The sequence below is a fragment of the Rhineura floridana genome, chromosome 2 (assembly GCF_030035675.1).
Source record: "Rhineura floridana isolate rRhiFlo1 chromosome 2, rRhiFlo1.hap2, whole genome shotgun sequence".
Classification (NCBI taxonomy): Eukaryota; Metazoa; Chordata; class Lepidosauria; order Squamata; family Rhineuridae; genus Rhineura; species Rhineura floridana.
The window spans coordinates 226,158,917-226,388,058 of record NC_084481.1 but is presented as its reverse complement, the minus strand read 5'-3'; the positions used below and the strand labels follow the sequence as shown (position 1 = coordinate 226,388,058).

General features: G+C 44.7%; 2 protein-coding genes, 1 non-coding gene and 2 pseudogenes across 5 annotated transcripts; 3 read left to right on the top strand and 2 right to left on the bottom strand.

The window, feature by feature from the left end:
* Positions 1 to 8,962: 8,962 nt before the first annotated feature.
* On the top strand, positions 8,963 to 29,805 carry SNAPC1 (small nuclear RNA activating complex polypeptide 1). The gene is made up of 10 exons (XM_061612394.1): positions 8,963 to 9,212; positions 10,948 to 11,107; positions 15,201 to 15,341; positions 15,744 to 15,851; positions 22,856 to 23,014; positions 24,616 to 24,672; positions 25,749 to 25,811; positions 26,936 to 27,080; positions 29,119 to 29,226; positions 29,417 to 29,805. The coding sequence occupies exons 1-10, from the start codon at positions 9,085 to 9,087 to the stop codon at positions 29,449 to 29,451; spliced, it is 1,104 nt and encodes a 367-aa protein (XP_061468378.1). The 5' UTR covers positions 8,963 to 9,084; the 3' UTR covers positions 29,452 to 29,805.
* Positions 29,806 to 35,882: 6,077 nt separating this feature from the next.
* On the top strand, positions 35,883 to 167,554 carry SYT16 (synaptotagmin 16). 3 transcript variants are annotated; one of them, XM_061613290.1, is made up of 7 exons: positions 35,883 to 36,075; positions 91,056 to 91,235; positions 136,577 to 136,789; positions 139,511 to 139,767; positions 153,511 to 153,954; positions 155,895 to 156,084; positions 167,185 to 167,554. In XM_061613290.1, exons 1-7 carry the CDS (start codon positions 35,898 to 35,900, stop codon positions 167,496 to 167,498), a joined length of 1,776 nt encoding a protein of 591 aa, XP_061469274.1. In that variant the 5' UTR covers positions 35,883 to 35,897; the 3' UTR covers positions 167,499 to 167,554. The 3 variants fall into 3 exon arrangements, with proteins under 3 accessions (XP_061469274.1, XP_061469275.1, XP_061469273.1); XM_061613291.1 differs by lacking the exons at positions 35,883 to 36,075; positions 91,056 to 91,235 and adding an exon at positions 112,544 to 112,970; XM_061613289.1 differs by lacking the exons at positions 35,883 to 36,075; positions 91,056 to 91,235; positions 136,577 to 136,789 and adding an exon at positions 112,544 to 112,970.
* LOC133378634 (U2 spliceosomal RNA) lies at positions 76,342 to 76,450 on the bottom strand (annotated as a pseudogene).
* LOC133378534 (5S ribosomal RNA) lies at positions 105,556 to 105,674 on the bottom strand (annotated as a pseudogene).
* TRNAE-UUC (transfer RNA glutamic acid (anticodon UUC)) lies at positions 126,286 to 126,360 on the top strand. The gene has a single exon. It is a non-coding gene; the product is annotated as a tRNA-Glu (tRNA).
* Positions 167,555 to 229,142: the final 61,588 nt, after the last annotated feature.

Here is a 229,142-nt window from a genome sequence, read left to right as displayed (position 1 = left end):
ACTGAACATAGGGTTGCCCAGTTCCTGCTGCTCCATCCACAACTGTCTCTAAGTTAGCGCCAGCTTTATAGGGCAGAATGAATGTGGAGGCCACCAACTGGAACAGTGGCCAGAAAACCAGGCTTGAGTTTTTCAGACAAATCCAGCCTGCAAAAGCCAATGGTCTTTAGTGCAAAATCTGTAGCCACTGGGGGAGGCGATTCTCTCCTAAAACAGTGTGTCATGGATCACAGTGTAAAGCCCTCTTTGGTACAAAAGGAGAAGTTCTCTTTAACCAAATAAGTTGAAATTCCCCTCCCAGAAACAGTTGAAACCAGGAAGGCTCCAGTCTTTGAGTAAAGTCATATTAATGTCCTTAAAGAGGAACATACCAAAAGCCTTCTGAAAGTGCAGGCCCTCATTTAAATGCTTCAGATTTGCTTGAAAACACAAGATGTGCCCACTTCCATGGAAACAAATACAGATTTAAATGTTTCCCTTGGGTCTCCACAGTCTCTTGCTAATGAACATTCTTTTCCTAATGAACAATCTCTTGCTGGCAAACAGCCTTTGGATCAAAACAAGACTCAAAGTATAGGGCTTCTAGCTTCAGGAAGAGTCTATCTGGAATTTGAATGTACTTTGAACATTAATACAGTTTGGCTTCCAAAACAGCAACTGGTTTCTGATGCCATCTGCATGCGAATGGACAAGTTGAAAAGCCCTGATTCCAACAGGGAGCTGCTTTCTTCATTGTCACACTTTGTGTGTGCAAATTCAGGCACTGATGCAAATATGTTATTGCATGCAGTCCCTGATAGGCTCAGTAATGGAACCCAGAGCAATTGCTCTGCAAACGGGGTGTTCACCAGTGAAACTCCCTGCCGTGGTAGAAATGGAAGCACAATTGTATTTGGAATGTTATGTGCTGGTGCTACTAACTGTGCTTTGTTTCGTATCCGCAGCAAGAGAAATCCAAAAGAGGAAGATCCCACGTGTATCAGAATTAAGCACAAAATTAGGGAAAGGAATTTCTCAGATTCATATGCATTACACTAAAATGATTTGGACACAAAAGCAGCAAAGGATCCTGTAAGCAAATCCAAGTCTAAGAAAAGGGAAGATGCGAGTAAGCCAAATAAAGTCCAGTGGTTACAGACATTGGATGACCCATGGTAAGAAACGGGGAAAGTGCATTCAGATAGTGGATAGACAAAGACATGAGGGTAAGACTTACAGAGACACCGACAAAGATGCCTGCAATACTAAATATTTTCTTTGTGCCCAGCTGAAGGTACAAGCTCTTGTAACCAAGGAGTGGAAGGACAAACCACCTGATGTGCTTTCTCCCTCCAGTTTTAGTTGTGTGCATGCATTCCAAATTCAGGACTTCATTGCCCAAGATACAATATGGTATCCTTCAAAGATTGCCACTTCTGTCTGTTATTAAAGAATGTCGATGGCTACCAACATACAGTGAAGAGTTGCTGTTTCACCCTCCTCTATTTTTCTTCAAGTAAATTGGGCAATAAGCAAGTTTTTTTTCTTTCCCAGTTTGTCAATACAAAGAAAAGTTTGCCTAGTCTGTCTAAGCAAGTGATTAAAGGACACGAGGATGTGAGGATGGGAGAAGGGATTGCAGAGGCGTTCATGGAAGTGTTTTAAGCTTCCCTATAGCAGGTAAAAGCGTAGTGACATCACCTTTAATAAAGGTTGATATGGTGAAGGAACCCCAGTTCCCATTGGAAAGGGGTAGTTTTAAGATTGAGGCATATGGGATGTAGACAGTCTGTTTGAGATACAGTACTTAGAAAAACAGTTAAAAGAATAGTCAGTTACTATTTGTGGTGGTTAAGAAATATCTTGGGGCAAATTAATTGATTAAGGCATTGAGAAAAGGAGAGTGTAAAATCATCTCATGAGGCAGAGATCAAAACAAAGGGGGACATGAGGGTTTCATTCCCCCTTTGCTAGTTGGGGAACACTCAAAAGCATAGTCTAAAAGCACTGTGAGAAATTCTGCTTTCAACTTGTGGGAAGGGAGTGCTATCTTTGCTGTGACTGAAACATTGAAGGCTGCACTGTACTCCCTAGCTTGCTTGAAAAAGTAAAAACCCCTTCTTCCTTTGTCCCACTTTGGAATGCAATGCTAAAAGAAAAAAACATGGTAAACAGCTTTTTGAATTTGTTATTTTAAGACCTCATAGCCAAATTCTAACTTAGAGCACCCAATATCTAGTGGACTTTGATGTCCATGGGGGACCAGTTTCTGAGGGCAATTAAGTCAGGTACTGGCAGCATAACCAGAGAATTCCATGACTACTTTTCATGTGCATCACTCTGCACATGGCTGGGGGCTATGGAATCTCAAAACGTTTAGAATGTGTTGTATTGTTATGTGTTTGTCTGAAATCTTTTAATTGTAATTTTCAGCAACAATGGGGAATCCCCTTTAACTGAAATACTCAGTCCCAAGTGCAAAGCAGCCAAATTGTTTGTTGCTAATTTTTTTTTAATTAGTCCACTTCTTTTCAAAAGTCTCACCTATGGCCATGAAAATATTTTATTATGTTTTCTTTCCTGCCTGCTGATGCTTTAGCATGACAGCTCACAATGTTTTTTCTTTTAAACTTCTGTTCTTTCATTACTTCCCTTACCTAATATACTACTATCAGTCCATTAGAAAAAGTCAGTTAAAGCAGGATAAATAAGAGAGAGGGTTGCAGTCTCTTAATATTGACCAAGGATGCAAGTTAAATCTAAGTACAAATCAGGCTATCAATCGCAATTCCTGATCTGTGTGATTGGATGGAACTAGATGGTCTCTTGTTGTATTATTTATCTAAATAGGTAACCAGATGCAAAGGAAAACAAGGCTTTGCTTTTAATAGCTGAAAACCCACATTAAAGAAACAGCCTCATCTGTCCCCTAGGAAATTCAGAGGACAGATTCAGAGGTACACTGTTGCCTACCATGGAGGGTCCACATGGCTGTTAGCCACTAGACCTATTCTCTAAGAATTTGTCTGTCCCCCATTTAAAGCAACCTTCTGAGTCACAAAGTTTTACCTTCCTCTTTTATGCAACCGTTAAAAGTACATGTCTTTAGACACCCTACTAGACCATTAAAATCAACTCGTTTCCAGTCTCCAGTAGCCCAGTATTATACTTACGAGGGATAGAGAGAGTGAGACAGTTCCCTTGGAAGCGCTTAAAAATACAACAATCCTTTCTGACGGAGGCATATAAAGGCGTGAAAGGTTCTCGCCTAACTCACCATCCTTGTTGCCTTTTGGAAGAATACGCCCTTCTGCGTTGCTCCAACTCGTGCTGAGAAAGGATGCTTCTGCCAGATGCAGGAGGCAGATGCAAATGAGTCAAACGTTCCGGCCTCTCCCAGCCAATCCGCTCAGTCGGGGCACGCCTACTATACGTGCGGTTCAGCACCCGAGACGGAGCGGCAGGCGTCTCCCTCCGCTCCCGGCATCAGTGAAGACGGTGCTCTGCTTGACTATAACCACCTACGTGTGTTTTGGCATGTTGGAGCCAGGCTGCCTGGGATGATGGTAACGGATCGGCAGAGTCACCGCTTGCTAACCCTTCCCCCGAGGACTTGCTCAAAATGTATTGCTATCGCTGAACACAGCTTCTTTTCTCAACTTTTTTGGGAGAGTGGGGTGGAGGGCAGCCCTATGCATATATTTTAGTAGCTGTGGGGAAACTGAGGAGTGACAGGTGGTAAAGGGGAAATATGGCCCTACAAGCCTCTGTATGTGGCCCTTGGGACTGTCTCCATACCATGCCCCTCCCCTCTGCCGGCCAACTCTCAATGGTCCTGTTCAGCACCCTTCTTTGCCCAGCTGGATTATTTATTGATTGATTGCATTTATATACCGCCTCATAGCTGAAGCCCTCTGCGCGGTTTACAACAATTAAAAACATTAAAGACAAGTATACAAATTTAAACCCTACCAAATTAAAACCCTTAAAAACCAATAGGCAAGGAATAATAACATGTTTCTTGGAGTTGGGGTAGCATTCTCTCTGAAGGAATGGTTGCATAGTTTGGGGTGCTCCTAGATCCATCTCTTGTCACTGGAGGCTCAGGTGACCTCTGTGGCACGGAATGGCTAGTATCGGTTGAGGGTGGTATGCCAACTACACCCTTTCCTGGACAGGAATAGCATAGCCAACATAGCGTGCGTTTATATATATATAAATATATATATATCCTGTTGGGAGGAAGGGTGGGATATAAATCAAATAATAAATAAATAAATGCATAAATAAATAAAATATATATCTCCCGCCCTTCCTCCCAGCAGGAACCCAGGGCGGCAAACAAAAGCACTAAAAACACTTTAAAACATCATAAAAACAGACTTTAAAATATATTAAAACGTTAAAAGAAAGCATTGGCAACCTTGTGATTGGACTGCTGTAATGTGCTCTGTGTGGGGCTTCCCTTGGGACTGATCAGAAGCTACAGATGGTGCAACATGTTGCGGCCAGGTTGTTGAGGGGAGGACTGTGAGGCGTCCTTCCCTGGCTCTCCCTGTCAGGTTCCTACCTGCTCGTGGTTACTGCCTGTCTCTAGGCACCACCAGGGACTCCACCAGTCTGGACCGCACTCTCTTATGGTTTACCTATCCGCTCTAGCACAGATCTCAACAGATCCCCCTGCTAGGCAACCACCAGTAACGTCCCAATACTAGTATTCCCAGAGACTCTGAATACTGGTATTGTTATTCTCTTCACCGCTGCCACCATTTGTTACAGTTCCCCTTCAGCCTTGGTCATTACCTTACCCTCCCTTCTGGTCTGTGAAACCCCAGCCAAGGATCAGGCCTTTGGTAAACCAAATTAAGTATTTATTACAGATAACAAAGCTAACAAGATTAACAAGATTTCTTCTTAAGGCACATAAGCATATGGTTTTACTCAATACTAATCCGAACTCCACCTCCCTCCTGGTAAACAACTCTCTAAACCCCACCAAGCAACCCACTCAGTTCTCTTCTCCCCCCTGATTCCACTCTCACTCTTCCTTTTATACATTCAGCCATTTTAAACACTCAGCCAATCATCTCACATTCTACTGCCCATTCACTCCCCCTCCTCTTTCACTCCACTTACCATGTATCTTCTAAAACAACAACACTTACCATATATACATTAATATAGGAACATCACAAGGACCTCTTACACCTGGAACTGCAGTGCCTGCCAATCACCTGCAGGTTGAACATATAAACCCTGGAACAACTTGAGCTCAAGTTATCTGAAAGGCTGCTGGCTCCTGGGGAAATGAAGAACATAAGAAGAGCCTGCTGGATCAAGCCCATCTAGTCCAGCATCCTGTTCTCACAGTGGCCAGCCAGATGCCCCAATGGGAAGCCTGCAAGGCACGACCCGAGCGCAAGAACACCCTCCCCTCCTGCAGTTTCCAACAATTGGTATTCAGAAGCATGCTGCCTCCGACTGTGGAGGCAGATCGTAGCCAGCATGGCTATCCTCCATGCGTTGGTCTAATCCTACTCATGGCACTGCACCCTACCGAATGCCACAGGGCAGTGACCTGAAAATGGGCATTTTTCTGCCCCTGTACTGTGGAATGCTCTTCCTTCTGCCATGCAGTGGCTTCAGATGTCTTGTGAAGACTTACCTTTTTGCTCAGGTTTCCATTGACCCCGTAAGATTGTATCCTGTTTTTTGTGTTTGAACCCTTTGAATTTCTGTTGCTTTTGCTTTTACATGCTTTTATGTGTTTTTATATTGCTGTTCTATTGATTTTTAGTTGTATATTGTTTGTTTGTTATACTGTACGCTACTTAGAGATTTTTGAAATATTAAGCGGTTTATGAATGGTTTAAAATAAATACGTAAGAAAATCACAGCTGGATCAAGCTAAAGACCATTTAGTCCAGTATCCTGTTCTTACAGCGAGTGGCCAGATGCCTATGAGAAGCTTACAAGCAGAACCTGAATGTGTCCTTAAATTCCAATAATGCATTTTATTGGCCTGGAAGGAGGAAAGAGACATGTATGTAGAAACTAGCTTACTTTACAAAGGTGAAATTAACATTCGTTGTCTTCCACTCTATTGATACTGTCTCTGCCCACCACTGGCACATGGCCCCTAGGAGATTGCCCAGAAAGGAACATGGCCCTTGGGATGGAAAAGGTTCCCTTGCACTGTTTTAAAGGGTCATTTTGGGGAACACAATTCATGCTGCAGGGAAGGAGGAGTTTGTATGTTTGGATGCGTCCTGAAACTCATTGTACACAGAAAAATAGCATCCCAAGGAGAAGCACAGCAGTGGAGGCGAAAGGGTGTGTGCTTAACTCTTTTTCCTTCTGGCTATTTTTCTAATCCCTCTAGAATGCATACTTTAACGTGGAGAGGGGGTTTGAGTATATCAAAGACGCTGAGAGCAATACCATCAGGAGTCTAGACCAAGAGGCCAGACTCCTAGCAGGGACACCCAAGGCGGAATGGTCAAAGCTGAGACACCAGGCTAAGATGCATCCAGACTCAGAGGAAGGAAATGGTAAACTACCTCTGAATACCTTTTACCATGAAAATCCTGTGAATTTTTGTTATGTGCCTTCAAGTTGATCATGACTTATGGCGACCCTATGAATCAGCGACCTCCAACAGCATCTGCCGTGAACCACCCTGTTCAGATTTTGTAAGTCAGATATTTCTCCCCCCAATTTTCACACCACCTGCATCTTGGTCCAATCCCACTTTCCGTATGGTATGTTCTGCATATAGATTAAATAAATAGGGTGACAAAATACACCCCTGTCTCGCACCCTTTCCGATGGGGAACCAATTGGTTTCTCCATATTCTGTCCTTACAGTAGCCTCTTGTCCAGTGTATAGGATGTGCATCAGGACAGGATTGGAGCCTAAATGCATAGAATTACCATAGAACGACCGAGATGGAATAAAAGGAAGATGGAAGCAATACACTGAAGAACTCTATAAAAGAGATGCCAGGATGACAGATTCATTCATGGAGGAACCATATGATGAAGAACCAGAAATTTTAGAATGCGAGGTGAAAGCTGCTCTTAAAATACTTGGAAGAAACAAATCACCAGGAATAGATGGCATACCAATAGAGTTACTACAAGCTACTGAGACTGAATCTGTCCAAATTTTGACAAAAATCTGTCAAGAAATATGGAAAATTAAACAATGGCCTACAGACTGGAAGCGTTCCATATACATCTCAATTCCAAAGAAAGGGGATCCCAGGGAATTCAGTAATTATCGAACTATTGCCTTAATATCCCATGCAAGTAAAGTAATGCTTAAGATTCTACAACAAAGGCTCTTGCCATATATGGAGCGAGAAATGCCAGACGTCCAAGCTGGATTTAGAAAGGGAAGAGGTACCAGAGATCATATCACAAACATACGTTGGATAATGGAACGGACCAAGGAATTTCAGAAGAAAATCACCCTGTGCTTTAGAGATTACAGCAAAGCCTTTGACTGTGTAGATCATGAAAAACTATGGAATGCTTTAAAAGAAATGGGGGTGCCACAGCATCTGATTGTCCTGATGCGCAACCTATACTGTGCACAAGAGGCTACAGTAGGGACAGAATATGGAGAAACCGATTGGTTCCCCATCGGAAAGGGTGTGAGACAGGGTGTATTTTATCACCCTATTTATTTAATATATATGCAGAACATATCATACGGAAAGCAGGATTGGACCAAGAAGAAGGAGGTGTGAGAATTGGAGGGAGAAATATCAATAATTTAAGATATGCAGATGATACCATAGTACTAACAGAAACCAGTAACGATTTGAAACGAATGCTGATGAAAGTTAAAGAGGAAAGCACAAAAGCAGAACTACAGCTGAACGTCAAAAAGACTAAAGTAATGACAACAGATTTATGCAACTTTAGAGTTGACAATGAGGACATTGAACTTGTCAAGGATTATCAATATCTTGGCACAATCATAAACCAAAATGGAGACAATAGTCAAGAAATCAGCAGAAGGCTAGGACTGGGGAGGGCAGCTGTGAGAGAACTGGAAAGGGTCCTCAAATGTAAAGATGTATCACTGAACACTAAAATCAGGATCATTCAGACCATGGTATTTCCAATTTCTATGTATGGATGTGAAAGTTGGACAGTGAAAAAAGCGGATAAGAGAAAAATCAGCACATTTGAAATGTGGTGTTGAAGAAGAGCTTTGCGGATACCATGGACTGTGAAGAAGACAAATAATTGGGTGTTAGAACAAATTAAACCAGAACTGTCACTAGAAGCTAAAATGATGAAACTGAGGTTATATTTTGGACACATCATGAGAAGACATGATTCACTAGAAAAGACAATAATGCTGGGAAAACAGCAGGGAGTAGAAAAAGAGGAAGGCCAAACAAGAGATGGATTGATTCCATAAAGGAAGCCACAGACCTGGACTTACAAGATCTGAACAGGGTGGTTCATGACAGATGCTCTTGGGGGTCGCTGATTCATAGCGTCGCCATAAGTCGTAGTCGACTTGGAGGCACGTAACAACAACAACCGGGGGTAAAACCAGTTTCTCACCCTTCTGCCCCACCCGTCCTCCAATCCCTTTGCTCTGCTATAAAAAATGAATAAATTCCAGATCTGTTCACACAGTTTTTAGGAAAACTAAAAACCAGCCCTTTTAAAGCCATTTCACAGCGGCAGAGAGAAGCCACACGCAACCCTGAGAGATAAAAAGGAACGCAAAGGCTGCAATCCAATTTGTGTCTACTCAGAAGTAAGTTCCATTGGTTTCAATAGGACTTAGTATGTATTGGATTGCAGCCTAAGTGTCGGAACGAGCAGCCAAGCTGTGGCTGCGATTGGCTGGAGGTGCCCGCTCCGCTTTGTTTTCGCGACCACTATGGGTTAACTCTTAAAAGGGCAATTCCGGGGGGGGGGGGAGGGGAGACGTAGCAGTAAGCCTGCGGGAGGTTCTTCCGTGCCCGCAGCGCATGGGTTAACCAGTCTCTTGCCCTGCCTCTCGCCAACGCGCATGCGCAGTTGGGACGCAAGAGTGCTGTGAGGTGGCGGAGCGGCGCTGGTCACTCGCAGGCCATGAGTGGGCGGCCGGGGCTGAAGACGGACTGCGAGGCGCTGCTCGGTCGCTTCCAGGAGACTGAGAGTGTCCGCTTTGCGGACTTCGCCGCGCTGTGGAAGGAGCGCCGCTTCCACACCATTTTCTAGTGGGTGAACCTGGGCGGCGGCTTCTCCTGCTCCTCTTCCTTTCCAGTCCCCAAAAAGAGGCCGAGCAGGCTACGCCCAATTCCCAGCCCCCCCATATACGCGCCTGTTTTTGACGCCTTGCCCCTGGGCATGGGCAGAGTGCCAGCATCTCTTAAGCCAGAGACGGGGAAACCTGTGGCCCTCTAGATGTTGCTGGGGTGTCTGTATTGGAATTGCTTTTTAAGATGCTTAAAGATGCTTTGCTTTAAAGTCCGTTTTTTTACGATGTTTTAGAGTGTTTATAGTGTTTTTGTTTGCCGCCCTGGGCTCTTTCTGGGAGGAAGGACAGGATATAATAATAATAGTAATAATCCAATCATTCCTGACAGTTGGCCACGCTGCCTGGTAATGGGAGTTGGAGTCCCAGCAACATCTGGTGGGCCAAAGCCTTCCCATCCTTGCCCTAAAGAGTGACTGAGCAGGTTGTGCCCATTCCATTCCCCCCCCTCCTTTACCATGGCTATTTATTTTTGATGCTGTCAATGAGGGCTATGAATGGCTACTAGCCATGATGGCTATGCTGTGCCTCTGCAGTCAGAGGTGATAGGCATGCTGGGGGTTGGGCAGAAGCGAAAGCAAATGAAGCATCAAGTGTGTCTCTTAAAGTTTGTATAGTAAAAATCAGAGGTTTGTACATTCGCCCATGTTCACTTGTCTGTTCTCTCTCTGGGCAAGTAAGAGGCATCCTCACGGTTATGGTGAATCATTTGAAATGTGGTGTTGGAGGAGAGCTTTGCGCATACCATGGACCGTGTAAAAAAAGGCAAATAACTGGGTGTCAGAACATATTTAACCAGAACTGTCACTAGAAGCTAAAATGATGAAACTGAGGTTACCATACTTCGGACACATCATGAGAAGACCTGATTCACTAGTAAAGACAATAATGCTGAGAAAAGCAGAAGGGAGTAGAAAAAGAGGAAGGCCAAACAAGAGATGGATTAATTCCATAAAGGAAGCCACAGACCTGAACTTACAAGATCTGAACAGGGTGGTTCAGGACAGATGCTATTGGAGGCCACTGATTCATAGGGTCACCATAAGTCGTAATCGACTTGAAGGCACATAACAACACGGTTATGATGAGATGAATAAACAGTCCAAGGACCCATTCTAGCCAGGAAAAGCACTGGAGGAGGTCCCAGACCAGGGGCATTGAGGGGGGTGTCCTGGGAAGAGTCCCGTTGGCCACATAGACCTGGAGGGCTGCATTTATCCCCCTGACCTGAGGTGCCCCTCCGCATCGTAAATTTTATGTATTTATTTATTTGTTATGTTTATATCCCACATTTCCTCCAAGCAACTCAAGGTATACATGGTTCTCCCTTCCCTGTTTTATCCTCGCAATAGCCCTGTGAGGTAGGTTAGGCTGAGAGACAGTGACTAGCCCAAGATTCACCCAGTGAGCTTCATAGAATTATAGAATAGTAGAGTTGGAAGGGGACTATAAGGCGATCAAGTGCAACCCTCTGCTCAGTGCAGGAATCCAAGTTAACCTTTCATGGATGAATGGGGATCAGAACCCAGCTCTCCTAGGTCATAGCCCTCTTAAAACCTGCTGCTGTTCTTTCCCAGAGGCCGTTGGGTTATGTTTGCATCTATTTCTGTCATTAACGATGTGGGATCTTTAGTAATTTATTAACATGCAACGGATGGAACTGACACACACTGTGCTATATCTTGTTTATCTCTTAGTGGTAAAATAAGGACTCCAGAGCAGATAAAGTTCACCAAAGAAGCGTTGGCTTTGGTATGGCTGTACTTCTTGCCTCCTTACACTTTCCAGATCCGAGTTGGTGCCCTTTATATCCTATATGGATTGTATAATATGCAACTGTGCCAGCCAAAACAAAAGGTAAATGTACCTGAATCTATTTGCGTTCAACCCCTTGCAATATTCTCTGCAACTGAAGTGCAGTCTTTAGAATAAAGCTGGTGAAATATAGGAGGCAAACATCAGAAAAGTGTTCAGGTCTTGCCTCAATCGTCTCTCGTTAGACAAACTGCTCTCTCAGCCTTATCTCTCTCTTCCTCCTACTGTTCTGTCATATGGGGATTATACTGGTCTGTTTTTCAAGACTGTTCTAAAGACATAGTGTGCCAAAGCCAGCCTTTTATTATTTAATATGGGCTTTATTAAGCATTGGTCGACTTGCAGTTGATCCTCAACTAGCATTTTTTTCCTGATTGGGAGGCAGTCATAGATTACTTGCCTCTTTAAAAGCATGTACCTCCCACTGTTTGTTCTAAGCATGCAGTTTCACACACTTTAAGGCTATAGCTCTTTTAAAAAGATAATTGTTCAGACCTCTGTGTCCTTTACAAATTGTTGCAGCAGATGGTTTGGTACGTACTTCCACTGTCTGTGGTAGTATGCCGCTGTTGAAACTTTGTTGTCTCTTTAAGGGGAATGGTTTGTGTGTAACACATAGAGAGGCCTAAAGGGATATCTTTTTATGTAACCCCTATTGAATATTATGAGAAGTGAAAGCAACTAGTTTTTCCCGCTTTTTCTCTCTACTACTTCCTTCCTTTTCCTTATAGTTTGCAGAAGCAGAGTTTAGTGTTGTTGCAAGCCAAGTGTGTAAATTAATAAATATAATCAGAGTTAAAGAAGTCAAGCTTCCAAGAACCATTTTTTCCTGTTAAGAAGACCTTAGCTGTTGCAACAGCCTCTGAATACCACTCTGAAGCACAGGTGAGGAAAGTGTCCTACTTTAGGCATCTGGTGGGCCACTGGAAGAACAGGGTGCTGCACTAGATGTGCCTCTGGCCTGATCCATCAGGGCTGTTTTTATATTCTTACATAAAAGACAAATGGAGGTGAAGCCTAGTTTTCTCTGAGGTAGTAAACAAGTCTTTTGGCCATAAGGTGGGGTATAAATAAACTATAATATTAATAATAAATATCTGGACTGGACTGCAGTGTTGGAGGAGGGGTGTTGCATCTCATGGTGCAATGCTCCTCCCTGCTGAAAAAATACCCTCTGTGTAGAAAACTAGCATGTTGTAAGGGAGGCTAGCTAGAACCCTTCTTTCTGATCTAGTTTGTGTGTGTGTGTATATAGATACAGATATTTACACACATACACATATACACACACTATGTATGTATGTATGTATATGCAAGGAACTTTTGTGTATAGAAGAGCATTTGACCCTGACGCTCAGGTTTACTGCCCGGCAGAGTAGCCCAAATCCTCTTTGCGCCAGTCTGGGGAACATTTGGATTGGGCAGAGGTCTCTCTGTCTAGCCTTGCTGCCTGCAGAGTGATGCCAGCACCATTCTGTCAGCACAGACTACCCCCTTCCTCCCTCTCCTCCTACTGAATGTGTGAGTGGGCGAATGTGCTGCTGGCAGGATCACAGCTGGCAGAAAGCCCTCCATTGGGGTGTTCTGAGGAGGGGGAGGGGCTGAGCCCACCCAGGATCCCTTGGATCCCAAGCTAGGCCTACTGATGTCAGGTGACTGGATCAGGCCTGATCACTGCAGGCCTGGCCACTGCAGGCCTGGCCGGCTGGCACAGCAGTCTTCCTCCCCTCACTTTTGCCCTAGCTGGTTTGTGGGGCAGGGCTCTGGATGCAGTGGCGCCCTTGGTGCTGTGTTCAACCCTGCTAGCCAGTGGGTGGGGTTGGGGTAATTTGGTGTTAGTTGCAAGTACTTGAATTGAATTGAATTGAATTGAAACTTTATTTTTACCCTGCCCTTTTTCCAAACTGGAACTCAGGGCGGCTTACAAATAAAACTATGTGTAGTTAAAAACATAGAAAAACATACAATTAAAATACAATTAAACTATGCACAACCTTAAAACCGTAAAAGGCACTTAAAAATCTAAAAACAATTTAAAATAATACAGATAGTAATATAAAACAATAAAACAAGCCTTGTAAAGCCCAATCCTAAACACCTATCCCAAAAGCCTGTCGGAATAAAAAAGTCTTTACTTGCCGACGGAAGGATGGCAAGGAGGGGGCCATTTGAGCCTCCCTAGGAAGGGAGTTCCAGAACCTAGGAGCAGCCACCGAGAAGGCCCTATCTCGCGTCCCCACCAGTTGCACTTGCGAGGGTGTTGGGACTGAGAGAAGGGCCTCTCCTGAAGATCTCGGGGCCCGGGCAGGCTCGTATAGGGAGATATGGTCTGACAGATAGCCTGGACCTGGGCCATATAGGGCTTTAAAGGTCAAAACCAGCACTTTGAATTGTGACCGGAAACAAACTGGCAGCCAGTGGAGCTGTTGTAACAAGGGAGTTGTATGGTCCCTGTAACCAGCCCCTGTTAATACTCTGGCTGCAGCTCTTCGTACCAGTTTAAGTTTCCGAACAGTCTTCAAAGGCAGCCCCACGTAGAGCGCGTTACAGTAGTCTAAACGAAATGTAACTAAGGCATGCATCACCATAGTCAAATCAGGCATTTCCAGGAATGGGCACAGCTGGCGCACTAGTCTTAAATGGGCAAAGGCACTCCTGGCCACGGCCAAGACCTGGGCATCCAAGTTCAGAGCAGAGTCCAGGAGCACACCCAAACTGCGAACCTGTGTCTTCAGGGGGAGTGTAACCCTTCCAGCACAGGCTGAATCCCTATTCCCTGATCTGCCCTTCGACTGACCAGGAGCACCTCTGTCTTGTCTGGATTTAGTTTCAATTTGTTCGCCGTCCATCACTGATGCCAGCACTGGTTCAGGACCAGGACAGCTTCCTTGGCTTTAGGTGGAAAGGAGAAATAGAGTTGGGTGTCATCCGCATACTGATGGCACAGAACCCCAAACCCCTGGACAACCTCTCCCAGCGGTTTCATATAGATGTTAAATAACATGGGGGACAAAACTGAGGGACCCCATTTGTCAACGATCAAGGAGTCGAACTGGAGTCCCTCAGCACCACTTTCTGGGTTCGTCCCTCCAGGAAGGAACGGAGCCACTGTAAAACAGTGCCCCCAAGTCCCATCCCAGCAAGGCGGTCCAGAAGGATACCATGGTCGATGGTATCGAAAGCCGCTGAGAGGTCCAGTAGAACTAACAGGGACACACTCCCCCTGTCCAGCTCTCTGCGAAGGTCATCCACCAAGGCGACCAAAGCTGTCTCTGTCCCGTAACCAGGCCTGAAACCAGACTGAAATGGATCCAGATAATCCATTTCATCCAAGAATCTCTGGAGCTGGGCGGCCACCACACGCTCTATTACCTTGCCCAAAAATGGAATGTTGGAGACTGGCTGATAATTTCCCATTATGGAGGGATCCAGGGAGGGCTTTTTCAACAAAGGCCGTACAACTGCCTCTTTTAGGCATGATGGAATTCTGCCTTGTTGTAAAGAGGCATTAACTATTCCCCTCACCCACTCAGCCAGTCCCCCTCTGGCACTTTTAATGAGCCAGGAAGGGCAAGGATCCAGCAGACATGTGGTGGCTCTCGCCTCTCCAAGGATCTTGTCCACATCCTCTGGCTGTACAAATTGAAAGGAATCCATTATTATTGGACAAGCAGGAGCCAAAGTTACATCCCTTGAGACTGTATCAATTTTAGCGTCCAAGTCGGAGCGAATCTGAGCAACTTTATCTGCAAAGTGCCGTGCAAATTCTTGACAGCGGGCTGTTGAGTGATCTATATTACCCTCCTGGGGGCCAGAGTTTAAAAGACCCCTGACCACTCGAAACAGCTCCACTGGACGGCTCCCAGCAGACGCAATGGTGGCAGAAAAGTTTCTTTTTTACCCGCACTGCCACGGAGTAGGCCTTCAGATAGGCTGTAGCCCATGTTCGGTCAGACTCGCACCGAGTCTTCCGCCAACATCGCTCAAGTCCCCGTCTTATTTGTTTCATCCTTTCATTGTTTCAGTACCACTGATGTACTTGGCATTTTTCATTCACAGTTTGTTTTACCTGCATTAGCATTTAGGTTATATTTCTTACCTGGATTTGAAGAAATATCTGTGTGTTTTTCCTCAGATCAGGGTTGCACTCAAAGATTGGTCAGAAATCAATAAATTCCAACAGGAGCTATTAGATGCGCAGCATTATGATGCAGCATATATCTTCAGGAAGCTTCGGATGGACAAAGCGTTCTATTTCACAGCAATGCCTAAATTTGTGAGTTACTGAATTGATATTAACAAAATTGTAATTGGATGTGGTCATCTGTTGTGTTTGTTCAGTGGCAGGTATACTTGATGGTGAACATTTGTTGACCTGCTGGCCTCTGATGCCAGTTTCTATTCTATGGAAAGACCCGTTTTATTGGGACTGTGTTGTGACGAGCAGTGTGCACTGCATAGAACATAATTCTTGCATTGCAAAATGTTTAAAACTTCACTTGATCAATTTGGACACCCAGTTTTTCCTTTTGTTTTTTCCTGAGTTTGCTGGTTTTTAGAATGCCATATAAAGAGTTATTTTATTGTTGATGTGTTTATGCGCTGTGCTGCTGTGGGAGGAGGGGGATACAAATTGAATTGATGATGTGGCCATCTCTCTCTCTCCCTCTCTTTCCAGCTTTCATTTAGGACTAAAAAGAACATGCATGAAAAGACTGAGATGAAGAGTGAGTTCAGGGATCCAAATGACCGAGTTGCGATGCTTAGCCCTGATGACTTCTTAGAGGTATAATATGCATCCTGCTCTAACATGGACGTTGCTGTTGTACAACAGCATATTTCAGATGGCCTAACTTACTGGTTTATCAATCTTACCATGTTACAGGGGTCACTCTGTTGCTTTGGGTGCTAACCATCCACGTTCCTTGTTATGTGTTAGGGTTGCCAAAAATGTTCTTTATTTGAATTGTGTCTCTAATTAATACCCTGATGCCCTAGAACAGAAGGTCTTTGTTTTTAGTGTTTAATATCCACTTTGAATGAGCCATTTAAGTAGATACCTTGTCCCAGTCTGCATCTGTATTGTAATTGTTTTTAAGATTTAAAATCTTAATCTTTAGAAACATCTTAAAAACAATACATATTTGAAAATATTTTGTTGTCACTTTTGTATTTGATCTCGTTTAAATAAAAATGAACCACCTGACCTGCTGCAGAAATAACGCACTTGATCTCATAATCATGCTTAGGCTGTTAGGAGCGTACAATGGACTAGGTGCCGTTGCCTCCTCACTCCTGTGCAAATGTCCCTCCTTTCCATTCATTGTTTGCTTTAACCTTGATGTAGCATTACATCTGCATTGGAGCTAAACATGGTTGTCCTTGTAACCAAAATCTGAAGCCAGGCTTTGAAGAACCTACCAGATACTCCCATAGCTTAGAGAACATTGTTGCATCTTATTCAGGCTTGCTGGTGATGGTAGAGTGCTGCAAAAGATACAATTTATTATGAAATTCAACTTATGTTTTCAGAGAGACAATATTTTCCTCTGGATAATTATTGAGATTTCTTTTGAATAATCTGACAGTGTTATGTTGGCACCTGGTAGACCTGAAAATCCTACATGGGGCCTAACATTGGGCAAGTGAGTAAAAAGAGAGGAAGGCTGAACAATTTTCATTTTAAATTACAGCAATGTATTGAAAGGCAGCATGTTGAGTTGCATGTCTACAAATGTTCTCTGCTGAACCTGCTTATAATTATTTGTAGATGCTCACTGCTTGATTACCATATGGAACTTATTTGCAGGATGAGGGTATTCTTGGACCTCCATTTTCTTAAAATTCCCTGTGCCCTCATTTGGTACAAAACTTTACAGCAAGGGTGGGAAACCTGTGAGCCTCCAGATGTTGTGGAACTCCCATCAGCCCCAGCCAGCATGGCCCATTGTCAGGGATGATGAGAGTTGTAGTCCAGCAACATCCGGGGGCCATAGGTTCCACACCCCTGCTTTAGTGCTAGAAGCACAAGGGAAACAACCTTTTTTGTGCAACTCTGTTAACCAGTTAGCAATTTTCAGAGAGGAACTAGATATTCTTACATGCAAGCTACAGAGGAACATTAGGGAATTGGAAGAAAAACTGGAAATCCAGCAGTTTAAAGCCTGATTCTTTTGAGGCTTCTTGCATAAGATATTCTTTCTGCAGAAAGAGGAGGAGGGAACATGGTAGGAAAAATGTGTGTCTGTTAAGAGTATTTTTAGGCCAGGCTGTCTTTATCCAGTCTGTCCATGATGGTCACATAAAGAAGTGGTGCAATCCATTTCTATACTATTTATTTATTTACATACTTATAATCTGTGCTGTCATAAGAATATACCAAGGTGGAGTACAACATATAAAATTAAATAAAATCAGCAAAAACAACCACAAAACATTGTCAAAAACATTAAAAAAAATACAGATTGTTTAAAAAGAGAAAATTCAAACTGAAAAAACTATATTGTTTTCAAAAGACATCTGGGGGAAAAAAGAGAGATGATTTCTGCTGAACCGTTATTAAGGAATGTTCAATTGTTTTCATAGAATCATAGAGTTGGAAGGGGCCTATAAGGCCATCGAGTCCAACCCCCTGCTCAGTGCAGGAATCCAAATTAAAGCATACCCAAAAGGTATGCCTCTTGAATGCCTCCAGTGTTGGAGAGCCCACCACCTCCATAGGTAATAGGTACCATTATCGTACTGCTCTAACAGTTAGGAAGTTTTTCCTGAAAACCAAAAGGAGAGAGGACCATCAAGTCCTCATTGGAACTTGATTTTGAGTACTGATTCGGTGGTCTTAATAAATTTTCCGTGGACAAACGCCAATCAAATCACCCAGTCGCGGAAAAGACATCTAAAGCAACTGCTGGACAGCTGCCTGCAGAGACGTATACAGATGGAGCAAATTAAAAACATTGAAGTCCTTCCTTCACAATATGGCCCACTAAGGTCCATAGTTCATTTTACAAATACCAACCTGGTCAGCTCCATTATGGCAAATAGAGCGGCCCTGGGAGACCTGGGAATAGTGGTTACGAGACATTTTATTAATGCAGCAGCTATACAACCTTTACTAAGCCCTAAAATAGGGCCAACAATAAATCTTCATTCGCCTTCAAAGTCATCATACATCACCAAAAGTGATAGGACGCTCCCCCCAAGGAAAACGGACACGCCGCGAGGATTGGATTCGGCCCTCCCCTGTGTAACTCCCCACCTAAGAGGAAACTTTCTACCGGAAGAAATACAGCTGATTAAAACATTTGAAGAGCTACCAGAGAATGAACAAAGGTCAATAATAGTAAACTTAAACAAACTAACAGCGGTATTACATGACATGATTCTGGATAATCCATCTTCGCTGCCGACATTGCCATCTCTGGAACCAGATGTGCAGGCTTTAAAGACCTCCTCCTTCCGATCTTCATACAAACAGAATACGGAGGTCTCTCAGATTGTAGATCTTCACTCACAATCTTTTAATTGCCAGACGAACCTAAGAGGAAATGAACTCATGGCCGATTCTAGGCAAGGCCCTAAAGCAAAACCGCTATCCCACACCCTCGCTTGGGCACAAATGCGCTATTTGGCTCCTGAGGAATTAGGATCCCCAGAGAAACTATCCCCTGTACAGGAGCACACGACACCAGTGTTGAGGCCTCGCTTCTCAAATGTTTGTACTATTATTCCAGACTGTATAGAATCTTTACCATCACCTACTGGGAAGAACTGACACTATCATGAATTACACACACGACAGCACCACGAAGTTCGGGCGGCAGACCATACTTCCTTACCGCGTGAGATCCAGTCTCCTTCCACGTACCCGGATTTAACCTGTTCATCTTGGAATATCTCAGGATGGAACAGCAAGGCCAGGGATGCAGATTTTACAAAGTTCATCCGATCGTTCGACATACTCTGTTTCCAAGAGACCTGGCTAACAACACAGGAGGTTCTTTCCCTTCAAGGCTATAAAACCTGGGTTAGCCCGGCCACTAAGCCAGCAAGGAGAGGGAGAGGCTGTGGGGGTATTGCAACCTCAATAGCTGCGTCGTTGGACGTCCGGGTAACAGTGCCGAGTGAACAACCACCGGACTTTTGTCTGGCTCTAATAATCGCGTTTTCGCATAATTTTTATATAACATGTCTGAATGTTTACTTTTCCCCGTCGCACCCCCAGACCAGAGCAGAGCGATGGAGGTTATTTGGGAACTATCTGGAGAAACTGGCTTGCATTTACCCGTCGCACTTGTTGTTAATCTGCGGCGATTTAAATGCAAGACTAGGACAAAATTTTCCTCTAGTAGGGGACCTAGTGGGTGTATCCTCTGATGACTATACAGTTCTCCCTAGAGAATCAAGGGACAAGGTTATAAATCAAAACAGAAAATATTTGTTCCGATTCTTGATTAATCACCAGCTCAATTGCATAAATGGAACATACTTAGACTCTTCTCACGGCTTCTACACTTTCATCTCAACTAGAGGCGTAAGTGTGGTAGACTACTTTTTGGGATCCTCTTCTTTAATGCCCCTAGTCAAAGAGTTGAGGACAATAAGTAGAGCGGACAGCGACCATCTACCGCTCTGCCTAACCCTACACGATCCTTCCCCATTTATACGCCCAATCACTTTCAAACTATTTCTGGATAGGCTAGTAGGGCCTAGAAGTATTAAATGGTCATGGGATACCGAATCCTCAGTAAAACAAATATTAGAATCACCCCCTCTTTTGGAATTACGAAATCAGGCCGCATCGGCAAAGGGGGATATTGTGGGCTCATATGAAAACGTGATTGCCTCTCTGGAAGCCCATGTTTCCACTGTCACCACCAAAAGACCGATGGGGAGGAGTAATTCCTGGTTTGACCGGGAGTGCAAAATGAAGAAGAGGGAGTTAGCTACCCAAATCAAAAAGCTGAAAAGAAATTATTCTAAGGAGGCAACCCATCGCCTACTCTTAATGAAGAGAGCTTACAAAAAACTACTAAAGGATAAAAAACAAAAATTTTTCGTAAACAATTGGCGCGAGTTAGAGCAGGCCCATCTCCAAGGCAAGGATGCACTTTTTTGGAAACTTGTCCAATGGGGTAATTACCAGTGGGAAAACGTCCCAATTCCCCCGATTTTACCCGAAACGTGGGTGTCTCATTTTAGAATTATTTTTGGCTCGGTCCCATTATCTCTTCCACACTACCTCGAAAGGCCGTCAGACTTGCCCGACTGGCCCCCATTCTCAAGCTCCGAGATTGGAGACCTGATCCTGATGCTACGCAAAAGTAAAGCTCCGGGAGAAGACATGATGCCACCGGAGATCTTTCTGGCCGAAATGTCATGGTGGGGTCCCTTACTTGTGGCCTTATTTACACACATTAATACCGTAGGCGAGTTTCCGAAAGGCTGGCGTACCAGCATAATTGTACCTATTTTTAAAAAAGGGGATCCAGCTGACCCCCGAAATTATAGGCCAATTAGTCTGCTCGACATAGCGGCAAAACTCTATGGTCGCTTCCTGCTTAACAAACTAGCTGAATGGGATGCAAAGTTCTCAATTATTCACCAGGAACAAGCCGGATTTAGAAAGGGAAGATCCACAAAAGAACAAGCATTTATTCTACAACACCTAATAAACAAGGCCGTAAAAGGGCGGAATGTATCGCTCTATATTGCCTTCATAGATTTTGTGGCAGCTTTTGATTCGGTGGATAGGGTGATTCTGTGGCAAAAGTTGGACCGTTCAAATGCAGACAAGAGATTGGTGTGGCTCATAAAATCTCTACACCAATCCAATGTGGCAAGAATTCGTTTAGGAAGGAATGGCGCCTTATCCTGTGACATCCCTATAATGAAAGGGGTGAAACAAGGGTGCATATTGGCGCCATTCCTTTTTAATTTTTTTATAAATGACATAATTCCTGCACTGTCCGCACCCAAGTTCTTTCCCCCCGCTGTAGGTTCCCAAACAATTTCAGTACTATTATATGCGGATGACCTGGTTTTAATGTCCATGAACAAAATAGGTATAAAAAGATTACTCCTCGGTTTGGAAGAATATTGTCAAACCCACCACCTCCAAGTAAATCAGGCAAAATCAAAAATCATGGTTTGCGGTAGATACAGGAGGACAAAAAACACTTGGATTTTAAATGGACGCAGACTTGAACAAGTGAAGTCCTTCAAGTATCTCGGCATAGTCTTTACAAATACACTCACCTGGAAAGCGCAAGAGGAAGCCATCAAACTAACCAGTGCTAAAACATTTGGCCAATTAAAAAGGTTCTATTATACGAGAGGAGGCCAATTAATCCTTCCCCTCCTAAAAATATATAGAACTGCAGTAATTCCCAAATTACTATATGGGGCAGAATTGTGGGGACATGCCCTCAAACGCACTGTAGAGCCTTTACAAAACTCTTTTCTAAAACAGATTCTGGGCCTCCCACGCAGTTCCCCTTCAGCACATGTAAGGACGGAAGTGGGAATCCACTCATTAACTGCAAAAATCGACTTGGCAGCATTAAGATTCTGGAGGAAAATCCTATTATTGGACGATTCTGCATTAGTCAAAGGTTGCTGGCAGGAACAAATTCAAAAAGGGGGGTGGGCGCAATCTACAAAACTCTTAATTGAGCATTACAATCTAGCACCTTATGATCTTAAATTATTCACCCCAAAAGAGCTGAACAACTGGGTACTCAATTTTGATGAGTCTCAAGATAGACTCCGAGTGTCGAGTTCCCAGTTTTCGACCTGGTTCCCGCTCTTCAAAATAAACCACACTCCCGCCGCTTATTTTTCTACCCTTTCCTGTCCACAGAAACGCAGAGCATTTACAGAAATAAGGTTTCAGACAATGCCCTCAGCAGTTTTAGAGGGAAGGTATAAGGGAGTGCCAAGAAACCAACGTTTCTGTATATGCTGGAATAATATGATTGAGGACCTCCCCCATTACATGCTCTATTGTCCTCTGTACAATTCCCCGAGACATAAATTTTTAGATCCCTTCCTAAAACCTAGAGAGGGCCTAGTACAGGAATTTATACTTACTGACCTCTTGGCCGACAATTTTAAGGAGGTGACCATTGCGGTTACAAACTTTGCCATGGCAGCGAAGAGATTAAGAGCCCAAATAGTGAAAGACAATACAAACAAAGCCGAGCAGCCATGATTTCCCAAGACAGAACATATTGCATTTTATTGTACAAATTTTACTGTTGTGTTTTTTAAACGTGTTTTGCAATGGCCAATGGCTAGAAGCAATAAAGTATTTGATTGATTGACTGATCGTAAGTTTTTCCTGATGTTCAGTTGAAATCTGGCTTCCTGCAACTTGAGCCCATTATTCCGTGTCCTGCACTCTGGGACGATTGAGAAGAGATCTTGGCCCTCCTCTGTGTGACAACCTTTTAAGTACTTGAACAGTGCTATCATATCTCCCCTCAATCTTCTCTTCTCCAGGCTAAACATGCCCAATTCTTTCAGTCTCTCCTCATAGAACTTTGTTTCCAGTCCCCTGATCATCCTCGCTGCCCTCCTCTGAACCCGTTCCACTTTGTCTGCATCCTTCTTAAAGTGTGGTGTCCAGAACTGGACACAGTAATAAATGAGGCCTAACCAGTGCCGTATAGAGGGGAGCTAATACTTTTATCTGCCCCTATTGTTGGGAAGTGGAAAACTGATCTGAAGCTGATTTTATGTAGCTGCCAATGCTGTCCTGCCTTATAATACATTTATTTCAATTTTAAGGAAACTAAGAATGTTCATGACCACTATCAAAAAATGAAGTGTCTGATCTCTGTGGACCAGTCCCAGCCAGACAAGGCTCTTAATCTGATAAAAGATGACTTGGTACACAATTTCAAGAATATCGTTTTGGAATATCAACAGTGGCAGAAGAACAAGATGGTAGGTGGCTTCATTTTATTGTTTGTATGTTGATTTAGATGGTGAAGAGTCGTAGCTCAGTGGTAGAGCATCTGTTTTGCATTTAGAAGGTCCCAGGTTCAATCCCTGGCATCTCCAGATAGGGCTGGGAAAAACTCCCTGTCTGAAACCCCAGAGAGCAGCTGCCGGTCAGTGTAGACAATACTGAACTAGATGGACCAATGGTCTGACTCAGTATAAGGCAGCTTCCTATGTTTCTATGATTTGAAAGCCATTTCTCCCTTTGAAGTCAATACCAGTTAAATATTTACTTATTTAAATATGTAATGTGCCTTACCCCAAAGCCTTAAATAACCTAGGTATGTTAAACAGCAAAAAAAGAGATGGTACTACTGCAAACTGGTTTAGCCATGAGTGCTAAGGGCCAGATCAGTTTTCAAGGGCTTCACCATTCTTCTGAAAGAAGTTCGGAGTTTAGTAAACTTCCAGGTGAGGAGTTCCACAATATGGGGATCGTTGAAAATGTTTCATGCACCTTTGCTGTGCATCCTGATCCATGGATGACTGTGGTGATGGGCTGCAGCAGAGGACATTCACCCTGTTCCAGAGATTCATGGTGCAGACCAGGCTTTGACAACTCCACTCCCTGGCCCGAGTGTGGTGCTGCCCTTTGAGTGGTCAGCTGCGGAGGGCCAAGCTGGGAAGCCCCTCTCTCCACTAGCTTTGGATGCAGCTGCCTATTGGCACCTGGGATGTCTGTGTACAGCGTTGTTGGGAAAGGCTGGCAGGTGGGTGGGGTGGCAAGCCAAATGAGTTGCCAGATTTATTCCTTCAGTTGATGTGAATGCAGAAGGGGCGCTCCATGCAGAACAGAGAGCTGGATTGGGAAGATTTGTCTTCTAGACGTAGAGTTTGTGCATTGTTTAATGGAATCTTGGAGTACTTCATGATGCATGCATAAAAGCAGATTTCTGGCCTCCCACTGTGGAGTGCTACAGTACAGTATTATGCATTTATTTAAAATCACTTACATCCTGCTCTTTCTCCCTAAGGAGATCTGAGTGACATGCAGGAAAACGCTGTAAAATGTAAACAGAAAAACTTCTAGCAAACAAGAAGTATCAAATCTTGAATCCAATTACAGTACTGCTTAAACATGAAACTGAACTAAGAAGGATCGGGCTTTTTAAAATTCACCTTTTTGGTGGCGTCTAGAAGTTGATAGTGCCAATATAGACAAGCAGCATAATCCAGACTTGTTTGTACCATTGCAGCGTGAGTGTTTGGCCGAGGCATACTTGCACTGGGTCTTGTTGCAAAGAGAAACAAAAGAGCAGATCCAAAGAGATGCTCCTGGATATATAGAAATCATTGCTGCATGATCCTGTGTAAATTGGGTAGGGAAACAGCCAATTTTCCATGCAGATGAGAGAGCCCTTTCCTGGCCATGCATGCATAGCCATGCAACTTGTGCAGAGCAGATGAGGGTGCCCTTTCTGTCTGTTTGAAATGTGGGCATGCAGTACTCCTAGATCGTGAGTATCTCTGTAGAATATCTGCTCTGGACCAAGGCCTTCATATTTTAGTGCTCACTCACAGTGGAATGTTTTGTGCTTTTCCAGGACCCATCCTTGGCGACTATGGGTAAAGAAAAGGAAGGTTCTTCGCAAAAGTCAGAAGTAAGGAAACAGTTCTTGTGATGCCTAAAACAACAGGACAGCTGAGTTATATGCAGTAACTATGTCAGTGTCTAGTGCCGGGGTGGATCCCCCCCCATGGGCCATTGACCAACAGAAAAAATGACTTGAGGGCCGCACACAATTATTTAGTGTGTGTGTGTGTGTGTGTGTGTGTATATATATATATATATATATATATATATATATATATATATATATGCATGTTTTAATTGTATGATATGAAAAGTGTATTTAAAATCCTATGAAAACGGTGATTGTGCTCGGGTGTTGCCATCTCCTGATGCTCTGCTACTGGGGTTGGGACCTACTGACTTAACAGGAACATTACTGCAACTATCCCTGGAGAGGGAGTAGCAGGTGAAGTCACACACCTGTTGCTTCTGTTGGCGGAATATCTGGCCTGACCTGAAATTCAGTGGGGGCTGCATCTAGCCCATGGGCTGGAGGCTCCTCACCCTTGGTCTGGTGCGGGATAGCATAGCACAGGGATAGCCAATGCAGTGTCCTTCGGGTGTTGTTGGACTACAACGCATGATCACTGGCCACACCAGCTGGGTTGATGTAAGTCGTAGTCCAATAATACCTGGAGGACACCATGTCCTGGTGATCCTTGGCCTAACATGCAACTCCTTTATAATTATTCCTGGCATAGCTCTGTAGCACACTGCCAGGAGTGCAGGACAAGCCCTGGGAAAAATCTGGCCTCTCTTCTTTGGGTCACCCCCCCACCCCCGGATGATTTGTGGAAGCCAGTCATGTGGCCTGCACAGCTGCACCTGTTCCTGTAGCCTGGTAGATTAAAGCACCTTCAACTCTCTTCTGCAGATATCAGTATTTCTCCTTTCCAAAACAAGAATTCTGGACAAGCCTTTAAGACAAAACAATGTGATTCGCAGAGGTGCATGTTCAACACCTAACAGTTTATTTTAAAAGAAAACAGTTGCCTTTGTTTCGTTGCAGGATCTGGATATTTCTTCCAGTTTTAAAAAATGGAACTTTTTTTTAATGTGAATCCCCCACTCCCCCAGGTAATGCTAGAGATTTTTCTTTTCCAGGGATCTGAAAGAGCCAGAATATTGGATGACATCAAATCCAGATCTTACTCTGCAGTTGTTCAGGTAAGCCAGCATGGTGTAGTGATTAGTGTGTTAGACTAGGACCTGGGAGACCAGAGTTCAAATCTTCACTTAGCCATGAACCTTGCTGGGTGACCTTGGGCCAATCACTTTCTCTCAGCTTATTCTACCTTGCAGGGTTGTTGTGACGATAAAATGGGAAGGACCATGTTTGTATGCCATCTTTTGCTCCTTGGAGGAAAGGTGGGATATAAATGGGGGAAAAAAATAAATACGAAGGGACTTGTAGTTAAGAAATTCCCTGCCATTGCAATTATGGGTTCTCGTTTGAAATATATGGCTCCTTCTGTACTTTTCTGTATGATTAAAGGTTATACCTTTTACTATTCCTGATTATTCTGATTTCTTTTTTTAATGTATGTAGCAAAGGTATATGTTAATTTATATAAGCTGTTCTAAATTGCATACCACACAATTGAGACTGTCTTATTGAGTTAAAGGTGCGATGCAAATGTTCTCTTAGTTCAGAAATCTGAAAAGCTCATAGACTTCCACAGGTAGAAGTTAGTCCTAATAAGAAGAACCCACTAGAGCTATTTGGAGGTCCAATAGTTTTGCATAAGTCTATAACATTGTTTTGCAATATGAGCACATCACCTAGGTGAGTTAAGAGCATTGATCAGTGCCGGACTAGCAAACTAGCATTGGGAGATCAAGATGTAAAATGCGACTGAGAGAACAAAATATGTGAGATCTGTAAGTGGATCTCTGATATCTTTTAAATGTTACAATACCATCTCCTTGAAGAAGTACCATGATCCTATTCAAGATTACATGCCCAACTGAAAACACTGATGTTTAATACTAGGGGGTAATAAAATCTGGATCTTTTCCCTTGGGTGTTATAAATCCTTGCCCACCTGAGCCATAGGGTATAATCCCTGACTTTCCTTGGTAACCACTCTGTAAATGAATATGGCACACGATAACAAAATTGGTGGCAGAATTAAGTAGTGGCCAAGATCCAGTAGTTCATTTGCTTGCTGTCTTGCTTTTTTACAAAATACTGTTGCCTTGTGTCTGTCTGTCTCTTCCTTTTACTAGGATTTTGTTTTTCTTGTTGGTTAATTTACTTGTCTGGATTAAAAAACAAACAAACTTTTTAGGCTTCCAAATCAAGGCGGCATCGTCAAGTTAAGCTAGAGTCTTCTGTATCGGGGTCAGAACATGGGAAATCTAAATCACCAAAGGCTAAAAGAACAAGCAAAAGATTGCAGCCAATGAGGAAGAAAGATACTTTGCAAAACAAAGGTAGTGAAATACTCTGGAAAACGGAAGTGTGTGTGTGAGTGTGTGTGTGAATTCCTTCGTGCCTCTTGAATTGTATTCAGACTTTTAATTTCTGCACTTGCTGCACAGGCCTCCTTGAGCAATCGCGATGGAAGGTACAAAATCTGCTCCTCCAGGATCCATCCTTTCATTGAAACCATGGTTTGTCTTTAGGGAAGGGGATGTGAGGATCCTGTCTGTGTGGCTGCTGCACTCCCTCCTTGAGCCCACAATCTTGTGGATTGTACGTGATGACCTAGACTTTGTATTGTTAGCCATCTTGAACAGCAGGTGTGGAAGCAATGGTGGAAGGCTCAAAGGCTCATCAGGCCTCATAATGGGGCTTTGAGTGCATGTTCTGTACGTGTTGTTCTGTACTCCCAAATACTCCAAGTAGTGAGAAATTTCATGGGTGCTTACCTTGATTTGGTTTCCTTTGGAAGGAAGTCGCAGGAGGCTTACTGGTGTTGTGTAATGTTGGTGTGTATGTACAAATATTTACAAAGCTGTGTGTAGGTACAGCATTCAACACCTTAGCAGACCCTCAAAGTTTTTCACACAGATTCCCAAGCAGGGTAAGATTCTCTCAGGGAGGGAAAGAGGCATCCCATTCAGATCTGGCTGTTGATGAGGAGAGCTGAATCACCATCTGCTTATGGCCACAACAGAAGGGAATCTGCCAGGCTAAACTTGTCCAATGGTTTTGATCATTTTAATAGTCTCTTCTTACTACTGTGGGAACAGAGTTGAAAGGGATCCTGAAAGATCATTTAGCTGAACTCCCAGTGCTGTAACAGTACCTGTGTGCCAGAAGGCAGACCGTGGTCTTTCTGGCACACCCGTCTGTCTACCCTCCCTGACACCAATTTATTTCCGAAGACAAGCATTCATCAATAGGTCAGTTGACTCAGCTCCTGGTCTCTAAAAGCTAACCAGAGAAACGGGTTGCCTGTTGTCTTTGGGAGAAGATAAGGCTGTGATGAACCATAAGGGGAGTAAGGTCTGTAATTGTGAGCAGCCATTGAAAATATGCATCTGTGTGCCTTGTCTGTGCCCAGATGGTGATAGATGGCACTTGGTTGGCCTGGAGCATTGTAAATGGACCTGGAGCCTGATAAATAGGCCAAAGCTATTTTGAGTCATGCTATTTGTGTTTATTCCATGAATGCTTCATTGGACCTCATTTCTGCTTTTTGTCAAATCTTGTTTGGGTTTCTCAGACTGTTTTTTGGTGCTGTAAAATCTAGTATTTTTAAAAAAGTTTATATTTCCAGTTGCCACTGAAAAATGCTTTGTTGAGAGTTAAATAATATGGGGATTTTGGACTATTGAAATATCTGGGAAAAAATAAAATAAAAAATCTGGCAAGGGTGGGATGATTAGGCGCAAGCCTTGAACCAGAACAGGAAGAGTTCTGAAATTACACAAAACTTCCACTATAGGTTTGCTTTGCTTTTATGTTGATTTTAGGAGATTTTACTGAATGTTTTATTTCTATAGTTTTTATATAAACTGCTTAGATATCTTTATGAAGTGTATAGTTTCTCCCCTAAACTTTCTAAATGTTTATAAATGGAAGGGCCATGGCTTAGTGGTAGGGCAGCTCCTTTACATGCAGAAGGCCCCGGGTTCAATCCCCGGTATCTCCAAGTATGACTAGAGATGTCCTGTCTGAAACTTTGGAGAGCCGCGGTCAGTCAGTGTAGACAGTCCTGAGCTAGATGGCTGACTCAGTATAAGGTAGCTTCCCATATTCCAAAACATAACTGAATTGTTGGTCCAAGATACTTGCAGTGGGAATTAAGGACAGTAGTGTTGGGCTTGGTAGCCCTCTCCCCCTTTAACGGAAAACTAAAAGTAACCGGTTAAAAGAACACCTATTCATCAGCAACTATGCAAACTGCTAGCAGTATATAACAGGAGGGTATCCTGCAAAATTGGCTGGCAAAGGCCTGGCCTGACTCTGCTATGGAGCTGAAATGGGAAAAGTCTCTTTTTAATACCGCTCTTGTCTTTGCAGGAATGTTGCAGTTGGCAGAGGAGCAAGGTGCTAGGAACCTGAGCATGCCTGTCATCACAGAGGATGATGCTGAAGAAGAAGAAGAAAATGACCATTCTAGTGATGAAGGTATGTTGGAGGTAGTCTTTGCACATTAAGAAAGATGTTTTGGGAGAGGAAGCGTAAGCCACTCCTCCTCTACTTACAGGTTCTTCCTAAAAACATTACTAAGAAATCTATCTTCTTGAAGCTTAGCTTTCTTAATATTTTCCTTCCTGTGTGTTGATTTCTTGACCACTTTTTACCCTCTTGTTTTCAGATTTCATACCCAGTAAGAGGAAAATGACTCGTTAAGAGGCTAACCAAACGGTACAAATTGGTTTTGGAACCAGCCAATGGATGAGGCAGCCCAAGTGGCCTAAAGCCACACGACCTTCTGCATATATGTGTCCTCATTCTAAGAAGGCAGGAAGAATCCCTATGGAAAGCTTAAACTGAAGAAAATCTGTCGTATGTGGTGTGGTGCAAGATAGGTTTATGTGCTGAAGAGGGGATTTCAAGTGCCTGTGCCTTATAAATACTGAGAAACTGTTGTTTGTTTAGAGTGTTTGCTGTATATAAAGTTGGAATGGATAACTGATTCATATTTTAAAATGGATGCTTGGTAGAAAACATTTTGTTTTTCATTAAATGGAAGAGGATATTGTGGTTTTCCTGGTCCTTTGCAATACTATTTACCTATAAAATCAGCGCAACCTTGTTCAGGCCCATCTTATCCTAGCGTTTGGGACCCAAGCTTAGTGTTGTTGGTAGCAAAGTCTTTTCTTCCCCCTCCCCCTCAAATGGTTAGGTGCTAAAGAGGGATGTGGTTCAGATGCATAGTCACACTTGAAGATTGTGGGTATGCATTTTTGATGGATCTTGCACCAACTATGAGCAGTGATCTATAAAAGCCAGACAGATACTTGATTTGTCCACAGTGCTAATTCAGAACATGGGCAAGTGGAGGAGACTGAAAATATCCATTCCTTGGTTTATTCTAATGGCAGTTTGTTATTAAAAGTCCATACTGAGCTGAACTATGGTTTATTAAAATGAGCTGAGATCAAACTGATCTCATATTTTGACTTGCTTTAATAAAATAAACTAAAGCTTCCAATCTCACCCTCCTGGGATGTGTTTTGGGGGCGGCGGGGAGTGCTCATGTGATGGGGAATTTTGGGTTCTGCTGGACCAAGGGTCCTGAAGAAATTGAAAACACAGGTGTGCAGCAAAGGTAGGCCTTTATTGGTTACATGCGCCCGGTCAGTCTCCCATGATGTTTGATGAAGCTCTGCAACGTGGCACTGACTGCATAGCGGTTTTATACATTTTAGAACAAATATCATATCCAGTCAAGGGGTTATACATGAGCATTACATAGCTGTTACATAGTGATTACGCTGTCTACATTAACTTCTAGCCAATCAGGTAATTTCTCAGTAATTCTAATACCAGCACATTTTAGCTATGAGCCTCTACATTACAATGTTATTTTGTCCCAGCCCTTGGAGAGCTGGGATGTTCAGTACAAGTCCTGTTCCACTTATCTTTGGAGTCAAGCCTGTATACCATACATACCAGTTACCATGGATACAGGCAGAGAGGCCAGTTCCAAGGAGACAGCACCAAAGTGAGAATGAGAGGATTTTAGCTGAGAGAATGAGGGAATTTTTAGAATAGAAAGTATTAGAAACATTCTAGTTCTGTAAAGAATTATATTTGTATATAAAAACAATCCTCCTTCACATGCAAATAGTATACTTCTTTAAAAACATTTTTTTAAATTTTAAAAAATTCATATTACCCTCCCCATGGTCACAAAATCACACCATTCTTAGCGTAGTAATTTTTAAATAATACAATGTTACTACTATCCTTAAACTCATACAATAAATAACCTAGCAATAGAGGTGTCTGTGTGTTTGTATTAGTAAATCTATATTTACTAATAACGTGATGTAGAGGCACAGTCTCTATAATGATGGCCAAAATCACCTCTGTTTTATCTTGAGTGGGGAAGTGCAACAGGTGGGCAGAGCCTTCTACCTGTCAAGCACCTGATATTTTATTTATTTATTTATTACATTTATATACCGCCCCATAGCCAAAGCTCTCTGGGTGGTTTACAGCAATTAAAAACAATAAAAACAAATATACAAATTTTCAAAACACAAAAACAATTTAAATTTTTTTAAAAAACAATTTAAAGCACATGCTAAAATACTTGGGAGAAGAGGAAAATCTTGACCTGGCGCCGAAAAGATAATGTGTTGGTGCCAGGCGCACCTCGTCATGGAGATCATTCCATAATTTGGGGGCCACCACTGAGAAGGCCCTCTCCCTTGTTGCCAGACTCCCAGCTTCCCTCAGAGTAGGCATCCAAAGGAGGACCTGATGTTGAGCGTAGCGTATGGGTGGGCTTGTGTTGGGAGAGGCGGTCCATCAGGTATTGTGGTCCCAAGACGTGTAACGCTTTATAGGTTAAAACCAGCACCTTGAATCGAGCTCGGAAACATACAGGCAGGCAATGCAAGCGGGCTGATAACAGGGCATTCAGAGTTTAAGGGAGTAGGCAGAGACTTATCACCCAACTTAGGGCTGCTTGTTCTTTGATAGTTAAAGGAAGCAACAGAGATGAGAATTGCTGCCTGCTCTTTGACAGTTTGAGGCTTGTCTATGGTTATGTTCCCTTTTCCTAGTCCAACCAGAAACTAAGGTTTTCTAGTTCTGTGTGCACAAAGCTGGCCAGCACAAGTCACAGGACTATGCAGTCGAGCACATGGGCCTACCCTGTGGTTTGGCATTCCATGTGAGCCAAATTGGTTATCGCTATATCAGCCTTTCACACACAATATTTCCTGAACTGTTGCCACCTGGCCATGCTTTATTACTTGCATTGGGCTGCCATCTTAGAAACTAGGACACTGAATTAAACACAAATAAGGAGTTTGTCCTGTTTGTAGAGATATTTTTCCAGTCTGGCATCTTTTTCTAGAAAGAACACGCTGCTCTTTTCCTCATACTGTGCACCTTTTGAGGCCTCTGGTGTTTTGTGCTGTTTTTCCAAGTGTCAGCATCTTGACTATTTAATAGCATACTGCGGTGCTGAACGCTTTTACTTGTCTCCAAAACAATGTGGAGCAGTAATGCATAGGGAATCTTTAAAAATTGTGTTCTACCTCTCTTTGGGCCCCTCCAGATAAGTATTCATCCTGATTTCTTGTACCATGCTTATGCAGAGGTTAGAGTATACCGTCTTTATTGAGCATTCATTCTGATTTGTTTGTGGCCCGTTTACATGTCTTTTATCATTTGTTCATCCCATGTTTTTCAGTACATTTCCCCATCACTTTCCAAAATGCATAAAGTCACATTTTTTTTAAAAAAAGTGGATTTGTTGCTCTAGGGTGACAGAGCCCTTTAACGGCACAAACCTAATGACCTGGTATGCATTCAAATCTGTCTTGCAAAATAGTGATAGTCTGGAGGCACACCTTATTGCCTGCTTGAACCCCTGTATCCTAGATACACTGATGTAGTAAGGATAGCATACTGAATTGCTTGATTGCTTCTGAAACTAATATTAAAAATTTCATCAGAAATCTGCTTCCTTTGTGTTAGTAGCCTTACCTTTTTTCTTTTTTGATGGCACGAGTGATATTCAAATGTCATAAAAACACACGGTGTCAGATCTTGGAGTTCTTCAAGATTCAGGAGCTAAATGCCACCCACAAGTTGAGAAGTTGAATTTTCACTGAAGATTTCTTCAGGCATGAAAATGCATTCCCTATTTCTTGAAGCACATCTCAGGAACTTTTCTCTAAAGGATGTTCTGGACCCACACTCTACATCAGCCTTTCCCCATCTGGTGCATTCCAGTCATTTTTGACTACATTTTCCATCAGCCCCAGCCATCTGGAGATATCTGTAGTTAAAGTCCTGCAGTGTTTTGTATTCCACCTTTGATTGTAAGGGCATGAAACAGGGCATAGCCCTGTTGTGTCTGTTGCAGCAAAATCAACAAAGAATCTTGTGACACCTTAAAGACCAAGGGCGCAATCCAACTTGTATTTACGCCAGGCTGGGAGCAGTTGGATGTGGCGGGCCCTGGCTGAGATGGCAAGCTCCTGGCACCGCTGGGCTCTGCTGGCAGAAGCCCCTTGTCCTGGTGCAGCTACAATGCCACCAGGACCCTGCTGGCGCTGCCGGGGGGGGTCTGCTGGGAATGGGGCCGTCCGGGGGCATGGTGGGGGAGAAGCTGGGGGGGAAACCTATACATCTTCCTCCTCGTCTTCGGAGTGCCCCCACGGGTACCGATCCAAGTAAAATTTCCATGGTGGTCAATGGGGAGTGCTTATTCCCTGGTAGGCCTGTTCATGGGAACCAGCCTTTGCTTTTCCGGCCCCTGCACATGGCTCCCAAATGGGGAGTGGATGCCGTGGAACTTTCTGCCAGCTCCTCAGCCACCCCTCTTCCTGCTGGGTTCCCATGATTTTGATTGCTCTATAACACCTTTTATTATGGCATGAATTTGCAGGGGCTAGAGACCACTTCAGTTGTGGCTGCAAAAAAGGCAAATGCTATATTAGGCTGCATTAGCGGAAGTATAGTTTCCAAATTGCATGAAATATTAGTTCCCTTCTATTCAGCACTGGTTAGACCTCATTTTGAATACTGTGTCCAGTTCTGGTCTCCGCACTTCAAGAAGGATGCAGACAAACTGGAACAGGTTTAGAGGAGGGCAACAAGGATGATCAGAGGACTGGAAACAAAGCCTTATGAGGAGAGACTGAAAGAACTGGGCATGTTTAGCCTTGAGAAGAGAAGACTGAGGGGAGATATGATAGCACTCTTCAAGTACATGAAAGGTTGTCACATAGAGGAGCGCCGGGATCTCTTTATCGTCCCAGGGTGCAAGGACACAGAATAATGGGCTCAAGTTGCAGGAAGCCAGATTTCGACTGGACATCAGGAAAAACTTCCTAACTGTTAGAACCATACGACAGTGGAATCGATTACTGTGAGAGGTAGTGGGCTCTCTGACACTGGAGGCATTCAAGAGACAGCTAGACAGCCATCTGTTGGGAATGCTTTGATTTGGATTCCTGCATTGCGCAGGGGGTTGGACTTGATGGCTTTATAGGCCCCTTCCAACTCTACTATTCTATGATTCATGCAGTGTGATCCTCAGTTCTGAGGATACGTGTGCGTGTGCTTGGGGATGTTTCATAAGAAGCAATTACATAAAATGTATTGCATACAGAAAGATGGTCATAAGAGAAAAATGGTAATGTTGGAAGTTAAATGGTAATAGAGTGGCAACTCAGGAAAACTTAAATGTATGCAAAATGACCCTTAGCAGCACTAATTGAGGATAACACAATCATCTTAGCATTGCCGTTTAAATTGTCACTGAGGTGTGAGGCTGTCCTTTGGAACTCGCTACTACCACATCAGTGAGAGCCAGTGCAGTGTGGTGGTTAAAGTGCTGGACTACGACCTGGGAGACTAGAGTTTGAATCCCCACACAGCCATCTCTAGGGTGGTTCAACAGTTTGTAGGAAGGGGTGTGGAACCAGGCGACCTGAGTTCAAGGACGCATGGCAGCCAGGCGAAAAGATTTGAGTGTGGCAAACGCCTACCCTTTGGAACTCCCTCCCAGGGACTGCAGAAGACCTGCCCCGGGAGTGAGTCCCTGAGTATTTGGGTGCTTGCTTACTTCCTTCCTCCCCTGGTTTGCTGAGAATGAAATGTGGCCCTTGGACTGAAAATGTTAGCTGCTTTTATACATGTAGAGAGCCAGTGTGGTGTAGGGGTTAGTGTTTGACACTACGACCTGGGAGACCAGGGTTTGTATCCCCACACAGCCATGAAGCTCACTGGGTGACCTTGGGCCAGTCACTGCCTCTTGGCCTCAGAGGAAGGCAATGAATGGTAAACCCCCTCCAAATACCATTTCCCACGCAAACCCTGTTCATAGGGCCGCCATAAGTTGGAATCGATTTTAAGGCAGTCCATTTACATTTTACCACATCAACACTGGCTGGCTCTCTGACTGTAGGCGCCCTCTGGGGCAGGCGTTTGACTTTTACTAATACGTTTTCCTTTTCATGGCTTTTGTCTCTTGTAAAAAAAATTTTCTACTGGAAAAAATAGGGAAAAAATAGAAAAAAATTCTATTACTTTTTAAAGTGAAATGAATCTCGCTTCGACCGTTTAGCAGCCTCGCACAGAAGCAAGACTCTTTCGATCCATTAAGAAGGCGAGAGACAGAGAGAAAGAGAGAACTTGTTTTAAAACCAGGATGTGCATCTAGAGATCCCCTACAAATATTAGCATATTTTCCTGCCAGGAAGATGGACAGGCGCTTGCGGGAGGGATTTTCCAATCCTGGGGGTCCCAAAATAATCGGATCGGCCAGGGAGGGTACTAGGGACGTTGCCAAGGAGGGGTGTATCTCAGCCTGCCTGGGGCAGAAAAGTGGCTCCGGACGGCCACGCGAACCACAGCCGCCCTCCTCCGCGTAGGGGGAGATGCCGGCCGGCCGGCCGGCCGGCCGCAGAGCCCACAAACGCCTACGTGCCCGGGCCCAGGAGGCCGCCTCCGGCACGCGCTCGCTCGCTCGAAGCGCCAGGGAGTTCCGTGGCGCTTGCGGCCCAGCTAACCTCGAGGCGCGCTTGTGCGCAGCGTCCTGGCGAGCGCGCCCGCGTGCGTAAAGCTAGGCAGCCAGGCGCCGGCCCGTCTCTTCCTTGCCGTGGATGCGCTGCATGAAGGGACCGGTGGAAGGGACCGTTCGCCTCCTTGCCGCTCGACGGACAGCCAGTTGCAGCTGCACGGTGGAAGACGAGGCGACTGAGAAGGGGCCGCCGCCGCCGCCTGCTCCCGCTTGCCAAAGCGAGCACCTCTTTCTCGCCGTCGCAACGATGGCGACCGACAGTAAGTGCGCTTTCCGAAAGGTGTCTCTTTTCTCGCGGGCTGGAACGCAGGCTGAGTGCCTCGGTTGCGGTCCCCGGTGCTTTGCCCGTAAGCATCCCTTCCCTCTCCTGCTGCGTTCTCTTCTAGGCCCACCTGATCCATTTTTTCTCACCTGCCTGCCCCCCCCCCCTTGCCATCTTTTCTCTGCAGAGACCTGAGCTGCTGCTATTGTTGCTGCAGCGGGAGCCTTCCTCTCTGATCTGTCTGCCCCGAGTTGCAGCGGGATCCAGACCCCCCTCCGCCCCTAAATCCTTGTTCCCTGTAGAGCTATGTGCGTGTGGCCTCTGGCATAAGATGTGCTGAGGAGTTTTGTGAGGCCATGGGAGGGCGGAGGCGGAGAGGAGGCTTGACTCTTGGGGCAGAGGCAGTGGAGGCTTTTGTTTGAACTTGGCTTTCCCAAAGTGGTTGATTATTGATCCCCTGGGTTGGTGGGTCTCTGCAAGGAGCCAACGCAGTCCAAGAGGGTCGAAAAGAAGCGTATGAGGTACAGTATGAAAAAAATAGGAATTCGGAGCTCAGAAATAAGCGGCACGGGCATGTACAGAGTGCACCTCCCTTGCCAGTTGGGAACCTCTGTAATTAGGTGATTCCACAATACAACACTGTTCCCAGACCATGCTCCTTTCTTGCTCAAAAATTGTATGCAGTTTTTAAAAAACTTTTATTTCATTTACATTCCTAAGAATTGGGGTTCGGATTGATGGCAACTTTGTCAGCTCATCAAGGGGTCAATGAACTCAGAGGTTTGGGATACCCTGGTTTAAAGAGATTACATCTTATTAGGGAGTTATACAGTACTTGAAGGACATTCAAAGTAAGAATTTAAGAAGAGCCTGGCTGCTGGCTCAGGCCAGCGGCCCATGTAGTCCACCATCCTGTCCTTACAGTGGCCAATGAAATGCCCATGGGAAGCCCCCCAAGCAGGACCTGAGCTCAACAGCACTCTCCCCTCCTGCGGTTTCCAGCCACTGGTATTTCTGTCGGACCATGTATTGGTTCCTAATGTAGCCAAGATGGCATTGTCCACGGGCAAGAGGGCGGTAGTGACATGCTCAGACGGCCTCCAAAGTTTGGAGGAGTACAACAAATCTTTAAGGGGGAACAAAAGGAAAAAATAGTAAACTCTCTACAAAAGCCCAATGAGGACTGAGCATGCCAATTGATGGTTGGAAGAGGAAGTGAAAAACGGGAGGGGGGGGAGTGGAATGGAATCTCCTGGAAATGGGCACAGCTGGTTGACGGCAGTCCTGAACCCTGATTGGTTTCATTTCAGCATTTTGTTGGAAGTCTTGCTTCTTACGTCTGTAATCCAGAATAGCTGGATTTGTGACATTACAGTCACTTAGATGGGATAGAAATGCCCTCATGAACATGTGCTGAAACTTGGTGTATGTGTGCGTAAGTGTGCCTGTTGTTGATGGTGGAAGAATCCTGTTTATTATCCTTTAACTACTTTGTTTGCATGGGTCAATCTGAAGGTGCATGGGGTCACCCTGGAGTAGGCACCACAATACAAATGTTTGTTATTTATTAATCACCTTCTATACAAGCATCTCAAGGTGACGTACGGTAAAAACATCAAAAAAGTTACTGTTTTTCCCTGTATTAAGGCTTCCCAGGTGGTCTCTTATCCAGGCACTGAACAGACCCAGATCTGATGCGCTTCATCTGATTTCCTTCTTCTCCTTCTACGTAATATATAAAGTGTCTTCAAAGCAATAAAAGTAATAACATTGCAAGAATGATTAAATATGAGAAATTGCAACCAAATCTTAATTTATTTTGGGTTTTTAAGAAAGCAGCAGTTAACAGCAGTCAAATCCTAGTTAACAACAGAAGCATGGAGAAGCTGGCTGGTATAAAGTTGTCTTGGCTGCTTATCCAAAAGTGAGTAGTGATGGGGCCAGGGATAATCTTTCTTTGGAGACTGCTCCAGGTTTTGGATGCCACAACTGCAAAGGCCCTGCTCTGAAGTATCCATTCTGCTATGTGTTTGGGCAGAAGGAGCCCAGGCCAGCAAACAGACAGGGCAGGACCCACCATCACTTCTGTTGAATCTATACTGGTCTGTTCAACTTGCTACAGTTTTCTCTGTTTTATAATTGTAAAGGTTTTATTTGTTTCTGTAATTGTACTAGGGGTTGCTGCCCCTGCATGCTTTGTGTGCCTACCCCACCACCTGACCTCCAGAAATGGCAATCCCAGGTACCCCCACCCTCTTGTGTGGTTCACCCATGGTTTAGATTATGATTTGTGGGCCACAAACATACCATTGTTTAGTGGGCTTGGTTGGATTTAGTACATGCATAGAATCATAGAATAGTAGAGTTGGAAGGGGCATGTAAGGCCATCAAGTCCATCCCCCTGTTCAATGCAAGAATTTAAGTTAAAGCATACCCGACAGATGGCTGTCTAGCTGCCCAGTTAAGCTAAACAGACTATGGCATTACACCTAATTCAGCCTCTCTCTGAATCTTTTGACCCCCTCCCCCAAATATTATATCCCATATGGAATGTATTTTAACTAAGTTTAGTAGGGTGTTCAGAACTTTTCATAATTTTTTTGTGCTATAGCTAGCTCCACAACAGCTAATACATTTTGGATCAACTTTTTATGATTAATATTATGTCATCCTTAATATCAAAGCTGTTCAGATCTTTTCAGTTCAGGTCGGTGGCTTCCTTTATGGAATCGATCCATCGATCGATTGGGCCTTCCTCTTTTAGTACACCCTTCTGTTTTTCCCAGCATTATTGTCTTGTCTCAATGGATGACTGAAGAAACTCTTAACATGGTTGAAGAGAGAAGGAAAGCAAAAGCAAAAGGAGATAGAAATACAGTCAGAACCCTAAATGCAGCAATACAGCAACTAGTATGTAGGGACAAAGAGAACTGTTACAATAGTTATTATATAGAAATAGAAGAGGACAACAAAAAGGGTAGAACAAGAGCTCGGTTCCAAAAGATTAGAGAAATGAAAGGCAAATTTAAACCACGACTAGGGATGTTGAATAATCAACAGGGGAACACACTGACTGACCCAGATGAAATAAAAGGAAGATGGAAGCAATACACTGAAGAACTCTGTAAAAGAGATGCCAGGATGACAGATTCATTCATGGAGGAACCATATGATGAAGAACCAGACATTTTTTAATGTGAGGTGAAAGCTGCTATTAAAATACTTGGAAGAAACAAATCACCAGGAATAGATGGCATACAAATAGAGTTGCTACAAGCTACTGAGATTGAATCTGTCCAAATTTTGACTAAAATCTTTCAAGAAATATGGAAAACTAAACAATGGCCCACAGACTGGAAGCATTCAATATACATCCCAATTCCAAAGAAAGGCAATCCCAGGGAATTCAGTAATTATTGAACTATTGCCTTAATATCCCATGCAAGTAAAGTAATGCTCAAGATTCTACAACAAAGGCTCTTACCATATATGGAGCGTGAAATGCCTGATGTCCAAGCTGGATTTAGAAAAGGAAGAGGCACCAGAGATCATATTGCAAACATACATTGGATAATGGAACGGACCAAGGAATTTCAGAAGAAAATCACCCTGTGCTTTATAGATTACAGCAAAGCCTTTGACTGTGTAGATCATGAAAAACTATGGAATGCTTTAAAAGAAATGGGGGTGCGACTGCATCTGATTGCCCTGATGCGCAACCTATATTCTGGACAAGAGGCTACAGTAAGGACAGAATATGGAGAAACTGATTGGTTCCCAATCAGAAACGGTGTGAGACAGGGATGTATTTTATCACCCTATTTGTTTAATCTGTATACAGAACATATACGGAAAGCGGGATTGGACCAAGATGAAGGAGGTGTGAAAATTGGTGGGATAAATATCATTAATTTAAGATATGCAGACGATACCATACTACTAGCAGAAACTAGGAATGATCTGAAATGAATGGTGATTAAAGTTAAAGTGGAAAGCACAAAAGCAGGACTACAGATGAACGTCAAGAAGACTAAAGTAATGACAGAAGATTTATGTAACTTTAAAGCTGATAATGAGGACATTGAACTTGTCAAGGATTATCAATAGCTCGGCACAGTCATTAACCAAAATGGAGACAATAGTCAAGAAACCAGAAGAAGGCTAGGACTGGGGGGGGGGGGGCAGCCATGAGAGAACTCGAAAAGGTCCTCAAATGCAAAGATGTGTCACTGAACACTAAAGTCAGGATCATTCAGACCATGGTATTCCCGATCTCTATGTATGGATGTGAGAGTTGGACAGTGAAAAAAGCGGATAAGAGAAAAATCAACTCATTTGAAATGTGGTGTTGGAGGAGAGCTTTGTGCATACCATGGACTGCAAAAAAGACAAATAATTGGGTGTTAGAACAAATTAAACCAGAACTACCATTAGAAGCTAAAATGATGAAACTGAGGTTATCATACTTTGGACACATCATGAGAAGACCTGATTCACTAGAAAAGGCAATTGTTGTTGTTATGTGCCTTCAAGTTGATTACAACCCTATGAATCAGTGACCTCCAAGAGCATTTGTCATGGACCACCCTGTTCAGATCTTGTAAGTTCAGGTCTGTGGCTTCCTTTATGGAATCAATCCATCTGTTGTTTGGCCTTCCTCTTTTTCTACTCCCTTTTTTTTTGCAGCATTATTGGCTTTTCTAGTGAATAAAATATATTCCTGTCTTACATCCTTTCTGAAGGAAACCAGTCGGTTTCTCCATGTTCTGTCCTTACTGTAGCCTCTTGTCCAGAGTATAGGTTGTGCATCAGAACAAGCAGATGCTGTGGCACCCGCATTTCTTTTAAAGTATTGCATAGTTTTTCATGATCTACACAAAGGCTTTGCTGTGATCTATAAAGCACAGGGTGATTTCCATCTGAAATTCCTTGGACCATTCCATTATCCAACATATATTTGCGATTTGATCTCTGGTGCTGTGATGTTCCTGTAGGTTAAGCATCTGTAAATATGGTAAGTGTGGGTCTATTAGGTGATGTATGGTAATTGACTGAGAGAGAAAGGGGGAGTACATGGGTGAGAAGCTGAAGTATGCTGGATGATGATTGGCTGAGTGGCTGGCTGGCTGAAGGTATAAATGGAGGTTTGTGAGTGATGGAAGAGGAGATAAGTTGTTGAGTTGGTTGGAGTGAAGTCGTTTGGTGAGGGTTGGTTGGCAGAGTTCTGAGGGAAGTTTGGATTATATTTGGCTGATATTTAAAGAGTATATATGTGAACAGAAACATAAAGAGTGACCATATATGAAACCATACGCTTATGAAACATTCCTAAAGTAATCTTGTTATTTCCTGTTGTTAGTAAATAAATACTTACTTGGTTTACCAAAGGCCTGATCCTTGGCTGGGGAATATACAGACCAGAAGGGAGGGCATGGTAATTACCAAGACTGAACAAAAACAGTATCTAATGGTGGCAGCGGTGAAGGGAGATATTGTAACAAGTCAAGTATCCAGAGCAACCCAGAGTTGTATGCTTTATATATAAAGACTGGGAACAGTATAGGCACACAGTCACAAAGTAACAAGCTATAGAGAGACTGAGGCAAGGTCTCTGGGAGTATTGGTTACAGGACGTGACTGGTGGTGTTGCCTAGCAGTGGGATCTAGTGAGATCTGTGCTAGAGCGGAGTGAGAAACCATATTATAAAGGACGGTCCTGACAGGTGGTGTCCCTGGTGGTGCCTAGTGAAAGGCAGTAGCCACAAGCAGGTGGGAACCTGACAGGGAGAACCAGGGAAGAACGTCACAGGTGCCTCTTACCTTTCTAAGTCCAGCTTGGACATCTGGCATTTCTCACTCCATATATGGTAAGAGCCTTTGTTGTAATCTTGAGCATTACTTTACATGGGATATTAAGGCAATAGTTTGATAATTACTGCATTCCCTGGGATTCCCTTTCTTTGCAATTGGGATATATATTGAATTCTTCCAGTCTGTGGACCATTGTTTTATTTTCCATATTTCTTGACAAATTTTTGTCAAACTTTGGACAGATTCAGCTGCTTTGACCAATTTAGCAGACTTTTTTCCATATAATCTTATCTTGCAGATATAAAACCACAGGCCTTGAGGGGATGCCAAAGATGACTATCTATACCACAAATATTTCATTTTACAAATGGAGGGGTTTACCTACTTAAGTGTCCTGGCTCCCAACCAAAGAAGCAGACTCAGGACTAAAAGACTGGGTTTTTCTGCATGACGCTTTATTCAAGAATTGGGTACAAGAACTCAGCATCACACTCTAGGCATAAATCAGGATACAGGAACACACTGGGGTTATCTCAGGATACACACTAGGCATGGTGGAGGCAGCAAAGATCTTGTCACAACAGAGAATCACAAACATTGCTGAGCTTGTATATCAGAGAGAGGGGATGGATTACTCTACGGGTAATTCTTGGTTTTTCTACCCTTTGCTACCAAGCACAAGTTCTTTTGAGGAGCTGATAGTAGCTTCTTGAGCTGAGTCTGGCCTTTCTGCATGTCCTTGTGGAGATAGGAGCCGGCAACTCCGGCTGGCCACTTTCGCTTTGCTCCTCAGCTAGATCTGAGCTGAAAGCTAAAGCGTCTTTATCTTTGGATGACTCTGGCAAGAGATGAAGGGGGCTTCTGGGCTGTTCTCAACAATTCCATTAGCAGGCTCTGAAAATCCTTCTCCTGTGCTGTCTTGATTTCCTTCAGCAGAACTGACAATCCCCTCTCTAAGTTCTGTACCCCACTCTTCTTCCCATTCCTGGCACTGGTTCTGCTTGGGGCCCATGACGTTAAGGCCACCTAAACTGTATGGGTTAGCAGAGATTACAACTGTAATCTCTTGATGTGTGAAATCAGGCATTACTGATCACTGCATCACGGTGGCTTTTGTGTGCTACTAATGAGTTTGGGGTCTTGGTTGTTATCTAGCACTAAGCCTGAACTGTGAAGGGACAGGAGAAAGCTGCTTTAGGGCAAAATTCTCAAACCAATGCACTCTCAGAGAGTGTTCATGTGACTATCCTGTGGAGCAATGAGGATTTTTCTACCCCTGAAATAAAATGTCAAAACTGTTTTGTTTTTCTGTTTTGGCTCAGGCAGTAGTTGCTTAGTTACAGGAATTGTTCTGCTTTTGGGGCCATGGATAAATTGATGTGTAATACACAAGAGGCAACTTCCGTTGTCAGTTTAGGTCACTCTGGTACACGGTCCCAATGTTGTACAAGTGAGTAATGTCCCCCTTATGAAGATGACATTCTGTAGTGCAGTGCATGGTGTTTTCATCTTTTGTGGCACTTTGCATGTCATTACACATTGTAGCTTGTTAAACATAATATAATTCAGGTGGCATGAGCTGAATTTGTGATGTCACAAGACTGGACTTATAAAATTAGGCATGGCACTGAGAAAGTGGATAGAGAAAAGTTTTTCTCCTTCTCTCGCAACACTAGAACTTGTGGACATGTTGGAAGACTCAGGACAGACAAAAGAAATAACTTTGCACAGCGCATAGTTAAACTATGGAATTCACTCCCACAAGAGGCAGTGACGGCCATCAACATGGATGGCTTTAAAAGAGGATTAGGCAAATTCGTGGAGGATCAAGCTATCAGTGGCTACTAGCCATGATGGCTATGCTCTGTTTCTTCCACACCTGCCTCCATAGATGGAAGCAGTATGCCTCTGAATACCACTTGCTGGAAACTGCAGGAGGGGAGAGTGTTCTTGCACTCAGGTCCTGCTTGCAGGCTTCCCATGGGCATCTGGTTGGCCACTGTGAGAAGAGCATGCTGGATTAGATGGGCCACTGGCCTGACTCAGCAAACTCTTCATCTCTTCTTATTTGTGATGACTGAGTGTGGACCAGCTTTGTCTTATTCTTCCCATAAGGACACTGATAAAGGGTAAAGATAAATACTGTTCAGCATGCAAACAGGATTAGAAGAGAGTCTCACACACAGGGCGGTATGCAACAGGAAAGGTTTTACTAGTGCAAGGGTTAGCATTAGCGGAGGCGTATTTTCCCCCTCTGCTCCCTTATGTGGGTCCTGTGCCATCCCCAGATCTGTTCTGGAGGGTTGGAGAACACCCCAGAACAGATTTAAGGGACACATTGGGGGGGAGAAGAGGGGGAGATTGTTCTGTTGCACGAGGAGAAATCCTTGTGCTGACAGAATGATCTGCTTAGTGCTTTGTTGAATACAGTCCACAGATCTTGTGTGCCTTGCCAGCTTGATCTGCAAGGTCCATCTACCATACTCAGATGTGATCCTTTGGACACCCATTCAAAGGTGTGCATGCAGATGGAAGGATGCAAAGTGTAGCTTTTTGTTCTTTTACTTATCTTTTGTTTTAAAAAAGTCACATGAACCCTACAAGTGTTGGATTTCATACAGGTGGAAGAATGCTTTTCAAGGATTAAATGAATGGTGTTGGTTTTATAAGAAAGATGTTGAATTATTGCTTTGGTGCACTACATCTTTTCTGCTGACATTGAATGCGTTTCCATGTCATGATAAGCCAGTCTTCACCAAGCTGGTGCCCTCCAGATGTTTTGGAGTACGGCTCCTGGTGCCCTCCAGATGTTTTGGAAAACCCCAGCTAGCATCCTGGACTAAGAGGGCCATTGGCCTGATCCAGCAGGCTCTTCCTATGTTCTTGTCTTCTTATGCTCATTAAGCCATGGCTTACCATGAACAAGTAGCATGATAGTACACTCTTCTGAATTCTTCTAGGTTCACTTCTCCCTTCCTTGAAACAGCAAAGCATTTTCAGCAATGTGCACATCAGCTCTTATGGTTTGTTTCTGTCTTAAGCAAACGATGATGATGATAATTAATATATAAAGTAAATAATAAATTAATGAAATAAAATAATAAATAAATAAATTAATAGTAATTATGCCCACAGGTCAGAGGTTCCTTACCTCTGACTTACAGGGTTGTGAAAAGCTCCAAATTTCTCATCTAGTTCTTGCTGCATTGCAAGTAAATAAAAGGACCTAATCTGGGAAATCTCTTAGCTATCTAAAATGTTGATGCTGGTGGCTAGAAATTTGAAAAAATATATATTATCCATCTCAGGTCAAGAAAGGGAAATGCCAAGTGCTTTTGCCTGTGGAAGGTTTCCACTTTCTCATCCCTTTTTGCTCTGTGGTACGTTGAAATTGTATCTGGTCTTTTATTTCCTTCATACTGACTGGAGCAGGCTGCCAAAGGAAAGATGCTTTCGCATATGGCAAACCCCCAAAGGATTGGATGTGCAAAGCTTTTAGCAGAGCTGTGGGCAAATTAGGCCAGGACTTGAATTATTGAACATTCCCACAATTTCTGAAGCTGGCTGATGGAGCATTATCTCAAGTGTAGTTGAAGAGCTACATAAATCAGACTTAAGATTTTTACAGCCCAGTCCAGTAAATTCTCTTGTTTTAACAGGATGGACCTCCAAGTATGAATGCTTAGGATTGCAGTCCTACAGCTGTGTTTTCACCATATTTACTAGTTAGTAAACTTGGGGAAAGGGCTGTAGTTTATTAGAGCATGAACTTCTCATGTAGAAGGTCCCAGGTTTGGTCTCTGGCAACTCCAGGTAGGGCTGGAAAAGAGTCTAGTCTGAAATGCTGGAGAGATACTGCCAGTCAGTGTAGACAATATTGAGTTAGATAGACCCAAATTTTGATTCAGGATAAACCAGCTCTCCTACTTTCCTCCTTAACATATTTACTTACCGCCTGGTGTATAAATGTTAATTCTAAATCAACACTGTTAATTCATTCTTTTAAGGATGGTATTCTGCTTGCATGGAATTCCCCAATCTTTTTGGACCATCTGACCTTTTCTCAAGGTAATTAATGAATTTGAAAACCTCTGGAATAGCCAACCTAGTGTCCTCCAGATGTTATTCCATGGTAGAGCATCTGCTTTGCCTGCAGGAGATCCCAGTTTCAGTTCCTGGCATCTCCAGGTAGGGCTCGAAATGTCCCTTGCCTGAAACCGTGGAGAGCTGCTGCCAGTCAGAGTAGACAATACTGAGGTATATGAACCATTCATCTGACCCAGTAGAAGGCAGCCCCCTATGTTCCAGAAAGCCCCAGGTTCAGTCCCAAATACCTCCAAGTAGGGCTGCGAATGTCCTCTGTCGAAACCCTGGAAAGGTGCTGCCAGTCAGAGTAGGTAGTACTAGGCTAGATGAACCAATTGGTTGACTCAGTACAAGGCAGCTTCTTATGTAGAACTTCTATCATCCCTGATCATTGGCTGTGCTGACTGGGGCTGATGGGAGTTAGTGCCCTCCAGATGCCAGATTCCACGTTGGCTACCCATAGGAACGTAGGAAACTGTCTGATACTCAGTCACACCTTTGGAGTGTATAGCTCAGTATCGTCTACACTGACTGGCAGTAGCTTTCCAGAGGTTCAGGCAGGGAGCTTCTCCCAGCTGTACCTGGAGATGCTGGAGATTGAACCTGGGACCTTCTACATGCCAAGCAAGCGTCCTACCACCGAGCCATGGCTCTTCTGTTCACTCAGTATCATTTTGATGCCCCTGTGTAGGTCCATTCATTTTCATGTTACTTGTGCTGCAGAACCACTCAATTGATTGTGCCCCAAATTAATTTGTATCTGCATGGGAGGAGATGTTTGGATTTTTCATCACGTGCCCTAAAACATCTTGGGCTGGAGCCACTTTGAAGGGGCATGTCTCTCCTTCCACATCTCACCTCTGATGTCAGAGGCTTCAGTCCTTTCCCCTGCTGTCCTGTTCACCTGAATTCTCGGTCTGGGGGCTGGTTTCCATCTCTTTCTCTTTGCATTCAATACTAAGCATACTTTGGAAGGGTCTTGCTCAGCTGGAAATAACACAAATCTTTCGGTTTTGTAAATGCTGAAGATCTCCCTTGAAAGAACGGCTTGATACTTGTGCTTCTGATGAGTAATGTTTAAAAGAAAACTCTGGTTCCAGCTTTGTAAAAGTTGGGGGCTGAAATAGTGAATTGACTGGTTACTGCACCAACTGCATGCAGGTCTCTTTCTCTACATAAGAGATGGGAAACTTTATTACAGCCAAGGGCCACATTCCTCTCTGGGCAACCTTCTGGGGGCCTGCATGCAAGTGGTGGGCGGGGCCAGAGGCAAAAGTGAGCAGAGGAACGAATGCAAATGTTACCTTTGTGCAGTAGGGTAGTGCCTACATACCCTCTGTCCTATATCAAGGCAAGCAAGAGGAGCTATCAGAGTTCAGGGACACATTGCAACCAGGCAAAAACACTCGCGGAGAGTGGAGAGGAGGCGTGGTCTGGGGAGCATCCACAGAGCCAGACAGAGAGGCCTGGAGGGCCACATTTGGCCCGTAAGCGCAAGGGTTCCCATCCCCTCCTCTACATTGAACACACATGGGGAAGCTGCAATTGCTTGCACCAGATGAGTGCTGGTGAACCTGCACTTCCACAGAGTAGAACGCTAACCCTGCGCAGTTTTATTGGTTTATCGAATCTATATTTCATCCCTCAGTGTAAGTGATCTCGGGATGGGCTACGATAAAGTACAATAGCCAATAAAGACAAAGTAAAATACAATTGAACGTCACAGTCGCCAGCCATGTTTTACATGTTGCAAACTTGGCCATGTTGCCCTGTGCACAACTAACTTAGAAGTGTTGACGGAAGAGGAAGGTTTTTAGCTGGTGCCAAAAGATAGACAAAGTAGACACCGACCGAAATGTGGAGAGGAGAATCTTCCATTCTGGGGAGTTGTATATCTCCTGATCTCAGTCAACGAGGGCAATCCCAGAAGAGTCTGCCCAGCCAAGCCTGCGCAGGACTATCTGTATGGGTTGTGCTACAAGTGTCTGGTACAACCTCTTAAATGCCACCCGTGTTGGAGGTTTGTCATCACTGAAATGGTTCTTGTGTCTGCTTTATTGCAGGAAACAAACACATGAGAATTAGTGATGCTCTAAGACAGGAGTGGGGGATCTTTGGCCCTCCAAATGTTGCTGAACTACAACTTCCATCAGCTGAAGCTAGCACAGCCAGTGGCCAGGGTTTCTGGGAGTTGTGGTCCAGTAATATCTGGAGGACCAGAGGTTCTCCATGCCTGTTCCGAGAAGACGCCTTATATGGAATCAGGCCGTTGGATCTATTTAGCGCAGTATTGCTTCCTCTCCAGGGCCTTGGGCAGAGACGTCTAGCATTACTACCTAAGATTCTTTAAATGGCGATGCCAAGGATTCAAACCTGATGCCACTGAACTGTGGCTCAAGTTGGTTTATAGACAGAACTTTGCCCCTCTCCAGGAAGTGAAAACCATGCAGGAATGATGTCTTTCATGTGAGCAGCTGGTGTGTTTATCCATTGGCATTATGATGCTAGTGAACTGCCTGGATGTGTCTTTTGATGCAGATGGAGAATCCACTCACTGTTGTGTATGATTCCTTCCTCACAACTAAAGCTGGATTAAATGCCTTTCCTTCCAACAATCTCTCTCTCTCTCTCTCTCTCTCTCTCTCCCTCTCTCTCCCCCTCCCTCCCTGTCTCTCCCTGACTCTCCCTCTCCCTCCTTCTCCCTCCCTCCCTCTCCCTCTCTCTCCCTCTCCCTCTCTCTCCCTCCCTTCCTCCCCCCTCCCCCTCTCTCTCTCACCACCTTAACCACTACACCACACTAGCTCTCGATATGGCCCCCCTAATATAACGCTAAGAACTAGAAAAGTACTGCAGATCTCACTCCACAAGTGAGGATGAATAATTAATATTGGATCCATTTTATGCGCTGTGGAGTTGTATCTCAGCATCTGTTTGATAGATTAAAACCTCTGAGCTATATTGTGTCTTAATTATTTGCTGCTGTTTGCTTTTGTGGCAGCAAAGAGTCAAATGTTTAAATAAACATTGGGTTTTGTCTTTCCAGTTGGCGTTTGCTCCTCTCTGATTGCAGTGTTTGCATTGTATAGTAATCAGACTTGAATAAGGGGACGACAGCTTGTTCTCTGGAATTGTTTTCTCCTGAAATGCGTAATAATTTGGTGCATGCCTTCAGAATGAAGTGACTGAGGAAATGGTTGGTAAAATTATAAGGTTGTGGCTTTTGGAGTCTTATGAAGCCTGCTTCAGGGATTTCACATTTATCAGTAGCAATTCTCGAACACGGGCATCGGTGCCTACCTGACCTATCACTGGTGTCACTGCACTTTACCAGGAGGCGGAGATGCGAGATGGCGGGGTGGTTGGAAGGCTGCAAGCACACTGGTGAAACCAACCTGACACTCCTGCCAATGCATTTGTACCATGTTGACCTCCCTGCCACCTCGCCAATTTCCCTCCCAGTTAGGTGCAGTGACACCTGTGACGGGAGGTTAGGTAAGTGCGGCCGTCCATCCACGCCAACCACTACAGGCATTTAGAATCGTAGAGTTGGACGGGGCTTAAAAGGCCATTGAGTCCAACCCGCTGCTCAATACAGGAATCGAACTTAACACATACCCGACATGCTTAACACACGTCCAGCTGCCTCTTGAATGCCTCCAGGGTTGGAGAGCCCACCACCTCCTTAGGCCATTGGTTCCATTGTCCTACAGCTCTAACAGTCAGGAAGTTTTTCCTGATGTTCAGCCGAAATCTGGCTTCCTGCAGCTTGAGCCCATTATTCCTTGTCCTGCACTTTGGGACGATTGAGAAGAGATCCCGGTCCTCCTCTGTGTGACAACCTTTCATGTACTTGAACAGTACTATCCTATCTCCCCTCAGTCTTTTCTTCTCCAGGCTAAACATGCCAAGTTCTTTCAGTATCTCCTCACAGGGCTTTGTTTCCAGTCCTCTGATCATCCTCGCTGCCCTCCTCTGAACATTCTGCATCCTTCTTAAAGTGCGGTGTCCAGAACTGGACACAGTACTCAAGATGAGGCCTAACCAGTGTGAAATAGAGGGGACCCAATACTTTATGCGATTTGGAAACTATATTCTTGTTAATGCAGCCTAAAATAGCATTTGCCTTTTTTACCACCACATCACACTATTAACTTATAGTCAGCTTGTGAACTGTGCATTTGGTTTCTTTTTCTTAAGTTTAGAAATTTGGACTTATCCCTGTTAAATTTCATTCTGTAGTTTTCAACCTGATGCTTCAGCCTATCAAGACCACTTCGAATTTTGGCCTCCAGAATATTAGCTAACCCGATAAGCATTCTCTGCGCCTCCTAAACATGTTGAAGAGCACTGGGCCCAGGACTGAGCTCTGCAGTACCCTGCTCGTTACCTCCCCCCAGTTTTGAGAAGGAACCATTGATAAGCACTCTTTGAGTATGATTCTGTAGCCAGCCGTGGATTCACCTGATAGTTCCATCCAGCCCACATTTAGCTAGCTTGCTCATCAGAATATCATGGGGCATGTTGTCAAAAGCTTTCCTGAAGTCAAGATATATTATGTCCACAGCATTCCCACAGTCTATTTATAACATCTTCTTTTTAGTCTGGTGTGCAAATGAGACCAACAGTGCAATCTTAGCCATGTCTACTCAGAACTGAGTCCTATTGGAAGATGGTGTGGTGCAAACCTGTCATCTCTGACCTCTCAAGCACTTCAGGTGCCCATGGCGATTGAGTGGCCACCCTCTTTCAAGAGCTCGCAGTTGTAATCCTTCCACTCTCCCAAATGGGGAGTAAGTCAATTGATCCTTGCAAGGCACCTGCTGTTTTGTGTCTTTTTATTCCAAAGTAGGTTTGTGCTAGAATTGACTGGATTCAGTATGAAGACAAAAATAGTTTTATTTAACAGAAACAGATTGGTGTGGGATTTCAAAATCTGTTCTGTTCTTTGCACACAAGAGGACTGCATTGGAATCTGAAATTGGGTATATGGAGAGTATTAAATGCTCATATATAGCACATTTCCAAGCACTTCGTGCAGGGCTTTTCTTATGACAGTACTCACCAGCATGGAGTACTTGCACCTCTTTTTTTGCTGCCTACGCCAGCCATTTTGTGCTGGCACCCACAGCGCTTTTATCAAAATACCGTGATGTCTTTTCCTTTCTTTTTTTTTTACCAAAAAAGCACTGACTTCATGTATGTTAGATCAGTAATCTTTGATTGTTCGTTACTGGTAAATCGCCAATAGGCTATGTTGATGGTGGGGACTAGAGAGGTGAAGGCCCACAAAAAATTGGGGAAAAAAGAGAGCATTTTTCAGTTCCCCATATTTTTTCAATATTTTGAATAAACACAGGAAAAAATTGACAACTCCCCGTGAAGAAAACTCCAATTTCCCCTCCGAGTCTTCCCAGTTCTTTTCCTAATTCTTCATATCTCTAGGGTGGTTCAACAGTTTGTAGGAGGGGGTGGGGAACCAGGCAAGCTGCGTTCAATGACGCATGGCAGCCAGGCCAAAACATTTGAGTGTGGCAAATGCCAACCCTTTGGAACTCCCTCCCAGGGACTGCAGAAGACCTGCCCTGGGAGTGAGTCCCTGAGCATTTGGGTGCTTGCTTGCTTCCTACCTACCTCCCCTGGTTTGCTGAGAATGAAATGTGGCCCTTGGGCTGAAAATGTTAGCTGCTTTTATACATGCAGAGAGCCTGTGTGGTGTAGTGGTTAGAGTGTCGGACTACGACCTGGGAGACCAGGGTTTAAACCCCCCCACAGCCATGAAGCTCCCTGGGTGACCTTGGGCTAGTCTCTGCCTCTCAGCCTCAGAGGAAGGCAATGGTAAACCCCCTCTGAATACCGCTTACCACAAAACCCCTATTCTTAGGGTCGCCATAAGTCGGGATCGACTTGAAGGCAGTCCATTTCCATTTTTTTATATGTGCAGTTGCTTGGTGTCTGTCTTTGTTGTGTTGCAAATTGGTTTGGGATGTCTCATGGGAAGTGATTCATAAATGAAATAAAGAAATACACTTGGGGTGTGATGCAGGGCTAGTGGTGGTGGGGGGCAGGAGGCCTGGGGAGAATTCAAAGAGCCAGAGAAAGAGGCCTGAGGGGCTTCACCCAGCCCCCAGGCTTGAGGTTCCCATCCTTGCTATAAACTGAGCCTCACATGTCAATGCCCCCCCAAGTGGTATATTACAGTGGTTTGGTCGCTGTCTGAGGGTACAAGGAAAATCTGCATGATTCAGAGTGGACGGGGTGCCATAGAAATCGAGACTAAAAGCACAGCCTGTCTCGGACATGTACGTTACCACTGAAAGCATATGAAGCTTCATATTGTGAAAGGAACTTGCATAGCGCATTTGGAGCATTTCTATTCCCTGCTCCACATGTGCCCAAGCTGCTTCTCCTCTGGGCAAATTCATCTGCCACCACATTTTTCCACCTGGGGGACCAGCAGAGTACCGTGTGCATCACAGTCTTCCCAGAATGCCCAGCAGCTCTTTGTCAGGCTGGAGGGTGCGGGGTTGCAATGGGGAGGAAGGTGCACTTGGGGAGCCATCCTTGGGCCTGTTCCTCCCCATGTAAATTGTGCTGCTCCCAGTTTGCCAAGCTCTCCCTGAAGGGTTGCGGGGGGTGCGATGTCCCCTTCTCTGCCCTAGCAGAGCCTTGGAAAGTTAAGATTGCACTGGCTACCACTGGTGTGACCCCCCCTTTGCTTTCCAAGTGCTTCTCTCTCCCTAATGGGGTAAAGACGGGGTCTCCACTTCACCCCAGAAGGGAGGGGTGCATTGAGCATATGTGCCCAGACTATGCCCATGGCTGTCTCTGGCCCTGTTGCTTTCCAAGCCCTCGTCTGATCCAGCAGAGCTCTTCTTGTCGTATCTTTCCATGGGGCAGAAAAGTGCTGCAGGGAGTTAATACAGGGAACCTGGTGATGCATGATATGCAAAAGAATTAAGAGGCCGCAGCAATAGCTTTTGAGGCACTGGGATTTGATAGTGCGCCTTGTATCAAATAACTCAGTCCAGTCTTCAGTATGTTCAGTCACCTGCATGGCTTCTAGTTCCCTTAGCCGTCTTGTCCATCATGCTATTAGGTGGTTATTGATTTCATTTAAGAACTACTTACCATGAAACATCCTGAAATTATTTACGACGTAACAAAAACATGTACAAAACACTTATATATAAACACACACACACACATATATAAACAGTTCAAATAATTGCATGTATAAAAACAATTTTTAAAAAATATATGAACTTGATAGGCAATCCCAGAAAATAACTTGTGAATCAGGATGTTACCTGAAAGCCAGGGATGGTGTGAGGATTAACATCACATCACTCGCAAGGGCAGTAAGTCAGAGGTAGAGCATCTGCCTTGCATGCAGAAGGTCCCAAGTTCAATCTCCAGGTAGGGCTGGGAGAGACTCCTGCCTGGAATCTGTCCATAATGCATCACCTCCTTGAAAGTTTAGTCTAAAACCCGGAGCGGAGTCCACTGCCCCATGGAGCTACCAGCCCACACAAGTACTGAGCTGGATGGACCAATGGCCTGACTTGGTATAAGGCAGCTTCCTATGTTCACATGGTCTAGCCTGGCAGGTTTAGGGAGTTTGATTGGACTTGGCTGCTGTTCTGCTTCTCCCAGGTTTGGAGGTTTGGAGCTGGGATACTGACTGCACAAGGCAATCGCTCTTCAGCACCTAGCTAAGCACCAGTGCAGCAGGGGTGGGGGTGACCCTCCTGATGTTGTTGGACTCCAGCTCCCATCAGCCCCGGCTAGCAGGGCCAATGGTCAAGGATGATGGGTGTTGGAGCCCAGCAACGTCTGGAGAGCCAAAGGTTCCACAAATAGTTTCTGAGCTCAATGCAAAGGGATGATTTTGACCTCTAATGCGGCTCAGGACCCAAATACCTCAAGGCTTGCCTCTGTTCACATGAACCCACATGGGCCCTGCATTCATACCCCTTATATACCCCATTGATCATTATGCTCTGCAGGTGAGGGCCTCCTGCAGTTACCATCTTATTTGGAGGTCTGTTCTGCACAACATAGGAAATGAAGCTTTAGTGCTGTGGCATCTGCCCTTTGGAATTCCCTCCCCTTAAATAACGGACAGGTGATGTCTTTTTGGCGCCTACTGAAGACTTTCCTCTTTCAACAAGGCTTTTAAGTAGAGACCTTATCCCAGTCTGTGTAGGAATTGCTTTTTAAGATGTTTTTACAGCTTTTTAAAATATATGTTAAAGTCTGTTTTTATGATGTTTTAGAGAGTTTTTAGTGCTTTTGTTTGCCGCCCTGGGCTCCTACTAGGAGGAAGGGCAGGATATAAATCGAACAAATAATAAAAAATAAATAATCTGAGGCCCTTCTGCGTGTGACCGCTGTAAGGGAGATGTGAAGGTGCTGACATGAAAACAGGCCTTTCCCTGTGGCTCCCTGTTTGTGGAATGCTGTCCCCAGGAAAGCACATCTGGTGCCATCACTGCCTTTGTTTAGGCACCAGGCGTTGGGTTTTTAATTGGGAGGGTAGTTATATCAGTCCTTTTTGTGCCCATCTTTGGGCAAGGCTTGTTCCTTTTAAATATATTTTCAGCAGTGTATTTTAGTTTCTGCTTAGAGCTGTTTTTAATACCTGATTTTAATGTATTTTTCTGTTTTTATTCTGGTAAGTTGCTTGGAGAGACACCTTAGATAAAAAAAAATGAGGGAAGCTTGGAGGATGGCAACAAGGGAGAGGGCCTTCTCAGTGGTGGCCCCCAAATTATGGAATGAGCTCCCTGATGAGGTGCTCCTGGTGACAACACTGTTATCTTTTAGGCGCCAGGTCAAGACTTTCCTCTTCTCCCAGGCATTTTAGCATGTGTTTTAAATTGTTTTAAATTTTTTAATTGTGTTTTAAATTGTTTTAAAAGATGTGTTTGTAATGTGTGTATTTGTTTTTAATGTTTTTAGTTACTGTAAACTTGCCAGAGAGCTTTGGCTATGGGGCAGTATATAAATACAATAAATAAATAAAATAGATAAAATTTACAATGATAATAAATAATCCCTGAACAGAAATTAGACACTTTTAAACCTCAGTGTGGTGTAGTGGTTAAGGTGTTGGACTACGACCTGGGAGACCCGGCTTCGAATCCCCACACAGCCATGAAGCTCACTGGGTGACCTTGGGCCAGTCACTGCCTCTCAGCTTCAGAGGAAGGCAATGGTAAACCCCCTCTGAATACTGCTTACCAGGAAAATCCTATTCTTGGGGTTGCCATGAATTGGGATCGACTTGAAGGCAGTACAACCAACAAACTTCGGCAAATTACACCATAATGCCACTAGAGGGAGATATCATCCTTCTTTTCTGAGCCTTCTGAAGCCAGAACTGTTGGTGATTCAGTGATGAGATTAAGGCTGTACTTCTTGCATGCAAGGCAATCAGCAAGAATGCAGGCATTTTACTCCTGATCCTCTAGGGATCTTAGATCTCCTCCTTTGATGGATTTGGAGGTTACACTGTAGTAGTCTGTCTGGTCAAGGTTGGCTGTCCTTTCCCGTAAATTGAAGGGATGCAGAATAAAAAATGCATAATCTCATGATGTAGGCAGTTGCGGGCAAACTCCTTCCTGCGAGCAAATGTCTCTCTTTGCCATGCAGAAAGCCTTTATCTGGCCAGCATAAGCATCTTTGCATTGATTGGAAGTAGCAAAACAACCGTATTGTTTAAAACAAAACCCAGTTGAGTTTGGCTCAGGAGGGCCCTGAACGCAACATTAAATTGGCTTGACAAGATGTTGCTCATTGAGGGCTGAAGAGAAAGGAGGGAGAGCTGTTGACCCATGAGCTCCCGGAAGTGGGGGCGCTGTTGTCAAGGTCTGGAACCAAGCCATAAATAGTATTTTGCACTCTTCCACTGCTGGGGGAACTGGGTAGTCTGCGGGCAGTTTTGTAGCATTTGTTTCTTAGAAGCGGCTACTGTAGGCTCCGACAGTTTAGCCAATAAACTGGTATGGCAGCAAGTGGACAGATTAAGCAGGTAGCAAGTAAATAATTGAATGCATAAGAACGATAAATAAAAATGACCCTCTGAGGCAGGGAACAGTTTCAGCCCCCGCCCCCCCCCTCCCACCCGTGGCTTGGATTAGCTGATATTTTAATGAATGGCCAGTGACAATTGTGAATGAGTCACACACCAGACCTATTAACGCTGAAATCACACATTCATTTTTAATGATCATGCATGCGCTTCAATGAGCACTGGAGAATTTCTCCCTCTTTCAGTTAATGTGCATCATCACCATCCACATGTGTGCTTTTCTTCCTTTAAATGTCGTCTCTCCAGCTACTCTGGGAAAAGGCATCCCCCCCCTGCCTCCCATGCACACATCTGCCTACCCTGAACATTGGCCTTGCAAACAATGTCACAATGTGGTTGGTGGCTGCTACCTTTTCATCTGTGGCCATTTTCTTCCATCCGTCATAGAGAGGCTTTCCTATTCACGTAGCAGGGACGGGCCATCACTTAGGGGAAGAGCATCTGCTTTGCATGCAGAAGGCTTTGGGTTCAATCCTTACCATCTCTTGGTAGGGCTAGGAACATCCCGTCTGAAACACTAGAGAGGCACTGCCGGTCAGTGCGGACAGTACTAAGCTTGATGGAAAGCCTTGTCAGTTTCAGGAAAGACCTTATCAGGTTGCTATGCTCATTGTTTCCAAAGCACCTACATAACTATTGGAAGAAAACCGGAACAAACCACACTGTTGAAACTGTGATAAGGCTTTACTCTGATCTCCTGAGTGTCATGGAGACCAGAAAAGGGGCAGCGATGCAAGTTACTGAAGAGTCTTTTCTTCTTCAAAAGGAGCATGTGTATTTATTTATTTTATAAGAGGTTTATTAGCCGCTTGTTACCTAAAGGTCTCCAAGTGACTTACATGTTACAACAGTGTGTAATATTGTGATGTCTGGTTTTCATGCACTCTCTGGAGGTCACGGTGAATGCAGCTGCGTGGATTGTTGTTTCAGACATCGTATCTTTAGCCTATTGTGTCTGAGACACATCTCCTTCCAGGATTCTCCCCCCTTTTAAAGTGCCCTTTAAAAATCATCCTGCCCAGATGGGAAACTTGCTGCAAAGAAGGATGCTACTTGTGGTCTCCTCCATTGCATGATGTTTGCTTTTGCTGTTTCTCATAAGAAAAACAAAGTACGCTGCCATAGGAACAGTACTGGGGTATATTCTGAGATGTAAACATATTTTCTGTACTGCATGTGTGCAAACACGCACACACACCTGCATGTGCCCACACACCAAATCCTAGATCTGGAAGATCTGATATAATATTTGTTTGCCACTTTCCAAGGACAAAAATGAGCTCAAAGAGGTTCAGAACCACATCAAAGGATTACAAAAAACAAGAATCTTGGCGCTCAGCTGTGAGAGATAATGTCCCGTATCTAATGTGTTCCTCTTCAAGCCTTTTCCCTAAAAACCTTCAGGGGAGGGCATTCTGCATTTCTTTCCCCCCTTTTCCATACTCTTTTTGAAAATTTTCAGTGACTCCCCTCCTGAAGGCCAGTATGCACATTGCTGCTTCCACACAGAGCCTGCTGAAAATAAGTAATTCCTTGTAGTTACGTTCTCCCTGGCAGGATGCATTTGAGATGCTGGGACGTGGCTCTTCCATGTCACATTGCCAGTCTCCATGGCAGCACAGCATATTATTGGTTGTCGAGGGTGGGTGGGATTGGCTTGATGAGTGGTGCCACACACCATAACTTCTGCATGGGGCTAGGGATATAAAAAGACAACATTGTCATTCCGACCTGTCTTCATCACAATCAGCGCTGTTTCTGTTCTGCTTCCCTCTGTTGTTATGTGCCTTCAAGTCGATTACGACTTATGGCGACCCTATGAATCAGTGACCTCCAAGAGCATCTGTCATGAACCACCCTGTTCACATCTTGTAAGTTCAGCTCTGTGGCTTCCTTTATGGAATCAGTCCATCTCTTGTTTGGCCTTCCTCTTTTTCTACTCCCTGTTGTTTTTCCCAGCATTATTGTCTTTTCTAGTGACTCATGTCTTCTCATGATGTGTCCAAAGTATGATAACCTCAGTTTCATCATTTTAGCTTCCAGTGATAGTTCTGGTTTAATTTGTTCTAACACCCAATGATTTGTCTTTCGCAGTCCATGGTACCTGCAAAGCTCTCCTCCAACACCACATTTCAAATGAGTTGATTTTTCTCTTATCCGCTTTTTTCACTGTCCAACTTTCACATCCATACATAGAGATCGAGAATACCATGGTCTGAATGATCCTGACTTTAGTGTTCAGTGATACATCTTTGCATTTGAGGACCTTTTCTAGTTCTTTCATAGCTGCCCTCCCCAGTCCTAGCCTTCTTCTGATTTCTTGACTATTGCCTCCATTTTGGTTAATTGTTCAATGTCGTTGTCAACTTTAAAGTTACATGAATCTTCTGTTGTCATTACTTTAATATTGTTCAGCTGTAGTCCTGCTTTTGTGCTTTCCTCTTTAATTTTCATCAATATTCATTTCAAATCATTACTGGTTTCTGCTAGCAGTATGGTATCATCTGCATATCTTAAATTATTAATATTTCTTCCTCCAATTTTCTCACCTCCTTCATCTTGGTCCAATCCCGCTTTCCGTATGATATGTTCTGCATATGGATTAAACAAATAGGGTGATAAAATACACCCCTGTCTCACACCCTTTCCGATGGGGAACCAATCGTTTTCTCCATATTCTGTAGCCTCTTGTGCAGAGTATAGGTCCATTAGAACAATCAGATGCGGTGGCACCCCCATTTCTTTTAAAGCATTCTATAGTTTTTCATGATCTACACAATCAAAGGCTTTGCACAGGCTGATTTCCTTCTGAAATTCCTTGGTCTTTTCCATTATCCAACGTATGTTTGCAATATGATCTTTGGTACATCTTCCCTTTCTAAATCCAGCATGGACATCTGGCATTTCTCACTCCATATATGGTAAAAGCCTTTGTTGTAGAATCTTGAGCATTACTTTACTTGATATTGTTGAGCCTCTGCTCACCCACGAGGGCTTGGGAGAGGGAAGACATGAGCTTCAGACTCCCCAGCTGCCAGGAGGCGTGGAAGACGCAGGAGTGGTGGAGTCTCAACAAGACCTTGGGAGGGAGTGTGAGGCTGAGTTTGGGTCAATTCCCATGGATGGCATGATATCCAAAGAAGAGAGCGCGCCACCCCCAGACAGATCAGAGGAGCCGTCGGAGGTTGCCTCTGAGCGTGCGTTAACTCCCTCTTCACCAAGTGGCTCGAGGGAGCCTCCAAGTGCGTCTCTGCCCCCTGACCTACAGCCTGTTGCTAAGCAGCCAGTTCTTTCGGATGAGCCGCTAGAGGCACGCCCCCCGTCACCCCGCTCACAACGCCGTGAGAAACGGACAGGACAGAGGTTGGACTTGCGCAGGAGTCAGAGATTATGATCAAAGACTTTCCCTACTTAAGACTGCAGCTTTCTGGTTTAAGCTGGTGAGTCAACTTCCTTCATCTGTTGCAGAGCATGTCTAGAGTGTACTTAGGGAATTCTAGTGAGCTAGTGTAGAGATTTTTATGAAGAGCACTGCTTTTGATGTATCTATTACTTTAATAAAACAAGAGTTAATTGCACCTGTGTCTCAGCCTCGTGGATTCCGCTCTGAACAGGACAGATATTAAGGCAATAGTTGGATAATTACTGCATTCCCTGGGATCCCTGTTCTTTGTAACTGGGATATATATTGAACACTTTCAGTCTGTGGGCCATTGTTTAGTTTTCCATATTTCTTGACAAATGTTTGTCAAGATTTGAACAGATTCAGTCTCAGTAACTTGTAGCAACTCTATTGGTATGCCATCTATTCCTGGTGATTTCTTTCTTCCAAATATCTTAGGAGCAGCTGCCACCTCGCATACTAAAATTTCTGGTTCTTCATCATACGGTTCCTCTGTGAATGAATCTGTCAGCCTTGCATCTCTTTTATAGAGTTCTTCAGTGTATTGCTTCCATCTTCCTTTTATTTCATCTCAGTCAGTCAGTGTGTTCCCCTGTTGATTATTCAACATCCCTACGCGTGGTTTAAATTTGCCTTTCATTTCTCTAATCTTTTGGAACCGAGCTCTTGTTCTACCCTTTTTGTTGTCCTCTTCTATTTCTATACATTGTATATTGTAATAGTTGTCTTTGTCCTACGTACTAGTTGCTGTCCTTTTGGTGTCTACCAGATACCACATTATTTGTCTAGCTGTCTGCTATTCAACATAATTTACATAAATATTTAGGCACGTTATGTATTTAATGTAAGTCGTGATATAATTATTTCCACACCATTCATTTCAGTGCAAAGGAAACACAATTTAGGTGGTAGTGGGAGGAGTCGTTTATTACTTATCATCTGCAGAGTGAAAAACCATCAGCTAATATTGGCTGGTGTTCGCCAGATTGATTTCTGCTCCAGACATTTTTTATTTAACAAAATTTATATACTGTTTGATTGTAAACCTCCCCCCCCCACATACCTCTAAGCAGTTTACAAAAGACATGGGGTGGGTAGGCGAACATTGGCAATTTCTGCTTAATTTACCATGTTTGCCAGAATTCTCTGTCATCACGACATGGAGTTGCCACTATGTGACAGTGTGAGGAAATTCTGGGAGTCACTGTGGACAGCCTGTTCCTCCTTGGCAACTTAGCTTCACCTCACTGAGGTCTGCAGGTTCCCAGCTGAAGACACACTGTGGAGGCAGCCCTGAGTTGGGCAGGCCCAGTGGAGTGGAGGATTTGGATTGGCTGACAGTGTTGGAGGAGGAGCAAAGGCAGAGAGGAGAGAAAGAAGGGGCGGGTCCTGAGTAGGGGAGAAAAGTCAGTGGCTTGGGCAGGGGCTGGCTGGACCTGACTGGGAAAGCCCAGCTTGACCCCCCTGCCATTGCTGTAGGCCGGGCATTGGGCTTTCTGGATGTTGCCAAACTACAACTCTCATCAGCCCTAGCAAGCATGGCCGATGGCCAGGGATGATGGGAGTTGTAGTTCAGCAACATCTGGCAGTCCAAAGGTTTCCTCACACCTGCTGTAGGAGAAAACATGAGACAAAGGTCCTTGAAAAATAAACCTGGCAAAGGATAGAGGCCATGAGGGTGGGGAGATGTTCATCACTCCCTTAAAGTCAGGACTTGGGGAGGGGGCAAGCACTTGAAAGGGGAGCACTGTGTTCACCCTTGGGGATCCATTCAAAGCACCCCATTTTAGTTAATATTTATTTTGCCTTTTATTACTTGCGTTAGAAATAAAGGACAGGTTGTGCTTGGAGAGTTCATGTCTGTGTATGGAGCTCATGGAGGTGGAGGGTTTTGAAATGTCCCTATCTGCGTGGGAGGTGACAGATGGCCATAACATAGATACCATCTCTTGGTTGTCTGTTACTCTAGGATAAGTGCCAGTGGCTCCTTCGGCCTTTCCTCATTTGATTCACACACACTGAATTCCGTTGTGTTGACACTGAGCTGAACGTTCTCCAATGAATGATGTGGAAATTAGGACTCGGGGTGGGTGGATTGAGGGGGGACTTCTGTGATCCCCTTATCAATGTTTACCATTTGCTGGTATATGCAGCATGTCGGAGCTGTTCCAACCCTATTTTGTCCATTAACTGTTGCCTGTGTCCTGTCCAAGCCCGCTAGAATCAGACTCAGACCTGCTGGTATATTTTTCTCCAGTATGCTTAATGAGAAACTTCAGTCTAGAGCACTTCATGGATCAGCTTACAGGTCACACAGGATTCTGCATCTCTACACAACATAACTAGGCATGACTTACCCAAAGCAGCAATTAGACACACACTCCTAACACCCTTAAACAGATTTGCTGTGGGCTCTTTCTAGCTGCGTGAGGAAGGTGTCACAGAATGGGAACGCATGAGCAAGCAAGAGCCCCTCCTAGTTGGGAAAGTGGATACCAGCAGAGCCTGCTGACGCAGCTGTCTGTGTGTCTGGGGCAATGGCAGCGATGGCACCTTATCGAGATCCTCCTCCTATAGAGAGGGTGTGTGCAGCAGCTGTGGCTTGGGCAAGGGGGGAGTGGAGGGGAGGAGAAGGTGCTGGATTCTGGTCAGCCGGCATTCCCTGTCTTGTAACTGGAGCTAAGGGGGAGGAACTGTCACTGTCAAAATTGCTGAAGACTTTGCTTCAGTACTTCCTGGTTGCAAGCCACTGGGATCCTCCCCTGGGTTTCATTCTGAATCATCTTCTTTTTTACCACTCCAGGAATGCTCCGCAGGCTCATGACATCCTAGGCCAGGTGTAGGGAACCTGAGACCCTCCAGGTATTACTGAAACACAACTCCCATCATCCTTGACCTTTGGCCATGCTTGGCAGGGACTGATGGGAGTTGGAGTCCAGGAACCTCTGGAAGGCCAGAGGTTCCCAGTTCCTCTTCTAGGGTCTGTGATCCCAGCCACTCGTGAACAAACTGTGAATGTGACATCATGGCACTTGGTAGCCATCTTGTCTGCCTGATGATGTCACAAACCAATTCAGGGCGAGGACAGCGTCCCCCACTCTCAGTGCTAGAGAGAAAGTTGTGTTGCAAATACGTCTGCCTCCTCTATTCCTGGTACGCTTCATTATGGGGTGGCCTTAATAGCAATGCTTAGTGCAGTTTTCCTCGAACTGGTGCCTGGTGTTTTGGACTATAAATCCCACCAGCCGCATCCAGCATAGCTGGTGCTTTAGGGAGACGCAGTCCAAAACACCTGCAGGGCGCCAGCTTGGGGAAAGGCACTCAGGGAAAGTGAGCCAATAAAGGGAAAAAAATACATAGGGAACGACAACTGACTCCCTCCAGCCTTCTCTGCCTATTTTGGTTAAACGTCAGCATTTTTACAAGACCGGTGTTAACACGTAGCCAGGCTCTGACGTTTGAATATGTAGGCTTAGGGTTCCTGCAAGCCTTCGTGTATCCCGTTAAGAACAGCAAAACCCTTGCTGAGGACTGTGTTCAGGCTTCGTTATTTCCTGTTCTGCTGTGGTGCTTCTGATGCTTGGACAGGGATAGTTGCCGTCTAGTTACGTTTGTCGAAAGGCTTCTTTACGGAACTCTATTTGTCAGCCATTAACTAAATTGCAAAAAATGTTCCTCTGTTCATTGCTCCTGTTAAATGTCAAGCTGATTTTTCTTTTTTAAAACATCAGCCACTGATCTTCCCATAAACCTTTGGCCTGTCTTCATTGTTAAAAAGATATAACACAATCAAACATCCTTTCACTAGAGAATCACCGAGGGGGCCGTTACCCTGGCAACCCAATTTTTGCTTCTAGTTCAGCGGAACAGTTCCAGTTTCATAGGTTCACTGCACCCGTTGGCGAATCAGAGCAGGAAAGGCAACGCGCTGCCCTTCAAGAGCACTATAAAAAGGTTTGTTGCCAAGGTGTCTCTGTGAGATTAAATGAACATCTCGGGGACTGATTTCCTATTTGTTCTTCTGGAGGTATTGATGGCTCAGTCTGGCCTCCCTCCAAGAGAGACAGATGTGTCGTATAGACTGTTGCATTTTAATCTTTCCTCACTTTTAAAAAACTTGAAAACAAGCCAGGTCTCTCAATGAACATGCAGGTTTTTTTTAAAATGAAAACATTTCAAAAACCGCAAGGAGGTCGAGTATGTTTGATTGATAAGAAGAGCCTTGCTGGATCAAGCCAAGGCCCATCTAGGCCCTCAATCTGTTATCACTGTGGCCAAATATATGAAGTCAGGTGTGGGCAGGCAGCCATTGTTTGGGGGAAATGGCCTCGTGGGCCAAATTGGGACCTGTGCTGGGGTTAATTAGGGTCACAGGCCAGAAGTCTCCACCCCCCTGCACTAAACACTACAAAATGACAATAAAAAACACAACACTCCCATTTCAGCTACCAGCTTCAGTGGGTGGCACTGGAGGATTCCTGCTTGGCTCAGTTTTCCGTTGCCTGAAACATTCAAAGAAAACCATTCGAGGTTCCTTAAAAGCAAATGCGTTAGGGGCCCTTTGTGTGTTTATGAAGTGGGCTGCGGGAGGAGAAGAAATCTGCTCGATTAACAATATAATTACGCAATTATTTACGTAATTAATTATTTACGTAATTAAATAATTACGGGGAAATCAGTCCCCGAGATGTTCATTTTAACAGTAAGTTGTTAATCAATTGATAAATCTGTTGTTGTTTACATTCATCACCAGCCCTTCACCTAAAGGGCCCAGGGCAGGTCACAACAGTTTAAAAATACATCATTAAAAGCAGCCTAAAATCACATCACAGAAAAAGAGGGTGGGTCCTAAAAATATACATCTCAGGGGTCAAAGATAAGAGGTGTGCCTTCAGCATTTGCCGAAAATTGTATAGTGATGTTGCCAGATGTACCTCGGTGAGGAGGAAGTTCCACAATCTAGGGGCTGCGACAGAGAAGGCCCTCTCCCAGGCCAACCCACTGAGCTTCCAAGAGTGGTGTAACTACCAAAAGGATCCCCTCTTCTGATCTCAACACCTGACAGGGTCTGTAGGGAAGGAGGTGGTCTTTCAGATATTTGGGACCTAAGTCTTCTAGAGCTGTAAACGTTATCACGAGCACCTTGAATTGGACCCAGAAACAAACTGACAACCACTGCAGCTGTTATATGAGTTCTAAAGAGAACACCCACCAGTAATCTGGCTTCTGCATTTTGGACCAGTTGAAGTTTCTGAGTCGTCTTCATGGGCAGGCCAACGTAGAGCAAATTGCAATAATCCAATCTGGAAGTTACCAGATTTAAAGATGGAGTACTGCAGCCACTTCATCTCTGTCTAAAAGGATCCAAAGCTGGTGAACCAGCTGGAGCTGGAAAAACGCACTCCTAGCCACCGAGGCCACCTGAGCCTCCAGTGACAATGTTGGATCCAGGAGCACCACCAAGCTGTGGACCTGCTCCTTCCAGGGGAGAGTAGCCCCATCCAGAACAGGACGTCTCCCCACCTCCTGGACATGAGAGCTCTGGACTCAGAGCACCTCTGTCTTTCCAGGATTCAGCCTCAATTTATTGGCCCACATGCGGCCCATCACCACCTCCAAACACCGGTTCAACACCTCAACCCTGGTTGGACCCCCAGTATCTCTAGGTAAAAAGAATTGGGTAACAGGTGATAGCAAAGGCCTTTCTTTCTTGTCCTGAGGCCCTGGAGAGGTACTACCAGGCAGAGCAGAGCAGTCTTTCGCCAACCTGGTGCCCTCCAGACATTTTGGACATCTCCCATCAGCCCCCATCCAGCAAGACACCTGGAGGGTACCAGTTTGGGGAAAAGCTGGAGTAGGCAGTACCTTTTTTCCCCTAGTTGTGTTTTTCAGATTGTAAGCCTGTCTTGTTTGCTGTTTTATTAATATCATGTAAGCCACTCTGGGAGTCTTTTTGGCTGGGGTAAAAATGGTTATAAATAAATAAATAAACCACCTCTCCTGATTCAGATGGAATAGAGAGATAGAGCTGGCTGTCATCTGCATACTGATGGCACCTAGCTTCAGATCTACTGATGACAGCTCCCAGTGGCTTCATATAGATGTTGAACAGCACAGGGAACAAGATTGTATCCTGTGGAACGGCACAGGATAATTCCCATGGTCCTGAACCGTACCCTGTCATAACTACTTTTTGGAAGTGGCTCTGGAGGTATGAGCGGAGCCACTGAAGCACAGTGTCCCCAGTCCCCACCTCCACGAGATGCTCCAGAAGGATTCCGTGGTCAGTAGTATAAAAAGCTACTGATCAAGGCGAACAAGCCTTGGGTTGCATTCTCCCTTTCTCTCTCCTGACAGATGTCCTCAGCCAGGGCGACCAAAGCCGTTTGAGCTGAAGAAACTTGGGACAGCTCTTTGAAAGTTTGGACTAAAACCCAGAGCAGATTCCAACGCCCCACTGGCATGGAATTTAATTATCTCCGCAGCAGGGTTTGGGATGGGACTGTAGCTCAGTGGTGAAACATCTGCTTTGCATGCGGAAGGTCCCGAGTTCAATCCCTACCATCTCCAGGTAGGGCTGGGAGAGACTCCCTGCCTGAAACCATGGAGAGCCACTGTCGGTCAGTGCAGTGAACTAGATGGACCAAGGATCTGACTTGGCGTAAGGCAGCTTCCTGTGTGCCCCAGGATCCTTTTGAAAGATATGGATGACGGAGGCAGTTGTAGGCAGCCTACTTGTGTTGGGGAAACCAGTTAGGCCAGTTTCTGTGCCATCTCTCTGGCTAACATTCCTTGGGCGATTATCGCATGTTTACAGACCCGGGTCCGTTTCCTCCTTTCCCTGGGACAGTGCAGCGAATGAGAGAGAAATCGCCACTCCCTGTTGTAAACCTTCTGGCATAGAACTTTTGCTTCTTGCATCCAGTTCACTTTAAATCCCTAAGAGCTCCCCACCTCCCCAGCCACCCAAATCCAAGTTAGGAACCTGTCGCAGAAGTGAGAACCTGGGATCTTGTTGCGAGTTACAGCATTCACAAAATCTGTCACCTGCAAATGACAGGGAGAAACACCTGGGACAATTATTATTTTTTTGATGCAGTTTTGTTTCTCGTTGTGACTTCGGGTTTACTACTTGGCAGAAGGGAAACGACGTAAGTCCTTTTGCTACACGTTTCTTCTCTACGAATGGCATGAACAGAAGGCGACTTTCCTGGGCACTGTTTGTGTGTGCGTGTGAGTTCTGTTGCAACAAATCTTCTGTTTCAAAGGCTTTCTGCACTGCGCTAGGTCAGAATATTATACTAAGGTTTGCTGTAGACTCTGCTGCAATTTGTGTGAGGAGGGACAGCCTGCCCCCCCCCCCGGTCCTCTTACTTCCTGCATTCCACTCCCCAGTTCTCTCATGTAAAATCTCATCCCTTATTAAAGAGGTCCAGGCATCCGTTTCACTGTTCTAAATTGAAACCTCACATTGCTTCTTTTCCTGGCCACCGCCGCTCCTTGGCCGCTGGAGCCTTTGTTTTTGAAGTTTGGTTTTTCCTGACGGGGACACAGAGTAAAAGTATGATTATATGCACACACGCATTATTTCACACACTTTTGTCAGTTGTGCCTGCGTGACCTGCTCTTTGATCTTCTCCCTCCTGCCCACCCCTGGGTCAGCTGTCATTGTGTGACCATTGGTTCCTCCTCTCTTCCTCCGCTGGCTGGTGCAGTGTCCCTAGGGTAGTGGCATCTTGCCCAACTCCAGAAGCACTGCATAGGAGGACTGTTATTTAGCTGCGTTCAGATATCATCATTACAATTATTATTATTATTTAGATGGTTTGCCTGCACTTCACCCAAAGGTCCCAGGGCAGTTTTAAAATACATCATTACAAACAGTGAAAAAACAAACAGAAAATCACATCACAAAAAACAGCATAGGTCCTGAAAACATACACCTCGGGGGTCAAAGGCCAGGGTAAAGAGGTGCACCTTCAACATTTGCCTGAAACCGTACAGTGAAGTTGCCAGATGAACCTCTGTAAGGAGGGAGTTCCACAGTTGAGGGGCTGCTCTCTTCTGGGTCAGTAACCCCCCCGAGCTTCCGAGGGTGGTGGAACTACCAAAAGGGCCCCTTCTGCTTATCTCAACACCTGAAAGGGTCTGTAGGGAAGGAGGTTGTCTTTCAGATATTTGGGACCTAAGTTATTTAGCGCTTTAAACGCTAACGTGAGCACTTTGGGCCTGGAAACTAATTGGCAGCATATTGCTAAAATGGAAATGGACTGCCTTCAAGTTGATCCCGACTTATGGCTACCCTATGAATAGGGTAAGTGGTATTCAGAGGGGGTTTACCATTGCCTCCCTCTGAGGCTAGTCCTCCCCAGCTGGCTAGGGCCTGTGCAGCTTGCCACAGCTGCACAAGCCCGACCCCGACCCTTCCTTGTCTGCAACTGCCAGCTGGGGGGCAACTGGGCTCCTTGGGACTATGCAGCTTGCCCACTGCTGCACAGGTGGCAGGGCACGTAACCTCTGAGCCACTCCCTGTGGGGGTGATCTTTAGCTGGCCCTTGACACCCAGGAGACACAGGCGGGGGATTTGAACTCACAGACTCTGGACTCCCATCCAGGCTCTCCTCCCCAGGGGTCGGCAATTTCTTTTGAGGCCACAGGTACATTTGCAAACTAGAGAAAATGTTGTGGGCACCACACAAACAACACAACCTATTCTGTTTGTTACAATAGGACACTTTTTTCAGGGCTAATTTCAGAGGGGAAGAGGGTTTGAGGAAGGGGAATTTCCAGAGAAGGCCTCTGTGAGCACGTGGACATTTGTGGGTGCCATGTTGGAAGCCCCCTGGTTTAGCACCCTGAGAATGAGCTTCGCCTCTCTTTGAGCTCATGTGTTCATTTTTTTATTTAACAAAATTTGATGTGCTTTAATCTTTTTAGTCTGTTGCTGTTTTAATTGTTTTAAAATGTTTCAATTACAAGTTTTTAATTGTTTTTCTTGATAATGTTTTTGTAAACGGCTTCAAGGTTTTCTACAATCAAGTGGTATATCAATTTCATTAATTTTTTTATATATCATTTGAGTGTAATAAAATCTCTAAGCAGTTTACCAAAAGCAAAAAATAATTAAAACATTAAAAATATCAATAAAAGACAGTTAAAAATAGGCATTTAAAAACATTCACTAGATAATTAAGATCAACAGTAAGCTAAAAGGAGATTAAATCATATATTGACATCGAGGCACAAAAAGAGTATAGTTGAAACTCCTGCCTGATGTCAACAGGCAGGCAGTTCTAAAGTGTAAGTTCTGTGTGTCCCTGCTTTGCCTTGCTTCTGGTGTAGGGGTGAGGAGATCAGAAGCTTCTGCTTTTGTACATCAGTCCAAACTGCATACAAAAATTGGTTTATTAAGAGGAATTCACACTAAAATGCTGAAGAATTTTCCTGAAGATTAAAAAAAATAGCAAACTACTACAGAACTGAATTTAAGATTGGAAAAATGAGGAACTGAGAAAACTGAAATTGACAGAGCTTTCTGTCCCTAATATGGACTGCCTTTTACTGTGCTATCTAATTTGTATTTTGTTATGGTCCCTGCTTCAGAAGCTTACTCTCCAGTTAGTGGAAGGTGATGGATACGGTGAAGGGCCCCCTAAGCTAGCACTCTTGTCCCCAAAGGTCCCCCTGCCCTGTGTTTCCTTATCCCAGATTATGAATGTCTGAAAAGAGCTTTTTGTTATGGGTTTAATTTTTTTTTTACTTTCACTGAAGGCTGCATAATTCATTCCTTACATTTTTCGTATGTGGAGTTACTAATGAAGAGGATTTATTAAACATATGACTTTCCTTTTCTGGCAACTGCACTCCTCAAATGGGGCATTGCTATGAGTATTGCATGCCCTGGAGGTGTGCTTAGTATGAACTAGAGACAGGGCTTTTAGTGTTGCAACTCCAGCCGTTTGGAATCAGTTACCAATTGAAATTGCTAGAGTATCTAACCTCTTGATATTTAGGCAGCTATTGAAGACATTTTAATTTATGAAGTGCGACCCAGTCATTTTATGGAATAATAATTGTAAAATCATTTTATTTCTTTTAGTTTACTGAGTTTGTAATCTTGTGTGTTGTGTCTTTATTTTACTGTATACTGCTTTGTAACTCTAGGTTGTGAATCAGTTTATAATTCTGCAAATAAATATTAGAATCATAGAATAGTAGAGTTGGAAGGGGCCTATAAGGCCATCGAGTCCAACCCCCTGCACAATGCAGGAATCCAAATCAAAGCATTCCCAACAGATAGCTGTCCAGCTGCCTCTTGAATGCCTCCAGTGTCGGAGAGCCCACTACCTCTCTAGGTAATTGGTTCCATTGTCATATGGCTCTAACAGTTAGGAAGTTTTTCCTTATGTCCAGTTGAAATCTGGCTTTTTCCAACTTGAGCCCATTATTCCATGTCCTGCTCTCTGGGATGATCGAGAAGAGATCCCGGCCCTCATCTATGTGACAACCTTTCATGTACTTGAAGAGTGCTATCGTATCTCCCCTCAGTCTTCTCTTCTCCAGGCTAAACATGCACAGTTCTTTCAGTCTCTCCTCATAGGGCTTTGTTTTCAGTCCCCTGATCATCTTTGTTGCCCTCCTCTGAACCCGTTCCAGTTTATCTGCATCCTTCTTGAAGTGCGGAGACCAGAACTGGACGCAGTATTCAAGATGAGGCCTAACCAGTGCTGAATAGAGGGGAACTAGTACTTCACGCGATTTGGAAACTATACTTCTGTTAATGCAACCTAATATAGCGTTTGCCTTTTTTGCAGCCACATCACACTGTTGGCTCATATTCAGCTTGTGATCAGCGACAATTCCAAGATCCTCACATGTTGTACTGCTGAGTCAAGTATCTCCCATCTTATAACTGTGTGTTTGGTTTCTTTTTCCTAAGTGTAGAACATTTATCCCTGTTGAATGTCATTCTGTTGTTTTCAGCCCAATGCTCCAGCCTATCAAGGTCCCTTTGAATTTTGTTTCTGTCTTCCACGGTATTAGCTGTGCCCCCCAACTTTGTATCATCTGCAAATTTGATAAGCATGCTTTGCACCTCCTCATTCAACTGAAATTTGCATTCGCAGAACAACTTGCACAAGCAGATTCCTGCTTCCTTCCTGTGCGCCCCACACTACCCCTAAATCTGCCCTGGAGGGTTGGAGGAAGCCCCAGAACAGATTTAGGGGGTGTATGGGGAGGGAAGAGAGGGGAGAATGTTCCATTGCACAAGAATGAATCCTTGCAGCGACAGAACATTCAACTTAACATTACATAGAATACCACCCAAAATAAATAAGGCTCTGTGTGACTTACAATTACAAGAGAACATACAATATCACCAGTACAAATTTACTACACATATAAATTAAACATCACAAATCAACCAGTCAATGACAGTGCCTCTCTGCAAACACAAATCTAGATAAAACACAGAAACTGCATTCAAAACGCAGCAGCCCCAGTAGACAATATTTAAGTCGCCAGCTGAGAAATGATGCTGCGACTGTAAAATACTAAAAATTGTTATTAGCAATTTAAGAATTTGGGGTGGGTGGTGGCGGAGAGAAAAGCCTTTGCCTGGTGCAAAAATTGTTCAGTAAAGCCTGTTTAGTAAATAATTATAAAGACTGGAGTGATCGTTTTATTCTGCTGAGAGAATTCCAGTCAAGTTCAATAAATTGGCCTCAGCACTTGAGGCCAGAGTAACAAGAGAGCAAATACTGTTAACGCATTCTTGAGTTTCATTTCTGTCTGGAATGTGGCTAGGACTAGGGCAGAGGACACCAACTTTTTAGGCCACTGAGCACATTTGGAATTTTGAGAAAGTGCCATAGGCACTAGTCACAAAATGGCTGCCGTGGGGTATTTGGCATAACACAAAATGACCTGAGTGCAAGTGCACTCTCCAGTTTCCAGCAACTGGTATTTGGAAGCATACTGCCTCTGACTGTGGAGGCAGACCGTAGCCATTCTGGCTAGTAGCCTTTGATATCCTCCATGAAGCAGTTGTGTCCAGAATAGGGAATGCACGTTGAGAATTTTGTCGTTCTTGGAATATTTTGTCTGTTTCCTCTCTCGGAACAGGAGATCTTCTGGCAGCAGTTTTTAAGTGGGCACAACCGGAGTAGGTCTCGGGCAGGGCTCTGTTGGGGCGCAAAGGCAGAGAGACCAGCATGCATTGCACGAGGCAACAGAGGGCTTTAACTTTTAAGTAGGCCTGCAGATCTGGTGCTGTTCTAAGAGCGCACATTATTCTCGTAATTTTTTTTCTGTCTGCCTATCCCAAAATAGCGATTAGCTATCCCTGCCAAAAGACAACAACAGCAAAAGCAGCCACAGAACAGGAAGAGTGCCTGCAGGGTGAGCCTTAAGTACATCTTGGCCTACTTCTTCGTTTGACGTAACCGTTGATTTTTACAGCGTGTGCCCTGAAGAGAGACAGATACATAATTGTAGGTCAAGGGGAAGCCAGATCTGCAAGAGGCCCCTGTTTCATCTGGGCACCTGGTCTACGGATGGGAAGTCCTATAACTTTTAAAAGGTCAGGGCTGATTAGACGGGACAGGCTTCTTGGCGGCACATCCTACCTCCCTGGCGTCGTGGAGGTCAGGCAGGTTGCCAAAGAAACGCTCTCATCCTTCAGAGGGAAGGTTTAGTGCCACATCACCAGGAGTCAGTTTGAAGGAGGAGTTTCGAAAGGGGGATGCGGGCCAGATTCTGAATATGGTAAATCACCACAAGGAAGGGCTCAAATGGTAGGGCCAGACTGAGCACAGCTGGCAGGAGAGGGGAGGGAAAAAAGGATCTGAGAATGGAAATCTCTCTGAAGCCTTTCTCTTTTTGGAAGGTGGAAGCTGACGGGCATGTTTTGTGTGGGAGACAAGGCTCTTGTTTTTCTAAATAATAATAACGATGATGATGATGATAAATTTCTATGTATTAGTTGCTTTCCTTGCAAAGCAACCCAAAGTGACTCACAACAGTAAGATTAAAACCAATGATAACAATCCCATTAAAACAAACAGTGCAACCTAAAAGCAGATCAGTACAAATAAAGACAGCTCTTGCAAGACCTGCCACATTAAAAGAGGCTGCCAATACCTAAAGCCCTTCAAATTAAGGGTCAAAATCCCGAGTAAAAAGGAAGGTTTTTGCCTGGTGCCTAAAAATAGCTCATGATGGTGCCAGGCGTACCTCCCTGAGAGAGCACTCCACAAGCTATGGAAGCTGCTTTGAGGTCAGCTGGTGATGAAAAGTGGCATACAAACATACTAAATAAATAAACAAGTGGGGAGCCACCACTGAAAAGGCCTGTCCTTGTGTAGTCACCCTCTGCACCTCCCTCAGAGGGGGCATACGGAGAAGGCCCTCAGATGAAGAATGCAAGGTCCAGGTTGGTTCATGTGGGCAGAGGCAGTCCTTGAGGGTATTGGGGTCCTGAGCCCCATAAGGCTTTATAGGTCAAAGCCAGCAGTTTGAATTGATCCTGAAAACCCATTGGCAGCCAGTGCAGTCATGCCAGAATTGGTGTTATATGTTCCGACTGTGCTGTGCTGGTTAACAGTCTGGCTGCTGAATTCTGCACCAGCTGCCATTTCTGAACAGGCTTCAAAGGTGGTGCTATGTATAATGCATTACAGTAATCCATCCTAGAGGTTACCAGAATGTAGACAAGTTAGGTTGTCCCTGTCTAGGTAGGGGTGCAGCTGGGTCACCATTCGAAGCTGATGAAAGGCACTCTGTGCCACTGAGGCCACTTGAGCCTCAAGCAACAGTAATGGATCCAGAGGTACCCCCATGTTACATACCTGCTTGTTCAGAGGGAGTGTAACCCCATCCAGAGTAGGCTATGCCCCACCCACCCACCCATAACAGCAGCATTGCAAATAAGAGGAGTTGTCAGCCAGTTAAAGATATCTTTATTGACTTAATCATATGAGGTTGGGTTGATAGATCAAATAAATCTGCATAAATTTCCATATTAAAATAGTTCTATAGTGGGGGGAGCCATACTTTACCTCTCTGATAGGAGGGAGTGCCCTTCTCTAATACAGCACTTGTCATTTGCAGTTTGCTTAAGACCTTGCATTAAAAGTAGTTTTTAAAAATCTGTTGCCTGAATAATCAAGGGCCCCTGTCCAGTCTGTCTTAATGTTCTTAACTGATGGATCAAGCTAATTGATTTTTTAAAAAAATTCTGCCCTACAGATAAATCCACATATGTTACTACCTCCATAAGTATGGACCTGCTCAAGTAATCTCCCTTCCGCACGGCAATAATCACTATCCTGATGTGGGGCCAACCTAAATCTCTCTCTGTATGACTGAGGTTGTGACATCAAAGTCTCACTTGAGATCTACAAGGATTTATTCACTAATAGGCAAAAAACCCTTGTGGGTTAAATACGTACCTATAGCTAACAGATATTTCTATCAAACTTTAAAAAGCAGGAAAATTGGGCAGCTATAGTGAATGCATCAGGGGAGCAGGAGACGTGACCTCCTCTGAGATATTGTACTGCCCTACAAATTTGTAAAAATGCAACAAAATGTGGTTTGATCTTTCACAGTCCAATCCACTTCCTGTGTAGTTTGGAAGAATTTGGTAACGTGCCATCCCCAGAAGAGGGGCTGACTGTTAAACCATTCTGGCCATTGGAGTTTTGTCAGGGGAACAGGAGTCTCCTAACAACTCTCAGCACCCTTCACAAACTACACTTCCCAGGGGGAAGCCATGACTATTTAAAGTGGAATAAATGTAGCGTGGGTCTTTCCCCCTGATTAGCCAAACCAAACCTCTGTGAGTTTGGCTTTTAGAACAGTGACAGTTTCTTACTGTGCTATCATAGACTCCAGTGTTAAATTTCTTAAATTAATTAAAAATCAGCCATGCATTTTTAAAACTTTGAAATTGCAGACAAAGAAGGGTAAGAGTATGGGGCAAGGTCAGTAATAGAATTACAGGTACTTTGTGAACATGGCTGATTTTTAATTAATTTCAACAAATTATGAGATGACTGACCGAAAAAAGTCCAACAGTGGTCTGGATTTTCTCTCTCGTTTTACACTTTGAACTCAAGATTCTCTGTGAGTGTTTTGAGTAGTGCTATGAAAACTTAGAGGATTGTTAAGCAAGTGTTTCTGAGTTCAGGATTATAAGTTTTGTAAGATTTTGTTTTGAAATGAGCTTATGGGAAGCAGCAGAATGGTATGGGGGTGTTTTCAATTTAACATGGTGGAATGTGAGAAATCCATGCTGTATAATGAAAACAAGAGGGACTTGTGTTTCCAGTGTCCTTGTTTTGAGAAGGGTTGTGGCACAGTGGTATAGCACAGCCTTTCCCAACTTTTGGGTTGCTGGATGTTCCTGGACTACAGTTCCCATAATTCCTGACCATTGTCCACGCCAGCTGGGGTTGATGGGAATTTTAGTCCTGCAACATCTGGGGACCGAAAGGTTGTGAAAGGCTGGCATAGCACATGCTTTGCATGGAAAAGGTTGCAGGTTTAATCCCTGGCATCTTCAGGTGGGGCTGGGAGAAACCCTTACCTGAAATATCCTGGAGAGTTGCTGCCAGTCAGTGTAGACAATACCAAGCTGGACAGATCAGTGGTCTCACCCAGTATAACACAGCTTCCCATGTATCTTCGAAAGGCCAAAGCTGCTGTAAGATGGCTAGAGGGTATGATTTCTAGGTAGCATTAAGCCCCAACACATTTTAATAATAAAGCACTCCTTATGGAAGGGATGGGAATGTCCAGTCTATGGGCCACAACAAGCCCGGGAGGGTTCCTAATTTAGCCTGCAAGGCCACTTTCCCCAAGTATGGGGCAGGTAAAGACGCAGCTGCAAAGAAACAATTGGGAGCCTTAAAGCGCCCTGCCAATTGTTCTTTGGCAAGTGGGGTTTGCATTTGGTGTCTTTTTAAGTTTGGCACCCAGTGCAAGCCTCACTGGGATTAGCTGCACCTGGGAGCACCTGGTTGGGAGCTCCTGAGTGTAGCCAGTCCCTGCTGAAAGCAGCCCGTTGACAGTCGATGCCGCAAGTCCCGCTTTTGGTGGGAATTTTCCATCGCAAGTGCAGCTTCAATTTTTCCTTTGCGGGGACTTCTTGAACTGGAGCCAAGATGCAAAGAAAGAATTGGGAACACGTTTACAGTGCGCTCCTGATTCTTTCCTTTGAAGTTGTGTCAGCTGAAGTTGTGGTGTCATTAGGTGATTGAATGGTGGGGGGCCCCACCTACCTGTCAAAGTGGCCTTTATGGGGGGAGGGAGAGTGCAGGATCCGGCCCCTATAGGGACATTGATCATTTTCATTCTGCTTAGTCGAACACTCACTTTTCTGTCATCCAACTGTTCCTCTTGCTAACCTGATTAGCAGTTAAAATGCCATTTGTAGGTTCCTTTTGTTACCTACTGATTTATATACTGCTTACGAGCATAGAATCAATTATAAAATCCATACATAATTAAAATACACGGTAAAACAATTCAATCAAAACATTGAAAACACCCTTGTTTAAAACGTATAATAAAACAAGCCTATTAAAAAGCGTAACAGTTACACAGTTAAAAAGGCAATTAAAACATTTGGATCAAGAAGTTTAGGTTCAGAGGAATGCCTGCCTAAACAGATGTGTTTCCAAGAGCCAGCAGAATGCCACTATCAATGAGGCCTCTCGTATTTCAGTGGCATTCCACAACGCTGGTGATACCACTGAAAAGCCTGCCTCTGATAATCAGGCTGTTGCAAAACAAGCCAGGTTCCATTTGCTGATCTTTGTGTCCTTACCAGGCAGTGGAGGGGGAAATGTTTTTTTCAAGCAACCAGAGTTTTTTGGGACTTTATATTATTATTAATTTTCTACCCAAAGAACAGAACATGTTAAAACATCTCAAGAACTACACTTGATCTTAGCCAAAAGGCCGAGAAGCGAACAAAACATCTTAAAAAATAATTTAAAATTAAAACATCTTAACAACATCTTTTAAAAAATCTTTAAAAACATCTTAAAAAGCAATTCCAAAACAGACAGAAACTGCGATAGGGTCTCTACTTGAAAGAGGAAGGTCTTCAGTAGGCACTGAAAAGTTAATATTTAAGGGGAGGGAAAATGTAAATAGTAGGATGTTAAAACCAGCTCAGTGGCTAATAGGCAGCCAGTGTACATCCCTTAGTGTGATGTGATGTGTGCCCAATAAGAACCACCATTCACCATTTGGGTCATGGCATTTTGCATCAGCTGCATGGGAAGCCCCATGTAGAATGCATAGTAGTTGTTGTCATGTGCCTTCAAGTTGATTACGATTTATGGCGACCCTATGAATTGACAACCTCCAAAAGCTCTCCTGCAACACCACATTTCAAATGAGTTGATTTTTCTCTTACCTGCTTTTTTCACTGTCCAGCTTTCACATCCATATATAGAGATTGGGAATACCATGGTCTGAATGATCCTGACTTTGGTGTTCAGTCATTCTACAATTTTCTTGACATTGAACTTGTCAAGGATTATCAATACCTTGCCACAGTCATTATCCAAAATGGAGACAATAGTCAAGAAATCAGAAGAAGGCTAGGACTGGGGAGGGCAGCTGTGAGAGAACTAGAAAAGGTCCTCAAATGCAAAGATGTATCACTGCATTACAGTAGTCCAAATGTGAAGTTACCAAGGCATGTGTCACAGTGGCCTAATTATCCCTGTCCAAGAAGGGGCATAGTTGATGCGCCAGCTAAAGCTGGTGAAAGGTGCTCTTTGCCACAGAGACCACCTGGGCCCCTTTGAATAAAGATGGTTCCAAGAGCACCCCTAAGCAATGTACCTGTTTCTCGAGAGGGAGTGCAGACCCATTCAGAACAGACAAACTCCACAGTTCTTGAACCTGGGAACCACATACCCACAGCTTCATTGTCTTATCAGGATTCTGTTTTAGTCTGTTGTCCCTTTCCACTCCACCTCTGCATCCTGGCACTGCTGTGTTTTGCCCATTGGCAGGGGTGTAGCCATTTAGGGTCTCGGGGGGTCTTAGACCCTTTACATTTTTTGGGAGCAGGGTCCCTATGTCTCCAGCACTCTGTGAGCCAATCAGCATGAAAGGGGTGCGCTTGCTACTGAGAAGAGTGTTTTAACATGCTTCCTTGACCTTTCCTGCTGATTGGAGCCAATCAGAGTGAAAGGTGAGTCAACCACTGAGAAGACTCTTCTCAGTAGCTAACATTCTCCACTTTCATGCTTAGGGCCTCCCAGGGATGTCTGTTGTAGGAAAAGGCATTAACAAGGATCACATTTTCAACTCAGCAGTGAAAAAAGGGGGCATGGCACGGCTGTGACTTGCTGTCATAAAAGGACCCTGCACTTCTGAATTTGGCACTACACTACTGCCCAAGGGGGCCTTAAAACCTTGCAGATGTAGTCCCTATTTCTAGGAGAGTGGAAGTGGAGGACTAGGAAGAGAAGAAAGACGTGCATAGACACAATTTACTCCAGAATTCACTCAAAATACTGTTAGTGTTATATTTCTTCAATTAAAAATTCAGCGGAACAAAAAAAATCCAAGCTATGTATACTTTTGGTTCCTCCTGCACCCTCTGAAAGTACAAAGCTGATGTTAGAAATTCTTTTGGGTTATAAAATTCATCTCTGGATCTTCCTCTCTTTGGAGTAAAAGCAATGTGTAGCTATTCCTCCAATCTCTGATTTAAGGGCCTATCTGTAGAAATATTGGGAGGAGTAAGAACTTCATTTCATTTCTCTCTTTCTTTTTGAAGATGACTGCAGATGGGCTGCATCCTAGCAGTGATGTAAGCCATCTTCATTAACTCAAAAGATTGCATCAGTATGTTGCCGTAGAAACAACGATGCTGCATTCACAAATTCCAGAATGTTATTTAATAAGGCTGAAGTTGGCTCTATCCGAGGGTGCAGCTTGCGATCTAAATTTCAAGGAGAAGAGAATGAAGAGGGAATGGAGGGATGGGAGAGGCAGAGGTAACCAGATACGAATGTTTGTGATAGGCTGGTGCAGTGAAAACAACTAAAGTCACCTGCTGTCCCTATTTCACAGGAGAGATTCAAGTGCATACTGCAAATATCAGTTTGTGCTCTGTTTCCCTAGTGCAACAAATCCTTTAAAAAGAAAAGACAGGGTTTTTGCAGTTAGGGATGTGAGGGAGAAATGCTTTAAAATGTGTAAGATGAATGAATGATTAACATGAAGAGATACAACCACTGCACAAGCAAATCAGGATCAGTGCAGGATGAATGCTCGTTGCCATTTTACCTCCCCACAAACAAATTGAACGGATGCTCAGTTAAGACTGAGCCGAGTCGTAACCTCCGTGTAAGCTCTATGCGAGCAAACCAGGATGAATGCTCAATAAGCAATAAAATGCTATATTAGGCTGCATTAACAGAAGTATAGTTTCCAAATCGCATGAAGTGTTGGTTCCCCTCTATTCAGCACTGGTTAGGCCTCATCTTAAGTACTGTGTCCAGTTCTGGACACTGCACTTTAAGAAGGATGCAGACAAACTGGAACAGGTTCAGAGGAGGGCAACGAGGATGATCAGGGGACTGGAAACAAAGCCTTATGAGGAGAGACTGAAAGAACATATTTAGCCTGGAGAAGAGAAGACTGAGAGGAGATATGATAGCACTCTTCAAGTAATTGAAAGGATGCCACACAGAGGAGGGCCGGGATCTCTTCTCGATTGTCCCAGAATACAGGACACAGAATAATGGGCCAGAGTTTGGCTGAGCATCAGGAGAAACTTCCTAACTGTTAGAACGGTGCAGCAATGGAACCAATGACCTAGGAAGGTGGTGGCCTCTCCAATACTGGAGGCCTTCAAGAGGCAGCTGTAGGGGATACTTTAAGCTGGATTCCTGCATTGAGCAGGGGGTTGGACTTGATGGCCTTAGAGGCCCCTTCCAACTCTGCTATTCTATGAAAACAAACAATTGAACATTCCTTTATAATGGTTCGGCAGGACACATCTCTCTCTTTTTTTCAGATGTCTTTTGAAAACAATATAGTTTTTGCAATCTGAATTTTCTCTTTTTAAACAATTTGTATTTTTTAATGTTTTTAAGAATGTTTTTGTGGTTGTTTTTGCTGATTTTATTTAATTTTATGTTTTATACTACCTTGATATATTCTTATGAAAGCACAGATTATAAATATGTAAAAAAATAAATACTATAGAAATGGATTGCACCACTTCTTTATGTGACTATCATGGACAGACTGGATGAAGAGAGCCTTGCCTAAAAATACTCTTAACAGACACACATTTTTCCTACCAAGTCTCTGAAAAAGTTCTCTCCTCATTGGGAGGAGCTCAGAGGGTCTTGTGACACTTAAAAGGCAACATATAAGCTTTTGTGGTCTAGAGCCCATTTTGTGTGATACATGAAATGTTACTTTTAGTTTGCAGGGTGTGATGTGTGTCATATTCTTCCTCTCATTCTCTCACTGTCTGTATAAGAGAGAGAGAGAGAGAGAGAGAGAGAGAAAGAGAGAGAGAGAGAGGCACCAAAGGGCCATACAATGTCATGCTCCAGTGGTTGGTTGCAGAGCTCATATCAGTACAAGGTAAAACGGGCCATTCGCATCACACCAGCAAAAGGTGGCAAGAACACAATCCAACTAGCTGAACGCTTGTAGTGTTAACCCCCCTCCCCCATTGTGTAGAATGCGAGCAAATGCAAAGCAATGTACTTAGGCTTCGCTAGGGGTGATGTAAATTGCATTTTAACTGGTGGAGACTTCCCATGAAAAGCAAACAACAGCTTCAGAGAGGCAATTTTTGCTGGGACCATGGCAGGTAGAGAAAGAGAGGGAGAGTCAAAGTCGTCCTCCCTGTGATCCTGAGGCTGATCAGGTTTCCTTGTGGCTGCTATTACTTCACAAAAGCATTACGACTTATGGCGACCCTATGAATCAGCGACCTCCAACAGCATCTGCTATAAACCACCCTGTTCATATCTTGTAAGTTCAGGTCTGTGGCATCCTTTATGGAATCAATCCATCTCTTGTTTGGCTTTCCTCTTTTTCTACTCCCTTCTGTTTTTCCAACCATTATTGTCTTTTCTAGTGAATCATGTCTCCTCATTATGTGTCCCAAGTATGATAACCTCAGTTTCATCATTTTAGCTTCTAGTGATAGTTCTGGTTTAATTTGTTCTAGCACCCAATTATTTGTCTTTTTCGCAGCCCATGGTATGCACAAAACTCTCCACCACATTTCAAATGAGTTTATTTGAAAAGCGTATCCGCTTTTTTCACTGTCCAACTTTCACATCCATACATAGAGATTGGGAATGTCTGAATGATCCTGACTTTGGTGTTCAGTGATACATCTTTGCATTTGAGGACCTTTTCTAGTTTGATTACATTCACACTATTAATGTTGCACAATTAATGTCTCATCTCATTTGGCTTTTGTGTGGTCAACAAGGAGGAAAACTGTGTGTTTCCCTGTGGCATGTAGGGAAAGGGCTGTAGCTCAGTGTTAGAGCATCTTAAGGCTGGCAGAGCAACTGCTTTGCATGTAGAATGTCCTAGGTTCACTCCCCGATGTCTCCAAGTAGAGCTGGGAGAGACTCCCTGTCTGAAACCCTGGAGAGCTGCTGCCAGTCAGTGTATGCAGTACTGAGCTAAATGGACAGTTGGTCTGACTATCAGGTCAGAGTACTCTGTATTGCCCCCAACCAATGCTGATTACTCTTAATTTGATAACCAATTGAAAAGAAAAGAAAAGAAAAGAAAATAGAGGCAAAAGTCTGCTTTCAAGTATAAGGCTAACGTTGGGAGTACATTTCTGTTTTCTGGTTATTTGCCTGGAAGGAACGAAGCGCTTGTCAATGCAGAGCAAGATATTGTTCCAGGATGGGAACAGGCTGTGTTTGTAAGACTTCCTCATGATTAGAGAAAAGTTGACTATCTGCAGTTCCTCCAGCCCTGGATGTCAGCTGCAGGATGGGAGGACTCTGATGATGACAGAAGAGCAGCTTTAGGTGGTTTTTGCCAAATGTGCTGGTGTGGCAGGCAAGGAGTCTCTGCCTTTCAGGGAAAGGAGAGAATGTCAGTTTAGTAGTTCAAAACCTAATCAATTTGTTAAGTCGGTTTAGATTTAGCTGTGTGTCACACTTCTGAAACTCATTTCTCTGGGATTTCAGGCATCGGTCAGGCTGGCCTTGAGCATGCTGGTTTAGGAAGTTCAATGTTGGAAGTAAAGCACCAATGCTTGTAACAATTAACCTGAACCTATGTATGTGTGTGTGTGTATAGACAGGCAACCTATCCTTCCCTCAGATTCCTTTTTAAAAATAACCACTTGTTGATATGCAGATTGTTTTTATTAGGCTTTACTTCCTACCTCTTCTTTTTTAGCCAGTGTGTGCTATTAATGGCTACTAGTTATGTTGGCAGTGTATTGCCTTCATTGTCTGAGGCAGGATGCCTCTGAATACCAGTTTCTGGGAATCGCAGGTAAGGGGCGTGCTGTTGCACTCATGTTCTGCTTGCGGGTTTCCCTTAGGCATCTGGTTGGCCACTGCGAGAGCAGGACGCTGGATGAAATGGGGCATTGGCCTGGTCCAGAAAGACTCTTCTTATTTTCAGTAGCAAACAAGACAGTCCCTGCCGTCAGGGTTATAATCCAAAAGACATGGCACAAAAGCAAGAAAAAAAGAGGAGGAGGGAAGACATCATGAAAAAACTTATTCCCTTTTATGCAGTGTGGTCAGAACTCTTTACATGCACTTCAGATATGCACTGGGACAACTGTTGGAGGCTGTGGTGCCAGTGCTGGTATGAATTTGTGGGAAGATGCCATGGCCTAGCAAGGGTGCCTGTTTTGAGATTTAAAAATCTTTGGGAACCGCCTGTTTCTCTGCAATGTATTCAATGTAATACTATGGCAAATGTTCCGCTAGCAGAAGGATTTCTCTTTGCGCAATGGAACATTCTCTCCCTCCCCCTGCATGCCCCCTAAATCTATTCAGTCCGAGCACTGGGGGAGGATGGGTGGGACAGTCCTCTTGCACAAGCAGAAATCCTTGCACTCACAGAGTTATTTAATTGAAGGCCAACCTTGGTATGCAAAGGCCTGGGCGGGGTGGATTTCTAGACCACGTGTGGCATACAATAGCACGGTCCATGTTCAGTCTAGCAGAGCTTATTTCTTTGAGTGGGAATTACAGCCCACTCCCACCCAAGGCTGACACCATGTTCTCTTCTGTGCCATTTTTGGTGACTGATGATAAGGGGCACCTTTTGGAAGGCAGAGGAGTAGTTACTCAATCGTTCTGTCCCCGCAGCATACAAAGCGATTGCAATAATTCAGTCTCTGGCTTGTTTGAAATAGATAATCAACATAGAGCTGCTGTCCTGCGAAAACACACACATTTTATTTCTGGAGTGTTTGCACATTGCGTGCGCCTCACACATGAATAAAAGCGCCACCTGTTTGGGGCTGATAACTGTGGCTCATGATGCGCGCATCCGTCGCTCTCTGCAACAGCAAGCCACTTTGTAAAGAAGTGGCTCCAGCAGCTCTGACGTGACCCACATTTTGTTAAAACAGCTGCGTGCTGTTCAGTTTGCTTTAATAAGCCTCCGCTGGAGCTTTTCTGAGTTTGCACAGGAGCCAGTTCCTTCTGCCTGTCACGCTGTAAAGATAAGCTTGAAAGTGTGACATCATCAGCACTGGGTGAAAAGCCATGAGTTGGAGAGAGGGGGGTGGGAGCTGGGGTTCTAGCAATCTGTCCGCCGGCACCTGGTGACTCCATGTCAGTGGGGCAGTAGAATCCGCTATGGGTTTTAGTCTGAACTTTCAAGGAGCTGTCCAAGGTGCACTCTCTCCTTTTTAACTGATTCAAATGCCTGCTTCAGGAGTGCAGGGAGCAGTGGGTTAATTCCACATCATTTGCTCTATTAATTTTTTTAGATAATATATATACCACCGTTTGCACAAGTCACAGGGTAGTATAGATAAAAATAAACAGACATATAGATTTGATGGATTGATTCCATAAAGGAAGCCACAGACCTGAACTTACAAGATCTGAACAGGGTGGTTCATGACAGATGCTCTTGGCGGTCGCTGATTCATAGGGTCGCCATAAGTCGTAGTCGACTTGGAGGCACATAACAACAACAACAATACATTTGAAAGAATCCATAAAATTGCACAATCCTTAAAAGCACATAACAAATCAATAAAGAATAATTACTAATAGCGGCAGCAGCAGTCTGGCCCCTCCTCCTCCAAATGCCCTACAAGAAAGGTGCATCCTAAGTAGCTGCCTGAAATGATGAAGAGATGGGGCGAGACACACCTCAGTTGGGAGGGAGTGCCACATGCAGGGAGCTACCACTGAAAAGGCCCTTTGCCAGGGCCCCATACCACGTACTCATATTGAGGAGGGACCATGGGAGAGCCTCATATGCTGATCTCACAGCATGGGGCAGGTCAATATTGTACAACTGACGTGTTCAGTCTTGTTCCTTATTCAAGCGTCAACCAGCCAGTTATTGCGCAGAGCTATTTCTCGGCTTGTTCCAGATGTGAACAATGCTCCCTTTTTCATAGAGAGCTAGGCTAGGCCTCAGATTTGTTGTCCTTTCAAGCATTAACTAGCTTGCTATTGCTCAGACCTGTTCCAGAGACTAACTTTGAATCAATGTTTTTTGCACTTCGTTTTTCAGAAGCCTAATTGCTGTTTTCAGGACACTCTTTCCCACAGCTGTGAATGTGTTTTTCTTTTCTTTTCTTTTCAGGAAGTGAAAATAACAAAATATTCACTGCAGCCCTGTCCCAAAGCACTTATCCTAGAGCTGTAGGCTAGTGATAAAGCATCTGCAGAAGGTCCCAGGTCCCTGTCATCTCCAAGTAGGGCTGAGAATGCCCCTGGAGAGCTGCTGCCAGTCAGTGTTGACAGTACTGAGCTAGAGGGACCATTCACCTGACTCTAAATAAGGCAGCATCCTTTGAAGCGCCATACATTTATTACTTCGAATACTGGGATTGCAAGTGGGATTGCACATGTTGTCCCTGCTCCTAATTGCCACATGTTTGCTTTAATGTCCATCTACAGCAGCTGAGGGGAACCTTTGGCCCTCCAGATATTTCTGAACTACAACTTCCAAGCATAGCCAATGGCCAGGGATGATGGGAGTTGTAGTTCAGCAACATCTGGAGGGGTAAAGGTTCCCCACACCTGGCCTAGAGCTTTTGCATGTTTATCTGCCCATGTACTGAAGACTTTCTACCTCACTCTCCAGCCAGTATTCCTGGATAAGTATTTCCAGAAGAGTAGCTGTGTTCATCTTGCGCAGCAAAAGCAACAAAGTGTCTTGCTGCACCATAAAGACTAACATAATGTAATTTGCTAGTATAATATATTGATTAGTTTTTAAGACGCCTACAAGACTCTTTTTGCTGCTTTTCCTGGATAAAGAGGAACATAATAAATGTTACGTACATAATAAAGCTTTCTTGTTTTTGCTGGATGAAAAGCTTCCCTGCCTCACAGAGACAGTTGTAAACCTGTCGGTTTATATGCAGGTGTTAAACGTGAACATCTAGCAGATTGGGGGGGGGGAGAATTGTGCCTGCGAGAGTTAACGTGTTCAGCGTCGCATGTGACTAAGTCCTTATGGGTTTGCCCAGGGTGTCAGGAAGATCGGGGGTTTGCATTTTTGCATGAAGTGGCCACCGTGCCCTAGCTCTCTGAGTGGGCACTAGCCTTCCTTCCAGCCTTTGAATTTCATTCGTTGGTGGGGATCACCCTGGCAGTTGCGTGACAACAGCCCACCAACAAAATCAACTGCAACCAGCTAATCCAGCAGGCATCTGACAGAACTGGGAACAGTGTTACTAGAAATACACAAGACCATCCCAATACCTGTCATACTGGTCACATCTACCCCCCACATCTCACACCCAGGCCAGCCTTCTGCCACTTGCAGACTCTCACTCTAAAGGCATCTGGCAACTTTCTCCTATCATACAGATCACTGCATAAGCTCTCACCTTGCGTAGGAATCACACCTTTGCCTCAGCCCTCCCCACCATCCACCTTCTCAAGATTGGGGAGGGGGGATATATAAGGGGGGTAGTGCCCTTGCCCTTGGCACTCTCCAAGGGATGATCCCCTTTTATGCTACCCCTTTGGTGGAGAGCCTGCTGGCAACAGACTCACTGCCCAAGGGCTGCCTGACCATGTAACCCAGCCAGGAGCTGATGCAAGAGGCTGCAAGACTGAGTGCAGCATCTCTCTGGAGTCAGGGTCAGGCAGGGGGTCTCAGTTCATAGAACACTTACCAGGGACCTCAGCTGTGTCAACAGACAGCAGCCCAGGAGAGCAAGCAAAGCACTCAGATGCTCAAATACCTGCTCCCAGTGTAGGTTTTTTCCAGTTCTCCAGTGCTACAGCTGTTCCCCTCAGCTGTGCAGAGACAACCCAGCAAGTTCCCAAGCTATCTTTCCTGTAGATGTTGGTATGATGGAAAATTCCGATGGAAGAGGGAGCTAGAATGGCTGATGTTCACTTATTCATCCCATGTCCAGAATGCAAATCAATCCACTGAATATGATCGGTATTCTGTCATTTGCAAGCTGCATTATCATACATTCATGTAATTAATTGAGCAAGTTATGTAATTTTGCCACAGCGGACAGTGAAATGAATAAACATTTCGGCAGAAGACGAACTGCGGCGGAACAGAAACCCTGCTGCATGCGGCAAATACAGGGCAGAACAGAAACCGGTGCCTTCTTATATCTCAGAGGAGGCAGTAGGAAAGGTTACCCGGCCATTTGGAGTGCTTCAGCTGTAACAGTAACTACACCAGCAAGGGGAAGGTCAGGGTCCTGAAGACCACAATTTTTTGCTTTGCTACCACGGCCGGCCAATAGTAGTGAAACTCGTGAGTTACAGTATTTGGAGTGGGAGTGGGGCTGGTTGGGGGGAAGGAAGAGAAGGATAGAGGCCAAAAAATACTGAAGCGGAAAGATGGAAGAAAGGAATTGTCCATGGCAGGCAACATCCCCTCTAGGAACGAAGGAAGTTGCCTTGCACTGAGTCAGACAGTTCTGGCCCATCTGACTCACTATTCTCCACTCTGCGGGGTCCTAAACTGTGGTCTGTGGAACACCAGTGTTCCACCAGCTTAATTCAGGGGGTCCACGGCATGCCTGCATTAAATAGCCCTATTGATTTTTAACTGTATTTTATATTGCATTTTATTGCGTTACAATTTGAATTCTATGGAATGCAAGTTGCAGTGCAATAAAATGCAATGTAAAGAATAAAAGAACCCATAGAAATTTATTTATTCATTTATTGGATTTCTTAGTCGCCCATCTGGCTGGCTAACCAGTCACTCTGGGCGATGTACAAAATAAGCAAAACGGCACAAAATGACACATCAATATGATGTTGAAATCTAGCCCACCACAAAGGCCTGCCTGAAGAGCCAGGTCTTCACGGCCCGGCGGAATACAATTTAAAATCATGGAGCGCCTAGCACAGTGCATTACAATGGCTACAGCAGGGAGAAACGTAATTAAGTGGTCTGCCAAGATCCTCAGCAATGTTTAAGTGGTCCATGGGGAAAAACCGTCTCCTCCATGGAGGATAAAGCTATCTGTGGCTAGTAGCCATAATGGCTATGCTCTGCCTTCATGATCGGAGGCAGTATGCTTCCGAATACCAGTTGCTGGAAACCACAGGAGGAGAGAGTGTTCTTCTCCAAAATTTGGGGGTCTCCCAAGCATGTCAGTACCTCCCTCTTGCCCATGGACAGTGCCATCTTGGCTACATAAGGAACCAATATATGGGTCCAAAGAAATACCAGTGGCTGGAAACCACAGGAGGGGAGAGTGCTGTTGAGCTCAGGTCCTGCTTGGGGGCTTCCCAAGGGCATCTGGCTGGTCAGTGTGAGGACAGAAGACTGGACTACATGGACCATTGGCCTTATCCAGCAGGCTCTTCTTATGTTCTTATGGAACTGCTGGTCTGCCCTGACTGGCAGTGGCTTTCTGGTGCGTCAGATGGAAGGATGCAGACAAACTGGGATGGGTTCAGAGGAGGGCAACAAGGATGTTCAGGGGACTGGAAACAAAGCCCTATGAGGAGAGATTGAAAGAACTGGGCTGTTCAGCCTTGAGAAGAGAAGACTGAGGAGATATATGACAGCACTCTTCAAGTACTTGAAAGGTTGCCACACAGAGGAGGTCCAGGATCTCTTCTTGATTGTCCCAGAGTGCAGGATGCTGAATAATGGGCTGAAGTTGCAGGAAGCCAGATTTCAACTGAACATCAGAAAAAACATCGTAACTATTGGAACTATGCAACAATGGAACCAGTGACCTAGGGAGGTGGTGGGCTCTCCGACACTGGAGGCATTCAAGAGGCAGTTGGACAGCCATCTGTCGGGAATGCTTTGATTTGGATTCCTGGATTGAGCAGGGGGTTGGACTTGATGGCCTTATAGGCCCCTTCCAACTCTATGTTCCTATGATTTCTCCCAGCTCTACCTGGAGATGGAACCTGGGACCTTCTGCCTGCAAAGCAGATGCTCTGTCATTGAGCTGCAGCCCTTCCTATCTTCTCCTGCTTCTCATGCTGCAGGCAGAGATGTTGTACATTAAACACTGTGGGGCACACACGTGGGAGGGAATCTTCCCCGCAGGACTGATGGTAATATTGAACAAGTCTGCCGCACGCAGCTTCTCCTCAGAGCTTCTGCCCACACAAGTTCTCTTGGCGTGCAGTCCTGTGTGTGTGTGTTTGCGCGCATGGAAGTACATGCACTGTATAATTAGCCATTGGTTATGAAGGGTGCCATAGGAACCAGCAGGGGAATAATGTGTTGCTCCAAATGTATAATGAAATTCAATTAGCACAAATGGTATAAAACAGGCAGTTTATGGGCTACTGATTGGGTGGTGGTGGGTTTGTAATTGGAAAAGTACTCAGTAATGTGAGCTTCCTCATTATCTGTGCCCCACCTCCCACTCCAAAGCTGAGAGTAGAACTGGAATTACAGAAGTCATTGGTGAGAAGGGCACCGCCTCCCCAAATTAACGATGCACTGAGTGAATCCCTCTCCTCTCGTTGGATGCTGCTGAGGCTGTGAGCGCTCTTTAAAATAATAATATAAAATAAAAGAATAACCGTAACATAATAATAGCAATGAAAAAGAAACCTTTATGATTGTGCTTTGCGCACCCTAGATAGTGCTGTGTCACACCTATCTAGTCCGGCGTCCGGTTTCCCACAGTGGTAAAATCACTATATGGAAATGAATTCATGCACTGTTTCGGAGGGAAGGGACCTTTTTGTCTCTGGGGGGCCAGCCCAGCAACGTATGGGGACCCAAAGGTTGGGACAGGCTGATCTTTATGAAGCCGTTGGGAGTGGTCATGAGGAGATTTGGTTTGAGGTGTCAAAAGTATGCTGATGATATCCAGCTTTGTTGTTCGATAACATTTGAAACAGGAGAGGCCGTGCAACCCAGTGCCTGGACTCTGCGGTGGGCTGGATGAGGGCCAATAAACTGAGTCTGAATCCTAGCAAGTTGGAGACGCTGTGGGTTGGTGATTCCTGAGTTCAGATTATTGGTCAGTTGCCTGCTTTGGATGGAGCCATATTCCCTCTGAAAGAGCAGGTTCGTAGTCTGGGGGTGCTCCTGGATCCATCTTTGTGACTAGAGGCCCAGGTGACCTCAGTGGCTGTGAGGGCCTTTTACCAGCTTCAGCTAGTAAGACAGCTGCGGCAGTTTCTGGTCCAGGATAGCCTGACCACTGTTGTCCACGCACTGGTAACCTCCAGGCTGGATTACTGTAATGCACTCTATGTGGGGCTGCCCTTGAGGTTGGTCTGGAAGCTGCAGCTGGTGCAAAATGTGGTGACAAGACTGCTCACTTGGGCAGGGTATCGCCAACATGTCACCCTGCTGCTGAAAAAATTGCACTGGTTGCTCATTAGCTACCAGGCTAAGTTCAAGGTGCTGTTTTTGGTGTGTAAAGCCTTATGCAGCTTGGGACCAGGATGTCTGAAAGATTGTCTTATCCCTTATATACCCAGTCGATCACTGCACTCGGCAGGTAAGGGCCTCCTGCAGATACCATCTCATCTGGAGGTCTGTTCTGCAGAATACGGGAAACGGACCTTTAGTGTGGCAGCACCTACCCTGTGGAATTCCCTCCCCTTAAATATTAGGTGCCGTGTCTAGTGTCTGAAGACATTCCTTTCAACAAGCCTTTTAAGTAGAGACTTACTGCTTTTTAAGATGTTGATTTTTTTTATTGTTTTGTCATTTGTTGGCTGCCCTGGGCTCCTTCTGGGAGGAAGGATGGAATAGAAATTTCATAAATAAATAAAATAAAAATAGTGGAAACATTTTTGCCCTCTTAAGTTGTATTGAACACCAGGCAGTGTACACATCGGTCAGGCTGCAGTCCTAGCCCCATTTAGGAACATAGGAAACTGCCTTAAACCGTGCCAGACAGTTCGTCCATCTAGCTTATCATTGTCAGCACTGACTGACAGTGGCTCTTTGGGATTTTAGGCAGGGTTCTCTCGCTGCTCTCCCCACAGATTCCGGGGATTGAGCCTGAGATCTTGTGCATGCAAAGTGGATGCTGTACCGTTGAGCTACGGCATTTGCCTGGGAGTAAGCCCCATTAAATTCGATAGGACTTGCCTCTCAGTAGACATGGTAATGATTACACTGTCCAGTTGGGCATAAAGTTGGGTTACCAGGCTATGTTCAAGGCTCTAGTTTTGGTGTACAAAGCCCTATATAGCTTGAGACCAGGATATTCTGACACCAGGATATACGTTTTACCCCTTATATACCCAGTCAATCACTGTGCTGTGTGGGTGAGGGCCTGCTGCAGATCCCATCTTATCAGGACGTCTGTTCTGCACAACATAGGAAGTGGATCTTTAGTGTAGTGGCACCTACCCTTTGGACTTCCCTCCCCTTAAATATCAGACAGGCACCATCTCTGTTATCTTTTCAGTGCCTACTGAAGACCTTCTTCTTTCAACAAGCCTTTTAAGTAGGGACCTTATTCCAGGCTGCATCTGTGTTGGAACTGCTTTTTAAGAAAATGTTTTTAAACCTTTTTTAAAAAAATGTTTTTAAACCTTTTTTAAAAAAAAGTTTTTAAAGATGTTTTGCTTTAATATATCTTAAAGTCTCTTTTTATGAGGGTTTAAAGTGTTTTTAGCGCTTTTGCTTGGTGCCTGGGCTCCTGCTGGGAGTAAGGGTGGGATTTAAATCTAATAAATAATAATAATAATAACAACAAAGATAAGCGGCCAGCCCTTTTACTTGTCCCAGCCTGCAGATCCCCCTCCCCCGCGGCCACCTCTTTTACAAATACTTCCTTCAGCTGCATTGTCATTATCTCCAGAAACACATACTTTGCTGAGATGACCTGTAATTCTGACTGTTCTCCCCCCCCCCCTGCAGCAGCAATTTAATGCATTGCTTTCTCCTCTGGTTTTGTTGTTGCCAGTTACTCCTGAAGCGATTCGGTTCCTGTCAGCTGTTGGGGTCTTCATTGTCCTCCTCGCAGTCCTCTTCCTCTTCATCAACAAGAAGCTCTGCTTTGAAAAGATCGGGGGCCTCCCGTGTTTGGAACAGCGAGGGAAACGCAGGCATTACAGAGAAAAATCTGGGGTTCATGAGAGCCTTGGTAAGCACCTCAATATTCCAGCTCCTTTTTTTTGTTAAGTATTGGAGTTTAGTAATCTAAAGAGTAAATGTAAATCTCTTGCTTCTAGCGATATTTTCAATGGCCTGGAACCGCTCCCCTTTGCTTTCAAGGATGCATTTGGCCACGTTTGCACGTCTCACTAAACCATACTTTAGCCTGGTGGTGGGTCATCTTGTTCAGCCCGATGGGCACATTTCCTTCTGGATAACCTTCCGGGGGACGGATGCCAGTGGCGCACCTCTCTGTCCTCCATCCAGGCAATCAAGAGATATCATCAGAATCAGGGACATGTTCCAGCCAAGCAAAAGCAGGGTGCAAATCAGGGCCAGCAGGGGTATGGCTTAGGGAGTTCCAGAGGTCAGATAGAAAAGATCTGGGTGGTTGTATTCGGCGCCCAGTCCTGAAGCTGGAATGAAACCTCTCTCCTCTCCTTCTCCTGTGTAGCGAGGAGCACAGTAGCCCTTTATTTCTGCTGAACGTTGGTTTGTTGCATGCAAACCAGGGATTGTGGTTCATAACAAACTCTAATTAGTGTAACAAGCCAGATTCAAAACCCAAGGTTTGAAATGGCTTGCTTTGACGCTGACCAGAGTCTTTCATAAACCACCACAATGATAAGCTGAGATTTAGTGCAAATGAAACAGTGCTGAAGTTCTTCCCTTGGCCTCAGGGAAAGAGGAAGGGGGAGGGATTGTGTGAGAAAGCAACGCTCACTTGGGCTCATTCCAGCTTGTGAATGTTATGCTAAACTGTGGTTTACTGTGGCATGCCAATGCAGGCGTTACGTTTGCTAGGACAATGATCAGTCTTAAATTAGCAAAAATGAATGGTAAAATATGCCGTATTGGTCTGAATACAGGTAACACTCCCCTCCTCCCAAATTTGACTTGTATAAAACCTGAGTGCGGCCCACAATCACACTCTTATTGGTCAAGAACGCATGATTTAAGATGAGATCTTGGAACCGCGCAAAACTTTGGTAGTTTTTGTAAAAAGATCACTTGCCCTTCTCGACAGGTGGTGCTAGTTGCCCATTCAGTTATTAATCGTGAGACGAGTCTAGAGGTTGCATGTGTGTTTTAGATTGTAAAAAACACTGGACGTTGCCAAAGATTTGTGGTCATTTTATTTCCTTTCAAAGAGATTTTGTTTTAGGAGTGCTGCCTACATCCAAGGGTGGTGTATATTTGGACCAATACGGTAATAATGCTTGATATCCTTTTATCCTTATCTTGTGGGGAGTGTTTTGAATGCAAAGCAGGAGCCAAATTACTGGTGTTTCCTTTGAGTGCTTTCTCTCTTGGTGATGGATGGTCTCTTTCCGGTTCCTTGGCTTTGGGCTGTATACAAAGGGCGCATAATAGAAGTACATGGAAGAAGTAGCGGCTGGGCTCTGGAAGCCCATTCACCATGTTCTTGGTGCATGTAGCCTATTATCACCTGGAGGTCTGCCTGCTTGCAGAAGAATGGGGCTGTTCACAAGTGATTGGTTGCTGCCTTGTGACATCACCAATCCTTCCTCCCAAGGAGACATTTGTGTTACTTTAAAACTTGATTCCTCCCTGATAAGGTTGGGGGAGAAATTCAATGCTGTTTGCATTTTAATGAGGAACTGCATCATTTGCATTTCTCGAACCAATGCACAAACCAAAACACAATTATTCCTCGAAATTCGCACTTTTCCAAATGTTGTAATGCTTCTCCAACAAAACCATGTGTACATGAACATGCATACATTAGTGAAAATGATGCACAAAAATTATTCTGTTATGGAAAATTGCTTGCAAAGATGTGTGTTCGTCAAAATTGCAGACAAAAACGTGTATATTAGAAATCCATACAAAAATGCTGATAAATTCTCATGAGGATTTTAAAAAAAAGATTGCAAACTGCTGCAGAAATACGGAGAATTAAATCTTTTACTGAAAAAAATGAGAAGCTGGAAGAACTTGCAATTGACAGATTCATCCGTCTCTGCTTCCCGATTGCCCCCTCCCTCAAAAACAAGGCACAAGTGAACTGCTTCTTGCTTAATGGTCCTAACTGGGGGGGAGGGGGGAGGAGAGTAAAAAGCAGATAGCCACTTTGAAGATTGTGGAGAGCAGCAAGACAGATGACTTAGGCTGCAATCCAGTCACGTCCACTCAGAAGTAAACTCCATTGGGTTCAAAGGGACTTACTCCCAGATAAGTGTGTACTGGATTACAGCCATAGTCACTGTTTTGATTTCCTGATAAATATGTCTGTTAATAACCCATAGAAGGCTGGGGGGGGGAGAGGGAGATGGGAAGCTGGGATTGCTCAAGAGGCAAAACCAAAAACACAGCAAATCCCCTAAAAGCTTGTGTACTGTCTCATGACATTCTGATTGGCCCCAGTGGAGGTATTGCTTCACCAGGGATTCTGTTTTTGCTCCCCTGATAAACCGGCAGGTTCCCTTCCCTTTTCCCCACCCCTGTTTTGATTTTTGTGTCTTTATAGTAGGGATGTGCTAGAATTCTACCCGGTGTAGTGGTTAGAGTGTTGGACTACAGGGTTCAAATCCCCACACAGCCATGAAGCTCACAGGGTGACCTTGGGCCAGTCACTGCCTCTCAGCCTCAGAGGAAGGCAATGGTAAACCACCTCTGAATACCGCTTACCTGAAAACCCTATTCATAGGGTCGCCATAAATCGGGATCGACTTGAAGGCAGTCCATTTTCATGGATTTGGACCAAATTTTCTATGAATTAGCTTATTCGCGATTGTTGCAGATCAGATTTTTATATAGTGGTTTTCCGGAGCTATTTTCGGAAATGGATATATATATATATAAGAAAAATCCTCATCTAAACTATTAATATTGATATTTGTATTAACCGTTCCTTTCAAAATATTGACATTTCCTTTCAAAATATCAATGTTAATATCGATATTTTTCCCCGAGGGGCAACCCCCCCCACCGAATCAGTCAAAGCAGTTGCTTGTGGGCAAAGAATGGACTCAAATTGATACCAGCCTGTTAGGTCAACAGAATGCTTTTGAACCGGCACTGGCCAACAGACCTCATCCCTACCATATAGAAAGGGATGGGATATGAGATGATAGGACACGTCCGATGGCCCATTCACGCATGCAAGATCTCCCTTGATGTAGTCACAACATGAATGTCCAGACTAGATCCAGTTTTCTGCTGAGACTTTTCCCAGACTGTTTGTATAATTGAGTGACAAGCAGTGAAAGGTTGTCAGAAGTACCAGCTGTATGGCCAATGGGAGGTGAGCCTAGGGCTGCCATGCTCTTTGGACAGGCTCTGCTCCTCTGCATTTAATAGCTGGACATTTTGCAGGTGAAGCTTTTTTCCAAGCACAGAGGTAGTGATGGGGAAAAATTGTACCTGCTTGCTTTTTGCACATTAAACACAGGAGCAAGGTCAATAACCAATGTTGGCAACCCTTTGTTGTTGTTATATGCCTTCAAGTCAATTATGACTTATGGCAACCCTATGAATCTTGTTTGGATATATTCGTAGGGTTTTCATGGTAAGAGGTATTCAGAGGTGGTTTACCACTGCCTTCCTCTAAGCCGTAGGTGAGGCTATTTGGTGTCTGTACTTGAGGTGAGCCCCAACTGTGGCCTTCAGAAACCAAGTGGTATTACCTTTCCATTATGATCTCTCATGGCATCCCTTATTGTACAACTCACCAGGGCCAGCTCCATGTTTGGGGGGGTAAAGGCTGTCAGTGGGACCTTTACCCTCTTGTTTTCTTCCTCAAACCACACTCCTCCTAGAGAGAGAGAGGAATGCCAAACCTCCGCCTGCAGGCCTGTGAGCGCGTTGCAGGTATTCCTGCCATGGCTGCTGTCTCTGACCCCTGTCACTTGCCCTGCAGAAGAGCGCACCATGCAAGGAAGACACCTGGGGAGATAGTGGGCTTTCCAACATTGGAGGCCTTCAAGAGGCAGCTGCACAGCCACCTGTTGGGTATGCTTTAAGCTGGATTCCAGCATTGATCAGGGGTTGGACTAGATGGCCTTATAGGCCCCTTCCAACTCTGTGATTTTATGATTCCTCTTCCTCCTTTGCTCCTCTGTGATCTAGCCTGAGTTGGAGCTGCTGCTGCATCCGCTATTCTTCTCTTCTGCCCTTCTGCTGGATGACATTTAAGGGGTTAATACATAGAGATTGGGAGGCAACAAGCCTAGACAATCCCATCAACACCAGCACTGAGTTAGACAGTGGCCATGTTGAGGAGACCCTCCAGGCTCAGCTTTTCAACTCTGTGGTATTAACACCTCAATTTCCCCTCCACCCTTGTGAATTGGATAAAAAAGAAAAGCTAGCGGGGGAGGGACATGGAACAGAATGGCTTTCCTGTCTGTCAGAATAGGATCGGGTTGGCAACAAACAGCGGATCCCATCGTGATGGGTCCAGTGAGGGGCCCCTCTGCACTCCTAGGCCCTCGGCCAGTGCCCCACATAAGCCACTGCTGGAACCGGGCCTAGATCTCACTTGCATGACTCCAGATACTGGAGCTTGTTGTGGGCGAAAACAGAAGATAGCAATTGATTGCATTTGGACCGTGGGAAGATGTCTTATACCAAATCAGGCCGTTAGTCCATCTAGCTCAGTGTTGTCTGCATTAATTGGCAACGGCTCTCCAGAACGTCGGGCAAGGGACATTCCCAGCCCTACTTGGAGATGGCAGAGATTGAACCTAGGGCTGTTTGCATGCAAAACAGATGCTCTTCCACTGAGCCACAGCCTGTCTACAGTCATATCTTGGCTTCATAAACCAAGGCATTCAGAATCCCTTTGCTTGTGCATGCAGTCCTTTGTGGCACACAGCAGTTAAACCCAGATGTTTCCAGTTAGAAGGGGCTTTGCATGTAGGTTAAAGACTTGTGCACATATCTCAACTTATTAAGCTAGGATATGTTTGCTCAAACTGGGTTGTAATCTGTGTGCACTGATGCTGAGCTTTCAGAGGCATCTAGGTGGCTGCTTTTGGAAACATGTTTTATTTTATTTTTATTTTTAAACATTTATTTTTATTGCTACCCTGGACTCCTGCTGGCAGGAAGGGCGTGATGTTGTTATTTGCTTTCAAGTCGATTACGACTTATGGCGACCCTATGAATCAGTGCCCTCCAAGAGCATCTGTCGTGAACCACCATGTTCAGATCTTGTAAGTTCAGGTCTGTGGCTTCCTTTATGCAATCAATCCATCTCTTGTTTGGCCTTCCTCTTTTTCTACTTCCTTTTGTTTTTCCCAGCATTATTGTCTTTTCTAGTGAATCAGGTCTTCTCATGATTGTCCAAAGTATGATAACCTTTTGTTGTTGTTATGTGCCTCCAAGTCGACTACGACTTATGGCGACCCTATGAATCAGCAACCTCCAAGAGCATCTGTCATGAACCACCCTGTTCAGATCTTGTAAGTTCAGGTCTGTAGCTTTCTTTATGCAATCAATCCATCTCTTGTTTGGCCTTCCTCTTTTTCTACTCCCTTCTGTTTTTCCCAGCATTATTATCTTTTCTAGTGAATCATGTCTTCTCATTATGTGTCCAAAATATGATAACCTCAGATTCATCATTTTAGCTTCTAGTGACAGTTCTGGTTTAATTTGTTCTAACACCCAATTATTTGTCTTTTTCAAACATTTCAAACGAGTTGATTTTTCTCTTATCCTCCTTTTTCACTGTCCAACTTTCGCATCCATACATAGAGATCGGGAATACCATGGTCTGAATGATCCTGACTTTAGTGTTCACTGATACATCTTTGCATTTGAGGACCTTTTCTAGTTCTCTCATATCTTCCCTCCCCAGTCCTAGCCTTCTTCTGATTTCTTCACTATTGACTCCATTTTGATTAATGACTGCACCAAGGGTAATGATAATCCTTGAGAAGTTCAATGTCCTCATTATCAGCTTTAAAGTTACATAAATCTTCTGTCATTACTTTAGTCTTCTTGATGTTCATCTGTAGTCCTGCTTTTGTGCTTTCCACTTTAACTTTAATCACCATTCATTTCAGATGATTCCTACTTTCTGCTAGTAGTATGGTATCGTCTGCATATCTTAAATTAATGATATTTATCCCACCAATTTTCACACCTCCTTCATCTTGGTCCAATCCCACTTTCCGTATATGTTCTGTATACAGATTAAACAAATAGGGTGATAAAATACATCCCTGTCTCACACCCTTTTCTATTTGGAACCAATAGGTTTGTCCATATTCTGTCCATACAGTAGCCTCTTGTGCAGAGTATAGGTTGTGCATCAAGACAATCAGATGCTGTGGCACCCCCATTTTTTTTAAAGCATTCCATAGTTTTTCATAATCTACACAGTCAGTGGCTTTGCTGTAATCTATAAAGCACAGGGTGATTTCCTTCTGAAATTCCTTGCTCCGTTCCATTATCTAATGTATGTTTGCGATATGATCTCTGGTGCCTCTTCTCTTTCTAAATCCAGCTTGGACATCTGTCATTTCTCGCTCTATATATGGTAAGAGCCTTTCTTGTAGAATTTTGAACATTACTTTACTTGCATGGGATATTAAGACAATAGTTTGATAATTACTGCATTCCCTGGGTTCCCCTTTCTTTGGAATTGGGATATATATTGAACGCTTCCAGTCTGTGGGCCATTGTTTAGTTTTCCATATTTCTTGACATTTTTTTGTCAAAATTTGGACAGATTCAGTCTCAGTAGCTTGTAGCAACTCAATTGGTATGCCATCTATTCCTGGTGATTTGTTTCTTCCAAGTATTTTAAATGTAGCTTTCACCTCACATTCTAAAATTTCTGATTCTTCATCATATGGTTCCTCCGTGAATGAATCTGTCATCCTGGCATCTCTTTTACAGAGTTCTTCAGTGTATTGCTTCCATCTTCCTTCTATTTCATCTTGGTCAGTCAGTGTGTTCCCCTGTTGATTATTCAACATCCCTAAAAAGGTAAAGCTGTCCCCGTACTTATAGTGCAAGTCGTTTCCAACTCTTAGGGTGACGTCTTGCGATGTTTACTAGGCAGACCATATATATGGGGTGGGATTGCCAGGTCCTTCCCCGGCCTTTCTTTACCCCCCAGCATATGCCGGGTGCTCATTTTACTGACCACGGATGGATGGAAGGCTGAGTGGACCTCAACCCCTTTTACCGGAGATTCGACTTCCTCCTTCCATTGGAATCGAACTCCGGCTGTGAGCAGAGCTTCGGCTGCGTTACCACCACTTACCATTCTGCGCCGTGGAGGGTCATTCAACATCCCTAGTCGTGGTTTAAATTTCCCTTTCATTTCTCTAATCTTTTGGAATAGGGCTCTTGTTCTTCTGTTTTTGTTGTCCTCTTCTATTTCTGTACAATAACTATTGTAATAGTTATTTTTGTCCCTACGTACTAGTCGCTATATTGTTGCATTTAGGGTTCTGACTGAGTTTCTATCTCCTCTTGCTTTTGCTTTCCTTCTCTCTTTAACCATTTTAAGTTTCTTCAGTCATCCATTGAGGTCTTACTTCTCTCTTTAACTAGAGGTATTGTCATTTTGCATTCTTCCATGATAATTTCTCTGACTTCACTCCATAGTTCTTCTGGTTCTCTGTCAACTAAGTTTAAAGCCTCATATCTGTTCCTTATTTGATCTTTATATTCTCCTGGGATGTTATTTAAATTGTATATTGGCATTATACCCCTGGGTATGGGACGGAGACGGCTTTGGTCGCCTTGGTGGACGACCTACGCAGAGAACTGGACAGGGGGAGTGTGTCCCTGTTGGTTCTGCTGGACCTCTCAGCGGCTTTCGATACCATCGACCATGGTATCCTCCTAGACCGCCTAGCTGGGATGGGACTTGGGGGCACTGTTTTGCAGTGGCTCCGGTCATTCCTGGAGGGGCGAACCCAGAAGGTGGTACTGGGGGACTCCTGTTTGACTCCTTGGCCATTGGCCTGTGGAGTCCCTCAGGGTTCAGTTTTGTCCCCTATGTTATTTAACATCTACATGAAACCACTGGGAGAGGTTGTTCGGGTGTTTGGAGTTCGGTGGCACCAGTATGCTGATGACACCCAACTCTATTTCTCCTTTCCACCTTCTTCCAAGGAAGCTGTTTTAAACTGGTGTCTGACATCAGTTGTGGATTGGATGAGGATGAACAAATTGAGGCTTAATCCAGACAAGACAGAGGTGCTCCTGGTCAGTCGTAAGGCAGATCAGTGAATAGGGATACACCCTGTGCTAGATGGGGTTATACTCCCCCTGAAGACACAGGTTCGCAGTTGGGGTGTCCTCCTGGACTCAGCTTTAAATTTGGATTCCCAGGTTTCTGCAGTGGCCAGGAGGGCTTTTGCACATTTGAGATTAGTGCGCCAACTGCGCCCGTTCCTTGACCCGTCCGATCTGGCCATGGTGACACATGCCTTAGTCACATCCAGTTTAGATAACTGTAACGCGCTCTACGTGGGGCTGCCTCTGAAGACTGCTCGGAAACTTCAGCTGGTACAATGTGCTGCAGCCAGAATGCTAACTGGGGCTGATTACAGGGACCATACAACTTCCCTGCTAAAAAAGCTCCACTGGCTGCTAGTTTGTTTCCGGACACAATTCAAAGTGCTGGTGTTGACCTATAAAGCCCTACACGGCTTGGGTCCGGGCTATTTGTCAGACTGCATCGCCCTCTATGTGCCTGCCCGGGCCCTGAGATCTTCAGGAGAGGCCCTTCTTTCAATACCTTCATCCGCACAAGTACAACTGGTGATGATACGAGATAGGGCTAGGGTTGCCAGGTCTCCGGTTTTCTGCCGGAGTCTCCGGCAAAAGTGGTCCATCTCTGGCCTCTGGCCATATTTGGTGTGAAGAGGCTGATCTCCGGTTTTTGGACCTCCGCCTCAGGCACGCATGCGTGATTGACACGCATGGCTGCTGGGTGGGAGGAGCGGCCGCGATGGGCGTTTCTGGCTGCGGTTTGCATCGCGGACGATAGAGCAGTTTGGAATCTCGTTTGGAAGCAGAAGGCTGCTGGGTGGCAGGAGCAGGTTGGACTGCGGCTGATTGCAGAGAGAGGCCTGAAAGAGAGAGGCCTGAGAGAAAGAGAGGCCTGAGAGAGAGAGAGAGAGAGAGAGGCCTGAGAGAGAGAGGCCTGGGAGGCCAGAGAGAGAGAGAGAGGCCTGAGAGAGAGAGAGAGAGAGAGAGAGGCCTGAGAGGCCAGAGAGAGAGAGAGGCCTGAGAGAGAGAGAGAGGCCTGAGAGGCCAGAGAGAGAGAGAGAGAGAGAGGCCTGAGAGGCCAGAGAGAGAGAGAGAGAAGCCTGAGAGAGAGAGAGAGAGAGAGAGAGGCCTGAGAGAGAGAGAGAGGCCTGAGAGATGGGGCTCAGCAGTCTCTGGCCATCACCACACCTTGGGGGAGGAAATTCCATCACACACACACACACTCTCACACCCTGCCCCCCCTCTTCCTTTTCTGATTGTGGAAAGCTGGTGGTTCCATGTCTGCCACTGCTCCTTGGATTGTTGAAAACCAAATGTTTAAATAAGCAAAATGTATAGCAGGATGAGGTTGCCATGTGATTTTCCAGCTGGGTTTGTGTGTGTATGGAACTTCAGCAGGTGAACAGGCCCGTCCCCTCATCTCTGTGACAATGAAAGTTCTACGTCTTGAATTTCTGGCTGCCACCCAAAGAAAGCTGGCAGCCCAGGGAACAGGTGGGTGCAGAGTGGGTCTTAAAATAAAGAAAGAATCTTGCAGACGGAAGGCAGGGAAAACCAGGCCAGGTTCCCCAGGAACAATGTCTGTTTCCTAATCCCTGTCCCTGATAAATCACAGTTTCCATTTTAAGCATCACTTGTGTTGGAATTGTGGAAATGCAACTCGATTTGGGTGTTTCCACATCTGGAGGGAGACAGAGAGGAGACCTCCAGGTTGCTAGGCTGTGCCTTTCCTTTGGTCATATGCTCATCTTCCTTCCTGAAAACTGATACCTCTTAGGAATGCCGACCACACCTTCCAACTCTCTCCTTCCTGCTTCTTCTCTGTCTCTTGAAGAGAAGAGATGTCTTTGCTTTGTCTCTCTCACCTGCAGCATGAGGGCAAAGGCCTTGTCAGGTCCATGAACCTCCAATGCAGGTAGTTTACTAGAACTAGAATCCCTTTCCTATCTATTGTGTATTTCCTTCAATGAAGCAAGCTGTTCCTTATTTTACTAAGTCTGAATCCTCAGTTATTGCTGCAGTGTAAAAGTCTGCTACTTCACAGGGAAAGTCTCTCTCTCTCTCTCACACACACACATACACACACACACATCAGCGCTGGGTCTGCTCTTGATCCCAAACCTAACTCTGCTAACAAGTTTCTAGTCTTTTTTCAGCATTGAGTTGCCTCCACTCAAGACTCTGGAAGTTAAACCTCTCAGTGTGCGTGCAAAGCCCCCCGCAGCAGAGTAGGAAGCCTCTTTTTGTCTGTCAAGAGCCATTGACCACCAGCAGCCAAATCAACCTGAGGCCCCAGCTGGCTTTGTCTGTGGGTCAGTGGCCTGAGGAGAAGATGCCTTGGGTCAGCTGCCAGCCTGCCCAATGTGCACTTTCAAAATTCTCCTCAAGCAGAGACTGCCCAGTGCTGAACACTCTCCCGCCTGAGAAGAGCCTGTGGAGCAGGTGATATTGGGGGACCTGCAGGCCAGAGCCCGTCCCCCCCTTTTAAATCAAGGGAAGATAGCCATAACTCAGTGGTAGAGAACATGGACAGTCGCTGCCAGTCGCTGTAGACAGTGCTGATGCTGAACCAGATGGACCAATGGCCTAACTCAGTATAAAGCAGCTCCCTGTTTAAATCACCCTTCATTCAGAACCATAAGGACTAGAATCTTACTTTATTTTTAGGGAAACTGTTGCGCATGCAGAAGGGCCCAGGTTCAGTCCTCAGCGGCATCTCCAGGTAGGGCTGAGAGACACCCCTGCCTGAAGCCCTGAGAGCCGCTGCCAGTGCAGACAGCACTGGGCTAGAGAGCGCCCATGGGTCTGTATCCAACATTCCTGGGTAAATGAAGCGGATCCTCGCATCTGGTCCAATCCTGCCTCAGGCCAGGGCTCGGAGTCTTAGTTTGCCTTGGCCACCCTGCTTCATCTGCCCGTGCTGGGAGCTGCACAGCAGGAGTTGGGCCCATCTGTTCTCCTGGTACCTTTCGGTAGTTTTCAGGTTCCCTTAAGGACATAAGAACATCTAGTTCCTCACCCCAACCGTAATAGGAAGCCTGCAAGCAGGACCCTTCTGGGAGGAAGGGCGGGATATCAGTTGAATAGATAAATAAAATAAATAAGCGCAACTGGCCTTCAGAGGCATATTGCCTCCAAATGTTAATGCAGCTTCAAATAGCATTTGCCTTTTTTGCAGCCACATCACACTGTTGGCTCATATTCAGTTTGTGATCAACAACAATCCCAAGATCCTTCTTGCATGTAGTATTGCTGAGCCAAGTATCCCCCATCTTAATAACTGCATTTGGTTTCTTTTTCCTAGGTGTAGAAATTTACACATCCCTGTTAAATTTCATTCTGCTGTTTTTAGCCCAATGCTCCAGCCTATTAAGATCCCTTTGAATTTTGTTTCTGTCTTCCAGGGAATTAGGTATTCCTCCCAATTTTGCATCATCTACAAGTTTGATAAGCATTCCCTGCCCCTCCTCATCCAAGTCATTAATAAAAATGTTGAAGAGCACTGGGTCCAAGACCAAGCCCTATAGTAGCCCGCTAGTTACCCCGCCCTAGGTTGAGAAGAAACCATTGATTAGCACTCTGAATATGATTGTGTAGCCAACTGTGGATCCACCCAATAGCTGTTCCATCCAGTCCACATTCAGCTAGCTTGCTAATCAGAATATCATGTGGCATTTTGTCAAAAGCTTTGCTAAAGTTGAAATATATTGTGTCCACAGCATTCCCACAGTCTATCAGGGAGGTTTGTTGTTGTTGTTATGTGCCTTCAAGTCGATTATAACTTATAGCGACCCTATGAATCAGTGACCTCCAAGAGCATCTGTCATGAACCACCCTGTTCACATCTTGTAAGTTCAGGTCTGTGGCTTCCTTTATGGAATCAATCCATCTCTTGTTTGGCCTTCCTCTTTTTCTACTCCCTTCTATTTTTCCCAGCATTATTGTCTTTTCTAGTGAATCATGTCCTCATGATGTGTCCAAAGTATGATAACCTCAGTTTCATCATTTTAGCTTCTAGTGATAGTTCTGGTTTAATTTGTTCTGACACCCAATTATTTGTCTGTTTTGCCTAGAATGCCCTCCCTTGTCCTTAACATGGCTGCAACCATATCTACTCAGAAGTAAGTCCTATTGAGTTCTATGGGGCTTAGTTCCTTAATAAGCATGTTTACAGTTGCTGCCTTCAGGGGCATCTATCTGTGCTCCCATCTAACGTCTCTGCAACACTAAGCTCCTTTCTTCCAATAATGGCCTGGCCTGAGGGCACGTAAACCCTTCTTGCCAGAAGCAAGTAAGCTAGATTAAATGTTCCCTAAAGGCGTTGAACTGTGACCTGGCAGACCAGGGTTCGAATCCCCACACAGCCATGAAGCTCCCTGGGTGACCTTGGGCCAGTCACTGCCTTTCAGACTCAGAGGAAGGCAATAGTAAACCACCTCTGTCTGGGTACTGCTTACCATGAAGACCCTATCTGGGATCAACTTGAAGGCAGTCCATTTCCATTTTGCATCACCCTAAGCTTGTGAGAAAGAATGACCTTGTCACTTCAGATGGACCTAGGAACACCCTATTTTAGGTAAGATTTCTATTTTAATCTCCAGAGAATTTTTTTTGAATGGTATGCTCCAAGCAACTGTGGTTGATACAATGTATCATGTTTAATGATATCACTAGGGCCCGCCCTGTGATGTCACTAGGGCCCGCCCCTGACATCACTAGGGCCCGCCCCCTGATGTCACTTGGGCCCGCCCCCATTTTCTCAGGTTTTTGGATGGTTCCGACCTGGCAACCCTAGATAGGGCCTTCTCGGTGGCTGCTCCTAGGCTTTGGAATTCCCTCCTGAAGGAGATAAGAATGGCCTCTTCCCTGCAGTCCTTTTGTCGACAGGTAAAAACTTTCTTATTTCAGCAAGCCTTTGATTCCGAAGGCGGCTAAGGATAGGCCCCAAAGGAGCTCATATTGCTCTTGCTTGTTTATTTTTTAATTATTCTGATTTTATGAGTATAGTTTTTAATATCAGAAACAGTTTAATGTTATTTTAAATTAGAGTTCATTTTTTAATTATATCTGTCTATATTTATTTACTTATGTATTATATGCTTTTAACTTTGGTAGGTTTTAATTGTATCTGTTTTTTATCTGGAAGCCGCCGTGAGTTCCAATTTGGAAAAACGGCGGGGTATAAATAAAGTTAATAAATAAATAAATTATGATTGCTTTGTTGTTCTTTATCTTTACTCTGATTTTTGATACGACCTGTTCATGATCTGTACCGTAGTCTGCTCCTGGTCTTGTTTTTGCAGAAAGTATGGAACTTCTCCACCTTCTATTGCTAATTATATAATCAATTTGATTCCTATATTGTCCATTTGGTGATGTCCACGTGTACAGTCGTCTTTGTGGTTGCTCAAAAAATATGTTTGCAAGAAAGAAATTATTGGCTTTACAGAATTTAATAAGTTTTTCTCCTGCCTCATTTCTGTCTCCTAAGCCCCATTTCCCCACAATTCTTCTCTGTTCTTCTCTGTTCCCTATTTTTGCATTCCAGTCCGCTATGATTATCAGCACATCTTGTTTTGGTGTGTGATCAATTTCTTCTTGTACTTCTGCATAAAATCTCTCAAATTCCTCTTCTTCTGCGTTTGCCGTTGGAGCATAGACTTGGATGATGGTTATGTTAATAGGTTTCCCATTTAATCTCATTGATATCACTCGCTCAGGCCTTGTGTTGTAGCTCCAGAGAGCGGTTCGATTCACAGTATCAAAGGCCTTAGTCAGATCAATAAACGCCATATATAAAGGTCAATTCTGCTCCTGACATTTTTCTTGAAGCTGTCGTGCAGTGAAGATCATGTCCACTGTCCCCCTGGAAGGGCGGAAACCATTTTGAGATTCAGAGAGGACATCCTCTGAGATCGGTAGGAGTCGATTTGTGAGGATCCTTGCAAGGATTTTACCTGCGGTAGCAAGAAGAAAGATACCTCGATAGTTCCCACAATCTGTTCTATCACCCTTCTTAAAAAGGGTGATAATTATGGCATCCCTAAAGTCTTCTGGGATCTCCTTCCAGATTTTACACAGAGATGATTTACCACTGTCTTCCTCTAAGCCTGCGGCACCCGGTATTCCCAGGCGGTCTCCCATCCAAGTAGTAACGAGGCCTGACCCTGCTTAGCTTCTGAGATCAGACGAGATCGGGCATGTTCAGGGTAGCATGGCCTTAGGCATAAAAAGTACTTGTATGCCACCAATTCATACAATATAATCTGGCAGTGTACAACAATATATACAATAAAATGTAAAATATCATAAAAACAGTAAAAAAAATAGTTAAAATGACTGGTTGATCAAAAATGTTTAACTGTTACATAGGCCTGTCTACATGCAAAGGTCTTCAAGAGGCACCTGGAAGTCAAAAGCGAGGGTGCCTGCTGAATCTCTGCTGGGAGAGTGTTCCATACAATGGGACCAGTGACACTAAATGCCCAACTTTCAGTTGAGGCCAGTTAGGCATTTGTAACAGAGGGGACAACTAGCAGTGCTCCTCCAGATGATCTCTGAATACCACATGCTGGGAATCACACACAGGGACAGTGGATGTTGCATTCCGGTCCTGCTGATAGGCTTCCCATTGAGGCATCTGGTTGGCCACTTTGAGAACAGGATGCTGTACTGTAGACCTGCCTGGCTTGATCAAGCAGGGCTCTTACTTTGTTTGTTTGTTTACTTGTTTGTTTGTTTATTTATTAACACCCCACCTTTTCGCCAAGGAGCTCAAGGTGGCATACCTAGTTCTTCTCCTCATTTAATCCTCACAACAACCCTGTGAGGCGCGTTACGCTGAGAAGCAGTGACTGGTCCAAGCTCACTCAGTGAGCTGAGCTTGTTGGCTGAGCGGGGATTCGAACCTGGTCTCCCAGGTCCTAGTCCAACACTCTAACCAGAACACCACACTGGTTCTCATCTTCTGATGTTCTTATGTCATGAAGTGGGCCAGCAGTTGGGCCTGGGGGGGAGGAACGTATTCCTGCTCTTTCCCCTGATTTGTACCCATTTCCAGAAATGTGAGACTAGGGCTTGTATTGCGTTGCATTTGGGGCTTGCTTGCTTTCCGTCTGTTTTGTTCTCTGCCGTGTTTTCAGATATTCCTCCGTTAGAAATTTCCCTTTGTGGAGCATGTTGTAAAGCCTTTCTTTCTCCTGACAAGTAGTGCAGTGCAAAGGGGCCTTTTTAAAAATGACAACATCTCTCCTTCATTGTGTTGTGGGCGTTGATGCTTTTTGGAGCTGCCACAGACAATTCTGCAAACATATATTTACCAAAGCTTTTTAAAAATGTGAATTATTAATAAACAGGGTAGGTTTTCAAATCATGTAAAGTGGGAGGAAAGTTGAGGAGGAAGGGAGAAGAACTTGCTTCCATGCTGTAGCGATTTGCATTTGAAAGTAATTCTTACATGATTGACGAGTAAATCCTTTATGAATGTGGCATTTATAACGGAAAGGCTTATATTGCCTCTAACCACAGCTTGTACTGTATGGAAAAGGTGGCATTTGCATTATTGTGGTCCTATATATGAAACGGTAGAGGACAGTTACATATTAATTATACTGGGAAAATCGAGTAGGAAATTGTTTTCCTTTTTACCAAAATGAACAAGAAGAAGTGGAAGCCATTTACTCTGTTGTCTTTGGGCGGGCGCACAACTAATGCACCAAGAGGAAGAGGCAGTTAGCTGAAACAATGAGTGTGCGCTCGCACATGCTGGATCATGCATCTGGAAGGAAGTTTGATACTACTGTTGAAAACACAAGTCAGGTGGCCACATTTTACATGTGATAGGGCAGTCATGTTTGTTAGTGTACCTGTCCTGTTCGCATACCCTGTGGAATTCCCTCCCCTTAAATACTAGACAGGCACCATCTCTGTTATCTTTTCGGCACCTATTGAAGACCTTCCTCTTTCAACAAGTTGAAGACCTATCCCAGTCTGTGTCTGTGTTGGAATTGCTTTTTAATATGTTCTTCTTTTTTTAAATTTTAATCTTAGAAGATGTTTTGAAAGCTTTTTTTAAAGAAATGTTTTTAAAGATGTTTTATTTTAATGTGTTTGAAAGTTTGTTTTTATAATGTTTTAAAGTTTTTAGTGCGTTTGTTTGCCATCCTGCGCTCCTGCTGGGAGGAAGGGCAGGATATAAATCAAACAATAAATAAATAATAGGCCCCATCTGTGCTATACATTTAAAACAGTATTATACCACTTCAAACTGTCATGGCTTCCCCCAAAGAATTCTGGGACCTGAAGTTTGATAAGGGTGCTGAGAGTTGTTAGGAGACCTCTAGTCCCCTCACAGAGCTACTTCCCAGAGTTCCCTGACCAAGGAACTGATTGTTAAACAACTCTGAGAATTGTAGCTCTGTGAGAGGAACAGAAGTCTCCTCACAATTCTCAGCACCTTTTACAAACTACAGTCCCCAGGATTCTTTGGGAGAAGCTGACTATTAAAAATGGTATGGTACTGCTTTACATGTAGGGTGCAGTTGGAGCCATATACAAAAGCAGGACTGGCACCAGTGCTTAGCTAGGATCCCAGAGCAGGAGCTCCCAGGCACCTCCACCCCAATACAGGCGGTGCAGGCCTAAATAAGCCCGCCTGCCTCACCTGTCTGTTGTGTTAGCACGTCAATGTGTACACCCTGCACAGTGTGCATGCATGTGTGCCGTCACTTAAGATGGTGGTAGGGTGTCCCTAAGGGATTGGTGCCACGCCGCCATCTTTGGTGATGACAGGTGCATGTGCACAGCTTGTGGGGTGTGCAAACTGAAATCAGAGGTAGGTGGGCTGGGCAAGCCTATATAAGCCCCATGCTGCCTATATCAGGAGGAGTGTTGGGGTGAGCGGCACTGCGGAATTGGGCAGGCCAGGGGTGCAGGGGTCCAGTCACACCTGGGGCTGGCCCTGTAAAAAAGGAAGTGGTAGTGTGACTTTTATATCAAAAGGGATGTGCAGTTTAGGGGAGTGAACCCTTCTCTCTTGTCCCTTCCCCTGCTCTGTTCTTCTCCTTCTCTCTGGTCGACTCCCATGAGTTATATTTATTTATTTATTAGATTTATATCTCGCTCTTCCTTCCAGTAGGAGCCCAGGGCAGCAGAGACACTAAAAACACTCTAAAACATCCTAAAAACAGTCACTAAAATATATTAAACAAAACACAATTAACAATATATTAAAACAAAACATCTTTAAAAACATCTTTTGAAAAAAGCTTTAAAACATCGTTAAAAGCAGTTCCAACACAGACACAGACTGGGATAAGGACTCTACTTAAAAGGCTTGTTGAAAGAGGAAGGTCTTCAGTAGGTGCCGAAAAGATAACAGAGATGGCGCCTATCTAATATTTCAGGGGAGGGAATTCCAAAGTGTTGGTGCCACAACACTAAAGGTCCGCTTCTCATGGTGTGGGGAACAGACCTCCTGATAAGATGGTATCTGCAGGAGGCCCTCACCTACAGAGTGCAATGATCGACTGGGTATAGAAGGCGTAAGACGATATTTCAGGTATCCTGGTCCCAAGCTGCATAGGGCTTTGTATACAAAACCCAGAACCTTGAACTTTGCTCATTTTCTCCCAGTTTTCTCCCAGTCCAGCTCACTTTTGGTATTTGATCCCGATTGGGGAAGAAAAATTCCTACAGTGACAGAGCACCAGAAATTAAGGTTCAGGCAGGGGAAAGGTTCCCCTGTACTCCACTGTTGTTGTGGAAAAAGAATTGGCCCCTTTTTACCCACCACTTTCCATGTCAGTGGGGCAGATCTGTGAGCCAGACTTCCCCAACCTGTTGTCCTCCAGACGTCGTTTGGACTATGGTACCCATCAACCCTGACTGTTGCTCAGACACTGTAGTAGGAGTTGTAGTCCAAAACATCTGGAGGGCCACTGGTTGAGGGAAGGAAGAATTAAGAAATGTGAGTGCTCCAGTTGTATCTGCTTGATCCTGAGTTTCTAGGCCAAAGAGCTCATTCTAACATGTATGTTTGTTGACTGTCAACTAAATATACAAACGATCTCAGTAAAAAAAGTTCTATCACTGATGGCTCCAGAATTTGAGAGGGGTCTCTCCGAGCCCTCCCTTGAGATCTCTGGGGGTTGAACCAGGGTCCTTTTGCACGCAAAACAGATGCTTTACCACTGAGGTCTTCAGTTCAGGTTGTAAGCCTAACACACTGGCGCTTTGGGTTGCTCGTGTTTCTTTCTCAAGCGTTCAGCTCAGGCTGGATAACATTTTTTCCATCTGCTTTTTGATGGAGTCTTGCATTGTGTTCAGGTATTCCAGAGACTTTTGTTGTCTGCCTTTTGTACTCCTTTGGCACATTTATTGTGCATGGCAACCTTGTATTTTAGAAATGGCTCCTAGCACTTAATGAACAATTGATGTCAGCTTTGTACAATACAGAGTTTACTTCGTCTAATTTGTTTTTGTTTTTTATGCATTGGAAACTGTGGTGAACTGTAATTAATAGTTGCCATTCTTTTACCTGCACATAGCGAAGCACATGTTCACAAAAAGCTTATGGGATAAAAGTAAAATCTAAACAGAAGAAGGCTAAACATAAGAACATGAGAAGAGACTTCTGGGTCAGGCCAGTGGCCCATCAAGTCCAGCAGCCTGTTCTCACAGTGGGCAACCAGATGTCCATGGGAAGCTCACAAGCAGGAACTGAGCAGAACAGCGCTCTCCCCTCCTGTGGCTTCCAGCAACTGGTATTCAGAAGCATATTGCCTCCAACAGTGGAGGTAGAGCATAGCCATCATGGCTAGTAGCCATTGATAGCCTTATCCTCCATTAATTTGTCTAATCCTCTTTTAAAGCCATCCAAGTTGGTGACCGTCACTGCCTCCTGTGGGAGCAAATTCCATAGCTGTAACTATGTGCTGCATGAAAAAGTATTTTCTTTTGTCTGTCCTGAATCTTCCAACGTTCAGCTTCATTGGATGTCCACAAGATCTAGCGTTATGAGAAACACTTTTCTCTATCCACTTTCATCATGCCATACATAATTTTATATATTTCTGTCATGTCACCTCTTACTCACCTATTCTCTAAATTAAAAAGCCCCAAATGTTGCAACCTTTCCTCTTAAGGAAATCTTGCGATTAATAGGAAACAATTATTTGGTGGTGAACCAAATAGGTTTATTTGAAACTATGGAGTGCGTTATATGTTCATGTTATGTGTGAATGAGCACTCATGGTTTGTTTCAGTACTGCTCATGGTTTTGTTTGGCGGCCGGGGGGGGGGGACAAATTACAAGTGCTGGTTTGCATGTAAAATGGAGCCAGACTCTGCTTTGTTCATTTCTGGGTGCTGAAGGAAAGCCCCGGCAGGAATGAAGTGTGATTATTTATTTTTTTGCACATTCACATTAAACCACAATTTATTTTAAACTATGGTTTAAACTGATGTGCTACCCAGGCCATTGTGCAACTTTAATATATACAAATTTGGAAGAACTTGTACTTTGACAGTTTTCCTCTGCCCTCCCTTGGGTGTTATTTTAATGACTGTAAACCACCTTGAGTGCTTGGCCAGACAGGCAGCATATAAATGTAATGAAGTTTACGTGTTTAGGTGGACTGTTAAATCACTGTATACTTAACTTACTTAACAAAATTTATATATACCACTTGATTGTAATAAAACCTCTATGTCAGGTGTTCCCAGTCTGTGGTTCATGGACCACCAATGGCCTGTGAGCTTCGTTCAGATGGTCTGCAGCATGTCTGTGTTAAATATTCACATTTATTTTTAATTATATTTTTATTGCTTCTTGTACTTCTTAGACTGTATTTTATTGTATTACAATTTGAATTCTGTGGAATTGCCTTCTGCATAGCCATGAAAGCAGTTACTGTAAGGAATCCTTTCATCTTGTTAATTTTTTTTACTAATAATAGCATATAAAGCTCAATAAACTGAGCTTGAATCTTGGAAAGACAAAAGTCTTGTGGGTGGGTGGTTCCTGTGTCTGGGAGATAGGTCAATTGTGTGCCCTGGATGGGGTTGCACTCCCTCTGAAAGAGCAGGTATGCAGTTTGCGGGTACTCCTTGATCCATCTCTGCACTAGAGGCTCAAGTAAGCTCTGTGGCCAGGAGTGCTTTCTGCCAGCTTCGGCTGGTGTGCCAACTGTGACTGTTCCTGGACCATGACAGCTTGACCACAATGGTCCATGCACTGGTAACCTCAAGGCTTGATATACAGTAGGGCCCCACTCATATGGCGGGTTATATTTCAGGCCTCCGCCGGAAAGCGAAACCCGCCATAAAGTGGGACATAGTGCGTGATCAGCTGTGGCGTGGGGAGCTTCAAGGGCCAAGCGCTGTCAGCTGGAGCATGGCGGCTGGAGCTCCCCATGCTACAGCTGATTGCCCTGCTGGTGCCGTATTAGCAGAACACTGAAAAGCAGGGTGCCGAAAAGCGGGGCCCTACTGTACACATTTGCAGGCATGCGTCTGTTCCCCGCTTAAGTTGATCCATGTAGATCAGCAACCCATGAGTGGGGAGGGAGCAATTTGCATCCCCCTCAAGGTGCTGTGTTCAGTAGAGAAGTTTAAACTCTTTACCCACCCCAATATCATGCCTACTTTATTTATTTCGCCACCACCAATATTGCCAAAATTGGAGTGGTCTTTGGGCAGGAGGAGCCAGAAAACGGAAGGAGCAGATCAGGCCGTCAGCCAGGGGTTAGCCACTCCTGCATTACATAATTATGAATTAACTTTGATATTCATTCTTTGCTTTCAGTTTGGTGAATCTATGGTTCTATTGCAAACTTGGGTGGAAGCATTCCCTCCTTCTGATCTGTGGTGTGTGGACACTCCTTTTGCTTTTCTTTCTTGTGTGTTCTCCTCCTCTCTCTCTCTTTCTCTCATCTGGATAATTTTAGTAGTTAACAAAGAGTTTAAAAAAGGGCTGGTGATTTCATGATCATCTTTTGTAAATGCTTCTTCTGTAGCTCACAGACAATTCTTGAGTCTGGCATGCTGGCACAGATGAACGGCTGGAGTTTATGACCCATCAGTTTACTTGTTCATGGTGTGTTCAAAAACATGGCCTCTCAGGAAGTCCAGAGTTTCTTCCAGCCTATTTCCTCCTGGATGTCTCGGGTCTGTGAGGCTGTCCAACAAGCAGGAGACTCCTTATCGTCTTCCTTGATCAACCTGGGGAGCAAAACAGATCAGCATCCCATCGAAGAAGGGGACAAGGGCTTGGAAGACAGTGACGGGCCTTATGAACGTTACTCTGAAGCTTCAGACGATGGAAGCACCTTTAGCCAGGAGAGTGAGGACGAGGGAGAAAGGAGCAGCCCCACTTTTTCAGAGCAATATCTCGATGATGATTCCTTGACATTCTGTGGACTCTCTCCAAGCTACAGGGGCCAGCAACCTATGGCAACCATCCCGGAGGAAGAGGAGCACTTCCATTCCAAGGAGATCAAGAACCTTCCACATAACTGGGATGGTAAGTTGACCACCTTCTCCTTGACAACTGTTCTCTTATTTGGCACCCGCTCTCTAAGAAACATGGGATTGCTGCCCCAAATGGCACCCCGCTGCAAGTTTTGCCGTATGACTTGATGTTGCGACATGGTGCATTTTTCACCCTTTACTCCATATTGCAGGCTGGCAGGGAAATACACAGTGTAATGTCATCGGAACAAGGGTGTGTTAGAGGTAATGAAGGAGGGGGAGACAGCCATTTCCCAGAATATCTCCATGGGTTGAGTTTCAACCAAGGGCATGTATGTTTATTTTAAATCTCATTATTAAATCTGGATTCTCCTTTCCATTATGGAAAGTAGCACAGCATGCTTAGCTCCAAGCTTACTTGGAAATACTCACATAGGATAAAAGTCATTAGCAATTCTTTGCTGCTGATTATGGTTCTTAGGGATTCTAGCTTTATCTGTTTGGTTAAATGAAATAGGAACAATATGTAGTCCTATTTCTTAGCAAAGTATGTATACAACAGTAGATTTCATAGAATCATAGAACAGTAGAGTTGGAAGGGGCCTATAAGGCCATCGAGTCCAACCCCCTGCTCAGTGCAGGGATCCAAATCAAAGCATTCCTGACAGATGGCTGTCCAGTTGCCTCTTGAATGCCTCCAGTGTCGGAGAGTCCACTACCTCTCTAGGTAATTGGTTCCATTGCCGTATGGCTCTAACAGTTAGTAGGTTTTTCCTGATGTCCAGTCAAAATCTGGCTTCCTGCAACTTGAGCCCATTATTCCGTGTTCTGCACTCTGGGACAATCGAAAAGAGATCCTGACCCTCCTCTATGTGACAACCTTTCATGTACTTGAAGAGTGCTATCATATGTCCCCTCAGTCTTCTTTTCTCCAGGCTAAACATGCCCAGTTCTTTCAGTCTCTCCTCATAGGGCGTGGTTTCTAGTCCCCTGATCATCTTTGTTGCCCTCCTCTGAACCTGTTCCAGTTTGTCTGCATCCTTCTTGAAGTGCGGAGACCAGAGCTGGACGCAGTATTCAAGATGAGGCCTAATCAGTGCTAAATAGAGGGGAACTAGTACTTCACGCGATTTGGAAACTATACTTCTGTTAATGCAACCTAATATAGCGTTTGCCTTTTTTGCAGCCACATCACACTGTTGGCTCATATTCAGCTTGTCATCAGCGACAATTCCAAGATCCTCACATGTTGTACTGCTGAGTCAAGTATCTCCCATCTTATAACTGTGTGTTTGGTTTCTTTTTCCTAAGTGTAGAACTTTGCATTTATCCCTGTTGAATGTCATTCTGTTGTTTTCAGCCCAATGCTCCAGCCTATCAAGGTCCCTTTGAATTTTGTTTCTGTCTTCCACGGTATTAGCTGTGCCCCCCAACTTTGTATCATCTGCAAATTTGATAAGCATGCTTTGCACCTCCTCATTCAACTGAAATTTGCATTCGCAGAACAACTTGCACAAGCAGATTCCTGCTTCCTTCCTAATGCAACCTAATATAGCATTTGCCTTTTTTGCAGCCACATCACACTGTTGGCTCATATTCAGCTTGTGATCAACGACAATTCCAAGATCCTTCTCACATGTCGTACTGCTGAGCCAAGTATCCCCCATCTTATAACTGTGCATTTGGTTTCTTTTTCCTAGGTGTAGAACTTTGCATTTATTTATTTTATTTATTTATTTAATATATTTATAACCCGCTCTATTTCAGAAGAATTCAGAGCGGCGAACAGAAACTACAGTTGCATATACAAATTAAGATAACATAATAAAAACATAATTATATAGTTAGTACGACAACTGATTAAAATTTCTAAAACAATCTATACGTTACAATTAAAAGCTTGGCGAAATAAAAACGTTTTGACCTGACGGCGAAAAACTGCAAGTGAGGGGGAGAAACGTACCTCCATCGGTAGGGCATTCCAAAGTGTAGGGGCAACCACCGAAAAAGCTTTGTTTCTAGTACCCATCTGGTGGATTTGGGAGAATGGAGGGATCATAAGACCAGGGTCTGTAGAGGATCTCAGGAGCCGAGCGGGTTCATAACAGGAAATACGATTCGACAAATAAAGAGGGCCCAAGCCATGTAAGGCTTTAAAAGTTAACACTAGTACCTTGAAGTGAGCCCGGTAGCAAATTGGTAGCCAGTGTAGCTGTTGTAAGAGTGGGGTTGTATGGGCTCGTAAGCCAGCTCCTGTTAGCATTCTGGCCGCTGCCCTTTGAACCAATTTAAGCTGCCGGGCTGTTCTCAAGGGAAGTCCTGTATAGAGCGCGTTGCAATAGTCCAACCGGGATGTAACCAAGGCATGCGTTACTTTCGTTAGGTCAGAAATCTCCAGAAACGGGCGCAGTTGGCGGACCAGTTTTAGCTGGGCAAAAGCACTTCTGGATACCGCCAAAACCTGGGCTTCTAAGGTCAAGGCCGAATCCAGAAGTACACCCAAACTGCAAACCTGGGTCTTCAGGGGGAGTGTAACCCCATCCAACACTGGTAAGTTCCCTATTTCCAGATCAGTCTTTCGACTAACTAGAAGCACTTCTGTTTTCTCTGGATTTAGTTTCAGCTTATTCAGCTTCATCCAGTTCATCACTGCAGTCAGGCACTGGTTTAGGGGCCGGACAGCTTCTTTAGCGTCTGGAGGAAAGGAGAAATAAAGCTGAGTATCATCAGCATATTGATGATATCGAACTCCAAACCTCTGGATGACCTCTCCCAGCGGCTTCATATAGATGTTGAATAACATCGGAGATAACACTGAACCCTGAGGGACTCCGCACAATAGCGGCCAAGGGTCCAAACAGAAGTTGCCGAGTGAAACTTTCTGTGTTCTACCCTCCAGGAAGGAGCAGAGCCACTGCAAAATGGTACCTCGTAATCCCATCCCGGAGAGGCGGTCCAAGAGAATATTATGATCAATGGTGTCGAAGGCCGCTGAGAGATCAAGAAGGACCAACAGGGACACACTCCCCCTGTCTAGTTCCCTACGAAGGTCATCCACTAAAGCAACCAAAGCCGTTTCAGTCCCATGACCAGGCCTGAAACCGGACTGGAAAGGGTCATAATAGTATCTTTCCTCCAGAAAACACTGGAGTTGGGTGGCAACTACTCGTTCAATGATTTTGCTTAAGAATGGTAAATTGGAAACTGGGCGGAAACTATCTAAACAGGAAGGGTTCAAAGAGGGTTTTTTCAATAAAGGTCTTACAATGGCCTCTTTTAAACATCCGGGGAGATGGCCTTGTTGGGGAGAGGCGTTGATCACCCCGCAGGCCCAATTGGCCAGTCCTTTCCTGGACTGTTTTATGATCCAGGAAGGACAAGCGTCGAGCGGACAGGTAGTAGGTCTCATCCCACCGAGAAGCTATCAATATCATCAGGGTGAACAAGCTGAAAAGAATCCAATTCAATAAGACAGACAGAATCCGAGAGTACATCTGTGGAAATTGCAACGTTATTGGCATCTAAGTCGGAGCGAATTTGAGCAACCTTGTTGTCAAAGTAAGAAGCAAATTCCTGGCAGCGAATGAGTGAGTGGTCAGCATTGGCCTCATGATGGTCAGAATTGAGTAAGCCTTTGATCACCTGATACAGTTCTTTGGGTTGGTTGTCAGCTAACAAGATGGCAACCGAAAAAAAAGTTCTTTGAGCCGCACGCCTAGATGCCACATAAGTCTTTGAAAATCTTTTGACACAAAGTTGGTCAGATAAGCTCCGAGTCTTCCGCCAGCGGCGCTCTAAACCCCTATAAGTGCACTTCATGGTTAACAACTCACTAGAGAACCATGGGGCTGATCTAGTCCGAAGAAGCACAAGAGGACGTAGGGGAGCAATAGAGTCCACTGCTTTAGTCATTGCATTATTCCATAAATTGACTAAGACTTCGACTGAGTCATTTACTCTAGGATCAGGAAATTCTTTGAGTGCTGACAAGAAAGTAATAGGATCCATTAATCTCTTAGGGCGGATCATTTTGATGGGTCTCTTTTCTCCAGAAGAGGTATGTATTGCTGATAGTTTAAATTTAATCAAGTAGTAATCCGTCCAAGACAGCGGGACAGTTGATAAGCCCTCCACTCCCAAATCATTTTCATCTAAACGAGCATAAAAAACAAGGTCCAGAGTATGTCCCACAACATGTGTAGGGTCGGAAATTAGTTGAAGCAACCCCAAGGTTGTCATAGTGGTCATAAAATCCTGAGCCGCTCCATAAAGAGAAGATTCTGCATGGATGTTGAAGTCACCCAGCACTAACAGTCTGGGAGACTCCAACATCAACTCCGAAATTAGACTGGAGAGCTCAGGTAGAGAAATTGTTGAACAATAAGGGGAGCGATATACTAATAGGATCACTATATTATCAGAATTACCAAGCTTTAGACAAAGACATTCAAACCCAGCGTTTTGTTGGAGAGGGAGCCTAGTTAGGGAGATAGTTTCACGGTATATTATTGCAACTCCTCCTCCCCGACTACGAAGTCTAGCCTGTTGTTGGACAGAGAACCCGGGTGGACAAAGACTGGTGAGATTAACTCCACCGAGTTCGTCAAGCCAGGTCTCAGTGATACATGCCAGGTCGGCATGTTCATCCAAGATAAGATCCTGGATGATCGCAGTCTTATCATTTACCAACCTGGCATTAAAAAGCAGGACCAAAAAACCCGGGGGCTTCTCTTCTGAGTATATCTGTCTATTTTGCTGAGGTAATCGAACAGGAGTTAATAAGCAGCGGTGTGCTACATTCTTCTTGGAACGATAAGATGGATTTTTCCAATTATATCTCCCCCTTTCAGACATGGTTATTAAGGGCTTTATTTCTAGAGCCCTCACTGAGTCAGAATAGGGTTTCCCGGGCACTAAAGATGGAAGGGAAAGTGCCAGATCTAACTGGGTTGTATAAGGTCAAGGTAAGTGGAAATCTAATTGATGGACTAGACTATCTGATGGTAACATATGTCTGGGGGTGCCTAGTTCGGTCTCTTCACATGGATGGGGAGGGGATTTCTTGGTCTGCAAAATTCTAAGGAGTTTTTGTAGATCATCTATAATGACCTGCTGGGCGCGATCCGAAAAACTAGAAAAATTACTCAATAATTCTTCAGCCTTATCACCAGAAAATATAAGCGATTGTCCTTCTGGCTCTTCTTGACTAGAATTTACTGATAGTGATTGGGATGGAGCGATCTTTAACAAGGAATTAGCAGGGGCACTATAACTGTCTAAAACAGTAAGATCATGACTAGGAACATCATTTAAATCTTTAGGCGTAGCCGAACAAATGGGAGTTATGGGTAAGGTATAATCCCGAGGTAATTCTCCTATGGTTGATAATTGATCATGGGTTCTTGAGCAAACCCAAGGCCGCTTGGCAATTAAGGGATAAGGATTCGCTAAATTAAAAAAATGCCTATGTACATAAATGCCCGATCTGCAAAAAAAGGATCTCTTGGATAAGAGTATATTTACCGGTCCACAAGATTTAAAAGTTAACAGTAGTGTCATACCAGTAAAAGTTTTAGACAAAACTTCAATTTTGGATAGATCACCAAATTTAATTGGGCCTATGTTCCAAAATTGAAAAACTTTCAAGATATATAACTTCAAATTTAAAGGTTGTACATTGTTATTGGGATATGGCACATGGGACAAGACTATCGTATTTTGGTTAAGTTGTAAGGTCTATAGTCTCCCTTTTTTTAGTAATCTGAGTCCGACAGGTAATTTGTCTATTTAAGGATGCAGGGGATACAATTACAGGAGTTGGCTTCCGTGGAGATAAATGCTTCGCAGGAGATGCCCTGGAGGCCTCATGTGCTGAGCATAAGAACATAAGAACATAAGAAGAGCCTGCTGGATCAGGCCAGTGGCCCATCTAGTCCAGCATCCTGTTCTCACAGTGGCCAACCAGGTGCCTGGGGGAAGCTCGCAAGCAGGACCCGAGTGCAAGAACACTCTCCCCTCCTGAGGCTTCCGGCAACTGGTTTTCAGAAGCATGCTGCCTCTGACTAGGGTGGCAGAGCACAGCCATCATGGCTAGTAGCCATTGATAGCCCTGTCCTCCATGAATTGGTCTAATCTTCTTTTAAAGCCATCCAAGCTGGTGGCCATTACTGCATCTTGTGGGAGCAAATTCCATAGTTTAACTATGCGCTGAGTAAAGAAGTTCTTCCTTTTGTCTGTCCTGAATCTTCCAACATTCAGCTTCTTTGAATGTCTACGAGTTCTAGTATTATGAGAGAGGGAGAAGAACTTTTCTCTATCCACTTTCTCAGTGCCATGCATAATTTGATACACTTCTATCATGTCTCCTCTGACCCACCTTTTCTCTAAACTAAAAAGCCCCAAATGCTGCAACCTTTCCTCGTAAGGGAGTCGCTCCATCCCCTTGATCATTCTGGTTGCCCTCTTCTGAACCTTTTCCAACTCTAGAATATCCTTTTTGAGATGAGGCGACCAGAACTGTACACAGTATTCCAAATGCGGCCGCACCATAGATTTATACAACGGCATTATGATATCGGCTGTTTTATTTTCAATACCTTTCCTAATTATCGCTAGCATGGAATTTGCCTTTTTCACAGCTGCCGCACACTGGGTCGACATTTTCATCGTGCTGTCCACTACAACCCCGAGGTCTCTCTCCTGGTCGGTCACCGCCAGTTCAGACCCCATGAGCGTATATGTGAAATTCAGATTTTTTGCTCCAATATGCATAATTTTACACTTGTTTATATTGAATTGCATTTGCCATTTTTCTGCCCATTCACTCAGTTTGGAGAGGTCTTTTTGGAGCTCTTCGCAATCCCTTTTTGTTTTAACAACCCTGAACAATTTAGTGTCGTCAGCAAACTTGGCCACTTCACTGCTCACTCCTAATTCTAGGTCATTAATGAACAAGTTGAAAAGTACAGGTCCCAATACCGATCCTTGAGGGACTCCACTTTCTACAGCCCTCCATTGGGAGAACTGTCCGTTTATTCCTACTCTCTGCTTTCTGCTTCTTAACCAATTTCTTATCCACAAGAGGACCTGTCCTCTTATTCCCTGACTGCTAAGCTTCCTCAGAAGCCTTTGGTGAGGTACCTTGTCAAACGCTTTTTGAAAGTCTAAGTACACTATGTCCACTGGATCACCTCTATCTATATGCTTGTTGACACTCTCAAAGAATTCTAATAGGTTACTGAGACAGGACTTTCCCTTGCAGAAGCCATGCTGGCTCTGCTTCAGCAAGGCTTGTTCTTCTATGTGCTTGGTTAATCTAGCTTTAATAATACTTTCTACCAGTTTTCCAGGGACAGAAGTTAAGCTAACTGGCCTGTAATTTCCGGGATCCCCTCTGGATCCCTTTTTGAAGATTGGTGTTACATTTGCCTCTTTCCAGTCCTCAGGCACGGAGGAGGACCCAAGGGACAAGTTACATATTTTAGTTAGCAGATCAGCAATTTCACCTTTGAGTTCTTTGAGAACTCTCGGGTGGATGCCATCCGGGCCCGGTGATTTGTCAGCTTTTATATTATCCATTAAGCTTAGAACTTCCTCTCTCGTTACCACTATTTGTCTCAGTTCCTCAGAATCCCTTCCTGCAAATGTTAGTTCAGGTTCAGGGATCTGCCCTATATCTTCCACTGTGAAGACAGATGCAAAGAATTCATTTAGCTTCTCTGCAATCTCCTTATCGTTCTTTAGTACACCTTTGACTCCCTTATCATCCAAGGCTCCAATTGTCTCCCTAGATGGTCTCCTGCTTTGAATGTATTTATACAATTTTTTGTTGTTGGTTTTTATGTTCTTAGCAATGTGCTCCTCAAATTCTTTTTTAGCATCCCTTATTGTCTTCTTGCATTTCTTTTGCCAGAGTTTGTGTTCTTTTTTATTTTCTTCATTCGGACAAGACTTCCATTTTCTGAAGGAAGACTTTTTGCCTCTAAGAGCTTCCTTGACTTTGCTTGTTAACCATGCTGGCATCTTCTTGGCCCTGGCGGTACCTTTTCTGATCTGCGGTATGCACTCCAGTTGAGCTTCTAATATAGTGCTTTTAAACAACTTCCAAGCATTTTCGAGTGATGTGACCCTCTGGACTTTGTTTTTCAGCTTTCTTTTTACCAATCCCCTCATTTTTGTGAAGTTTCCTCTTTTGAAGTCAAATGTGACCGTGTTGGATTTTCTTGGCAATTGGCCAGTTACATGTATGTTTAATTTAATAGCACTGTGGTCACTGCTCCCAATCGGTTCAACAACACTTACATCTCGCACCAGGTCCCGGTCCCCACTGAGGATTAAGTCCTGGGTTGCCGTCCCTCTGGTCGGTTCCATGACCAACTGATCTAGGGAATAGTCATTTAGAATATCTAGAAACTTTGCTTCTTTGTCATGACTGGAACACATATGCAGCCAGTCTATGTCCGGGTAGTTGAAGTCACCCATTACTACCACCTTTCCTAGTTTGGATGCTTCCTCAATTTCATATCTCATCTCAAGGTCTCCCTGAGCATTTTGATCAGGGGGACGATAGATCGTTCCCAGTATTAAGTCCCTCCTGGGGCACAGTATCACCACCCACAACAATTCTGTGGAGGAGTCTGCCTCTTTTGGGGTTTCGAGCTTGCTGGATTCAATGCCTTCTTTCACGTATAGAGCGACTCCGCCACCAATATGTCCTTCCCTGTCCTTCCGATATAGTTTATATCCAGGGATAACCGTATCCCACTGGTTTTCTCCATTCCACCAGGTCTCGGTTATGCTCACTATATCAATGCTCTTCTCTAAGACCAAGCACTCCAGTTCTCCCATCTTGGTTCGGAGGCTCCTAGCATTAGCGTACAGGCACTTGTAAGCAGTGTCTCTCTTCAAGTGTCTTTGGCACTTGTGGTTAGGCCTGTGGTAATTTTGCTCTTCTGAATTTATATCCTGTGCCCCTGCTCTCACAATGCCTACTTCTAGGCCTACCCCTTTTAAAATTTCATCATTTCTTTGGTTTTTATCCCAGGGGGGAGGTTTATTCCGAACCGGACCTTTCTCAGCTCCTGTCGGGTTTCCCCCCTCAGTCATAATTGTTCAGAGTTCCTCTTGGAGTGTTCGATAGAGAGTAAGTCTTCCAGTAATTTGAAAAGTTTATGAAAGTCCATCTTTCTTCCCCTGGGTAATTTACAGTTTTTTATATTCTTAGATTTCCTTGCTTTTATTACATTCTTAAGACATTTCTTTTTCTGTCTTTGGTTTTGGAGTGTCTTCTGCTTGGGGGCAGGGGATGTAACAGTAGGCAGTAAATTTTCAGAAGGAACACCCGGTTTGGCCAAGGGTAGTGTCTTCAAGAATTCTTCAGTGAGGGTTCTTAAAAGGTTATTGGTCACTGAAATAAAGTTTATAATAGACATCAGTTGGTCTGAAAGTATCGCCAATTGAGGGGGTAGAAAGGAATGATTAAAAGAAGGTTGAGGTTGTCTAGAGACTTCATTAAAATTGGGCGAATTCAAAGCCCCTAAAGAATCTAAAATCCGATTGTGTCCTGTTTACAGGAGAGGAGTCAGCTCGAGTTAACTCTGCCTTCTGTGAGGAAAGAAACTCAGCTTGAACTAATTCAGCAGCCAGGTTTGGGGTAACCGGTAAAGGAGGCTCTTGTAATAGGTGAAATACTTTAGAGTCCAAAGACCAATCCAATATTTCATTATTTGAAGTAATCGAAGGAGTAGAGTTATCATCAAAGACATAAGGCGTCTCCTTTAAATTAAAATCAACTGTCGGAAGAGAAGGAGGACATATTCTTTTCGTCTCTCTATTTTTCCAGTGAAAAAAATGAGTGATTTTGAGTTGTTTCTCACTCTTCTGGATGTCTTTGTCTGCTAAGTTGCTCTCCTGTTGGATTTCCCGGTCCCAATGCATTTTCCTGGTAAGAACCATGTCAAATAATGCCAAATAATGCCAAATAAAAACAGTTGAAGTTGATTGAAGGCAGAAAGCTGAAGGCTGAGACAGCGTTGTTTGTAATCCGATACAGCTAGAGGCCTGATGAGAGGCAGCTCCCAACTCACAGTTCACAGTTCACGGATTCAAGTAATATATTTCTGCTCGGTCTGAAGACTAATGAACAGAGAAGACTCTGATGAGTTACTTAATCGTTCTTAATTAGGAGCAACTCTAAAAACTCTAAGAACTATTAAAACTATTAAAAGCAGTTTAAGATCAACATCAGACAGCGTCTCCTCCCTTGTCGGCCATTTATCCTTGTTGAATGTCATTCTGTTGTTTTCAGCCCAATGCTCCAGCCCATCAAGGTCCCTTTGAATTTTGTTTCTGTCTTCCACGGTGTTAGCTATGCCCCCCAACTTTGTATCATCTGCAAATTTGATAAGCATGCTTTGTACCTCCTCATCCAAGTCGTTAATACAATTTGAGAATAACCAGTCCCACACCTTCTCTCAGACGTACCAGTTAATCAAATAAATCAACTGGAACAATCTTCTTAGGTAAAACTAATAAAATAATATTTACTCACGACCTTCATATGTTTAAGAAAACATAGGTTCTAGCTTAGACAGAAATAATCTGTAGTCTCAGTCCATTTTCAGTCATTGGTGAGGATGCTCCTGGAAGGAGCATCTACCTGCTCCCTCTGCTAGAGGTTAATAGACAATATGCAGAGATCTCAATATCCCAGACAAAGGAGGAGGAAGAAGGTAAATAACCCCACCCTTTAAGGAAGTTACATCATGGTAAACAAACAGAGAGATATCCCAAATACTGGATAGAGGAAACATCTCCCTATCAAAGGGGGTGGCATGCAAGCTTGCTTAAACTCAAAATCCACAAGTGCATTTGGTAGATGTGCTTTGTGTTATCGGAGCCTATGAAGTTAGTCAATCCACAGCTGGCTATAAAGCTTGTGGCACTTATATGCTCCTGCAGGCCTATGTGCAAAATAATGTTTTGGGGGCCTGTTCCCCAGTTTAGTTTGATTATGCACCAGGATCCAATTACATACCTTCTGATTGGAGGTGAAACATTTATATTAAATTAAATTTCTTCTTCTCATAATAAATGTTTCACCTCTGATCGAAAAGTATGTAATTGGATCCTGGTGCATAATCAAACTAAATTGGGGAATGTCCCCCAAAAAACATTTTACCCAAGGGACCACAGGATCATATGGTATATGGTACATACCTTTAAGAATATACGTAAATTATAGATGCATCTTTATGCATAATATTAATGGACATAATAAATTTTTATTAGAATATATAAAACCTGTGCACTGACACCACAACATCAGTGCGTGTCTTAGCCTTTGGGAAATTTCCACTAGGGGCCCTCTGGTTTTGGCAAGCTTCAGACTTCAGACTCCTCTGTCAGGGAAGAAAATTAAAACGAACCAAAAGTTATCGTATATAATCATGTGAGGAGATTTCTGGGTTTGGTGGAGGCCCTATATCCCATGGGCACTTGTGCATCGCACACTCTATATATCTGCCATGGTCTAAGGGAGAAGAGAATCTGTCTATATTAAGAAATGCATTCCTAATTCCATGTTTACAGAATTACATCTTTATGACCTTTCTATGTGAGCTGAATGCAAAGACCTCTCAAGTTGTGGAAAATTTCCGAAGGAAGATTTTATTCAGTGGTTAAAACGGCTTCCAGATGCAAGCGTTCCTAACTAGCACTGCTGATAGAATCTTTATTGCAAAGTCTATAGACCATAGCAAACAAACAAAATACATACAAATATAGAAAATTACAATATAGTACATGTATCCAACAAGACCAAATGCAATGAATCAGGACTTCGGTCTAATCAGATCCTTCCTAATCACCATGGCCTGGTTTAGATATTTGGCCACATGAAGGGTGGTTGATTCATCAGAGCCCTGAAGGAGAATTGTTAAAAGTGTGCTGGCAGAACGTCCAGGAAAAGTTAAAAAAAAAAGGGAGTTAAAAGATCGTTTCTGACATCCTCATAAAATTTACATTTAAAAAGAACATGCATGACGGTCTCCACCTCTGCAAATAACTTTTCACCCTCCAGTCTGTTGTGGAGGTGCCTTAACAATTTGATACCTTCACGTGTGAGTTGACCAATAATTGCTGTTCCATGCCTGGAAATTTAGAGGTCAGACTTTGTTTTGTGGTATTAGGACTCTCAGGATGTTCACTGTGAAAATGACATGTGGAAGAAAGACACACATCTCCATGTGGACCACGTGAAATGTTCCTAGAGCTTCACACCACCTCTCAAGATGGACTTGCCTCACTACTGAAGACAGGAACTACATCTTCCTAATTCCAGTTGGAGATGCAGTGTGGGCAATGGAAAGCATGTACTGATTGGCGAACCAGAGAACAAGCTTTTGTGTTTCACGGAAGCCCTTTTTTGGACATGGATGAATGCTTTGCTTCCAGGAATCTGAATACCGAATTCTATGCAAATATTCAATAGTGCAAATATTTGTCACTTCACAGTGTTGTTTTTCCTGAAAGTGCAGTTAGTTCCTGTTACTGGTTTTGTGTTTCGCGCCAGCCATCTTCTCCACTACTACTTTAGACAACCCGAAGATCTCCCATTTTTCACATCCCTTTTTAAGGGATGGAGAAGAGCTCAGTGGCAGAGTAACTGTTTTCCATGCAGAAGGTCCCAGGTTCAATCCCTAATGGCATCTCCAGGTAGAGCTGGCGAAGACTCCCAAAAATCCTGAAGATCTGCTGCCAGTCAGTGTACACAGTGTTGAACTTGATGAACCAATGGTTTGACTCAGTTGACCACCAACTGCTATTCACACTGGGTGGTATTCAGTGCTAGTCCTACTCAGAGTAGACCCATTGAATTTAATATGCATGACTAACTTAGTTTCATTAATTTCAGCAGGTCTGCTCTGAGTAGGACTTAGTTGGATACAGCCCCCTGTTAGGGAAGCTGTCATTGGTGCAGCCATTGGTGGTTACTTAAAGGAAAATTATCAAACATGTTGAATGTGTATATATATTTCAACGTCCTGTCTATTTGGCCTTTACATACAGTGGGATTACTTCTGCTTAGGGATGGAGGAGAAATCCACACTGTTCAAATTTGAAAGCAGACTCATCTGACCAAATCCAGATGGATCACGACCCAGATTGGAAAAATGGTCCACTTCGGAATCCACAGTCTGGCGGATTCTATTGTAAGGTGGTCTGAAGGTTGCGTGTTGCCTCTGCAGTGTATCCAGCTGCCCCCAGCCTGAGCAGCTAGCATGTGGGGCTCCTCTGAAGCGCATAGAACAAATCACCCAGGAGCCAATGGGACTTGATGACATTCCATTGCTCCCAGACGCAATACAGGAGGGTCTATAGCTCAGTGGTAGAGCATCTGCCTTTCATGCAGAAGGTCCCAAGTTCAATCCCTGGCATCTCCAGGAAGGGCTGAGAAACCCTGGGGAGTTACTGCCAGTCAATGTAGACAATACTGAGCCAGATGGACCAATGGTCAGATTCAGTATAAGGCATCATCCTATGTTCTTATATACGGGGGGAAAACATGCCTGGTCCCAGTGTTTTTTAAAGGATTTCCACCTGGAAACCGAATGGGATGAATTTTTTTGTATTTATTAATACATTTATACCCTGCCTTTCTTTCCATGATAGAAACCCAAGGCGGCTTACATCTGGTTTCCAGGCAGTCTCCCATCCAGGTACTGGCCAGACCTGACCCTGCTTAGCTTCAGCAGGGTGCTGGCCTCATGTGCCTTCAGACCATAGGCTGGGGCCAGGCTATGAGATACCAGTACTCACACTTGGATAAAAGTGCCGTGGGTGCCAGAACAAGTGGTTAGGGTTGCCATGGGCTGCAAAAAAAGAGATGATAATCCGTACCAGTGAGTACCATTACAAAAACAACAACAAAAACTTCTTGTTATTTTATTCAACTTATATCCCGCCCTTCCTCCCAAAGGAGCCCAGGGCAGCAAACACATCAGTACTAATACTAATACCTTCATGTGTTTTATTGATTTTGTGCAAAGTGTCAGAATATTACAACAAAAATAAATTTCAACAGTACCAAACAAACAGTTGCAGGTCTCTTGCACGTTACATTGCCAGTTATAACATTCACAGGGTGTATAGGGTATCGGGGGCCAGCATCATCAAGGGCAGCCTGTGATTCCGGTGGCTTTAGACCTTCAAGCGATGTGTTGACAAATAGAATCATAGAATCGTAGAATAATGGAGTTGGAAGGGGCCTGTAAGGCCATCAAGTCCAACCCCCTGCTCAATGCAGGAATCCAAATCAAAACATTCCTGTCCAGCTGCCTCTTGAATGCCTCCAGTGTCGGAGAGCCCACTATCTCTCTAGGTAATTGGTTCCATTGGCGTATGGCTCTAACAGTTAGGACGTTTTTCCTGATGTCCAGTCGAAATCTGGCTTCCTACAATAATTTCTTTTAAAAAGGATTCTGAAAACATCCTCTCAGTGAATGCAAGGTTGGCAGCCATCAAATGCCTGGGTAAACAGGAATGTTTTAAAATTCCTCCTAAAAGTCAAAGAGTGTCAGGTCCCAGCCAGGGGAGTCGTCATCGGAGAAGTCCTCATCGGAAGAAGATCAGGAGGGTCCAGTCTTGGACCCAGTTCTGGGTTGATCTGCATCTGAGGGTGAGGGGCCAAGGCCCTATGGCAAGGCCCAGGACAGTCCGTCAGTACTGGGGCAAGTTTGGCCTTTGACATCAAGGCTGAATGGCACCCAAGCCAAGGGAGAGGTGGCACCTCAAATGTCAGATGAAGATCCAGCCCATCCAGAAGACTGCCTGACTACAGTCCTGAACACTTTGGGAGCAAAGGTCTGGCTGCAGGGGATAATGGGAATCAGCTGAGGTTTGGGGTGTGGTTCAGGAGCTCCAGCATAAAAACCCCAGTGCTACGCTGGAAGAGCTGCTGGAACAACTTCTGTACACCAGCTGTGTACCTGACCTGTCTGTGGATTGATGGTTGACTCCAGACCTGACCTTGGACCACTCTGGACCTGTCTCTTGCATCGCCCCTTACCTGCATTGCCTACAGACTGCCTGGCTTCGGACCCCGAACTACGCTGGCCTTGATGCCTGGTTGGCCCCCTTGGTTTTGAGGTAGACTCTGGACTCTGACTGCGGGCTGCCCCTGGATACAGCCCCTGTGCTGCCCTCTCTTGTGTTTCTGCTGGGAGGTCTCTTGCTTCTTTAGGAGCCTGGCGAGAACAGGACAAAGAGGGAGGGAGGCACATCTCACCAGGGAGGGCATTCCACAAATGGGGAACCACTACTGAAAAGGCTCTGTCATGGGTTCGTGCCAACTCGGTATCCGTCAGATCGCTGAGCAGACATAGTCCTGTCCCCCTGAGACAGCGGAGACGGCTTCTACTTTAATGGGCCCACCTATCCCTAGTCTTCCTGTTGGAACTGTTAAGCCATGCTTCCTTTGCACGCTCAAGCCTGCTACTGTCCCCACGTCGTTTGCAACTCGTCAGATCCTCTCATTGACACAAAGCATGTGCGAGATTCAGGAGAACAGGGCTGGCAGTGCATTAACAACTTCACTTGAGTGTCGTGGGGGGGAGGGGAGGGTGTTTTTTAAAAAAAATGTCATTTGGGGGTTAGTAATAAAGCTAAGTAAGCAGATGGGCGGGCTGATGTTCAGTGAAAGAAGGGAAAATACGTGTGTGTGTGTCTCCTTTAAAAATTGTGAACAGTTGCCTCATTGCCTTTTCAGCTCAGTGAAACTCTGTGCTCTTGTTTGTTTTTGCTGTTTCCCCCCCAGTTGCTTTCCAAACTTTTATGTATCCTTAATGTACCATCTTCCTCCTTGCTCCCCAAAATATAATAGAAGCTTTTAACGATAAATTGGCACAAAACAAGAGCAACACTTGAATGCTTTTTGTTGCCATAGGAGCGCTTCTGGCAGATCACAGAAGGACCCTTTTGCTAATAGTGAAGTACCGGAAGAAAATAGACACTCTTCATTTAGCAGAGTTGCTGATGATGAAAAAGCAAGAACCTTTAGATTCTCATCCCAGCATAGGCTTCACTGTGTGTGCATGTATTTCCTTGGTGGTTTTTTCCCCTCCTCCTGTGAAAAAGCAACAGGAAAAGTAGTGTCTTAAGATGAAGATTCTTGGGGGGGTGGAGATCCCTGGTGGTTGAAGAACAGGTGACACGGAGTCACTGAGTGAACATAAGTGTAATATTTGTAGAACGGTGAGGGTAGTTCTTCACACGTGCACAAAATTTGCTCCCACAAGATATAGTGATGCCCACCAACTTGGATGGCTTTGAAAGAGGACTAGACAAATCCATGGAGGTTAAGGCTATCGGTGGCTACTAGCCTCCACTCTCAGAGGACGTATTCCTCTCTGAATACCAGTTGCTGGGAATCACAAGGGAGAAGAGCGCTGTTGCACTCAGGTCTTGCTTGTGGGCTTCTCGTAGACATCTGGTCAGCATCTTCAGTGAGAAGATGCAGGACTTGACAGGTCTTTGGTCTGATCCAGCAGGGCTGTTCTTCTTCTGTTCTTTAGTCTCAGACAGCTGGAGGGCACCAGCCTGGGGAAGGCTGAGCTGGATGTTATGAGGAAGAGAGTGATGGAGAGAGACAGGGCCCCTCTCTGTGTCTCTGCAATGTGTAATTCTGCCCAGAGAGTGTGTTCTTTTCTGGTAGATCTCTCTGCCTGTATGTCGAGAGGTAAATGTTTACTTGTTCTCCATGAACAAAGAGAAGTGTTCTGCTGACAGCTGACAACATTTGGCATTTGCAACCGAAGAGATAATAGTTTGAATGCAGGCGAGGCAAATGAGAAGCAACTTCACCTTGAATGGTTTAGATTAGCATCAAAGCTTCCACCCCCAGTTATGTGTTCTTTTAACTCATGTGTTTATGAATACAGAACGCTTCCGGCCTCTTGGCCTGACACTGTGTTCTTCTTGTTTGAAATATAAACGGGCCTGATGCATATGAGAGAGAAGTTGGCACAGTTGAAACAGCAAAATGGAAGTCTTCCTTTGTAACTGTTATGATTCAGATCTGTGCTAGCTAATGACTTTATTCAGATTCCACTGAAAAACACTGAGGTTTTAACATCTCGGTTAAAACGTTGCTTGTACACAATTAATGGGTCCCTGGGCATGGCATGTGAGGTAATAATGAAGCTAAGGAGGTTTGGGTCTGGTCAGGGCCTGGATGGGTGACCACTGGAGGCCCCATCTGAATGATACATTTAAAGCACTATGTTGTTATGTGCCTTCAAGTCAAGTACGACTTATGGCGACCCTATGAATCAGTGACCTCCAATAGCATCTGTCATGAACCACCCTGTTCAGATCTTGTAAGTTCAGGTCTGTGGCTTCCTTTATGGAATGAATCCATATCTTGTTTAGCCTTCCTTCTTTTTCTACTCCCTGGTTTTTCCCAGCATTAAAGCACTGTGATACTATGCTAAACAGCCATGGTTTCCCCTAAAGGATCCTGGGAACTGCAGTTTGATAAGGGTGCTGAGAATTGTTAGGAATCCCCTATTCCCTTCACAGAGCTACAATTCTCAGAGTGGTTTAACAATCAATATCCCTTTTCCCAGGGGTTGAGAACACACACATCCTTCTGTTGCAAAGCCAATTGAGACTTGTTGTGGGATGATTGAACAAAAAACCTTTGTCTGATTTCAGTAAGTGATAGCATTTAACCGATTGCTGAATTCTAATTCAGCAGTTTCTCCTTGCAGGTAATACTTCATTTTCTGCTGAGTTTGGCAGCCCATGTTTATGTGACCTAGGCAAGTGTTTCAGATATATTTGGGGTTCTGGTCAGATTATAATTGTAAACCTTGTCCCATTCAGCTGTCTGTTTGGTAGCCAATATGTGCCAACTTTCATGAGACACATTGTTTGCCAAACAGAAATCTGCAGTGTTAGTACTGGAAGCGGGTAAAATGTCTTGTTCTGATGCATGGCTCTGATTTACGTCATAACCTTAATAAATCCAGCATTTGAATAGCCTTTGGGGACAGTTGCGGATGGTGGCTCCATGCCAGTGGGGCAGTGGAATCCGCTCCGGGTCCTTGGACAGCTTCTTGAAAGCTCAGACTAAAACCCGGAGTGGGATTTGCTGCCCCGCTGACGTGGAGCCACCAGCCCCTACTATTTTTGGGGTAATGCAATTGCAAATGACAATAGCTGAGAATTCTCAGAAGAGCAATTCTCACCAGTAAAAGATGTTGGCGGGCCACTTGTCTGCCTCGCTCGAGTAATTGGTACAGAATAAAGCAAAACATGAGATGAACATATTGGAGAACAGCAGGATGAGTGCCAGCTAGTTCAAAGATGTGGATGGAACTGGGGCTTTGCTCAATAAAAACAGCAGCTAGTCAGGTGACTTCTCGAGACAGAACAGAACTAGAGAAGCTTGCCAAATATTTGTGAAGAACCTGGAAATGAATTGATGGATGGATTAAGAACATAAGAACATAAGAACATAAGAAGAGCCTGCTGGATCAGGCCAGTGGCCCATCTAGTCCAGCATCCTGTTCTCACAGTGGCCTCATACAAGTTATATTGGCAATCTTTACAATGACCATGCTAGGTAGGCCAGTCTTTACAACAGCTGTGTAAAATAGGCCATTATTATTATGTACCTCCACTGTCAGATGCAGTATACCTGAATGCCAGTTGGTGGGCATCACAAGTGGGGAGAGTGCTGTTGCTCTCTGGTCCTGCTTGCGGGCTTTCCACAAAAGTGCTTGTGGGGCAGGACAGTTTTGCTAAAACATGTTGAGCCCTTGGTCCTGTTACTTAGGCATTTGAAGCTACTTGCTTGTGAATCTTTATTCTAGAACCAGAGCAGTGGAAAGCTCTGTTATGTTTCCAGGCTACCATAATATAGCTGATGAGTGGGTGGAAAGGAAAGCAATCCAACACAAATTATTTCACCTCCTTCTCCTGCCCAAGAGGATTTGTCAGTGCTGTTTTTCTGGATTAATCTGGAAATATATACAGAGAAAGGGACTATGAAAAAGAACTTTGCTGAATCAGATATTTGGTGTTCCTACAGCTTAAGCCAGGTATAGCCAACATGGTGCCCTCTGGATGTTGTTGGACTACAACTCCCACCATCCCTGACCATTGGCCATGCTGGATGAGGCTGATGGGAGTTGGAGTTCAACAACATTTGGAGGGCACCATGTTGGCTATACCTGGATTAAGTATAGCATTGGATGCCCTTTCCCCAAACTTTTTTTAAAATTTTTTTGCACATTGAAACAATAGAAGGCCTAGGAAATGGAGGAATCCTCCTTCCAGAGCCAGTGTGGCCCAGTGGAACCCCAACTTGACATCTCACTCAGCTAGTAACTGACTGGATGGCCTTAGGCAAGGCACTTCCTTTTGAGTATCGATCCCTCTGTCTGTGAAATGGGAATCATAGGAGCTACCAGAGCATAAGAAGATCCCTGCCAGGTCAGACCAATGGCCCATCTAGTCTAGCATCCTCTTTTCTCAGTGGCCATTCAGATGCCTGTTATGGGAAGTCCGCAAGCAGGACCTGAGTGCCACAGCGCTGTTCCCACCTGTGATTCCCAGCAACTGGCATTCAAAGGCATAGTACCTCTGACAGTGGAGGTGGAACACAGCTATTATGGCTAGTAGCCATTGCTAGCCTTATCCTCCATGCCTAACCTTCTTTTAAAAATATCCAACTGGGCTACTAGCCATTGCTAGCCTTATCCCCCATGTCTAACTTTGTTTTAAAAATATCCAACTGGGCTAGTAACTATTGCTAGCCTTATCCTCCATGTCTAACCTTCTTTTAAAGATATCTAACTGGGATGGTAGCCATTGCTAGCCTTATCCTCCATGGACTTGTCTAACCTTTTAAACGGATCCAACTTCGCTAGTGGCCATTGCTAGCCTTATCCTCCACATATAACCATCTTTTAAAAATATCCAACTGGGCTAGCAGCCATTGCTAGGCTTCTTCTTCAAGGACTTTTCTAACCTTTTAAACTGATTCAACTTTGCTAGTAGCCATTGCTAGCCTTATCCTCCATGTCTAACCTTTTAAAAATATCCAACTTGGCTAGCAGCCATTGCTAGCCTTATCCTCCACGTCCAACCATCTTTTAAAAATATCCAACTGGGCTAGTAGCCAGTTCTAGGCTTATCCTCCATGGACTTTTCTAACCTTTTAAACTGATTCAACTTTGCTAGTAGCCATTGCTAGCCTTATCCTCCATGGACTTTTCTAACCCTTTAAATAGATCAAACTGGGCTAGTAGCCATTGCTAGCCTTATCCTCCACATCTAACCTTCTTTTAAAAATATCCAGCTTGGCTAGCAACCATTGCTAGCCTAATCCTCCATGGGCTTGTCTAACCTTCCTTTGAAGTTATCCAACTTGGTGGCCTCTTGCAGGAGTGAATTCCCATAATTTAACTATGTGCTGTGTGAAGAAGAACCGTTATGATGACCACTCTCTGTAATATGTGGCCTAACTCTGGGAAAGGTGAGGTACAGAAATCTATTACAGGGAAGTCTACAAAGTGAACAAAATAAAAGGCCCAGACATTAGGGTTTTTTTAAAAAAAATATACTAACTGTTAGTATAATGTGTGGGAAAGAGAGACAGAGAGATTCTGTCAAAGTTTAATTGTTGTAAACCGCCCAGAGAGCTTTGGTTATGGGGCGGTATACAAATTCAATCAATCAATCAATCAGTAGGCCCATCCTGCTGAATGCAGACTGGATTCTCTCAAATATTTGTGCATAGAATAAAAGAATAGTAGAGTTGGAAGGGGGTTATAAGGCCATTGAGGCCAAACCCCCTGCTGAATGTAGGAATCCACCTTCAAGCATAAACTTAACTTAAAGCAATCCTACTTTCCACCCTCCTTGAGTGTTTTTTGCTTGGCTGGATTGTGTCCTTGTACTCTAATAAAATCCTTTCCTTGCCCAGCTGCCTCTTGAATGCCTCCAGTGTTGGAGTGCATGCACTCCAACTCTACTGATCAGGCCAATGGAGTAGCCATTGTTTTACTTGGCCATTGGATCTCACAGCTTCACTATTTTGTCTGGAGACTCTAGCCTCCCCTTGTCCTCCTTAAACGCCACCCCTGCGGGTCTGGGGTGCCTTCAGGGCGAGCTCTGGCTTTGGAAAAACAACCCTGCCGGAGACTAAGCTCATTGCATATCCCTGGTTATATAGGAGCAGATGTTCTAATGCCATCACCCCTGCTAATTTGAATTAAAAAAAGAGAGTTCTGTGTTGCATCTCAAATTTCCCAGCCATCTGTACCGGGAGAAAACAGAACAGGAGGAAGCCTTCCTCTGGGAACGTGTGGGACCTGGGGAGTGGTGGGCGTGTGGGACAGCTGGAGTGTGAGTGTGCGAGCGAGCATGAGCATGTGAACACACCAGCTGTCGAGTGTGTTACTATTTTGTGTTGCTTACCCTTGAGGAGAAAGGAACACAGTTCTGGCACCAGCCAAGGCTGGTTGCAGGCAACAGTTCCTCAGCACAACCAAAATGTGGGCGAAGAGCAATGGAGCAGCGTCTCCACTTGTGGGCCTGCTTCTCCCACCCACCCACCCACTGTTAGCATGAAAACGTTGTTGGTGTACAACTTCCGCGGTCCCTGCCCGTCGGCCTTGCTGGCTGCGGCTGATAAGAGATGTCGGCCAAAACTTTTTTTCGGGGGGGGGGGTTTGCGAGGTTGAGATAAGCTGCTATATATGGTACTCAGTGTCGTATTGATTCGTGTGCCACTTACATGCCACAATGGGCCAGCTGGCACAAGAGTGGAGACTTTCAGTGGTAGCAGACCAGCCTTATATTTGAGCACCAGCCTAGTAGCCACAGAGGGCTTGCAGGCAAGTGCGTGGAATGTCAGGTAGGCCAGTGAGTGCTGCCGGCAGAGGAGGGGCTGGGCACTCTGCATTTCTCCCCTGCACCAAGCAGAGAAACCAAGGAAGCTCACAAGAGAGGGAAGCGTCCACAGGAGGGCCTCACCTGATGACCTGGGGGCTCGGACAGATATGGGAAAAGGCAGTCTCTCTGGGAGAGAACTTAGGTACGGAGGTGGGACTGTTTCTGGAAATGCTGTCTCTGCGTTCAGTCCAAGCATATCATTTCCGAGCTCGGCTGCTGCTGCTACTGGTGGGGTTGCATGTTTGTAGCAAAAGCCTGATGTGCGCAGTGCTAATGAGGTGACCTTCCCTGTTGTCTCTCCTGCTTCAGATCCCTAGAGCAGTTTTTGCACTTAAAAAAAGCTGAATAATAAGGTGATGAATTGGAAAATTGCCTGAACTGTGTAGCAAATAGTGGCAGATGGCTTGCCTGAAATATGGAGAGAGGGGCAATACTGAGCCAGTGTTTGATTTACTGATGTGGCATGTCTGTCATTTCAGATGCAAACCTGGGCTCCTTGCTCAGCTGAGGGCCATGCTGTGAACTCTTTTCTCTTTGTTTTCCTCTTAACGTCTGTCAGGGTGTTGTCTGAATCCATTTTGTATGAACAGATCAGAGGTGATTATGTCCAAGTTACTTCATAGAAGCAGTTATGGAAAGCTTATATTTGAATGCTTTTAGATTGCTTTTATTGCCTATACAGCACCGTCAATATGCATGGTAGCAGAGTCGTAACTTAGTGGCAGAGCATCTGCCTTGCATGCAGAAGGTCCCAGGTCAGTGTAGAGCTAGATGGTCTCATTCAAGATAAGGCAGTTTCCTATGTTCCTGTGACTTCACCCCTCAGGAGCAGAAGCTCACTGGTAGAAATTAGTTGAATGTAGGAATAGAAAATTCTAACAATTTTGGTTCTCTCAATTTCTCATTTCTCCAATCTTAAATTCAGTTCTCCACATTTCTGCAGCAATTTGCGATTTTTTTTAAAAAAGAAAATCTTCATGAAAGTTCTCCAGTGGTTTAGTGCAAATTTCTCCTAATAAACACATTTTATAAGTGGTTTTGACTGACGTACACATTTTTGCAACCAGTTTCTCATCATATAATGCATTTTTGTATGTTATTTTCACTCATATATTCATTTTATGCACACTTTCTCCTCACATATGCATTTTTGTAAGTGTTGTTTGGTTGGCGGACGGCAATGCAAAATTCAAATAAGTGTGAATTTCGATGGATGGATGTGTTTCAGTTCTCATGTTTCGGAAAGTACAAATTTCATAGATTCGGATTTAAACCTGAACTGAATCGAATTTCTCGCCCATCCCTAGTTGAATGTTTACATTTACTAGTCATTCTTATGATTTTTTTAAGAAGGCTGCTGGAGCAACTGTTTAAAGTAAAAACAAGTGAGTCCTAACTACGACTACAACTACTCTCTATCAACATCCATCGCGATCATGGATAGAAAAGAAAACATGGATGGAAGTCTAAAGGGGCAGGGGGAGACAAATGGATCATTCTTGTTGATTCCATGAAGGGATCACCATTAGGAATATGAAAGGTCAAGGGGCGAAAGGGAAGTCATTGGAGATCCACCTTTCTGCCTTGTTCCTCATTTTCTGAAAGCCAGCTCCTGACCCAGAAGAGGCGTAGTTTTCTCTGTGTGCCGTTCCATGAGCTGTCAAATCCCTGTTTGTGTGTGTTCTTTTCTCCCAGTGAATAGTTACGGGAAGGACGAAGATCTAACGACCTCCTCGGACAGCGACGATGAGGTGATTAAGCAGTTTGAGATCTCTGTTTCACGTTCACAGAGCTTTTGGTCGGGAGTTTCCGAGAAAGGGACCCAAGTGGGTTTGGAGCACAGGCCAAAATTCAACCGCTTGCTGTCGAACCATGAAGAGTACAGTTCTGAGGCCTCTGAATGCGAAGGTATCATCCACCTCTGTCCAAAAGAAAAAAAACAAAAAGATTTGCTTTGAGTATTCCAGACGACCCAACATGGATAGATTGAATGTCTGTGGCTTAGAGGACATTGCAAAGGCAGACAAAAATGCATCTGTGGCCTGCTGAGGGATACACAAAGTTCTGAATTGTAAGGCTGCTTCTGTTCCTAATCCAGGGTCCTAGTGTGTGCATACCTCTTCTCATGACCTGCAAGGATTCTGCATTTTAAATCTAAATTGAGACGCAGCCTTTCATGAAGATCTCTCTCCACATGAGGCTTCATTTGAACCACAAGAACGGCTGCTGCAATTGTTATGCAGCATCCTAACACCCTGTCAAAGCTCTAATGAAAAAAAGACTCCTCTGTGGGTCACTTGCAGAGAATCCTGAGAATGGCAGGGGATTCTGGGAAGTGTTCTAAGGAACACGATCAATTTTTTGTGGGACATTAGCTAGGCCTCTTAGAGAGCATCTCAGTGCTCCCCTGTGGGCTGTACATTGCAAGGGGTAAGCTTTGTTCACCATTACTGAATTTCTTGTTGAGGAACTCTCCTTTCATGGACTCCCCTGTATTCCTGTATAATAAGTTTCCAAGATTTTACAGAATACAATTTTAAACCTCTCTCCCCTCCCCCACCCAGACTACAGGGTTTAGCTACTCAGCTGAATCCCTTGAACGGCGTCTCTTAGTAATGCCTGATGCATTTCAAAGCTCAGACAATATTCTGGCTGCAGACCAAATCCGCAAGGCACAGTGGGGAGGCAGGCTATGTGTGGGAAGTGTGTAATATAACTTCTCGCTAGAGAAGCACTACTTCTATTCTGGAAGCCTGTGGCACTTTATTTATTTATTTTTACATTTTTCAAAAAATAAAACACAACCCAACACCCTGCCTTTCAGCCCACTGCTCTGATGTCTTCCAAATGTATATATCAATCACGTCCTTGTTAATTTAGAGCTGCAATCTGTTAGGTACGCCAGTTCGATCTCAGTGGGGCTCATGACCTTCGTAAGTTCAAGCCCTGTGGAATGCCAGCTGGGCCTGCTGTGAGTGAATATGCCTAGAACTGGACTGTGGTACTGGAGACCCAGCTGCAGCCTTAACCTGGGAGTAGAGGCACACTTGAAGCATACCCAGCGCACATATAAAGCACATGGCTTCCCCCAAAGAATCATGGGAACTGTTGCTTGTTATGGGTGCTGGTAATTTGTAGTTCTGTGAAGGGGGCGACCACAATTCCCAGAATTCCTTGGGGGAAGTCATGGTGTAGACCTGCCCTAAGTCCCATTGAACTGCCAGGGGTGTAACTTCTGAGCAAACATGCAAAGGATGAAATTGTCATGTAGCCTGAAGATGTGAACACAGCTGAAATGTTAAATATCTCAGCGTCCCCTGCAGAGGTTTGTACAAGGAATGATTTCAGTTTATTCCTGGGTGGCTTCATCTGTCTCTATACTTTGCTTCTGTCCCCCCCCATCCCTTCTGTACCAGATAAAGGAATGCAAGTATGTGGTGTTGGTGTTGGGGGGGGGGCAATAGTAGAGAATATTTTCAGCTGAAGGGCAGCATTCCCTTCAGGGGGCCACATGCCGGTGGTAAAAGAAAATGGAAATGGACTGCCTTCAAGTTGATCCCGACTTATGGCTACCCTATGAATAGGTTTTTCATGGTAAGTGGTATTCAGAGGGGGCTGACCATTGTCTCCCTCTGAGGCTAGTCCTCTCCAGCTGGCTAAGGCCTGCTCAGCTTGCCATAGCTGCACAAGCCAGTCCCTTCCTTGTCCGCAACTGCCAGCTGGGGGGCAACTGGGCTCCCTGGGACTATGCAGCTTGCCCACGGCTGCACAGGTGGCAGGGCACATAACCCCTGAGCCACTCCCTGTGGGGGTGATCTTTAGCTGGCCCTTGACACCCAGGAGACACTAGCGGGGATTTGAACTCACAGACTCTGGACTCCCAGCCAGGCTCTCCTCCCCACTGTGCTATAACTAAAGTGGGTGTAGCAACAAGTGTAAAATTTACCTTAGTACAATCGTCTGGGTTCTACATGCCCTCCCCCTCTCCATCCAGGCAAGAGACATTATCAAATTTCAGGGGCACATTCCAGCCAAGCAAAAACGCAAGGAGGGTGAACAGCAGGGCTAGTGAGCGATGTGTCCAGAAGGGAGTTTCAATGGTCAGATAGAGAGGACTGGAGGGCCGTGGTTGGCCCCTGGGCCTGATGTTTCTCACCCGATTTAGAGAAACAGGATATAATGCATAACAAACACTGAGGTATACGCAGCAACCACAGGCAGCCTTCCACATAGTGAGAGGTGGCAAAGACAACCTCAAGTTTCTGATTAATGTAACAATATATGATATATGTGTTTTCAAACATCTGTTCATCGTGTTTTTAGGTTTGCAGTACATTTTCAGGTGTGCATTTCAAAAGACAACCCTTTGGGTTTCCAGCTCACCATTTAATGTGCAAAGAGGCCCTTAGGTTCCTGAGGAAAAGATTTGTTCAACCCATTTCCTGCAGTCCAGTTGCAACAAGGTATTCTTACTGAGAGGCTCAAGAATTCACACATTTCTTATGTATAGCTATTTCTTCCAGGCCCCTCATTGCAGTAGATTAAAACATACGTACACATGCCGAAGGAAAGCGGAACTGCTGATGTTAATCATTTCAAAATGATTTCCCTCTGCTTTTAAAATCTTAGATCTTGATGGGTTCAGCCAACTGAGTTACCAAGACAACCTCTCTTATCACGAAGATGACCATCTATCGCTTGATTCAAGAACTGCATCAGAGAGCAGGGGCTCTGGGCAACCCAAAGACCCCGAGCTGGAGGTTAATGCGACACCCACCCTCAGCCGTCAAGAAACTGAAGGGAGCTTGGAAATGGAGACGGCTTTTAGCAACCAAGGATTCGAAGGGAATGACGCAACTGACAGCTCCTCGGCCTGGAGTCCAGAGGTAAGATAAAAACAGTTGATCCTGCAATAAGGGTATGTTTCATTCTCTGAGGCCTCCTGAGAGATGGCTGCATTTCTGTTTACCGTATTAATGTCAGGATACGCTAAAAAACGGAGGTGGTTAATGGAAGAGCATTGCAATATTATGATATCTCTGCTAAAAGCTGTGGCTGTTGTCTGTTTTGTGTGAACAGGTCACAGGTGATTATTATATCTCAATTGTTTTAAAGGAGAACTTATGGAAAGTCCATATTTGAATGCTTTGGATGTCTGTTGTTATCTACGTGCAATGTGCATGGTGGTAGGGCCGTAGCTCAGTGGCAGAGCCTCTGCTTTGCATGCAGAATGCCCCAGGTTCGATCCCTGGTCTCTCCAGGCAGAGCTGGAAAAGACTCCTTGTGTGAAATCTTGGAGAGCTGCTGCCAGTCAGTGCAGACAATACTGGACTAGATGGACCAATGGTCTGACCCAGTGTAAGGCAGCTTCCTACGTTCCTGTGTATGTTTCATGGTGAATAAAAGAGGAAAAGACTGAGGAGCTTATATCCCCCAGAGGCTTTGCACTCCTCTGACCTCTTCACTCTTGCACCCCCCCACCTCTCAGGGTGCCAGTGGCTGACTTATTGCAGCAGAGCTTGGTAGGGAAGAGTGTCATGGTTCCCTTGTCTGCCATTGGCTTAGCTTCTCTGATGTCATTGAGAGCGGCGGGCAGCCTAGGGCTAAGTGTCTGAGTCCTAAGAGGTATATTAGAACCTTAGAACTGGAATTCCTAAATGCTGTGAACAACTCAAGTTAAATTAAGTGCCTGAATGCCACACGATTTTTCAAATGGCACTTTGATGCCATCTTGAATAGTGGCACTTTTGGGGCACGTCTACACCATCAATTGGTTTAATACTCATGTCTTTTCCCTCTGGAATACTGGAAACTGTAGTTGATGTGTGACAAGGAGAGCATCTCTAGGAGGACTCTTAGCGTTTTTTTAGTGCCATCACCAAACTGCAATTCCATTTACTCTTTAAGAGAAACCATATCATTAAAACTGGTCTGAAACCAATCCATGTTTGCAATGCCCTTTTAAAGTGTGCTGCAGTCATTTTCTGGGTGTCCTCAACAAAAACCCTATGAAGTGGGTCAATGTTGTTCCCATTGTACAGATAGGGAACTGAGGTGGAAAAGTAGAATTTAATCCAAGGATCAGTTAAAGCAGGGGTGGGGGACCAGTGGCCCTCCAGGTGTTAGACTACAACTCCCATCAGCCCCAGCCAGCGCAGCCAATAGTCAGGGATGATGGGAGTTGGAGTCCAACAACACATGCCAGCTGGAAGGCAACATGTCCCCTATCCCTGCCTGAAAGAATCACAGCCTTTCAAAACCCATTCTCCCTGTTCCCACCTTGGGCCTTGTTGCTTGCCCAGAGATTGTGGCTTCTGTTGATCTGATTCAGCCAGAATCAAGTTTGCCTGCCAGAATTCTACAGTGAATATAGAGATAAGGATTTTGTAGCAATTGCTACAAAGGAGATTGGGAAATGAGAACTTTTAAGGCTTTACAAATTATGCAGCTGCAGATACTTCTCTCATCCACATGGTTGTCAACTATTAATGAAACATGCCAGGTTGCAAAAATAATTTTAAAAAAGCATCCATATAGAATCTTTCCAGCAGATTCAGAATACCAAAAATAATACAGAAGTAGTATGTGACTTACTGGTTTGGTTTGCACATAATGCTAAGCTCATGGTTAACATTAACCATTGCTAATAAACCATAGTTAAAGGTGAGGCATCTCACAGATGATCGTGTAAACTTTGGTTTATTACTTCCCCCACTTCCCCTATTAAAGGAGACACAAGCCAGGAACAGCAGCTCTTCGCTTGCGGCTCTGTAGCTTTCAGGCAGTGATGACACCTTAGTCATAGTTAAAGAGGAGAACTAGGTTCACAAATAATGCTAAACTGTGGCTAACATTAACTAAGGCAGGGGTAGCTAGTGTGGTGCCTTCCAGATGTTGTTGTACTACACCTCCCGTCAGTCCCAACCAACATCGGCAGAGATGATGGGAACTGTAGTCCAAGAACATTTGGAGGGCCTCATGCAGGCTATCCCTGAACTAAGGTTTATAAACCAGCTGCAAACCCTAGTCAATAAGCAACCTTTAACCATAGTTAAGCTGCAGGGCTGGGTTCATACATAATGCTAAACCACAGTGTAATGAACCATAGGTTCATCAACCATGGTTTAGCGTTATGTGCAAATGTTACTTGCCACCCTGAGCTCCTGCTGGGAGGAAGGATGGGATATAAATCAAATAATAAATAGATAACTGTGGCAGTGAGCCATCTTCTCTCCAAATTATTTATTTATTTATTCACTGTATATCCTGCCCTTCTTCCCGAAGGAGCCCAGGGCGGTGATAGTTCGTCTATTGCTGCCCCCATACTGTTTCTTTGAGTGAGGGCCATAACGTAGTGGATGCTTTGCATGCAGAAGAGCTCCTGGTTCATTCCTTGGTATCTTCCAGTTAAATGGATTTCCGTGACAGGGCTGCAAAAAGGAATCTGCCTGAAGCCCAGGAGCATCATTACCAGATTAAGACCATACAGGTCTAGAAGTACCAATGTCCCGACTTGGTATCAGGTGGCGTTCATGTGTTTTGTGCCTCCACTATTCCAGTCCTTACATCAGGGATGGGAAACCTATTGCTCAGGGGCCAAATGTGGTCCTCCAGGCCTCTCTGTCTGGTGGTTTGGATTCTCCCTGGACCATACCTCTTCCCTATTCTCCTTGAGTGCTTTCACCTGGAACTCTGATGATGTCGCTTGCTTGACTGAATGGATGATAGGGAGAGGCGTCTGAGTGTATGTAGAATCTAGTCTGCTGGACAAAGATAAAAATCACATTAGTTGCTCCATCCTTGTTTGCCTCTGATCCCGCCCTCCACTGGCACGTGCCCCTGGAACGTTATTCATAAGGAAATGCGGCCCTTGGACTGAAAAAGGTTTCCCCGCCCATACTTTTGGACCAAAACCAAAATCTGGATTCTATAACTATCTCTGTGCTTAAATGTTTTAGCTCACTCACTGTGGAATTTCAGATTATGAGTGTGGCCCTAAAAAAGCAATTTTGCATGTCGGAAATTACAGTGAATTTAGAGAGAATATTACGATGATTTGCTACAAAGGAGATAGAACGGTGGGAATTTACTGATGTCTCATTCACTCCTTATCTCTGAGCCTCAAAACTCTCAGTTTTTCTTTGAAACTGATGGAGTTGGTGGAACTGGGGAGGTGGCAGCCCTTTAGATGTTTTAGACTACAAGTCCCATCAGCCCCACTGTAGTGCAAACATCAGAGGGCACCAGGTTGAAGAAGGCTGGCTTTGTTCCTTATTGTCTTCATGTACCACAGAGCTTCAGCTTTCTTCCCTGAAGCACCAGTGACCCCAGTCATGTCCACTGCCCCTTGCACCTAAGCTACTTCAAAGGGTGCAGGTCCTCTCCCTTCTCTTTTGCACAACAGACTTTTCTACTCCATCCTGCTCGCACCCAAGCATCCAGCAACCTACTCTCCTGGTGCAATTCCCCATGGCCTTCTGGCAGGAAGAATGCCCAGCAGCTGACGGATCCCCTTCCTGGAGCAACCTTAGAGCAAATCAGAGAAGACTCTGCTTCTTCCCCGAGTCCTCTGGCACAATCTGATGGCTTGGAAGTGGGGGTGGAAGTTGTTGGCAACCACAAATAACAGCTGAGTAGTCAACAAAGCCTACATTTATGGACTCCTGCCCTGCAGCACTGTCAGAGGAGGGAAGCAGCCTGTGATCTACCTAAACAAGCTGAGAAGGAAGACCTTTCCTCTGCATAGAGAATCTGATGCTGCTGCTATAGAAACTGCTACTCTACTCTGTTTTGTGCAATGGATACACATACCCCTGTCTGGGCAGTTGGTAGTGGGGAAAAGCGATCACAGTGACAAAGCAGAGAAAATCCTTCCTATCTGAAACAAGATTGGACTGCTTCCAAATGCTGCAGGTACAAGGAGAATGTAGCAGCTATCAGAACAGAGGAGAAGGAGGATCAAGTTTAGACCCAAATAACAAATCAAACTGGAAGGAAGCAGAACAGATCTCCAGCCACCCAGCTCACTCTGCCACTCCTATGCTTGCTGGAGATTAGGTGTTGACCCGTGGAACTGCTACCGTACTGTCCAAGTTAACACTTCACTGAGAACATAAGAACATAAGAGCCTGCTGGATCAGGCCGGTGGCCCTTCTAGTCCAGCATCTTGTTCTCACAGTGGCCAACCAGGTGCCTGGGGGAAGCCCGCAAGCAGGACCCGAGTGCAAGAACACTCTCCCCTCCTGAGGCTTCCGGCAACTGGTCTTCAGAAGCATACTGCCTCTGACTAGGGTGGCAGAGCACAGCCATCACGGCTAGTAGCCATTGATAGCCCTGTCCTCCATGAATTTGTCTGTCTTCTTTTAAAGCCATCCAAGCTGGTGGCCATTACTGCATCTTGTGGGAGCAAATTCCATAGTTTAACTATGCACTGAGTAAAGAATTACTTCCTTTTGTCTGTCCTGAATCTTCCAACATTCAGCTTCTTTGAATGTCCACGAGTTCTAGTATTATGAGAGAGGGAGAAGAACTTTTCTCTATCCACTTTCTCAATGCCATGCATAATTTTATACACTTCTATCATGTCTCCTCTGACCCGCCTTTTCTCTAAACTAAAAAGCCCCAAATGCTGCAACCTTTCCTCGTAAGGGAGTCGCTCCATCCCCTTGATCATTCTGGTTGCCCTCTTCTGAACCTTTTCCAACTCTGTAATATCCTTTTTGAGATGAGGCGACCAGAACTGCACAGTATTCCAAATGTGGCCGCACCATAGATTTATACAACGGCATTATGATATCGGCTGTTTTATTTTCAATACCTTTCCTAATTATCGCTAGCATGGAATTTGCCTTTTTCACAGCTGCTGCACACTGGGTCGACATTTTCATCGTGCTGTCCACTACAACCCCGAGGTCTCTCTTCTGGTCGGTCACCGCCAGTTCAGACCCCATGAGCGTATATGTGAAATTAAGATCTTTTGCTCCAATATGCATAATTTTACACTTGTTTATATTGAATTGCATTTGCCATTTTTCCACCCATTCACTCAGTTTGGAGATGTCTTTTTGGAGCTCTTCGCAATCCCTTTTTGTTTTAACAACCCTGAACAATTTAGTGTCGTCAGCAAACTTGGCCACTTCACTGCTCACTCCTAATTCTAGGTCATTAATGAACAAGTTGAAAAGTACAGGTCCCAATACCGATCCTTGAGGGACTCCACTTTCTACAGCCCTCCATTGGGAGAACTGTCCGTTTATTCCTACTCTCTGCTTTCTGCTTCTTAACCAATTCCTTATCCACAAGAGGACCTCTCCTCTTATTCCATGACTGCTAAGCTTCCTCAGAAGCCTTTGGTGAGGTACCTTGTCAAACGCTTTTTGAAAGTCTAAGTACACTATGTCCACTGGATCACCTCTATCTATATGCTTGTTGACACTCTCAAAGAATTCTAATAGGTTACTGAGACAGGACTTTCCCTTGCAGAAGCCATGCTGGCTCTGCTTCAGAGCAACCCTGACTTTTTATATATTTGTGTACAATCATGCAGCAGTCATATGCTCAGGTTCTTGACTATTGTGCATGTATGACAAGTTTCACACATCTGGCAGCACTGACCAGGGCACTTCTTGAACTGTCCTGGCCTCTTTGTATTCTCGCTGTGTGGTTGCCCATGCTCGTGCACTGCTGCTCATTGCCACAGTCTCCTGGTTCTTCTGAACACTCTGCAGGCAGCTGATAGTCCCGCACCCCATAGTTAACCGAATCTTTGCCTCGTCTGAATGCCACCTCATAGCCAGATGTTTCATTGGAGATCTTCATGTGCTTTCCTGCTCCCAGCACTCCTTCTCCTCTGTTCTGAGTTGATAGCTGCTACATTCTGTTTGTATCAGTGGCATTTGGAAGCAGTCCAATCTGTTTCAGATCTGCTCTGTTTCATTCCAGTTTGATTTATTTGGGTCTAAATCTGATGGATTAAATCTGAAGCTTTGTTTTACCCTCATTTATAATGGGGAATCTAAAAGCAGCTATATCTTTTCCCCCTTTTTACATAATTGGATGAAATTTGCAGGCACAGGAGTCCTGTCCCCACCCGAGTGGATTAAGCCTGACAACTTTTTGGCAGATCCATCCAAAGCATTTGTGAAAGGAATTGGAAAGTCCCTAACTTTTGATTTTCTACCAGAGTTAGATGAACATCGTAGGGATGGGTGCCCCTTGTGAGGGGATAAAACTTGCCAAATCTTTGAAATATAAGTGCAGCAGGTCTCCTGAAATGTTACCATTTTGAAGTGGAAAAATGTTCCTTCCCCTATCTTTTTTTTGGCGGCGGGGGGGATCAATTTGAAAACTAGGGACATGGGGGAGTTGCCCCTGGGTGACAAATCTGCCAAAGTTCAGCAAATAGGTTCAGGGGCTTCTGTGTTAGGTCATTTTTACCTCTGTTATAAAAAAACTGGAAAAGTCATTGTTTTTTCTCTCACACATGCCACATTCACAGAAGTACCCTTTGTGGAGAAAAATGTATGAGAGGGCTATGATTTTTATTTGTTTATAAGGAAAATGAACAATTGGGAAAAATAGGCCAAGCCAATAGTCTAACTCTGCTGTTTACACCTTTCTCTCACAGCTAAAATTTGGAGGAAGATTATGACCCATGTGAAGGACAATTGTGTTTATTCACTTAAACATCCTCCCCCAAATCACTGTGATCAGAGTGCAATGGGGAAATGATCCACTGCCATTAAAAGCTAGATTTGTCCATCAAAATGAAATATCCCCTCCCTCTCCTCTCCTCTCGAGCTGTGGCCTTTTTCCCAATCAGCATGGTTTTGTTTCTCAAAAAGAAAAGGGAAGATAAAAATGTGTGTTCTTTATTTTTGGAAAAACCAAGGTAACGTTGCTACTCAGAAGGCTGGGGACTCCCTGGTCCACCTTGACACATTGTTAATGGAATGATCCAACTCAGGACTGTGAGAGTCTGTCCTGAATCATCCTGATTCACACAGAGTTGATGAACACCTCTAATAACTGCCTGATCACCTGACCCCTTGCATTGGGCACTGTCTATATAAAAGCTGCCACTGTTATTAGGGAGAGTGTCACCTGGGCTCTCCTATTGAGAACTGTAGTTCTGAAATAAGCTGGCTTGGATCCCTCTTATTGTGTTCCCAGAGATCCTTTCTCCCCCACTAGATACAGCTTCTTTGTTCATCGCCTGGTTTAATTTTACTCATTTTTCTCCTTTGCCCACTTCATATTAAAATACATATCCATCCATTATGAACTGCAAGATGCCATTTAATAAAATTATCTTAATTACTTTGAAATCTTACAAAACATGTCAATATAATGCCATCCTCCCAAAGAAAAGATGCATGGATTTAAGTGCTGTGTGCAATCCTGGCTTGCAAACCAGGATCAAACCATGGTTTACAATCTTGACTTGTAAGTAACACTTAAACCAGTTTCTTGGTTTGGATGTCACAAACTATGTTTTAACAAACTGGGGGGGGGCGGGGCGAGGGAGAGAGAAGACTGAAGTTCATTGCTTGTTCCCACATAAACAAATGATGGTTTGTTGAAGTGGCAGCCTATTGTCTGAACCAGGCTGTACAAAAGCAGCAAAGTTGTTGTATTCGCCTGGGTTTCATTCATACTTCTCTGAGTAGCTTCTGTCTGTCTGCATTGTGAGGCTGAGATAAAAGGCTGAACCTGCTATTCTGACATTCTTTAAAAAAACCCTTCCAATATCCCCAACTTCCATTCAAATACCCACTTATTCGGAAATAAAGAAAAAACCTTCGGTGGAACCACAAATACCGTTTCAGGGCCATTCCCATAATTGCCTGCTTTGTCAAATTGATATTGGTTTTCTCCCAGCCTCCTTTCCATTCCTTTCCGTTCCTTCCTCTTGTTTATTTTTTCCCCTTCAGCTAGCACGCATGTATAAATTCAGTTCTGGTCTCAGGAGTGCATTGTACTGAAGGCCATATTCAGCTAAATCTAACTTCTGTGACATCTTGCCCCTGGGCTCAAACATTGTTTGAGTTCGGAAGAGAATTATTCAGCATGCACAGCCTTGGAAAATGAATATACTCAGCCAGTATTTCTAGGGAAAAGAATTATGAAATAGAATGGAGGTAGTGCCAAAGGCGATGGGCTCCAATAAGCCTGGTGGGTCAGGCACACATTTGTCTGTTCCCCTATACCACAGCCACCTCTGGCCCAAGGAGGTGACTGCTCACAGCCGAGGAGTTGCAGCATTCTCAAATGTGCACAGTATTCAGGCCCCCTCTCCTCTAGCAGATATGAAGGGGCACCGTAGGGATTTAGGGGTAAGAATATAAGAAAAGCCCTGCTAGCTTAGACCCAGAGCAGCATTCTCTTCTCATGATGGTCAACCAGATGCCTGTGGGAATCCCGCAGCAGGACTTCGAGCACAACAGCTCTCACCTGGCTTCTGTTTCCCAGCAATTGGTATTGAGTGGTATGCTGCCTCTGACCACAGAGGGAGAGGAAAGCCATAACAGCTAGTAGCCACTGATAGCTTTTTCCAATTTCATGAATTTGTGCAGTCCTCTTTTAAAGCCGTCTGATGAGGTGCCCGTCACTACAACTTGTAGTTGCGTATTGCATTACCCGTAATTCCACAAATTGGAACGGCCTTCCATTCGTCTGTCCTGCATCTGCTGGCATTCAGCTTGACCTACGTGGCCCTGGCTTCTAGAATTACGGAAGACAGAGAGAAAGCCTCTCTCTTCACTTTCTCCACGCCGTACATAATTTTACACATTTTTATCATCCTCCCCTTATTTGCCACAAACGCTGCAACATTTTCTCATAGAGGAGTTCCTCAATCCCCTCGACCATTTTCATTTCCCTTTTCTGACATTGTATTCCAAGTGTGGTTGTGCTGTTTGTTGTTGTTATGTGCCTTCAAGTCGATTTCGACTTATGGCGACCCTATGAATCAGCAACCTCCAATAATATCTTTCATGGACCACTCTCTTCAGATCTTATAAGTTCAGGTCTGGGGCTTCCTCTATGGAATCAACCCGTCTCTTGTTTGGCCTTCCTCTTTTCTACTCCCTTCTGTTTTTCCCAGCATTATTGTCTTTTCTAGTGAATCATGTCTTCTCATGATGTGTCCAAAGTATGATAACCTCAGTTTCATCATTTTAGCTTCTAGTGATAGTTCTGGTTTAATTTGTTCTAACACCCAATTATTTGTCTGTTTTGCAGTCCATGGTATGCACAGAGCTCTCCTCCAACACAACATTTCAAATGAGTTGATTTTGTAAAAAGGTATTGCAGTGTTGGTGGTTCCACTTTTAAATTTCAATTCCTTTCTGTGCGCATTCCTGTAGGGCAGCGGTAGGGAACCATTTTGGTTGACCCTAGGGCCCGACTTTGACAGGTGTGTAGGATGATTTGCCTGTCAATCATCTGGCATCATTATGACATCACAAGCTGTTCTACCCATCTGTCAAAGTCTTTTGCTGAGCCCTTCCCAAGTGGCCAACAGCCAGTTGGCTGTCAGGCATTGGGGAAGCATCCCTCAAAGTGCTTTGCATGTCCTGTGCTCAGTGCTTCCTGAGGGCCAAGCCTTCGGCTGGTAAAATTGCTTTCTGCAGGGATCAGCTGCCTGCTCAGGTATCCCCCTCTGGGAACTCAAGTCACACAGCCGATCTCATAAGCTACAAGCCCACTTTCTGCAGGGATTGGCTACACAATAGTTTTCCTGATGGGCAATTCAGACATGCAGCTGGTCCAGATGCATTGGACATCAGGTGCAGGGCAGGTGGGTGTAGTTTGGTGAAGACAGCCTACTAGGCCAAATTGGGACCCATGCTGTGCTAAATTTGGCCCGCGGGCTGGAGGTCCCCCACCGCTGACATCGAATCTGATGGATCTGCTTCCTTATCCATGTGGGTTGCTTTGTTTTCTCACATGAAGCTTGACCTGTCAGACTTGACTACGGTGACACGTGCCTTAGTTACATCCCGATTGGACTACTGTAATGTGCTCTATGCAGGGCTGCCCTTGAAGACTGCTCGGAAACTTAAACTGGTTCAAAGAGCCGCAGCCAGGATGTTAACTGGAGCTGGGCTCAGAGAACATACAACCCCGCTGTTGTACCAGCTCCACTGGCTTCCAATCTGTTTCCGAGCACAATTCAAAGTGCTAGTTTTAACCTATAAAGCCCTATACGGCTTAGGTCCAGGCTATCTGTTAGATCGTGTCTCCCTCTATGACCCTGTCCGAGCTTTGAGATCATCTGGTGAGGCCCTACTCACTATTCCATCGTTCTCACAAGTTTGCTTTGTAAAAACACAGAATAGGGCCTTTTCAGTGGCTGTCCCTAGACTGTGGAATTCCCTCCCTAGCGAGGTTCGATTGGCTGCCTCACTTTCATCCTTTCGTGCCCAGGTGAAGACTATTTTATTTAGACGGGCTTTTAACTAATATAGTCATATTTTTTAACTTATTGTTGATTTAATCCATTTTTAACTGTTTTAAATTGTATATTACTTGTTTAACTGATTATGGTTTTTATCTGTAAGCCGCCCTGAGTTCTTTGGAAATAGGGCGGGGTATAAATATTTTAAATAAATAAATAAATAAACCAGCAACCATCCTATAGGCACAGAGGACAAATTGCTTGCCAACTTTCTTTTATTCACTTTAGTCCCTTGGTTGGCTTGCACATTCAGAATAGCTGTTGCAGTTACAAAATGCCCTTGTGTAGTCCATTAGACAGGGGTTTCCCAAACTTTGGCCTGCGACAGACCACCTGACAGTTGCTGAGGGCGGATCCTTTAATGATTTCTCTGCCTGTTGCAGCAATTGTAATTCCATAGAATTCAAATTATAGTACAGGAAAATAAAACAAAAGAAGCAATAAAAATACAATTGAAAATCAATATGGAGATTTAATACGATGGATGTGCTGTCTCCCACCTTCAACCACAGACACACCGTGGACCACCTAAATGGAGCTCATGGATCAGTAGCGGTCCACGGTTTGGGAATCCCTGCTTTAGACAATTGCAGAATTGGGGCTACTGTTTTAAAGAAGGACTGTAAACCTTTTAAGGACCAGTTAAGCAGCAGTGAACTCACCAAACTCAATGGATCTCAAAACTGTTCAGAACTACCCATTCCATCTCTGGATCGGGCTGTTGGGTTGTTCAGGCCAGACTTTAATTCGTCTTCCGTCTACTCCAGGCTTGCACAACTAGCTCATTATGAGGTCAAGTGCATCCCACCAGCCACTTGTGGTGGCTCAGGTACTTCCTACCTGCCTGTGATTGAATTGGAGAAGGGGAAGGATGTCAAGCAGCACCTGGAAAAGGATGCAATGCACTGAGAAGGGAGGGGGTGGCTGTGTCTGGCTGGGTGGGTTGCAAGATTGTTTATGATTGATTATTTCTAACACTTCTTACCCTGCCTATCACAAAAAAAAAAAATCAGTGCAACCTACAAACAATTACAACAGTGATCAGCAACAAGAAAATAACAATTAAAATGATTTAAATGAATGCTCAGCAAAGATTAAAAAGCAGCCATGGGAGCAAAATCCTTTTAAGTTGGGCAGGCTTGCTGTATTCCCTGAATATCCTGCTTTTTTCAGTGCATGTTCATGTTTAAATAGAAAGGAGTGGTCTCTATAGCAACTCTTTCTAGTCGGAGATTAAAGAGCACCTGTGAACAGAAAGCACACACACCCAGGAAGCTGAACACCTGTCTGTCTGTCTACTTCTCTCTCCTCTCACCCTGGTTTGGTTTCATCGAAATAAACGTCCCTCAAAAAGGCAGAAGGGTCTGCCTGCAAGACTCAGTGGAAAACATGAAGCTGCAGTTTGGTTTCCCTTTTAGCATGAAGATTCTCATGTGCAACTCAAAGGGAAAGGAGAAAGTGTTGCCTTTGTGCTTTCATTTTGTTAGGCTGAAGGCTTCAGAAGAGGGATGCTTGCAGCACAGTTGGCCGGGAACTAGGCCAGCCTCCCATGCTGCGATTGTCGTGTCACAGGATACTTAAGTGTTGCTCAGATGTATTGTAGGAGAAACCACGGCGTGTTAGAAAGCATCTGCAAAAGGCCACAGGTACAAGGTGCCAGAATGGGCTCGCCAATATCCGTGTTACTTTTTACTAAATGGCATTCAGAGCTTAGCCTGTTTAAACCTTACAAATCTCTCACATTGTGCGCTAATGCAAGAGTTTTCTCCACGTTTCTTCTCTCCAGCCCCTAAGCTGGGCTTCCTTCAGCCCTATTCTCCTCATCTCTCCCTTCCTCAGCTGTCATCATCGTCACTCATCCCAGTTTACCTCAAGCTCTTGCCTCTTCCATCCAGCCTTTCCTGCTTCTCAGACGACTGTAGGGCTATCTGTTGCAGAGTGGTGGCTCGATGTCAGTGGGGCAGTGAATCCGCTCCGGGTTTTAGTCCAAAATGTCACGGAGCTGTCCAAGGTGCCCAGAGCGGACTCACTGCCCCATTGATATTGGAGCCACCAGTCTCCCCTGTATGGCTACTGATAGCCACTAGCCTTGCTGACCATGTGCCGCTTCCACTGTTGGAGGATATATACCTCTGAATATCAGTTCTATTGCTATTGTTACATTTATATCCCACTTTTCCTCCAAGGAGCTCAAGGTGGTGCACACTGCTCTCCCCCTCTCCATTTTGATCCTCACAACAACCCTGTGAGGAGTGTTAGCCTGAGAGACTGTGATTGGCCCAAGGTCACCCAGTGAGCTTCATGGCCGAGTGGGGATTTGAACTCTGGCCTCCCAGGTCCGAGTCCGACACTCTTAACCGCTACCCCACACTGGTTCTGAGTTGCTGGGAGCCACAAGTGGGGAGAGCGCTGTTGAACTCCAGTCCTGCTTATGGGGTTCTTGCAGGAATCTGGCCATTGTGAGAACAGGACGGTGGACTGGATGGGCCTTTGGCTGGATGTAGGAGAGCTCTTCGTACGTTCTGTATGCTTCCCCACCCTCTCTTCTGTCATTGCACATCTGATCCTTCCTGGTTTCCCAGATCTTGCCCTCCTTTCCTGTGTCCTATCACCTAATGCCAACAGAAAAGATCACATCCCTCTCCCAAGGACCTGTGCGAGGCTTTCCCCAGCCCTCTTAGCTTCCCTTTCTCCCCAGCAAAACTGCTTCTGGTCTGCAATATGATAAAATGCTAGAATCACGAAGCTGCTGCAGTTTCCGGTGTCAGAGGTACACCTGTGAATACCAGCTGCTGAAATTGGGAGTGAGGAGAGCACTGTTGCACTCATGTCCTGCTTGCAGGCTTCCCAGAGGCATCTGGCTGGCTGCTTTGGGAACCAGATGCTGAACAAGACGGGCCTTTGGCCAGACCCAGCAAGGCTTTTCTTATGTCCGGTGTGGGGGACCCTTTGGTCCTCCAGATGTTCCTGGAGGACCAAACCACTCCTGTCATCCTTGGCCATTGGCTGTGCCCGCTAGGACTGATGAGAGTTGTAGTTCAGCGATATCTGGAAGGCCAAAAGTTCCCTACTCTCCTGTCCCATGTTTTATCCCTTCATGCTTTTTTAAAAAATTATTTCCCTCCTATTTTATTTCTCCCTTTACCCACATTTTATATTTCCTTTACAGGATCGTGAAGGAGCAAGTGCCCTTCCAGCTCATCCAAGCACCCACGAGCCAATTTCCAAATGCGGTGACCTCGACGTCCTCTTCGATTATAAGTCCGCGAGCCAAAAGCTGCTAGTGACTGTCCTGGAGGCGAAGGGTATCCCCGACAAGGACCGCAGCGGAGCCAGTTCCTGGCAGGTGCACACGGTCCTGATGCCCAGCAAGAAGCAGAGGGGGAAGACCAGCATCCAGCGAGGTCCTAACCCCGTATTCAAGGACAAGGCGACCTTCACTAAGTTGGCACCTGAGGAGCTGGGCAGCTATGCTCTCCGATTCCGGCTCTACTCCATCCGTAAAAGGATCAAAGAGAGGATGATGGGGGAGCAGTTGTTTTATCTCAGCAACCTGAACCAGGAGGGGGAAATTAAGGTTGCACTGGTTCTAGAGCCACGGAGCAACTTGTGTGTAAGTTTTTCTAAGCTGGAATGGGTCTCCTGACATTATAGATATATTTTTAAATTGCTTCCTTCCTTGCTATCCTCTGGGATGAAGGGGCTGTGAAAGTGGTCTTTAAGGGCTCCAATGAGGACTTACAAGCTATTAATAAAAATATGCTTCCGTTAAGAAATTGAGCTGTTCATTGTCAAGGAAAAGACACGTATTGCACAACCCATTTAGGTCATGACAATAAAAAGGAACTCAACAATCTATAGACTTTTTTTCAATAAATAAATACACACAAAATCCAGGCTAGTCCTAATTCTACTATGCCCTAATAGGTACAATTCAGTTAATTATGAAATTAGTTAGCCCCCTATATTAACCACCAAATCCTTTTCTGCAAAAAATTATCAGGTTCCAAGGTAACAACATATGCAACAAGTACTACCACTTTTATTGGCCATGCATTTGTTTACCTAAATAGAATGAGAGTTAACTAGATCTTCTGCGAAACAGATGGTGGTTAGATGTTTTGTTTTTAATAGGTGCGCCAAGTATTTCTCTCTCAGAGGATTGTATAAAAAATAATTCCTGGGTAATGAATCACACTCCCAAGTGCTGCACAGCCATTTATACATAAGGAACTGTGCGTGGAACGCATCTCTGACCGCTGAAAGCCTGTTTTCTTTATTAAGTCTCCTTTATTTGCTGAATAGGCCAGTCATGTTAGACCTCTTCACAGGTTGAGCCTGAGCATGCGAGGGCAGGAAGTGTAGGGAGCCAGGGGCGCGCAAGGCTTTGCCCCCAACATCCTCCTCCTCATTGTATTTATATTGCACCTTTCCTCCCAGGGGCTCAAGGTGGCATATATTGTTCTCCCCCTCCCCATTTTATCCTCACCACAACCCTAAGAGGTGGGTGTGGCTGACAGAGAGTGACTGGCCCAGGCACTCAGTAAGCTTCATGGCTGCGTGGGGATTTGAACCTTTGCCTTGTAGGTCTTAGTCCAACACTCGAACCACTACACCACACTGACGCTTTTGTGCAGTGGCTCTACCCTGCCCCTCTACACCTGCCTTTCACATGTAGTGTGAGGTAATGAAGAGGGCTCCCCTGGGTTATCAAGGGGAAAGGGATATGCACTCTTCCCTCTACGAGGTTTCTGTGCCACCAAGTCACCGTCTCCAGAAGCTGTTTTTCCCTGGGAAACAACAGCCATTGTCCTTTTTGTTTCATGTGCGTGCTTGCCATTTGTATTTCTGCTGCGAGTCACCGGCAGTTATTTAAAAGTGATAAATAGAGGCGTGAGGCTGCTAAACTAGAGTTCGCTGGCAGATTCCTTTATATTAGGCTTGGATCTAGACCCTGGTTGGCTTTAAGTTACTATAAGCTGTCATTAGCACCCTTGAGGTGTCCTAAGGCAACTGCTGGATCTAGTTCAGTGTCCCGTTTCCCACTGTGGCCATCCAGGGCTGCGTTCACACTGTACATTTGTTCCACTATTATTCCACTTTAAACAGTCATGGCTTCCCCCAAAGAATCCTGGGAAGTGTAGTTTGCGAAGGGCGCTGAGAGTTGTTAGGAGACCCTTCTTCCCCTCACAGAGTTACAATTCCCAGAGTTCCCTGGGAGGAGAGATTGATAGTTAAACCACTCAAGGAACTGTAGCTGTCTGTGCCGTTGTAAAAGTCTCTTGCAATATAACAATGGGAATACTCTTCCAATAAGTTGAATTTCCTTTTGGTTGTATCTGAATTTGGTTGCTCATCATGCTCAGGATAGACCCATTGAGGTGAATGGGCATGGCTAACTTGGGTTTATTAATTTCAGTGGGTCTACTCTGAGGACGGCTGAGTTGGATCCAACCCTTTCCCTTGTTTAGCCTTAGGCTACATGTGTAAAACAGGAGACTGTAAATTTGACTCACTCACTCTCTTTCTGCTCTCTGTTCCTCTCCCCGACAGAGTGGGGGCTCTCAGATAAGTCTCTCTGCCATCTCTCACAGCGACAGCGCTTCTTCCACCCAGTCCCTGTCGCATGGAGGGGTTCCAGAGCTGCTGGTTGGGCTCTCCTACAATGCCACGACGGGGCGACTGTCCGTAGAAATGATCAAAGGCAGCCACTTCCGGAATCTTGCGATTAACAGGCCGCCTGGTATGTGAAAAGCTCTGTGTTGGAATTTGGCATTGTTCAGGCGGGATCTCCTAGCCTAACGGGTGCTTGAACTGGGAACTTTGTGGCCAGGGGGAGAGAGGGTCTGGGATCAAGGCGCAGTGGGCATTTTGTATAGATAGGTGGAGTACAAATTTAAATAAAGGCAGAGACATTCCACAGACAGTAGAAGATAATTTCAAAGAGAGATTGGTGCTTGGGTGTGTGTGCCCACATCCTACTTGCACCCTTGGTCAAACAGGTTGTGTTGTGTTGTTTGAAAAAAAACTGCAACACCTGTTTGACTGAAGGCAGCATTGGAACGAAAGAAAGAGGTAACAGTCATGGGAAGCAAAGTATTTGTTTTTAAAGCCATGTTCAACTCTAAAAAAAAAAAATGAAATAAAAGATTGCCTGCCTCTGGCCTGATCTGTGGGTGCTTGGGGAAGAGGGATATGCAACTCTATGAGGTTGTAATATAATTTGGAGTATGAAAGATATTTACAAAGAAAAACTGAAGGAGAGAGGTTTGACCATTCATAAGTCACCTGTTGATATCAGTAAGATTTGCGAGTAAGGATGGAAAAAAGGTAAAGGTGTCCCCGCACTTGTAGTGCGAGTTGTTTCAGACTCTTAGGGTGACGTCTTGCGATGTTTACTAGGCAGACTGTATATATGGGGTGGGATTGCCAGTTCCTTCCCCGGCCTTTCTTTACCCCCCAGCATGTGCCGGGTACTCATTTTACCGACCACGGATGGACGGAAGGCTGAGTGGACCTCAACCCCTTTTACCAGAGATTCGACTTCCTCCTTCTGTTGGAATCGAACTCTGGCCGTGAGCAGAGCTTCGGCTGCGTTACCGCCGCTTACCACTCTGCGCCACGGAGGGATGGAAGGATCCATAAGTTTTGGTTCTCCCAGGTTCTCATTTTTCCAATCTGAAGTTCAGTTCTCTGCATTTCTGCAGCAAATTTCTTTAAAAAAAAAAGTCCTCATGATCCTTCTTCAGTATTCTAATATGAATTTCTCCTGATGAACACATTTTGAACAAAAGTACACATTTTTGCAAGCAGTTTCTCCCGATATAAGGCAGATTGTGTGTTATTTTGGCTCCTTGGTTTACCGAGGAGCTAAGAGTGATGAAGCAAGAAAGGAGACAGCTGGAAGGTAAATGGAGACGAACTCCCGACGGCTGTAATTATGCACTTGTGAAGGCCTCCACGAAACGCTATGTGAAGGCCGTGAGGATGGCGAAGAAGCAATACTTCGCTACCTCCATTCAGTCATCTTGTAATCGCCCAGCGGAACTTTTTAAGGTTGTCCGGAGACTTTTACACTCTGGTTCTCCGGACGCAATATTACCATCAATGGCCCGCTGTAATGAGTTTGCGAGGCATTTTCAAGACAAGATCATAAACATCTGTCGGGACCTTGACTCCAATATTGTAACAGTTGAATCTAATGAGGTGTCCAGAACACAGTCTTGTCCTGTTTTATTGGATGAGTTTCAGTTGGTACAGCTCGAGGATGTGGACAAGGTGCTTGGACAGATACGGGCGACCACTTCCGCTCTGGACCCTTGCCCCTCGTGGCTAATAAAAGCTAGCAGAAATGGAACGGCCGGCTGGGCCAAGGAGGTGATTAATGCCTCGTTACGAGAGGGAGTGGTCCCACCTTGCCTGAAACAGGCGATAGTGAGACCACTCCTAAAAAAGCCCTCCTTGGACCCTGATAACTTTAACAACTATAGGCCGGTAGCAAATGTTCCATTTCTGGGCAAGGTTCTAGAGCGCGTGGTCGCTCGCCAACTCCAGGCTCTCTTGGATGAAACTGATTATCTGGATCCATTTCAATCTGGCTTTCGGCCGGGGTTTGGTACAGAAACAGCCTTGGTCGCCCTGTATGATGACCTCTGTCGGGAGAAAGACAGAGGGAGTGTAACTCTGTTGGTTCTCCTTGATCTCTCTGCGGCTTTTGATACCATCGACCATGGTATCCTTCTGGGGCGACTTGCGGATTTAGGAGTTGGAGGCACTGCTTGGCGGTGGCTGTGCTCCTATCTTGGGAATCGTCTCCAGAAGGTGATGCTTGGGGAACATTACTCGAGTCCCTGGGTGCTCCAGTATGGGGTCCCGCAGGGCTCAGTTCTGTCCCCCATGCTTTTTAATATCTATATGAAGCCGCTGGGTGAGGTCATCAGGAGTTATGGAGTGCGTTTCCAGCAATATGCTGATGATACGCAGCTCTATTTCTCCTTTTCATCTTCTTCAGGTGAGGCTGTTGCTGTACTGAACCGCTGCCTGGCCGCGATAATGGACTGGATGAGAGCGAACAAACTAAAACTCAATCCTGACAAGACTGAGATGCTGTTAGTTGGAGGGCCCTCTGCTCAGATGGTTGATGTCAGACCTGCCCTAGATGGGGTTACACTCCCCCTAAAGGAACAGGTCCGTAGTTTGGGGATCTTATTAGATCCGCTTCTGTCACTTGAGGCTCAGGTAGCCTCGGTGGCACGAAATGCATTTTACCAGCTTCGGCTGGTAGCCCAACTACGACCCTATCTGGACAGGGAGAACCTAGCCTCAGTTATTCACGCTCTGGTAACCTCTAGATTGGATTACTGTAATGCTCTCTACGTAGGGTTACCTTTGAAAACGATTCGGAAACTTCAGCTAGTGCAGAATGCTGCGGCCAGAGTTCTTACTGGGACGAAGAAATTCGACCACATAACACCTATTCTGGCCCAACTGCACTGGCTTCCAATATGTTTCCGGGCCAGATTCAAAGTGTTGGTCCTTACCTATAAAGCCCTTAACGGCACTGGACCGCAATATCTGATGAAACGCCTCTCTCGCTATGTTCCTACCCGTTCACTCCGCTCGACGTCTAAGGCCCTTCTCCGGGTCCCAACCCATACAGAGGCCCGGAGAACAGTAACAAGATCTAGGGCCTTTTCGGTGGTGGCCCCCGGATTATGGAATGCCCTCCCAGATGAGATACGCCTGGCGCCTTCCCTGTCATCTTTCCGGCGCCAGGTAAAAGCCCACCTCTTCACCCAGGCATTTTAATGTATTTTATGCTTTTAATCTTAATTATTTTATTTCTAGTTTTCTTTTACTTTGTTTATATAATGTTTTATATTGTTTGCGCAATACACACTTGCTATATTTTAAATATTGTGGTTTTATCATGTTGTACACCGCCCTGGGAGCTGCTAGCTATAGGGCGGTTTAGAAATGCAACTGAATAAATAAATAAATAAATAAATAAATAAATATTTTCACTAATCCAGTCATTTTTATGCACACTTTCCCCTAATAGTTGGCATTGTTTGGTTGGAGAACTGCATTGCAAAATTCGGATGAGAGTAACTTTTGAAGGATGGCCGTGTTTTGGTTCTCAGTGTTTCAGAAAGTGTGAATTTGATAAAATCGGCTTCAAATGTGAACTGATTGAATTTCTCCCCCATCCCTACTTAGAGGTAACAAGATCACCTCCTACAGGCTCTACGTAATCTGATTGTCGTTTCCTGCACTTTTGAACGGGCTGTTATATTATTTACTAATACCTGACGGCACTTTGAAAGCTTAATCATATCTGGCCCTGGTTTATATAGGTTAACATAAATAATATCAATTGGTAATGTGTTTGAATGAATAAAGTTCACAATACGGACCACAAAAGGAAAGAACTCTCATAACAATCGTAACGTAATCACTAATTAAGTGGAAAAAGAAAGTACTACCAAAAGACAGGCCAGGGGAGGGAGAAGCCATCCCCCAAACTTCACAGCTTTTTGCAGGAGCACAATTAATCTCATGTGGTAATTACAGCCTTGCATAATCATGATTGTATCAGTAGCATATTATCCCCTTTTAAACAATTACGATAGCCACACTATGTGAGAGAGAGCAGAAGGGATGGCTTAAAAAAGAGGGTTAGACGAAGACGTCTCGTCAATGGCTACTAGCCACGATGGTGGTGTTCTACCTCCAGTGTTGTAGGCAATATGCCTCTGAATATCAGTTGCTGGAAATTACAAGCGGGGAGAGGTGCTGTTGCGCTCAGGTCCTGCTTGTACGCTTTCCTTAGGCATCTGGTTGAGAACAGGATGCTGGACTAGATGGGCCACTGGCCTGAGCCAGCAGGGCTCTTTTTCAGGTCTTAAGAGTGGCAGTCCACAATTTGGGCGAAGGAAGAACCTCTTAAAGAAACAGTGTCCTGTTGTTCACTCTGTCTACCTTTTCTACATAGAATCATAGAATAGTAGACTTGGAAGGGGCCTATAAGGCCATCGAGCCCAACCCACTGCTCAACGCAGGAATCCAAATTGAAGCACACCCGACAGGTGACTGTCTAGCTGCCTCCAGTGTTGGAGAGCCCACACCTCTCTAGGGAACTGGTTCCATTGTTGTACGGTTCTAACAGTTAGGAAGTTTTTCCTGATGTCCAGTTGAAATCTAACTTTCCGCAACTTGAGCCCGTTATTCCGTATCCTGCACTCTGGGACGATTGAGAAGTGATCCTGGCCTTCCTTTGCATGACAAGGTTTCAAGTATTTGAAGAGTGCTATCATATCTCCCATCAGTCTTCTCTTTTCAAGGCTAAACATGCCCAGTTCTTTCAGTCTCTCCTCACAGGGCTTGTTTCCAGTCCCCTGATCTTACTTGTTGCCCTCCTCTGAACCTGTTCCAGTTTATCTGCATCCTTCTTAAAGTGCAGTGTCCAGAACTGGACACAGTACTCAAGATGAGGCCTGACTAGTGCCAAATAGAGGGGAACTAATACTTCATGTGATTTGGAAACTATACTTCTGTTAATGCAGCCTTAAATAGCATTTGCCTTTTTTGCAGCTGCATTGCACTGTTGGCTCATGTTCCGCTTGTGATCAACTACAATCCCAAGATCCTTCTCGCATGCCATATTGCTGAGCCAAGTATTCCCCAAGTATCCTTCCTAGATTCCTATGTTGTTCCTATGTTTCTAGGGTATCAGAAATATATTGTATTGGACGAGGTGCTATTTTTCTGAAAAGATTTCCTGGTGCTATAAGTGGTGGAGCATAACAAACAAGGGAGGGTGTCCTGCCACAATGCTAATAGTAAAATGGGTTTAACAACTCTTGTCAGCTGAACTTAGGGATCGGCCCTGCAAAGCAAATTCCACTTCCTCCATTTATTGAATATTTTGTTTGTTTTGTGCTTGGGCGTATCACGCCCTGTAGGAGTCAACAGAAGCACGAGGGGACACACCAAGCCAGCCGTGGGTTGCTGTTAATCCCCAGTCAATGCTTCCAAATGGTGAGAATCAAGCTTCATCCAACGTTCTGAGTCGCGGAACTTCCAACGGCAACTTTTAACGTCCATTATTATTATTATTATTATTATTATTATTATTATTATTATTATTATTATTACATTTGTATATCACCCCATAGCCGAAGCTCTCTGGGTGGTTTACAACAATTATTTCTCAGGAAGCATCAGGCAGAAATGAATTGTATTAATTATCCATACGGTTGCGTCAACTCCTGCACATAATGCATTCCGCAGAGTGGGGCAGCAACTTATTTTCATGGTGTTTTTCTCTGTTCTAAAAAGGGTAGCCAGTTTTTCTGAGCTTCAGCGCACTGGTAAATCTTTCGCCTTTAAAACAGAAGGCCTTGGGACATTTTGTGGCTGCAAGCCTGCCTCTACTCAAGAGGAGAGCAGTGCTTTAAACTATAGCTCCAGTTCTCATTCAGAAGTTCAAGTTGACCTGTGGCTATTGGGAAGGAGAGGAGGAAAAGCGGAATCTATGTACCTTGTATTAAGGGGGGGGAGAGGTAATCATGAGGGAAAAAGTAGGTGGCGTGGCAAAGTGCCACAAGTGTGTGTGTGTCTGTGGCATCTCACAGCTGCCCACTTTACAGTCTGGGATACGAACATAAGAAGTTGCCTTAACACAGAGTCAGACCATTAGCTTAGCTCAGTATTGTCTGCACCGGGGTGCCTTTTTGTAGTCCAAGGGCCACATTTCCTTGTGGGGAACCTTCTGAGGGCCACATACCAGGGGTGGATGAGGCCAGAGGCCTAAGTAGGCATAGCAATGGATGCTACTTGCCTTTGTGTAGTAGGCGGCATTCCAGCCATGCAAAGGTCCAAGGTTTCTATACCCGCACATCTCTCCATCCTCTGACCAGGCAAGCAAGGGGTATTAGCACACTCTTCAAGGGCCCATCCCGGCCAGACAAAAACGCTTGAGGAGGGTGCAGAGCAGTCCCGGCAAGGGGCGTGGCCTTGAGAATGGGATGGCCTAGTGCAGTGGTTCCCAAACTGTGGCCCATGAGCTTCATTTAAGTGGTCCGCAGCATGTCCACAACAAACATTCATATTTGTTTCCCATTGTATTTTAGCACTGCTTTTATTTTTTATATTGTATTCTACTGTAGCACAATCTGAATTCTATATGGAATGCAAATTGTTGTTATGTGCCTTCAAGTTGACTACGACTTATGGCAACCCTATGAATCAGCGACCTCCAATAGCATCTGTTGTGAACCACCCTGTTCCGATCTTGTAAGTTCGGGTCTATGGCTTTCCTTATAGAATCAATCCATCTCTTGTTTGGCCTTCCTCTTTTTCTACTCCCTTCTGTTTTCCCCAGCATTATCATCTTTTGTAGTGAATCATGTCTTCTCATGATGTGCCCAAAGTATGATAACTTCAGTTTCATCATTTTAGCTTCTACTAATAGTTCTGGTCTTAATTTGTTCTAACACCCAATTATTTATCTTTTTCACGTGGTCCATGGTATACGCAAAGCTCTCCTCCAGCACCACATTTCAAATGAGTTGATTTTGCTCTTATCCGCTTTTTTCACTGTCCGACTTTCACATCCATACATAGAGATCGGGGATACCGTGGTCTGAATGATCCTGACTTTGGCGTTCAGTGATACATCTTTGCATTTGAAAGCCTTTTCTAGTTCTCTCACAGCTGCCCTCCCCAGTCCTAGCCTTAAGCAAATTGTAATATAGTAAAATAAAGAAATAAAAACGCAATAAAAATATAATTTAAAACCATACAGTGCCTAGCGCAGCAGGCAGAAGAATCGTTAAGTGGTCTGCTGAGACCATCAGCAGTTTTTCAAGTGTCGCATGGGGGAAGACGTTTGGGAATCACTGGCCTAGAGAGAGTCCCAAGGGCCAGGCAGAGAGGCCTTGAGGGTCTACACTGACAGGCAGCAGCGCTCCAGGGTTTCAGGCAGGGAATTTCTCCCAACCCTACCTGGAGATGCCAACGGGGATTGAACCTGGGACCTTCAGCATGCAAAGCAGATGCTCTGCCACTGACCTCTTTTTTAATTATTATTTTTATGGCCCTCTTCCCTACGTGCCAAGAGCCACAGCAACTATCTTCCTTGCTGGCCATGCAAAGGCCAAATGGGAGGTGACATGAATTGCGCAACATTAACAGCATGAATGCAATCAATCTGTCTGCTTTTGCTATGTAAACAGCAACCATGAGGAAACCTGATCAGCTTCAGAATCACTGCCGCTGAGCGATTGTACCTGGGTTTTGTGCCTCAAACTAAGCGATGCATTCAGTGTTCTGCCGGTTCCAGTGCGTCTCTACCTCCCCTTTCTGAAAATGAGGGCACACGACACTAGTCAAACCCCACCGCTTTTTACTGTAAAACCTGGTGGGAGAGCTTAAGTAAGTTTTTCTTTTAATTTGCTTCACAGAGATGTCAAAACTGATTGGCAGATCAACCCGTTCCCCTTCCAGGTGTGGCCAATGGAAACGCTTTGCTGTAGGCGACTAGTGTGCTCACAGCCTAAGAGATCCTTGAGAAGTTAAGTGTGGAAGGGCCAGGAAGGAGCTTGTATGCCCTCTGACCACGCCTCTCTTGGGGTGGCAGTGATGGCAAATGCTCCTCCACACCTCTTCTGACTTACCTGCCTCCATCCTCATCATGGGATCCCAGCGGGTAGCAGGCATCACTGATGGAGAGTCCTTTTCAGCTGAGGTGCCTTCCCTTATGAGTTGCACCAACACCCTTTATCCTTTTAGGCACCAGACAAAAAACTTTTTGTTCTCCTTAAAAATCCAGCTGGTGATGCCCTGGATTGCCTCTGCTGCTGTTTTTATCTGGCTTTTTACCCACCATGGAAGTGTTTTCTTGTGTGTGTTAAGCAAAGGGCAGTATATAACTATTTTAAATACATGAGGAGTTGGAGGTGAAGGAGAGTGCAAGCAGGCAGACAAGTGAACAGCAGCTGGGCCAACAAGGACTGTGGGAGGGGCCTGGGTTGGGTGGGTGTCCAAACCTCGTATGTTAAGGGGGGGCACTGAGTACATCTTTCTTGGGAGAGGTTATTCTGAGAACTCCCTGATCCCAGGAAAAAGAAGAAGCTACAATAAATGTAACAGTAAAATAGAACATTCAGATCAAACTCACATTTCCCAGATATATATCTATCTCGATTTATGTGTCAATTTAAAAAAACCTCTAAGCATTTTGCATAAAATAGTATACAGTAGGGCCCCGCTTACCGGCGTTCTGTTTTCTGGCGTTCCGCTGATGTGGCGGCTTTCAATTGGGGAAATTCCCCGTTTTAAGGCCGGTTTTGCGCTTTTGCGACATTTTGACATTTTCGCGTCATTTTTGTGTGACGTGCCCCATTATCTTCAATGGGTTCCGCTTTATGGCGATTTCTGCTTTACGGTGGCAGTCCGGAGCGGAACCTGCCGTATAAGCGGGGTCCGCCTGTAAATTATTCATTAAAAATCAATAAAAGCAGACTTTAAAAACAATAGACATGATAAAGGTTATCAAAATGTGAAAACAGATATTAACATTACATGTCTGGGTAGGCTTGCATAAACAAAATAGCAGTTGGCAGTTTCACGCATACAAACTCAGGCGTGCACACCGGTACATCCTAGAACATGCAGCAGAATTTCTGGTGCCTACTCTGTGGTTGCATTCATTTAAACACACACACTCACATATGACAAGAGCAGTGAGGGAAGAGGGAATTGTTTGAGGAGGATCTCTTTGCTTCTGAGCCGTACAAATATTTTCACACCTGAAGTGAAATTTTACACCTTGTTTCTCAAGCATAGAAGTGTGGAAAATAGCACATCATTGCAAAAAGGAGACGCATGCTTTAACAGGAAGACTGAGGGTTGCAATTCATGTTGTAGCTACAAAGGATTCTAGGATAGATTGTTAGAAGTATTATTACGTACATTTCTAAAACATTGGTTTTTAATTCAGTTTATTTATTTTATTCAAATTTGCATCATGCTATTCTTCCACTCAACCGAAGGCAGTATATGTGGCCACTTTATCCACATTTATTTACTTATTTACTTAAATTTATATCCCTCCCTTCCTCCCAGAAGGAGCTCAGGGCGGCAAACAGAAACACTAAAAACCACTCTAAAAACAAAACATCTTTAAAAACATATTAAACTAGAGCATCTTTAAAAACTTTTTTTTAAAAAAAGCATTAAAAACATATAAAAAAGTAGTTCCAGCACAACTGCAGACTGGGATAAAGTTTCTACTTAAAAGACTTGTTGAAAGAGGAAGGTCTTCAGCAGGTGCCAAAAAGATAACAGAGATGGTGCCTGTCTAATATTTAAGGGAAGAAAATACCAAAGGGTCGGTGCCACTACACTACAGGTCTGTTTCCTATGTTGTGTGGAGCAGACCTCCTGATGGGATGGTGCCTGCAGGAGGCCCTCACCTGCAGAGTGCAGTGATCGACTGGGTATATAAGGAGTAAGACGGTCTTTCAGGTATCTTAGTCCCAAGCTGCATAGGGCACCAAAACCAGAACCTTGAACTTAGCCTGATAGCTAATGGGCACCCGTTGCAATTTTTCAGCAGCAGGGTAACATATTGGCAATAGCCCGCTCCCGTGAGCAGTTGCACCCCAACATTTTGTACCAGCTGCAGCTTCTGGACCAACTTCAAAGGCAGCCCCACATAGAGCGCATTACAGTAATCTACCCTGGCTATTTTATCTTCACAACAAGCCTATGGGGTAGGTTAGGATAGGGACAGGGTAGAGATTTGATTCCGTTTACATTTAAAGGTGGAGCTATCAAATTTGCACTTTCTAAAACAACAAGAGAACTGAAACACAGCCATCCTTCAAAATTCTCACTTGTCCTAATTTTGCAATGCAGTTCTCCAGCCAAGCATATATTAAGGAAAAGTGTGCATAAAAAATAATATATTACTGAAAATAGCATACAAAAATGCCTTATATTAGGGGAAACTGCTTGGAAAAAATGTGTGCATTCATCAAAATGGCATGCAAATATGTATTTATTAGGAGAAAATCACACGAAAATGCTGATGAGGATTTTTTTTTTAAATCACAAATTACTGCAGAAATGTGGCAAAGTGACGATTGGAAAAAATCAGAAACGGAGGGAACCAAAACTGACAGGTTTTTCCATTCCTAGGTTAGGAAGAAAGAGAAGTTACTGGCCCAAAGCTTAACTTTCTCTGATACATTTATATTAAATTATATTGTGTTGTTATTTGGCATTGTTCAGGCGGGATCTCCTAGCCTAGTGGGTGCGGGGGCTTGTACTGGGAACTTTGTGGCCAGGGGGAGAGAGGGTCTGGGATCAAGCCGCAGTGGGTATTTTATATGGATAGGTGGGGTGCAAATTTAAATAAAGGCGGAGACATTCCACAGACAGTGGAAGGCATTTCAAAGAGAAATTAGTGCTTGGGGTGCGTGTGCACACATCCTACTTGCACTCCTAGTTAAACAGGTTGTGCAGGTTTTGTTTGGGTTGTGTTTGAAGAAACATGCAACACCTGTTTGACTGGAGGCAGCATCGGAACAAAAGAAATAGGTAAGACTCTTGGGAAGCAAAGTATTTGTTTTAAAGCCATGCTCAACTCTCTCTTAAAAAAAATGAAATAAAAGATTGCCTGTCTGTGGCCTGAGCTAGCCAGGACTGTGGGTGTTTAGTTCTCAGAGCTCTCTGCGAGCCCAAAAAGGAAAGAGGGATATGTAGTCCTTGGAAGCTGCATCCTCTTTTCTTGCTGTTCATGTGTGTGTGTGTTACATTTTCATTTTGCCTGCAGACACTTATGGAAAGCTCTGCCTTCTCAACTCAGTGGGCCAGGAGATGTCTCGCTGCAAGACGTCCCTCCGCCGGGGACAGCCAAATCCCGTCTACAAAGAGACTTTCGTCTTCCAGGTTGCCTTGTTCCAGCTGTCGGACGTCACGCTGATGATCTCCATCTACAACCGCCGCAGCATTAAGCGCAAGGAGATGATTGGCTGGCTCTCCATGGGCCAGAACAGCAGCGGGGAGGAGGAGCTAAGTCACTGGCAGGAAATGAAAGAGTCCAAGGCTCATCAAGTGTGCAGGTGGCATACGCTCCTGGAATCCTAAGGGAAACCTCAGTCCTCCCAGTGCAGCCGGTGCTGGTTATCTCTACCCAAGGCTCAAAGGGTAGAATCTCCTCAGCAACTGAAATATAAAGGACTGTCAATTTATATTAGGAACTGAACTTCCAATGCCCTTTACTAGTCATAGTTGTCTTTGCACTCCCCCACCCCCAAGACACAACTGGGACCAGTTCAAATAACAGCTACACAATCGGCAAACGGCGCACAAAACGATCTATAATCCGATCAGTACTCTGGTCCAGCACCAAATGTCACCCCACTGCCCTGAATAAGAATTGGGCCAGGAGTGAGATACTCTTTTCCAGACTGAGGGCCGCATTCCCTTCTGGGCAACCTTCCGAGGGCCAGATGCCAGTGGTGTTCATGGGCCCAGAGATGAATATGGGTGGCACAATGAACGTCAGTTTTTACCTTTGTACAGTAGGCTAGTTTCTATGCACTCACGTCACACACCCCTCTCTGTCCTCCCATCCGGGCAAGCAAAGAGGCATTATCAGAGTCCAAAGGATGCAATCCATCCAGGCAAAAACATTTGGGGTGAACAGCATGGCCAGGGAGGGGCATGGCCTTGGGAGAGTACCAAGGGCCGGACGGAGAGGCCTGGAGGGCCATGTTTAGCCCCCTGCCGTCTTTTGTCCTTGGTGATCCCATCATGTAACTAAATTTGATTGTTTGTGATGTGGCATCGCTGTTGCTCGGAAAAAGAGGGGCTGGAAATGGCAGCAAGCTGCCTTGAAGAGGTATGCTTTGAGGAGACACCCCTCCAATCCACTTTTTCATGCCAGAAGTGCTTGCTGGCAAACATTCAGGCCAGTCCTAACTGCTTATCTGTGTGCAATCATAGAGACGAGATTTGAAAGAGGATGCTTGGCAAAGAATGGGAAGAAAAAAGGGTTCAGAATGGAGTATTAGACAAATGCCATTGAAGGTAGACGTACGGTCTAGGCAGGCTGTGTCTGCAGAGCTACAGGGTGGGACAGTGGGGGAAACTGATGCCAGTGTCTTTGATTTCTCAACCTGCCGCAAGTGTAGTCTTTCCGTTTCCTAAATCGGGCATGGGTAATGTGTGGCCCTCCGGATGTTGCTGAACTACAGCTCCCATCAGCCCCAGCCAGCCTTGGTCAATGGGCAGAGATGATGGAGGCTGCAGTCCAACAGTGTTAGGAGAGCCACAGGTCGTCCGTTCTGACCTTACCTCCATGAGAGATTGAAACGGTCCATATATTTTCTTTAAAAAAAATTGAGAATATAAAAGCCCAGCAGCTTAGTTTCTGTCACAGTGCCAGACTCAGCGTCTACACCCAGCCCATGGAGGGTGTGTGTGGATGGTGTCATTGTGTGGTGTAGCTACTAGGTGGCACTGGATGTAGTTGTATCTGGGTAGTATCGGTAGAATCAGGAGTTTCCTCTGTCCAATGTGTTATTTTTGGAGAGAGAGAGAATTGTGTATTGATGTGAAAGGTGGACAGTGAAAAAAGCGGGTAAGAGAGAAATCAACTCATTTGAAATGTGGTGTTGGAGGAGAGCTTTGCGCATTCCATGGACCGCGCAAAAGACAAACAATTGGGTGTCAGAACAATTCAAATCAGAACTATCACTAGAAGCTAAAATGATGACACTGAGGTTATCATACTTCGGACACATCATGAGAAGACATGATTCACTAGAAAAGACCATAATGCTTGGAAAAACAGTAGAAAAAGAGGAAGGCCAAACCAGAGATGGATTGATTCCATAAAGGAAGCCACAGGCCTGAACTTACAAGATCTGAACAGGGTAGTTCATGACAGATGCTCTTGGAGGTTACTGATTCATAGGGTCACCATAAGTCGTAATCAACTTGAAGGCATATAACAACAACTGCTATTAGCTTCTAGAATGTTGTGTCCTCTGCACGTCTCATGACAAAAGGGAAAACATGGCACAGACACTGACCATATCACAGGAAAACACAGTTGCACCTCCCTCACTAAGCGGTGGCAGCTGGTGGCTCCGTGTCAGTGAGGCAGTGGAATCTACTCCAGGTTTCAGTCTGAACTTTCAAGGAGCTGTTGTGTGCTCTGGGGTTTAGCCTGAACTTTCAGCACCTTGGACAACTCCTTTAAATTTCAGGCTAAAACCCAGAGCAGGTTCCACCATTCCACCGACATGGAGCCACTTGTGGGTAATTTCATGCTTGTCTAATGTGTGGTCCACACACTTCTGAGTAGCAGTGGTGAGGCTTTCATCTGCACACCCACAGTTCTGCAACAGTCACCATAGTTATCATCTCCCTTGGTGGCTCCTTCCTGATGCCTGAGTACCATATGCCCACAAGAGAAATTTGGCTCATAGGGTAGGCAGCTGGCATTAATGATACAGACGGAATATAAAAGAAGGACTGAGGGCCTTGTTCCCTTGTGGGAAACCTTCCAGGGGCCACATGCCCGTGATTGGTGGAGCCAGAGGCAGAATTGGGCAGAGCAATGAAAACGACTCTTAACCTTTGAGCAGCAATCTACATTCCATTCAGAGATTGGCACACACAAACGCCTCTCTCCATCCTCCAGCCAGGCAAGGGAGAGGCATGATCACAGTTCAGGGATGCATGTCAGCCTAGCAGAAACACCCAAGGCAGGCATGGAACATCACAAGTCAGGAGTGTGGTCTAGGGGGTGGGGGGCATGGCCTGCAAAGTCCCGAGGACCAAACAGAGAGGTCTGCAGGGCCTGCCTTTGACTCTCAGGACCAAGACTTCTCTCTCCCATCTTAAAGCAAGGATGAATCTTGCATCCGCTTTTTTAAAAAAAAATGTGAATATATGCCGGTTTTGTTGACTGATCCCAAACCCAAATGTGTTTCTTCCCCTTCCCACCTTCTTATATTATATGGCTGCTGGAGGGGTGTGTGCGGGCAAAGTTTGTTTGAAATTATGCAGATGAGCTCATTCGTCTAGCACTGCATGTTACTCACCCGTTCTTTTTAAAACTGTTTTTCTATTCCGATGAGACAAAAGGCACTCTGGGAGGGGTGGGGGGAGACAGTGAGGACACACGTAGACCAGCAGATCAAAAAGATGCCCTTTTCAAGGTTTCCTGTGAAGAACAGTAGAATTCCCCCCCCCTTTAAACTCCCAACTGCCTATAGGCTCCGATTAATCTTTGATAGATGCCAATAATTAATAATAGCAATGCATCGAAACCCAGCAGAGAAGTCCTCCATCAGTAGCACTAGTTAGTTTGGGAGGTGCAGCACTTTGTGGCATCGTCCTTCCTGCATTGTTCAAAAGGCTGCATGAGAATGTGACTGTTTTAAGGAGGCGGCTTGTACAACACCTGCCTCTAGGCCTCCGCAGGGTTTTTTGTTTGTTAAACCCATCGGTGGGAATGCGAAAGCAAGTCAGGACTGGATACAAAAAGAACTTATGAGGGAGGTGACATCTGCCAAAATTCATTTTTGGAGCACCGCTAATTTCTGATGCAAAAGACGTTTTTTCCATTTGCCAGCATTTACATGGCAGGCATTTCTACCCAAAGACTCGTGTCTTCGTATTCACCTAGCTGACTTCACAGACTTCACTTTGCCCATGACTTCACTTTGCAACACACATGGGTGCTGTGTAACTCCTGGAGGCCATGTGTGATGAAATTGCCTCTGGTTGCTTCCAGATGACATGTTTATGGAGCATTCGTCGTGATTTGTTTACATAAAATTTTCAGGTGGTTATTTATTGGGTGTTCATTCTGATTTGTTGTGGAGAGGTTAGGTGAAAACTTTTTGTCAAACAAGTGTCATTTCCCCATCACTTTCCTTATCACAAAAAGCCTGATGGGTGGGGGTATGGGGAGCAGATTTGTTGCGCAAGAGCTCTAACTCGACTTTAATTGTGAAACCCTGAATTTGCTGGTATGTGATCATAGAATAGTAGAGTTGGAAGGGGCCTATAAGGCCATCAAGTCCAACCCCCTGCACAATGCAGGAATCCAAATCAAAGCATTCCTGACAGATGGCTGTCCAGCTGCCTCTTCAATGCCTCCAGTGTCGGACAGCCCACTATCTCGCTAGGTAATTGATTCCATTGTCGTATGGCTCTAACAGTTAGGAAGTTTTTCCTGATGTCCAGTCAAAATCTGGCTTCCTGCAACTTGAGCCCATTATTCCGTGTCCTGCACTCTGGGACAATCGAGAAGAGATCCCGGCCCTCGTCTATGTGACAACCTTTCATGTACTTGAAGAGTGCTATCATATCTCCCCTCAGACTTCTCCAGGATAAACATGCCCAGTTCTTTCAGTCTCTCCTTGTAAGGCTTTGTTTCCGGTCCTCTGATCATCCTTCTTGCCCTCCTCTGAACCTGTTCCAGTTTGTCTGCATCCTTCTTGAAGTGCGGAGACCAGAACTGGATGCAGTACTCAAGATGAGGCCTAACCAGTACTGAATAGAGGAGATGGAATCCCACTGCGAAACAATGACAGGCTGGAGCTGTCCAGGGAGTGAGTGGCTGCAGGATCAGGCATTTTCTGAAAATCCTTTCCCTTGCAGGCAGGTTGAGCAGAGATGACAACAGAGGATGAATATGAGCCATAGGATCCCTACCTGCAAGTTTTCTGAATTCCAGAGTTGGCAACCTCTGGACAAGATAGCCTAGTCCTACTTTCCCTGTCTGGCTGAACGCTAACCAAGTCGGGCAACACAAGAATAGTAAGTTTCTCTTTCTCTGGGGCAATCATTCCATGTTTTCAGCCCGCACCCCTGGCAACTTAGTCGCTGACCCTTCTTGTCTGGTGGATACGCCACCTCTGCTTGTGTTTCATTTCCGAGAAACTATTCCACAGCAGAGGCCCAATGCCGGCTTGGTGCCTCCTCTGTTAAGCAGGGGTGGCCAGTGTGGTGTCCTCATGTCGTTGAACCCAGCTTCCAGTTGCTCCAGCCAGCAAGGCCAAATGGTCTAGATCAGCCTTTCCCAACCAGTGTGCCTCCAGATGTTGTTGGACCACAACTCCTATCTTTCCTGACCATTGGCAATGCTGGCTGAGGCTGATGGGAGTTGTGGTCCAACAACATCTGGAGGCACACTGGTTGGGAAAGGCTGGTCTAGAGTGCTGGGAGTTGTAGCCCAACAACACCTGGAAGCAGTGATGGCTGGTGACTCTATGTCAGTGGGGCAATGGAATCTGCTCTGAGTTTTTGTTCATAGAATCATAGAGCAGTAGAGTTGGAAGAGGCCTACAAGGCTATCAAGTCCAACCCCCTGCTCAATGCAGGAATCCAAATCAAAGCGTTCCCGACAGATGGCTGTCCAGCTGCCTCTCGAATGCCTCCAGTTCAAATGTTTAAGGAGTTGTCCAAGGTGATTGGAAGTTCAGACTAAAACCTGGAGTGGATTCCACTGCCCCACTGGCATGGAGCCACCAGCCCCCACTGCCTAGAGGACATCGCATTGGCTACTCTCGTTGTACAGTATTTTGCATACAGGACAATCCAGCCCTGACTATGCCAAAAGGGATGCTCTAGCAAACAGTGGTGTGTGCTCACCTCTTGTTTCTAAATCCATTATTCCTCTGCATCTCTATTTGCAGCTTAAGGCTTCCATTTTTTCCACACCTGTGTTGGAGCAAGCCCCATTATACTCAATAGGATTTGTATCTGAGTGGACATGCAGGGGATGGCACTGTAAGGCTCTTTCTGACACCTTTGGAAGACCAAAGTAAAGAGAAATTGAGAGTTGCATCTTAAAATTGTGTGGAAGCTGCTTTCAAGAGTTTACATCTCCAAGATTAAATGTGTACAGCAACCTTTGCCAACCTGGTGCCATCCATATGTTTTGGACTACGACTGTGTGCTGGCTGGGTCTGATGGGATTTGTAGTTCCAAACATCTGAAGGGCACCGGACTCGTGAAGGTGGGTATAGAATAATTCTAAGAGGAAATTTCACGTGCATTTGCAAGATACGTGCCCCCACCGAGCAGCAGCAAGGGTTTATCAGGCCACTGGGAAAGAACAGTGTCTAGCAAACAGCTGCCCATGTGTGGGGTGAGAGCAAGGGGAATGCTGGGTGCCTCTTCTCCCACGTCAAGAGGTGACCAGCTCTATAAGGACTTTCACCTAAGCAGGGCAGTGTATGGATTCAACCCTTCATTCATCCAAAGGAATCCCTTTTTTGACTTGCTAAATGGAGAAGCACAGTTCACCTGAGCAGCTGATTAGTAAGAATCAGGATTAAAATCTTCAGGATAAAATAAGCACAGTTTATGAACAAGATCTAATTTTTTAAAATATACATAAATGTAATTTTGTTCCTGCATCAGAATGTCCTTGATTAAAATGTGTGTATCGATTTACTTTTTACTGATAGAAGGAAAATGTATACCTTGATGGCTTTCAGATCCTTGTTTTGTGCAAGATGCATCTGAATGTGGAATATTAAACTTGCAACATTTCTCTTAACTGTCTGCTTTATGCTAGGTTGAATTTAAAAAAAAAAAATCCAAAGAAGAGATGGAATATAAATGATGGCTGTTATTGATGTGGAGTTCAGAAGCTACTTGGAGATGCCCAAAGTATTGATTCCAAGCATTGAGAGATGACTGTTTTGCATTACCCCTTTCCTGACCAGTGAGGGTTTCAAGGCAACACTCAAAAGGGTTGGAGGAGGGTCGTGGTTTCAGCCTGTTTGCTCACAAAGTTGCAGGCTGAACAGAGATTGAGGGGGCACAGAAACAAGCACACAAGCAGGTAGTGCTGATCCCAAAGCAATATGAGCACCTTTAAAATCTCAAACCTATTTTTTTTGCCAGCTAAATCCAAATTTGAACATAGGAAGTTGCCTTGCCTCGAGGCAAACTGTTGGTGCATCAAGCTCAGCATTGTCTCTGCCAGCGGTTCCCAAGCATTTCCCCCCATGGACCACTTGAAAATTGCCAAGGATCTTGGTGGACCACTTAATGATTCCTTCTGCCTGTTGTAGCAATTGCAATATGCTGTGCTAGATGTTGTGTGATTTTTATTGCTTCTTTCATTTTCTGTACATAGAAATAAAATCATAGTACAATATAAGAAATGAAAGAAGCAATGAAAATACAACTAAAATCATATTTAATGTGCTCTCTCCGATCGTCAACCACAAATCCATAGGCGAGTCACAGACACCTGACTGAAGCTCGTGGACGACAGTTTGGGAACCCCTGGTCTGCACCAACTGGTAATGGCTCTCCAGCATTCCAGGCAGGGGACATTCCCAGTCCTACCTAGAGATGCGGAGGATTGAACCTGGGACCTTCTGCATGCAGGGCAGAGGCTCTACCACTGAGCTACAGCCCTTCCCAAATCTATCAGTTCTTATCCACTCTGCTCAACCATGCTAGTTTCCAGTCCACCCTTCCAAGTTAGTGCAGTCTTAAGCTCATCTAGAACAGTCCCGTTTTAACTTGCTCCAATGACTAGGAATGCACTATTGAGACACAGTACAGCGGATGGAACACTGGTCAGCATCCATCGGCGCCATTAGTCACCAGGCCACACTACACCTATGGAGAAGCCATTTCCACTTTGCATGGCACGGAACATTACAAAAATTGTACGCTGCATTTGCTTCTGCTATGAAGTATCTGTGTGTAAGTAGAGCCTTCCCTTAAAAGCCCTCATCTAAAGATTGCTAAAGAAAGCGGAAAAGCAGATAGGAGAAAAATCAATTCATTTGAAATGTGTTGGAGGAGAGCTTTGCATACCATGGACTGTGAAAAAGACAAATCATTGGGTGTTAGAACAAATTAAACCAGAACTATCACTAGAAGCTAAAATGATGAAACTGAGGTTATCATACTTTGGACACATCATGAGAAGACATGATTCACTAGAAAATACAATAATGCTGGGAAAAATAGAAGGGAGTAGAAAAAGAGGAAGGCCAAAGAAGAGATGGATTGATTCCATAAAGGAAGCCACAGACCTGAATTTAGGAGATCTGAACAGGGTGGTTTATAACACATGCTATTGGAGTTCACTAATTCATACCAGACCACCTAGAAACTGAGCCAGTGTGGTGTAGTGGTTAAGGTGCTGGACTATGACCTGGGAGACCAGGGTTCAAATCCCCTCATAGCCATGAAGCTCACTGGGTGACCTTGGGCCAGTTACTGCCTCTCAGCCTCATGAAAACCCTATTCGTAGGGTCGCCATAAGTCAGAATCGACTTGAAGGCAGTATACATTTTAAAACAGTTCAGTTAAAACATTCTAAAAATAGTTGCAGATAAAAACATTCTTCCATCCAGTGGCCCATCTGGTCCAGCGTCCTGTCTTTTCAGTTGCCAACCAGACACCCCAATGGGAAGCCTGCAAGCAGGACCTGAGCGCAAGAGTCCTCTCCTCTCTTGTGATTCCCAGCAATTGATACCCAAAGGCATGCTGACAGTGGAGGCAGAATATAACCATCATGGCTAGTAGCCATTGATAACTTATAAGCCTTACTCATCATGAATTTGTCTAATCCTCTTTTAAACCCATCCAAACAGCTAAAAAGACAAACTGGCTTTTAAACTGCAATCCCTCGCCCTTTAAAAGTGGATTTGTTGTACTTCAATTGCACAATCTTAAGTTGTGTACTATTTGCTTGAACACCACCTGGCTTCTTGCTTACAACCAATAAGGGGTGACTCTGCCTGCCATTGGCTATAGCTCCACCTATTGTTGGTCTCCCTGCCTTCCACTCTGCCAGTTCCGATAGACACCAGCTGCCATTTCTACCTGGAAACGACAGTCTAGAGGCACCTCTAGCCAGCGTCCATTAAACTGATAAGAGAAGCTCAAGATGGGTTGGGGAGGGGGGAGGAAACAGCCATTTATCCACAAGCTCAGTATTCCTATGCTTAAAACCATGGGGTGGGAGAGGCCGAGGGAGAGCTCCCATGAAAAGCTGTCAAAATGAAAACTAGCAAATGGCAATAGAAGACGAGAGTGATCTGTCAATGCAGGTAAGAGGGATAGTAGCTCAAGTGAATGAGTGCAAGAGCCAGGAGGGCAGGTCAACTGACACGAAGGCGGAGGTTTAATCTTAAAATGGTGCAAAAGGCCACAAACCAGCTGAATGCACCACTGGTGGGTTGGCAACACGACTGGGTCTAATTCCAAACTGAGAGAGAAACAGCTGCAAAACTGAGGGTGAGGTGCAGACGGAGATGTAAGAAGGGGTCATTTTTTATTCTGCCCTGCCTTCATCATGTGCAGCACTGTTTCCATCCCGCTGCAGGTCATCTTCCGTCCTAAAACTATGCTATTCATCTCGCTGGCCACTGTGGTGAAGCTATATGACTTCTGTAAGTTGCATCATTAAATATGTAAATTACATAAGTTATGTGTTGTCATCATGTTATTCCACCCCATTGCAATGCAAAAGGGAGGGGATCGTAACCCATCCTTCCGTATTGCGTGCGGACTGAAAGCAACAACAGCAAACACTAATCGTAGTCACCGGATTGATTTCCATTCCAGACATGGGGCAAAAAGGCAAACAACTGCAATTTCCACTCCCTTCTCTGGTGGACGTCTCCAACACCCCTACAACCCTAGTTACAGCTTCTTTATAGCAAAAAGTCTCCCAGTAGACAAGAGTCTGGAGTTTTAAGGGTTGTTTGATCTATTTGCAGATCAAATCAAATCAGGGTTTGATGCCTTCTGGTTTTTTCCAGCTAGTTCGTGGCTTCGTTTGGAAAGATGTCAGTCTTTCTAATGAATAGCATCTCTAACTCTGGAACTACCAATTTCTTTAATGGTTTTTTTAAAAGCACATATGAGGTAGAATTAAAGGGGGGGGGACTTGCTTGATTGCTAGTGCAGCTTCCGCCCCCGGTGTTTATGCTCCTATTCATGTGTGGTGCCGTTTATCAGTGTGTGTGGGTTTTTTTTACCCAATGCTTAACTTCACCCTATTGAGTATTGACGAGGGCTTTTGGGGAGGGCTGTGTGTGCGCGATTATACAACAGCTGCATCCTACCACCTGCTCCTCATAGAAATTGTACATATCTCTTGAAGCCAGCGACTGCTGGTGCTTGTAAAACCATGCCTTATGTAATCACCCTTCTGTCTCTGATGTAAAGGAAACTGCAGATTCACGGGATATTTTTTTTCTTTGGTCCTGCTCTGGGGATGGGGTCTTTTGAGATCATAAGTGGAGGTAAACCTTCAGAAATGTTTTCTCCGCTTTATTGCCACCGGTTCTGGTTTGTATTCCGCATACATCTCTAGCCTGGCATTGATCTGTTGTTCAGGCATAGATTTCTGTGAAGTGCTGGCTCTGAGGACGGTGAATGACTCTGTGTTATGAAGAGCGGGAGAGAAAGGAACCATTATTGATCTTGCTGGCTGATGCAAGGTCAGGAGAAGAGACTCAGAAATAACTGCAGAGGGGCATTCAATGGCAAGCATTTCCATGTTCAGAAGGTGTTGGGCAGTAGTGTAGTGGCAAATTCAGAAGTGCAGAGCCCCTTCATAATAGTCACAGCCATGCCCTCTCACAGCCAAGTCCCCTTCTAAGATTATAGAACAGTCTGGCCAGACTTGAACACTGCTTTTGGCTTCTCTATCACTGTCCCCATTTGACTGTCCTTTCCCATTGTCACAGATATTCTTGCACTCAGGACCTGCTTGCGGGCTTCCCCCAGGCACCTGGTTGTCCACTGTGAGAACAGGATGCTGGACTAGATGGGCCACTAGCCTGATCCAGCAGGCTCTTCTTATGTTCTTATATTGCTTGCATTACTGAATTCAGTGTCTACATGTTTATCTACCTGCTGCTAGAGTCTTCTCACTCTGATTGGAGACAATCAGCAGGAAAGGACAAGGAAGCAAGTTAGAAGACTCTCCCCAGTGGCTACCACACTCTCTTCTCATGCTGATTGGCTCATAGGATGCTGGAGACATAGGGACCCTGCTATAACCTAGCTCCATCAGGAACAGAGAATCTGAAGCACTCCAGATGTTGCTTGACTACAACTCCTACTACCTGGACAAGGCTAATGGGAGTTACTATTCACTACACTCCCATGTTTGTCAGGCTCCACCCCAATGCATGACACACACATAGGCAGGCTCTTAGTCTGACCAGCCATATACCACCCTCTGTCCTCAGAAGGGACTACTGGACTCCACCCTGATTTTTCAGATGCAGCTGTGAGGCTTGGCCTCCTGTGTCCCAGCATCTGGGGCGAGGAGCTCCTGTAGCGAGTTCCTACTCCTTGCAGAACAGGTAGCAACTGGCTAACTTTGAGTGTCAAAGAAGCTGAGAGCAATGCCGTCAGGAGTCTAGACCAAGAGGCTAGACTCCTAGCAGGAGCACCCAAGGCAGAATGGCCAAAGCTGAGACACCAGACTAAGATGCATCCAGACTCAGAGGAAGGCAATGGTAAACCACCTCTGAATACCTCTTACCTTGAAAACCCTATGAACAGAGTATCGAAAATGCAACACGAGATAGTGCTGGAAGATGATTCCATAAAGGAAGTCACAGAGCTGAACTTACAAGACCTGAACAAGGTGGTTTATAACAGATGCTATTGGAGGTCACCGATTCATAGGATCGCCATAAGTTGTAATCGACTTGAAGGCACATAGCAACAACAATATGAAACATAATCCCAAGTCTATTGGCTGGGAGGAAAAATGAAGACAAATGTCTAGTTTTTTTTTTTTTTAAGTACAGTACAAAGATAAATATTGTTTGACTAGGGGCTTCTGCCCCTGTGAGCTTTGCTTGCCAATTGCTAACGCCCTTCCAAATCCCCCAGTGCTATCGGTGCCTAGTCTCACCTGCCTGCCTCGCCAGCTGCTCTACAGCTTGCTCAGGCTGCCACCCCCCACTGCCCCCTTGCCACCCCGCCACTGCCACCTCCCACCACCTCGCCCCCCCCCGGCCTTGCCTGCTGGCTTTCCTTTCTTCCCCTTGGTCACTTGCCAGCCTGCCTTGCCTGTTGCTGCCATGACCCTGCAGCATTTAGAAGGTTGGCATCACATGATCACAGTGCAATGGCATCATGGCAGTGTGATGGATATACACATTACTGATTCTCTCTGGATTTAGTGATGAAGAACTAGTCAAAGATGAATGAACTGATATGGCAAAATAGAGCACATACTTGATACACTAACTGAGTCTCTTGCCAAGAGAAGAAAGAACAGTTCAAAGCGGGAAGGGGGAGGGAGACACACAACATCCCAAACTTACTAAGAGTGCCTTTTTCAGTGGATATACAAAACACAACATTGCCTAATTCTTGGAATGAAGGCAGGTCCATACTCATTCTAGACCCTGGAAAAGACCCATCCTTTCCTGGTTCATACATATAGCCTTTACCTAATCATGGTTTCAAATTATGGTCTACTTTATTAGCCACAAGATTAGGGAAAACCTACCAGCTGAGTTCCCAGGAACTACTTGATAAGTTGAATGGTAGACGGAGGTCAGTTTTTCAGTCTCTGGAAGTAAAGGGGACAGTAGGGCAGTGGCAAATCCAGACGTTCAGGGTCTCTTCATGTTAGTCATAGCCCTCTCTCCTTTTTCTTTTGCTGCTGGGTTGAGAATGAGAGCCTTGTTAATGCCTTCTTCCACAACAACAGACACCGCTAGGAGCCAATAAGCATGATAGGGGAGTGTGTCATCTCCTGAGAAGAACCTTCTCAGTGGCTGACTCGCCTCCTTTCACATTGATTGGCTCCAAACAGCAGGAAAGGTCAAGGAAGCATGTTAGAAGACTCTTCTCAGCGGCTAACATACCGCTTTCATGCTGATTGACTCACAGGATGCTGGAGACATAGGGACCCTACTTCCCAAAAAAGTAAAGGGTCTAAGGCCCTCCCTGAAACCCTGGATGACTGCACCCCTGAAAGGGGATTAGTGTGGTGTTAAAAACAGAAGCATGGTACAATCTGAGATTGCACAGTGAATGAAAACTTGGTAAAGCAGGGGTGGGCAACGTTTTTCAGCCAGAGTGCCATGTTTCCTTTGAGGTAGCCATCCAAGAGCCACATACCAGCAGTGGGAAGGGCCAGAGGCAAGAGTGGGTGGAGCAATGAGTGCTAATTTCATCCTTGTGTAGTAAGCTAGTTTCTATGCTCACTCACACACTCGGCTCTCTCCTCCATCTAGGCAAGCAAGAGTCATGATCAGAGTTCAGGAACACGTTCCAGCCAGGCAGAAAACACCCACGGAAGGTGTGCAGTGAGTCTGGTGAGAGGATGGTCTGGGGAGAGTGCCAAGGGCCAGACTGAAAGATCCAGCGCCACATTTGGCCCGAGCTGAGGTTCCTCATCCCTGCAGTAAAGGACCCCTACCCTTTATTTATAGGATTTTACTTGGTACAGATCAAAAGGTTCCCAGCTATGAGACAAAACAGCAACAGGACACAGGTGCCGCGACTGCTAGAGATGAATGGAGTGGGATTTATTAAAAAAAATATTAAAAATGTAATACCAATTAAAATGGGAAGAAAACTGTTATAAAATACAGCATGCACTGGCTAAAAAGAATTTATAATCTCCAACAGGATGTATGTTGGAAATCAAGCACAGACATAATGCATATATTTTGGAAGCTGTACACAAATAAAGCTCTTTTGGCAGGAGATCTTAAATAGAATAAATAACATGATTGGAATTAATACAGCTTTACATCCCAAGCAAATGTTCCTTGGCAGCCTAAAAGGAATTGTTAATGACAGAGAACTAGAACTTAACTATGGTGTTATTAACTGCAAAGAAACTGGTAAGAGCTGGTAGTTGGAAATCTCCTGGTAGACCAAATAGAACGCAATGGCACATGAAAATCTGGAATATAGCATAACATTTTTTAAAACTAAGTTAATGTATTATAGAAACATATTACAGAAAGGGTAAAGAAGGACATGCTGATAATAGACATATCAAAAGCTGGAGAGTTTATTTACAAATTACTGGACTTTAAACTTAAAGATGATGTTTTGTTTATTCCAATTTGGAATAATTTGAAGGGGTGTGTGTCTTATTATGGCTGGACTGACTGATGAACTATTACTATGGAATTACTGAAAGATGCCCCCTCTAGCATGCACACCTTAACGTGGTGAGGGGGTTTGAAAGTATCAAAGAAGCTGAGAGCAATGGCATCAGGAGTCTAGACCCAGAGGCTAGACTTCTAGCAGGGTCATTCAAGGCAGAATGTTCAAAGCTGAGACACGAGACTAAGATGCATCCATACTCAGAGGAAGGCAATGGTAAACCACCTCTGAATACCTCTTACCACGAAAACCCTATGAACAGAGTATCGAAAATGCAACACGAGATAGTGCTGGAAGATGATTCCATAAAGGAAGTCACAGAGCTGAACTTACAAGACCTGAACAAGGTGGTTTATAACAGATGCTATTGGAGGTCACCGATTCATAGGATCGCCATAAGTTGTAATCGACTTGAAGGCACATAGCAACAACAATATGAAACATAATCCCAAGTCTATTGGCTGGGAGGAAAAATGAAGACAAACGTCTAGTTTTTTTTTTTTAAGTACAGTACAAAGATAAATATTGTTTGACTAGGGGCTTCTGCCCCTGTGAGCTTTGTTTGCCAATCGCTAACGCCCTTCCAAATCCCCCAGTGCTATCGGTGCCTAGTCTCACTAGGAAGATGCAGGAAGATGAGACCCTCCAGGTCAGATGGCACTCATCAAGCTACTGAGGAAGAACAAAAGACAAGCAGCACTGTGACTAATGATGCAACCGGATCAAAACCGAATGGAAGGCCAGAGGCTGATGCTCACAGATGCAAAAGGAGAATCTGGAGTTGTACAACGTACACTGTAGGAACATGGAATGCGAGAAGCATGAACCAGGGAAAGTTAGAAATTGTCAAGAAAGAAATGGAACACATCAACATTACAATACTTGGTGTGAGTGAATTAAAATGGACAGGAATGGGACACTTTCAATCAGGCAACTACAAAATATTTTATGCAGGAAATGAGAAATTAAGAAGAAACGGGGTTGCTCTAATAGTGAGAAGTGATGTAGTGAAAGCAATTAGGAGTTATAACGCAAGGTCTGAGTAAGTGATGTCAATGAGATTAAACAGGAAACAGATGGAAGCAATACACTGAAGAATTATGTAAAAGAGATGCAAGGATAACAGATTCATTCACAGAGGAACTGTATGAAGAACCAGAAGTTTTAGAATGTGAGGTGAAAGCTGCACTTAAAATACTTGGAAGAAATAAATCACCAGGAATAGATGGCATACCAATAGAGTCGCTACAAGTTACTGAACACTAAAGTCAGGATCATTCAGACCATGGAATTCCCAATCTTTATGTATGGATGTGAAAGTTGGACAGTGAAAAAAGCAGATAAGAGAAAAAATCAACTCATTTGAAATGTGGTGTTGGAGAAGAGTTTTGTGGATACCATGGACTATGAAAAAGACAAATAATTGGGTGTTAGAATAAATTAAACTAGAACTGTCACTAGAAGCTAAAATGATGAAACTGAGGTTATCATACTTTGGACACATCATGAGAAGACCTGATTCACTAGAAAAGATGATAATGCTGGGAAAAACAGAAGGGAGTAGAAAAAGAGGAAGGCCAAACAAGAAATGTATTGATTCCATAAAGGAAGCCACAGACCTGAACTTGCAAGATCTGAACAGGGTGGTTCACGACAGATGCTGCTGGAGGTTGTAGATTCATAGGGTCGCCATAAGTCATAATCACCTTGAAGGCACATAACACACACACACTGAAGGATGATTGTTAATGTATACAGTAGAAATAAAAAATAAATAAAAAAGCACAACATCCTAAATTTACTAAGAAAGCATATAGTCAATTGAGATATTTTCAAAAACCAATTGTTCATAATCATTAAAACAAAATGAAAGCATTTTCCTATTGCTTTGTCACATCTTAACAAAAGGGACTAATGGATCCTGAACTGGCGTGCGTGTTTGCCAGGCACACAGAAAACTCTCTGTTCAGCTATTGCATATATTTATTTACCGCTACCCAGCAATCTTATTGTTTCATGGGATCACAGATCAGCCACCGCAATCCAGACTATGATTGTATTGCACCCACAAAGTAGTCAGTGAAAGTCATAGAGGAGACAGCACACACAGGTGATGTAATGATACATAGATGTTCTAACACACATTCTGAAGTTCAACAGAATGAGACAACCTTCAGCTGGGTCTGACTGAGTGTCACTTTGGAAATGAGAACTTGATTCCAGTGCTTGGATTGTTGGAGGGAGGGAGGGTATGTGGGTGGGTGGGGACTCTCACTGAAATCCATAAGCTCCACTCCTTGGCCTCCCCTCCTCCCAGTGTTAGCCAAATCATAGCTTTCTAAATACAGTTGCTAAGAAGCTGAGCCCCCTCTGCCCTTTTCCCACCCCCACGAGTAATCTGAGGAGAATTTTACCCCATTTTCTAACACTCTTCTGGGTTAATTTAGCCCTTTGCACTGCCTCAGTGTATTCAGTTAATTACTTTGAAGGTTGTTCCGTTCTGCCTTCACCTCAGTTACTCCTGGGGCTACATGAGTCTCTCCAGATTCTATTTCTAAAATGGTTTAAGGTTTTGATATGCCTCCCATGTGGGATGCTGCTCTTTGCACAGTTTACCGTGTCATGGATACACAGACAGTGCTCTGATGTAATTTTAGCTTCTGCCAACTTTATAAAGCCTTACATATTTGGCTGATGTTCAGGTGGGAACACTGCGCACAGTGGCAAGTGTAACAGGCCTCAAGTGGTGACCATCTAAGCAACATGGGCTGGCCAGTAGTGTAGTGGCACATTCAGAAGTGCAGGGTCCCTTCATGATAGTCACAGCTACCACCACCCTTTTTTTGCTGCTGGGTTGAGAATGAGATCCTTGTTAATGTCTTCTCCTACAACAACAAGAAGTCCCTGGGAGCCAATAAGCATGAAAGGAGAGAGTGTTAGCTACTGAAAAGAGTCTTCTCAGTGGAAGACTCACCTCCTTTCTCTCTGATTGGCTCCAATCATCAGGAAAGGATAAGGAAGCATGTTAGAAGACTCTTCTCACTGACTAACACTCTCCTCTTTCACACTGATTGGCTCATAGGATGTTGGAGACATAGGGACCCTGCTGGGACTCTGCTCCCCCCCCCCCAAGACCCTGGATGACTACACCCCTGGGAGTGGCCTACCAGAAGCTTGAGAATTCTCCTGGTTTGGCTGTCCAAGACAGGAAGCAAGACCAAGAGGTGGGGCGAGAGGCCCCGATAGGCTACCGTACATGACAGGGGAAGTTAACCTTTTTTCAGTCCCAAGGGTAACATTGATGGTCAGCTCTCCCTCTGAGGACCATGGTGGCCCATGGTGGGTGTGGTCAATGTATACATACATACATATAGGCCCTCTTCATACCCAATTGATCACTGCTTTCTGCAGATAACTTCCAATCAAGAGGTCTGTTCCACACCGTGTCAGAATCAAGCCTGTAGTGTAGCAGCTCCTACCCTTTTGGAAATTCCTCCCATTGCATATCAGGCAGGTGCCTTCTCTGTTGTCTTTCGGGCACTTATGAAACCTGTTCCTCTTTCAACAAGCCTCCTCAATGGAGAGATTTATTTATTTATTTGTTTATTTAAATGGAGAGCTTTATCCCGGTTGGTATCTGCATCGGATATGAACTTGATTTCCTGTATGTGCTGTTGATGTTTTAAATTGTATTTTTTTATTATTTATTATTATTTATTAAATTTATATCCCACCCTTCCTCCCAGGGCAGCAAACGAAAACACTAAAAACACTCTAAAACATCCTTAAAACGGTCATCAAAATATATTAAAATAAAACATCTTTAAAAACATATTAGAACAAAACATCTTTAAAAGCATCTTTAAAAAAACTTTCAAAAATTTTCAAAAGCAATTTTCAAAAGGTTTCAAAAAGCAATTTGCTTTTTACATAGAGACCTTATCCCAGTTTGTATCTGTGTTGGAATTGCTTTTTAATATGTTTTTAAAGCTTTTTTAAAAAAGATGTTTTTGAAGCTTTTTCTTTAAAAAAAGATGTTTTTAAAGATGCTTCGTTTTAATGTTTTAAGGATGTTTGGTTTTAATATATTTTAAAATCTGTTTTGATGATGTTTTAAAGTGTTTTAGTGCTTTCGTTTGCTGCCCTACTGGGAGGAAGGGCAGGATATAAGTCTAATAAATAAATAAATAAATAAGCCATTGTTTAACTGCTTTTTTGTACATGTTACGGTTATAGATATGCTTTTCTTATATTGTAAATTGCTTCAGGGGAAGGGATTCATAAATAAAGACACACAATACACATACAGCACACCCACACGCACACCCACAATCACACACTAATACATACATTCTCCCACACAAACACGCACACGTAGATCACATTCACACTATACATTTATTCCACTATTATTCCACTTTAAACAGCCATGGCTTCCCCCAAAGAATCCTGGGAAGTGTAGTCATGAAGTAAGCCACGACTGTCTAAAGTGGAATAATAATAGAATAAATGAATGGTGTGGATATGGTCATTAGAGTTGGTATGTCCAGTCGTCCACTACCATGCTAGGCTGAGGCTGGCTGGAAATTCTACCTGTTGCACAGATCATTCTCTGCAAAATAAAAAAGGCAGCCAGTGTGGCATAGTGGTTAGAGCAGCCTTTCCCAACCAGTGTGCCTCCAGATGTTGTTGGACCACAACTCCCATCAGCCTCAGCTAGCATTGCCAATGGTCAGGAAGATGGGAGTTGTGGTCCAACAACATCTGGAGGCACACTGGTTGGGAAAGGCTGATCTAGACCATTTGGCCTTGCTGGCTGGAGTGTTGGACTGGAACTGCAAGACCAGGGTTCAAATCCCCACTGAGCCATGAAGCTCATTGAGCATGGCACTGGCTGTTGGACAGCACATGCGGTTTCTGGGAACCTAAACTATCCACCCCTCATTTCAAGAAAAGTTCTTTCTCCCTCTCTCTTCTGGTGGCTGCAAGTTGTGCAGTTGGATCCTTTGCATGTTTACTCAAAACTAAGCCCTGCTGTGTTCCGTGGGTCTTACTCTCCCAGGGAAATTGATGGGATCGTAGGCCTAAACAGCCTGTCAGGCTGCCTATGACTGCTCTGTCTCCCTGTTGACCCAGAAGAGACCACAAATCTCTTTGCCCTACAGGCAGCGTCTGTCAAAACAGCAAGGTGACATTCTTCCTTGTCTCTGAGCCAAGACTAAATAGTGCGAGCTTTTAAACCAAATGACATGGTTCTTGGGATGGGCCAAATCGCCTCTCCTCTCGTCATTCAGACTTAACATCCCCTTGTGAAATATTGTTTCCTGGACGAGCTGAAATAATCTTGGATGGAGATGAGGAGGAGGGAGGTGGCGGTGATGCCACTTGCCTTTTGCACATTGCTGTGTGTGTTTCTGAAATACCCTGCTGCACCGGTGGAAACGATGCTAAAGGGGGCAGGAAGGATTTGTGGGTGCTCCCTGGTGACAGCATGGGAACTTCAGGGCAGGGAGTAATTTTGCCCCACCTTTTAGGGTAAGCTTAAATTGGGGAGATAATATTAGAAAGGAGAGAAGAAACTTAAGAAAACAAGAAGAGCCTGCTGGATTAGGCCAACGGCCCAACTAGTCCAGCATCCTGTCCTTCGAGTGGCCAATCAGATGCTCATGGGAAGCCTGCAAGCAGGACCTGAGTGCAAGAGCACTCTCCCCTCCTGCGGTTTCTGGCAACTGGTTTTCAGATGCATATGGCCTCTGTGGCAGATCACAGCCGTCATGGCTAGTATTCATTGATAGCTTTACCCTCCATGAATTTGTCTGATCCTCTTTTAAAATCAGCCAAGTTGCTGGCCATCACTGCCTCTTGTGGGAGCATGTTCCATAACTTAACTGTGTGCTGCTACCAATGAATATGTGCTTGCATAGCTCGTATTGCACAGCTTGTGGCATGGGCATGGCTCCTTTTGACCTGTGAGCAGTGGCGGCTGGTGGCTCCATGTCAGCAGGGCAGTGCAATCCACTCCAGGTTTTAGTCTGAACTTTCAAGGAGCTGCCTAAATTGCTGAATCTATTGTGGGAATAGGTTTCGGCACCCGGGACAGTTCCCCAACCTGGAGCAGATTCCACTGTCTCACTCTTGCCTGTTCATTCAGGCAGGCAAGAGTTCAAGGACACATTTCAGCCAGGCAAAGACACACAAGGAGAGTGGAAAGAAGGATGACTTTAGTTAAGTTTAAGTCGGGTATGTTTTAAGTTGGATTCCTGCACCTAGCAGGGGGTTGGACTTGATGGCCTTACAGGCTCCTTCCAACTCTACGATCCTATGATCCTATGATTGCCTTGGGAGAGGGAGTGTGGCTGAGGAGGAGGTGCAAGCCTGTGGAGAGACCTGAGAGCCAGACAGAGAGGCATAGGTCTCTTCTCCAGGTCACACCCTCAGCTGCTCTGCTTTGCATTCTTGTTGAGGAGTGTTTTTGCCTGGTTGGAACGTGTCCTTGAAATCTGATCATGCGTCTCTGATAAGCTATTTGGATGGAAGATAGACAGGAATCATAGAATAGTAGAATTGGAAGGGGCCTACAAGGCCATCGAGTCCAACCCCCTGCTCAATGCAGGAATCCAAATCAAAGCATTCCCGACAGATGGCTGTCCAGCTGCCTCTTGAATGCCTCCAGTGTCAGAGAGCCCACTACCTCTCTCAGTAATCGATTCCACTGTCATATGGTTCTAACAGTTAGGAAGTTTTTCCTGATGTCCAGTCAAAATCTGGCTTCCTGAAACTTGAGCCCATTATTCCGTGTCCTGCACCCTGGGACAATCGAGAAGAGATCCTGGGCCCCCAGGTGGGGAGGAGAGCCTGGCTGGGAGTCCAGAGTCTGTGAGTTCAAATCCCCACTTGTGTCTCCTGGGTGTAAAGGGCCAGCTAAAGATTATTATTTATTATTTATTTTATTATTATTTTATTTAATTTATATACCGCCCTAAGCCAAAAAGATCACCCCACAGTGAGTGGCTCAGGGGTTATGTGCCCTGCCACCTGTGCAGCCGTGGGCAAGCTGCATAATCCCAAGGAGCCCAGTTGCTCCCCAGCTGGCAGTTGCAGCCAAGGACCATGCTGAGCTAGATCAGGGATTGGGAACCTCCAGGCCTAGAATCATAGAATTGTAGAATTGCAAGGGGCCTATAAGGCCATCAAGTCAATCCCTTGCTCAATGCAGGAATCCAAATCAAAGCATTCCCGACAGACGGCTCTCCAGCTGCTTCTTGAATGCCTCCAGTGTCGGAGAGCCCACTACCTCTCGAGGTAATTGATTCCATTGCCGTATGGCTCTAACAGTTAGGAAGCTTTTCCTGATGTCCAGTTGAAATCTGGCTTCCTGCAACTTGAGCCCATTATTCCGTGTCCTGCACTCTGGGATGATTGAGAAGTGATCCTGGCCATCCTCTGTGTGACAACCTTTCATGTACTTGAAAAGTGCTATCATATCTCCCCTCAGTCTTCTTTTCTCCAGGCTAAACATGCCCAGTTCTTTCAGTCTCTCCTCATGGGGGTTTGTTTCCAGTCCCCTGTTCATCCTTGTTGCCCTCCTCTGAACCTGTTCCAGTTTGTCTGCATCCTTCTTGAAGTGCAGAGACCAGAACTGGACGCAGTATTCAAGATGAGGCCTAATCAGTGCTGAATAGACGGGAACTAGTACTTCACACGGTTTGGAAACTATACTTCTGTTAAGGAGTGTGTGAGTTTTGTGCATAGAACCTATACTGTGCAAAAGTTAAATTTACATGCATTGCCCACTTTTACCTCTGGCCCCGCTCACCACCAGCATGGGTGTTCCTTGGAAGGTTGCGCAGAAAAGAATATGGCCCTCAGACTGAAAATGGTCCCTCGGTGCCTGGTATAGCAGGATCAAGGTATGCCACGACACATGGGGTTTTTAGAGTGAGGCTGTTGGGAACATAGTGCAGGGTTCCCCATTATGGTGCATATGGGTACACATACACCCACAGAGGTCTCCCCTGGTGCCCAGAGAGATCCCTCCTCCTGCAGAAATTTTTCTTGACGGAAACATTCTATTGCAGCCTATAGAAGACGTTGTGGTGTGTGCTTGGTTGCGGAGTGTGTGTCTGTGCATAGTGCCCGCGACAGTTTCTCTTCTTTGCAAATGTGCCCACCAGCTGAACATTGTTAGTGACCTCTGGTTTAGGAGGAGAATAAAGGCTGAGAATTGTTGGAGCTATCTGCTTGGAAATGCATTGCTACAATCGAGCTCTACTAGCTACTTCTGTGGTGACTCGTTACCATGGTAACTGAGCACCTCCCTAGTAAGTACGAAAGAAATAAAAATAAAAGTAACAATAATCTTGAATGTGGTGGATGCCAAGCCTTGGACAGCTTTGCTCATGTGCATCATATTCTTGTTCTGGAATTGTTATTTCCAGTTAGGAAAAAACAAACTGGAACCAGCAGCTCAAAAAAGACTGAATGCAACATGCTAACCAGCAACGGCTTCCATGGGGTGGGGACACTGCCATGCAGTGGAGTCCAGGATCTGGCGTAAGAATCCAGTGCAGTCATTGGTGCTGTGATTCCCCATTCCCCAAATCATACTTTTCTTTTAAAATAGCACCCAGGACCTTTTCGTTGTGCTCAAAGCAACTTGTAGCATCAACCGGTCCAAGGAGTGTCCCAGTCCCACAATCCCTTGCAATGTTGCCGTTGATAGTGAAGAGGGAAGCTGTGGATTGGAAGTTCAAGGTTTTGCTTTTGGTGTACAAAGTTCTATACAGCTTGGGACCAGGATACCTGAAAGACCGTCTTATCCCTTAAATACCCAGTTGATCACTGCGCTCTGCAGGCGAGGGCCTCCTGCAGATACCATCTTATCAGGAGGTCCGTTCCGCACAACATAGGAAGTGGACCTTCAGTGTAATGGCACCTACTCTGTGGAATTCCCTTCCCTTACATATTGGGCAGGCACCATCTCTGTTACCTTTCAGTGAGTACTGAAGACCTTCCTCTTTCAACAAGCCTTTTAAGTCGAGACCTTATCCCAGTCTGTGTCTGTGTTGGAAATGCTTTTTAAGATGTTTTGAAAGCTTTTTTTTTTAAAGACCTTTTTAAAGATGTATTGTTTTAATATATTGTAAAGTCTGTTTTCAAGATGTTTTAGAGTGTTTTTAGTGTTTTTGTTTGCCGTCCTGGCCTCCTACTGGGAGGAAGGGTGGGATATAAACTTAATAAGCAAGCAAGCAAGCAAGCGATGCTGGGTAATGTCACAGGCCCTGTGCAACTCCTTTAACACCTCTGATGCTCAGAGGTGTAAAGAAGCAGGGGAAACCTGCTTCAAAGAGCAGCACTGGGAGGGAGAAGTGGTTGCGTTGAATGGAAACCACTTCCCCCTCTTTGAGCAAGGCATGCTCCTACTGCCCATCAGCTGAAGGGTGGGTCGGATCATGCCCTGTTCCAGCAAAGGAACAATCCGGACCCCACGTTAAACTCTTGATTGCTCCTTTGAAGCCCCGCCCTTTCCCACCACCTGAAGTCATGGATGCGGCTTCCCCCGAACAGCCTCGCGAGCCAAATGGCGAGGACTAGTGGGCCAATTGTGGCCCATGGGATGGAGGTTCCTGACCCCTGCCCTAGGGGGCAGCTTCCCATGGGCAGAGGGAGCCCAAATGTGCAGGCCACTGCTGATTTCAGGGAGCAGAGTTGTGTGAGTTTCAGTCCCATATTCAGGCTGCTCGTTCACCTCTGTGTTGAATGCTCCTGCTGGGAGGAAGGGCGGGATATAAATCGAATAATAAACAAACAAACAAATAAACAAATGAATAAATGCTCTCCCTCACTCTAGAGATCTTTAAGCAGAGGCCAGAGCTCCTAACTCTGGATTGTCTGCATTGAGCACGGGTTGGACTGGATGACCTTGAAGACCCTCTCCAACCCTATAGTCACATCCACATCACACATTTAAAGCACATGGCTGTCCCCCTTCCCCCAAGAATCCTGGGAGTTGTAGTTAAGGGTGCTGGGAATTGTACCTCTGGTGAGGGGTAAGCTACATTTCCCAGGACACTTTGATGAGAGCCTTGTGCTTTAAATGTGTTTTAAATAGATGGTGTGGGTGTGGCCATCTGATTCTGTGACTCAGGAGCTGTAAGAACATAAAAAGAGCCTGGCTGCTAGGTCAGGTCAAAAGCCCATCTAGTCCAACATCCTGTTCTCACAGTGGTCAACCAGATGCCTATTGGAAACTCACGAGCAGGGCCTTCAGTCTCCAACCTTCAAGGTCAGCCTCCCATGCATCTGAATGTGCATGGTGTGCCATACTGGAATTTTACTGCGCCGATCCTTTGTGATGCAGCAGGGGCTTCTGCGGAGGGGCAGCATTTCTTAGCACCAAGGCTGCCACTTTAGACTCTGGTCTTAATGGTCTTATGGCAGGAGAGGAGGGCCTTTGGCCTTCCAGTTGTTTTTAAACCGCAGCTCCCTGCAACAGTGGAAGCTGGTGGCATTGATGTCAGTGGGGCAGTGAATCTGGTCTGGGTTTTAACCAGAACTTCCAAGGAGCTGTCCAAGCATGATTGCTGATAGGAGTGAGAGTCTGTCAGCAGAGCACACCTGTGCTCAAAGATTGGCACTGGCTGGCAGTTTGCTCCCAGGCTGAGGTCAAGGTGGCATATAGAGCCCCTAATGGCTTGAGACCAGGTTACTTAAGGGTTCGTCTTAGCTCATATGTGGACCAAGCTCGCCTGCACCAACATCGATAAACGCCTTTTATATTTAATCAGGGAATTGTACTCGAATAACAGCTTAAGAATAAGAGTGGGAAACAATTTAACAGAACCAATTTTGGCAAATAAGGGGGTAAAACAGGGTTGCCTTTTAGCTCCCATTTTATTCAATCTTTATCTGAATGATATTGTAGCTGAACTGGCGGGCCCATCATTTTTTCCGCCTTCGGTAGGAAGTAGGAAGGTTACAATGTTATTATATGCAGATGACATGATACTTTTATCTCTTACCCCCACAGGCTTAAGGAGATTACTGGCGAATTTAGATGTTTATTGTAAAAAGGAACAATTACAAATTAATTACCAGAAAACAAAGATTATGGTTTTCGGGAAAAGATTTAATAATCATAAATGGGCTATCGGAAACCATCCAATAGAACAATGTCGTTCCTTTAAGTATTTAGGGATCCAGTTCCAAGATACTCTCTCCTGGAAAAAACAAATTGCCGCTATTAAACTTTCAGCTTCTAGGGTTGTTGGGGCAATTCTTAGATTTTATAGGATTGTGGGGGGCTATCTTGTGGCCCCTGCTTTAAAAAATTTTCAGTACAAGGTCCTATCACAGATTCTTTATGGGGCGGCTATATGGGGATGGGAAGCTTCCTCTTTCCCCTCCCTAGAAGCCATTCAAAATAATTTTCTTAGACAGCTTATGTGTTTACCCCCCGGTACTCCCACTGCATTCCTACGTGCTGAATCTGGTCTTTTACCTATTAGCGCCCCAATACATAATTCTTTGTTAACATTCTGGATTTCGTTAACAAATGCACCAGCTAAGATTTTGGTGAAGGCCTGTTTTGATCTGGCCGCGTCGACTACATTCTGGAACTCAAGATTTTTGAATATATACCATCAATATCACATTATATCCCAGCCCTTTTCCCAACTGAATAAATTTAAAATCCGTGATCAGATAGAACAATATTGAATATGGATGGACAGGTTAGCTATCTCTAACTCTAAGTTCTCAAAGTGGTACGGCACTTTTAAATCTGATCATCTTAGGGCTAAATATTTGTCGTACCTTCTATCTGTGCATCTAAGACATGCTTTCACAGCCCTTAGATTTCAGACAATGTCTAGTGCCATTATTTATGGCCGCTATCATCAGATTCCGAGGGGCCAGCGGCTGTGTATTTGTCAATCGGGGAAGGAGGAAGATTTGCCCCATTATTTATTCGACTGCCCACTTTACTCACATCCAAGATCTAAATACCTTGAAACCCTGATTAAGAGCTTAGGAGCTTGTGGGGTTGAGCAAATAGTTTCCTTTCTTCTTGCTGATAATGATTATAAGGTCACCTATAGGGTGGCCCATTTCGCCCTAGCTGCCCAAAAGCTGAGGGCTAAGTATATGAAAGATCATGGGCTTTAGGGATTTCTGTGGTTGATGGGTTTTTTTATAGTCTTATTATGCTATTTACTGAGTTTTAACATTTTATTTTAGTGTTAGTGGTTTTGTATAAATATATGTTTGAATGTAGAATTTTATACAATTTAAAAAATTTCTAATGTTGTGATGGCCTATGGCCTGGCAATAAACTTTCTGATTCTAGCCCATATGTGCTGACTCAGTCACTTTGGTCTGCAGGACTTGCCCTTCCGCAAGTGCCACTTAATGTCCGTTCTGCTTTGCAAGGAGGCATGCCTTGAGTGGGGCAGCGCCTGTACTTTGGAACTCCCTGCCAATGGACATTAAGCAGGCACCATCATTGTATTCTTTTAGATGCTTAGAATCATAGAATAGTAGAGTTGGACGGGATCTATAAGGCCATCAAGTCCAACCCGCTGCACAATGCAGGAATCCAAATCAAAGCATTCCCGACAGATGGCTGTCCAGCTGCCTCTTGAAGGCCTCCAGTGTCAGAGAGCCCACTACCTCTCTAGGTAATTGGTTCCATTGTCGTATGGCTCTAACAGTCAGGAAGTTTTTCCTGATGTCCAGTCAAATCTTGCTGAAAACATTTCTGGTTTGGGGGGGGGGGGCTATCCACATGCATGACATGGTTACCTCAGTTCTTAAATTAGTTTTAGATGTTTTATTGTTTTCAGAGGTTTTAAACATTTTTACAAGTGTTTTACACATGCGTTTATTTTATTTTTTAGTTGCATTATTTATTGCAGATTTGTTTGCAGCCCTAAGCTCCTTTGGGAGGGAGGGCAGGGATATAAATTTAATAAATAAATCACACACACACACACACACACACACTCTTTCTGCCTCCCTGGCTCCATTCTCACAACTAAGCCAGCCTCCTCCCTCCCTCCCTGTGAGCTGGACCCTTCCCCCCTTCCTTTCCTTCTCTACCGGGGCTGCAGCGCTTTTCTCTCTCCGTCTTCCCCTGCCCACCCCACCCCTCCCAGGTTCTCAGCAGGACGTTCAGACAGGGGCCCGCTCAAGACGCTCCAGAGATGCTGCGAGAGCGTCACCGCCTCTTAGCAACTCGCCTAGCAACCAGCCCAACATCTTCTCCCTCTGGACCAATCCGGGAAGGAAGGGAACATCTGGGCCACCGCCTCCCTGCTTCTGAAGAGAGAGAGGGAGGCGATGATCTCGCCAGTGACTGGAGGGACCCGCTGGAGCTGGGCTGGCTTGTGGCAGCCGCAGGAGGCTTGCTGAAGGGAGTCTGGGAAGGCGAGAGCCCTCCAACCAGTGCCCCCTCCTCTGGCATGTGCGCTCCTGCAACAGCTGGGAAGGTAAGCAGGGCGTCCGGGCTCTTCTCCCCCTCTTCTTCTGAGCTTTAGGGGAAGGGCGTTAAGCCTGAGAGGTGTGTGTGCTTTGCCAGTTTGTCTGCGTGTTTCAATGCTGAGGCTTGCCCCTGGAGGGCTGGCCATGGCCATAGCGAGAGTGTTTCTGAGCATGCACAAAGAGACTTTCCCCTCCTCTGCTGAGGAAGCGTACAGTGGGAGCAAAGCTTCCACACACCTTGGGGGGGGCAAGTATAGATAGGAAGAAATGAAGCTGCCTTGTGCCAAATTGGGCTACTGGGCCACCCAGCTCAGTTTGGGGCTAGTCAGCCCAGTATCGCCCTCTTTGACTGGCAGTGTCTCTCCAGTGCCTGACTGGGAGTGGGGGAGAGCTCTTTCCCCCAAAGTGCTTCCTGAGATCTTTGAAGCTTGATATCATAGGGACCGAACCTGGGACATTTTGCTTGCAAAATGTTTTTGTCACTCAGCTACGAGTCTTCCCCAACTCATAAAAGGGTGTCTCTGAGTACAGGCAAAGTGCATTTCCCTCGTCCATCCACTAACCTCACAGAGTTCCTCCCCTGCCCCATGCCCCACATATTAGTTGGAGGACAGGACGTTCATGTCCAGGGGTGTATCTGTGAGTCAAGTACAACCCTGACTCCATCATCTCAATAAACAAATCCCCTCCTGAAAAGGTGAGGTGACTTGCTCCTCTCTCTCTCTCTCTCTCTCTCTCTCTCTCCCCTACACACCTACACACACGCACGCACACACACACACACACATGTTGCTCACAGGTGTTTGCTTGATAGCTTTGAGGAAGTTTTCTCCACATTTTTGAGGAAGGGCCATAGCTCAGTGGTAGGACATCTGCCTTGCATGTAGAAAGCCCCAGGTTCAATCCCTGGCATCTCCAGGTATGTCTAGGAGAGACAGACCCCTATCTGGAATCCTGGAAAGCCACTGCCGGTCAGTGTTGACAGTGCTGAGCTACATGGACCAACGGTCTTACTCAGCGTAAGGAGGCTTCTTTGTCCATCTGGTTCTGCAGTCTGGAGAGATTCAATCATATGTGGAGGGAAGCGGGGAGATATGGGGAAGAAAGGCATGTATGTGTGTGTAAATTCATCCTGTAGTGGCAATATGCGATTCCCTACTCCACCCTGATTCTCCTTTCTGGAGACTTCCCAGCGCAATCCCACCTTGTCAGCACTGAGTGTTCGAAACTCTGAAAAGTAACCATAGTAACACTACTAAAGTTCTCATCCATGTGAAGTAGCCTCCTCCCTAGATGAAATAACTATCTATATATAGAGAACTCATATAAAGGACGTGCCAATATGGAGGAATTAGGCACAGATCAAAATACCCAGTTTTGTGCTGTGAGTTGATATATATTTTCTGGCATTGTTTGGTCCAGAAGCCTATTTGATTGGGCAATCCATTAAATTCCTTAATCTTTTAAGAAGTTGTTTTAAAAGAGTGGCTATAATTTTAGATTTTACTCATTTCAGTTGCTGTGATTTTTTTTGTCTTTATTTTTGCTTTACTCCACATGCTACTTCCATCTATCTATCTATCTATCTATCTATCTATCTATCTATCTATCTATCTATCTATCTATCTATCTATCTATCTATCTATCTATCTATCTATCTATCTATCTATCTATCTATCTATCATCTATCATCTATCTATCTATCTATCTATCTATCTATCTATCTATCTATCTATCTATCTATCTATCTATCTATCTATCTTATATATTTATATATACACACACATATATAAAGGCTGGCTGTAACATTTAACAATGCATTAAAGAAAAATCAGTTGTCTGTTTGCAGATTTCTTCCTGACTCCTTTGAGTGGACATTACCACCACGGGTTTCTGCACATTCTCTGTTCAGCGTTCATTCTCCACAATGCACATACAGAAAAAAAATTAGATAGCTAGAGCTAATGTGATTTAGTGCCTTAGTATGTGTGACTTTCTGGGGAAGGGCCGTAGCTCAGTGGTAGAATATCTGCCTTGCATGCAGAAGGTCCCGGGTTTAATCCCTGGCCTCTCCAGGTAGGGCTAGGATAGACTCCTTGTCTGAAACTCTGGAGAGCCGCTGCCAGTCTGGGTAGACAGTACTGAGCTAGATGGACCAGTGATTACTCAGTGTAAGGCAACTTCTTATGTTCTAAGAAGTCCTCTAGGCAATTGATTGAATAGATAGCTTTAGCCAAACCACCATTCCACAGCCACTCATCTTTAGTAGCATAATGATACTGACCTATGTTGCAGGGTGGTTAAAAGGATTGCTGAGATAATGTATGTGAAGTGCTTTAAACACTCATCAAGTACTATGTAAATGCTAATTATTATCATGAGGGATTGATCAAATACTTACCGAAGAACTGATAAGTCAATAATACATAAAAATGCAAGGACTGTGTGTGAGTAATCCAATTAAACCTTTCGCAGCTTACTGCATCAATAAAAATATCCAAAACCTGGCATAATTTCCAACTTTGCCATGTAATCTTTGCTTACAAAATTCTGAATTCATTGTGAAGTGTTTGCTCGCAATTAAAAAATAGAGCCCTCTTAGTTATTTTGAATTTTGTCAGGTATCAAATATGAAGTTTCATCAGCTGTCAAAAAGAAAATGCCATTCCATATTGTGTGTCAAATACTAAATCTGCTGCAAACCACCCACTGCGTTCAGTCAGAAACAAAATGCCACTATGTGTGATCTGTCCAAGGCAGTCAAAATTAAAATGCACTGTGATTGCAATTGTCATATATTATCAAGTTCTTATGTTGAAATGAAAATATATCACCATCTCAAATACAGATATCTGCCTTGATCCAGCTAGGAGCACAGTTTCCACATGTTTCGACAGCTGCACGGATGAGAGGCTGTATGCACAACTAGGTGCTTGGTGGTACTGATTCAACAGCAAGGGCCCCCTTTTCAAAAGCTAAAATCCCACGAATGGGTTACTGGGTGGTGGAGAATGTCCAGGTTCAGCCCTCCCCATTCTCCCTTCCTGACCAAACAAATGATGGGCAGGATTTTTGCATTTAAATATGGGCTCTGTGCATGAAACTTCCTGCATGCTCTGATTGGGATTAACAAGCTTCTGGAGAAACATTCAAAAAGTGAGAGAGCGCCCGTCTTAATGTTCAACATCAAAGCTAGCAGAGGAGAATTCCGAGGAGAGATTTTGGAAGGAAATGAGTCTCTGAGCAACTTCATTGGGAAGGCATGCTTGATAATAAACCCAAACTGTCTTAAAAAGGGGCAGGGGGAAGGAGTTAGTTCTATATTATGATATTTTTGTCTGGATATTAAATGCAGGGTATCAGCTGAGAATTGGCATAAGACTGATGGCTCCAATGACGGGGGGGGGGCTGAATAGGTTCAGTACCTTGGACAGCTCCTTGAAAGTTTGGACTAAAACCCGGAGCAAATTCACTGCCCCGCCGACATTGGAGTCACCAGTCTCCACTGGATAGACACATCAGCAGCTATCTGTTATAGTGGCTAATTGGAATCTCTGTGTAAAAAGCAGGCATGTTGCTGGGTAGGAGTTGGAGTACAGGCTGACAACATACATTTGCATAAATTTATAGGGTGCCTCTGGGCACATTAAAATGCTGGGGATGGGGTTCACTGACATTGCACTCTGCATCATGCCCACCTTTCTGGGAAGCAAAGTTTTAATAAAAATACATCTTGAAAAAGGTGGTGGGAAGAGATAGGGGATCTGAAGCCTAGCAGACAGGTTTGGGGATCAGGGTTCCTGGGTGTTCAGGGACCCCTAACAATAGCTCTGGTACAGGGGCAGTACATAAAGAACGTAAGACGCTGCCTTCAACCGACTGAGACCATTGATCCATCTAGTTCAGTATTGTCTACACTGACTGGCAGAGGCTCTCCAGGGTTTCAGACTGTAGCCTCTCCCAGCCTACCTGGAGATGCCAGGGATCGAACCTGGGACCTCCTGCATGCAAACCAGATGCATTGTTATTATTATCACCATCATCATCACCGTCATCATCATCATCACTATCATAGTTTTTTTGTTGTTTATTATTAATATTACTATTAATATCTCTTCACCCAAAGGTCCTAGGGCGTGTCACAACAGTTTTAATATACACCATTAAAAACAGTTAAAAGCAACCTAAAAGCAACATAAAATCACACCTCCTATGGCTCTTCTCCCACCTCTCAATACCAGATGTAGGTGCAAATAACATGGGATGGTGGTCAACACCTTTGTCTCCTGCCTGTGGGCCCTCCAACAAGCATCTGGCTGGTCCCTGTTGGAAAAAGGACAATGGACTGGATATGTCTTATTGCTCCGACCCAGCAAGGCAATCCTTATGTTCTTAGGACATGGCATTTTCATCTGGTACCGTGCCTTGTAGCATCAAGGTGTTTGCTCCATCTGCCGACAGTGCCTCCTGAACACAGGAACGTAGGAAGCTGACTTATACTGAGTCAGACCATTGGGCCATCTAGTCATCTGCACTGCTGACACTGGCAGTGGCTGTCTAGGGTCACTTCCAGCCCTGCCTGGAGATTCTGGGGACTGAACCTGGGACCTTCTGCATGCACAGCAGATGCTCTGCCACTGAGCTACATAAGCAGAATCAGTGTCGTCACAGTCACATACTGAGCCTCTGTCAAAGTGTTTAAAAGACTTTTCCAAATCGTCCTCTCCGCTGGAAGAATGAAGGATGGATTGTGGAGCCGGGTCTTCCACAGCTCTCGGCAATTAGTATTAATTATGTATAGGTATCAATGCCCCTACCCCCACCCTCACCCCAACAGACTGATCTCCTAACCACACTTAAGTGGTGCCATCGAAATCAATGGGACCTACTTCCAAATCGATAGGCTTTAGGTTGAAGAGTTCATCCGCCAAGGGCTTTTGCAAATCTTTCCTTCTTCATTTCCACAGCTACCCCGTTAGGGAGCAGGCTCTGGCTACTTCCTACCTTCCCTTTTAGATCTGGGGGAGCAGGAGTTGAGTGAGAATGACCTGCCCAATATGTGGCTGAAGTAGAATTTGAACCCAGGTCCACGTTTAACTTACTTTGAGTTCACTTTTCTGTAAAAAAAAAAAAGCGATTAATGAATATAATACCCTTTGTAAAATAGTCAAGAAATCAGAAGAAGGCCAGGACTGGGGAAGGCAGCTATGAGAGAACTAGAAAAGGGCCCCAAATGCAGAGATGTATCACTGAACACTAAAGACAGGATCATTCAGACCATGGTATTCCTGATCTCTATGTATGGATGTGAAAGTTGGACAGTGAAAAAAGTGGATAAGAGAAAAATCAGCTCCTTTGAAATGTGGTGTTGGAGGAGACCTTTGCAGGTACCATGGACTACGAAAAAGACAAATAATTGGGTGTTAGAACAAATTAAACCAGAACTATCACTAGAAGCTAAAATGATGAAACTGAGGTCATCATACTTTGGACACATTATGTGTCTTCTCATCATGTCTTCTTATTGACATGATTCACTAGAAAAGACAATAATGGTGGGAAAAACAGAAGGCAGTAGAAAAAGAGGAAGACCAAACAAATTGATTCCATAAAGGAAGCCACAGACCTGAACTTGTAAGATCTGAACAGGGTGGTTCAAGACAGATGCTATTGGAGGTCGCCATAAGTCGAAATCGACTTGAAGGCACATAAGAACAACAAACCCATTGTAAAAAGGCGGAGCCAGAGTGGGATGGGGGGGGAATCCATGCTAAAGAATCATGTGTAGTTTGTGGTCCATAATGCCAAAGGTACCCCACTTGCCATGCATGAGCTTGATCAGCTATCTGGTTCAGCAAAAACAAAGGACTTCTTTGAGTGCCCATCGGGCCACAGCCCAGGCCTCCTATTCCAACATACGCTTCTTCACTTGGAAGCCGTTTCCCAAACAGACCCATTTCCTAGCTGTTAACAGTAAACTCACTGCACTGAGTGCCTGCCCTTATGAAGCCAAAAGGGCGCCAGCCATGCAGAAAGAGGGAGGTGTCAGCAGGCTGTAGAAAATCCACCCCTCAGGTTTGCAGATAAAACAGCCTCATGTGATCAGAAGGAAACTAGGGGTGGTGGTGGTGGTGAGAATTGAAGAGAGTATCCTGGATGAAGGCATGGCTGTTTGGCTCCAGGGCGGTTGTGTGTCCTACTTTATAGAAAACAGTACTCTATTTGAGGGAGTCCTCTATCTGAAGGGCTGTCTGGTACGAGTCTGGGTTATTGATAATGGGGGTGTTGGTGAAAGAACCCAAAGAAGAGAGAGCAGGATGGGGCTTGAAGTTGCCTCTCAGCAGTTAGCAGCACCTGGGTAGCACACTGAGCAGGCACAAAGGTCACCTGGTTACAGCTGTTCCTCACTCTGATGAGATGAGCTTTAAATCCAGAGTTTGGAAAAGTTACTTTTTTGAACTACAACTCCCATCAGCCCCAGCCACCATGGCCACTAGATTGGGTTGATGGGAGTTGTAATTCAAAAAAGTAACTTTTCCCAGCTCTGTTTAAATCCTGGTAATTGTTTCCAAATTTCCTTCCAAATTAGCATATGCAACTTTTTTGGAAATTGGCTTCCTTTTTTGACCTAGCTTTTGATTACGCACTCTCTCCCTCTCTCTTTTCCTTCTCTCTCGTAATTTCTAACATCAAACACAGGTCACTGTGGAAAGGTGGCACATAAATAAACCCAATCAATCAATCAATCAATCAATCAATCAATCAATCAATCAATCAATCAATCAATCAATCAATCAATCAATCTTTTCTTGCAGGTCCTCTTGTACTGTATTAATATTGATTCTTTCCCTCTCTGCCTCTCTCTCTTTTTAAATACACATCCCTATCTTCTGGTGCTTGTCCCTGGTAGACTATTCTCTCTCTTTCGTCCCTCTTTTGCTTTCGGGGGGGGGGGAGTTTGGAGCTGCCTTTGAAAAGTTTACTCCTGACAATATGTGTGGCCTAGTTCTTCTGGGTCCTGCCCCATGTCCTGAGACTCGAGAAGCGAAATCTCAAGCTGAGCTGAATCGTCGTACATTTTGATCTCTGTGTTGAAATTCGCACGTCTGATGGCAGAGAACTTTCCAGTGCACGAAAATGGAAAGGATTCTTCAGATTTCTCCCAAGACTCGAATGCTAATCAGACCAAGCTGTGTGCATGAAGCCACCAACATAAAGGCTCCGGGAACTGTGTGGTCTCTGGGCTACTCTGCAGGGCCGCAGCTGAAGAGCCCCTGAGCTTCTGGAATGAAGGAGCTGTGCCAGTCTTCAAACTGGTCCGGGAAAGCTTCAAAAGAATGTACTTCTTCACATAGTGCAGTTAGACTATGGCATTCGCTCCCACAAGAGGCAGTGATGGCCACCAACTTGGATGGCTTCAAAAGAGGATGAGGCAGATTTATGGAGGACAAGGCTACTGATGGTGCATGCCTCTGACTACCAGTTGGTGGGACTCACAGTGGGGAGGGTGCTGTGTGACTCAGGTTGTTTGCAGGATTCCCATTGGGGTATCTCTTTGGCAACTGCAAGAAAAAGGATGTTGGGCTAGATAGGCCACTGGGCTGGTCCAGCAGCAGACAGGCTCTTCTAATGACGTGGTAGCAGGGGACCAGGCAGCCCCAGCAGCTCCCTCCCACCTAGCCTTGCTTCCTACCCCTTCTTCCCAACCGGCTGTGATGGATCGGAGGCAGGCTCCAGGGATGCCGCACTGCAAGCAGGGGGCAGAGGCATACAGTGGAGCCAGGGAAGGGATAGGAGTAGTTAGGGATGGTTTTCCTTCTGCCACATTGGGAGTCTCAGAAGTGCATGAGACTGAGCTCCAGCACTGAGTCTGCGAATCCTAGACTAGGGGTGGGGAAGCTGTGGCCCACCAAATGTTGTTGGACAGCCATCTGTCAGGTACGCTGCAATTTGGATTCTTGCACTGAGCAGGGGGGTGGACTAGATGGCCTTATAGACCCCTTCCAGCTCCGCAATTCTTTGACTATGACTCCCATCATCCCTGACCATCAGCCGTGCTGGATGAGGCTGATGGGATTTGGAGTCCAGCTGAGGGAACTGAAGCCCTCCATCCTCAACCACGCATAGCGTGATAATAAATCTGACAGAATAGTTTTGATTTGCTGCTGTTTCATAAGGCGTTTTCTCAGGTCCTTAGTGCAACTGAGACTTCTTTAAAACACAAAACCAAACCCTGCTATGGTTGCTTCACTAACGCATCCTGATTCAGAAGCCGGTAAAGGTCAACCTATTGCAGAAGAATGAAAATGGTCCAGAGCAAGCAGAGAGATGGGCAGTAATGTTGTAGGGGACGGGCCATAGTTCAGTGGTAGAGCCTCTGCTTTTCATGCAGAAGGTCCCAGCTTCAATCCTAGGAGTGGCGGCTGGTGGCTCCATGTCAGTGGGGCAATGATATCTATGCCGGATTTTAGTCTGAACTTTCAAGGAAGCGCCTTAAGATAGCTCTAAAACACGGATCAGATTCCTTTGCCCCACTGACATGGAGCCTTCAGCCGCCACGGAATCCCAGGCATCTCCAGGTAGGTCTGGAATAGACCCCTCCCTTAAACCCTGGAGAGCCACTGCCAGCCAGTATAGACAGTACTGAGCAAAATGGACCAGTGGTCTGATTCAGTGTAAGGCCACTGCCTATGCGGTGTTATAGCACCAATTTTCAGAGTGGGAATCGGGGCATGCAAGTGTGTCTCTATGTTGTGTGAAATTAGGAAAAAAGGAAGCTGGGTTAACCCAAGTCAGATTGTTTGTCCGTCCAGGCCAGGATTGCTGACCCTGACTGGCAGCAGCTTTCCAGGGTCTCAGGCAGGAAAGGGTCTTCCCTATCATCTGCTGCTTGAGGTCATTCTAACTGGAGATGCCAACGTTTGAACCTGGGGCTTTCTGTTTGCAAAGCAAGTGCTCTGCTATAGTCTATCACTTTTATAGATTCCTCCTTTGATGCATGGTGGGGTCTATTTAAATCATTTACCCTCTAAAGTTTAAGCATGTCTGGAGTTTATTATTTTTCAGTGGAAGGAATGGAGGAAAAGATTAGGAGATTTAGACTAGGAAATTTTCTCATGGTTGTCAGCTAAGGCTACCTGATTTATAGTGTTACCTCTGTGATAATTGCTTGTGTGCTACTGAGTGAAATTATTCCCCCCCTTCCGTGAAATATTTGCAATGTACCCTTGGATTTGAACCATTTCATTGCCTTGGGACTTTGATAAACAAGGTCTAGGCTTTAAAAGAGCAGGTGCTTTCAGGATATTGCTTTGCAGGTTTTGGAGCATTTGGGAATGCTTGGTTATCATGGACCAGTGAGAGTTTGTTCTTGGATGATGTGACTTATCCACATGCATGCTCTGGTACACCTCACTCCCTCTTTTCTTTCCTTCCTCTCTCCTTGATGCATTTTAACAGGTGTTTGCTCAGCAGAACTGTGTGGGAAGCGATGCTAGCGGAGCCTGTGCAGAGGGAGAAACTCATTAGAACTGCTGGAAACACTGTGGAAAGGCGCTTTGTGGACTGATTCAGCATTGCGAGGTAACAAATTGCTTGGGTTTCATTAAAACGAGGAACAGCAAAGCAATGGCATCCAGTGGGGCAACTTGAGGGTCAGCTTTCAGCTGTGCTGCAGCGCCACCACTTGCAGATGGCCAAATGGTGGTACTGTGGGCCGTAGCCCAGCAGTGATCAGGTGACACAAGAGAGCCAATAGGGTGCCATCTGCCCCTTTAAATCTGCTGACTCCGGCCTAGCTCCTCAGTTTGTGGGATTTGCTGCTCGGAGGCAATGTGGGTGCTGCATTTATTATGGGTTGTGTCAAATAAAGTCCTACACAGAGTAGACCCATTGAAATGAATGGGCCTAAGTTAGTCATGTTCATTAACTTCAGTGGGTTTGCTCTGATTAGGACTAGCATGGGATGCAACCCTTAGTATATTTATATCCCACCTTTCTTCCATCATGAAAGTTGAGGCAGCATACATGAGGTTCCCAGGAGTTCTCCCATCCAGGCCCTGACCAGACTTGCTTAGCTGAGCAAGTTGGAAGCATCATCTGTCTTCACATCATGCCCTCAGGGCCGGCCCTATCATTAGGCAGAGCGAGGCAGCAGATTTTGGGTGTCATGAAAGGGTAGCAAATTGTTAAGTTGTTGTTGCTGCTGCTGCTATTGTTGTTGTTATTATGCCAGAATAACTCGGTAGGCCTTGACTACCATGCATTCTGGCTGGGATGTCTGCGTGTGCTCCATTTGCTACTCTGCCTCAGGCAGCAAAATATGTTGGGCCAACCCAGTGTGGCCTGGGACATCTTGATCACCTCCAGACTGTCAGCATTTTTGCAGGAAGGCTTCAACTGCATACCAGCAGTGCAACTTTGCACAAGTTAAAGTGGATGAAAATGCTCTGGTGCAACAAATCCACTTTTTTTTTTAAAATGACTTTTTGTGGTTAGGAAAGTGACAGAGAAATGCACTACAAAGCACAGGATAGAGACGAATGATGAAAAGATGTAGAACCTCCCCACAAGCAAATTAGGCTGGATGCTCATTGTCGTCTAACCTCCGTGCAAGTAAATGAGAATGAATGCTCAACAGAAAGCAGGCATAGTCTCATCTCCATGTAGCGCGAGCAAATCAGGACGAATGCTTCATAAGCAGGTCCTCTGAAGGAGCCTCCTGTTTGCCCCCAGGCCAACAACTGTGGAGACAAACGTCTTTAGCTGAGCCTTAGGTCCACATTACATGACCATGTAACTGGCATGCTAAGAACATGAGCTGAGTAGGTCAGCAATGGCTCCCTTCTGTGCCCAGGCTCTCATATTCTGAACTCACCACTGATCGCTTGGGGTTGATTCCCAAGCCAAGCGTGTGGAGAAGCAACTGTAGGGCTGCCTTGCCTGGTGCATCAATGTGGTTTGCATCTAGTCAGCTCAAGCGACATCCCCCAACCTACTATTTTACTTCCACGAACTGGCTCAAAGTACTCTGTCTACGAAGAACATGAGACTCGTCTTGCTGGACAAGAAAGGGCTGTAGCTTAATGGCAGAGTGTCTGCTTTGTATGCAGAAGGTCCCAGGTTCAATTCCCGGCATCTCCAGGTAGGGCTGGAAGAGACTCCTGGCTGACACCTTGGAGAGCTGCTGCCAGTCAGTGTAGACACTATTGAGCTAGATGGACCAGTGGTCTTGCTCAGTGTAAGGCAGCTTCCTATGTTCTTATGTACCACACCAAAGGCCCTCCTTGTCCTAAAGCTCATAAGCCAACACCAATGCACTTCTGCGGGTGACGACACTCGCACCTTATAAGGTTGATGAGACTATATAAGCACAGTGAATTCATTTCCTCTTGAATTATCATTGGTATGCTAAGATTCTTTGCTTCAGGATGTCATACATTAGGGCAGATTTTTGCCAGCCTAGTACCCTACAGATGCTTTGGAGTACAATTCCCATCAGCCTTAGTCAGCACAGGCAATCAAGAGGAAAAATCAAAGTGGTTTAGAGAATCATACTCTTAGATGCCATAATAGGGTGTCTGCTTCAAAATTGATATTATATTCTATGCTAGAATAATCTATGAAAAAATGCCAATAATTAATTGAATTGGTCTTTCCCAGTCTTCCTTCAGTGTTTAATAAAATGTGCCACTTTAGGTTAAGTTCAGAGCATCCCAAAGTCTTTCAAACCCCCTCCTGTATAAAGGGTCCTCCTTCCCTGCCAGTTCTTGTGGCGATGCAATTAGATTAAAAACAGTTCCAAGTATCCTTGGATAACATCCCTTCTAAAGTTGTTTTTTAAAGTTGTTTTTAAAATGTTTTGTGCTTTTAAAGTCTTTATTTATTTATTATTTGATTTATATCCCTCCCTTCCTCCTAGGAGGAGCCCAGGGTGGCAAACAAAAGCACTAAAAACACTTGAAAACATCAAAAAAGAGACTTTAAAACATATTAAAACAAAACATCTTAAAAATAATTTAAAAAACTTTAAAAACATCTTTTTAAAAAAAGGTTTAAAAACATTTTTTTTGAAAAAAGGTTTAAAAACATATTAAAAAGCAATTCCAACACAGACGCAGACTGGGATAAGGTCTCTACTTAAAAGGCTTGTTGAAAGAGGAAGGTTTTCAGTAGGTCCCCATCTTCCTCCCTGCTGAGTTCTACAAGAGCAACACAGTGGCTAAGGAGGCAGAAGCTGACAGGTAGGGCCACCCCCTGAACTAGAAGGCAGGCAAATGGGGCTGGCTGAGGGTCGAGTGAGGTTGGTAGGGCAGTGCCTCTTTTGCCCTAATGGACAAGCCTCCACTGAAAAAAGCCCAATCATTTGGCACCTTTACTGCCCATGCACTGGAGTAGGAAAAGGACGCTTCATCCTTGTTTACATACCCGCGAGGAAAGCTGCAAATGCGAAGTGTTGCGAAGACGGATGGTTGCCAAGAGATCTGATAGCAAGGACACTCTTGAAGTGCACTCTTCGCTTTAGGTTATGAAGCAAAGGATCCAACGCTGCCAAGAACATGGCCATATATCCCATGATGTCAGTGTTGCTGTGCCTCCTAGAAATCAATCTCAATTTCAGTTTGGCTCCAAGCCCTCCAACTTGGTTTGTAAGAAATGTCCTCTCTCTTTGCTCCTCCTCTACCTCCATACTGATCATTTTTGTAGACTCAGATAGTAAAACAAACAACCAGGAAATAGATGCTTGGGCCTTTCTAGGAATCCAAACCAGAGAGGTAAAGGCAGATAACAAACAACTTCCATTTCTGTAAGGCTGACCATGTTAAGTTTGCAGCAGGAAAAAAAGTTCCTAATAAAAGGCAAACAGATTTATTGTTGCAGATGAGAATCCACCATCAGATGCGTGGAGTGAGTTCTAGTCTGGAAGCTTATGCCACAATACATCTCTTAGTCTTTAAAGAAGGGGTGAGGAAACTTTCTTTGAGCCAAGGGCCGCATCCCCTCACAGGCAACTTTCCAGGTGCCGCATATCAGCAGTGAGCAGAGCGAGTGGCAAAAATGGGTGGCACTTGGGCCAGAGGCAAACGTGGCCAAAGCATCCAGTGTGACTACCTTTGCACACTCCAGCCACTTGAAAGCTAGAGGTTTCTGCATGCACTGCCTCTCCCTGCCCCCCATGCATCTGTCAATCCCCCCTCCAGGCAAGCTGGGGGCATTTAGAGGCAGTTTAAGGATACAGTCATCCAGGCAAAAGCACTCAAGGAGGTCTTGGATCAGGGCTGCTGTGCAGGGTGGCCTGGGTAGAGGTGTTGCCTGGGTAGAGGTGTTGCCTGGTAAGGCCCCAAGGTCTGGAGGGCTGCATTTGCCCCATAGGCCTGAAGTTTCCCACCATTGCTTTAAAGCATCCCAGTCTCTTAGTTGTCTTAACCAGATTTGGATCAACAAAGACAAATCTAAAATGTTGCCTGTAGGACAGATCTAAACAGCCCAGCACACTTCAGAGAGGCAAACAGTTAAAACAGTGTGAAAAATGCATGCAAAGCTACCCTTGTTCACATTCTGTTGGCAGACAATTGGCGAGTGAGCAGCCCATCTTGTGTTGCTGCAGCGTGAAAGGCTAATGTGACTTACGTTGTATTAACAGGACCATCACCTCTAAGGGTGAGGACAAAATCATATTGCTATACTCAGCACTGGCAAGGGCTCACTTGAAGTACTGTCTTAGGTTCTGGCAGCATGGAGGCTGGCAAGAATTCATAAGACAAGGTGGAAAGGATTCAGAAGAGAGCTCCCAAGGTGACAAAGGGTCTAGGAGTAAGTGGGCATGTTTGGTCCAGAGCAGGGATGGGGAACCTTTTTCAGCCCAAGAGCTGCATTCTCTTCCGGACAACCTTCTGGGGGCCACATGCCAGTTGTGAGTGGGGCCAGAGGTCAGAGTAACGACAGTGAATTTTACCTTTGCACAGAAGGCTACTCTCTACACACGCTCACATACAAGTCGGTTAGTCTCTACTGGGGATGGAAGGATAGGTCTATTTTGGTTCAGTTTCTCATTTTTCCAGTCTTAAATTCAGTCCTCCACATTTCTGCAGCAATTTGCGAATTGTTTTTTTTTTTTATAAATCTTCATGAAAATTCTTCAGCATTTTTAGTGCAAATTTCTCTTAACACGTACATTTTTGTATGCAGTTTTAACTTTTATATGCACCTTTTATGAGCAATTTATCCTAATCTAATGCATTTTCGTATGTTATTTTTCACGAATGTATTCATTTTATGCACACTTTCCCCTAATATGTGCATTTTTTGTAAACATTGGTTGGCAAACAGCTTTGCAAAATTCGAATAAGTGCAAATTTTGAAGGATGGCTGTGTTTCAGTCCTCGTATTGTTTCAAAAAGTGTGAATGTGATAGGTTTTAGCTTTAAATGTGAACTGAATCGAATTCCTGCCCCAATTTCTACACATGCTCACACACCTTCCAGAAGGCTGTCCAGAAGGCAATATGGTCTTCAGGCTGAAACACCCCCCCCCCGGTCTAGCTGATTCTCATGGCCCTTGTTGCCAAGTGAGGCTTATCCCATTGATATGAGAGGCCACATCCAGTCAACTTTTTTATTGAACATTCTTCCTGATTTGTTTGCACAAAGTTTGCATAGAGGTTAGACTATTTATTGGGCATTCATACTGCTTTGTTTAAGGGGAGGTTTTATGAAGTGGACTCAAGCAATTGTTATCTCACACTTTTCAGTTCATTTCCCCAATCCTGAGGTTTGTTGCAGAAGAGCACCAAAGCAACTTTAACTGTGCAACCTGAATTTGCTGGTATGCAATTCAGTGGCGGCTGTGGCTCCATGTCAGTGGGGCAGTGAAATCCGCTCTGGTTTCCCCCTGAACTTTCAAGGAGCTATTCCAAGGTGCTTTGGCAAAATGGGGAGGCCTGGTGGGCCAAGTATGATCCATGGTCTGAAGGTTCCCCACTCCTGTATTAAGGGAATCCCAATGCTTACAGAAATACAACAAATTATGTAAAAGAAAAACCCTAAAAGTGACAGTGGGGCACCAGGACCAGAAAATCAACCCAATGAGGACTGAATAGGCTCAGTGGGCACAGAATGCTGATTGGCTGTTGGGGAGAAAACAGATACCTGGGGTGAGGATGATGGTAAAGAGCATCTAGTATCCATAACTGCAGAAATCCATACTGCAACATTTTGTTGCAGACCCCACTTGTTATTCTTTAGTGTTATTTTCAGCTACCTATGTAGCCTTTGATGTGGGGTTCCTGTTGCATTCAAAATTGACTTACTTTAATGCACTCATCTACAAAGACAATTTTTGTGTCACTTCTGAAAGCACTCCGAAATCGGGTTCAGCCCTCTTTTGTTCTTTGAGATGCAACATTACCTTGCTGCCCCTGTATCAAGAGCGTTCTGATCCAGAACAAAAGGAAGCTGCATTCATCTCTAAATATTTTGTTGTCCCCCCACCCTTTTTTTAAAAAATAAAACAGTAACCTGCTCACTAGATAAAACACTTTTTTTTCCTTACTAGAGGCAGGCTTGGATATTTTAATGCCTCAACAGTGCCACCTTGTGGTGAAAGTCAAAACTGTTGAGTTTGAGCTTTTTGAAAAGGCATTGTGCAGCGCTGCCATCAAGGGACTGCATTGCCTGAGGCAATGCCCCCGCCTCCTCTTTTTCCACTCATCTCCCTCTTCCTGGTGGTGGCACCAGTTTCCCCTTCCCCCTGTTGTCCCTCCATTCCACCTCCTCTTCCCTTTTGTTGTCATTGCATTAGGCATGGCAGCACGGGTGGTTTCTTGGCTGGCCCTGACCCCTTCTTGTTCCTGCCTCAGTGCCTCACCCTGAGAAAGACCCCTAGCAATGACTAGGAGAGTGCCTTCAATGCCACTGCAGTCTGGTCTGGTGGAGAATGTCTATTGATACTCAGACTTTAAAAAAAAAACTTTCTTAAAGCAGCTTAAAAATAGTGCGAACAGCCTTTGTCCGACATGGCAAACCACAACAGGCATTCGCCCAGCCACCATACCCAGGATGCCTCATTCTGTGGAAGGACCCCATTGGCCCTTCACATGAGGATGGTGAGGGGGTAGTAAACCAGTAGTGTGGCAAATTCAGAAGTTCAGGGTCCTTTCATGATAGCCACACCACACCCCCTCATAACCACGCCCCCTTGTCCACTTTTCCTCATCTCTCTTGTGCTCCCTATCGTCCCATGAATCCACACTCCACTACAACAGACATCCCTAGGAGCCAATCAGCGTGAAAGGAGAGGCTGTGTGTTAGCTACTGAGAAGAATCTTCTCAGTGGCTAGCTCACCTCCTTTCACTCTGATTGGTTCCAATCAGCACAAAAGGGCAAGGACTCTTCTCAGTGGCTAACACATTCCCCCTTCATGCTGATTGGGTCATACATAGGGACCTGGCTGGGACCCTGCTCCCAAAAAAGTAATGGGTCTATGACCCCCCCATGACTCCCGACATCTACACTTCTGGTACAGACTCTCCTTGAGTGGGCAGGCAGGTGGACAGCAGTTCTGGCAGCCAATAATGAGGTGAGTGGGTGGGCAATTCACTGCTCCTCCGTGTCCCATGCCTGAGACAGTTGTCTCATTCCACCTTATGACTGGGCCAGCCTTTCCTTTATGCGGCCATTGAGCAATAATGTTTTTAACATCTTTTAAAGGCTGATGAATTTTCATGAGTAGTTAAAAAAAAAGCCACAAACTGATTTGGAAATGGGCAGATTTGCCTGTTCTTAGTTCCATATGCAGAGCTGATTACCAGCTTGGGCTGTTGCTTGTAAATGAATGCCGTATGATTTTAGAAAATTACTGTCAAATGTGGCAATTTATTTGATTAATTTAGAAAATTCATCAGCCACTTGAGGGAAAAGCTTTCCAAGCAGCGTACAATAAAACCGGACATAAAACACAACTAAAATGCACAATCCAATTAAAATAAATATACATAAAGCCATCAACATCATAATGGGAAATCCTCCTTATTTGCACAGCAGATCCAAGCCGAGGATCGACAAATACCTTAACAACGTCGAAAGTAGCCTATTTTAAGAGGAAATATGCAGAAGAAGAAGAAGATTTACATCAAGATTACCAGGGGTATTTTCCAAAAGTGAGTATGGGTCCTGAGCTGGAAAAGAACTCATTTCAAAAGGAACAAATCCCTGATCGTAGATAGCAATGTAATGGAGATGTTAAAATATAACTTACAACATATTTATCAGTGGTTAGTGATTCAAATCAATACTTTTAACATGCTCTGGAGGGGAGGGGGGTATTTACTTACTTAGGGCACAATCCAATATGGCGGAGGCCAGTGGGAGTGGAGCTGACGGAAGTGGCCAACATTGGTTGTGCTGGCAGAAAAGAAATGCATCTTTCCTTCTGCTGGGACCGGAGGCTGCAGGACTGAGCTGAACAGGGCCAGGATGTGGCATAAATCCCCCACCCCTTGGCTCCGCCCCGACACACCCCTGGAACGCCCCTTTTTGGATTTTGCGCCGGCCTTGATGGTGCTTGGGTAGTGGTCGATTTTCCTGGTGGCGTCACAGCAGCGCTGGCAGTGGGGGATTCCAGCTCTGACACCCTCCCTCCTCCTCTGCAGCCATGCTACATTATGACGCCGCACACCCACTGGGAGGACTGTGCCCTTAAGAAGGTATTTAGTGCTAGCCTCGCTCAGAGTACATCTATTGGAGTTAAAAGACATGACTAAATGAGAAGGCGCAATTCACTAGAAAAGACAATAATGCTGGGAAAAACAGAAGGGAGTAGAAAAAGAGGAAGGGCAAAGAAGAGATGGATTGATTCCATAAAGGAAGCCACAGACCTGAACTTACAAGGTCTGAACAGGGTGGTTCAAGACATGCTCTTGGAGGTTGCTGATTCATAGGGTCGCCATAAGTCGCAATCGACTTGAATAACAACAACAACAACTTAGGTTCATTGATTTTGGTGTGTCTATTCTGCCATTATTCTATCATAACAAAACCCAGCTCTCCCCCTCCAGTGGTTCTCCCAAACCTGCATTGCTGCCACCATCCAACCTTGCTGACTCTTTCTGAATCCCTCACTTATCAATAAGCCTGTAACTGTGGGGTGCAGGCATTGTACAAAGCCAGTCAGATGCAGGTATTTAACAAAGATATTTACATTTATTAATTACAAGATTATTAAGTGCACAAGCTGAAGGCCCTGTTACCACCACCTCTTGGCCACAGGATGATCACACCTTGCCTGTATGTTAGAATAGTCCTGGAGCTTTAAATGAGGGCCTCTTTTGTTTACTTGTTACTGTCACTTTAAATAGCAACAGTTTATACTCAACAACTAATGGTAAACTAAGACAGCCATAAGGAAGCCTTTAGTTACCCCATTAGCAGCCTTTAGCCAAATTGCCCTTTTACTCTCTCCACCCCACCTCACCAGCACTATAACTGAGGACTCTGCTGGAAGCCTCTTTTTCCAGCCCTTTCCCGACCTGCTAAAGTGCAGGTTCGTCTTGCTGTGGCTACCCTGGAAATCTTCCCTGTGGTGCTCTTATTATTTATTTATTTATTACATTTATACCCCGCCTTTCTTTCCATGATAGAAACCCAAGGCGGCTTACATATGGTTCCCAAGTGGTCTCCCATCCAAGCACTGACCAGACCTGACCCTGCTTAGCTTCAGCAAGGAGCTGGCCTCATGTGCCTTCAGACCATAGCCTGGGACCTTAGCCAGGTGGTCTTGCCAGGCACCTGAGATCAACTTTCTGAGCCGCTTCTCTCTTGTCCCCTGAGCGCTGCAGGCAGGCTCTCCTCTTGTCTCCTCAGTCTAAGCCAGGTGATTCAGCTGTCCCTGGCAACTCAAGTTTTGGGCCACTAAGCCACCTGCCACTCAGGTCTTCCTTCGTCTTCCCTGATCCTCTTGCTCTGCTGTTGTCTTCTTCTTTTGGCCAACCCTACGTACACCAAGCCCCAACAACTCCAACCTGCTAACTCCCTGCTTGTCTCTTCTCAGGTTTAATGGTGCATCAAGGGCAAGGAAAGGCCCTGTTACTGCCATCTCCTGGCAGCAAGATGATTGCCCTGGGCTCCTACTGGGAGGAAGGGCGGGGTATAAATCTAATAACAAATAAGTAAATTATCACATCTCTCCCACAGCCTTTCATAAAGCTTCTTTCACAGACTGACACAAAATCAGTAGAGCACTAGAGAGGTAGTGGGCTCTCCGACACTGGAGGCATTCAAGAGGCAGCTGGACAGCCATCTGTCAGGAATGCTTTGATTTGGATTCCTGCATGGCGCAGGGGGTTGGACTCGATGGCCTTAGAGACCCATTCCAACTCTACTATTCTGTGATTCTATGATTCTATGACCTCAGATATTTTTGTCCCAAACAACAAGCTCCCATTGACTAGTCTGTAAGCAGAAAATTCCTAAACCCTCAAAGGAGAGGCTTCCTGTATTCTGCATACTGCAAAAAGTGTATACTGCAGATCAGGAGGATACCACCAGGGCCCAGAGGATGCCAGTGTGGTCAACGAGCAAAGTCAAAGATGCTATTAGAGGCAAGAAAGCTTCCTTCAAAAAACGGAAGTCTTGTCTGAATTAGGAGAATAAAATGGAACACAAACTTTGGCAAAATAAATGCAAGAAGACAACAAGGGATGCTGAAAAAGAATTTGCAGAGTGCATTTCTAAAAACATAAAGACCAACAACATTTTTTAAAAAATACATTCCAAGCAGGAGACCATCTAGGGAGGCATTTGGACTCTTGGATGTCAAGGGAGTTGAACGTGTGCTAAAGCAGGATAAGGAGACTGCAGAGAAGCTAAATGAATTATTTACAGTGGAGGTTATAGGGCAGATCCCTGCGCCTGAGCTAACTTTTGCAGGAAGGGAGTCTGAGGAACTGAGGCAGACAGTGGTGATGAGAGATGAAGTTCTAGGGTTAATAGACAAAATAAAAACTGACAAATAACCGGTCTGGATGGCTTCCACCCGAGACTTCTCAAAGAACTCAAATGTGAAATTGCTGATCTTTTTTTTTTAAAAACCCTTTATTACATTAAAAAAGTAGATTACAGATTGAGAATAATTTACAGATTAAATACTAATAAGATTACAAGGAGGTCACATACATGTTCAAGTCCAAAACAAACGATTGGCTCACTAATCATACAGTTCCAAAATTTATCAAACATTAATATAAAAGACAAAACAACTGCTGATCTTTTAACAAAAATATGTAACTTGTCCCTCAGATCTGCCTCCATACCAAAGGACTGGAAAGTGGCCAATGTAGTACCAATCTTTAAAAAAGGATCCAGGGGGATCCCAGAAATTACAGGCCAGTTAGCTTAATGTCTGTTCTGGGAAAACTGCTGAAAAGTATTGTTACGGATAAAATAACCAAGCATATAGAAAAAACAAGCCTTGCTGAAGCAGAACCAGCATGGCTTCTGCAAGGGTACGTCCTGTCTCACTAACCTGTGAGAGTTCTTTGAGAGTGTCAACAAGCTTATAGATAGAGGTGATTCAGTGAACATAGTGTACTTGGACTTTCAAATGCTTTCAACAACATACCTCACCAAAGACTCCTGAGTAAGGTTAGCAGTCATGGAATAAGAGAATCGGTCCTCTTATGGACCAGGAACTGTTTAACAAGCAGGAAGCAGAGAGTAAGAATAAATGGACAGTTCTCCCAATGGAGAGATGTAGAAGGTAGAGTCCCCCAAGGATTGGTATTGGGACTTGTGTTTTTTAATTTGTTCATTAACAATCTAGAGTTAGGAGTGAGAAGTGAGGTAGCCATGTTTGCTGATGATACTAAATTGTTCAGGGTTGTTAAAACAAAAAGGGCTCAAAAGGACCTTTCCAAACTGAATGGGCCATAAAATGGCAAATGGAATTCAATGTAAACAAGTACAACGTTATGCATATTGGAGCAAAAAATCTTAATTTCACATATTCGCTCATGAAGTCTGAACTGGCAGTGACTGACAGGAACAAGACTTTGGCTTGTAGTAGATAGCTCAATGAAGATGTTGACCCTGTGTGTGGCAGCTGTGAAAAAGTCAAATTTCTTCTAGGGATCATTAGGAAAGGCATTGAATATAAAACTGCTGACATCATAATGCCATTATACAAATCTGTGGTGAGGCCACATTTGGAATACTGTGCACAGTTCTGATTGCTTCACCTCAAAAAGGATGTAGATCTGGAAAAGATTTTAAAAAGGGTGACCGGAATGATCAAGGGGATGGAGTGGCTCCCTTATGAGGAAAGGTTGCAGCATTTTTTTAGTTTAGAAAAAAGACAAGAGGTGACAAGGTAGACGTGTAAAAAAATATGCATGGCATGGAGAAAGTGGATAGAGAAAAGTTTTTCTCCTCACATAACACTAGAACTTGTGGACATCCAGTGAAGGTGAATGTTGGAAGATTCAGGACAGACGAAAGAAAATACTTCACACAGCAGATAGCTAAACTATGGAATTTGCTCCCACAGGAGACAGTGATGGCCACCAACTTGGATTACTTTAAAAGCAGATTAGGCAAATACATGGCGGATGAGGCAGAGCTTGGAAAAGTTACTTTTTTGAACTATAACTCCCATCAGCCCAATCCAGTGGCCATGCTGGCTGGGGCTGATGGGAGTTGTAGTTTAAAAAAGTAACTTTTCCAACCTCTGGGATGAGGCTATCAGAGGTTACTAGCCATGATGACTATGCTCTGCCTCCATAGCTGGAGGCAAATTCTTCTGAAAATCAACGGCTGGAAATCGCAGGAGGGGAGAGTGCTCTTGCACTCAGGCCCTGCTTGCAGGCTTCCCATGGGCAACTGGCTGGCTATTGAGAGAACAGGATGCTGGACTAGGTGGGCCTGATCCATCAGTCTCTTCTGATGTTCTTATGTAACAGTCTCATAAACATGATCAACTCTCTGCTGACTAGCACTCGGCCATAAGTATACTTCTGGCCCCTCTAGTCCAGCCCCAGCCAATCACACCGTCTTTAAATGTAGATTCTAAACCTGCACCCACCAATCAAAATGTGCATACTTGCTATCCGCTTTTGCATACTCAGAATTAACTCATTCACAGCCTTCAGTTAAGGCCCCTTGTGGCAGTTAGTTCAACTGGACCAGACGGAAAACTTTCCATATCAAATACTTCACAATATACATTAAAATACAAAAGTCAGAACCCCTTTGCATACCTGTCAAAACTTGATTCAGATAAACAGGATTTCTTCACATGTGCTGTAACCAAAAAAGTAGAGCTAAATTAAATCTAACATAGAGGCCAAAGTTATTTATTTATTTGATGTTTTTATATACCGCTCTCTGTCTCGTAGTAGTTTACATGAAAAATTGAAATGGACTGCCTTCAAGTCGATTCCTATGATTAGGGTTTTCATGGTAAGTGGTATTCAGATGGGGTTTACCATTGCTTTCCTCTGAGGCTGAGAGGCAGTGACTGGCCCAAGGTCACCCAGTGAGCTTTATGGCTGTGGGGGGATTCGAACCCTGGTCTCCCAGGTCGTAGTCCAACATCTTAACCACTACACCACACTGGCTCTCAGTAGTTTACATAAACCACTCAAAAACAATATAAATACAGATCCTGAAATACCATTTGTACTCATTTTGTTATTCATAGCGTTCATTTCTAAATGAATGAAAATTGAACCCAATGGGAGGGGAAACCTTTGCTTTCATTTTTCACTCATTCTGAAATGTAAATCCATGTCCCTAGGGATTAGGGCAGCTTTTTCCAGCCTGGTGCCCTCCAGATGTTGTTCGACCAACTCCCATCAGCCCCAGTCAACCTGCCTAATGATCAGGAATATAATGAAAGTTGTAGTCGCCCTGGGCTCCTACTGGGAGGAAGGGCAGGATATATAAATCTAATAATAAATAAATAATAAATAAAGCAAATAAAACACTTGGGGGGTCCATCAACTTGGGGAGAGCTGCTCTAGGATCCAGGCCCCAATGATGCCGTTTCATGCAGGGAGAATCGGGCTAAAGGTTGGCATGTGTTTGTATGTGTTTGGACTCTAGTATTTTCCAGCATGTAGTACACTTTCTACTGCATCTGTTTTCTGCCCAGCACTGTGATACTAATGGCCTTTACTTTATTTTCTTAAAAATGTACCTTAGCACCTGATACTACCGGAAGATCGGACGTGTATTTTGAAACTTTCTCTGCAGAAGCTTCAGTTTCTTGAAGATCCCGAGATCTATCTCCACCGCTCTGTCTTGATTAACAACCTGCTGCGGAAGATTCACCTGGAAACCGAGCGTGAACGCTATGACTACTTTAAGGGAAGCCCTTGCTGCAGGACTGCCTACACGGACACGCGAAAACGGCTGAAGTTTATGGTACAAGAATGCCGTTCTCAATCCCTTTATTACGAAGATCTGCATTCGTATCATCTCGTGCCTTATCCTACAGAGAATGCCATTTATGGAGTGGGTTACTCGAGTGGCCATTTGGAGCAAAATTCTCAGTTGCTTATTTATAAAATGAAGTAAGGTAGCTTTTTTTTTTTAAGACCTGCAGATTGTTTTGCTTTCGAGCAGGTAGGATGGCTTCTTAGCACACTACAGTGAGGCGATCGTTGCAAACGCAGGGGGAGATCAAAGGTGCGAGATGGCTTCAGCTCTGGTGATCCTAGGCCTGCTTGGGTGCAACCGTAGCTTGGTGTCTGTATGAAATGGGTGCAATAGGGAGATTTCTCAGAAGCAGAGAGAGAAAGAGAGTGAGAGAGATCTGTGGCTTTTCGGTTGTCCGTTTGTATATATATATATGAATTAACTTTAGCAGCTTAACTCTACCACCCTTCCTTAGGAAATGTAAACTGATGATACAAAACTAATCTGCTAGCAAGGTTTGGGTGAGAATCATAAAAGGGGTGGGTGGAGTTACTTCCCAGCAGGGTCAAGAAACAAGCTTTCTTTAAGGGAATGTTTCAACACTGAAGGATTCTTTGCTATTACAAATATGGATTCTTTTTTTTTTTTTTTTGCTTTGGACGTTCAGCAGCATTAACTGTTCTGAGATTAGTATGCTTAGTCATTCATTTGCCAGCACACTGATTTTGCCAGCGTGCATGGTCTCTGTTTTGGTTGGTACTACTGATTTTGTTAAATTTCAGTGAAAACAGTCATCTGGAGATGAGTGGCCAGGAAAAACTCATTCACCTTGCAATCACTGCTTTTTAAAGCTTGATTGGAATCTTCTTTGAGTTCCTGTCATGCTGATGTGACAATTTGGTGGCAGGGTGCCTATCAGTATTAATGCTTTTGCAGGTAGTTGTGTGTGTGTGTGTGTTTGTGTGTGATTTGGGGGGAGAATTTATGTTTGATGCAGTGAACTGTATGAGATAGCCATACATGGCAAGTCTACTCAGTGTTGTCACAGTGTTTGCAGTTGACACAGGCATCCTGTTGGAGTTTAGGAAATGTCTTCTACTATCCTCAAGCATATTCACGAAAGATGGCTGATTAGCAAAGCTGGATGAGAATGCTGTTACTGCCAAAGGTGTGTTGTGAAAATGCCAAAGAGAAGTATTAGAGAGGAGAGTGCCAAAGGACCCAGCATCCAAACCTTGCGTTGCACAAAGCCCCTATCAACATTACAACACTATGAGCTAATGGCAGTTTTGAACCAATTTTACTATGGGCTTCCTATAAAGAATCACCGGAGCGATTGCTTGCTGGGATTTTTCTAACAGATCCTACTGCAATTCTCTGAAAACTACAGTTCTCAAGGTTCCATAGGAAGAGAGTCAGTCGGTGGCAGTAACAGGACCTTTCATCTGGACTAGGGATGTGCTAGAATTTCACCCAATTTGGATTTGGTACTGAAGAGGAAGGCCAAACAAGAGATGGATTGATTCCACAAAGGAAGCCACAGACCTGAACTTACAAGATCTGAACAGGGTGGTCTCATGACAGATGCTCTTGGAGGTCACTGATTCATAGGGTCGCCACAAGTCGTAATCGACTTGAAGGCACATAACAACAACCGAATTTTCCATTAATCCACTTAGTCCCTATCACTGAGGATTGGATTTTAATGCAGCGAATTTACACGGCAATTTTTGAAAACAGACCTTTTTTTAAAAAAACTGCTTCTAAAACATTGATTCTAAAACACTGAATTATAATTTATTGATATTTCCTTTAAGAATACCGATAATATCATTTAAAATATCAATATTAATGTTGATATTTTAAAAAATATCAATATTAATGTTGATATTTTTTCTAAGTGGAAAAAACCCACAGATCGGTAAAAGTAGTAGCTAGCAGATATAAAACAAACTTGAATTGATGCCAGCCTGTTCAGTCGACGGAATGTTTTCGAAACGGCACCGGCCGGTGGATCCCATCCCTACTCTGGACTTGCAATGCCATTAAGCTCTGAGAAGAAGAAGAAGAAGATGTGAGAGACGGTTAAGTCAGTTTAAAGCCACATTCAAAGCTGTATTATGCCACGTTAAAAGTCATGGCTTCCCCAAAGAATCCTGGGTACTGGATTCTTCCCCTCTTCCCCTCACAGGGCTCCAATTCTCAGAATGGTTTAACAATCAACCCCTCTTCCCACCAGGGAACTCTGGGAATTGTGGCTCTGTACGGGGAAGAGGCACTTCCTAACAACTCTTGGCACCCTTCATAAGCTACAGTTCCCAGGATTCTTTGGGGGAAGCCATGACTGCTCAAAGTGGTATAATAATGCTTTAAATGTATGGTACAGATGTGGCCTAAGTCTGAAGTGTGGATGCACCTTGCAACTGAGGGAAGTCTGAACCTTTGAAAGTTGCATTATACAGGATTAAATGACAACCCACCGGGACAGTCTCCTGCAGAAAAACAACTGAGATGAAGTAAGCCATGTGCTATTTCTGCTGTCCCCGTTACATTTCATTTGGGCTTATGCAGGAGAACGTTCCAAAGGATTGGGACCCCACAGGATGCCATTGTTTGCAAGTGTACAGAAAAAGGAACCCGTTTTTGCAATTATACATTATAACTTTAAAAAATGACACTGAAGTGTAAGCGCTGGAAGGACCAATACTAATTGAAGATCTACCTTGGGGACCTCTTATTTTCTGCAAGCAAAGCCATTGTTCTTCTGCAAAGGGCAGTTAACTGTATCCAAATGTTTCTTTTCTAAGGGCAACTAAGAAAAAAATGTTTAGTAAAGTCTAGTGGGGCAGGGCACCATTATTCTGAGCCAAGTTAAAATGCCTCATTTTTCCCCCTGTGTGAAAAATGGCTATTCACCATTTGCTCACACATCCTTAGTTTACTCCACACGCGATGACTCTCAGCCGGCTGTGTGATCTGAAACTGTTGAAAAGTATTCAGTGTCAGCTGATTCTGGGAGTTGTGGAAATTCTGCCTTGCGATGCTTACTCACACATGAGCCATCACCCGAGCCTGGAAAAGTTACTTTTTTGAACTACAACTCCCATCAGCCCCAGCCAGCATCGCCACTGGATTGGACTGATGGGAGTTGTAGTTCAAAAGAGTAACTTTTCCAAGCTCTGGCCATCACTAAGATGCCATATAGTCAGCGACTGGCAAATGCATGTGTGCCATAGGGCTGGTTCCTCTAGGCAACTGCAGATGCCAAGATGCTTTCAGAGCCAGGTTAGTCAACTTGGTGCCCTCCACACAGCATGGTCAGGGGCCAGGAATGATGGGAGCAGGAGTCCAACAATACCCGACGGGCATCACATTGGCCACCCTTGCTTTGGGAGGAAGGCCCTCAAAGGGGAAGGCAGAGAGAACATAAAGCAAAGTATAGCGGGGATCGTAGCAGTGAATGTCTGAAGATGCCACTGTAAGGAAAGCTGAAAATAAATTCTGTGCGGGGTGGGGGGAGGGAATGAAACTCATTTGTTGGATCCAACAAATTGCAGGAAAATAACTGCTGGTCCTGCTGCTCAAATGCCTGTGCTTAGGAGCATAGGACACTGCCTTACAGAGAGTCAGATCATTGGTCCACCCACCTCAGTATTGTCGACACTGACAGGCAGTGGCTTTCCAGGGTTTCAGACAAGGGATATTCCCAGCCCTACCTGGAGATGGCGGGGATTGAACCCGGGCCCTTCTGCATGCCGAGCAAATGCTCTACCACTGAGAACTGAGATGCTACCTTCTCCAAGCTTGTCTCATGCGAGAAGTGGAAATGGTCTGTGGCAGATGATCTGAATTTGCAGTTTTGCATTTCCAGGAAATGAAGTTTCATAGTTCTAGTTATTGAAGAGAAATCACGTCGACCCCCCTCCCCCCCTTTAGTTTAATGGACATGACATTCAAACAAATGTTGACTTGCTGGATCTGACCAAGGGTCCCTCTAGTCCAGCATTTTGTCTCTCTCTTGTCCAGCATTTTGGCCGTCCCTACCATTATGCAGAGAGAGGCAACCACCGCAGCAAGTTATTGGAGGAGCTTCATGTGCCTTGTTGCTCTCAGGTGCGGTGGAGGCATCTATTGTTGAATAAACGATGGTCCTTGCCTGGTCCACTGTGAATGGTTAGAAGTTCAGTTGAATGCCCTTTTAGTCTGCAGCTGAAATTTTTTTAAAAAGTGCATGAACATGACATACATTCAGATTTTTAATTTCAGTTTTTGTTTCTTGGAAAATATCGCTTGGGAAATGTATCTCTTTAGCCCAGCAGATGGATGTTAAAGGAAGTAATATTATTTATACTAAAATCTATACCCTACCTTTCTAAGCGCAAAGCCATGTCAAGGGGGCTTCCTGCAAATAAAAATAAAAATAATATACCGATGTAAACAAATGATGAAACAACAAAATAAAATCACGGAACCAGAAGAACAGATCTCAAAGACCCTTAGCTAAGATATGTGCTCAGTGGGATATTACTGTTTTCAGAGCCTGCTTAAACATGGGCAGTGCACACGCCTGAGTGGAGATTGTTTTATTGTGGCACCTGGACTATGGGACAAAGTCTTGCTCAGGGAAGGGCTGTTCCTCAGTGGCAGAGCATCTGCATTGCAAGGAGAAGGCCCTAGGATAAATCCATGGCATCTCCAGGTCATTCATTCAGTGGCAATCACTCATGGCCGAGTAAGATTGTCTTCCAAGGTAAGGTCTTTAACGGTGGGTCCGTAAATGACTGTGGAGGCCAATTCTGGATCCACACAGCCTCCCACAGTGAGGACATAGGTTTCCAGATGGAAGATGGTTGTGATGAGGATTTGCTTGACGTGCCTTCCACTTAACTCGTTTGTCCCTTTCGCCCTGTACTCATGCTTCTTCAAAGTCCATAGCACCTTTGATAATGGCCGACCTCCAATTGGGACACTCATGGGCCAATGCTTCCCAGTTCTTGATGCTTATGTTTCATTTTTTTAGTCCAGGTAGGGCTGAGAGAGACCTATGAGAGAGATGGACCAATAGTATAACTCAATAAAAGGCAACCGCTGAGGTTCCTATGTCCCTTTCCTAGCTGGGGGACATGAAGAAGGGCTTCAGAAACCATCTACTGACTTTTCCTAGGAATCTGCCTTATACTGAACTGGACCATTGGTCCTTCTAGTTTAGTGTTATCTGCACCAGGGATAACCAACGTGGTGGCCTCCAGATGTTGGTGGACTACAGCTTCCATCATTTCTGACCATTGGCCACTCTGGGTGGGGCTGAGGGGAGTGGAATTCCAACAACATCTGGAGAGCATCATGTTGGCTGTCCTTGGTCTACACTGATTGGCAGGAGTCCTCCAGAGTTCCAGGCAGGTAACTTTGCCCAGTCCTTCTGGGAGATGCCATGGATGGAACCTGGTGGTTGTTGCATGAAAATTACATGCTCTGGAACTGAACTAGGGGCCTTCAACTCTTCCCCTGTGTTTTAAGGCAGACGTGACTATTCCTGAGGAGCCTCTTTCTCTCTGGCCAACTTGCTGGATGTGCACACTAGGTTACCATTTTGACCTATGGACAGAAGTGGCTCACAGGTTCGGGCAAATGGCTATGCCAGTTTCCCAGCAGGTGGGTCGTTGTTGCTTACCACAAGCGGAGGAGGGGAGAGGTCAGCAGCGGAGGTTAGTCCCTTAGGGCAGTGGGGCCCTGCCCCACCGATCCTGTCTGGCATCAGCTGACTTCCACCTGCCTGCTTTCTAACTTGTATCCCCTCCATAGCATTGCACTGCATGTCAGCTTCCTCAGCCAGTCAATTTCAGCGTTGCCATTTTGGAACAGGGACGAACCTAGAATTTGTTGGCTCCACCTGTCATTGGCTCTGGCTGCACCTGATGTCAGGCTCCCTAACTTCCAATGGGCACCAGCAACCACTGGAGGTTGGTGCAGTGCAAACACACTGCCGATGAACACACAGAGCATTTTTTTTACGGAGACAGACAGACTGGCCCATCCAACCAAGTGTTGTCTGCTCTGACTGGTAGCTCTTCTTGTGTGGAAATGTTTCCTAGCACTCCTACCCATGATCCTTTGAACTGGAGACACCATCATTTGAAATCTGGGGTTTTTCTTCTGCATGCAATGCACATGCTTTTACCTCTCTGAGCTATGCCGCCTCCCCTCAATTTGTCTCAGCCCTTTGGAAATTCATGGGCAGTGGCGGTTGGTGGCTGCATATCAGTGGGGCAGTGGAATCCACTCTGGATTTTAGTCCAAACCTCTCTTGGACAGTGCCTTGCAGAGCTCCTTGAAAGTTTGGACTAAAACCCGGAACGGATTACACTGCCCCACTGACATGGAGCCACCAGCCGCCATTGCCTATATGCAAAATGTGTTTCATATTTGAATGTGGTAGGATGCTAGGCTGAGTGTCACAGGCTTCTTTGTGCGTTGTTAGCTTTAACTGACCTTAGATTTCTTGTGTTTTGATACCACTTGGGGTGAAGAAGGGCTTTGTTCATGGGCTGTCTTTGTACTGACTGTGCAACCCAATAATGTTAAGAAATGTGCTAGGGATCAGAGAGCATATATATATATAGTTTCTCATCTCAGCAGGTGGGATCAGAGACTGAGGTGTGCCTAAAAGAAACACCACTTCTGATATTTAATGTTCAATAAAATAATGTTGCATGTTCCCCCCTAACTGTTAAAAATAAGGACATGTAAATAAGTCAGCTAAGGAGATCAGCCTTTTGCCTTTTGCCCTCAAGGTGTTTGGAATATTGGAAGAACCCAGCACAGTCAGAACCAGCAGTCAAATTCCCCATGGCTTCAACCAAAACAGTGGTGGCTGGTGGCTCCATGTCAGGGGGACTGTGGAATCCACTCCAGGTTTTAGTTCAAACAGCTCCTTGAAAAATTCAGACTAAAACCTAGAGTCGATTCCACTGCCCTATTGACATAGAGCCACCACTGAACCGAACCAAACCATGGCGTTTTTTCTTTTTACTGTTGAATCCGTGGAGGCTGCCTTACTAGAGCAACCTTAGTCTGCCCTCAGCCAGCCGCTCCTCCCCTTGGCCTGCCTCCTTACTCACAACCAGTCCAAGCTGGCTGTTAGTTGCCTCCTCTTTAAACCCAGTGTCGCCCCTTGTAGAACTCAGCTGGGAGGAGGATGGGGACACAACTAGAATTAGTTGACTCCACCTGTCATGGGTTCTGGCTCCGCCTACGGATGGGCTCCCTGGCTTCCGCCCCACCAGTCCCAATGGGTGCCAGCCACCACTGAATTGAAGGTATCCACTGGGAGCTTGAACATGTTCCAAGGCAAATTACGTGATAGATGCTCATGTCTAAGTGTCCCAGGCTGTTGGCTACGATTATTATTGCTGCTCATTTCATTTATGAATTGCTCTCTATGAAGCATCAGCGATTTCACAACAGAATAAATCTAATATAAAAACACAGCTACAACAGTTGCACATCAGTCTCCTCTCTCCCATCATGCTATACGCTTTTTAGTATGGCTATCTGCCCTGAGTTGTGAATGTGTGAGTTGCTTCAGCACCTTGGACAGCTCCTTGAAAGTCTGAACTAAAACCTGGAGTGGATTCCACTGTCCCACTGACATGGGGCCACCAGCTGCCACTGCACTACTCCTTGTAAGGGGAAGCTATGGATGAGCTGTTGCTTCTAGAAGACATGTATCCTGTGCACTCTGTCTGTCTGTCTATGGTTGATGAATGCGGGTGGTTGAGTACAGGAATACCCCGCTATATGGACCTTTATTTTACGGACACTCGTGAGTACATATTTACAGTAGCACTTCCCCTGTTTACATACGCTCGTTTAGCAAGAACGGACACTTAATGGCATGATGCCACCGCCCGATCAGTTTCCAACTACAAACTTTTTCTTAAAATAAGGCCTACTGTGTTTATTTTAGTTATAAATGCATTATTTACATCAGCTATGCCCGTATATGATTATTGCAGCGCAGTATATGCATCGATAAGTGAAAAAAGGTAGTGCTTCACTTACGTTTTCGGTTTACGTACTCAGTCTGGACCCATTGCGTACGTTAACGCGGAGTATTCCTGTATATGGAATATTGTGCCTTAAAGTTCCCTTATCATGTGAGCTTTCATTTCTTCTCTGTGAAAATTGTATAAAGCATGCTATAGCTGAGGATGATTCAATGCTCTATGCAGATCCATGCTTGGTACTTGGGTCTACCGTAAAAAGCCATTGTTCTGTACAAAACTCTCACGGGACTTCAGACTGTAACCACATGCCCACCCTGAGACCTGTTCTGCTTTGGTTTTGCATTTCTGCTACCAACTTCAGCTTTGCCTGCAGCTGAGTTATACATACAATGGGCATGATCTGAAATTTCATTAGGCCAGGCAACACAGTGTTTGCTTCACTTTCCTTTTAGTCCCCCTGCAGTCATGGATTTGTGTCGTGCATGTGCAATGAGGCCTCCACGTACATTCCAGAGCCATTGATGCCTGGAAATTAAAACTGTGCCTCATTTTAAAATCTCCTATACATTGCAATTTCCTCACCATAGTTCACAGTTGTAGAAAACAGCCTGCATAAGCAGCGTCAAAGATATCACTATCCGTTTGATGAGAGTAGGGCTGTGGATCTGCGTAAGTGTTTTAAAGCTGATTAGATGTCTGTATCCAGCTGGCACACTCCTTTCTCTCTTCCTGGCCCCCCACCTCCTAGAGCGTGTTGCCTATACTGGCATGCCAGTGATGGTCAAATGGGAAGGGATGGGAAGGGCTTGCACTACAGGGACAGCGTTCAGCAGCCAAGACACAACTGGCCCCTTCTCCTGCTAGCGCCCAGGGTCACTGACATAGAGTGAATTGCTCCACACTCACTACTCTCCTCCTGGCATTTTTCTGCACATAAATCCCCACTCCTGAAACCAGGCTTACTGGGGGGAAAGGGCCTTCCCAGAGATTGGTCACTTGTGTTTGTATGTAATGTGTAGTTCGGCTCTCAGTGGGTTTCTTTCTCTTTGTCCACTGAATTCTGGATTTCTGTTCAAGGCCCTGAACAGTATTTTGTGCCTCAGTATTAGGTTGGTTCAGAGAGTGACATGAGGACAGCAGTTGTGAGCATACAGTGCAAGTCAGCAGTCTGGAATGCAAGGCTTTGGGGAAGGGCCGTAGTTCAGTGGTAGAGCATCTCCTTGCATGCAGAAGGTCTAAAGTTCAATCCCCAGCATCTCCACATAGGGGTGGGAGTGACTCCTGTTTGAAACTCTAGAGAACCACTGCCAGTCAGTGTAGACAATACTGAACTAGATGGACCAAGGGTCTATAAGGCAGCTTCCTATGTTCTGTGGGCATGAGGGCCCTGGACAAGGCACAGGAGAGCCAGATGCTCTGGCACAGTAGAACCAAGCAAGCAGAGTTATCCCAGGATTGGTTAGAAGCTACTGAGGGATGAAAGACTGCTGCAGGGAGGTATGGTGTCTCAGCACTGAGAGATCAGCTCTCATTGATAGGGGTAGTGCGCCAGTTCTGAGATATGTGCTCTGCAAAGCTGGTATGTCTCCTGATAATCATGCTGTGACCTCTAGGACCATTGTGGTGGTAAAGGGAGGGTGCCAGGAAGTGAGAGATTTTCTGGGGATCAGTTAGTATGATCTAATGACATTGGCAAGTAGAGATTCCAGGGACTGGTGATAAAGGAAGCAGAATTCCTTTTCTGTCATATTTAGAAGTCTTTGTTAAATTCCCCTCTGGATTTTGAAGTTCCACTTTACTAGAGATGTTCACTGTGGTGGAACTCAAAATGTCTATGGTTTTGCAGAGGTGTCTCTCCAGAATTTTGCAAGACAAAATTAATTAAAATTAGAAACTGTGTGTTCTTATTTATCTTTAATTGTTCTGTTCAGAATTCTGCAGTTGCACCCTCATTTTTAAAAAAGGAAAATATTTTTACTTTTAAAAAACTGAGCAGTTTTTAAACACATTTTTAAAATTGTAACTTTCCTCTCATTACTACTATTTATTTTTTCCTCATAACCACTGCCGCTAGAGGATCCCAAATGGTGGGGTTTTTTTGTTTTGCTTTCAAAATTATTATTGTGAGCAAGTATACACATAATTAGTGATTGATACTTCAAATCCTGAAATTCCCTGCTGTCATTCAAACGGAGCAGAATGCCAAAGGATGTCAGAACAATAACAGAACGGAATAGAGGCATTGTGTTCATCATCTCTACACAGGAAGTGCTTCCTGATACAGTCCACGGAGACAGTTTCCACTGATGTTAGGATTTGCAGTGTTCCCAGACTCCCTTTGGCTGCAGAGATTTCCGAGTTCGTGCCTTGGGCCTTGATCTTCAGGGAGCTTTGTGGGAGGAAGCCACGATATGCTCAGGAGAACAAGCATCCTGGCATACAAGCAGGGAAAAGGACCTGCTGATCAAATGTCCCATCTGCAAGTCTGCAGAGTAAGGTTAAGAGCCCCATCAGTTAATTGGTGGGCATTCAAAGCCTCCCAGGGCACTGGGTTACTGATTGTTACCTGGGGGCAATTCTGGAGAAAGGGACTCCAAAGGAAGAACACAATATGAAATAACTGAATTATAATTAAGTTCAATGCCATCGTTGTGGGTTAAATCGAGGCATAGGTTGTATTAAACGTAGCGCTAAGGAGATTGTTTCATCAGCACAAGCATTTTTGCTTGTC

Bases quoted from the DNA above. Each gene is read 5' to 3' on its own strand.
- SYT16 (XM_061613291.1), top strand. From the start codon at position 112,559: ATGGCCTCTCAGGAAGTCCAGAGTTTCTTCCAGCCTATTTCCTCCTGG. The intron at 112,971-136,576 runs GTAAGTTGACCA...CTTTTCTCCCAG, and splicing joins CCTTCCACATAACTGGGATG to TGAATAGTTACGGGAAGGAC. The intron at 153,955-155,894 runs GTAAGTTTTTCT...TCTCCCCGACAG, and splicing joins AGCCACGGAGCAACTTGTGT to AGTGGGGGCTCTCAGATAAG.
- SNAPC1 (XM_061612394.1), top strand. From the start codon at position 9,085: ATGAGTGGGCGGCCGGGGCTGAAGACGGACTGCGAGGCGCTGCTCGGT. The intron at 15,852-22,855 runs GTATAATATGCA...TTCAATTTTAAG, and splicing joins GCCCTGATGACTTCTTAGAG to GAAACTAAGAATGTTCATGA. The intron at 27,081-29,118 runs GTAGTGAAATAC...TTGTCTTTGCAG, and splicing joins AGATACTTTGCAAAACAAAG to GAATGTTGCAGTTGGCAGAG.